Below are 288,358 nucleotides of genomic sequence, written 5' to 3'. Positions count from 1 at the left end.
TGATTGGGACTAGGGGTTGGTCTTTTTCCATACCAATCCGATTTCGATACTTGAATTCTGAGTATCGGCCGATATCGATCCGATCCTAGTTTTTCTGTGTTTAATTCACCGCTACTCCAGTGCATTAACCACACCATTCAGTTTTTGTGACCCTAAATATCTTCATATTTGTTTTTATATTTATATATTTTATAATCCTAATATATTCCGAAAGACTTTGAATAAAGTGTATACATTAAAATGTTTATGGCGTTTATAATAGTCTGACTTTTCTATAGCATGACAGGGTTAGGCTTTTATCGGATTTGAGGGCTCTGATCCAGCAAAAAAATTTATGGATCAGTCCAAAACCCGATCCCAAGTATTGGATCGGCCCACCACTATGAGTGTGCACCCTGCCACCCGAACTCTAGAGGCAGCAAGTTCGACTTCATATGGCACTGCACAGATCGGTCAGCGTATGGCATAAAGCAAGTCACGAACAATAGGACGTAAGGCACCAATTTTGCAAACAAGTCAACTGTTCACAACAAACACAAAAAATCTGCATGGAATAACACTAAATATTTGAGGTTACTCAGAATTTTGCTGTCAGAGCTACAATATTTTATTTATTAGACTCAGGATTTTCCTTGAATCCACTTTGTCTAAAACCCAACATTTTATGCATGCAGTTTCCACTCTGTCATTCAACTCTGACAAATGGCGTGTGCATGTATAACTCAGGCGAGGGGACACATGTGTGCCGAAGACCCAACAGGGCCTCATGCTACCCTTTATTGACTCCTAAAACATTCCTATCAACATTTTGTGGGACATCCAGGGAAAAATAACACTTTCAAGTGGCGATGAGAAACAAAACAAAAAAATGTAGTAAATTGCTCTCAGACCATACATCAAACAAGACCATCTATTGTTTGAAGCGTTAAAGTTGGTCTTTTCATTATATGTCTGAATTTCGTTTGACCTCCTTCATTTCTTCATTTTACGGCAGACTTACAAAGGGTGACTTCAGTGGCCAATATTTTGGCAGGCAGGACAGATTTAAGCGTGATTATTTGGTATGCAAGCAGCATTTATGGCGTGTAAGTAATGTAAACATGTTTGTTGTTTTTGCATTTCACAAGCGTTTACTCATTTGCAAGCTGCATTAAGCTCTAATCTTGCTGCACGGTACAACGCGTGGCGTATTAGCCGTGTGCTTTTCAATGGTAAAGTGTTTTCTTTGTAACATGTATAAACTGGAACCATGCTAAGGTTGTCATCGCACCGAGTCATCTGCAGAAAATTCATTTTGGGTTTTTCCGTCAACTCCTCTAAAGACATTAAAAAGCCTTTCTTTCGTCAAAAACGTAACTTGGACGCATACGATTTCATTGCCTTGAGAGTTAAGCGATTGATTCCATATACACCCCACTAATGAATCCAAGACTTTTAAGAACATGATCGCATTTTCCCCAGCAGCTGCAAACGCAAAGCATGCCCAACTGGAGAAAATCAGGAATCATTCATTTCAGGGGGAAAAACGCAGGTGCGCATTTTGGCCTCTGATGTTGCAATGCCTTTTGAGACTTACCTTCAGACTTTCACATTTTTAATAAGAGTAAATCATCCTGTATGTGATTTGTTTTCTGTTCTGGTGAGTTATTAAAACTATAATGAACCACAATGACCCAGATAGCACATTGAAGTTTTCCCTCAGCGTAATGAGGAGAAATGTCACATTACTCTCGCGGGTCTTTCAGTCTCTGCACTTTTGTTCTGGAAGTTGTGAAATGGCTTTGATGCTAATAATACAAACTAGCCACCCCGGGAGCAAGCATTTGTGTGTGAAAGGCTTTTGGCAAATACCTCGATATTTGAGTTATGAATTCTATACACATTTGCTTTTCTTTCTGTAAACCAAGCTCCTGAGACTTGAGCCGTTGAAATGTTACCTTCTCATCCCCCCCTCCCCGGTGTAGCATATTGACATACTGCTCATCATATTCACCGATGAAATCTAATGAAGTAGAAATAAAGAGCGAGTATGACACCACCAAGACAGTGCCAGAAAGAGAGATGAGAAGTCGTTTTACTCATTCTACTTACTGGTTTTCGCTAGGTTCATTACCATACGAGCAAACTGGCCTCTCTGTGGACTTTTCTTAACAATTGATATTATTGCTCTCTCCACATAACATCACAATGTTTAATGAAGGATCTATACAGTGCAGTTTGTTTTTAAATGTCCTTGCCCAAACTCAAGCCTGAGTCTTTTGACTTTCATTTGCTCGGAATACATTCATTTGTATAATAGCAAGCTTTACTATTACTATTAAAGGATTATTCCACTTTCATAAAAAATCCAGATAGTTTACTCACCCCCATGTCATCCAAGATGTTGAAGAGAAATCAAGTTTTGTGAGAAAAAACTTCAACCACCAACGATTTGCCGTTTCAATGCAGTTTAAAATTGCAGTTTCAGTGCAGCTTCAAAGGGCTCTAAACCATCCCAAACAAGGCATAAGGGTCTTATTCAGAGAAACGATCGTCATTTTCACCCCAAAAAAAAGGTATGTATAAACCACAACATCTCAACTTGCACTAGCTGTGTGACCTAATTTATTTATTAAGACCAGTGGTCATCAAACCTGGTCCTGGAGGGCCAGTAGCCGTTTCTCAATGTCAAGGAAGGATCCTCGGAAGCTAGAATTTCGAGGATGCTACGTCATCGACGTCCGTCGAAGGACTGTTCCAATGTCGAGGATCCTCGAAATTTCAGCCAAGGACTGAGTCCTTCGTTTGAGAAATATCCCATATACAGGAAAGGATGCATATTTGTATCCTTCGCGCTCTTCACGCGCTGAAATCACCCACAATCCCATGCGCGCAGCACCGAAAGCATACCTTTCAATCACGCAATGACGTAATGACGTGCATTTTTAATTTAGACTAATATCTTAATGTAAAATTAATGTGAAACAACCATGCAATACAATTTGCATTAATTTGTTTTACCAAATGGATGACGAAAGACAGATGCATAATTATGAAATGATTGTGATGTTCTAAGCTAATAATATTTATTAGCGTAGGTGCTAATAAAGGTGAGCTAATAAAGATAGGTGCATTCAAGCCAAGTTGGAATTACTGCAATTAAGAGATTTCGACTTGTATAAAGTGAAAACATAACTTTTAAATATTCTGAGCACTGTTACGTGTACCATCTGATTAACACAACATCACATGGAAACAGTCGGTGGTGGCAACCGCAGGAGTGAAATGTAAATAAGTCATCATTCTGTTATATTTCAGTTTAATAATTCCTGTAATTGGCTATTGTCAATTCAGACTGTCAATTTAGATTGATGCAATATGAATGTGAACATAAACAATAAAAATACAATAAAGGTGGTTGCCATAGAAACAGATAATTCCATATCTGAAGACGTAAATAGCACAGGTTATCATCTTGTAATTATTCATCTGTCATCCATCATCCATTTGGTAAAACAAATTAATGCAAATTGTATTGCATAGTTGTTTACATTAATTTTGCATTAATATATTAGTCTAAATTAAAAATAGTGAATTCAAATTCAAATAGTTTTGAAACTAATCCTGAAAATTTTGGACATGTGAATTAATTTACGTTCCTGTTCATACTTATTTTTTACATGTTTTTTTGTGCTCATGTTGTCAGTCTAACAGACGTTATTTTATAATGGATACATATCCATATGATTGTGTAATTATACTAATGAACGAAAATAAAACAAATTAATTAGCTTGACAATCTACATAATCCTCAGTTCTGGTTGGGTTAATATCTGTCGTCAGGTCTGTACCACTGCTGGCTCGAAAAATGGCTCATTGAGGGTGTGTGACTGTAAAGAGCACGCTCATAAACACCCTTCGGTAATACAAAATGACAAATGAGAGCCACTTTTGGCCTGCAAGCTAAAACCATACAAGAACAATTTTGGGAGAGGAGCATTTACTTTCATCTCACCATTTACTAATTACAGTTTACATGGCAAGCAAACCATAAAATGTCATTTAAAAATGTTGATTATAGTCGTATATAATACAAAGCACTAAAACTTGAACTGAGTCTGTTTTGAAATGTTTACATTATGTACAGCCAACATTCTCTAGTGTTATAATTTGAATCAATTGATGTCAATTTGATACGCATGTAGTGATGTTTGATGCTTTTTAGTGTGCCTGTCAAATTCATTTATTTTTATATAATGATCATATGATGTCATATGCCAGCATGTCAAAATAAAATGAATTGATTGCATTTTACAGTAAATGCATTTCAGTCCAGCAATGACTTTTTTATACACATGCAGCTGCTGACATATCCCATGACTGCATTTTTACCCGATAAAAAACAGTTTTTTTAAAAGGAATTCGTAGAGATATATTTTCACAATATACATAGGTACACACATTATTGGAGACACTTTCACATGGGCCTTAGCGCTCATTCAAAATGCTCTTGCTGAAAATTACATCCGCAGAAACACGGTGTCTTAATGGAGGTAGTTTATGAAAGTCAACCTGCAATGGCTCCCTTCTGGCAAAGAAGGTGAATAATTTGTAGAGCCTCCTTTTGATGTTCAATCTGCAGTCAGGTCAGTTTTCAAACATAATGGGATGATTGGAGCGCTGGGAAAGAAGAGGCAGGATGAAACGGAGAGAATAAAGGTGCTTTCATACTCATGTACAGCGCTAGCTGTTAGTTCTCCCACACTATTTACTCATGATATATCTGGAGGCTTTTAGATCATCCGGCAAAGCTCCTCGTGAGTACACGTCTCTTCACACTACATGCGCTGACCCCGGTTCTCCTCTCCGAGGTCTGACGTAGCCCAAGTGAGCCCCTCTTATGCCTCTCGTGTCCACAAAGACCCTGCAGGAATGCTAACCCTCCCTGAGCACAGATGTTTATTAGCTCGAGTTCTCGCGTGTCAAAGGGAGGACAACTATATTACACACATTGGTCCCATGGACATTTCGGATCTAAATCCTGTTGGATCTGGCTGGGATCATAGGAAAATCACTTAAAGGTTTATAGGCCCAAACCATGTGGGAAGAGAGTAGGAAGTCATTTTCACAAGCAGCTGTATTGATGATATACACAGTATAAAGTAGCAGCAAGCCAGTTGCATTGTTTTACTGCAACTTGTTCATGAAACATTAAAGAGATCCTTTGCTTTAATTACATGGCGTTGCTGAATAAAAAATAAATCATGTTGAAGACTATTTATTATAAATCTTAATGGGGTCACTCCAGGGTCTGGTTTTCATCAATCAGTTTTTGGAACGTAGACTACCAAAATCACCTGCATGTAACCTTTTTATGTGGCAGTTAAATGAATAGAGTCATTGCATGAAAGTGAAACTTGAGAGAAAGTGTGTAGACGATGCACCGGTGGATTGTGGGAAATTAACTCTGCAACACTGTTCTAAGGTTAGATTTAGGACAAATCATAAAACTAAGTAAAAACCTGTTTCTGAAGTTCTGTAATTCCATTTTAAAACTGGAACATCCATTTAGTTTTTGGCAGATTTTAAATGAAACTACCCATCCATTGCATTGGAAAATTGATAGTAACACTGAAGCATCTTCATAAATCCTTCATTTTTGAGGGAGAAAAAAGATTTTATTAGAAATGCTGAATTCTGAGTCACAGTTATTGTTTTTGATATGTCAAGACAGGATGTTTTTAAATTAAGGCAGATCAAACATGCATTTTAGTCTGGGACTAGGATATGCCCTGTATGGGATACTGCCTGGAAATGTATGAAAGAGGATACGTTAACCAAGGAGAATATTTTTGCATTTGGTGGACAGTTTTATTTCAAAGTACTTAAAATGCATTTGTGGTGTTAGAGATTTTAATCAGTAAATATGTTTTTTGAGAATTGAATCTATAAATATGGGATTGTTGGTTGTTACAGAGCAGAGGTCTTTAAGTGGTCTCCAAAGATGACCCCTTAATGTTACAGAGGAGAAGCAAGGACCCCCAGTGCATGTACCCATTTAAGACTGGATTTACGTTCTTTGTTATGATGGGATATGATTAAAGATATTTAAAAAAAAATGTCACACACACACAGTCATATACTGGGAACATAGCCTACTGTTCTACATAACATTTTAGATTTACTGAAAATATCTTACCATCATTTTAATAAAGTTTATAAAAATGTATATGCCTATTAATGCATTTTTGTTTAATGTCTAATTTCATTTTCCCAAAAAATACTTTGAATTCAAAGGACCCCCAGTAATACCACCATGGATCCCCTGTTGAAGACCCATGCTATAGAGCAATAGCTGGTTCATTCTGATTTTACCACTTAAAATGAAAACCCCATCAAATACAGTACTACACTAAAAGTGCAGCATGAAGCTAAAACAACTTGGCTTTGCAAGTCAATTCACCATACTTTTGTGACCTGTAAATATTTTAACTTATAAAAACAAGTTCAAAAAAATTATTGGATTTTTATGCTATTTTAACTTAATAAATTATGTTAATTTGACAAAAATTATGCATTTTTACAGTGTTCATTATTTTTAGCATAAAAACAAAAGGAGTTGTTTTGCAGCAAAAAAAAAAAAACTTTGCTGCCTCAAATTTTTTGTTAAATCAACTCAGATTTACAAGTCATGTCAACGGAGATGAGTTGTCACAACTTATAAAATACACTGTAAAAAATTTCCTGTAGAATTTACAGTAACTTACTGGCAGCTGGTTGCCAGCAACTTACTGTAAATTAACATACAGTAAAAATACTGTATACAATTTTACAGTACTATTTAAAGTACTGTATGCATTTTTTACAGTACTATTTAAAATACCGTATACCGTTTTACAGTACTATTTAAAATACTGTATACCGTTTTACAGTACTATTTAAAATACTGTATACAAATTTACAGTACTATTTAAAATACTGTATACATTTTACAGTATTGTTTAACATGCTGTAACTGTATTTACAGTATTGTATATTTTCTACTGTAAAATATACAATAATTTATACTACAATGTATATATTACAATGTGTATTTTACCGTAAAATTTCCTGTGATTCATTTTCCCATTTCTATTTACTACAAAACTGCACAAAATTTAAATGGAGGTGTTAAAACAGCTCTAAGTAAATAACAAAAATAAGCAATGACAACATGTTTTTAAAATTTCTTTTAGTTTTTCAAATACATGAAATCAGATTTTCATATTTTTTGCACACTGAACTTTCAGCTTGCATCACAAACTGTTTTTCTTAAACCTGCAATAACATTTACTCATAGATATCATATTACAGAATTTTAAATCAAGTCATGAACTAACTCAGTCATAATAACAATGTTCAAATACAAAATACTTTCCTGAGTAAAATACAAAACATTTACACACACATATCACAGCATCAATTCATGAACAATACATTCAAATGCAGTCATAAGCAATGTCAAAAACTTATACATTCAAAATATTATTCTGAGTAAATTGTAATTTCTTGCAGCAACAGCTTTTTCAAAGCCAATGTAACATTTACTCACTGTTTCATTTCACAGTATTATCAAATAATACTAGTACAAATTCAGTTAGCAACTATAGACGGTTTCAGCAGTAACATCATAAACATGCGGCTGTCGCGGTCCGCATGAACTTCCGATAAACTCCGCTAAGAATAAAAAACAACAAAGTTCTTTAAACGCATTTTAATTATATAACAAGCAAAAAAACAACACATAGATTAGCTCGGAAACCAAAACATTTGTTATTTTCAACGAGGCTTTTGTTCAAGAGATCAGTTTAGCAACTAGTCAGACCATTAAAAAAGCGAAACCGGAAGTAAGGATCGGATCCAGACGTGTGTCATGTGCGTCCGATGAAACCGTCTATAAGAATAATTAAAAAAAAAAACGTAACAAAACCTCTCCTGCATAGACTTATTTTGCTTTTAGAAGCAACAGTAGTAACATGTATACACTGGAGTTTCATATTACAATATTATAAATCAGTGCATGGACAAATTAACTAAAAGAAACCTTTAAGAAAAAAAATAACTTCACAAACCTCTGGTGAGTTGAGTAGAATGTATTTGCTTTAGTTGCTTAATAGTTTTGCTTAATTCATAAAGTCCTTAATAAAGGTGGATATATACATGATGGTTCAGGCCAGAGTTCCTCCTTTGCACCATCTTCCCACTTCTTTTGCTCACCTGGAAGTTAGAGGAGCACTTGCTGTTGTCGGGGCTGATCCTCACAATAAATCTTTACATAAAAAAAGAATTAATTAGATAATTTGATGTGTAAGAGAGGGACACTCCACTTTTTTTTTTAAATAGTGCCATTCCTAAACGTTGCTATACGATTATATCCTCATATTGCTCAGGCCCACTGTAATTACCACAAAGGACCAGCAGTTGCTAATAGATGACAAGACTTTGCCACTTCCTGAAATCTAAAATCATATATAAAAGCCCTTATGTCCTTCCTAACCTGTATGCACTTTCTTTAGTGGAAACAAAAGAAGATATTTTGAAGAATGATTGTTACCAAACAGCTTTGTTGATGGGAGTCAACAAACCAATGAAAGTCAAGGAACTAAACATGTTTGGTAAACAACATTTTTCAAAATATCTTCTTTTGTGTTCCTCTGAAGAAAGAGCATAAAGGTTAGGAGGAAGGACATAAAAGTAAGTAAATGATGAGTCTTTCTTCAATATTTACCAAATGTTATAGCATACCGAAAGATGTACTTACCTCTGAATAAACTCCAAAGTAGTGGCTGCTTGCACATGGTACTCGATGTTGAGCACGTAGTAGCAACCAAAGTGAACAGCAAATGCTGAAGAAATGGTAGGTCAATCGCAGGAAATCGGACTTAGCCTTCAATCGGCAGCATCCATTTTTTGTTTTGTAGATCTGGATCCTCTGAAAATAATTAATTAATAATAGCGTTTGTTATTTGATTTTGGTGTAAGTAACAACATTTAGATGTTAGAGCTTTTCTCAATAATTTGAAATCTATCATTTTAAAGTGATAGTTCATATGTCCCCAAAATTCTGTCATCATTTACTTACCCTTGTATTGTTCTAAGCCTGTATGAGTTGATTCTGTTGTATTTATTAGTACACAAAAGAAGACATGTTAATAATTGATGGTAAGCACAGTTGATGGTACACTCTAAAAAAACAAACGGTGCTATATAGAACCAAAACTGTTGATTTGAATCGTAACCATAGAAGAACTGTTTTTAGTGCCATATAGCACCGGTGAAGCACCTGTGAAGCACCTGTGTACAACCATATAGGGGCCATATAGAACCACTATAGCACCACATTTGGTTCTACATAGCACTATATGGTTCTACACAGGTGCTTCACCGGTGCTATATGGCACTAAAAACGGTTCTTCTATGATTACGAGCAAAGAACCACTTTTGGTGCTATATAGCAACGTTTGATTTTTGAGTGTACCCACTGACTTCCATAGTAAGAAAAACAAATACTGTGGAGGTCAAGGGGTATTGTCAACTATTAGATTACCATCATTTAGGGGTGGGCGATATGACCAAAATCTTCTATCACGATAGGATTAATTTTATATCATGATAACGATATGTATCACGGTAGAGTTTTTTGTGTTTTAATAAGGTTTAAATCTTTAATACCATAGAGATTTTCATAATTCTCACAGAAAACATATACAAGCATAGAAAGAAGATAAAAACAAACAAAACCTAAGCTCTCTGAAGATAAACAATCAATGATATAAGAATGATAATAAATAATTATTCATGTATGTATAAGCCTACATATATTTTTATTTAAGGTAGAAAAGTGATTTAATCAGGAGCAGTGAGAGATTTTCTCTCAATGCTGTTTGATTAACACGAGTTACAGACAGGAGCAAAATTAGGTAACTTCCCCTTTAAGAGCAAAGTCCGGATCCAATACACTGTTACACATGCGCTTTCTCTTTTAGCTGTTTACTTTCCCTTCAGACCTAACTGGTCGTGTTTATGAGGATGCATGCAAAGACGGGAATTTTGACGCATATGTCTTTTTAAGGCCAATAAAGCGGAAAAATGCTCACGAGCTTAATGAGCATCGATCGCGCGACTTCCGCGCTCCTCACAGACAAAAAGAGCAGCGGTTGCGCGACTTGTCCGCTCCTGACACACAGAAAGAACGCACGCATACAGATTTGTTGTCTGTTTTTCAATGGCTTAAAATAACTTGTTTTAAAACTGCAGTGCTTAATTACGTGTACAAACGTTATGTTTTCGCGACCACGTGCACAGGAGCGTGACGTGGGCGCGTAAGCTCGATAAAAACGATAGTCCAAAATCTCTACCGGTTGACAAATTTCTACCGGTTAATTATGTCTACCGGTTTATCGCCCACCCCTACCATCATTTATCAAAATATTATCTTCGCTCAAGAAATTTAACTCATGCAGGTTAAGAACAACACAAGAATAAGGAAATGAGTACAGAACACAATTTTGGGGTGGGGGCCTACCTAAAAAGGCCAATCATCATTTCATTACTCTTGATATTCAAAACTCAAGAAGAATGCCAAAATTTAAGCATAATGCTTAACATTAACAAATCATTAAAGGGATAGTTCGGCCAAAAAATTATATTAATCCCATGATTTACTTACCCCCAAGCTGTCCGAGATGCATATGTTCATCGTTTTTCAGACAAACACATTTTCAGATATTTTAGAATATGTTTTAGAACTTTCAGTTAATTAAATGTGAAGTTACGGGGTCCACGTCCTTCAAGTCCAAAAAATGTGCGTCCATCCTTCACAAAATATATCCAAGTGGCTCCAGGATGATAAACAAAGGTCTTCTGAGGGTACTTTGTGTGGTGCTGTTGTAGAAATATCCATATTTAAAACTTTATTAACAAAAATAACTACCTTCCGGTAGCGCCGCCATCTTAGACTCCTCTGTATTCAGGAGAGAGTATTAGTGTAGTGCAGCGGTTCCCAAACTTTTTTTCCTGCGCACCACCTTCTATGTCCCGACCGGGTTGGCGCACCCCCAAACCCCACTTCAAAAAAAAAATAAAGATTCGCCATAAAGACTCATGTTTAATCATGTGCAAATAACCAGGGGCCGGTTGCACCAGCCGGACGTAAAGAAGTTGGGTGTAAGTCCTCCGTCGGGCTTAGCTACGTCTGACATTGTGAAAAATATTTACGCCTGTTGCACCATCTGAAACTACGACTAGACGCAGCTACGCTCAGCGTAGATGATGCGCGCCCCCGTGTATGCGTTTAATATTTAGACGCCATTCGAGTTTACTATGGTAAGAAACTTGCTGCCGCCAGCTAATAGATGACATATGAGAGCTTTCCTCATGTTCACCAGTGCGCTCTCCCTAAAGATGCGTGCGTCACGTGCAGACCCATCAAACGCATTCACAAAAGCCTTTACATTTCGCACAAAAGGTGTATAATAGTTTGCAGATTCATTATAACAGCTCAAGTTTCAAACAAAATTAAATGAAAGCTTTTAATAAGTTATCTACAGTGTCTTTGTAAGTATTTATGTATTTTATTATAAAAATTAATTGCCGGTCTCTCTACCATGCATGAAAGCACATTGCTCGCGTGTGCCTGTGCATTAGACGCACCCATGTCTCGTCCCATTTGATTATTTCTATTTTTGCCATAGAAAAAAGTCTCTCTCTCTTGGTCCCTCTCCTCCTTCGTGACTAACAACTTTATCATAAGACGTCCCACTTGACAGTTTCCCTGATTTCAGCCAGTTAAGCATATTTATAATATGGAATGAATGAAACGAGTTGACGCGCATATAGCGGCTGCAGTGCATAACAGAAGAGCAGCGCGTAGAAAAAGACAGCAGCTGTCTTCTACGTTTCTATCAAAAACTAAAAGTATAGTTTTTTTATTTAAAATAAAAGCGATTACAAAGGAAATGTTTACTGTTCATGTTTTTTATTCATTTATTGTATGGAAAAATCCCACTTAAAGAACCAGACCGCCATTAGATTTTTCCACTCGCGCACCCCCCGGTGGCAGCTCGCGTACCCCTGGGGGTGCGCGTACCACACTTTGGGAATCCCTGGTGTAGTGTACGCACTTTTCTTAGTGACGTATGACAAATTCGGAGGGCGGGGGCACAGAGCAGCAGCAGAGTAACCTCCGTAAGTTGCGTAAAGCTCTGATCTTGAATGCTGACCCGACAAAGATGGCGGCGCTACCGGAAGGTAGTTATTTTTGTTAATAAAATGGATACTTCTGCAACGGCACCGCGCAGATTGCCCTCGGGGGACCTTTGTTTGTCATCCTTGGGCCGTTTGGATTGTTTTGTGGGGGATGGGCGCACTTTTTTTGGACTTGAAGGACGTGGACCCTGTATCTTCACATTTAATTAACTGAAAGATCTAAAACATTTTCTTAAATATCTGAAAATGTGTTTGTCTGAAAAACGATGGACATATGCATCTCGGACAGCTTGGGGGTAAGTAAATCATGGGATTAATATCATTTTTTGGCCCAACTATCCCTTTAATCTTTTTAATGTTCCCAAAGTATGTGTTAAAGAATCTTACCAAGCATGATCAGCCGTGGAGTGGAAGCAAGGGAAAGCGTGGTCTCTACATCTGCCGTCGTTGTTGTGACCTGCACACGCACGCGCACGCACACACACACACTTTTTGTTACTGGCAGTTATATCAATTTAATTCAACGACCCATCGTCAATTATTCCTTGTTAGATGTGCATGTTAGAGAGAAACTGAGAGACTGACTTCAAAATAGCGTTAAACACAAAAGCTCAGTTTGTCGCCTAGCATTTCAGATGAACACTCACCTCACCTGTACCAAACGCAGTCAAACAAGAAAAAGAGAACCGTTCATGTTAATATGTTGATGGTGAAATGTTCTAAAAAGGGGAAGAAAATAATTAAATATGATTATATGCACAGAAAGTTGCGTTTTCTTCAGTCTTAAACGAGTTTCTACCTCAAAGCTCTCTAACTATCTTGTTCACAACAGTGAGGTAAATTACCGTCAACTGCGTGTTGTTAAGTGTTTAAAAAAAATGTTTCAAATTAATGAACTAAACCAAAAGTATTAAATATGGTAAGAAATCACAAGAAGATTACTTACCTTTGCAGATGGTGAAATGTTCTAAAAAGGAAAATAAATAAATATGATAACTTCCACCGAAAGTTTTGTTGAGTCTTAAAAAGAGTTTTCACCACAAAGCTCTCTCCCTATCTGTTTAGTCACAACAGTCCTAACGTGTGAGGTAAATTACCGTTAACTGCGTGTTGTTAAGTGTTTCAAATTAATTAACCAAATAAAAAATTAAATATGTTAAGAAATCACAGGGTTACTCATTTTACTTACCAGCTGTTTAACTTGCAACCATTGTCCTGTGTTCTTTTTTTCTTCGGGCGGGGATATCCGTGCCTTTCTGTAAAGTGTCAGGGTTTCGCGCTCATTTTTTTACTGTATTTCGATTTACTGATGGCTGGTCATAGTGCAAAAGAGCGCACTGTACCTTGGCCATACGCACACAAAAAAAATAACAGCGTGTAAGGTCCGCGTTCAGTCATGACTCTTCTCAAAAAATAATGTGACATACAAAACTATAACATTGATTCATGATAACATTAAAAACGTTTACTTTACGTGTAATAAATAACCGGATAATCTTTTGCAAGTGAGCTGCGGGTTTGTGTACAGGCACGTGATCAGCACAGACGTGATTACATCCAGGGCTGTGTCTCAATTCGTTCCCTATAGCTCCCGAGGTGGGGAATCATTATATCGTGTAGTATGCGGGTTCGGCCACTGTCAAGGACCCTCACTTTATATTGGAACACTGTTTCGGTTTCCTGTGTCGTGGCTGCTTACACGCGTTGAGAAAATTCACAGCTGGTATTCATCACTCATCAACAACCGGCAAAACCTATCTCTAATTTTTAAACACTTACATTTGTAAATTAATTGGAATATACAAAGCTTTCATGAAGATGATTATATTGTGTTTTGGTAAATAAATCAGCTCTACTTGCACTAATTTAGTTGTTTGATTGTTTTTAGGACTTTGTTTAAGTCTTCTGAATTTTACTTTACATTTTAAATCAATATTTAAATACAATAATATTACATTATTTGTATAAGATAGCTTTCTATATTGGATTGTAAGGCTTGACACTCAACATTAACTCAAAGTCCCCTTTAGGCTTAACTATGCAACGACACCAAACCTTAATCAGAGAGTTAATCCCCCAAAAAACAAATTAGCACCACCTGCCATTAAAATACAGTATTTTTTAATTAACTGTAAATTTTACAGTAAACAGAAAATACAGTATTTTACTGGCACAAAGATTACATTTCCCACAATGCAACATCAAAATACAGCAACATACTGTATAACATGCCCTACGGTAAAATACAGTTCATATTACAGTAAAATACAGTGTAATTTACAGAAATCGTTAACAGTGTATAGTTGAGAAAAGGCAACTTAATTTAACAATTAAGTTATAACAATTCACCTGTAGCTATAACAACTCATCTCTAGTCAAGATAAATAGTAAGTTGAAATTACTTGTAAATCCCAGTTGATTTAACAAAAAATTTTAAGGCACCAAAGTATTTTTTACAGTGTGTCTGTTAGGGTACATTCAGTTTTTGAATTTCCATGTTTTGTAAGCTTTCTTGTAAATGAAAAACATCAGGTCAACCCATAACCGAAACTGTTTTCTATCTATTTGAGATTCAACATTAGATCCTTATAAACGGAGGCATGGGATGATTGGGATGGCACATCTTATCACTAACTTAGGCTAGTGCAAGCTTATTTATGCATAATCTAACATCACCTATCTGGTAAAGCACCACATTATTTCCCAATCACCCATAATTTCCCCCACCATAAAGGCATTGCAGAAGAAAGATTTGTTGTCTGGTGTTGTCTATCACTTAATCCTTATCACGTTCACTTCACATTCAGACTACAAACTTTTTTTCTTTCAGATTCACTAGTGTCATAAAACACATTTTTGCAATACATATAGTTTGAAAGCAGTAGTAGAGTTGAGTTAGCAGCGCAAAATCATTGGTTTGAACCACAGAAAATTCACATACAGTAGCTACTGATATGTATAGCTTGAATACACTGTAAGCTGCTTTAAAAAAAGCATCTAGTTTAATGTAATATAAAGGTAAAATATTTTAATAATGTGCATTGGTGGAAAAATGCAGTCATTAATAAACTGTTGACAGGACTAAGCATCTTGAAAACCATTCATTTCACATGCAAAAAATAAAACAGGTTTTGAATAAAATGGTTCTCAATTCCCAACCCCATTTTAGATTCGCTTGACTTTGAACTGAGTCTCCCTGCTATAAAGAAAACCAGGAATGACCTTCTAAATGGCCTCTTCACCACTGAAACCACTTAAGTTTCCATTACTTTGTTTTTGTGTTCAATAACCCTCCCTATCAGAGCATTTTCCTCCCTCAACATCTCCTTTAGCATTTATCACAGATGTCAAAGAGTTTAACTTGGTATCTAGGCCCAGATCCAGCCCGTGCAGTCTTAAATGGTCTAGCTAATAGTTTCCCACAGTTGAGTGATTATATGAACCCATGGCTCCTTCCTTGGCCATTAATCTAGAGAATGACACTGTAAAGTGGGGATGAGCTCTGATCCTCAGCCCACCTGCTTTCAGAGTTGTGGCCAGTGTGTTTACAAGCAGCAGTGGACATTGCAAAGGAGTCATTTGAACCGTCATTCTCAATCCAAACCAGTGGTGAGATCTTGTGACCTGTTTTTGGGTTGTGGCTTAGGTCTTTTTGGAGCAGTTTGTACTGATTTGTACAGTAAACCAGCACAGCAGGATATTAATTCTTGTCATTTTCAAAATGAACAACTGAAGACTGGGGTATAAAGTTCTGCTTCAGAGCTTATCATACAATTAATAGTTTTAATCACCTAACTACAGTGAGATAGCATTAGTAGAAAACAAAATTTTACATTAATAAAGGAAACTGTCAGACAAGTGATAAAAAATATGGTCCCAAACTATATTTGGGGTAGTACCCTTTGGAAACGTCCCAATATGTACCATTTAGGTAGAGCTATGCATACATTTAGTACCAATATGTAGCTTTGGCATACTAATATGCACTCATTGATACCAGTATGTTCCTCTGGGGTACTAATAGGAACTCCTTAGTACTTTTGTACCACCCCAGTGACAGCTAGGGACCACTTTTTGGCCATTTTGTTTTTTAAAGTGCATGCACTTTGGTTGGTAAATTTATTTCAAATTATTTACAAAGTGTGCATTCATAGTATAGATTTTCTCAGTCTGTGTGTTTTCTGGATTAGTACCCACACTGTGAAACCTAAAGTTAATTCAACTTAAACCATTTGAGGAAACCAACTGCCTAAAACCATTTAAGTTTTAAAACACATACATGAGTACTGTGAACTTAAATATATTGAGTCATATGCACTTATTTAAGTTCACAGTGCTCAGTGTATGTGTTTTAAAACTTAAATGGTCTAAGGCAATAGTTTCCTCAAATGGTCTAAGTAGAACTAACTTTCAGGTTACAGTGCATGACCTTGGCATTGCTAGTTGAGCAATAACTGGTTAATTCTGATATTACCCATACAACCAATAAACATTATAAGCCATCACAGCACATGACTAAAGTTTTAAGTCACAGGACTTTTTCATTAAGGTTAAGTTTATCTATATTGCATGCCTTTATTATATACTTTGTTTTATATTATCATATACTATTAAGTTTGTGGATACTGTTGGATTTTATAAATTTCCCACTGGGATGAATAAAGTGTCTGTCTGTCTGTCTCTGCACATCTATCCCTACACATCTCTAATTGGTTATGTGGGTTCAACACAGTCTCACGGGAAGTCGTGTTATAGTAACGAAAATTTTTGATTAATTTATTCGTGTTTGATGACACGAATTTCCGCTGTTTTTCGTGTCTCTGGAGACGAATGTCTTTTTCGTCCTTCCCAGCACGAATTTCTATCAATGGCTGTTCGTGTCTGTGGCACGACTTTCTTTATCGTGTCACTTTATATTTTGTTTCTCATCGTTGTTTCCATCATCAAACACGAATAAATGAATCAAAATTTTCGTTACTATAACACGACTTGCCGTGAGACTGGGTTGGTGGGTTTTAGGACCAACAAGAAAGTTGATCCAGGAATCTGTCCTATAGTAACAGGTCTTACAATATACTTTTAGGACACCATGACATGGTTAGACTATATTGTTGAAGCCTAAACCTTATTGGTTTTTGGGATGATGATTTAGCACATCATACTTAAAACATAGGGCTCTTGCACATCACATTACACATCAATAATATTTCAGATTTAGTCAGATTTATGCCTCTACGGTCGGTATTCATTTTGAGAAAAGTGATACAGCAAGGCACAATTCAACAGCAAAAGAGATCAGTCTGAAAAAGTACTGACAGAACAACATTATGACTATGCCAAAAATGATAAGACCGATTCAGGGTTTGGATGCAGTTCTGTAGTTCTTATACTATAGAGTAGCTCTCACTAGATCTCTCTTCATCAAGAAAATGACTTTGTCCATAACTTAAAAATAGTCAATGCTATTGTGAGTTCACACTTCTACTCAAGCACAAATTCTTTTGAGATCTGTCCCTCTGCTGACCGTATTCACAGCTGCCCTAAATACTATATGTGACCAGTGAACTACCTTCCAGCATCACATATGGAAGATTGAATACATCCGATTCCATTAGTTTTTGTTGTTGTTGTTGTTTACACTGTTATAATGAAAAACAGGCAAATAAAAATACTTTTGCCTGCAGTGTGTAGCCGATGTAACACCATTTAGAAATCTGAAAATAAATGGATCAGTTCAAGTAGAGTTTGCTATGAATGCGTGTTTAAACATGTTTCGACATCACGAATCCGACCTTGTAATATTTCTCAACTCATTTACTCTGCTAATGTGTCATATTGACTATGAATCATTTAATGTCTCCACTCTCAGCCGAGTGAATCTAACGGTTTTAACCTTGAAAGTGACCCTATCAGGAAATCAGTTAATCTAGTGCTATATTTCCTTCTAATAACACTCTTTTCTTTCTAGTGCAGTTCCCTAAATCACCAAAAGCTGCGGTGACATTGATGCTGGATATATATTGGACTGATCCATTTAAGAGCTATAAAAGAGAATTTTTGGCAACGGCCAGTGGAAGAGGATTTTGCGAAGTCAATTGCAAAGGCCGCGACTTCCCCACTTGGCGGACCAGAGCAGCAGTGACATCATAAGTGAGGATTTAACAGCGCTTGTGAACATTGAGGCATAGGGTGATGACAGATGAGCGGTTTTAGATATCAAGTGAATTCCGGAAACTTGACTTTGAGGCTTTCACAACACTTATAACTGTTACCACAGTGCATTCACGGCAACTGTGTATAATAATCTTATGGCGTATAGGTTCGCTCATAACTATTCAGTTCAATACTACTTTTGATGGTCAGTCGTTATCCATCACTACTATCGCTATAGTTTTTAGTGTTAAGCCCAGAATACACTGCAGGATTTTTGCACTCCTAAAAGATCATTACCTTATCACACTGTGCGATCATTTAAACTTAGGCACGACAAGCGTGTAGACTGTACGATGATGACACCTATTCAATTGGAGGCTTTGACGGCTGCGTCACACATTAGCACAACGTCACCAGCATGCGCTAGTGGTAAACAAATACCAGTACGCATGTTGTAGCAGCAAACACACTGGACGTTGATCATGCTGAATTTCTGACACTGTCAGAAAACTGTCGTAGACGCATCTTTGGATGCAAGACAGGGAAAATGTCCGTCTTTGAACCTCTCTAGCAGTACAAAATAGGACCACCGATGAAGAGCCATGATCACAGAAATCGCGACGATTGGCAATCTTTTGTCTGGGACAGCCAAAAATTGTGCAGTGTATCCCGGGCTTAAAAAACTTAATATACATCTACATTTAAGCAATAAGCAGACACATTTATTCAAAGCAACTAACAAAAGCAAGAAAAAACAGCAAAACGATTTGTCATAGGAAAGCAATAACATGAGAAGTGCCATACAAAGTCCCTTTTCAGTTTTCACCGATCATTGGAGACGTTTTTCCACATTGTTTCTGAAGACATGAATGATACCTCAGGTTATGAATAAATACAGTATATCAATGGTAACTCAGGCTAATTGAGGGGAATGTCACGAGTGACTATCGGGGCGGAACCAAAAGTTGGGAGAATGGTTCCGCCCGGACCGATTTATTCAAACACCGACACTTCCGGGTTGCCCCGGGCGACGAAATTAGCGGAAACCAGCGACAGGTGAGAGCGTCGGCATGGCGAACGCTGATTGGAGGATTTGGAGGAAGAGGAAGTATATAAGGAGCATGTGAAACACAAGTTGGTGTGCATTGTTTTGTCCCATTGTTGGCGGTGGTTGCAGCGGGCGTTGTGGCAAGTGGCATTGAAGTGGACGAAGAGGAGTTAGAGAGAGAGCGGACCTGTTGGAGAAAACAAAGACGGAGGAATTGGTTATGGAAACAGGTTTGAAATACCATACATCTGATTAAAGGATATGTGTTCACGCGAATGTGCTTATCTGCATTGAAGGCCGATACACAGGACGATCTTTGAAGGAGAGTGCGCACAGTTTTGCGACTTCTTGGGAGATCGCTGGAGCAGAGAGGACAACCCTAAAGGGGAGAGATCACCATAACAGAATTGTGAGTACAGATGCCTCATGTATTACGTTGAAAACTTGAAGCTACGGACAGTCATTGCCATGTGAAGAGTGTGTTGTTGCGTAGTGGCCCTACCGTGGACACCGAAGCCGGTGAAAAGTAGGAAGTAGAAGCATTGTGGAGATACCTACTGTCTGTGGTGTGCAACCTTGTGCGGAGAGAGGAAGTCCAGCCGCCTGGACCAAAGAGCCGCTATAGAGCCGAGCTAAGAGCTACCTAAATCCGACCTGTCGTGTACTCACCGAAGTGTATGTCATTGACTTGAAGAGCCACGCCAGAGTCGAGCTGTGAGTTACCAGCACTGAAATCGGTCATTCATCCGCCGAGTCATCCCATGGTGAGTAGGAGTAAAGCTTACCTGAGAAATTGTATCCATCCCGTCGACTGCCAGGCCCTCCCAAAGTGAACTAAAATTTACCTCACCTGAGTATCCCGTAGGTCCCGTCTTGCACACCGAGCAAAGTCTCCATCCATCTGGCACATCCTCTGGCTCAGGCGAGTGACGCCCTTGAGGTAACCTACAGGGTAAAGTAGAGTGGTGGTCACTACAACAGCCTGCTCTCCAAACCCTTCAGGCCAACGAGAGGCCTTGTCACACAGTGAGTCTCCCTCTAACCTCTTTCTTGTGACCATAGTTGATTCCTGGTTCAGGAGGGGACTTCAGCCGGCTGCGGACGGAGAGGAGTGGCCTCGGTGCCCTGCGGAAAAGGAGCCGAGGAAGAGGAGAGTTAGTTCACGAACACGGAGAAAGTCCTTATACTTACCTGATTCCCTGATGGGAAGTCACTGGAGCGAGTCGTGAGACGACCGACGGAAGACCGAGCAGGTAGTTGTCACAAAGCCCCGTCACATTCTCTAAACCACTGTTTGATCTGCCTCCAGGAGCAAAGGAGCGCGCCACAGGTAGAAGGACCAAGGAGAGGAACTCCGCCCCCTCGGCCCCTCCCCTTCCCTTGCTGAGTAGTGTCTGGCCCGGCACTTGGCCCCTATCCCCGAAGGATCTGTGGAGGACAGAAGGAGAGACCTTTTTAAAATATTCCCCTTGCCCTTTTCCCCCTGCTCATAAGCATTTTAAATAATTTAAATAAAATTTGTTTAAACTTTGCTTACCTGTGTTCGTCTTATTGGTCATTGGGGTGCTTTTGGGGACCTCCTCGAGGTGGAACGCGTCGGAGGGGCATTTAGTAGCCCGCTCCAGCTGGTAACAGGAAGCTGAGCGTTTAGCCAGAAAAAAAAGGGGGAAACTAATGTTTAGGACTTACATTAAATGCAATCCAGGGATTACAGGTGAAATTAAGCAATGTAGCTATTTCTGGGGCAATCCTTGATTGTCCATTGTCCCTGTCAAATAAAAAGCTAAATAAAAATGGGGGACTAAGATGTATTTATGGATCAGAACATCACAACGTGCTTTTCCATTCTCGGGCCAAACCGTTTTCGGTCCAGCCGGTATGGAAATGGTTTCATTTTGGGTCATTTTACAGAAATGTTTACTCTTGGTATGGCAAGATAAAAACTTAAACTTAGACCACATTATTAGATTACTCCTTGACTTTATGAGTACACATAAATGACAGCTTAATGATTTTTTTTTCGTGTGCATGTCCTTAAAGACTGCATAAACCATATTTTTGTCACTGGTGTTACCCATAAGGAAGTTAACACCAGTGACAGTAACACCAGTGACAATTTTCATGAAAACTGCATTTTATAAAATTATTTAATTGACATTTTCCGTACAATGACCCTTTTCCCTTTGGGATTAATAAAAGCGTTCTTTGGAATGTAATAAATGTGTCAGTCATTTTTGAGGACTCCTTTTTCATCTGTGTTTACTTTACTCAGATACAGAGAGAAACTTGTATCCAGGCAACAGAATGGTGCCCAATCTTGACCTACACGCATTCTATCAGACAATGCAAGAATTTCAGTCTGAAAATGGTCTGTAATCGTACCAGAGTATACCAGACTCAAGTGGAAACATAACTGTAACCCGTTCATTACCGTTTTTCGAATCGTTAAACCGGACCGTGTAAAGGCAGCTTTGTTCACATAGAATATGTGCAGTAGTAATACCCTGGCAACCACCCACAACAGCACTGTGGCAGTGAGTTTAGCATGAGCAAACGCAAAAAAAAATTCTTCAGAAAGTGTAAAAGTCCTGTACAGCCTCCTAACTTGGCAGTGAAGCCTCAAACTATTTCACCTTAAACTGGCTCTCATTCGATTTGATTTGCATCACACCAATTTGCTTAAAAGTTGAATTCACTTCAAAGCCAGTATTTTTAGCCGGCAACTTTTTTTGGCACATCTGTCTGCCATATACTGTACAAAAAACACAAATTTTTTTAACTTTGTTTTTACCTGTATTGCGTATCCATTGAGTTGAGACTCAATAGCATTTGTAATAGACAGGGCATGTTTAATCTGTATTAAAGGGGACATTTTACAAGACTTTGTATATGTGAGCAAAAATTTGCTGTTTTTGAGTGTGTCCTTTAAAATGCAAATGAGCTGATCTCTGCACTAAATGGCAGTGCCATGGTTGGATAGTGCAGATTAATGGGTGGTATTATCCCCTTCTGACATCACAAGGGGAGCCAAATTTCAATTAGATTTTTTTTACATGCTTGCAGAGAATGATTTACCTAAAGTTACTGGGTTGTTCTTTTGCACATTTTCTTTTTCCCATTTATCACATGGAAAAAGTCAGATTTTCATGATATCTCCCCTTGTATCCACTGAGACAGACTAAACAGCATACAGTATGTAATGGACTAGGCTAATGCTTAGAGAGTCGGGCTTGTAAGCAGAATTGCCGGCAGGCAGGTTGCAACTTTGGTGCCCTTGAGCAAAGCACCTTAACCCCCGGGTTAAAAATTAAAGGGATAGCTGCCCATGGGGGTGTGTGTGTGTTCATGGTAAAAAAATGGTAAATAGACTGCATTTATATAGCGCTTTCATAGACCAATGGCCATCCAAAGCGCTTTACAATTTCCTCAATTTGCTTTCATCCAGCTCAGGAGCAGCTCGGGTTAGATGTCTTGCTCATGGATACCTCGACACTTGGTCAGATGGAGCCGGGATTGAACCGCCAACCTTCCGGTTTTTAGACAACCTACATGAACCACTGAACCACTGCCGCCCCTTCATGACTTGCAGTACGTGTGCTCACTGCTCACTGAGATAAGTTAAATGCAGAGGTCACATTTTGAGTACTTGACAAGCATCTCACACTTCTTTTTACTTTCATGTTAAGCAGTGCCTGATATCTAGTGTTTTGTGGTATGCTCCAATAAGCCTGTGCAGAAGGCTCATTAAGCTTTTGTTCTCTTCTATAATCAAAGCCACAAACTGTACTGTTTGGCTCTATCTTTATTGTTTATTTTTATCGTATGAATATGTCTTGTAGTTTTTGTCTTGCACTGTCTCTTGTTTGGCACTGTTTGTCGAAGCTTTTATACAAAGCACCTCACAGTGCATTTATGCTATATCGGTACATGGGAACTGAACCTACAACCTTTGCACAGCTGACACACTGCTCTACCATTTGAGCTGCTGTATAAGAACATTTTAGTGTGACTGCTCACTAATTGTTATTGGTCTTCAGACAGATATGATGTAACTTTAATTGATTTGTACTTCAAATCTTTTTTAAGGATATAGAGTAGTTTAAACCTATTCGGATTAGTATCTGTCCTCCTTTAAAACTGTAAATGTAAACCGGAAAATAAGAAAGCTTGCATGCGTGTTTGACATGTCACATCAGGAAGAAACATAAAGATAGTGTAACATATGCTCAACGTATGTTTATTCGTGTACCTATAGCCTATAGTCTCTTCCCTAAGAATGCCTTTGAGGATTTTGTTTTTGATATACAAACACTTCAGGCTCTTGGCAAAGGCAAATAAAGGATAAATTTGCTTTTAAATTGTTGCATTATTCCATCAGGACAACCAAGTTTACAGTGATAAATATGATGAAATACTGGTCACTTTTATAGTAAAAGTTCAAAATAAATGTACAGTCATCGACCAATCCAGTAATGTATAAACATGCCTGAAGCTGCCATTTAAGAAAGGAAAATGTTAAAATGTTTATATATAAAATAGCACAGCTTGTTTTACCGCCTGATGGCTGCCATTGATCAAATAAATACCCATACCCGTTGAAGAGTAGCACAGCCCTCAAGGAATTTCCACCAGAAATGGTGTGTTCGGATCAATCTCCAGCAGTCCATTATAATATTTCACTTTCACTGCCTGTGTCATCACAACACTGAAAAACTAAACTCGCCATAAAAATAAAGAAAACTGACACATAAAAAAAGTATTTTAGAATTCGCACCATTTAATATACTGTAGATATGTTTCATAATAATTTAATGTAAAATAGAACAGCATAATAAGATATGTCTAAGAAAAAAGTCTGGCGCAGCATTGTATGCCTTTAAAACAAAATGTATCTACATCCTCAGAAAGAAAAGCTCCAATGTAAAAAAAATCCTTGTTACACTTACATTTTTAAGTTTAATAAACTTGAAATTACAATTAATTTCAATGTTTTTCACTAAGTGAGGAGTTGCTATAAATTATAAAACAAAGTTGAATTAGCTTAAGTAATTTTACTTTATTGTTATAATTTATAGCAACTCCTTATAAATTTGATTAATTGTAATTTAAAGTAAATTAAACTTAAAAATTCAAAATGCAACAAGGAATTTTTACAGTGTCTCACTGGGGTGGTACCCTTTCAAAAACGACACATTTGTACCTAAAGTGTCCATGTTAGTACATTTAGGGGTGGTTCCCGGACAGGGATTAGACTAATCCTAAACTAAAATAAATGTAATGGGGCTTTCACATAGGATGTGTTGTGCGCTGCGAAACCCATTCATTCTCGCTGCGCAAGAGCGGTTTGTTGTAACGCGCTCACGCCGCGGTTAAAGTTCAAAATAATTTAACTTTTGCACTGCGCTCTGTGAAGATTACTCGCGCGGCCAATAGAAATGGGGCATCCAAACAAAATATATGAAAAGCTTAGACTCGGAATTCCCCGAGCTCCTATAGAGACATCGGAAGGAAAGCCGTGTCATGGAAACACGTAGCAATTCAAGTTGGCATGTCAGGTGTGTTTTAAGTCAAGAAGCTCTTTGTAGGTAGGCAGCTTAAAGTTACGTGAAATGGAGACGGGCAACTCAGTCTCTATATTCCTCATCCACTATTTTACCCAAATATAAACACTGTAGTAATTTATTGAAAACCCCGCCTACTTTGGTCTGGCCAGCAGAGCACAAGTCGCTTGGCTGCGCTGAAAGCCGCATAAGAGCTGTCCAAACTGAAAACAACGTGCACATATCTTAAAATACATCAGGGCCCTTTGTTTTGCCTTAAAATGCAAACAAGTAAACAATCACACTATCCAAACCAAAAAGGCGCCCCAAAGCCTGGTTTGTTTGACTAATGTGAGTGCGCCGTTAATGTGGGTGTGACATAAGTGTTTTATTTTAACACTTGACCACAAGTATGAAAGAGAGGTTGCCAGATTGTTGCTAGGAAGTGCAGGTGAAAAGACCTCCTTGTCTTTAGATATATCTTAAAGCCTTCAATATGGTATTTAATCAAACATCTAACTGGCCACAAAGTTCTCATCACTTAGTAAAAATTGATGGCCTATGTTTGCATGAATTAGAGACATCATAGATAGTCACTTTGTTCTGGTCAGTCAATTTTGCTACATCTACCTGTTTTATATAATCATGCCTTGTTACCAATATCACATTTTTTTCTCAAGAGGGATACATTGGATGGTGAAAAATTTTGAAAAGTATACCTACCATAAGTAGCTACTTCCATAGTATGGTACCATAGTCTACCATACTTTAGATTTAGTTTTAGCAATGTGTGTACTCAACAAGCACCACTAATGAAGATTTGATAGATTTGTTGTATGCAATTTTCATTTTCATCATTGAATTATCATCTCTTATGAAGGAGAAGGTGGAAACAGGCAGAGCGGAGAAATAGAATGTGTAGGCAACGAAAATAACAGTAACAGTATGTTATCGCAGATGTCCCTGATGATTTCATCAATGTCTTTCAGTTTTAAGTTATGACACATTCTTGGACATTTTCAGCCCACACTCTTTTTATTCATCATTTCTCTCTCCTTTCGGCATTGATGGCGCTTCCTGGTTTGTCCCTTTCTGTGCTATCTGTGGTCCTGGATTGCTTTTTGATCTCTCTGCTGCCTGTCTGACTCCTAACCTGCTCTTATCTTTGGATTGTTTCCTGTTCTCACTTTACTCCCCAAATAGTGAACCAAAGTGACTCAATTGTCTCTCTGTTCTGGAGTTATTAACCCGTTGCTCAGATTTATTAATAATGTCTAATTTACGCAGTTCGCTTTGAGGATGATTGTGACAGTGATATTACTAGCTTGTGTGAGTTGCATTTAAGAAACAGATGTTTAAAACCTTGCAGGCTGAAACATCAAGGAAACGCCACCTAGGTTGTTGAGTTGCACTGTGCCTTCATGTAGGCTAGCTCGTTTTATATTTGCGTGCCAAAGCCATTTGCCTTAGATCAAGTATAGTTGCAGTCATTGGATGAGTTCAGTTATACGAATTATTAACAAAATCAATATATGAAAGTGTATGACTGAATTTAGCTCTCCAATTTAATGTATGGCCCAATCACAGCACCTCCCCCCCAACCCCCCTGGGTGCAACCTGTATGTGATCAGTCTGTTATCAATGTGAGAAAAACAGAGAAGCAACAAAGAGATTCCAGCAATCCGAGTTCAGTGGCCAGGAGGGGTGTAATGTTGCTTTAGTCACTATATCAAAAGCACTGCATAATACTCGCTTGTGCCACGAAATAAATTTTACTCAAAAAGTAACTTCTTAAACAAATACGAAAGTGATTCAGCTTAGATGTTGGAAAATGTTTTATGGTCAGATGAGTTCAAGAAAGAGGTTTCTGACCAAATGTTTTATGTATGACACAAGCCACACAAACCTGAAACTTCCCATGCGTCAAAACACACCATCTCTATATTATTGAAGTATGGTGGTGACAGCATCATGATGTGGGAATGCTTCTAATCTGCGTGGTCTGGACCCAGTTTAGCTTGAACTGAAGGATGAATGAATGGCACAAAATGTAGAAAAAATGCAAGAGAACTTGTTTTAGACTGCTAACACATACACACCTCATCTAGAAACCTGCAGTTAGAGGTCTGCATTCCCGCGACACTTGATAAGGATTCTTGTGGCTTGGGATTACATTTCAGAGTAAAAGACGGTAGTGGTCGGAACTCTGGTGTACTTTGGGCGGGAGCCCACTCCCGACTATCGTTTGACAGAACAGCATATCCGCACCTAATTCAGGCAGCTCGGAGGAGCTGTTCGGTACTGAAACCAGTGTCAGTCAACAACATTCTTTTTTGCGAATGTTTGAAATAGTCCGGCAAAAATACTTCATTAGTCAGTAGGGCAAGTATATGGTTTTCGTTTATGTTGCTTATGTCCTTAATTTATGTTTCTCTGTTCTTTCTACTTTTTGCATAGACAGTACAATGTGTTTCGAAAAAAAATCTGCCCTGTTAACCTGGTCACGAGTGCACCTTAAAAGAAAGCGCATTCAATCATCATGGTCGGTTTTTGGAGGAGAGACGCTAAGGGGGCGTGCACACCAAAGCTTTTTTCAAATAAACCAGCAGCTAGCAGTTTTCTTCCCACTAAAAATATTCAACTTTGGGTGAAAAGCTCCGCTCGTCAATGTCAGTTCTCACACGGCTGTCCAATCACAGTGGAGGAGGGGCGGGACATTACCACAGCAACCAACCGGTTCACAGCTGAAGTATCACAGCTACCAAAGCGCTCACCTGAAGAAAGCTGGCACTCAACTAATAAAACAGCTGGCATTCGGCGTCCTCCAGGCATTTTTGTTAATGTAGTTAATTCTTTTGTTAAACAGATTTTGGAAAAATAGCTAGTAAAATTGCACTTTGCACTATAGTTCCAAGCCTACGTTTTTTCTTCATTCATATTTTGCTAATAATGAGTAACAGACGTAGTATTTAATTTATTTTTTCTGTGACATTTTTTCTATTCTGCTGACAGTACATTGTGATATATTGGCACAATGAATAAAGATATTGGACGCAATGTTTGTACTGCATACAATTTTGTTGTAGGCTTACCCATTCTCTCTCTCTTTCGGTTAGAGACATTTAAATGTGAGATTCTGGGAATTAGATCTAAATTTTGCGGGACCCGTCAGGGCAGGAAGGAAGGCATTACAAGCAGATAGCAGATGAACACAGATGGAATTTTAAGCGGGTGCAGAATAAAACCTTGCGGGACAAGTGTGGACCACTACCTGCAGTAGATGCGTGCTACCCTCACAAAAGCCCCAAAAATTACTCATCTGCTCAATTATCGCATCTCTCAGTATACATTTAAAAAATACAACTATTAAGCTATGTTTTCATTTCGCTCCCTTCTCTCTCCTTGTCTTTCAACAGGCATGGCTCTATAATTTATTGAAATTGTGTAACTTTTTTGTGCATTTCTCATATTATTGCCTCCCTAAGTCAAACCAACTTTTGTTTTGCTCACTATTTTAAAGGTTCAGTGTGCAAGTTTTAGCGGCATCTAGTGGTGAAGTTGCAAATTGCAGCCAACAGCTCAGTTCACAGCTCACCCCTTGCCTTTGAAACGCATAGAGAAGCTACAGTAGCCGATACAGGACAAACATGTCATTGTTGGAGACAACTTAATAAAAAAGTTTGCCTTTTAAGAGCTTCTGTAGAAACATGGCGGGACAAAATGGCGTCTTCCATGTAGGGGGACCCTCGGTGTAGATAAAAACGTCTCATTCTAAGGCAATAAACACATGGTTCATTATGAAAGGTGTTTATACACCACTGATAATATAGTTTTGTATATTATTTTGCATTTCTGTAAAGAGATCATTCTAAAAATTACACACTGCACCTTTAAGTTGCTTTGGAAAAGCGTAAATGTTAAAAAAAAACTCAAGCAAGTCATTCAAGCAAAGTCATAAAGGCCTTCAAAAATAGCAAAACTTTATTAGTGAATTAACAAAAATAGACCACATTGGCCATTTAACCAGAAACAATTATACAAATTTTCGCATTTATATTACGACAGGAAGTTCCTTATTCTGAAACGGATGGTGCCTTGAAAGGGTCTGGTGTTTACCGTCTTACCGCAACACATTTCCTTTTTATACCTTCTGCTCCGCTTTTAATTATCAGCATGGCACCCTCCGCGAGCTCTGGCCCAGACGTCCTACCATCTGCGATGCCAACCAGGGGACTTCAGCAATGAGCCTCATTTAACACTTTCTACAGCTTTCACACCCTGTGTGTATTTCATGGTAATGGACTGCTGACAGTTTATATAATCGCATATGAAATTCAAAGTAGTAGATTAATCCGATTATTCAGATTTGATGTTCCTTATTCCTCTGTTGGGAATAAAGGCAGTGAACGTGTTAAATGTGGCTGCCAAATTTGACAAATAACTTCATTAATTTATGCTTAACTCGGTTTTGTTCTGTTCAGTGTGATTTCTAAATTAAATGCCCACTTGAACACAAATTTATTCTGACTGGACTGGATCTACAACCCCAAAACAGAAAAAGTTGGGACACTGTAGAAATTGTGAGTATAAAAGGAATGGAATAATTTACAAATCTCATAAACTTAGATTTTATTCACAATAGAATATAGATAACATATCAAATGTTGAAAGTGATACATTTTGAAATGTCATGCCAAATATTGGCTCATTTTGGATTTCATGAGAGCTACACATTCCAAAAAAAGTTGGGACAGGTAGCAATAAGAGCCCAGAAAAGTTAAATGTACATATAAGGAACAGCTGGAAGAGGACCAATGTTTAGAAATAGGAATGTTTGTCCCATTCTTGTCTAATACAGACTTCTAGTTGCTCAACTGTCTAAGGTCTTCTTTGTCGCATCTTCCTCTTTATGATGCACCAAATGTTTTCTATGGGTGAAAGATCTGGACTGCAGGTTGGCCATTTCAGTACTCAGATTCTTCTTCTACGCAGTCTTGATGTTGTAATTGATGCAGTATGTGGTCTGGCATTGTCATGTTGGAAAATGCAAGGTCTTCCCTGAAAGAGACGACGTCTGAATGGAATCAAATGTGTCTAGAACTTGGATAAACCTTTCGGCATTGATGGTGCCTTTCCAGATGTGTAAGCTGCCCATGCCACACGCGCTCATGCAACCCCATACCATCAGAGATGCAGGTTTCTGAACTGAGCGCTAATAACAACTTGGGATGTCCTTGTCCTCTTTAGTCCGGATGAAATGGCGTCCCAGTTTTCCAAAAAGAACTTCAAATTTTGATTCTTTGGACCACAGAACAGTTTTTCACTTTGTCACAGTCCATTTTAAATGATCCTTGCCCAGGGAAAACACCTTTGCTTCTGGATCATGTTTAGATATGGCTTATTTTTTGACCTATAGAGTTTTAGTTGGCAACAGCGAATGATACGGTGGATTGTGTTCACTGACAATGTTTTCTGGAAGTATTCCTGAGCTATGTTGTGATTTCCATTACAGTAGCATTCCTGTATGTGATGCAGTGCCGTCTAAGAGCCCAAAGATCACGGGCATCCGGTATGGTTTTCTGGTCTTGACCTTTACGCACAGAGATTGTTCCAGATTCTCTGAATCTTTGAATGATATTATGCACCGTAGATGATGATAACTTCAATCTCTTTGCAATTTTTCTCTGAGAAACTCAGAAAACTATTTTTCACTGCAGTATTGGGGGAATTGGTGATTCTCTGCCCATCTTGACTTCTGAGAAACACTGCCACTCTGAGAGGCTCTTTTTATACCCAATCATGTTGCCAATTGACCTAATAAGTTGCAAATTAGTCCTTAAGCTTTTCCTTGTGTGTACATGAAGGTTTTCTGGCCTCTTGTTGCTGCCTGTCCCGGCTTTTTTTGGAATGTGTAGCTCTCGTGAAATGCAAAATGAGCCAATATTTGGCATGACAAAATATCTTACTTTCAGCATTTGATATGTTGTCTGTATTGTACTGTGAATGAAGTGTAGGTTTGTTAGATTTGTGGATTGTTCCATTACTTTTTTGCTCACAGTTGTTGCAGTGTCCCGGCTTTTTCTGTTTTGGGGTTGTAGTTTTCAAGTTGTCATAAGGTCTATTTTTAGTAACTATACTTATAACTTCAATTGCAAAATATGTTTTCTCTAGCAATAATTTGGTAGTAAGTTTCAATCTGTTCTCCAATTAAAATACATTATTGTGTTTTTATAGCTGTTTGGGTGAGGACAATAATACTGTACTGTACAATGAAGATACATTTTAACTGAAACCTTTTTTTAATATTTCTGTTCAGCATCAACCTTTGTTAAAAAATAAACAGCTGATAAACTCTGCAGGACGGTGATCTCCATGGAGCAGTATTGGACACAATTTAGGCCATATGGACCTGGCAAAAATGTAGCAAATGCTTTGGGAATTCCTTGGAAGTTCAAAAAGTACAGGATGCATACCTGAAGCAATGAACACAGAGATGTGTGATTTGAAACACCCATTTTTAATGTTTTGAACAGTGCATGGGGCCCAGCCGAAATTTCGATCCCACATTAAACCTCAACATTTCAAAGACGTAACACTCAAACCCATAGGAGCTTAAAACTGCACCATCCATCTCTTTAAAATGGGCCACACACACACCCCAGGCTGTTGTGAAAGGAGTTTCACTGGGCTGAATTTGATCCAAAAACGTCCTGACACTCAATTAATTTCATGTGGTCTTACTTCACAGACAGGCCCTCTAATTATACGTCAGCTCCACAATTACATCCTTTGCGATGCCGAGTGGGTGATGGACAGAACTGGTAATTGTTGCACATGTGTCAGTAGGGCTGAAGCGAAACCCTTTTCCCCTGGGAAAACATTTGCTCGTGGTAGCGCGTGTTTTGGAGGGATGCAATGAGTTTTCTTCAATCACGCAGACAGATGTGAACAAACAAGAAACGCCCAATGCCAAACCAGCCCTCTCACTGTGGGCTGAAGCATGTGTACTGCGCTGGACTTCATCAGCACACATAAGAATAACATACTTAAGCAAAATGTATCCTTAAAATGTCTTAACAAAACAATAAATATGCAGATTTAGACTAAATTACAGTATTTCATGCTTCATCAACAATTAATGGGAAGTTAATGTTAGGAAAGTGGATGCTTTGAAATCTCATCATACTGTATGTGTTTGGGCAAGCAAGAGATTTAGGCATTTACTATGATATATAGTGAACATACAGTACATTTATATACTTAATATAAATTGCTTAATGTATGGAACCACATTAAATTAGTTGAATTAGTTGCTTGTTTATTCTTGCACTGTTACGCTCTCAATCATAAACAGACATCCAAAGTACCAATAATTATTGTTATTAAGTCTAACGCTACATAGCCACATTATTTCAGCTCTGTTTGCACCAATACATGTATAATTTCAGTAGATAATTTCACCACCATTAAATTCTTCCAGTTCTGTTTTCAAAACACGTTTTATGCCAGCATTACATTCAGAAAGTTTTGGATGTAAGAGTTGGAGGTCAGACAAGAAGTTACCACAAAAGACACTGTAAAACCTGATCACTCATTAAAAGAAGCCAAATCAAGTGTGAATATAATAAAAAACCAAATACAGACAATACAGACTATAAGACAAACTCATCTGTTTAAAACATAACCGTGACCAAAGAAAAATCCTGCATTTTCCCTGTTTCTGTTTATAAACTACAGTACTTTTTTAAAGTTTATTCTACATTCAACGATGTTGAATTGGGATGTAAATTAGCTGCCATTTTGATGATAAACAAACATTTAAAAATAAAGCATAATTTTAATGTTTTCTTTCATCACACACCCAACATAAATGTTATATAATGTAATAATACAACTTGTTATATCAGCTCTATATAGAAGGGGCTCTATATGTATAATCTTGTGAGGCCCTTGTCAACCTTAGCCCTTTCGTAGTAGCTGAAACAACATGGAAAAGATGTTTTGCTAGCAAAATTTTAGCTTATTTTAGTAAATGTCCTTGCTCTTCCAAGTTTTATAACGGTAGAAAACAGGGATCAGGAAACAACTTCTGAATTTAAATCCCCAAAAAAGTGCATTCATAATTGTGCAGCCTTTTCAATATCTACACTTTTTTTTAGTTATGCTTTTAACACATTGGGCCCTATCTTGCACCCAGCGCAAGTGACTTTGTCAGTGACGCATGTATCATTTCGTATTTTGCACTGGCGCACAGCGGTTTTTTCTAGGGAATGAACTTGCGCTCCCTGGGCGGTTCAGCGCAAAAAAGGAGGCGTGCTCCGGCGCAAACCATCTCTTATGCTATTTTGCCGTTTCAAAAAACAATTGCGCTACTAACCAAAAAAAACTTGTCTAAAGTCAGTGGCGCGTTGCGCGTGGTTCATTATGCTATTTTAAGGGCGCATGCTTGACCATAATGTATAGCGTGCACAATGCGCATTGCTTATCTAATCTACACAGATGCAACAGTTATTTTTGCAAATCATAAATTGTTACAATAAAAAATATAAGATAAGGGAAATCATTAAATCATAAATTGTTACAATAAAAAATATTAATACATGAGATAAGGGAAATCATTGTGGTGAGCATTGTGGTGATAGTTTTTATTTATTATTTTGTGTGGCAGCGTTAAACAATTATCATGCAAATAACGATTAAAATATTTTCATAAGTTTGTTGTGTGGCTGCATTACGTTTATTTTATCTAAATAATAATTAAAATGTTTTCATAAGAAACCTTCATGTATGTGAACTTGATTTGTAAGTGTACTTTGGGGTTGAACCTTGCTTGCGTTTCTTGTGTCCGATTTCAAAGCCCCCAAACCCTTTCAGCGGTGAGGGTGGACGCAGCGATGTCCTCCTGTGTGCCCGGCGTGCCCGATTTATGCTGGCAAGCTTGGGATCCCCCCGTCTCCTGACATCATTGTAGTGCTTGGCGCAGCTGACAATTGCGGCTATTTCCTCTCACGCCTGTTTAACCGACGCTGATTTGGGCGGGTTTCTCCCACCCCCATACAAAACATTTTCTCTGTCTTTGACTGCTCTTACAAGAACGTGGGTCTCCTCGGCTGTGAACCGCTCCTAGCGTGCGCCTGTCAAATCCGTCATAATAATAGCAACCCGCCATGAAACTTGCGCCCTTGCGTTTAAAGGGAATGTTAGATAGCGTTCTGATTGGTTTATTTGACGTTATGCCCAAACCACACCTATGAATAATGAACCTACTTCAGACCAACCCCTTATTGATTTGCGCCCGGCGCAAGACTTATTTCTCCCGCCGGGAAAATAGCAACAGCGCCCAAGATCCGCCCACAAAGTCACTTGCGCTTTGCGCTTCGGACTTGCGTTTCACATCGTTAAAATAGGGCCCCTAGTGTGTCATTTTGTGTTGGTTTTGTGTGAAAATAAAACACAGTTGTGTTCAAAGTAACACAAAATTGTTGTTTCATTAATAACACAGAGACGTGTGGATGTAGTGTGTTAATGTGTTGTTTTTAACACATTCGTTCTAAGAGTGTATCCATGCATAATGCAAGGATGGTTAGATGATGGATCATGGATGGATGGATTGATGTGTAGATAGCAACTATTATAGACAGATGTTCAAAAAATGTCCACCTCTAGAATATAGAAATAATAATATTGAATTATTTGTGTTTAAATACAATTTTCTAGCTTTACAACAATCCCTCTGTTTGTTACAATAAACCATTAGTGGGGTAAGTTGTAACATTTGCACTCCTGTCACTTTCGGTGTAATTGTATGAAAACGGTAGGTCCCACAAACAAACTAAGTGTTCATTTAGCAGAGATGTGTTTGTTGCTTGTGTAAAAAAATTATTTATCCAACTTAAATATTTTTGAATGATAGAGCCAAAGCCAAAAAGTGTTACTTTGTGCCCCGCTCTCCCCTAATCCACACGGCTCCAAGGGATTAATACAGTTCTTCTGTGGGTAATTGATGCGATTTTGTAAGAAAAATATCTATATTTCAAACTTTATAAACTATAATAACTAGCTTACGGTACCAACGCCATCTTGTACTCACGCAATTCAAAAATAAATTTTAGTGTAGTGAGCGTTGGTTGCCATAGGTACGTTGCGCAGTCCAAGAGTCCAAGATGGCATTGTTACAAGAAGCTAGTTATTATAGTTTATAAAGTTTGAAATATGGATACTTTTCTTACAAAATCGCACTGATTACCTGCAAAAGACCTTTATTAACCCATTGGAGCCATGTGTAAATATTTTGTTTTACAGGTGCAGGGTTTTGCCGAAGGAGACATGGGTTTCACTTTTTTATTAAAAGTTCCCATCTTCCCTGTGATCTACTGAAGTCAAATTCCCAGCTGCCCTAAAAGCCCCATTGCCACTGAAACAAACTTGCCTTTGTCTTGCCACATCATTCCTAACTTTTTTTACAGTCCCTGGCATTTCTTTGTTCTTAAACTTCTTGTTGATGTCACTGTAATCTGAGACCACCACATCTCTCACCAACACACTATTGTACTGTTGTTTATGTTCGGTAGAATGGACACTACTTATTCATCTGTCTGGATGTAGTCCCTCAGGATCTCAGCAGTGCAACCACTTTCTGTGGTTTCTATCATTTCTGAGCTCAAACCCAACACAGATCTGTACAACCCCAGTGGCCCGGCTGTGCAGATCAGCGCCCTTTATTTTTTGTTACCTTGTTGTGTCATATTGCTGTACATACAATGTTGTATATTTCTTTAAGGGTTGTAATTTTCGCATCTTGACATCCTCATGTATATCACATTTCCACAGTATGTTACCTTTACAAAAGCAAAATATTTTGATATAGTCATCAAACCAAATAAATTCAACTTTTCACAATTGTACATTATTTCGGAGCATATTTTCATGGAAAATGAAAAACTTTCTGTTTGTAATTGTACAATTTTAAAAACAGTAGTAACAATTAACTAAACTAAGATAATCTCAGCAGTCTCCCAGTATGCAAGACAACAGAATACCAATAGAGATTTACAAATAACCAACAAATATTCATTAAAGTTAGATTTACAATACAGTGTGTTTAGAATTCTTAACTTATGCTTTGTAAACTGTAGCAGTATCAGTTTATAAACAAAATAAATGTAAACCAATATACACTCACCTAAAGTATTATTAGGAACATCTGTTCAATTTTTCATTAATGTAATTATCTAATCCAGTGGTTCTGAAACTTTTTCAGCGTGCGGTCCCCTTTGTGTACAGTGCATTTCTTATGACAAATTTGTTCTAAAATGTAACATTTTAATTAAACAAAACATATAAAATTATTCAAAGTAGTGCTGTTGGTTAGTAGCCTTATATTTTTTTGGTTTAATTTCACAGAATTCATAATAAATTCATTTTATAAAATGTCATAAAACTGGGGCCCCCCTGGCACCATCTCGCGGCCCCCAGTTTGAGAACCACTGATCTAATCAACCAATCACATGGCAGGTGTGGTCCTGGTCAAGACAATCTCCTGAACTCCAAACTGAATGTCAGAATGGGAAAGAAAGGTGATTTAAGCCATTTTGAGCGTGGCATGGTTGTAGGTGCCAGACGGGCCGGTCTGAGTATTTTACAATCTGTTCAGTTACTGGGATTTTCATGCACAACCATTTCTAGGGTTTACAAAGAATGGTGTGAAAAGGGAAAAAACATCCAGTATGCGGCAGTCCTGTGGGTGAAAATGCCTTGTTGATGCTAGAGGTCAGAGAAGAATGGGCCGACTGATTCAAGCTGATAGAAGAGCAACTTTGACTGAAATAACCACTCATTACAACCGAGGTATGCAGCAAAGCATTTGTAAAGCCACAACACGCACAACCTTGAGGCGGATGGGCTACAACAGCAGAAGACCCCAACAGGTACCACTCATCTCCACTACAAATAGGAAAAAGAGGCTACAAATGGCACAAGCTCACCAAAAATAGACAGTGGAAGACTGGAAAAATGTTGCCTGGTCTGATGAGTCTCGATTTCTGTTGAGACATTCAGATGGTAGAGCCAGAATTTGGCGTAAACAGAATGAGAACATGGATCCATCATGCCTTGTTACCACTGTGCAGGCTGCTGGTGTTGGTGTAATGATGTGGGGGATGTTTTCTCGGCACACTTTAGGCCCCTTAGTGCAAATTGGGCATCGTTAAAATGCCACGGCCTACCTGAGCATTGTTTCTGACCATGTCCATCTCTTTATGACCACCATGTACTCATCCTCTGATGGCTACTTCCAGCAGGATAATGCACCATGTCACAAAGCTCGAGTTCACTGTACTAAAATGGCCCCCACAGTCACCAGATCTCAATCCAATAGAGCATCTTTGGGATGTGGTGAAACGGGAGCTTTGTGCACTGGATGTGCATCCCACAAATCTCCATCAACTGCAAGATGCTATCCTATCAATATGGGCCAACATTTCTAAAGAATGCTTTCAGCACCTTGTTGAATCAATACCAGGCGAAAGGGGGTCAAACACAGTATTAGTATGGTGTTCCTAATAATCCTTTAGGTGAGTGTATCACATATCAGGAAAAAAATGGTACTGACCCATCAGATCTACTTTGTAAGTGATGAAATGTAATCATTTTCTTTTGACAGTGTGGCCAATACATCATTTGCTACACTGTATAGATCATCACAATGGCAAGAGACTTTCTCATACAATGTGACAATGCTGTGGGGAGTTTAACGTATAAGTCGAATAATAGGCTATACAGTAACACATTACTGTATATGATGTGTCTGAAAACGCTCAGTCATTCATGCACCTTTAATCAAGTATTGAATGTCACAGTTCATTAAATAAACGTGTTGCATTCAGAATCATCAAAACTGCTCAAAATCTGATTTAATTGCCCAGACTATTTCCAAAAAGCAGATTTATATAGAATTTCAGATTATAAGAGATTTGTAGTATCGCCTGAACAAAGCCAAAACAACTCTTATGATGTCACTACATGAAATATGAAGTCAGAAGGATGAAAGCATTGCTGTAAAAGAGAGAAATCATCAGAGAATGATTCACCAATCAATCCCATGTGTTAATACAAGCATAATGAATAACGCAGAGCTTTTGTTGCAGTCAGGTCAACACACGAAATGCTTTGTTTAATTAATAGGGGCAAATAGGGGTTCGATCATAACAAGCTAACAAGGAGAAAAGCGCAATACTCTGTGATAATCCATAGTTCTGTTACGAATTCACCACGTGAAGGACGCTAAACCTATAATGCCGTTTCAGCGTTTTTGCAAAAAGACAGTTCATCCATATAAAATCCATGTTTGTGTTGTTGATGAATAGAGCTATTTTCATTAGCTGCTTAACTGTACTGACCGCACCGAAAAACGAAACGATTAGCTTTCATGTGCACCTCGGCGTACAGTAATCTAATTCATACCTTCATTGAACACATATTAATGCTGTAAACAAGCACTGTAAAAAATAAATTGTTGGCTCAATGAATAATTTTTTAGTAACTAGTTCCACAGAAATTTTACGTTCACTCAATTTCTGTCTCCAAAGTGTTACCTGGATTGATGTTTTTTAGTTGGCCCAAACTTGACTCAAATATAAAAAAGTATGTTGGCTCAATTAGCTTTATAGTTCATTCAACTAAAATGTTTTAATCAGTTGAATCTTTAAAAACTTACAGCAAAGACTCTGTCAATTAAAATTTAAGTATTCACTCAATGTTTTATGTGTTACTTCAATTAATATTTATTATTTGGGATTTTTTAAATAACATTTTTAAATGATTTACCAAATAATTTATGCTGGTGTTGTAAACAAAATAATTAACTTTAGTCACATAAAAGCAAAAGCTTTTTATTCACTTATTATACAGAACATACAGAATTAAGTCTTCTTTAAATAGAGGGCATAAAACAATCCAAAAAGCCTCCAAAGTCAGTCAGAACATCCCCAGGGCCATTTAGGAGACTTTCCTCAGCCAGTCCAAGCGGAGACTGTCTCGCTATGTTTCCTTCTGGTCAGCCTCTCACACCATCTCCGCTCTGGTTTGATAAACAGAGGAATATAAACACACACACATACATAAATAACATGTTTAATATAATAAAGTTTGACGGTGAAAGACTTTATTCCCTTAATAACGTTAATGTTAGGCCAAATTTCCCTCAGCCATCACACATAATTAAACACTAGTGGGCGGTTTTCTCGGACAGGGCTTTTCACTGACTAAAATAACTTACTGACATCTCTTAACATATGAGTGCTATTGTTTTGTCTCAAAATGCACGCCAGTATTGTATTATATAAGGTTTGTTTGTAAAAATGTCCCAATTATAATAAAGACCGAGTTCTAAACTCTGTCCGGTAAACCAACCCTATATCCAGGCTTTTTATCTTAATTAAAATAGCTCCACTTTACTTCGGACACAACATAACACACTTCTAATATATCTTTACAAAAATATCATTACAAAAACGTCGAGTATTTGCGTCTTTGCCAATTAATATATTCTAAAATTAACATTTAATTACAAACACTTACCTGACGTGAACTTGAGGAAACGGCTGACTTGTGTGAAACAGTAAGTGATTCCAGCTGTTGCGTGCGGATTGATCTCAGATGAAATGACCTGTGATCCAGATCCTTCCGAGTTATAACATTTTAAATTCAAAATACACAGACGCACGCGCATACATACATACATACGCGCGAGTACGCGCGCGCGCGCGCGCACACGCACGCACACGGGTACACACACGGGTATATTTAGAAGTTTTAAGATTGTTATGATATTGGGACTATTTCTCCACTCGCACCTTCAGCTCTGAAGTTCAAATTCGTAGGCAGTACGCAGCCCAGTTATAACAAATGTGAAAGATATGAAATATCATTCAACAGCGATATCATTTAAGTGCAATCCTAAAATATGATTTAAAACATACCTGTAAACCTTTTATTATTAAGTATAAGAAATTAAAATTAATTAAATTGCATGTTTAAACGCCACAGAGATATCAGAGCCAGCAGTCGATTTCTGATGGGCTTGCCGAGGCGAGGCTGCGCTGGGCGGGGTGTGAGCGCTTAAGTGTCTGTGATTTTCTGGAGCTCTTCTCCGTCCGAAAGTGTCCGAGCACATTTTTAAATAGACGCTATCTATATTAACCGACCGCATATTTAAACTTAAAGCACATACATTCACGCCTGAACAACTCCTAAAATTACATTTTGTTACCAAATAACAGTAATATTATGAGCATTTTGTTGTCAGGAAACATAGCTTTCATAAGTCCACATATTGACCAGATTTGTCTTAATTAGTTCAGTCAACATAGCCATTCTGAATGTTGACTGAATTTGAAAATAACAATTCACTTAATGTTTTAAACACAGATTTATGTAAACTTAAAATAATTTGTCTACTCAACTAAGCCCAAACAAGAAAATTGGTTTAACTTATATATTTTTGCCCTTCCAACATTTCATTAACCCTTTAGGCGCCAGAGGTTTTTTCCTAAAACATTTAATTTTGACATGTTACTTTCAAAAGGCTATATCTTAAACGTGATAAGAGATAGAGACTTTCTGTAAATTAGAGAAATATTAAGGATGAAACACTTTATGGAGGGAAATAAAAATTAATTAAATTTAATCATTAAATTTGCATATTATTACGTCATATGTGGCAGCCATCTTGAATTTTCATGAAAAGTCACATGTTTGAATGATAAAATGCAGCACTTCTTTCCCCCCAAAATGTCCCTCACCTTCTGTATGCTATATTGCACAATACTGAATGCTCAGGTAAATAGTAGGTAGTAAACAAACTGATCTGCGGGCCGATAGACTAACGTTATGCATAATGGCTCCTCTGCCCCGTGTAATGTAACTCCGCCTCTGCTCCTGCTACGGCTCTTTGATTCGGCTCTTTCGGCTCAAGCACTGGCTCTACATTTTAGTGATGGCAGTCCGGCTCTTTTCATAGATTCGGCTCTTCTGGCTCGGCTCCCTTAGAAGAGCCGGCTCCCCTGCATGCGTCTGAAGATTCGGCTCTGCTCGTTCGCTACAAAGAATCAGCTCTTGGAGCCGCTCGTTCGCGAACGACCCATCACTAACCAGATCTTTCTCGCATGCGCCCCGAGTGGAGAGAATTTGCACAGCTTGGACTATTGCCTTTACTGTCGCCGTGATTGTGTGCACGGGACGGAGCACTGGAAGTCGTCCGCTCGCCCGACAGACTCCCAGGGCCCGTCGGGAAGACGCAGCTCGCTCTACATTGCTTGCACGGTAAAAAGACTGGACGCGCATATTACCTCCAGCCTCATTCCCCACACCTGTAACACGCCCGCTAACCCGATGAATTCTCCGACCCCGTGTAACATTCCCACCACTGACATTGGGCAAAGGATTCATCATGTGCTTGGTGTATAACTTAGCTACACTTTCACTTTGTCCAGCCGCACGATTGCAAAGCAGGGGCGCGTCTGAATCGTGGTCACTAAATGAATCACCAGCATCTTCTGAAGGCAGATATTCCCCTTCATAATCATTTTCAGCGAATATAAGACCCAATACTTCATTGCAGGTAAGCTTTTTTTGATGCCATTATATGATCATGTATTGAAAAAACTCGCTGAGGTTATCGCTCTGATAAAATGACTCACTTGCACACTAGCTTTGCTGTTGCGCACTTCAATGCGCTCTTGCTCTAATAGTTTGTATAGAAGCATGATGTTTTTCTGAGTCGGGTATAAAGTATGACATGTCTGCCATCTAGTGGAGGGGGGGGATGAACGAAATTTGACACCCTATGTGACAAAATCGGCAGTTACATTCAGTGACGCATCTTGTCGACAAAAGTCGACCGTGGCGCCTAGAGGGTTAATTGGATTTTTTACAGTGAGGGCAAAAGGATGTTTGGTGAGGCGTTACATAAAAGGCCAGTAGTGAGGCTAATAAAAATGAGGAAAAACCTTTGGCTCTGTTTGTCTAAAGGAAGACGTAATTTATTTGCTATATGTAGTCTAAGCTTGTAAAGCATAGAGTCAATAAACCAGTACACAACATTTATGACAAGTGAATTTTATGGTAAAAGCTTTTGTACGTCCCCATTCTGCTTAAGCGGGTGATATCACCTTACATTAGATAAACAGGATCAAGCGGAGGAACAAGACAAAGAACAGGCAACAGATGGACAGAACAGCATAGTGTGATGCGAAGAAAACAGCTCTGTCGTTAAAATCGCTGAAGTGTGGCGCTGAGCCAATGCAGTTTATCATTGGCCCTCAGTAAGTGTGTCTAAGTCCACATCGAACAGTGTGTCCTCTTGGTTGTTGAACTGAGACAATGGTAATTTGACATGGACAGACTTTTGACAGTCAGCAAAATGTTTGCCAAACTTCTCCTCAAACCTTTACAGTTTAGATAAAAATACAGATGCAGCAGCATCCGCTTGGCTTTCATGAGCTTTGTGATTAATATGAGTAACATTTACAGTTTGGAAAATACAGTCTGGAGCACTGAAGTGAAGACATGGAGGAGGTTTGCTGGATGAAGGGGGGGGGGGGGTAAAAGCACTGTTCCAAGGGAAGCGTTCAATTTCCTGCCTCATTTACAGCAGGTGTGTTCAGGTAGAGGATACTCTCTCTCTCTCACACACACACACACACACACACACACACACACACACACACACACACACACACACACACACACACAAAGGAGTGTAGGTAAGTACTTGAGCATCTGTTCACTGAACTGCAGTCACCGTATGTGTTTCAAGGACAACCGGATGTGGGCAAACAAGCACTTTAAGATTCCTAACCTTGAAAAATTCCACAGGAATAAAAAATTATGCCAACGAATACATGTTAACCATTCAACTCGAGCATACATTTTTACCATAATCATCTGTGTTGTTTTATCCTCATCTTCTCGATGTGCCACTTATTGACCATCCAGCCATATAGGAGACCGTGAATACTGCACAGATTTGACGCACTGCTCATTTCACTGAGAAGTGATTGTCTTCCAGGGAATGTTGTTGAAATGAGTGATCTCCCCATTCTGGAATCCCGAAATGCCATTTGAAATTGCTTGCCAAGATTCCATCAGCTTTAGACAGATGTTCCTGGAATAGCTGATCGTTGTCGAGCAGACGTGCTACGAGACAACGTTCAACTGGTATGAGATGTTCACGTAACACATAGCCAAGGCAATAAACGCTGTAACTTTATACTTGAAACCGAGCATCCAGTCTTTCATGGAAAGGAAATTGTTGAGATGTTGAGTCCAAGCGCTATGAACCAAAAATCATAATGGTGTATGGGAATAGCAGATTATATCTGGTTGATACGCGTGAACGTACAGTTGGCATTGTGTGTGTTTACATGTACTGTGATTTTCCAGTAGAAGGTCAGAATAATTGCTCAAATGGAATGGATTTAAAATGGGCAAAACAGTTCTTTAAAACCATATGTATTGTTAAGAGGCTTATTTAGGTATTTGGGAAACAACCGCAAAGTATTTCTTTTAAAACTAAAAACTGAGAATGTCATTTTCAAGTCAATATAAAAGTTCTTTGCAACCCATTATACTAGAGTAATGTGAGATATTTCAGAATAAAAAGGACATGCAACAAAATTGCTTTTATTCATTGAGATTCGACAGGAAAGTGGTTTTTCATTCAAAAACCAAAAATAAATAAACGAAAACTGGTTTGGATGAGTTTGTGGTAGAAGACTTCTTCCCTCCCGCAGCATCACTTTCTGACCAAAACGTGGAGACTGAAGGTCAGGTGGTTCACCCATAAAAGCATCTCAATATATCCTAATATATTAACAGTTAACAGTTTAAAATCTATACTAGCAATTATTGGCATAAAATTTATTACCTTAAATTACAGTGTTAACTATTGGCAAGACATTAAAAGAACTACTTGTAAAAAGCCTCCTTTAATTAATCTAGGCAAAAGATTATAATTCACCAAAGCTCTCACACCGCACACAAACGCTCTGGAATTAAAGCATGTCTGGGCAGATATCTCCCATTTTTCTTGGGACAATGCCAAGCATCGAGTAATCTCCCATGAGGCTTTGACAAAGCCATTTTTCAACACGTTATTTCAAACCCCACAGCAAGAGTAACTCGCTCGATGTCAAATGCGTGCAGCTCGACCGTGATGCATTAGCCCTCCTGCAATTTTATAGATTGTTTAAATAGTCTCTTAAAAGTAAAATTGATCCACTATTATCAATGTCACTCACTGCTGAGATAACGTACAGCTCTCTATCGAAGGTAAAATTCTGGATCGATTGCACAACATCTTTTTAATAAACACATATCTCCTTAAAGATTTTAGACAGGCCTGGTTAGTATCAGAATTGACAACCTACATACAAATAGAAACTGTTTCAAAGAATAATGAACACCTATGAGCGGTTCATAAAATGGTTGTGGACTTTACAACACGCTTCAAGGGAATAGATGATACCTCAGGGAATAGATAATACCTATGAAGATCCATTCTTATCAATGGAGTTATCATGTAGACCCAGGTGAAAAAGTAGTACACTTCCATAGTGTACTTAAAGTCCTTTATTTTCGCACACTATTTTTGTACTGAATATACTAAAAATTAATCTTTAGTACACTGTAAAAAATACTTTAACATTTTTTGTTGAATCAACTCGGATTTACAAGTCATTTCAACTTACTATTTTTTATCTTGACTAGAGATGAGTTGTTATAACTAAAGGTAAGTTGTTATAACTTATAAAATTAAGTTGACTTTCTCAACTATATTTTCAAAGTTGAGACAACTCATCTCTGTTGACATGACTTGTAAATTTGAGTTGATTTAACAAAAAAAATTAAGGCAGCAAAGTATTTTTTACAGTGTACTTCTTAAGATGTTCTTAAGATCATCTAAGTGTACTTCACTGTGCTTTTTTGAGACACCATAAATATGAACTAAAATGTATTTAAAAAATTTATTTAGGTACCACTTGTAGTAAACTTGAACCCATCTTTGTATGAAAGTTGAGTTCAAGTTTAATACAAGTGTTAACTAAATACACTTTTAATACAGATATAGTATGTTAAAAGTGCATTTTAGTTCATATTCATGGTGTCTCAAAATTCAGCAGAGAAGTGTCAGGAGTTATGAAACAACAAAAATAAAAGAATAACTTAAGAAAAAGGAACAATAGTTGCTTCTGCTTCTTGTTTTTTTCCTCTAAATGCCATCTTTGAAAACATTTGAACACATAAAAATCTGACAAAAAAGTTGGATACCACTGCAGTGTCATTGAAAATAATAAAATCAAGGACAGGTGCCTACGTGTCCTAAAAGTTCCGATGATGCAAGAAGTTTCTGGAGAAGTATTTTTCTTTAAAAATAAATAAATGAATAAATAAATAATAAAAACGCATCTGTGTGTTCAAACCGAACACGTAAATGCTTCCTTTCATGATTTATGATTTCAAAGCAGCATCCCTAAGAGCTCAAGCGTCTCCGCGTCTGCTGTGAACAATTCTAACCCCTTGTTTTCAGTGACAACACGCACCTGAACAGATGGATGCCGCCACAGAAAGACTGGGCCTGCACACGTTCTTAAGTACACTGAAAAACGACAGAGAGAGAGAGAGAGATGGAGCACCTGGCAGAGAAGAGAAACCTTCTGTTATGCCACTGTAAACTGGCTTCACACAAAGAAACATTTCACCTCTCAATGTCAGCTGTTTGGGCATTGCAGTAAATCGAACTCCTGTCTGGCAGGTGCGGTACTGAAAAATGAAACGGTTCTGCTGCACACATTTTCCTCATTAAGGAATCTGCCCTGGGACCATGATAGTCAAATGCACCTTTAAGTATTTTTTCCTGATACAGACATCTAAGCTTTGAGACTTTGACTGCATCTGAAATCTTGGGCAGCTGTCTTGTACCCTCGGTGCCATATTATTAGGCAATGACATCAAGGGCATTTTTTGCACGTTTTGGAAGGGCTTTATAGATGGCTTAACATAAATTATATTAGAATTATAAATAGACAATAAACATATAAGGGCCAGATTTACTGTTAACTTGCATCAGCACAAACATCTCTTTTGCCATTAAAAAAAAACTACTTTCAGGATTTACTAAAGACTTGCAGTAAAATGTTAGCGTTGTAAAGGCGAGGAGACAGTTGTTTTGCGACTGACACAAGTTCTGTTATTAGTCTGATAAAACCTCTCCCCGTCAAGTCAAAAAATCTGCGTCACATTTCTTCATAGGCCTTTCCGCTTGTGACAGTAAGAACAAAGAGGCCAAGTTGAGGTGTGATTTAAACTGCAACAAAAGCTTCTTCTTCTTTTGTGGGTTTACTGGCCAAGCTGATTTTTTCTTTGGCTGATGGACTGCTCCTGTGGGTACATGTGTGGATACTGCCTACCAGCGGCCTGCATGTGTGTTTGCACATCGATGAGGATGGCGACGCAGAAGTATATATGAAAACCGACATGTACCCTATGCCGTCGAGGCTATGTCATGGGACCTACGTAGAATTATAATGGGCACCTAACCGTGGGTTCAAACCATCCGCGTTTGAGGCGTCAAATTCGCGTCTACCGCGTCTAGTTTGCCGCTTTTAACATTTTGAGTTTACTCGCTTCATTCGCGCGTAAAAGCCACACGTGAAATTCTAGTCATCGAGACATTCACGCGGAAATTTGCGTCATTGGAGGGGCTTCTGCGACTCCACTCGCTTCCTATAATCACGTCACTACTAGAGCAAGCTTCTGATTGGTTAACACGGCACGTTTTTCCACCAAAGTTCACATTTTTCAACTCACGCGTTTCCCGCGGCAACGCTCAATTTGCGCCATTCACGCAAACTAGACGTGCGAATGAGGCGGAATTGTGTCTACCGCGCCACGCTAAATGCCTCATTTGCACCGCAAGACCTCCAGACGCACATCAATGCATCTTCACATTGACTTAACATTGAAATCACTCGCGCTTGATGCCTCTACCACGGCTGGTGTGAACGCAGCATAAGATTTGCACTCGTCAATTGTTTTTGCGCCATTATACCATAGGGCTGTTGAATGCTTTGTTCTAATTGGTTGAGAAATGTTTCAAAGGTGTCGATTATTTTTCTCTAAAACACATACAGTATGTGACCTGTCAAATGTCTTAAAATAACCACCAAAGCAATGTCTTCTCCACTTGTTGGCCTGTTGTTAATTATTCCTTACCTATTTAATGCCTAAAAACATGTCTGAAATTCTACGCAGATTTGCACTGCTCCTGTAGATTGCGTTGGTCATTGAAATTTTTGCGTTTTTGTTCCTTAACCTGCGGCTGTCAGTAAGTCACCCGCAAAATTTCCACTCCCATCTGTGCTGTATTATGTGCTGTTCAGTAAATCTGGTCCTTTCTTGGGATAACTGTAACCAAAGGTTATACAAAGTTAAAATAAAACTCATTTATACAGAAACTGTCTTGCGACTGCTTTCTTGGACGCCATTTTAATCTTTCAAGGTCGACCTTGCTCCACCAATTCCCTTCCCCTAAGGACGCACATTCAATTGAATTGTGCAATATCAAAGGCAGTGAAGGATACATATATGCTGCCTTCAAAAATTCAATCAGATCAAGATATCTCAGGAGACGAGAAGTAAAGCAAACTTTGGATTTGGATGTTTCTTGATGCATCCTCCGAAGCATTTTCAGTGTTCAGATACTGTGGAAGACAGATCAATACCAGCTATTGCTACTAGTTATAAACAAAATGATTAGTAATTACTGATTAGTGCATTTGTACAATGAACATATGTCTATTCAGAGGTTTTGTGTGGTTGCTAGTGTTGTTAAATATACCTGGGGTATTCTGTGTGGTTGTTGTGAATGGAAATTTTCCTCACAGTTTCTGACATTTCAGGGTATTTGACGTTGTTGCACAGTTGCTAGTTTTTTTTTAAAGCAGTTGTACACTAGTTTTTGTGTAATTGCTAGGGTGTGGTTGCTAGGATATTTTGACTATATACACTCACTGACAAAAGTCTTGTCGCTTATCTATTTTGTAGAAACACCTGCTATTAACCTGACTTTTAATTAATCAATTGGTGTTAGAAATAGCTGATATGAAAAGCTAAAACCCTCCCAAATGATGTTTAATGCACTGAAATGAATTAATTTCACTAAATGTATTTATCATTAAATCAAGACAGAGAGGTCAAATTTTGGCAAGACAAAAAGTTTTGACAAAAATATTTCAGCAAATTAAGTAGTGTTGCTGTGAGATCCAAATTTAATATCTTGTATGACTTCCATGAGCTTGAAGGACTGCATCCATGCGGTTTGGCAAGGATTCATACAATGTATTGATGAAGCCATCAGGAATAGAAAATGAAAGCAGTCTTGCATGCCTCCTAGAGTTCATCAATATTCTTTGGTTTCATCTTCCATGCTTCCTCTTTCATCCTACCCCACATATGCTCAATGATGTTCATGTCTGGTGACTGGGCTGGCCAATCCTGGAACATCTTGATCTTCTTCGCCTTGAGGAACCTTGATGTGGAGATGGAAGAATGCGATGGAGCACCATCCTGCTGCAGAATTTGGCCTCTTTTATGGTTGGGAATATAAGAGGTAGCTAAGATTTCTTAATTTTAGACTATTGATGTTGCCTTCCACCCTGCAGATCTCTTGCACACCCCCATACTGGATGTAACCAGACCATGATTTTTCCGCCACCAAACTTCACTGTTTTCTGGGTGAATCTCGGATCCATGCGGGCTCCAGTAGGTCTCCTGCAATATTTGAGGCGACTGTGATGTAATTCAAAAGAAGATTCATCTGAAAAATCAACCTTCTGCTTTTCCAACATCCATCCTTTTAGCAGGCTGTGGGCGTTGGCAAATGCCACATGGTTTTTCAATTGTCTTTGGTTTAGTGCTGGCTTCTGGGCACTGATTCAACCGTGGAGGCCATTTCGAGACAAAATCCGACAAACTGTTCTGGTTGACACAGGGACTTCAGGTGACCAGGTCTCGTGGAGCTCTGCTGCATTGGAAAAGGAGCTGACCTTGGATTTTCATGCCAACAAACGGTCCCCTCGAGCAGTTGTCTTGCAGGGTCTGCCTGACCTGGGCTTGTCAAAAACGTCTCTTCAAATCTTTATTTATCCTCTGTACTTGATGCTGAGACACATTAAAGGTGTCTGCCACATCAGCATTGGATCTGGTCTTCAGCCTCTTGATAATCAAAACTTTAGTCTCAGGGTGAATCTTAGGCATGTTTGCAGAGGTCTAGTTGCAGTTGATGTGCAGGTCTAGTGCACTGGGGTTCTTTTTATACACACCTGAGACCTAATTGATCCATTATTAGTCACAGATGAAACTCATATGACACGGCGACAACACTTGCAGTTGAAAGAAGAAGTATGTGAACCCTTTGGGCTTACTTGGATTTCTTCATAAATTGGTCATAAAATGTGTTCTGATCTTTATCTAAGTCACAACAATAGAGAAACACAGTCTGCTTAAACTAATACTGCACAAGCATTATACGTTTTCATGTTTTTATTGAACACAACATGTAAACATTCATAGTGCAGGGGGGGAAGTATGTGAACCTTTGGGTTTAATAACTGGTTGAGCCTCCTTTGGCAGCAATAACCTAACCAAACGTTTCCTATAGTTGCAGATCAGACCTGCACAACGGTTTCAGGAGAAATTTTGGACCATTCCTCTTTACAAAAGTGTTTCAGTTCAGCAATATTCTTGGGATGTCTGGTGTGAATCGCTGTCTTGAGGTCATGCCACAGCATCTCAATCGGGTTGAGGTCAGAACTCTGACTGGGCCACTCCAGAAGGCGTATTTTCTTCTGTTGAAGCCTGTTGCATCGCCCATCCTCTGTTAAGCTTCAGTTGGCAGACAGATGGTCTTAAGTTTTCCTGCAAAATGTCTTGATAAACTTTGGAATTCATTTTTCCATCGATGACAGTAATCCGTCCAGGGCCTGAGGCAGCAAAGCAGCCCCAAACCATGATGCCCCCTCCACCATATTTCAAAGTTGGGATGAGGTTTTGATGTTGGTTTGCTGTGCCTTTTGTTCTCCACACAAAGCGTTGTGTGTTCTTTCCAAACAACTCAATTTTGGTTTCATCTGTCCACAGAATGTTTTGCCAGTAGTGCTGTGGGACATCCAGGTGCTATTTTGCAAACTTTAAACATGCTGCAATGTTTTTTTTGGACAGCAGTGGCTTCCTCCGTGGTGTCCTTTCTATGAAGTCCATTCTTGTTTAGTGTTTTCCTTATTGTAGATTTGTCAACAAAAATGTTAGCATGTGCCAGAGATGTCTGTAAGTCTTTAGCTGACACTCTAGGATTCTTCTTCACCTCATTGAGCATTCTGCGCTGTGCTCTTGCAGTCATCTTTACAGGACGACCACGCCTAGGGAGTGTAGCAACAGTGCTGAACTTTCTCCATTTGTAGACAATCTGTCTTACTGTGGACACATGAACATCAAGGCTTTTAGATATACTTTTGTAGCCCTTTCCAGCTTTATGTAAGTCAACAATTCTTGATCGTAGGTCTTCTGAGAGCTCTTTTGTGGTTCACATCAGACAATGCTTTTTCAGAACAGCAAACTCAAAACTGGTGTGTGTTTTTTATTGGACAGGGCAGCTTTAATCAACACATCCAATCTCATCACATTGATTGGACCCCAGGTTGGCTGACTCCTGGCTCCAATTAGCTCTTGGAGAAGTCATTGGCCTAGGGTTTCGCGTGCTTTTCCACCCTGCACTGTGGATGTTTGCATGTTGTGTTCAATGGGAACATGAAAACGTGTAATGTTTGTGCGGTATTAGTTTAAGCAGACTGTGTTTCTCTATTGTTGTGACTTGGATGAAGATCAGAACACATTTTGTGTCCAATTTGTGAAGAAATCCAAGCAAGCCCAAAGGGTTCACACACTTTTTCTTTCAACTGTATGTCTTTGCAAAAAATTGACTCAATGGGCTTTAACAAGCTGTGAACATTAAAATACTTTTTGACAGTTTTGTTTTGCACTGAAACATTACTACAAAAGCAAACAGCTTTAGGATTACGAGCCATTTCTTGAAAACAAATCTTGATTAGAAATGTATTTAGCGGCACTTAAGGTCAATTTGTACACAAGACTTTTGTCGGGGAGTGTATGTAATTTATGGAGTTTCTGTGTGGCTGTTTCTGTGTTACAGTACATGGTTGCTAGGGTGTTCTGTGTTGTTGATAGGGCATTTGTAAAAGTTGTAAAGTTTGTCTCAATTCGAAGGCTCCGGCCATTTGCACCACAGCACCACGACTGAAGGCTAGCAAGGCCTTCCCAATTTGAAGAATGCTTAAAATGCAGCCTCAAAATGCGTCCTTGAAAAATTAAAAAAAACAAAAAAACAATTTAAACTTGTCAAATAAAAGTGTGTGTTTGGCAGAAAAAGGTCCTTAACTCTCTGGGGTCTACCAGGGTGCAAACTCTTTATTTTTCAATCACTCCACAAAGAGACTTAGGTTACTGATTTTGGAAATACAAATATGATTTATACATCATTTAAAACGTTATAGTGTCTAGTTTTCTTGTGTCCAATTCCAATAAAAACAGAATGTTGTGCTTTTCACAAAATAAAAAAAATAAACATGATGCACGATCTGTTCTCTTTCCCTCAGTCCTTTCAGAAATGCGTCAGAAAAATTAACTGTAACTTAACGAATACTTGTCTATAAATGTCAACATAATGCTTGGAATGTCTACTTTTAAATGTAAGTAATGTAATATAAGTGAAATCGAAAAAAATATTCTCATTCTGTGTTAACTGTATAAGAAAAAGGTAGAGGTACTGTCTTTCTCCTGTAACTTCATTATTTAAAATGAGCTGAGATCGCTATACCCCTGCGTCATTGATAAGTACAGTAAAAGAGATGATCCATATGCACAGCTCACACCCCACAGTCAATGGACACTCAATCCCTGATCCAGTCTCTGTATTCAGTGCTGTGCTGAGTTATTTTATCCAAGTGTAGCAAACATGACATCTAAATCCTTATTTACTTGCATATGTGTGTCACTGAAAGTTCTCTCCAGATGCGAATGATTTCTTTGTGCTTCTGTCAAACTGTAGCCTACGTGCGTACGTTATATTTTATGTGCTTTGTGTTATTTTAAATGATGTGATTGCAAACAGGACATCTAAAAACTTGTTTATTTGCATCTATCTCTGCACAGCACTGCTCACTGTTCATTACATGCACAATCACACGCCTGGCCAGGCATTACTTTGTGCTTCTTTCAAACATCACGTGAAGTTGTAATAGCGTCTGTGAACAAACAATTATTAGAAGTATTGATAAGTTAACCACGCTCATCCCTTGTTGTGTTTGTGCTTTTACTGTGCATAAGTAAAACTATGGTTTCGGGCAGACGACTGTAGCTCTGCATGCACCAAGGACATCCGTCTCTCGCTCTTCAAGAAGGGTGCTCAGACTCATGCACCTTGCGGCTGTGGTCCAGTTTTCCAGCGGCGGCTGCACTCGTGGGAGGTGGCTGTATCTTCGCCTGCACTCATGACATCCGGCTCTCTCTCTGACCTGTATCGGAAGGCGCCCAGCACGAGAGACAGATATTTCAACTGTCTATCTGCGGAGAGATGCATCATCCTCATATCTGCCTATAATAGTGTTTAAGGCTAAACGTGTAGCCTCCCCTTCTTTACAGAATAAATATATTGTCGCTGTCCGATGAAAACCATGTATGTCCATTTTGCAGATTTTGAGATTTTTCAACGGATTGAATGTCCAGGTTCGTTTCCGTATACAGTATGCCTCACATATCTAAATGGCCAATGAGAAGTTGTGAAATCATGTCATCTGATTTTCTCGTATATCCATTTGGTGTCAAAGCTGTCAATCAGGCCGCGTATCTCCCGCCCTGTGGAAGCATCTCCCTGGTCTCGTGAAGTTTCATCAAAGCTCAGCACTGGATAGCCGAATAAACATACCCTGGTGAGACAATGACTTTCCTTCATCGAGGTAAACGTTTCCCCTCGATGCCAGACGTACGTCTAGGAGTGACAAAATTATGGTAGGACTGTGCAAACAAAGTATATGTCTAGCATTACCATCTGAGTGTATTGATTCACTGACCCTTCATAGTTTGCAAGAGACATTTAATACATTTATAATTAATATGAAATAAGTGTATTTAATAAACTAAGACGTAGGCCAGTGGTTCTCAACTCCAGTCCTCGGGACCCACTGCTCTGCACATTTTGGATGTCTCTCATATCTGACACACTCAGTTCCGTTCATGGAATCTATCCTAACGAGCTGATGATCTGAATCAGGTGTGTTAAATAAGGGAGACATGCACAATATGCAGTGGGTCCCGAGGACTGGAGTTGAGAACCACTGACGTAGGCTATTTAATAAACTGAGCGTATTCATCTGTCAATATGAAACCCGACCACCGTTACTGTAAAATATGCATGTATGTCCATTTAAACTCAATTTTGGTCAAATGTGGATTATATCATTACACTGGCAAGAATATGGTTACATTTAAAGATGCCGTACCAAGTATGACAACGCTACATTCTACTGCTTTTAAAATACAGTGTTTTTTTCACTTCCTGAAAAGTAACCATTTGGACATACGTGAGTTTCATTGGGCAGCGACGATATATATATATATATATATATATATATATATATATATATATATATATACCTGTATATTTATGTATGTGTAAATATGCCTGTCGTCGTCAGACCTGCATGAGCTGTGTGTCATTGTTTAACTTGGCAGTTAGAACGACCAAGGGTAGGCCCTGCTGAAGCTATAAAAGCATAGGATTTGAAGCATCCAATTAGTCAGTCAATCAGGTTTCATATAGTGTATTTATTTTTTATTTATTACATTTTTACAAATAGAACATAATCAGCGTTGTCCAGTTACAGTTTTCCAATTCATCCAATTACAGCTCACATCATGTGGCCTTAAGAGACCTTCGACAGAAACTTTGTTGCCAATTTTAACTTGTTACTTTTTAAGAGTTTAAACTAGTTCAAAAAGTAGTTCACAGTTCAAATTCCAACAATGCACTGAAACAATCTTACAGCTCCATCTGTTTCTCACAGATTTATGTTCTCATTATTTGGTCGTTTGACAGATGAAGGCCGACAGGTCACACTCTTCTTAGTTCTCCTTTTCTTTTGTCTTTTTCATTTTATAATGTTCCTCTCCGAGTTTTCTTAATTGTTCGGCAGCCTGTGGATATGAGAAAATATGAGAGAGATAAAGATAATACAGTATATAAGTAACACATACCCTGCTACACACTAGTTTACAATTACATTTTACATGTATGCATTTGGCAGACACTTTTATCCAAAGCGACTTACAGTGCACCTTTGCACCTTTAGTGCAAATACCAATTGAGCGACATAATTCAATTCAATTACTTTATTTATCTAGCGCTTTTCACAATTGTTTAATTCTCGATTTTCGTTGGCTTCGCGTTAAATAATGGAACGTTTTTCAAAAGATCCCCTGGGGTCAATGTGAGAAGCTTGATGCTGGCAGGAGGACAAGCAACCGGCATTTTCCGTCTCCCCGAGTGCCACTCGCATAAATTATTAGATTTTGATGGCTTACATTTCTTTCCCGTCACAGAAAACCACCCCAAGTTTATCAATGCCATCAAAGTATTATTTTGTTTTTGTTTGTTTGTTTGTTGATCACAAAGTACAAGATGAGAAAAACTAGGAATCTGTGTATTCAACGTGCCACCATTGTTTGTTTACAATGCGTGGAATGGTGAGCTGTGATTTGTTGAGCGGATTTATTGCATTCTGCAGAAAAAGAGGAGTGGCATTTATTGCGTTTTGGGAAAAAAGGGAGAAAAGATGACAGAATAACACAACGGATATTGCATTTTGTGTAAAATTAAGAATTTAGCTTTAAATACTGACCTGATTTAATACTGATTTTGGCAGTAACTCTTTTTTTTTTTCAAAAAATGGCGCTTATGGCATTTTGGAACCAAACTCTTCATATCATCACTTATAAAAATCCACTTACATAAAAAACTTCAAAGAAGTATCTCATAAAGGAATATGGACCTCATATTTATTTTAAAATGGCTTAACACAGCTCTGGATTTATGCTTGATGGGTGCATAAAAATCAAAAATAAAACTGCTGTAAAGACAAAATGCTGTAAAAACTGATTTTGAAAATTGCACATAATGCTTAGGGGACAAATATTTTGCGTAATGAAACCCCAGACCCCCAATAACAGGGCATTGCAGAGTATTCGCATCTACCCAGCAAAAGAACCACAACCCAGTTGCCCTCTGATGACATAAGTCCCCGCAGGGAGTGTGATTAAGCGTCCTTGCTGCATGTCACCTCATGATCCAATCTTTCAGCCACAACACTTTTTAATTCCTAAGCGATTGTCGACGCAGCACAGTTTGACGGGGACTGGTTGCCGCCGTTGAGTGAGAGGTCAGTCTCATAAACACTGGCAGCTGGGCCCGCTACGGGAGAGTCGCATTCATAAAGCCTTAATAAATGTTACAGCACATTAAATCACCCAAGAGGTGGTTGCTGCTGGATATATCAAACAAAAGCAGCTCAGAGAGTCAGAGAGACCACAGCATTATCTTTGTGTTCCTGCAAAAAAGCACATAATGCTTGGCAGTAAACACATTATGTATAGGGCTTACCTGCAAGTTTGGAAATTAGGTCTTGAAAGTGACCATGTGATCAGGATATTTCTGCTAATCTGCTTGTTAAGTCATGACGTAAGGAATACTGTTTCCGGTTCCAACCCTCCACTCATTTTAATAAAGGATATATGAGCAGTACTTATCATTACACATTTAAGTGACATAAACTTACAATGGACACAGCAGGCTCACAGAATCACAGACAGTATTATATTAATAATTTGAAAACAATCCATGTCCATAAGTCCATGTCATCTCAGATTTTGTTATGGAGATACAAATTAAGACAGTGTTTATTTGGTAGTTTGCATTATGATACGAGTGTATATTATCGTGATTTTCTATTATTTCCCTATGGCATTTAAGATCGGTTGGACCCCAAAGAGCTGCATGACATCAGACTTCATAGTTAAGTAAATTATTAATACTTCTCTCAAAGATTACAGTTCTGTAATCTGTATCATATTCTTATTATCAGATAGTTAATTGGAACACAAACAAAGACACTACGAGCTGTTTTTCCTACGTACCTCCTGCCTACATGTCTGCACAACCTGAAACACATTGGTACAGTACACATCACTAAATCTTTCGGTTTGAGTATCCAATAGAGTCATTAGAAGTGCTTGTTTTTTCTCTACTTTGATACAGATTCAATTCAAAATTACAAAGCAGACAATACTGAACATTAATGGCATATATTCCTCAGTTCATGCTTGTGTGGCTGTGGCAGATAAACGTCTGGTGTTGTTACTGTTAGGATAGATTGTGTTCGGCCGAAGAATGTCAGGAACTTGTTATTTAAAAGAAGCATAGTGGCGACTTACAAAAGGGACAGTAATGAGTGATCAAGTTACATCTGTATGTTTTAGTTGGCTGTGTTTTATTAAAATTTATCTGCAAGGACAGTGTAAGTCACTAGGTATGCAGCACGTTGCCGCGCATATGACCATAAATAAGTACTGGCACAAATCTACGTAAAGTCTCCCTGTAGTCCAGAATTTTATCATTTAAAATGCATCTTTGAGCATCATCAATTACATCAATTGCACAGCTCGGACAATAGATATGAATATGTAAATTAGACCCCAGCTCCACTCTTTCGCACCACCTCAGACCATAGATATATATGTAAATAGATGCTACATTCGGCAGTTTCAATTGTACAGCTCATAAATATGTAATGACCACCTCAAAACAGCACAATCTGAAAGGCACTGAAACAGATGCTACTAGAGATGAGTAAGAATCTTTTCCTACAAGCTATTTTAAGCAAACAACTTTTGAAACATGTTTTATGGAACTCATACACCTATTTAACTTGTGGAAAAGCAGTCATAAGATGGGCACTTTAAAGCGCTGATTTTAACAAGTTACAGCATTCACCCTGCATGTGTTACCAGCACAGAAGCATAGCTGCTACAGCAGTACTGTGATCATTTCAGTGCTAGGTGTATGAGGCATCCAAACATAGTATCTATGACTTAAACTACTGTTCCACGCGTTCAACTGTGTTGATATGATTGGTTACATGTTTGTGACGATAGAAACCAAGGCGATTTCATGGAGAAAATACTCAGCAATGGTGTTAAGTGATGAATTTGCCCATGGCTTGTCTCAAAAACATTAAAAATGCCACATGGACATAAACAAAAAATAAAAACAGATTTTTCCCACAGTCAGACTTTAACAAAAACAAGCAGGTTTTTAAATTCTGTATCCTGCTTTATAACATTTAATAAACGCTCGTCAAAAAAGAGAAAAACCAAATGCATCTACTGTAGTGGACATTCCATCGAAAGATGTGGCGATATGCACTGGGAGCAACGTATCTCAGGTTATGCAGAATGTAGGCAGAGGTAAGTATGGTGAGTGAGCCTGGTTGTAGTTGTTTGGAAAAATAGCTCTGCAATGTTTTTTATGGAAAGGTTGGTAAAGAACAGGAAGAAGATTAAAGAAACACTGTTTATTGAAAATGGCTTGGACACATCTGATCTTTGGATACACTTCAATGAGTCAAACATAAACTATAATGTTGATACTGAAATCCAAAACATCCAAAGCAAATGTTTTGCTGACATGAAGATGACTGGCAATGGAAAACGTTTAACAGATTCTACAGATATTAATTAGACTTGCTTTTTAGTTGTTTATTTGATGTTTAAATTACATTATTAGATGGCAGCCAAATAAATGTTTTCTGTGCATTTATACAGTACGGACACTGAATGTTTTCAGATTTTCTCTAAATATTGTGAGGAGGAAGCCCCAGATGTACAGTATGTATCTGTTATGTTCTATTATTGGGTCAAAAACTATTTCTATACTTGCATTCTAAAAAGTGCCGAGTTGTTTTTACACAGGGCTGGGTCAATACTGGACATAACACACCGCTGGGTTAAAAAATGACCCAATGCCCAATAATATCCACAAATGCAATGGTTAAGGAACAACAACCCAGTGTGTGTGTGTGTGTGCAGTGTTCTGTCCAATATTGACCCAGCCCTGGGTAAAAACAACCCAGCTCTTTTTAGAGTGTAGAGTAAACCAAACGAAAACTTAATAATGGGTACAAATTAAATACTGACTGTAACTCAAGTGACACAAGAAAGTGTGTGACTGTCACATTTATACTGGAACATATGGACACCCAAGTGTGCACACATATGCTAACTCACCTTTCAACTGCGCATCACTGACAGCCTGGCTCAGTAGGCAGAGGTAACTAAAAGAACCAGAGCCTAATTTATGGTAGCCAAACCATTCTAGCCATTCATTTCACCTATTTAGCTTGGAGAAAAACAGATGTCCTGGTTTAGGACTGATAAAGCTCACTGGCGGCTGATAAATTTCACATTCAGGTGGACGGGCTGGGGGAATTGGGTTAGCGAAGAGTGTGAAACCGGTTCGGATTGCTGTCAGGAGGAGGGCTGTTGATTGGACCTCGGTTGGCGCGACGAACAGAGTCACACCGTGACAGATCAGCCTTGACGGCCAGTGTCCTGACAGCCTCCGGATAGAGGGACCGTAATTTGATCAAGCTATCAATCAATAGTCCAGATGGCCATCAATCAAGAACGTGTTGTGCCGACCTTTATCCTTTTCCTTTCGAGAAACAAGAAATGGGAGACAAGGAAATAGGGGACTCAATTTCTGTTGGGTTCCCCTCTGTTGACAGGAGTGGCTCGAGCAAGGTCACCCTGCGGTGGGTGTGCCTGACAGAAACACTTAGAGGGTTCAACCACATAACTGGATGGCTTAACAGAGCAGCTAAAGTGGGTGCTGGAGAAATAAATGGATTGGACTAACCGTTCATGCTTTCAACGGATGGTACTAGAGTTCTCAACGGGCCTGAAAATTACAACCCGGCCCGTGGCTTTTAAAGTCCGGACCCGATGTAACCCAACACTTCAACGTGAATTATCTGTCCGACCCCAACCCGCGGGCCGATGCTGCCAACCCCTTTTTTTTCTTCTCATACACGTATTATCATGACCAGCAGATGGTAATTCAAATCAACCTTTTTCCAACTCCATCTTCTTCTCCAGGCAACAGGCGTGCACACAGCAGTGTCAGGTCTGCACCCACCCCTCTCCGTGATGCACATTGCACGCAGCAGCCAGACCCAACTCATTTGCTTATATTTTTGACCCAAACCCATTGAGAACTCTAGATGGTACCACTGGAAAAGTCACAAACTGTTATAAGTGTGACATTATGAAGGGCCTCTGAGTTTTAAGACCCCATTGTTGAAACCTTGCGGAAAATGACAAAAGCTGCCATGCCAGCCAATTATTAAAAAATTTGACGGCAGTGGCTGTCAGGAAAGCTGTTTTCAAAGCCATTCAAATTGGTGGCTTTGGAAAAAGGAGATTGAGTAATGTTAGGCCATGAAAACTTGGCAGAAAGAGGTTATCTACAACTTGGGTGTTGAACTATGAATAATTGGGGAGATAAGACTTAGTGGAAACTTTGTAGGAACTCTGATTGCAGTGGAAAGATAGATAAAATACGTCTGAGTCAGGGGAAAAATACAGACTTGAGGTCTGCACAGAGATCGAACCGAAGCTAGAACCAGAACGATCCGTAAATGAGACTCTGTGACATGACATGACCCAACTGATACTGTTAAATTTTAAGACTGAACCTGACCTGAACCAAAAAACTCATTCTTTTTATATTCTCTGTCCAAGCGTGTAGATTCTTAGATTCAGTATGCCATACACAGTCAGACAATATATATATGTGAGCCAATGTATATGTTCAAATGTATGTTTTGTGTACACACTGTCATTAAGGGTGTGCAACAGTGTACTGTACTTAACCAACAATATACTGTTACCACAGTACATGTACTTAAAATGGGTTTGTACCTTATAATTAGCGATCAGTACATTGTATGTACCAAAGAACAGATCAAATAAAGTGCTACATATATTTTTTCCTTAGGTAGTCTAAACAGGGCACGAGGCAGAAACCCTGATACAATTATGGAAAAATGCAACATGTTAATTACAACAACCTGTAATTAAATATAATATTACATACAACATCAGCCAATGTCTGAGATGGGGCAAAAGGGAATAGTTCACATACCTGCTCAGGTGTTAGGTCCCTCTGTTCATTAGCTAGCATCTCATAACCAACCATAAACTTGCGGATGGTGGCGGATCGCAGTAGAGGAGGGTAATAGTGAGCATGTAGCTGCCAGTGGCTCATGTTTTCTTTTAGATAACTTCCCGTCGGGGCTCCTACATTACAGACAAAAAGCATTACTGCAGGCAATGCACATCAACAGCATCATCATTTGATTAAATTATTTATATAAAAGCTCAAAATAGAACATCCTATTTTAAAGTAAAAAAATATATATCAAGGGCCAGATTTACTAACAGCTTGCGCCAGTGCAAACCATAATTTTGTCATTAAATAACGATTGTCTGGATTTACTAAAGACGCGCAGTGGATAATTAGCGCTGAGAAAAGGTGTGGTCTAGCTATTTTTTGACAGACTTTTATATCCCTTTCAGACGCAAAATTTTGGGGAGATTATTTAAATGATTCACACAACTATTTGTGCCATTATTTAACTTTGCGCTTGAAATGGCTGCAATTATTGCTAAAAAAGAGGCATCACAGAGCGCAGAGAACGCGTGATACAATTCAGTTTGTTTTGAATGCCAGAGGAACATATTATTAAAAAAAATTGTTTGCCAAGCCATGTTATTTTTTATTTGCTGAAGAGTCAGTAGGAGAAGTCACACAATACCAGACGTTTCAAAAATTCTTGTAAACTTTCATTTTTTGTCCTCCAGTTCTTTTCAGTGTACCATAGCTTTGTTAGCTGGGATTAGACACCCCGAATTTTCCACTGCAATGTCCTTGGTGCTGAGCTCAAATTTGCAACCGTGAACTAATGCTGCGTTCCAGGCAGGTTTTTGAGCCCGTAAATTACGACTTCAAACCACGACTCACGACTTTGCAGTGTTCCAGGCAAGTCACGCCAAACTACCTGAGCGCAAGGAATTTACGTCACCTTAACATGTCCATGCGGCGCTATACTTTCACGACATATTGTTTTAGACACATAACATTGTAATACATAATCGTGTGTATTATTTACTATTATTATTAATTTGACTGCAACACTATATTGTCCTAAAGTGTTTTCACACCATGTACCACTTGAGAAACACTGCATCCGTGGGGGCCGCCATTGTTGTTTTGTATGGTTTCGCGGGCTATGTGACGTCAGAGATTACATTGATCTAGTACGAGTTCACGGGTGGGAAGTCACGGGTTTAACTGCCGTTCCAGTACACTTTCACGGGTAGAAGGTTGGAAAAACAAGGTTTACAGGTTGCCTGAAACGTGCCATAATTTGCGCAGCTCTAAGTAGATTGTGTTGGTCATTATGGAAATCGGCTGTTGCGCCTGTGTTACTTAATTTGCACCATTTTAGTAAATAACACGCAGATATTATCACTCCTATAGGCACTTTTTTGGAATTGCGCTCTTACGCTAATTTGCCCACTTTAGTTAAACTGGCCCTAAGAGTGAGGGTATCAGAATATTATGCCCTAAATAGCTATTTGGATGATGGTTAACATACTTTCCCGTGCACATACACATATAGACCCATGTGGCCAAGTTTAAAAGGCAGAGCAAAATTATATTCTGATGAAAAATTGGGCTTTTAGTCTTATACATGCACTTATAAACTCCACAATAAGGCCATGAAATAGGAAATGTTGATTTTGAGTCCATGTTGATTTTAGCATGTCATGTATTGACATGCATTAGTATTAGGCCAACCATGATAAATTATATTATGACCTCTATCGACTAAACAGATGTAATCTGTGCAAAGAAATGAAATTCAATCATTGCCTATAAGATGCTAAGATGTAGCATGTGACGGCTCATTAAGTTTATAATGTGTTTCATTTTAAGCAAAAGATCAAATAGATAACAAAACGATATCCTAATGGGTCCCATTTATACACCCACCCAAAAAAAAAACAGCTGGGTACATGTTTCCATTTGATCAAATGAACTTGGCATCCATCATTTCGACCTTAATAAAACAGTCTGTCGCTAAATGAAAGCCGCATTTGCTATATAGTACAAACCACATGCTCATGGTAAATCCTTAATTAACAAATCCAGGCAGCGTAGCAAGGCCTGCAAAAGTCTGGATGCCAGTGGCATGCAAGACATCTCTTGTAAGGTTTCACGGTACATATTAAGTTATAAAATGGCTGTGAGAACCAGTGGTTTGGCTGTCGCCCCAATCCCAGTGCCCCTTTTTTATATCCATGTAATGAATGAAAAGCGTATCATGCAAGTTAAATCAGATTCATCCTGTCTGCTCCAATGAAACGGCTGTTAATTTCCCCTGCAGACGTTTTCTCGGCTGCTAATGCTAGCTGGGTTCCCTGGATGTTATTGGGTTTGGACCAGGATCTCACCTCCCAGCACATATCTGTTTCAGTCTTGGGTTACTTCTCGTTTTTATTGGCTTTCCTGGTTTAAATTTGTTCCAGTACTTCAATGCTGTGTAGATTAGAGTGAGGTCATGACATGACAATGCATATTTTATTTACTTTAACAACTACTTGATACATTTATGAAAGGTGTCAACTTTTCACTTTAATCAATTTTTCACTATTTTTTAATCACTGAAGTTATGTTTTTGAGCTGAAAATACAAAAATAAATGCCTGAAAAAATCAAAAATCGCACATAAATTATCTATAAATTAAAGTATATTCAACCTAAATATTCCACTTAAGTTGATACATTGTACATGTACATGTTTTTTCTGGTAGGGTTTAGGGCTAAGGGTGGATTCAGGGTTAACTATAGGGTCGAGAGTGTAACAACTGTACATGCAGAAACTTTAAATGCAAGTACAATTTAACAGTATGTACTGTATACAATAGTTACACTATATACATTTTTGTAATGCAAGTACCTAATAGTTAAAGGAGGTGACACCAAAAGGGCAGTTGTGGCCTATTGGTTAGCAATCTGGGATTGTAACCTGAAGGTCTTACAGTATATTTTCTTTATTAAAAATGCCTTTTTATATTTAATGTGAATTGTAAATGTATTTTTATAAACCCGTTAGCACTGATGAATGTAACTAAGGGCGCACTCACATTATCCAAACCAAACCAAACCATGCCCCAGCGTGATTGTCACCCCTACCTACTCCCCCAGGTGCACGCACTCACACTGTACTTTTTATTGATCCGAGTCCGGGCGCGCTTTCGTCATTAAGATGCGATTGTTTTGAAAAAAGCAGGAAGTAAAGCTCTCTCTTAACACTGGAACCCACCGTAATGATAAGTCTGTGTTTTTTATTCGGAGTCGTTTGGTGCGCGATTACAGACAGCCCTCTCACATGTCATCATATTGCTTAGTTGATCTGTCACGTGCGCAGCTCGGACATTCACGTAACCCCGCTGCTCGCATCAAAAGGTTTTTACAGAGGCAGATGAACGTGAGTGGTCGCGCAACTGACGTCGTCACCGTTTGAATCGCGCTCAGGCGCGATTGGGCTCACACCACAGCCTTCCGCGCCTGAGCCCAGTGAACCGCACTCCGGCCCACCTCTGCAACCCGGCCGCGGCGCGATTAACCAATCCGTGCCCGGGTGCGGAACGGAACGATCACACTAGTCAAACAAACCAGGCTTTGGGGGTCAAACGCGCCCGAGCGCGATTTGGTTTGGATAGTGTGAGTGCGCCCTAAATATTCCTAACCACCATACTGAAGATCATGCAGTCCAGACCACCATGTCCAATGAAATGTGTCAAAGTTTAATAACTGTAACAAAATCAAAACTTCTTACTTTTCCTAACCATTAATTAAAACACTGAAGCCTTACAGGTTGTTGAAGAGTGTTAGATTACTCATTGTAGCAGGCACGCACGAAATCTGCACCCGCAGATTTCTGCGGAAAACTCAGCGGAATTCCGCAGATTTTATTGCCCATAATTAGCTGCTTTTTAGTTCGGGCATCACTGCACAGACAATAGTCGTATGACATTAAAGTACTGTGGAAGTGATGTAGAAACGCACAGCATAGTACTGCGCAGCTTTCTAATTACCTTCACGATATCTTAATGTCATACACGGATCGCAACCCTGTTTGACATATTCCGCCCATGGCGTTTGTGATCAGTAGGCTGTTTTAATTGCTTTTACTATTAGGTAATCTTAAATAGGGGGAAATAACATTTACACTTTGAGTACCTTCCACAATTATTTTCTCAGTATTTGGAAGACATCAAGCAAACAGTAGTACAAGTGCAGATGAAACCACAGATGCTTGTGGTCATTGTGTCCTCACTATTCTCCCTTAGCCAATTGGCAAACCACCTTTTGCAGCAGGTATAATAATTTTAGATAAGGTTAATTTCAGCACCGCATCACAGGCTGTCATCTTCTGTCTTGACTCTAATAACATCAATTTCATTGATGTATGGGCTTTTGTAACAAATTCTGCTAGTTATATGAGAAAAGCCTATTACACAATTTTCTGTGGCCTCTTTCCAAATGCCAAACATGTCACTTGTCTTGCACACCTGCTGCAGCTTCCAGACACCTTTGAAGATCTGAACTGGATGTGTGGTTTGATAAAGTGTGTTTTCTGCCAGACACCGCAACGTCATTTGGAATTGGGGGATTTCATGATGAAGCAGGGCCTGTCTGCTCTCATGCCAGTGTTTCTTCCAGACAAGATGGTGATCCTGGATAAAAGCAGTGCAGTATTTGGCTGAAAACATTGATAACTTGCATGGCTTCATTCAAACACTGCCACTGTCCTCCAAAGCTGTGCAGGATCTTAGAGTTCTGTTAGAGGAGAACAGAAATCTTTTGAAAGTCCAGGCCACCTTCATTGTTGAGCATAGCTCTGATTTACTTGCCACCCTCACCAGATTGGAGGAAACCCCCAGACCCGTAGCTGCCACCATCTTCAGTCAGCTGGAGGACCTCAGAATGCTATTTCAGTATGGGTGCACTGCAGATGCTGAGGACTGGCGCCCCTGCACTAGAGAGCAACTGAAGGAGTTAAATGACAATGAATGGTACACTTGTTCAGAGCTTTTTAAGAAAGCAATGGTAGAATGTTCCAGGAAGTTGGATGATGTGATGGAGAAGCATCCTTATACTAAACTATTCAAAGCCTTCTTAATCTTTGATCCAGACAAGGTCGCCAGTGTAAAACCTGATATTAAAAATTATGTCCAGTAGGATCTCTCTAGAGAAGTGGCATCGCTAGATCTGTATAGATAAAGGGATTCAGGAGATGTTAGTGCAGTAGCGTGGTTGGCAGCTAGGGAAGATATAATGCCAACACTTGCCCTTCTGGCTGCACTGTACCTACTTCAGTGGATGTGGAGAGACTTTTTTCTCTTTATTCATCACTTCTAACACAGCACAGACACAGCCTGAGGACAATATTCAAATTATGCTGATTCCCAAATTCAATAGCAGAGATTCAAAATAAACTCCAAACTCCACAATTTGTTCTGATGTTAAATTACTTCTCTTATGTATTTATTGAACTGTTTGATAATTGATTGATTGTCACACCAGTCAATGTTTATGTATTTTCATATGACATTTATAACTGTACAATACAGTTCATATAGATACTGAATATTTTATGTAATAATGTAATTACAGAAGGCATAACCCTCCTAGGTATAGCCTTGTTCCCTCTTGGGACCTTTCTGTTGTCCTTCTAGACTTCAGAAGTCTCCTTTTAAGCCATTGGTATCAGTCAAGCTCAGTGCCCGCTCTCAGAAGATGGCCCTTTTGATTGCGCTCACTTCTATTAAGGGGATTCGAGACCTGCAAACTGTCTCTGTCACCAGCGGGTTTGGGCCGGCCTTCTCTCACGTTGTCTTGAGACCACAGCTCGGTTATGTTCCCAAGGTTCCTACCACTTCCTTTCGAGACCAGGTAGTGAACCTGCTGTGTCCAGTACGCACTATGTGTGTTTACTTGGACTGCACGCAGAGCTTCAGAACTTCCAATTAGTTCTTCATTTGCTCTGGAGGTCAGCAGAAAGGGAAGGCTGTCTCCAAACAAGGCTTCCACATTAGATCAGTGATGCAATTCTTTGGCATACTGGTCTCAGAATTTGCCCAGTCCTCTGGGGGGCATATTCATTCTTTTGGGGGCATTGCCTCATCGTGAATGCTGGATAACAGTGCCTCTCTGGCAGATATCTGCCGAGCTGTGGGCTGGGTCACTCCTAATACCTTTGCAAGGTTATATAACCTTAGGATTCATGCAGTCTCATCCTGGGGGGTGTCAGCTCCAGACACCAACCTGGTTGACGACTGTGGGCCTGGGTTGTGCCGTTCCTTTTTTCAGGGCACATTTTTCCAATTGGGTTCCCCCTTTTCTGGGTGAACTTTTCTCTTTATTATTTTTGAGTTTGGCTTGTGCAGAAGCCAATCTCAAGGTATTATTGACTGCTTACCTTTGGAAGCCGGCTTTGAATCTTTTTTCTTTGCTTACCACCGCTTGGGTTGCTTGCTTTTTGATTCCCCTACAGTTTCTCTTAGGTAAACCCTTGGTCTTCCCCCGGAATTGCTTTTTTGCCCTTTCCCTTGAGTCCAGTTGTGTCCCTCCTGCCACGTCACTGACTGACCACTGATCGGCCGATCCTAATTCGGCTCCTCAGCACAAAATCTGAATGAATGCCCCCCGTTATACCCGGATCCACTGGTGGAGTCACTGTATGCAAATTTTATTTGCCAATGTTCATTGATCATTCATTTGCCATTTTCAGAAAGTATCAGAGTGATTGGTCTCCCAAGGTCGAACCCCTAGTGTCACATCATCAACACAATTTAAATGCATTGCAGTAATATGGACGAGTCTCTAATTTACATGAGAACAGCAAGTTTGCATATGTGCAATACAGAGTGTGTAATGAAGTGCGTGTAAGTGCAACAGAGACAAAGTGTGTAATTTCAATGCCACTGGCTTTACCAAATGGCACTGCAAAAAGAAGGATGTTCAAAAAGGTTTCCTGAAAAGCCATGGAACAGTCCTATTGGTGGCTGGGTACAGTTTTTCTGACAGTGTGGGTATTTTTTGCAGTAATATGTGTTCTGAATTTTTTCTGTGTTCTGAATAATATGTCATGGATGTTCATCCAGTTAATCTAATGAAATATGTATCCAAGAAGTCTCCACATGGCAACCTGATCAAATTATTCAGTGGGAGATGCATTTCATTTCTACAAGATAAAGAGGACATTAGGTTTATTATATAATGTTGGAGATAATGTATTACCTGATCCTCTACTGTACATAAGCTTAAAAAGTCTAGGATCACGTTTAAGGGCTTGGAGATGTCACCTTGATAACAAACCAATGTGCAAGATCCATCATCACTAAGTCTCTAAAGTTTATAACAACAGTAGCAAACATATTAAGGTACCTTGCATACTTTTAAACATGCTGTGTTTATTCGCTCTTGATGAAGCATATTGTCACCGATGTTAACATGACAGTTTTTTCTTCAATCAGACGTCTTTGTGTTGTTTCCATATGGACCATTAAATATCGCAACACACAAATCTCCCAGATTACAATTAAACCATTCAAAGAACGACTTCAACATCCAATAAAGTGTTTCCAGAGAAATGTTCCATATGCATCAAACGTTCAGCCAACATAAGCTTGAAGTCTTACCCTACAGTCACATTAGCTACAAAAGTGAGCGACACCGAGCGACCCGCACTCGCTTGATGGGCGTACCTTGGCTAGTTTCTAAAAGTGGTATCAAAAGTCATTGTAGAGGTATTGTTAAGTTACAAGAACAGTGTTTTTGGATTTAAAAGTATTTATTTCTCGATAAAAGTAACAAAATATATGAGATAAAATGCCAAACTTATCATATATATACATAAATACACATTTTCCGCCATCTTGAATTATTTTCTCAGACTCGACCACAGACCTACGTCACGCTGCTTCTTCACTCCGATTGGCAGTCGCTTTGTCGCATCACTCAGCATTTGCATAAAATAGCCTGCTTGTCTATTTTGGCCCCGCCTTGCTCGCTCAGTGGCGAGCTCGTCGCTTGTCGCTGGCAAACGGCCACTCCCATTGAAAATGAATGGTAGCCTGTCGCTCTGTCTCTGTCTCTTGTAGCTAATGTGACTTGGGGGGTTAGGCTGAGAGTAGTGAATAGCTGAAGTACTGTACACAGTGTTCTGATGCAACAGGTCAGAGTGTGTCTAAAGATGGTAACAAGCAGGTCACACAGCATAGGTTAGCATCCGTTTCATCTATGAAAACCTTTTTCCATTGTAGACCATCATGTTTGCTCAGACAGCATGACTTTTTAGTAAGGCTGGCTTTTTTCGAAAAAGGTATATAGAGACCATTTTTTAAAGAGTTGATAGAGACCATTTTTCATGATCCAATTAATTCCCAGTGAAATCAAATACTGTCCTAAATTGTTCTTGTTGAATATACTATTTCACTTGAAAATAAATTGGATTGCAAAAGTAAAATGGGTTGTAAATATTGACTTTTACTTTCAATATAAAAGTTTGTTGGCGATTTTTAAATCACTTAAAATGACTTGCTTTTCTACTAAAAAAGCTACCTAAATCAACCTAAGGTGCTGTTTTTTAGCCTGGCTAAGCTGGTCTCGTCTGTCTTGATGGTTATACAGTAGACCACTCTAAAAATGATGTGTTAAATATTAACATATTCTTTATGTTATGCTATTTAACACATCAGGGGCAGAGCCAGACTTTATAAAAATTGGAGCTTAACTCAAATTTAGGGGGCCTAGGTGCATGGTCCCCAAAAATAGATTTTTCTTCTGTTCACGGCAGTTATATGACATATTTTTTGTTCATCTAACTGCTTTTTGTATTTATCACTCTTAAACCATAACAAAAAAATGGTTGCAACAATTGACATGATATTGTAACACCTGCCACCTAAAAATAGACAAAATATGTCTGCATTTTTCCCCCTTTCTTTCTCTCTATCTATCTCTCTCGCTCATTTCAATGCTTCTCCTTCAGTTTTACTGGCGAAGTACCAGCTTTAAGGATGCATGCCGTGTTGTAACTCCAGTCGCCAAAATGTTTAAGATGTCTCATTATAAAACACCTGATTCAACTCATCAGCTTCTTCCATGATGTTTGCAATGGGTGTGTTTGACTTAATGCGGCGTAAGAACCGACAGGTGGATTACATTAAAGTACAGCAAGAGCGATTACAGCAATCAAAAACGTACTCCCTGTACTTTGAATGCATCTGCCTGTCGGTCTGCGCGGCATTGCATGAAGTTGAACAATTGTATCAGGTGTTTTAAGCTCCAAAGGCCACCTCCTCGCTTCCCTCTATAACACATTATGACTGCATTTACACTGTCACAAAAAATCGGATTTAGTGCTCTCATCTGACACAGATCGGATATCGATGCACGTGTGTAAACACAAAAAACTTACAGAGATCCGATTTTTTCGTATGCGATCTGAGCCACTTCCAAATGTGGAGTTTAATCGGATACATATCCGATATCCAGACATCCGAACTGCGTCTAAACACACATATCCGATTCAGCTTGATTTTAACGTCAGTGTTACACGACAGATTGGGCTGATCGTCATCATTTCGCAAGGAGGAGTTAAGTGCGGCTGCACCTGGTTCCAATGCCAGCGCAAAATAAAGAGCATTAAAGCCAAGTATTAGGAAGTTAAGGATCACAACAACCGGAGTATTCAGGACAGAACGACTTGCACATTGTATAAGCAACTGAAGCGAATTTTGGGAGATTAACCTAGCTGCCGACCCCCTCGACAGTTTTTCAGAGGAAGACGTGATGACAGAGAGACAGTGTGGATGATAATGATGCCGAAGGTAATCATTAACAATGGCCTTTACTTTAAATAAGTGATGATATTAACGTTAGATAGCTAACACTATACCCATTTAAGCTAACAATCTGTCTGGGCAGGGGTTTAATGTAAACACAGACATCGAATATGAAGCGTAACTAAAGTATGTGTAGACAGGCAGAACAAAAAATCAGATCTGTGCATTAAGATTTGAAGTGTAAATGCAGCCTATATGTCATTTTACAAGAATATGTGTCATTTTGTATAAAAAAAATAATTCAAATACCTTTAAATTGTATATTCAACTTTTTTGGGTAGTTTAAAAAGAGATCTTTAATATTTGAATAAAAATAAAGTTTATGATGATTTCAGAATCCAAAAACTGAGAATCAGAAGGTGACATCAGCACGAGCTCCTCATTAGTGGTGAAAAGCCGCCATGGTGCAAACACACAACAGAGATTCGCACTAATTATCCTGGTAAAGCTACTTCCCTGGCTCACAGGGACGCCTTTGTGCCTCTAGCGACTAAAAATGACAAAAAAATCCAAATATTTTATTTCCTAATGAGCTCCACTTTAAAAGAAATAACAGGTTTTATTTCTTTTACACAATGTTGTATTTTATCAAAACTGACTTTCTCTTCTTCCAAATGCCAAATAAAAGTAGTGCTTTCTAACACACTTAGAAATGAAGCTTGCCCATTGTGGCTGGCAACAGAACAAAGATATAGTCTAACAAAGGACATTTGGACTAACAAATGGATTACTGAGACACTTCAAATCGCTTCGAAATTACACTTAAAAACAAAATTTGTATCCTTGTAAAGTAGGTTAAACTTTAATGTACTTGCAATGAATTTAATGTTGTATTGTCCTGTTTTTGGACACTTGTTTATATTGTAATTTACACTACAGTGGTGTAGTGAACTGAAAAAAAAGAAAGAGGTCGATTGTAAGCTCACCCAAACAAAAACTGATTGGTCTAGTTATCAAAATAAAGAGAAACCAATCAAGATACACTCTCTGTCACTTTCTTGATTCGTCTTGTCACTTGTCAGTCTCTTCAGACTGCACAAGTATAGTTTGTTTTAACACGTATGTGCACAACCGAACTCAGATGTGCACGTACAGTGCATGCATACGTGCAAATTTCCATCATTTCCTGACCCTTGCGTAAAAATGTAAGTATACACAGGCCTTGCAAAATATTGATTGAACTTGATTTCTCTTACAAGTTATCAAATAATTGATTTCCGGGATATTTCACGTAATTTGCAGGCATCAGGAAGACGCTATTAATATGTGGGAGACTGGCGCACAACATTTCTAGTTTGTTCCATTATAACTTCATCTGATGCTTCCTACCTATGATGCAGATCTTGAGAGGAATACTAGCCCTCATCCACTTATTTATTTTTTATTATGCATGGCATGGGCTTATCAAAACAGTGAATTTGAAATGCAATCAAACCAATATGGGGTGTTCTTAAATGAAAATAAAGTTGGAAACAGACATTTGAAGGGTTTTGGTCTTGGCAAGATTGCCTAGAACGGTTTGAGTTTAATAAAATAAAATTGTGCGATGGCAAAAAAGTGCTTAGTGCAATTTATTACAAGTAACATTTGAAAATTGCTTTCCTTAAACAAAACAACAAATAAAGTAACACGTCACTTTTTGAGTTTACTTCATGCTGAGTTACCTTGAATCTTTTTCGAATAAGTAACTCAACTCCCTCTCCCATAGTTTTGCACAATGACATTGTGAATTACTGCAAAAAAAAAAAAATGCATTCCTATTATAAAAAATGATTTGTTTCATCTTACAACTAGCGAAACACCTACACAGTATTAATCATTATTTGCAAACTATCTTGGGGTACAAAACTCCAAAACATCTCTTTGACTCAACAAAAACAGAATTAAGCATGGAGAATAATACAAAACACGAATGCATGTACTTAAAAGTTCATGTAAATGGTTAATGATTCAAGTTAATAACAGTGCTCACGACAAGTAAGCCAAAGTGCCCTCAAATACCTGTACACGTTTTAGCGCTTTAGCAAACCCCCTCATCAGACTCTTAAAGCATGTTTTAATGAGATCTTCAATGTCAAGCACAATTTCTTCACCTTTTTATTGACTACATTGTATCTGTTCCTCCTCAGCATCTGTGTGGAGATGTGCTCTGAGCCAAACTCCTGTTCAGTCACACCGAATCCCTTAATCTGCTCTCAGAGCCAACATCCTTTTCCTGAAAGGCACCTTGAATCCACTGAGTAGATACAATCATCACAGACTATTACATATACGCCTTCAATGAGTGATTCTGCAATTAGAACTTTTCTGATTCATACAATGCTTTACAAAAACAATCATTCAATCACACATAACCATGTTTTGTAGAATAAATTGTAATATTTTGCCATTTTAATTATGATTTTGTTAACTGCATATATTTTGAGATTTTGCCCTACCTGTAACTTCAATGAATTTTTTAGTAAATGGTAAAAACTGAGTTTCTCTTTAAAAAAAGCTAAATTTTCTCCATATCATTTATTGATGGTTGCCTTGAGCACAACAAATATCAGATAAAAGGAGTCGTGCCGTTTTTATCCACTTTTAGTTGTAATATTTAGTATGCCCACCTTTTGAAGCAATAACAGCAGCACATCTCTCTGGAATAGTGTCAATATATTTCATCAGAACTTCACCAGTAATGCTATCCAATGCCTTCTTCAACTCAAGCCAAAGGCTTTTTTATCCACAGTACAAGTGATGTTTATTTTCCCACTCACCCCAAATTTGCTTCATGGGGTCGAGGTCCAGACTTTGAAGTGTCCAGTAGGGAAAATGACCAAAATCTCCTTATAATGACTCTATGGCTTATAGAACATAACGATGACTTTGTAGATATAGTGGAGAATTAGATTATGCTTGTTGTTATGGCATGGTTGTTGGTGCCAGATGGGCCGGTCTGAGTATTTCACAATCTGCTCAGTTACTGGAATTTTCACGCACAACCATTTCTAGGGTTTACAAAGAATGGTGTGAAAAATCATCCAGTATGCGGCAGTGCTGTGGGCGAAAATGCCTTGTTGATGCTAGAGGTCAGAGGAGAATGGGCCGACTGATGCATCCAATAAATCTCCATTTTCTGCAAGATGCTATCCTATCAATATGGGCCAACATTTCTAAAGAATGCTTTCAGCACCTTGTTGAATCAATGCCACGTAGAATTAAGGCAGTTCTGAAGGTGAAAGGGGGTCAAACACAGTATTAGTATGGTGTTCCTAATAATCCTTTAGGTGAGTGTATATAATGCATCTATTTTTAAAAATAAAATGTAATTAAGGATCAAATATTAGTTTCTTAAAAAACGTGCGTGTTCATAGGCATCAATTTCTTTTTCCGCTGGCGGGTGCTCGTAACAACAGCAAGCAATGCTTGGGTTACTTAGCAATGGCAGATGCTCTGGAGCGCCCAAGCGCTTGGAAAAGAAGGAGGAAATCAGACAGGTTGTTTTTAGATGCAAAATGTGGGGCGGCCCTCATTCATTAAAGCATTGTAGATAATGCAGAGTCTCCCAAATTTCAAAAGCATTTTTGATTAAAACCCATTAATCATATGTGCTTGGCTATTTTTCGGTGGGTGCTCGAGCCCCAGAGCACCCATGGGAGCTGCACCTATGCACGTGTTTATTGTAGCTCTTTCATTTATGAAACAACCCACGGTTCAAATGAGTGATCTGGGGTTATAATGTCTTCAGCCGTGTGTTCTGATGGTATACTGGTAGTGCAGATAGATTTTTCTTCAAAACCTTGAAAGAGAGAATATCTTGCCTCATTGTTTCACCCCCAAGCCAGTACGTCATTTCTGATATCAGTTGGTTCCCTTTGCAAATAGTGTCTGCAGGGCGAGATTTTGAAGTGGTGGGGTGGTTATGACAACCATCATGTCTCTAGGCGATATTGTAAATATCAAACATGTAAGGCTCAGACGCGATCGGAAGCAGAAAATAATTAAGGATTTTTCAAACAAAAAGTTGGTTTCTGTGTAAAACCGCTTTGTTCGCTGTTGTGCCATGTGTTCTCCTGTCTCGTGTCTTGACCCTGTTTTCTTGTCAATTATCCTGTTGTTGTTTCATGTCCCAAACCTGTTTCTTGTAATGATTGCTTGTTGTCTCCCTTATTTCACTCACTTGTGTTTGCTGTCCTGTGCTGGATTGTTGTCGTTTCTAGAGTAAGTAAAGTCAAGTCAATTCTCAGTGTTTTTGTCTCTGTTGAACTGTTTTATTTCCCCAATGGGGTTTTGTTTTTTGTTCTTGTTTGTTTGCTGTGGTCTGAGCTTTTCTGATTTAGCTCTATTTTGAATTGGACTTTTTATTAATAAAGATCTTTTTGCTTTTTTGTTGTCTGCGCCTGTCAAACCTCACAAATACAAAACAATTTGATACAGATTTACATGCATTTGGCAGACACTTTTATGATTTTCAGTGCTCCCTTTCTAAGTGTGTTCCTGGAACCTCAGATCGAACCTATGACTGTTTGCATAACACAATGCTCCACTCTCAACCTAAACCCCCAACCCTAACCATAACTGAATCCTTAAATCAGTGGGAATAACTGTGATTTATTATCAACTGTGTGTTGATAACTGAAAAACAATGGTCTAGAAGCAGCTAATCCTGGTTGTAAACTTAAACAAATCAAACAGTGAACTGTCTGAAATATGATTGGTTGATTAAAATGTTGTCCCAGGGTGAACATAATGTTGCCCTGAGGACATCAACCACTTGGCAAAATCTGGAGAGCCATGCTTCAATTTTTTATGTGATTTTCATTTTAGATTTTAAGTAGCCATACAGTAAGTGCCCTAACTGAAGCATCACTCGTTTGATGATTAATCACCCAGTTGTGTTCGCTGAAACATTATAATGTTAAACAATTCATGGTGACAAACATGATACAAAATGCAGTGAAGTGTAGTGGGAATTAATATTCCCAAACTCAAAACAACAGGGTCTCAAATGAAACATAAATGCTTCAATGCGCTGTTTCAAACCTCAGCATGGGTGACATCAAAATGAACCAACAAAAGTATTGAAAAACCTGCAGTAGGTCCTGTTGGTTTAAATATCCCTCTGATAGAATATGCTTAACCTCTTAAACCCTGAGGACCCAGTCCCGGGTACAAAATTTCGTATTTTGACTCAAATAAAATATTCTTTTAATCTTTAATGGTCCATCATGGACCCCAGTAACACATATGAGATACTGTTTGAAAGCTTAGACTCTCTACTTTCTCCAGATATGCATCACTTTGAGAAATCTTTTACTGTAAGAAAGTTATTTACACGTAATTTACACTATCACCCCCCCATAATTTTTTATATGATTTAATATTCACATATTTCATATTTTTCAAGTATGACAAACATGGGCAAGTCTTATATCAAATGAAAGCTCTCATTCTCAGGAATAAGGCTACAGCGTTATTTTTGTTCTATTATCAACACATATCCAACAATAGTTGAATGAACTAGAAAATGCATTTCGGGACGAACTGCAAAAGTGTGCTTGCTCTGGTGCCGCCGATTTAGTTTGTGCATCCTCACATTGGAGTCCCAAGTTCATGTACAAAGTTTGGTTTCAATACGTAAAAGCGTTCCTGAGATATAAACTACTTCCTGTTTGGCAGCGTAAAAATTTTAGGAAAAAAATTGTTCTTTTGATGTTGTGCATCCTCACATTGGAGACCGAAATTCATGTACAAAGTTTGGTTTCAATACGTGAAATCATTCCTGAGATATAAACTACTTCCTGTTTTGGCGGCGTCCACGCACATTTAGTTTGGCCTGTGACGGGCAAACGCTTCCGAAAATCAAAAATCCTTCTAGTAACTTTTGTGAGGCTTGGTCCAAGGATCGTGTACGTGGAATTTCGTGAAGTTTGGACAAAATTTGTGACCTGTGAAACTTTAAGGTTTCCAATATGGCGGACGAACGACATGGATCTGTGACTTCATCTTCTCAAGCAACTTACACCGGAACTGCCCGAACATTTTAAAAACACACACACACACACACACACACACACACACACACACACACACACACACACACACACACACACACACACACACACACACACACACACACACAGAAATGTATACAGACTTGTAACAACTGTTTCTCTAAAATTTACCATAAAAAAAAATATTTCACTCAGTGATTGACAGCATAATGCAATCAATCGTGTTCCCGTTCAACAGTAACTAAGCATCAGGGACGTGCACAGGAATTTTAAGGGGCAGTTGCTCTAACCTAAAAAAAGGGCACCTCCCTCCACAAAAAAATGCTACATCCAGACATGTTCATATTTTGAATTTTAAAACTGCATAACAACATAAGTTATGCGTTACTGGAGAGCAGGGAGACAGTTCTGTCTTTAAACTGTCTCCCTGCTTTTATTACTCAAAACAAAACTGACTCGATGGCGAAAGGTCGGAAGACCAAATCATATCCACCGAGGAAATGTTTTTCGTGTTGTTACAGTAACACTTTGTTCCCTTTCAGTCGGTCACTACGACGTCACGTCGTGACCGACGAATTGGGAACCGCTTCGCGGGTGACCTATCTGCTTCGAGAAACCTTTAAAACGCCAATGAACTTGGCATGCAGATAATTGCATCTGCCGGCGCCGCCCCGCCGCACAGCTATTTAATGAGCGGCAGGTGCAGTTATCAAATCAGCTTTTTAGCTTCGAAAGCTGGCAGACAAACACTGCTCACGAGAAGCTGCTCTGATCCTGTGAAATAGATCTCTGCGTGTCAGTTGGTTGGGCGAAGGCACCACAGCGAGGCTCGCGAGTGTTTTCCACCTCTTTCTTTTCACTCTCTTTTTGAGTGTGTGCGTTCTCCTCCCTGTGTGCTTCATCAACTACACAGCTAAAAGAGTGATTTCCCCTAAAAGAGCTGCAGCTGAACTTGCGTCTTTTTAAAGACAGCCGTTCACTGCTCACGGGCGTTAAAGCGTCTTTTTAAAGATGTCTTTTCGTCCGTGTTCGACTTCTGGATGCGGCAAATACATGGGTCCTCGCGATGGACATGATCGCTGTCTCTCATGTCTGGGTCTCCAGCATGCTGAAGCAGCTTTCATGGGAGGGACATGCTCCGCTTGCGAGAGCCTGACTCTTGCGGATCTGCGGGGTCGTGTGGCGTTTCTCCGGGAACGCCGCCCTCCGTTGCTGATCACCGCCAAGAAGGCGGCTGTGAAGCTACGGAGAGACGACCTCCGCCTCACGGTAATGAACCGGCAAGCTGGTTCGTCCAGCGGCCCTCAGCCACCGGATCCGCAACCATCTGAGGTTCCGATGGAGACGGAGAGCGCGCGTTCTGCGTCGCTTTCTACCTCTGTCGGACCTCCCGAGGATTCGGTGTCTGTCGTAACATCGGAGGGGGGGCCGTCACTTTCGGACGTGGATCCCGAGCCTCTCCCTCCTTCGGGAAGGGTTGCGGTTCCCGATCTCGACCCGGAGATGACGGCCATGCTCGCTCGGGCTGCGGAGACGGTCGGGTTGGAGTGGAGAGCTCCTCCCCCTCCCGTACCGTCCCGCCTAGACGATTGGTACTTTGGGGCTGCACGGGCTTCACAGTCTTCCCCGCCGGTACCTTTCTTTCCCGAGGTGCATGATGAGCTGACTCGGACGTGGAAAACCCCGTTTTCCTCCCGGAACCGTCCGCATCAGCCATCACCCCTCACCTCCCTCGATGGGGGGGCCGCTAAAGGGTATGCCGGTATCCCGACAGTGGAGCGCTCGGTAGCGATGCAGTTGTGTCCTGCCGGCGTCTCCTACTGGAAGGACCGTCCTACCCTTCCCTCACAGGCCTGCAGGCATTCGTCAGCTTTGACGGAGTCTGCATATCAGGCTTGTGGGGAGGCGGCCTCTGCCATACATGCCATGGCTTTGTTGCAGGTTCATCAGGCTAAGGCTCTGAAGGACCTGCACGAGGGAGGTCACGATTCGGCGGTCTTTAAAGACCTGCGTGCGGCTACGGATCTGGCGCTACGTGCGACCAAGACCACCGCACAGGCCGTCGGTCGTGCTATGTCCACCTTGGTGGTCCAGGAGCGCCACCTCTGGCTGTGCCTTGCGGACATGCGGGATGCCGATAAAACCCGGCTTCTAAACGCCCCGGTGTCCCAGGCCGGCCTGTTCGGCGAGGCGGTGGAAGACTTCGCACAACAGGTCTCCGCCACCCAGAAGCAGACTGAGGCTCTGGCTAACATCATGCCGCGTCGGAAGAGACCAGCACCTGCCCCGTCGACGTCGGCACCTCAGTCTGCCCCTCGCCGAGGGCGTCCTGCAGCGGCGGCCGCCTCCGTTCCTCATCGGGGCCGTCCAAGAAAGCGAGGAACCGGCCGTCAGCAGCCCGCCCCGCCCGCTCAGCCCGCTAAGCCTGGTGGAAAGCGAAAATCTAAGCGGCCCTGAGATGGGCGACCTGGAGGTGGAGGGGATCGCTCTTCGGGAGATGGTGAACGCACCACTCCTCCCCTGGGAGGAGGACCGGTAAGAAATCTTTGGTTTTCTTTAATTTCTGTTCCGCCGGCTTTTCAGCCGGCACCCACAAACCCACAAAAAGAGCAAATTCCTCTTCCTCCTCCAGGTCTTCAGAGGCAGTTGGGTGTGACGGATGGGCTCATAACCCTACGTTCTCCCCCTCCTCTCTCGCCAAAGGATGTGTTAAGCGCACCGAGATATCTTCATCAGAGTCTTCCCCGCGCAGCCATCCATCAGCGGAGTCAGGTGAGTGCTCATTCTCACAATACACATGTCAACGCAGCCCAAGAGAGCGCGTCATCGAGCACCGCCGTTCCGCTCGCCGCGGGTACTACGATTGTGCCGTTAATTCCCCTCGCCCGGTATCTGGAAGCTTGGCAACAACTTCCCAGTCCGTCGCGCTGGCTTTTACGCACGATCCGTCTTGGTTATGCGATACAATTCGCCCGGCGACCTCCCAAATTTACGGGCATCCGTTTCACTATAGTGAAACCCGCCGATGCGCACGTACTACGTGCAGAAATTGCTGTCTTATTGGCGAAAGACGCGAGTCAGCCGGTTCCTCCAGCCGAGATGAGGTCAGGGTTTTACAGCCCTTACTTTATTGTACCCAAGAAAAGCGGCGGGTTGCGACCGATCCTGGATCTGCGCGTTCTGAATCGAGCACTTCACAAGATGCCGTTCAAAATGCTTACGCAGAAAACCATATTTCAATGCATTCGCCCACAGGATTGGTTTGCAGCCATCGACCTGAAGGACGCGTACTTTCATGTCTCAATCCTTCCCCGGCACAGGCCGTTTCTCCGCTTTGCGTTCGAGGGAAAAGCATATCAGTACAAAGTCTTACCGTTCGGGCTCTCTCTCTCTCCCCGCGTCTTCACAAAAGTGGCAGAGGGTGCTTTAAAACCTCTCAGAGAGAGCGGTGTTCGCATCTTGGCATATCTCGACGATTGGCTCATTATAGCACAGTCGCGTCAAATGCTTTGCACTCATCTAGATCGGGTGCTCAAACACCTCGCCCGTCTCGGTCTTCAGGTCAACCGAGAGAAGAGCAAACTGTGCCCGACACAGAAGATCTCTTTTCTCGGCATGGAATTGGATTCGGTCAATCTTATAGCACGCCTCACGGAGGCGCGCGTTCAGTCGATTCTGGCTTGCTTGAATACGTTTTCGGGCAAGACTGCGGTCCCTCTGAAACAATTTCAGAAATTACTGGGGCATATGGCTGCAGCCGCGGCTGTAACGCCACTCGGTTTGCTGCATATGAGACCGCTTCAGCATTGGCTTCACGACCGAGTCCCGAGGAGAGCGTGGCTAACCGGCTTTCACCGTGTCACGATCACACCGAAATGCCGTCTCACTTTCACCCCGTGGTCAGACCCAGCGTTTCTCAGGGCGGGGGTGCCGCTGAGACAGGTCTCCAGACATGCAATAGTATGCACAGATGCCTCCAACACGGGGTGGGGAGCCACGTATGGCGAGCTTGCAGCTTCAGGAGTATGGACATCACCCCAGCTGCATTGGCACATAAATTGCCGAGAACTGTGGGCTGTATATCTTGCGCTCGTCCGCTTCAGCAGCGAGTTGAGAGGCAAAGATGTATTAGTTCGCACAGACAACATTGCGACTGTTGCGTATATCAATCGCCAAGGCGGAGTGCGCTCTCGTCACATGTCGCATCTCGCCCGCCATCTCCTCTTTTGGAGTCAGAAGAATCTGAGGTCTCTTCGTGCCATTCACATCCCGGGGTCGCTCAACGTAGCGGCAGACGCGCTTTCCCGAGCAGCGCGCCCCGGCGAATGGCGACTCCACCCTCAATCGGTCCAGCTGATTTGGAGACGTTTCGGCAGAGCGCAGATAGATCTGTTTGCATCTCCAGAAACAACCCACTGTCACCTATTTTATTCACTGAACGAGGGATCACTCGGCGTGGATGCATTGGCGCACAGCTGGCCGAGAGGTCTTCGCAAATACGCATTTCCCCCAGTGCGCCTCATTGCACAGACATTGTGCAAAGTCAGGGAGGACGAGGAGAAAATTCTTTTAGTTGCTCCATATTGGGCCACCAGGAGTTGGTTTCCAGAGCTCACTCTCCTCGCGACAGCCCCTCCCTGGAGGATTCCCCTGAGGAGGGACCTTCTGTCTCAAGAAGGGGGCACATTATGGCACCCCCGTCCCGATCTGTGGAACCTCCATGTGTGGTCTCTGGACGGGGCGCGGAGGTTGTAGGTGATTTACCCCCGGAGGTATCTAACACCATCGCTGCAGCGCGAGCGCCGTCTACGAGACAGGCGTATACGCTGAAATGGAACCTGTTTGTTGTTTGGTGTACTTCTCAACGAGAGGACCCCCGAGAATGCCCGATCAATATTGTGCTTTCATATCTCCAGCACCGCTTGGAGAAGAGGCTGTCACCGTCTACTATTAAAGTAGATATCGCGGCAATATCCGCGCATCACGTACCCATAGACGGTAGATCTGTGGGTCAGCACGATCTGGTCATTAGGTTTTTAAGAGGTGCACGGAGGCTCAATCCTTCGCGTCCTCCCTCTATTCCTCCTTGGGACCTGTCCATGGTGCTGAACGCTCTCAGGGACTGCCCGTTCGAGCCTCTGCAGACGGTGAGTGTCAAGTTTCTCACTATGAAAACTTTGATGCTCCTCGCACTGGCTTCTATTAAGAGGATAGGGGATCTTCATGCTTTCTCGGTCAACGACTCGTGCCTTCAGTTCGGGCCGGCTGAATCCAGCGTTACACTGAGACCCCGGCCGGGCTACGTGCCTAAAGTTCCCACCACTCCCTTTAGGGATCAAGTGGTGAACTTACAAGCTCTGCCTTTGGAAGAGGCAGACCCAGCTATGGCTTTGTTATGTCCTGTACGTGCACTACGTGTGTATGTGAATCGCACTCAAAGCTTTCGGACCTCAGAGCAGCTCTTTGTCTGTTACGGTGGTCAGCAGAAAGGGAGAGCTGTCACTAAACAGAGGATGTCTCACTGGATTGTAGACACAATCGCCCTGGCTTATGAGAAACAGGGCATTCCCTGCCCTTTTGGTTTGAGAGCCCATTCAACCAGAAGCGTGGCTTCATCTTGGGCTTTGGCTCGTGGTTCCTCGCTTTCAGATATTTGTAGAGCTGCTGGCTGGGCGACACCTAATACGTTCACTAGATTCTACAGTGTTCGTGTTGAGCCGGTATCCTCTCGAGTTCTCTCATCAGATCAGTGAGAACATCGAGGAACGGCTCCTGTGTCGGCTTGGAGCCTTTCTTTTTGGCTGCGCAGAAACCGCACCAGTATGGAAGGCCATTATGGCAAAAACTTTACAAAAAATGTTTTTTGTCTGTTTCCACCGCTTGGCGGCCGATGTTGCGGAGCATCGGCTGCCAGCCTCTCACTGGATGTATTCTTGACTATCTGGGTGAGGCTAGCGCCCACATTGCGCCCCCTAGTGGTTTCTTTGTGAGTATTTCCGTGGAAAGTTTGTGATTTACCACGTTTCCCTTAGCGGAGTTCGTTCCGCGCCTCTCTAGTGTTGCTAAGAGAGTGTATTTTTTATAGACCTCGTGTCTTTTTATCCATCACCTTAGTGGTAGACCCCTAGAGGGTTTTTCTTCCGCAGCGATCTTAGTCCCGCCTGACGAGTTCGCTTCCCAGTTCGCCTAGTCACTATCGTGGGTTAAGGAACAAGTAGTGACCGGCCTCTGCTTCAACCCCATTTCCGTTCCCTTAAAGAGGAGAGTCGGAGGGTTTACGCAGGCACTGGAAGGGTCAGCTTCAGTGGCGCTTTGGTAGGGATTCCCAATTCGTCGGTCACGACGTGACGTCGTAGTGACCGACTGAAAGGGAACGTCTCGGTTACATATGTAACCCTCGTTCCCTGAAGGAAGGGAACGGAGACGTCACGTCCCGTCGCCACAGTTTGCTGTTCCACTGCTGATATCGGCCGGACAATTTTTTCTTTCTGGCCAGCTTTCTCAGCAAAAAATAGCTGATTTGATAACTGCACCTGCCGCTCATTAAATAGCTGTGCGGCGGGGCGGCGCCGGCAGATGCAATTATCTGCATGCCAAGTTCATTGGCGTTTTAAAGGTTTCTCGAAGCAGATAGGTCACCCGCGAAGCGGTTCCCAATTCGTCGGTCACGACGTGACGTCTCCGTTCCCTTCCTTCAGGGAACGAGGGTTACATATGTAACCGAGACGTTTACAGTTTTGCGCTGCTCAGCCTGGATTACAACACAATGCGTCCGATTCGCGAACTGACTCCTTTGAACGGATTCGTTTGAATGAACGGTTGAAACAACAGATCTGTCCCAACACTAAACTCACAAGACGTCACTGTCAGCACAATCAGTCACTTATAGCGCCTCAGAAAGGAGAATGTAAATCTGTTTAGAAAGATTTGCCCTAAATAACAGTCTCAACTAAAAAACATAGACATTTATTACTATGTTAACTTTATGATGAATAAATATTTTATCAGGTCTACCAAATAAGGATTTTATCCTACAAAGCAATAAAAGCCATGGTAAAAAACTGATCAAAGATGATGACAGAAGAGTGTCAGGTAATATCTGTGTCTGATAAATGCATGGTGCAGAGGAGGTTGTAAAACTCTTCAGAAAGACCAGTCATAATTTTTTTAAAAGACTTTGACTTAAATAGTGACATTTTTACATTTAAAATATCTGCTAATGATGAGAACATTTTGATAATTATGTACATATAGAAAATCGGCCTAACATATCGGCCATCAGCTGCCCTGATTTCTAAATATCGGCATTGGCCAGAGAAAAAGCCATATCGGTCGACCTCTACGTGAAAGCATTCCTGACACACACACACACGCACGCACGCACGCACGCACACACGCACACAGAAATGTATACAGGCTTGTAACCAGGGGTGTTTCCAGCATTGAAGAACATCCGGGGTTTAGCACAGACCATTTTATGTAAATACAGGGATCACAAGCCTAGATAACCCGCTCTAGCTAGCCTAGAACCAACTATAACAGCTATGCTGCACATGTTCAGTGTTTTCTTATTAAATTTTTTTAGAATTGTAATTTAAATAATTTTAATTTTTGGGTGAACAATCCCTTTAAAGTGTCCTATTTTCACACACAAGTTTTGTACATAATATACCAAAAATTCTTCTTTAGTACTTAAGATAATCTTAAAAACATGAGACTTAATGTAGGCCAGAGTTCACGTCACCAAAAGCAGCAGATGTAAGCTGCATTTTATTGATCATAAGCTCATTTTTAAAATAAGCGATAGGAAAGAGCGACAGCAGCACTGATAGCCTAATATCATTTCATTTCTTTACTATTTATGAATATGATTGTGTGTTGAGCGTCTACGACAGGGCTATTCAATTAGTTTGTCATGAGGGCCAGAGATACATCAGTGATGATGACTACATATACATTTAAACATACTCATGTTGTATTTTGAAACTGCATAACAACAAAATCAGTGCATTGTACAATATACTTTTTCTACAAACATGTATTTTCAAACTGCATACAACAAAACTTGTGCATTGTAATATGACCAAGTAGGCTTTATCTACATCCAGACGTTCGTATTTTGTATTTTAAAACTGCATAACAACATAAGTGCATTGTAAGATACCCGAGTAAGCTTTATTCTTCATTTAAAGGGGTAAATAAGAGCCATATCACACTCATTGAGAATTTAACTTATTTACTCACTTAAGTACACATAACCAAAAGTTTATAATATGGAACATAACATTGTTTTATGCACTTTTTGGCAATGCTAATTATTTCACGACCTCTATTTAAACTACAACCGCCATCTTAATAACTGGCAAACATTAAGCTAGCTTCTAATAAGAGAAATTATACTTTTAGATTTCATCAGGGCAGTAAAATCACGTGTATGTTTGTCAGCGCGATACGCATGCAGTGGTGCAGGTGCTGGGCTGTGAGCGATGGGCGATTAACTTACACGTTTAAATTGCATTCTTGTGTGAGAACGATGACTCGCATAATATTTGAGCCTTTGTCTGCTTTGAACTTCGGAGAAACGCCAGGATCTTTTATCTAGTTCACAAAAATCGTTTCCTTTATTAAGACATCTAATGTCATTGTGATCGTTGAGCCGACATATCAGACAACAACTGTCGGAAGAGGAGTTGTTGTAAGCTGGAAATACAATAAATAAAGTTAAAACAGCCATAGAGTCCGTGGTCTCTGCATCTTGACGCGGGCAGACCAAAGCGCGAATACACGTGAAGGGGTGACTCGCGCTCTGCATCTCATGCAACAACATATGCACGCGCATCAAGATTGCGACCCTGTCCTCTTGCTTTCCATGTGAAATCAATGCTTCGCTGAGTGATTGACAGCATAATGATTGACAGCATAATGCAATCGATCGTGTTCCCGTTAGTTAAGCATACGATGATATATAACTTTCTTATCTGAAGATTATGTAAATATACGCAGTCTTCTAGCTGTGGCAAGCTGTGTTTTAATGTCTCATACATTTCTCAAAGTCATGACTGTTTACGTTAAATACACTTGGCATAACATGCATGATTTAAGGTAAAGTGACACTTTTTCGCGTCAATTCACAATCATTTAAACCATGCAGCTGTTATAGAGCCGATGCCAAACGATCACTGCTACGCGAGGACGCGAAATTGACGTCTTTACAAACTAATACGTTTACAATGTATTACATTGATGAAAAACGGAATTAAACTTGTCATGTTATATATTACTGAAATAAAAGAAAGGGTTTTACGTCTGAATCCCCGAAACATTCCTACCTGTACTGCACGTTCTCCAGAGAGCTCGCGTTGATTCACGCCTTCAGAATATAACATCCATTTGCAGTTTTGTACACAAATGTATATGAGAAATATTAATATTCCATTGGATTAAGTATCAAATAATCCTCAGTATATATAGTTTTCAATAGGCACAGAATAAGTTTCGGTCTAGTCACGTGTGAAGGCAAGGCAATTAAACACGCTTGGGCTGCCCTCTAGTGGTAAAAGCTATATGACATTTTTATTTTTACATAGGATTTTATTGGACATTTTAAAGTGAAAATAACATAATATAGACATGTTACTGCAATGTTTTTTTATCTTGGCCATGTTCACATTGGAGTTCCGAGTTCATATTAAAAAAATTATAAAGATATGTTACAGACAATCTGAGATATGAACTACTTCCTGTTTGGGGACTACGCCATAGGTATATTTTGACCTGTTTTGGGCAAATGCTTCCGAAAATAAAAAATCCTTCTAGTAACTTTTGTGAGGCTTGGTCCAAGGATCGTGTACGTGGAATTTCTTGAAGTTTGGACAAAATTTGTGACCTGTGAAACTTTTTAAAGGTTTTGTGTTCTATCCAATATGGTGGCCGAACGACATGGATCTGTGACTTCATCTTCTCAAGCAACTTACACCGGTACTGCCCGAACATTTTAAAGTTTGAACGGTGTCTCTGCGTCAAACGGTCTAGTCGCTAGAGCTGGCCAAAAAAATCTACCCGGGAAAAATAATAAAAATAATAATAATAACTAGAAAATGCACTTCCAGAGGAACCGCAAAAGTGTGCTTGCTCTGGTGCGGTCACTAACGTGATTTGTGAAATGTAAAATTTTAGAATGTTTTTTATCTTGTGCATCCTCGCATTGGAGTCCCAAGTTCATGTACAAAGTTTGGTTTCAATACGTGAAAGCATTCCTGACACACACACACACACACACACACACACACACACACACACACACACACACACACACACACACACACACACACACAGAAATGTATACAGGCTTGTAACCAGGGGTGTTTCCAGCATTTAAGGACATCCGGGGCTTAGCACAGACCATTTTATGTAAATACAGGGATCACAAGCCTAGAGAACCCGCTCTAGCTAGCCTAGAACCAACTATAACGGCTGTGCTGCACATGTTCAGGGTTCGACATTAAGGCTTGTCCGCTTGTCCGGGACAAGTGGATTTTTTGTAGGACAAGTGTAAGAAAAAATTAGTTGTCCGACTCCTCTATGAAAAATCCCTTGCTCTGCCACTGATTAGCAAAACACAAAAAATACATTATATTATAAAACTTTACCCGGACAAGTGACTTTTGTGCATGGACAAGTGAAACACAAATTTACTTGTCCGAAGGACAAGTTCCTCAAAAAGTTAATGTCAAGCCCTCAGTGTTTTCTTATTAATTTTTTTTTAGAATTGTAATTTTAATAATTTTAATTTTTGAGTGAACAATCCCTTTAAAGTGCCCTATTTTCACACACTAGTTTTGTACATAATATACCAAAAATCCTTTAGTACTTAAGATAATCTTAAAAACATGAGACTTAAAGGTGCAGTGTGTATATTTTAGCGGCATCTAGTGGTGAGGTTCCAAATTGCAACCAACAGCTCAGTTCACAGCTCACCCCTCGCTTTTGAAATGCATAGAGAAGCTACGGTAGCCACCACAGGACAAACATGTCATGATTGGAGACAACTTAATAAAAAAGTTTGTCCATTAAGAGCTTCTGTAGAAACATGGGAGCACAAAATGGCGACTTCCATGTAAGGGGACCCTCGGTGTATGTAGATAAAAACGTCTCATTCTAAAGTAATAAAAACATAACGGTTAATTATGAAAGGTGTTTATACACCACTGATAATATAGTTTTGTATATTATTTTGCATTTCTGTCAAGAGATCCTTCCAAAAATTACACACTGCACCTTTAATGTAGGCCAGAGTTCACGTCACCAAAAGCAGCAGATATAAGCTGCATTTTATTGATCATAAGCTCATTTTTAAAATAAGCGATAGGAAAGAGCGACAGCAGCACTGATAGCCTAATATCATTGCATTTCTTTACTATTTATGAATATGATTGTGTGTTGAGCATCTACGACAGGGCTATTCAATTAGTTTGTCATGAGGGCCAGAGATATATCAGTGATGATGACTACATATACATTTAAACATACTCATGTTGTATTTTGAAACTGCATAACAACAAAATCAGTGCATTGTACAATATACTTTTTCTACAAACATGTATTTTCAAACTGCATACAACAAAACTTGTGCATTGTAATATGACCAAGTAGGCTTTATCTACATCCAGACATGTTCGTATTTTGTATTTTAAAACTGCATAACAACATAAGTGCATTGTAAGATACCCGAGTAAGCTTTATTCTACATTTAAAGGGGTAAATAAGAGCCATATCACACTTATTGAGAATTTAACTTATTTACTCACTTAAGTACACATAACCAAAAGTTTATAATATGGAATATAACATTGTTTTATGCAGTTTTTTGTCAATGCTAATTATTTCACGACCTCTATTTAAACTACAACCGCCATTTTAATAACTGGCAAACATTAGGCTAGCTTCTAATAAGAGAAATTATACTTTTAGATTTCGTCAGGGCAGTAAAATCAGGTGTATGTTTGTCAGCGCGATACGCATGCAGTGGTGCAGGTGCTGGGCTGTGAGCGATGGGCGATTAACTTACTATCTGTCTGATTATATAGGCTTCAACGTGGCAAACTCAGCCTAGATTCATGAAGATTTTAACAGAGGTGGAAAGAGTAGCCAAAAACTTTACTTAAGTTAAAGTAAAAGTAACTAAATAAATAATTACTCAAGTAGAAGTAAAAAGTATGCAATGAAAATAATACTCAAGTAGCGAGTTACTAGTTACTCATGAAAAAATAAATCTAGATATATGCACACACACGCACACACACACACGCACACACACACACACACACACACACACACACGCACACACACACACACACACACACACGCACACACACACACACGCACACACACACACAGTGCCCTCCATAAGTATCAGAACAATAAAGTCAAGATTTTTCTGTTTGATGTGGAGACCAGAAATTGGTAAGATAAATATCAGTATACCAGAAGTTTAGAATGTCACATTTTATTAACCTTTGTTTATGTTTCAACACATACATGCTTTAACAACAAAGAACAACAGCATTAAATGCTGACTTATGTGTATTGTACACAAATGCACATAAGTGAATCAAACTGATCCTACATATTTTATGCTTTTCATGTGTAAACAATCAGGACACAGCTCAGTGCCCATTAAAAAAAATAATGCGACAGATTCTGTACTTTTGTCTCATGTTCATCTTTTAATGTTTAGACATTTCTTGACTCCACAGCAAACAGAAGAATACTTATGAAGGGGATTTCTACAGTATGTGTAAAACTGCAACATACACCAACAGTATACAGAAAAATGTAGCTTGTAGCTGAAATATCAGACAAGTAAACTGACAACAGTTTTGTATATGTATAAAGTTGGAATCTCCTAAGATGGTCTGAGGACATTGACAGTTTACACTTAGACAAAACTCATGTTTTCTTACGTTGTCATGTCACGTGTGTTTTGTGAGAATCACTTACATCATACAGTACATTAAACAGCGAATCAGACGTCAATCATCGATGGATTTTCTTCAATCTGTGCTACAGTGTTTCTGAAGGTTGCACGCGTTTAACTGTGTCTGACGACGAACAGGTCGGCGGTCGCGCGTATGTAATGGCGGGTACATGTGTGAAGTTTTGCTTTTAGTTAAAAGATTGGTAAATACATTTCCACGTCACCCAACACTGGTTATATTCTGCGTGTTTCTACATAGGTTACGAGTAAAACAGCTTCGGACGATTCCGTGTTTGAAGCGATCTGAACAATTCATTCAAACTGATTCGCGAACCACTTTAAAACATTTGGCCCATTCGCTTTGTAAAGAGTCGACTCAAAAGACTCATTTATTTGCAACACTTTGTAATGAAAACGACTCAAATGAGTCATTAATCCGCGAATGCGCAAGAAACACAAGATAGCAATTTAAAAATAAAATACAAATTTCGTAATTAATTAAAATACCGATGCCAAACGATCACTGCTACCCGAGGACGCGAAACTGACGTCTTTACAAACTAATACGTTTACAATGTATTACATTGATGAAAAAGGGAATTAAACTTGTCGTGCCATATATCACTGAAATAAAAGAAAGGGATTAAAATATGTCTGAATCATATAATTCCTACCTGTATGTGAAAATGCACGTTCTCCAGAGAGCTCGCGTTGATTCAAGCATTCAGAATATAAAATCCATTTGCAGTTTTGCGTCCGAAACCGCATACTGTATAGTGAATAAGATGAAGTTTACGATTCTAAAAATGTGTATCCAGGAATCTGTCCATATACGATACGAAGCTTGAGTGGCAGCCGAGGTTACTGAGTCCTACACGGGCTCGCAGCAGAGTCTGAGGCTGTCGCCTCTTCTCCGGGCTTCTCTGCTTTCTCTTCCTCAGCTCTTCGCTGTATTGTGGCTCTTAAAGGACCACCAGATTCTCTCAACAGCTCTTCTATATTCCATTTTGCCATTTAAACATTAAAACTACATCCCGCCATTGTTATTCAAACTTTTCCACGGAGCAATAGCCTGTTAGCTTAGCTTCTAAAGATGGCTGCCGCTATCTTTACATTCTGTCTAAAAAACACGTTTGAACGTAAAGGCTGCCCTCTACTGGTAAAGGCTAATGACATTTTTTAATTTTACACAGGTTTTAATTGGACATTTTAAAGTGAAAATAACATAATATAGACATGTTTCTGCAATGTTTTTTTTATCTTGGGCATCTTCACATTGGAGTAAAGAGTTCATATAAACATTTTGGTTAATAAATGTTACAGACATATTGAGATTTGAACTACTTCCTGTTTTGGCGGCGTTGACGCACATTTAGTTTGGGCTGTGGCGCGCAAACGCTTCCGAAAATCAAAAATCCTTCTGGTAACTTTTGTGAGGCTCGGTCCAAGGATCGCGTACGTGGACTTGCATGAGGTTTGGACAAAATTTATGACCTGTGAAACTTTTTTAAGGTTTTGTGTTCTCTCCAATATGGCGGCCGAACGACATGGATCTGTGACTTCATCCTCTCAAGCAACTTGCACCGGTACTGCCCGAACATTTTAAAGTTTGAACGGTGTCTCTGCGTCAAACGGTCTGGTCGCTAGAGCTGGCCAAAAAAATCTCCCCGGGAAAAATAATAATAACTAGAAAATGCATTTCGGGACGAACTGCAAAAGTGTGCTTGCTCTGGTGCCGCCGATTTAGTTTGTGCATCCTCACATTGGAGTCCCAAGTTCATGTACAAAGTTTGGTTTCAATACGTAAAAGCGTTCCTGAGATATAAACTACTTCCTGTTTGGCAGCGTAAAATTTTAGGAAAAAAAATTTTCTTTTGATGTTGTGCATCCTCACATTGGAGACCGAAATTCATGTACAAAGTTTGGTTTCAATACGTGAAATCATTCCTGAGATATAAACTACTTCCTGTTTTGGCGGCGTCCACGCACATTTAGTTTGGCCTGTGACGGGCAAACGCTTCCGAAAATCAAAAATCCTTCTAGTAACTTTTGTGAGGCTTGGTCCAAGGATCGTGTACGTGGAATTTCGTGAAGTTTGGACAAAATTTGTGACCTGTGAAACTTTAAGGTTTCCAATATGGCGGACGAACGACATGGATCTGTGACTTCATCTTCTCAAGCAACTTACACCGGAACTGCCCGAACATTTTAAACACACACACACACACACACACACACACACACACACACACACACACACACACACACACACACACACACACACACACACACACACACACACACACACACACACACACACAGAAATGTATACAGACTTGTAACAACTGTTTCTCTAAAATTTACCATAAAAAAAAAATATTTCACTCAGTGATTGACAGCATAATGCAATCAATCGTGTTCCCGTTCAACAGTAACTAAGCATCAGGGACGTGCACAGGAATTTTAAGGGGCAGTTGCTCTAACCTAAAAAAAAGGGCACCTCCCTCCACAAAAAAATGCTACATCCAGACATGTTCGTATTTTGAATTTTAAAACTGCATAACAACATAAGTTATGCGTTACTGGAGAGCAGGGAGACAGTTCTGTCTTTAAACTGTCTCCCTGCTTTTATTACTCAAAACAAAACTGACTCGATGGCGAAAGGTCGGAAGACCAAATCATATCCACCGAGGAAATGTTTTTCGTGTTGTTACAGTAACACTTTGTTTACAGTTTTGCGCTGCTCAGCCTGGATTACAACACAATGCGTCCGATTCGCGAACTGACTCCTTTGAACAGATTCGTTTGAATGAACGGTTGAAACAACAGATCTGTCCCAACACTAAACTCACAAGACGTCACTGTCAGCACAATCAGTCACTTATAGCGCCTCAGAAAGGAGAATGTAAATCTGTTTAGAAAGATTTGCCCTAAATAACAGTCTCAACTAAAAAACATAGACATTTATTACTATGTTAACTTTATGATGAATAAATATTTTATCAGGTCTACCAAATAAGGATTTTATCCTACAAAGCAATAAAAGCCATGGTAAAAAGCTGATCAAAGATGATGACAGAAGAGTGTCAGGTAATATCTGTGTCTGATAAATGCATGGTGCAGAGGAGGTTGTAAAACTCTTCAGAAAGACCAGTCATAATTTTTTTAAAAGACTTTGACTTAAATAGTGACATTTTTACATTTAAAATATCTGCTAATGATGAGAACATTTTGATAATTATGTATAGAAAATCGGCCTAACATATCGGCCATCAGCTGCCCTGATTTCTAAATATCGGCATTGGCCAGAGAAAAAGCCATATCGGTCGACCTCTACGTGAAAGCATTCCTGACACACACACACACACACACGCACGCACGCACACACACACACACACACACACAGAAATGTATACAGGCTTGTAACCAGGGGTGTTTCCAGCATTGAAGGACATCCGGGGTTTAGCACAGACCATTTTATGTAAATACAGGGATCACAAGCCTAGATAACCCGCTCTAGCTAGCCTAGAACCAACTATAACAGCTATGCTGCACATGTTCAGTGTTTTCTTATTAAATTTTTTTAGAATTGTAATTTAAATAATTTTAATTTTTGGGTGAACAATCCCTTTAAAGTGTCCTATTTTCACACACTAGTTTTGTACATAATATACCAAAAATTCTTCTTTAGTACTTAAGATAATCTTAAAAACATGAGACTTAATGTAGGCCAGAGTTCACGTCACCAAAAGCAGCAGATGTAAGCTGCATTTTATTGATCATAAGCTCATTTTTAAAATAAGCGATAGGAAAGAGCGACAGCAGCACTGATAGCCTAATATCATTTCATTTCTTTACTATTTATGAATATGATTGTGTGTTGAGCGTCTACGACAGGGCTATTCAATTAGTTTGTCATGGGGGCCAGAGATACATCAGTGATGATGACTACATATACATTTAAACATTCTCATGTTGTATTTTGAAACTGCATAACAACAAAATCAGTGCATTGTACAATATACTTTTTCTACAAACATGTATTTTCAAACTGCATACAACAAAACTTGTGCATTGTAATATGACCAAGTAGGCTTTATCTACATCCAGACGTTCGTATTTTGTATTTTAAAACTGCATAACAACATAAGTGCATTGTAAGATACCCGAGTAAGCTTTATTCTTCATTTAAAGGGGTAAATAAGAGCCATATCACACTCATTGAGAATTTAACTTATTTACTCACTTAAGTACACATAACCAAAAGTTTATAATATGGAACATAACATTGTTTTATGCACTTTTTGGCAATGCTAATTATTTCAAGACCTCTATTTAAACTACAACCGCCATCTTAATAACTGGCAAACATTAAGCTAGCTTCTAATAAGAGAAATTATACTTTTAGAGGGCAGTAAAATCACGTGTATGTTTGTCAGCGCGATACGCATGCAGTGGTGCAGGTGCTGGGCTGTGAGCGATGGGCGATTAACTTACACGTTTAAATTGCATTCTTGTGTGAGAACGATGACTCGCATAATATTTGAGCCTTTGTCTGCTTTGAACTTCGGAGAAACGCCAGGATCTTTTATCTAGTTCACAAAAATCGTTTCCTTTATTAAGACATCTAATGTCATTGTGATCGTTGAGCCGACATATCAGACAACAACTGTCTGAAGAGGAGTTGTTGTAAGCTGGAAATACAATAAATAAAGTTAAAACAGCCATAGAGTCCGTGGTCTCTGCATCTTGACGCGGGCAGACCAAAGCGCGAATACACGTGAAGGGGTGACTCGCGCTCTGCATCTCATGCAACAACATATGCACGCGCATCAAGATTGCGACCCTGTCCTCTTGCTTTCCATGTGAAATCAATGCTTCGCTGAGTGATTGACAGCATAATGATTGACAGCATAATGCAATCGATCGTGTTCCCGTTAGTTAAGCATACGATGATATATAACTTTCTTATCTGAAGATTATGTAAATATACGCAGTCTTCTAGCTGTGGCAAGCTGTGTTTTAATGTCTCATACATTTCTCAAAGTCATGACTGTTTACGTTAAATACACTTGGCATAACATGCATGATTTAAGGTAAAGTGACACTTTTTCGCGTCAATTCACAATCATTTAAACCATGCAGCTGTTATAGAGCCGATGCCAAACGATCACTGCTACGCGAGGACGCGAAATTGACGTCTTTACAAACTAATACGTTTACAATGTATTACATTGATGAAAAACGGAGTTAAACTTGTCATGTTATATATTACTGAAATAAAAGAAAGGGTTTTACGTCTGAATCCCCGAAACATTCCTACCTGTACTGCACGTTCTCCAGAGAGCTCGCGTTGATTCACGCCTTCAGAATATAACATCCATTTGCAGTTTTGTACACAAATGTATATGAGAAATATTAATATTCCATTGGATTTAGTATCAAATAATCCTCAGTATATATAGTTTTCAATAGGCACGGACTAAGTTTCGGTCTAGTCACGTGTGAAGGCAAGGCAATTAAACACGCTTGGGCTGCCCTCTAGTGGTAAAAGCTATATGACATTTTTATTTTTACATAGGATTTTATTGGACATTTTAAAGTGAAAATAACATAATATAGACATGTTACTGCAATGTTTTTTTATATTGGCCATGTTCACATTGGAGTTCCGAGTTCATATTAAAAAAATTATAAAGATATGTTACAGACAATCTGAGATATGAACTACTTCCTGTTTGGGGACTACGCCATAGGTATATTTTGACCTGTTTTGGGCAAATGCTTCCGAAAATCAAAAATCCTTCTAGTAACTTTTGTGAGGCTTGGTCCAAGGATCGTGTACATGAAATTTCTTGAAGTTTGGACAAAATTTGTGACCTGTGAAACTTTTTAAAGGTTTTGTGTTCTATCCAATATGGTGGCCGAACGACATGGATCTGTGACTTCATCTTCTCAAGCAACTTACACCGGTACTGCCCGAACATTTTAAAGTTTGAACGGTGTCTCTGCGTCAAACGGTCTGGTCGCTAGAGCTGGCCAAAAAAATCTACCCGGGAAAAATAATAAAAATAATAATAATAAAACTTAAGAAGAACAATAAGTGTGCTTTTGCAAGCACACTTAATAATAAAACTTAAGAAGAACAATAAGTGTGCTTTTGCAAGCACACTTAATAATAAGGTAAAAAATCGTCTTTTGTAAACATATGGGAAAATTGAGTGTGGACTGCCTCAGATAGCACATATAGCCACAAATGATACACCATCTTTTCTCTTAGGTCCTACTCCAAAAAATGAGTCCATTCACAGCATTTTCTTAGGTTGTGTGCATGAATAATCCCTTGTTATTTATTATATGTCCAAAACAAAAAATTAATATTTATATGAAAAATGTATTTTCGGACACTTCAGTAAAATTAAAATAACTTTTGAATGCAACATGCTAAAGAGATCATTCTTTTTTTGGGTGTTTACTGTCTGCTGCTGGTAACAACCAGAACTGTCTGCAGTCTGCTAGAGCACTCAGAACCAGAGTTATACACTATCAGAGGCAGTATTTACAACATATAAAAAGAAAATTTGGTGTTTCATCATATGAAAAACAACATAAATAACACTATTTGTCACAAACAGCAGCTTTTTATGTAACTTCAAAGTGTTTTCTTTAAAATGATATAAAGCAATTGCATTTATTCCACTGTATGTGGTTATGGGAGCACTTCAAATATTTTTAGGCAGAAATTGTATACAAAAAGGGTATTATTCCTCCCATCAGTTGGAGTAAAATAACTTTTGCATAGATTATGATAGAGAAAAAAATCTTTTTTCCTCTGTAAGCTGGCAATTGCTGGAATCAAACAAAACTGTCTGCAGGGAGCTGAGGCACTCAGGGCCAGAGTTATACACTTTTAAATAAAAACTTTAGAAAAAAAAACATCAAAAAGCGCCTATTTATTTTTGTGTTTATTTGAGGACTGACATCACATACAACCATGTTTAGCACTTTCAACAGTGTTTTATGTAATTTCAAAGGGTTTCCTGTAAAATGATACCAAACATTTGTATGTAAACCTCTGCATGTGGGTATGGGAAGCTTTTGAAATTGGGTAGGCCAAATCCAGGCGAAAATCCCCAAAATAGCTTCAGGGTGGAAGAAGTTAATATCTGTGTGGGAACGATTTAATATGGCCTAACCACAGCATATTAAGTATGATGGCATAATTTTTATGAGGATAATTCATTTGTCAGGTATGAAATGGCCTGCGGAATCAGACGCTGGAGGATAAAAGTCTGAAGGTTACGGAGGGAACTAAAGTGACTGTCCTAAGAAAATGAAAATTTACTTCAAAAAAGAAAATTGGTCCATGCAAGTGATAAGGGGCTGGGATAAAATGCAGTATGGTGGAATTGAACGCAGTGGTTTCCAGACACATTTCAATAGTTGGACTTTTAATTTTAGCTTGCAAGTTGTGATGCAAAACAAAAAAGATGTATATGTGTACGTGTATATGTCTATGTGTACAGTAATTGTGTATACAGTAAGAACAGCTATAACACCCCAGCACACTGAACAATGCTGAAAGCATGATAATAAATTAACATTAGCATTGTAACCCAAAATGTCACATATTAGTAAATATAAGTAAATATTACTTGTTAAATAAAAATTTAAATGCTCGTAACTATTTACTTGAACAAGAATGATCTGACGACTTAGGCCAGAGGTAGTCAACTGTGATCCTTTAGGACCATTGTCTGGTCCATGCAGCTTGACTTGTCTTGCCTTACTTGGGCTCGGTTTGCTTTTCCATTGAGTTGAGTACCGCTTCGAAGTGGGTGGGATTATAGGTGTTGTTATATTTGCACTGCCTACTGCTGTGACATCATACAAAACAACAGGGAGCATTGATGGAATGCAGTGTCTCCCATACATTCATTTATTTGGGTCAGTCCGGCACAAAATCAAAATTGACCACCACAAATAGATTTTTGCACATTGCATTTATCACTACCTGTGTCTAACCCAGTCTCATGTTCACTTTGGCGTGCATATTTTTGTCATTTTATTTATTGGTTTCTCAATTTTTTTGCTATTTTTTACCATTTTCGCTTGGGCGATTTTTACACTTCGTGCAATTTATACGCATCTACATGAGACTGGGTAGATCAGCCACTGTGCCACTTTCAATGACCTGTATCTATGTATGTATATTTTCAAAAACTTCCTAGGGCCTTGGATTTTTTCCCCCAGATTCACAAACTTTCAAGGATTCCAAGGACCCGTGGGAACCCTGTGTGTTCGATTAGGGTTGGAACTTAACTCTGTAGGACACTGGGCGTTTGGGATTTGTCAAATCAAAGCTTATTTAGTAGCTTAGCAAAATATTACTCAAATGCTGACCAGGAGAACATAAAATGTGAGAAATTCTACAATGTCACTGACAGGCAGTAAATGCAGCAATTTTTCAACCTCCCAGTATGCTACATTCTTAAAAGTGACTAGTGACACATCAAGTTACTTTTTTAAAATTGAAGGAGAGAGTTTTTGATATAGCAGAGCTAAGCCCATCTACAGAAGTTGTCAGAGCAACCATTAGAGAGGCCTGAGGAATATGTATTTATAAATGTCTATAGACAGCAAGTGCAGTGTATTACACTACACCTCTACACTTCTTCCTCTCTCAGTTGTGTCCTGAGTCAGATGTTTTCTTCCTGAGAATGATGCATTGTTCCCTCGAGTCATGTCAGATTGACTATTCAGGGGCGTCATGCATCAATTCACAGAAGTTGAATATGACAAAAGACACAAACAAATGGAAAATAAGCACGGATGTGACAACTGAACATGTCAGCCTGTGATCAGCAGGTATTCTTGTTGTACAGTATGAACAATGTATTCTGTATGTAAAAGATACATAAATGCCAGCACATTTTCATTATTACTGTTATTAAAGGATTGGATTTTCTTTTTCAATTTCTATCAAATTCTAGTGAATATGGCAAACTAAACTCAAAAAGGCAATGTAGAAGACTTATAACAATGTTTGTGGACAATGCAAAACTATAGGAAAAGATCGATTACAGCTATACTAGGCTATTGAGATTATGGCTTTCAGCATATTTGTATTGTTACCGAACTTGCGGCCAAAATCGACAGATTGCATAATTGCACTGTCATTCACATTAACTTAGGCATCATGCTAAAGGCGTGTTTATGGAGCAGACATTATTCAATGAAGGATGCAACCACATCCTAGCAGAGCCAATCCATCTGGTTAGCAGAGACAGTGACGAAAGATCTCATGGGGTAAATTTGATGAAATCATGTCTATGGCATTCTAGCGCTGTGGTTATGACTAAACACCCTTAGCTCCCAAACTTGATTACTATTATCCTAATGTGGTTGGGCATTTAAAATGTTATGAAATTTAAACTACTATCCCATAAATTATGATAACTTTAATTAGATTGTCACTTGTGATAATGTGAGTAAACCAAAATTGGTTATTTCAAATTAAAATGATAAAATAATTGTGATAAAATACATAAATGACAATATGTTAACTAAATGTGAAAGTGAAAATATATTTAAAGTATAGTTAAAGTTGCCTTTCTATTCAAAATCAAAGGAATAGTTTCCCCCAAAATGAAAATTCTGTCATCATTTACTCACACTCATGTTGTTCCAAACCTGTAAAAATTTCGTTGTTTTTATGAACACAAAGGAAGACATTTTAAGAAATGTTTGTAACCAAACCGTTCGTGGACCCCATTTACTTTCACAGTATTCTATTTTCCCACTTATAGAAGTGAATGGGGTCCACAAATGGTTTGGGCTGAGCTAAGGAAACCTTCTAAGCTCTACGTCGTTCTTAGGTTGTACCTTAAGTTGTCCTAAGCTGTACCTTATCGTTAATACGTGTTTCCCGAAACATTCTACATACCTTCTGTTAGTCATACTTTCAGACGGTTGGTCTGGAGTAGAGGTCTTCTCGGGTCCAAAGAAATGTACTCGAAATGACCCGAATCACTTAATATCCGAACCTGACGTGCATAAATATTTTTTTTAAAGAAAGACCCGACCCGAGACAAACCCGAGAAAATTAGACCCGAGTCCGACCCGAACAAGTAAAAAATTTTTTTAACCCGACTGGAACCGAATGTAAACGGCACTGACGTGTGTGCATTCTGCAGACCCACGCGCAGCAGTCAGACAGAAAGAAACTCCGGTGGCCTTGCAACCAATTTGGCGAGCTGCTTCATTCGTTTTACTTTGTTATCTGACGACGACACCAACGTAACCGCTAAAATGTACATTTATAATTGACTGACATGTTTGTCTCAACGAAAATGAACCTTCCGACAACCACACAATGTCGCAAGCGCTCTTGGCAAACAGATGAAAGGTTTGAAAAGGACATTGACGCACACAGGCGAGAGACTTCAGATCCGTCCCGTGTCCCGACCCGTGTCCGAGGCACATGTGAAACTTTTAGACCCGAACCCGATCGGGTCTCGGGTCGGACCTCGGGTTTTCGGATATATGTGGACCCGTGAAGACCTCTAGTCTGGAGCACTTTAGCTATACCTTATCCCACTTGACTCTGCTAGGGGCCATTACTGTGATAAAAGCTTACATTGCAGTCTATATAACTAAATATTTGCAAAAAGAAATAAAGTTGCAATACGCTCCATGTTCAATTAGGCAAATAGTTTTATATTTAAAGAAAAAAACATTCACACAATTAGACATCATTACATTGATGGTTGTTAGATCTTTTATTATGTTTTCCAAAGGAACATCAGCTGCGAACTATTATTACAGGCTTAAGAAACCATTTAAAAAATATATTTTGGGTGGAGGAGTTGGTGAAACTATGGCAGCTATACAGCAAATCTCACTTTTTCATTTGTGCATTTCATATCCGTTAAATCTTTAGTCTACCGGCTATTTTAGCTGCAAATAAATAAATCAGGTAAAAATCGCATGCATATTCATCACAAAATCATAATTGTTGATTTTCCTAATTATGATTATTAATGTTAATTTGACTTTGCATTAAAGTTTTTTTAATGTTTTATAACTTTGAGGCAACTGCATGCCATATTCTTACCGATCCACTTGATTACTGCTTGTATAGTCTCCTAAGGTCAACAAATTTTCAACATTATAACTAATCAAAGCTAAAATCTAAAGTAATCATAATATATATTATATATTATATAATATATATTTTTATGTTATATTTAAGGTAAACAGAAATGAGTCCATTAAGCTATATCCGCATTGTAACTGCGCGGTATGCGCATCGTGTCCAAGCACAATAAACGTGTGAACTAATGAACAACAACAGTTTGTTTTTATATATTTTAAGTGTAATGCACAGATAAGCCAGGTGACTTGCACGACCCACCTTATTCCCCTGTGCAACGCACTTATTGAACCCCTAATATAAATGATCCTTTCAAGTAAAGGGATAGCGGATGCATTGGAGCAGTTTATGAATGAAACGTTTGGAAATGAAGTGGCGGTTTTGCACGGGTTTGATATAAAATAAAATATACAAGGTTGGATTTAGTTGTTTGCAATTTAAAATATTTTTACAAGATATTTCTATTAAATTTAACTTAAACTATTTCTGAAATGTTTCTTTAATAAAGAACCGGCTATCTCATAACGCAGCGAAACCTATTACACAGAGTGAACAATTGATTGTCGAGTGATCGATATCAACCTATTCAGCACCATCGCCATGGACAGCACCTGGTAACATTGTACATAAGAAAGTATACCTTAAGAAACCCGCTAAGGTACAGTTCGGGAAACACGCCTAGAAAAGGTATACCTGTAGTTAAGGTTTAACTTAAGAGTCTTCGTAGAGTGCTAAGAGACAACATTATCGGGAAACCCAGCCTTGGTTACAAACATTTCTCAAAATATCTTCCTTTGTGCTCATCAAAACAAATTTAAACAGGTTTGTAACAACATAAGGCTGAGTAAATGATGACAGAATTTTTTTATTTTGGGGTGAACTATTAGCCTGGTCCAACCAGACTCTCATACATTCATTTCATTTGTACAGAGAGTCTGGCCACGCTCCATTGCAAAGCGTTACTTCCGTTAAGGAGGGTCCTCTGTTGAAGTTTAAAACTATTGGATCTGCCCAGAGTCCCTCAGGATCTGCCATACACAATAGCTAACGTGTGGTTGTGACGAAACCGGCCGGAAACAACATGTCCGAATGATCAGACCAACATAACTTAGCAAACATTGTTCTTGCTCCGGCTTTAACTTCTGTATATTCTGCAGTTTTGCAACAACGGACCGAATAGCTTATCCCACGTCTTTCTCCGCTGCCAGTCCTGAACTACAACTCAAACTGACGCACGACCTCAACGTCATTGTTCTTAGCTACCCCCCTCTGTTCGCTGACTGGACCTGCAGATTTTTGCAAGAGAAAACGAAACTCTACACAGCTGTTCCAGACATAGTACTGAAGCGAAATGAAAATGAAGCGGAAGCACGTAGGAGGGCGGAGCCAGGCTAGTGAACTATCCCTTTAACAATTTACCCGTGCATATGTTATGCAGATTATTTTACAGCTTCTTCATGTACTGCACTTTCATATTGTATGGAAAATACAGCATCATATTTTTCCATTCTGTAAAATCTTGGGTTCTACAGAAGAAAAAAACATATATACATTAAATTACTTGGAAACTGTGAGGTAAAAAAGTAAAGAAAGTAAAAGATATCAGAGATTTCACTTTTAGGTGAACTCTCTCTAACTAACTTGTCCAGTCAATAATTCTCATATCTAAGTGCTTACAGCATTCAAAGTCAAACGTCTCAGTCAGGTTGTAACAAAAATATGTTTTTCTTAAACCTCACATATTGCTTTGGAATCAATTTTAAAAGCAAATCTAAACACTGAATGTCTGTCTCTTAACATCACAACAGATAAGATACAGAAAAATCAATTCACCCTTTGCTAGCAAAGATCACACCATGATGTCCATCCGCCGGCCACAGTCATTAAATCAACTCACACATTCTCAAATCTCTTGGTTCTTTCCACTGTAAAGACAGTAAAAGTCCATCTTTCAAAACTTCTATCGCTTTGCTCTGCAATTGTTAAATGGACTGGCTCTGCTGATTTTATGGGCTCCATTACGGCCATTAAAATAATTGAAAGCTCAACTAGACTCGGTTCTTTTGTCAAAGAGCGTGAAAGGGATTTGACAGATGACTGCTCCTCATAATTATCGGTCTGATATTCAAGCGCAGGAGATGATATCAATAGAAGATGTTCACTAAAATGAGTACCTGATGTTCCTTTGTTTTTTTATATACTTTTATTTTGTAATTTTTCTGGCTGTGAGAATGAAAAGGAGGCTGAGGGAGGTGTGAGAAATCACTGAGCTGGAGAATAAAACCAGAGAGCATGACCATTTCATTAAACGAGGTTCTTAAATATGAAGGAATGGGAGGAGAGATGATGTACCGTCTCACTGTTAGCTGGTCTCATGTGGCTCCCATCATTGTTATCTCACATTACATCTGACTTTAATTAAGGCCAGAACTAGCAGACCTCAAAATCTAATTTAGCCTCATATCTTGCAGCTTGTTAAGGAAATAAGTGTACCATCATTTCTGTTATTTATTTAGGCAGTGTGGGAAGAGGCTGAGCTACTGTATACTTTGAATACAGTCACGTCAGAAAGGCTTTGTTTGGTGTTGCAAAGCGAATGGCTTGTGTGTTTTATTATTTATAAACCACACACCTAACTTGTCAAATGTCTTAAAATGTTTGTGCTAACCGTGGTGGAATAATTGACTCCGGTCCTTTAAATTATTTGAAAATAATGCACACCCGCAGTATGCAGGTGCTCCACTTCGCGTCGTGCTGCATTACCACCTTGGATTTGCAATATTTTATTATAATTCAATGGCCCGTCATCAATTATTCCTTATTTAATGTCAGTTAAGTCAATACAGTTATTCGTGTTAGTTTATGGTGCATTTACTAATGTTAACAGTTTAAATGTTTGATTTTAATAATATATTAGTAAATGCTAAAATTAACATGAACTAAGATTAAAGGAACAGTGTGTAGGATTGTGGCCAAAACTGGTATTGCAATCCCAAAACTTGTGGCTAAAACTGGTACTGCAATCACACAACTGGTGGCCAATACGCAACATGACAACATAAACATCAGTTGAGGGCTGCAACTCCACTTTTTAAATGACAATATCCTGGCCAGACCACTGTTGTCAGTGATATAAGTATTTAAAATGAAAATGATGTCTTAATACCTAGTGACATATCAGGGCCATTTTATGATTAATTGATATACATTTCTTACATACTGTTCCTTTAATAAATGCTGTAGAAGTATTGTTCATTGATAGTTATGCAAAGTGCCTGTCAATCAGCTTGCATCTCTACACAGTGAAAACTGATTGGCTGGTTTTGTTTTTACCGGGTTGGTGTTTTTTTAACATTTAAAAAGTCTTGTCTTGTCTGTCCCATAAACAGCAATAGCAGCGTAAGCAAATCTAGTTCGCCAAGACAACATACATTTACTTTGTCATAGACGTTAACAAGTTAAAATCGATTCAGAAAGTTGTCATGACTTAAATTTATTCAGCATTGTTCTTCTGCTGGAAGACATTGTTCCTGACTTGTAATTTTTATTGACCAATCAGCATTCAGGACCAATACTATCCATTTTATAATATATGATACGTGCTTGGATTTAAGACAGCCCGGTTTATGGGTCTGATGTGCAAAGCAAGCAAGAATGCACAAGCAAAGCATTTTCACTAAAAGTGACTCAAATCTTATAAGCGCATTAAAGTGCATCTTATCAAAATATATTTTAATGTAACTTTAGTTTAACAAATTAAGTTGAACAATTTCAACTTGTTTTTTAAGTAATATAAATTTATCACAAGTCAAAAAGTAGGTTGAATGAATGAATGAATGAATGAATGAATGAATGAATGAATGAATGAATGAATGAATGAATGAATGGCATAATTAAAGGGATCGTTCACCCCAAAATAAAAATTCTGTCATTATTTTCTCACAAACCTGTATACATTTCTTTGTTCTGATAAACATGAAGGAAGATATTTTGAGGAATGTTAGTAACCAATCCGATCATGAGCCCCATTAACTTCCATAGTATGAAAAAAAATACTATGGAAATAAAGGGGGCTCATAAACTCATTGAGGAATGTTTGTTTACAAACATTCCTCAAAATATCTTCCTTCAATTCATGAAAAAAGTAAGTTTGTAACAACATGAGAGTGAGTAAATGATGACAAGTTCGGTATTTTACTCTTAAAGCCCTGTTTTCAGATGATTTATGATGACATATGATGCTGGCCCGAGAATTGTCGGGTGTTTATTGTATCACCTCCCACCTCTACAATGCATAGGTGCACTAAAAACAATCCTTCCTAAAATGCATTAAACTTTTGATTTCAAAGACGTGAAACTAAAATAAACTGCAAAAGATGCTTTCCAACAGGTATTTTACCATTCGATGTAAACTTGTGGACCTATTTTTCCAAAAGCCTCACACCCGTACATTCTTCAATTGAGAGCTTGAATAATAGACACTCCAGCCCAGGTGATGGTGATAATCCACCTTTGCCAATTGCAAGAATAGAAACAAAGTTCCCGGCGGCGGAGTAATACCGTACCTCACAGCACATCTAATACAAGTCAATGGAGTTGGACAAAAACTACGATAAAACCTGTTGGAGGGCATCTTTTGCAGCGATTTTTGTGTGGGCGTGTCGGTGAGCGCCCCTGACCACTCGGTGGGTTTCACGTCTTTGTGGGCGAGGGTTTGGTGCATTTTGGGAGGGATTGTTCCAGTGCACCTATGCAGCCATTGTGGAGGTGGGAGGTGATACAACAAACACCCCAAAATTCTCAGGCCAGCACCACATGTCCAAATCTCAAGCAAAACCGTTCTATTTCATAACAAACAATCCGAAAACAGGGCCCCAAGTGTCAAATACCGAACTTGTCCTTTAAGCTATTTTTACAGGGGGGAAATATAATGACAAAAAAATGGTTTCTGTAATAAATATGCAAAGTTATTAGTTAACAGTCAAAAAAATTAAACAAAAATATGACTGCAAACTTAAAGATCAGTTATACAATGCAATTCGACTCATTATATAAGACCCCATTTAAAAAAAAAAAAACTCAAAAAAGTCAAAGGTTTTAAAAGTAATAGGTACAAATTTAAATTTGGATAGAGTAAATTAATCCACTGTGAAATTACTGCCTGAAGCACAAGTATAGAGTACACGATACTTAAGTATGAATTCTGAAGAACATTTAGAAATCATTTGCAAAACATTAAAGCTCTATTTGTCACGTTTATTCACATGATAGAAACTACAAAATATGCATTAATGTTCATAAATACTTGAACAAACAATATTCATTTATAGTCATGCCTAATTGGGCTTTGTAAATCTCCCTTTAAGTTTCTCAAATGATTATTCCATTTGATAAGCGCTGCACAAAGTGCTGTTCTGAGACATTTAAAATATGGAAAATAACACAAACGTGCAACGTAAAAGATTAAAATACGCTGGGGCATTGTAAACAAAAACAACAAAGTATGGCACAAACGATCCAATTTGCTAAGGAATTAATAATCTTCTCTGTGCACTCGTAATTCAGAGCACATATATAATAAGCCAATGCGACTACTGTATGATACATGACTGAATAATTTAAAACCGGCCGGGTTTATACGTTCAGTTATAAATCTGATTTTATAATGCTCTCTGGGCCACAGTGCTGACTAAGGTTTCTGCAGAGAGACTTATTGGCTGTGAGAGAGGGCAGTTTTTACGTGTTGATATTGGATGTGACAGCCATACGGAGATTTGCCCCAACTGCTGCATAATTCTGGCCAACAGAAAGTTGGGCCAAGAGCTCCAGTCTAGCGTCGCAGTGATCGTTAGCACCATTTTTTCCGTTCATACATCCCTGACAACCCTTTCATACAGTCTCAAAGATCCCTTACTGTGCCTTATAAGAAAATCATGAAGATCAGAGAGTAAAATCTAATGTTTTCAATAAATCTAGACACTGATGTTTTTTGAAGAAAATATGAGAGTTGGCCTGTGATGAATGCACTGCTATGGTGCTGCAAGGTTTTGGGTGGTTGCCAGGGAATTGCCATGTGGTTGCTAAGATTTTTGAGCTGGTTGTTGTTGCTATGCAAGTTCTACAGTAGGGTATAGTGGGGTATGGCTAAGTATATGTTAGCCAAGATGTTCTGAGAGGTTGATATCCCCCATAATGTCTTATGGCGCTTTTCCATTGCATAGTACCCCACGGTTTAGTTTTTTTATGGGTCGGGTCAGCTCACCTCAGTTTGGCTTGGTTAGCTTTTCCATAGAGTTTAGTAACACTTTAGAGTGGGAGGGATTATAGGCATGTCGTTATATTTAAACTGCCTGCTGCTGTATCATACAAGACAAGTGAGAGCGTTGTTGGAATGCTAAACATCCCCATACATTCATTTATTTCTCAGTCCCCAACAAAATCAAAACTGACCACCACAAAGATGTTTGCACATCGTGTTTATTACATGACAATTTCTGTAGAAACACCGGTGGCATCGTCAGTCGACGCGCTCCGCTGAGCCTCATTTAAGTTGAATATACACATGGTTCTCAACCTGTGGATGTTTTTCATCGCTAAAAGGGAGTTTTGGGAACTTATAGCAGAGCACAGATGACAACATGTTTGCTTGAGACAGCCCAAGCTAGCACTAAAGGTAAAGCTAATCTTTTACATTATATACCGATGACGCTGGTAGTGACGATTCTCTCAGACCAATCAGTGATCTACGGTGTTTTCGCGTCACGTTTGGTATCAGCTCGGATCGCTTGGAACCCCAACCGAGGTAGTACTAAAAAAAGTATCGGGTACTACGTACTGCACCCAATGGAAAAGCTCCCAAAAGTTAGCTGACTCGACCCAAACTAAACAACACCGCGGGGTACTATGCATTGGAAAAGTGCCATTAGTGTGACTTATTTAAAAATAATGAGTTGCCAAGGTGTTGCTAAGTAGTTACTAGGGTGGTTGCCAGGTCATTGCAACATATATGGTAGCTAAAGTGCTATGTGATTTGTCTTATGTTTCAATATCCAACAAGAAAAAATCCTAAAGCAGATCACTAATAAAAGCTTAAACAAGCTACACATTTTAAGGGATCATTCCTACGTTTAATAATTAGGGTTTGTTTAATTTCTTAAACCTAACAATGATTATACTAATAGTGACACTTTGCCTTTCCAAACACTAGTAATATAGGCCAGAAAGGGGCTTTTGGATGTGCCATTTACAGACACATTTATCTGTTAAAGGTGAGACACAAGTCAGACAGGACAAATTTTATATGGATCCCTTTGTTTTAACTGAAAAGGTTAATATTTATTTTTCATAAATATGATATGGATCATAGAAACACAAATAAGGATGGCATGACAAGAAGAATATTTTTTTGATCTAACACCTACATTAGGGAACGTCTGGATGAATTTAGTCTAAACCATCTGGACTTAGTTTATCCATTCAGACAAACGATATCCAGATGCTTTTCAATAAATTCACAAAGACGCTTTACAATGGCCTGAATGAATGAAAACCCGCACAGACATATATTAAAGAAAAAAGTGCTGCTTTCTTTCTATTCGCTAGATAAAGGCAATGGTCTCACCCAGTCAACTCAAAATAAATTGTCTCAATATTGAAACCGCTCACAATATATGAATCTCTATTCATCATTCACCACCTTCGGCTTCTTCTATGAAGTTTTGAGAAAAATGTGTATGTGCAGCATTAAACTGCTGGAATGCATTATAGACATAAGTATCTCTGAATGAATTTCCTTTTGAATTATGCACCTCTTACAAAAAGGAAAATCCCTTTTGGAGTTTAAGCTGAGTTTAGTCATTAATTATATGTTTTTTATTTCTATTTAATTTTTAAATTTGAGAATACTTGGAAAATAATGTAAAGAACAATAGATACTGCTAATTAATAATAATATCTTTGTCAGTATCAATAGCCAAGTGGTCTGCACATCGATGTTTCGTCTAGTGTCTCTGTCCTAACTCCGGTTTCTGTTTGTTTTCTGTATTCTCCTTCCTACCCTACAAAATAACTTAATTTTATGTAAAAAAAAAATAGCATATTTTAATGTTAACCAAAACACAAATTATGAAAACCTCTCTATTATAGCTTTGATAGTGTGAATAATTAATAATAAATTATTGAGCTTTCAATTTAAATACTAGACTTTTTTCAAGATTATTTTATTATAGAAGTTAAAACAGGACTTATGTTAAAAAAACACACACAACTGGTTATCCACGTGTACTTAAGAACTGGGCTAGAATAAGCTGTAAAGTTAACCAAACCTTATTCCAGTGGTCAAAACTCTGGCTACGGTAACTGAACTGCTAAAATCAGTGGGCAGTTGTTGGTTTAAAGGAGACATTTCACAAGACTTTTTAAATATGTCAAATAAATATTTGGTGTCCCCAGAGTACATATGTGAAGTTTTAGCTCAAAATACCATAATTTATTGTGGCATGTTAAAATAGGCACTTTGTGGGTCTGAGCAAAAATGCACCGTTTTCTCAAGTATCAAGCGCTCACGCTGTAGACCAGAAAGAGCATCAAGAGGGAGATTCTCTCACGAAAGAAGTTAGTAAGCGATGTTCAGCATTATATATTCGAACAAGTTTTAAGAGTCAAACATCTGTTTTATGCATACTAAATACATGTTTATCAGCAGATGGGGAACATTGTGGAATAAAAATAAAGACTTTTAGGTCTTATGCTGCCAGTGTTTTAAACAGGCACAATGATTTTCAGCATGTTACAATAAAATACACTTCCACAAACACTCAGAAGTTTACTTTTTGACCAAACCACACGAGCACATTTAAATGATCTGTAATAAAACAACATGTTTAATGCTTAAACTTTAGAGAAACAGATCAAATGACATGTTTATGCTTATTGTGTATGATAGTGAATACGCGTTCTTCTTTCACTCTGTCTCGTGCAGTGCATTAATCCTCGTGTTCATTCATATAAACTTCAGAGAAACATATTAAACAACATACTTGTATTGATGAAAGTGAACCGTTGCGTTGCTCTCTCTCTCTCTCTCTCTCTCTCTCTCTCTCTCACTCACTCTCGTTCGTTCACTCACTCTCGTTCGTTCACTCACTCGCTCTCTCTCTCTCTCTCTCTCTCTCTCTCTCACTCACTCACTCTCTCTCTCTTGCACTAAGGTAATGTTAATCCTCATCTTCAACCTTTAGAAAGACCATTAAAACTACAATTTATAAGATCGTAGGCTACTGTTTGTGTTTGAGGGAATACAAACGCGTCGTGCTGTCAGTCATTCTTTCTCTCTGTCTCTCGCACTCGTGAGGCCCCTTCATGGTTGGATAGCGCAGATGAAGGGGTGGTATCATTATAATAAGATCCCCTTACTATGTCATGGGGGGAGCAAAATCTAAATGACCTATATATTCACATGCTTGCAGAGAGAGCCTTACCAAAACAAAGTTACAGGGTTGCTATTTTTCATGTTTTCTGGGTTGGTAGAAGCACTGGGGACCCGATTATAGCACTTAAACATGGAAAAAGTCTGATTTTCATGGAATGTCCCCTTTACTGTAAGTTGGTTTCAGGACCACCGAAACATGATGATCTAGTACAAATGTAACCCTGGACCACAAAACCAGTCTTAGGATGGGTGTATAGCAATAGTAGCTACAATGTAAACATTTTTAAGTTTAATCAACTTGAAATTACAATTAATTTAAACTTTCTTGATTAATGAGGACTGGCTATAAATTACAAATAAAGTTGAAATAACTTTTCATTTAACGTAATGAAATAAATGAATTGTACACTTAAGTTGACTAACTTAAAAATGTAAGTGAAACAAGGATTTTTTTTATAGTGTAGTACTAAAATTACATTGTAATTCAAAATGAAATGATAAATTTTTCTTTTGTTCCAAAAATCACTAGGATATTAAGTAAAAATCATGTTCCATGATCTTCCCTTACGTAAATATTTTAAAACTGTTATTTTTGTGAGTGGATGCAGGGCTAAGGGTGTTTTTTTGTACCCTCAGATTGCAGGTTTTCAAATAGCTGTATCTCAAAAACTTTGTCCTATCCTAACCAACCATACATCAATGGAACGCTTTTTTATTCAGCTTTCAGATGATGTATAAATCTCAAAAATCGAACTATTTACCCTTATGACTAGTTTTGTGGTCCAGGGTCACAAATAACATCACATTTAGTTATTTCTGTTAAATTGTTAATCGGAACCAACTCAAATAATGTTACTTTTTCATGCTACTTAAAGATCTCATTTAATTTAATCTAAAAAGCATTCTAAACTAACCAAAACTACAACAGTTCATATTTCCTGACCAGGCAAACATTATCAATTAGCACCGTAATAAGACAGTTTCTAACACACTCCTTTGCCTCAGCTCTAGAGACTGTAAACAGACACTGATGGCGGTAGCATCTCATTATCTCTCTCTCTTCCCTTTTAAATTCACACATTGCTAATTGCAACAGCGAGATGTTGTGCGCGTCCAGGCGCTCGACTGGCTGGAAAATGCGAGCCGAATGGAGCGAATGAATCATTTACATGATGGATGGTTCGCTGCTGATGCACGCTGGGTAAAACAACAGAAGGGCACATCAGTGATGTAATCAATTCAGCAGGGGTGCGAGTGATTATATCATCAGCAAATAATGAACATTGTGGGCATTAAGTGTGTTTAAAAAAAATACGCAGAGCAAAAAGGAAAAATACACTCTATTAAGCCTCCCTGTTGGTGTATGACAGAGACAGGTGCTGACTGAGGTTGCATCCAAATATCCGCACATCCATGCATCCATACAGAGTATGCAGTGTGCAATTTAATAAACTTCTCAAGAGTTGATAAAAGATCTGTATTGTGAATTTCTACAAACATGAATTTCTATACATGGCATTTGTACACAAGCGCTGTAAGAAAAAATGGTTAAAAATAACCCCTTAGCTGTCGCTGGGCCAAAAAGCACACACATGCACATAGTTAGTACCTCAGAAGTACATACTGGTACCAAAGAGTGCATATTAACTATAAGTCGCACCGGAGTATAAGTTGCACCGATCAAAATGCGTCAGTCAGAAGAAATAACATATATAAGCTGCAACGGACTATACGTGGCATTTATTTATAAAATTATTTCACAAAATCGGCGCCGAAGAACACACATTTCATCTGGAGAGGCAAGTTATTCAACTAAATAGCACGCAGAACAGCAGGCTCAATAGATGTTCGTACGTAATCGTAACAATTTTTTAAGGTAAGTGGTCACAATCAATTTATTTAAACTTTTTTACAAAAAACTTTGGCAAAAAAATGTGGCTTAAATAAATTGGTTGCAACCACTTACCTTAAAAAAATTGCAAATTGAATGAATCATTTTTTCAGTGTAAATGCATACATATCTGTATCAAAATTGTACATATTAGTACCTTTATTAAAGAGTACTGCCCCAGTGACAGCTTGAGACCATTCTGGCCATTCTTTTTCTGACAGTGAATATAATTTAACAATTTAATGACTTGCATGTATAAAGAGTTGCCCAGTGAATGGTTCTCCATCCTTTATTTCTTATCAACTTTCTTATTCTTTCTTACCTTTTGTCATACTATCGTATAGCATAATGTGGTTGCATGCTTTAGAATTTCAGATTATCTGTAAATTGCCTATTGTTTCCTAAATACTAATTACTCGATCTTCCTGGTTGTTTCACATACGTTTTTTCACACTTTGTAGCAGTCCGGTATGAGCATTTGGAGGCAAATCCAAATCAAGGAAACGCATGCTGTTAAGTGTTAAGCTCTGTACCATAGATTCCAAAAGATGAGAAATTGGAGGTTTATGGGTGACAGGCATCAGATTTGTGGTCTGACCCCTTAGCTGCTTTTGGTGGACTATGAGACTCATCTGGATGTGCAGCGGCTGGTCGGCTAAAGCCTTAACAAGATTTGAGATTAAATCAGTCTCTGTGTGGTGTCCTCTCGGCCACAGCATTCAAAAGGGCAACCAGGGGCTTCAGCATAGTATAAGGTGTCAATCATTCTCTGCTATACATTCTTTATTGGATAGTGATCATGTGGGGACTGCATTATATTCAAGCATGTATGATGTCATTATTTATATAACACCATGTATTCAATATTTAAATTGATATATTTAGATTGACATAATCACAGCCTTGCAATTCAGATTCGGTTTCAGACAGGCAATTTTAATGGGACACACGATTTATCGCTACATTCCTATCATACACCCGGCGCAATGCGCAATGCAAGTGTCTTTTGCTAGTTTCAACCCGGCGCTATTATCATTTTCACGTTTAGCACCACGTTGTTTAAATAGCAAATGCATTTGCGCCCTATTTTGCGACCATGGGCGTTCTGGTCTGAAAACGAGTTGTGTTCAGGCCCATTGTTGGCGCTAAAATAGATTACGCCATTGACCAACAAAAACCTGGTCTAAAGTCTAAAGTCAATAGCGCAATAATGTTTTTTATTATTTAATGAGTGCGTTAGTAATATGCGCCTATAAACGGGACGACAATGCGGGTTTGCTTATCACATACATGAAATGCGCTTTTAAATATAAAAAATTAAAGGATTGAAATGTAAAAGATCGGCTCTTCACACGTTTGTAAATTCTTTATCTCTTGTTTGTATTTTTAGAGTACAAACCTTTGCTTGCAGATTTGCTAATTATTTTATGAGATTCCAATAATTATGTAGGATATCAATACAATTGCAGCAATTCAAAGCCTGCTATTTGTACTTCTATGACTGAAAGTAAAAGGCTTTTTGAATGGTTTTAAATTCTAAGCGCACGGTCTAATTGGGCGTGTCCGATGGCACTTTTGCTAAAATAATGACAGGAAAAATGGTTTGTGCGCCAAGCGCACGGTCGAAAAGGGTTGTTCCTATTTTTCCTAATGAGTAATGGGTGTGTTTTGGACGTAACGTGCAATAAACCAATGAGAGTCTCAGCTCTCATCCCCTTTAAAGCCTGTGGCATTGGCGCTATGACTAATCCCTATTTAGATGATAGACTTTGTAAAATTAAAAATTAGATGACGGATGTGCTGCTGTGAATTAATGTGTGTGATAAGCAAACCCGCGTTGTCGTCCCGTTTATAGCCGCATATTACTAACGCGCTCTTTAAATAACAAAAAACATATTGCGCCATTGATTTTAGACTTTAGACCAGGTTTTAGTTGGTCAATGGCTTTTTTAGACCAGAACGCCCATGGGTGCAACATTAGGCACAAATACATTTGTTATTTAAACAACGTGGCACTAAACATGAAATTGATAATTGCGCCGGGTTGAAATTAGCAAAAGACACTTGCGTCGCACATTGCGCTGGGTGTATGATAGAGGCCTTAATGTGTTAAATAGGATATCACAAAAACAATGTGTTAAAATTAACACATCCTTTCTTAGAATGTTGGATTTAATAAATCACTTATATGCATATATGTTGTATGCATGTATGATATATAAGGAATAATTGATGAGGGGCCATTAAATTATTTGAAAATAATAGACACCGGAGGTGGTAATGCAGCACAATGCGAAGCTAAGATATATAAATAATAATTCAAAGGATCAGAGTCAATTATTACGCTTATACAACGATTACCACAGATATTTCTCTGGTGGTTAAGAAATTTGACAAGTCAAGTGTGCATTTATCCAAACATATTGGCACCCTTGGCATAAGTATATGTATGTACGTGTGTATTAACTTTCAAAACCTTGATGTTTTGACTTTTCCAGACCGAAAATAATTCTAATTCTCTGTCCAGTTTAAAAAAGGCCCTGAATAAGAATGACTTGTTTACAAGATATATATACACAGCCACACCCTAGTATATACATTTAAATTCACAGCACCTCTTTCAGAAAAGCACACACGAATAATCGACAGTGAGAAATGTAACTTATGAATAATTCACAAGCCCCTGATGATCCATGTCTGCATCCTCCATTATCAAGGCAAATATATTTAAAGTGTTTTTAGTATTGAGTAAAGAGCCTTCAGAGAGCCTAATGTACAGGCAGTTTACCTAAAATACCATCATCTTCTCACGTCTGTGCCATCTTTTCTCAAACCATATGGCACAGATGACATATGGAAAGTTGAACCGGAGGCAATGCCATGACTAACTGAGCAGAATGGATTTTTTATTGTTCTCCATGGAAACAAAACAAATGGCAATACCCCGAGTTTGGGGAAAAACACCCCCCGTCCATGATTGTAATATTATTAGATGCATTCTCTTACCATGCCATCCCATTGAATAGGGGAAGGAGACCTCGAACAGGTTGTCATATTTCGTCAGGAGCCTTTTCATTATCAGCGCCAGACCTGTGGGCAGAGAAAGAACGTAAAAAAACAGGGAACTTGGCAGAATCGACTTCAATTTTCCTCCAATATTGCCTGGGTTTTAGCCAGCTTGGTTTCATTACAGGCGCCACACACTTCACCCACAGAGCTTTCATGGCCAGAAGGTGCATTAATTTTGTTTTGCAGCCAAACAAAACTAGAATCACACACAGACTGACCGAAACTAAGATAAATGGTTTGCGTCCCCCTTGCTAAATAAAACGACAAAATGTATCGCTTTAAAGAAAAGCGAACGTTTGACCCCACCAGTCAGTAAATCACATTTGTCCTTCAGGAGTGATTCATGACTTCGAGACGTGCTGGTGAATACAAGCTTGTTTTTCCCGGCAAAACAACAGCTGCCTTGGTAATTTTAAAGCAATGACAGTAAAAATAAGAACTTGGATTTAATAAAGCTTGATAGGGGAACACCTGAGCCAAAAGTCAGACACGGTACTTGTTTGGCAAAAAAATAAAACAAATTAAAATCCCATTTACTTCCATAGTATTCTTTTTCCCTACTATGGAAGTAAATGACCCACGAACAGTTTGGTTACAAACATTTCTGAAAATACCTTCCTTTGTGTTCATCAGAACAAAGAAATTTATACGGGTTTGAAAACAACATGAGAGTAAATGATGACAGAGGGCTCTATCATACACCTGGGGCAATGCACGACGCAAGTATCTTTTGCTAGTTTCAACCCAGCGCAATGATAATTTTCACGTTTAGCGCCACGTTGTTTAAATAGCAAATGCATTTGCGCTCAATTTTGCACCCATGGGGCGTTTTGGTCTATAAACGAGGTGTGTTCAGGTGCATTGTTGGCACGTTGCTATTTTGAGGCAACTAAAATAGACTACACCATTGATCAACAAAAACCTGCTCTAACATCTAAAGTCAATGGCGCAATATGTTTTTTGTTATTTAAAGAGCGCATTAGTAATATGCGCCTATAAACGGGAAGACAACGTGGGTTGCTTATCACATACATGAATGCGCAGCAGCACAAAAACGCTTTTAAATATGAAAGATTAAAGGATTGAAATGTAAAAGATTAATATTGAGTTTCTTGGACTAAAATGAGGACCGATTATGAGACGTTAGAAGGCGTAAATAGCTGCTTCACCTGTAGCCTGGTAGGTAAATAAATGGTTTGCTTTAAACAAATCCATCTATTTTTAAATGTTTTTTAAATGCTACCCTACGGATTTATTGTATATGATGACTCTGTACCTGTGCATATGGTGAGATGAGAAACATTGTAATAATGCTTTGTAAAAATCCCATGGCGCTGTCCGAGTGCTGAAACGCTTCGGCTCTCCGTACGTTTGTAAATTCTTTATCTCTTGTTTGTATTTTTAGAGTACAAACCTTGTCTTGCATATTTGCTAATTATTTTATGAGATTACAATGATTATGTAGGATATCAATACATTTGCAGCAATTAAAAGCCTGCTATTTTTACTTCTATGACTGAAAGAAAAAGGCTTTTTTAAGGTTTTAATCCAAAAAATTTAAATTTCAATAAAAATGGAAACAACACATTTTTAAAACATTTTTCTTAAACTCGGGGTCTTCTTCCTCCGCTTAGTTTTTCAGTTTACTCAGTTTTACTTAGTTTAGTCAGTCATCTAAATAGGGATTAGACATAGCGTCAATGCAACTGGCTTTTAAAGGGGATGAGAGATAAGACTCTTATTGGTTTATTGCACTTTACGCCCAAAACACACCCATTACTCATTAGAATTAGGCTCGGCGCACAAACCATTTTTCCTGTCGTTAAATTAGCAAAAGTGGCATTGGACACGCCCATTTAGACTGTGTGCTGTGCGCTTTAGACAGTACGCCTATATCGTTAAAATAAGGCCCAGAATGTTCATTTTTGGGTGAACTCTCCCTTTAAAATCACTGGTAAAACTAATAGATTTGGCACACACACAGTCAAAAACAATATCAATATATATTAAACTTTTTTCTTTCTTTTATTGTTTGATTGACATTGAGACACAGACAGTTTTAAGATCTACTGTAATGCAAGGATCTAATGTCACACATCAGATATTTTCCCCAACAGGTAATCAAACATTTACTTAAAATGTAACATTATATCTCTGTAAATTCTTGTCAAAAACAGATATTTTTAAAATGGTAATTCTGTCTAAATATGCATATATCAGGGTCACATGCCTGTGCGCATGCTTCAGTCAGCACAAGGAAGATCGTTTTTGTCGCCCTTAATAACTCTTTAAACATCAATTAGGTCCCGAATATCTCTTTTATGACTATATTTTAACATCAAGTAAGTCCTGCACTTTATTTTCTAATTCCTGCATGTTTTAAAACAGAAACCAAAATCTGTTTTAATTTCATCATTTGTATTAGTTAAGCATTTGGGATGGTACACCTTACAGAAAACGTACAAATAAAGATTATTTTAGACGTTTGATGACTATTTACTGTCTAAGGCTGCGTCTCAATTTATCCAATAGCGTGCTTGGTCTAGGGTCAGACATTGCACGTAATAAAAGTAGCATCTTTAAAATGAATTTACACTAATGCGTTATTAACGCATTAATTTTAACAGCCCTAATAATAACACATGTTATTATTATATATTACATACATGTATTAAATTATTCAATGTGCATTTAAAATTATCATGACATCAGTATTATAAAAACAATAAGCTACTTGTATGTATAGTACAAGAGCTTTATACCATGCCAACAAACATCTCATAAAGTCAACATGCAATCCCTAACTCCCTTAATAAATGTTTCTGGTCTTATTGTGCATGATCATTACTTGAATTAAAGAGAAAAAGTAATTATCTTTCATAAAACAATTAAGCATGACATTCAAGAAAAATGTGATATGTGATAATGTGCTAAATAATGCAATGTGCAATATGATAACGCTGTAAGTTGGTGAAATCTATTTAAATTATAATCAAATATAATTACAAAACTGAATTTTTTATACGTGAGAAGTGTTACAGTCTTTCTAGCAAAAGAAAGCATCACTATCTACAGTATGTCTTGCCCAGTAACTCTGCTGTTGCACTGCATCGACCTAAAACCGACTATACATAAATTTTCAAAGTGTTCAAATCATTGCTATTGCAAGCCATTGCGATATGCACATTTGCAATACTGTATATTGTGCAGCTCTAATCGTGTCTTACATGACAAAGCCCTTATTTATCTCCCTGTTTGACTCAGAAATGGTGAGATGAAAAAGTAAATGATTTTCCTGCTGGCTTCGGGCATAGTAAAATAACAGCAATATACAGCTTCCTGCGACATGCTGCTTTAATTGACTACTCTGGATATTATAACAACAATTTTTGTGCATGCAAAGGAAGTCGCTCGTCAGAAAATCTGAAGTTCGTCGGTTAAAACCTGAAAGAGATGGCTCCAACACTTACTGAAAGAAAAGTTTGGTTTGTCAGCCGATAAAATAGATTACATGCTAGGCTGAAAATATCTGATCCTTGGGCAATATTGCTGACAGGAACAATGAGAAAGTGTCACAGCTTAGACGAAACTCAAATGAATTTCGAGAAAGATCTGATGGGACTTACTTTCTTCACATTATACATATTAATTATACATTATACATAATCTTCATCTGCATGATTTGTGCATTATCATGTGCATACGTTTTATTGAGCATGGAAATGTTCTTGGTGCAAATTATTAAAATTGTAATTAACAGTGATTGATTTAACATGTGAGCCTACTAAGTTTGACCAGTAGTTGTGGTTTAGTGGTTCAAGGGGGAACCAGAAAGGTATAGTTAAAGAGGCCATGGCACAATACTTTTTTAAGATGTCAAATAAATCTTTGGTGTTTCCAAAGCACATATGTGAATTTTTAGCTCAAAATATCATATAAATTTATTATAGCATGTTAAAATTGCCACTTTGTAGGTGTGAGCAAAAATGTGCTGTTTTGGGTGTGTCCTTTAAAATGCAAATGAGTTGATGAAATTCAAACACTGATCACAATGATGGTGGTTTGTTTCAATTAAAACTCAATTGTGCTTTTCTCTGCACTAAATGGCAGTGCTGTGGTTGGATAGTGCAGATTAAGGGGTGGTATTATTATAATAAGAGCTCCTTATGACATCACAAGGAGAGCCACATTTCAACGACCTATTTTTTGTGCTTGTAGAGAATGGTTTACCAAAACTAAGTTACTGGATTGATCTTTTCACATTTTCTAGGTTGATAGAAGCACTGGGGACCCAATCATAACACTCAAACATGGAAAAAGTCAGATTTTATACCATGGCCCCTTTAAACCTTAAAATAATACCATTGTGACACATGAGTGTCTTGGTATTTATTAATCTTGAGCAAAAGCTATTTACTCCAACTTATATGTTTATCAAATGCCTTTGCATCTACTTAATCCCAGCATCAGGCCATACAGAAATACCACTAAACGCCACAATTTTTCTACAACGTGCAAAGAAGACAAATTGGATGAACAACAGTGCACAAAACAACCATGGATCACGTCCAAACTTGTGCCCCCTTGTGAGTACTTGGACCTGAATACAACCTGAATGTGGCAGTATTGCGAGTCAGGTAACAAATACGTGACAGTGACACGTTCACAGAAATACGTGACATGTTCACGCAAAAAGGCGGAAAAACGTGTCAGTGTCACCGAAAACACTCACAAAATTACCTGACTATAGGTACGTAATTTCGTGATAATGGGTTGAACATACACACTAATCCTAATCCTGCAATCTGATTGGTTAATGAAAATGTTGATCCAGGACCAACAACGGTGTTGATCCGGGATCACATCCTACTTGGTGAAATCATATTCACTGGTTAGGTCTACAGGGCCTCTAATATTCTGTCTTTAATAATTTGCAGTGTTTCTTATTGAATCTGATTTAGTGACAACTGTTAATTTGCACTGTAACAGTCATGCTTGAAGATTTTAAGCTAAATATGTAATAAATGTGAATTACAACAAATGTGATCAGCACAACTTTAAGTCCTCCAAATTCTTCAAAGTGAATGGGGCATGAGGCCATAACTCAGAACAGAACACACCCATCTGCGGTTGAATCAATGATATCGACAAGCGCAAACTAACAAGTACTATGCATTTAACCACAGGTACAGAGTTGTAATTCCAACCACACAGTTTGCGATGCTGTTTGCAAATGTCAATTTTGTCAATAGTTGCTGAAAACACTGATTCGTTGAACTATAACAACAGAACACATGACCATAGTCATGAGCTAACAATGCTTTTGGGACATGCACCCCTTCTACACCATATCTGTCTGCTTTAAAATTGCTGGTGTTGTGTTTACAAGAAGCCAGACTGAAATTATGATAAGCAAGTTAGCGGCATCAAATTTGGCTTGGGATGCTTAATGGCACAGAAGCTTGAAATTATTTGAACAAGCTTTAATTAAGCCAGGACAATAAAAACAAAATCAGCAAAATTACCAATTAGTAATTTGCTGCAATTTCTACACATTGCAGAATGATAAGAATCACAGAAAGATGCCAAAAAAATCAACATGTGTCGTCAAACAACAGTATTTTCCACAATTCTCAATAACACTACATAATAGAAAAAACAAGATCGAACAAGTATCAACACTGTCTGCGTGTCGAATGGGTAAGATCCTATATAATTGGTGGGCTGAAAGCAAAGGTTGTGATCGAGCATGATTCTCTGCTGCTCTGTCAGATGATGACTGACCTGCGCTGTAAATTCACTGACGTTTATTTACATAGTGGATTAAGACTGTCAGAACCTAAGCCTGTGAGAGCCAGAGTCACATATCCAGCTGAATATTCATCTGTTGTCACAGCGTCTCTTTGCGAATGCCTCTCCCTTTACATGGCACTGACAGGGCAACTTTAATAACAAGTGAGAAATATTTCCAGTGCAGGAAAAGCATGATGTGATGAGAAGATTCGGGCTTTGATAAGATAGTCTGTCAGCGCAGACTTGAGGAATAGATAGGCGCAGTGCTTTTGATGATTTAGACAAAAATGTTAAGCACAGGCAGAAAACCAAAGACTTTAAATGTGAGCTCTCCCTTGTGGCTGTTTTCTCTTGACTAACAATGGTTATAGCGTGAAAATACATTTCACTGTGAGGAAAAAAAAACATCCTCAAGTTCATAATTCAGTCCAAATGAAATGAGTCATGGGCTAAAGTTTGTGAACACTGTAAATTTTGTCAAAACTGTATCTAACTATGTGTTTTTTTTTTTTGTGAATTAAAGAATAGTAACTCTTAAAGGTGCATTGTGTAACTTTTAGAAGGATCTCTTGACAGAAATGCAGTATAATATACATAACTATATTATCAATAGTGTATATAGGCCTTACATACAGTACGGTGTAATTAACTGTACTGTTCTACCAAATGCGTTTCGTCCTTACGTTGTCTCAGACGACAACATGTTTCTCATGGGGCAGCTACCATGGCGTTTCATTGCGTCTCATTGCGAAGTTGGTTGCAATTTGCAATCTCACCGGTAGATGCAGCCAAAAAACATACTGAACCTTTAACCTCCTAAGACCTACATTTTGTGGCCATCACAACTTTTTGTTGTTTGCACCATAATACTTAATTCTGTGTGACTGGAACCTGTTGTACACAAACATGGACAATTACACTGTTTCATGTTCAAAAAATATTTGGTTATTATATTTATTGGTTCTTCCAAACCCCAAATAGACAAACCAAAGTTCGGGTCTTAGGAGGTTAAGAAAAGTTTTATGAAATGATAATCCTGGCATTATGGGCATCATGGCCTTATGGCTAGATAGTCGGGCTTGTAATCCGAGAGTTGCCGGTTTAAATCTCATGGCTGGCAGGTTGCGACTGCTGTGCCCTTGAGTAAGGCACCTGTTCCCTATTGCTCCCCATAGCTGGCCACTGCTCCGGTTGTGTGTGTGTGTTCACGACTTGCAGTGTGTGTGTTCACTACTCACTAGATGGGTTAAATGTAGAGGTCACATTCCAAATATGGGTTACCATACATTGTTCATTACCAGGGGTGCACATAACTGGTACGCAAATGTGCACCAGTCACTGCTCTAAAAGGTGTTTTTGCATACAGTGTTGCTGGAATTTTGTTGCACAGTTACCTAATTCACTGCAACATAAGGGATTTCTTTGTGGATCTTTGTGTAAGATAATTATTACAAACGTGTTAAAATGAATGTTTTGTTAGCACCGATGCAACAGTCACTGGGCTGATTGGCCAATTTAAATATTTAAGCACAAAAAGACAGGAAACAGATCTCAATACTTTACTCATGCGTTGTTTGCTACAGTAAGTTTTGTTTGGGCGCACCTCTCAAGCGCGAGCCTTAACCACATTTCAAAGCTTCAGACAGCACGCCAGTACAAGCAAATAGTAAAAACAGCACGCAAATGCCAACTGAGTTTATGTTTTGTTGACTTGAGCTGACATTTTAGCACAAAATTATTTAAAATGCTGTGATTTTACTAGTACACACTAGTCTTTTAAACATAAAGGGGTTGTTTCCCGGACAGGGATTAGACTAGTCCTAGACTAAAATAAATGTAAGAGCTGTCCAAACTGAAAACAACTTGCACTGACATATCTTAAAATACATCAGTACCCTTTTTTGCCTCAAAATACACACAAGTAAAGTTTTTAGAAATGCATGTTTGATAAAACTAGTTATATTTCCTAATTAAACTAAGGTCTAGTCCGGGCTTTAGCTAATCCCTGTCCAGGAAACCGCCCCTAAATGTACAAGAAGATATAAGAAATATATAAAGTTGAGAAATAAAATGTGTGTGTAGCAATATATTGGATTCGTGCATTTAAAGTGACAGTAGACTTTAAAGAACCCGTATGTAGGATGGTGGGCAAAAAATGGTACTGCAATCACTTTCAAATTAGTGTAGAGCGGTGTATCCCATTCCCGTCCCCCCTGACTCAAGTATTGGCTGGTTGCTACAAGAAGCTTCCAATGGCAAGTGACGAGCCCTACACATTAAGTTTATTTTCTTATAAACCTTTTAAGTTTACCGGGCCACGTTGGTGGGCCCGACGAGTCTTTGTTTACAAACTATTAAGTTTAGAGTGAATCATATTGATGAAGAAGGGTATTAAACTTCCAATATATCATTACAAAGGGTTTAGATGTCATTAAGCGCAACACAAAGGTCAAGGGTTTCGGTCCCAGGATCACACTGATAAAATGTGTCTTGAATGCACTCACTTTTGCTTGGGATAAAATGCATAAATGTTTGACAAATGCATTTATGTCATCATTCTGACATCCCCTTTATCTGTATTCAAATCACTTTCTTTTTTGGTATTCACATACACTAAAATGTGCCGATCCAAGAAGAACCAAGTTTTTGTTACTGATGTATCACTGATGTAAACATATCCTGATGTGCCATATATGAACGGGCACAACTAAGATTTGAAAGTTACCTAAAGCAAATACCAATCTAAATTCTAGCCTTATTCTTATACATTGCTTAACACGTCAAAAGATTTAAAATATAGTGCACCCAACTGCTCTGCTAAAATAATCTTCTTGCGTTTACAGAAAATTAAAGAACATAAAAAGGTTTTGGAATGACATAAGGGTGAATAAGAATCATTGAAACTTCAATTTTTAAATACAAGATAATTTGCTGCACCACTAAGTCAGGTGTTGAATATTACATTATTTATTCATGAATTACCATTAAAATCAATCAATCGGATGCTTAAATTAATGATCAAATATGTGATTATGTATTTATTATGTATTTTGCATGTTTTATTCATTGCACAATAACAGAGCGTCCCACAACTAAATTTGCTGGATAATTTAAAAAACACCCATAAATCTTCATAAATTACAAACTAAGAAACCTCACATTACATTTAGCTGTTTTTAAAGACATACAAATAAATGTTAGCAACCAGAAAGAGTCTTACTTTCTCTCTCTTGAGTGGTAAGGTCCGGAAGACGCAGAACATGTCGTCGTGGCAACAGCAGCGTCTGGAAGGGCCAAGTCGCCCAATAAGGCACCACCACCAACCAATGCTCATTTTCCACTACAACACGCTCCTGTGAAAGGCAGACCAGAAAATTCATTATGCACAAAACATGCATCATGCTATTAAATGTTAACAGACAAAGATGCTTAACCTTAGCTATTTTAAATACTATTAACACTCTTGCACTTTCTATGGCTGTGTTTGAAAGGAAAACCTTTAGGTCAGAAAATTACTATGCACAACTTCACACATGCACACATTGCAAGCGTGTGGAGTTATAATCATAACGACAGTTTAATTAACTTTAACTCATCTGTGCTGCAAGATTTACATCAAACTGTTGATTTGCGCTGACAGTAGTCGACCTGAAAGAGGAAGCCTACACTAGTTTACAGTAATGCATGCTTTAGCGCAATCTAGAGCCTAAGAAAGCAATGCATATTGGTGTTCAGTTTTGACACATTTCAAAACACAATAAAATCAAACATGCAAAAGACACACACATTTACATTTTAGCAATTCTTCTATGCAAATGTTCCAAACGTTTTCCATTTTTTGGTGATTATTTGGACAGTGTTGGTGTTAGACTCCAGAGTCATTCCAGAAAAGGAACTTTGGTTTAAATCCCTTTTGACCTGATTTAAGTTTTGACGTGCTTTGAATCATTACCTTCATTTCCATTACCCTTTAAATTGCGCAAATTGACATTGTGAATTGAAAATACAGTCAATGAAAACACGTCAATTTCGCAAAAGCTCCCATAAATCACAAAATGGTTTTTCTGACAAATTCTGTGTATTTCACAAAACGGATCAGTGTATTCCCATTTTAAGGTCACCTGATGCAATTAAGTCACACAATCATTGAAGATGATGCAGTATGTACTTAGCCTTAATACGTGTCTGCTCCCAAGTATAAGAGGCTTTCCTTGCCAATAATGTTTGGATAACACTTCTATATCTCTTTAGGTTTAAAATAATGTACTATTACCCCCACTAAACACCTATACATTGCCGCCCCTAAGTATAATGGGCTTTCCTTGGCATTGATGTTTGGATATTACGCTTACGTCTCCTTCGGTTAAGAATAATGCCTTGTGGGGTGGATGTGATATTAGTAAACCAACATCAGTCGACATGTTTGGAATGACTTATCGCTAGAGGAAAAACTAGAGTCACCTTTTATTTTGGCCAGCCTAAGGCACACCTGTGCAATAATCATGCCATAGGCCACAATCAACAACCTGATCAACTCCGTGAGGCAAATGGTGGTCACACTAGATACGGACTCCCCCAAAGCAAGATTTCAAGGCCTGTGCATGATGGCAGGGAATTAATTACCTGATCAAAAACCTTAGTAGTGTCTTATCAGAAAACAAAATGCCCTTTCAAAACTTTACCAACCAACTTTAGATGCAACCTTATGTAGGGCTCATTCAATAAGCTGTTTTTTCTATTATGAAAATAAGATTTTTAAAAACTTTACCAACCTTTTAAAATAATTCTAGCTTCTTTCTTAACACTCTTTTAACTCCATTGTCTGTTTTTATAACAATATATAAATAGGCTTTTTTGTATAGAGCTTCTGAGAAATGTTTCTTTAGCATCGTCCAAAGCTTAGTCAAAAGCAAGGCTTCAGAGCTTTTTGTATGTTCTGACTTACAGTTAGTGTTGTTAACCCAATATGTGAACGAGCCAAAAGAAAATACTGGTGTGAAAAAGTACAAAGATTAACTTGAATTTACAAGTCAATTTAACTTACTATTATTTATCTTGACTAGAGATGAGTTATTATAACATATATAAAATAGTTTAAATAAGTCAACTTCATTTAATAAGTGGTAGATACTCGTGTCTAGTCAAGATAATAATAGTGAGTTGAAATGACTTGTAAATCTGAATTATTAAACTAAAAAATGTAAGGCAGCAATTATTTTTTTTATAGTGCAGATAAGCTTTTTTTGTCCCATAAATGAGATCATTTTAGTACAGTCTGCTTTCGCCCTGGTTATGCTGGGATATGGGGTTTCATTCATGCTTTATTCTGATAATACTTTTTTGGACATTTCATATCGTACAAGTTCATACAAATTCGCCAGCACATAAAATACTTTGTTCATTTCTATTTAGGGCCTCCCTAAAGTGATTCGGTGCTCTATGTGGGAGCCACCCTGTTCATAAGAACCTAGACATATTTCCTAAGGCACTGGCCCCTAAACAGAGCTTTTTAAAACTCAAGTCACAAAGGAAGAAAATTGACTTTCTTGAGCCAGAAAGCCACGTAAAGAATCTAATCCTCATAAAATGTCACCGATGTATGATTAAAATGACCCGGGTAAATCCTAACTCGATGGCGAGGAACCTGTAGGATCCCAAGGACAGGATCGGGGAGACGATTTGAAACATGACACATACCGTGATGGATTACAAAACGGCTGAAGCTGACGTGTGGCAGCTACAGTGCGGCGAGCCCTGATGAGGAGGTGCGTTTGACAAAGCACAGCTCTGTTTGGCAGTGAGTGATGGAGGCTGATTAGAGTCTTCGTCTCACAATGATCTTCACACACACTGAGAGGCGAAGAACGCATACCACGAGTGTCGACATGAGATAGTGAAAAAGAGAGAGAGAGAGAGAGAGAGAGAGAGAGAGAGAAAGAGAAAGAAAGAGAGAGAGTCTGGGCAGGTTGTCAGGATGAGTGACAGAGACAGATAGACTTGGAATGTGATCTTCCAAGTGTTTTTTATTTCTCTCTCTTTTTTTAAATGTAAATGTGTATTCTGTCATATGTGGTCCATATGACTTGTGAAATATATGAGAAACAGATAAAAGGCATTTAATTAGACAATAAGCTCATTAACCTTCCAGTCCATTTGTGCATATGTTAGATGCTTTATTATTAAAAGCGACTAACAGTGCATTCAAAATATAAATTTTTCATACACTCTGCGTTCCTATGATCTTCTTTCTGCTAACATCATGCTCTCCTAATTGAGCTATTGAACTACATTCATTAAATCAATAAAAATGCTCATTTGCAGTATCAATACCCTCGTCGGCGAAAGGGACTGCGGTTATGCAAATGACAGAGCAGCAGCATTTGAGTACAGCGTGACACCAGCGAAAACTCGTCAAAATGGGAAAAAGCAGTTGTGTGATAGACTGTACTAACAGATTAACAAGAATTCGGAGCTATCGTTTTACAGACTGCCAAAAAACACCAATAGGAGAAGTAAATTGATCATTCATTCCAACGTCCACAGACCACAGGTGGGTTGACAAGTTGCTAGGGTCACTATCAAGCAGAGGTTTTACTTTCTACTTAAAAGTATTTTTCAAGTATGTATTTTATCCATGTTTTTCTTTGGAAAACATACATTCCAAAGCATATTATCATCATTTTTACTCTATTACATTGCATAAATAATACGTTTTTGTTGTACATTTAGTATTTAAGTACATTAACGTACTTTTACTCAAGTAAAAGTACACAATTTAAATGTAATTAGGTATTAAATAAATTTGAATATGCAATATTAAAGAATACTGTTTATTTTGTACCTCAATATGTTATCTCAGTCTATAAAAACCATATATGTTCTATATAAAATCATCCTACATAATTTATAAAACATTCTGTGAAAATATACCTTAATATCTTTAATACTGACTAAGTAATGTGTCATGTCAACGATTGAAATTAAAGTGAAACCAAAGATTAAAATCTAATTTAGACTCTTCATTACATACAGTAACTACAAGACTGTAGACTTGATTTCACAGCATGGTGGTTACATATTAAAATTCCAAATGCTAAAAGCTATTATTTGTCTGTGGTTTGTGTTCTCAAGCTGATATATACTTCAAATACTTCATAAAAATTGTATACTGATATGTTTTCCCTCAACTAAACAAACTAATCTAACAGCATTTGGCAAACCAATGCCTGCAGACTGCATTTCAGTTCAAGGTGTTCCAGACGCTCCATGGCAACAATCTGGGAGCTATCACTTCACACCGGCTCCATGTTTACAGTAATGCTGACAATAACATCACGTAAGCATTTGGCACATGCTTAGTTGCTTATGCCATGTTCAAATCCAGATGCGATTACATGTCCATGTTTCTCCAAAAATTGAAATGTCAACTTTGAATGAGAACATCATGTTTTTTCAATAACCAACGCAAAAATAAAAGAAGAAAAATGAGCTTATGAAAACTACCTGCCTGACATCTATTATATAACTCTCAGTTCTGATCGTGGAATGTGACTGGATGAAAGGCCTTACACGAGTGATACAGTATAGCACCGGAATAGCACTGTCTCTCTCTCTTTCTTTCCTTCTCTTTGTCTGCCAACTCTCTATAACACACACCCAAAAGCCATCATTTCTAGGGGGATGTACTTTAATTAAAAAGACTTTGGAACTTCTTGGAAACAACTGCAGAATTTGAAAGTGGCGTAAGAAAGTAGTTTCAAAGTAGATCTTGAGACGTTCATTGGGTTGTATTTTTTTTTTAAATATACACTTTTATTCATTCATTAAACTGTTTTAAGCAATATGCCAAACCAGGAGTGTGTTACGGCCATATACAAGCACCCTGAGAGTATTAACAGCCAAATTCCAGCTGTGCTGATGTAAGGCCAAAATGTCCTGATCATGACATATTGCTCTATTATTTCAGGTGTAGGGTCTGCAGATGAAGACGTGTTCACACTGAGCCTGTAAGTGCATGCAGATCGTTGTGGTCGCATGAGAGAAATGCCGCTCAAGTGATTAAACATTTAAAAGGAGCGGCTCCATTGCATGAAGCAAATACACAACCGCGGGTTATTAAACCGGCAATTAGGTCCCATTTACAAGTACATTATTTAACAGTTTCCAGAACTGGAACACGAGCGGTTTCCACGGAGACGACCCCTTCGAGGCGGTTTGCGGCAACGATTGAGAGCCACAGGAAACTCCGTTCCTCTCGCTTAATGTTTTGAATGACCTTCCGAGGCATTTTTATGAGCCGTTAGGAGGGTCATTATCCTTTCTACAAACACATTTCCATCATCTTCAGTTTCTATTTCATTTCGTGTTCTCCTTGCAGCTACAACACGTGCTCAGAGAGGTCTTAACATAAATCGACACAAAACATAGGCACTGTTACGTAATTACAATGGTGTGCAAAAGTGTAGAAATTATTCAAAGTTTAGTATGGGACTATAAGATTTATTTTAAAATGTGGGAAGATATATAAATAAAAATACACTCAGGTGAGGATTATTAGGAACACCTGTTCAATTTCTCATTAATGCAATGTTGTAATGGTGTGGGGGATGTTTTCTTGGCACACTTTAGGCCTCTTATTGCCAATTGGGCATCATTTAGATGCCACGGCCTACCTGAGCATTGTTTCTGACCATGTGTATCCCTTTATGACCACCATGTACCCATCCTTTGAAGGCTACTTCCAGCAGGATAATGCACCATGTCACAAAGCTCGAATAATTTCAAATTGGTTCCTTGAACATGACAATGAGTTCACTGTACTAAAATGGGCCCCACAGTCACCAGATCTCAACCCAATAGAGCATTTTTGGGATGTGGTGGAACGGGAGCTTCATGCCCTGGATGTGCATCCCCTCAAATCTCCATCAACTGTCCATTTAGGCTATTGTAAAAACATGGCAGCGTGAAATGGCAACTTCCATGTAAGGGGACCCACGGTGTATGTAGATAAAAACGGCTCATTCTAAAGTAATAAAAACAACACAGTTTGTTATGTTAGGTTTTTATACACCACTAATAATATAGTTATGTATATTATATTGCATTTTCGTCAGGATTTCCTATAAAAGTTACACAATACACCTTTAAATAATCCTTGCATCTTAACATATCCAACCCTTACAGAAAAATTGGAATTTCACATGTGAAACATATTTCAAAACACTTTAGTGTGAATCCCATGTAGATTTCCATGTAAAAACCTATGGGATCACATGTACAACATGATGACATGCAGCATGGGATCACATTCAAATCAAATATCACCACTTGTGCTTATTTGATCCTATAGGATTCACACAAAAGTGCTCCAAAACCATGTGAGCAAGTATTTGCACATTTAAAATTTCTTGTGGCTTTTTTGCCAAACCCTTATGATATAATCTCATCTCCAACCATGGAATACGTTCATGAAAGAGACCTGTGAATAAAGAAACCAGCTTTATGTAAAGGCTAAATGGCACTTGTTTTTGTGAGTTGGCCTGGAAAACAGAGGCACCTTTCTTTGAGACAGGGTGCGAAGTATGAAGGTGTTTACTGTACAGGACAGATGCCAATGAGGGCTCAGATAAGGAGAATTCCATTGCATATGAGGCATGACTGTATAAACATATACAATCCTTAATTAACCCTTGACGTCTGGGTTCCTCTTGTGTGTTTGTGCATTTGCTTGTGCTACGAACGTGAATAACTAATGTTCTGTTGTAAACCTGGAAGAAGGACGTAAGCCAAAGATGCCAATTTGATAAAGATGACAATATCGTAGAGATTTAGGGGTTGTGTATTTTGGCTTAGGCCACTACGCAACCAACCAGAACATCTTAGCATCCATAAAGCAACATTATGGAAACTACCCAAAACACCCTATAGTAGCATCCTGACGGTGAATTTTCTGAGGTACATGACTCATATTTTCTAAGGCTGTACATGTTATACAAATAACTACTCCACTACAATTTACTGTACTTGTAAAAGAAAATTAGATTATAATTCATCCTAAAACAAAAGGTACATAACCGAGGCATCTAATTGTTGTGATGTAAGGAATAGCATTTCCGGGTCCAAGGCTCCACTAATTTCAAGTGAGAATACAATCTCAGCAGTCTTTTAAGGGGAGGTTTACATTTTGCATGGAAAACGCGACCGTGCTGCTTTCCTTGTTCTTTCCAACGCGGCATTCTGAAAAGTTGAAATATTGTTAACTTGCTGCGACGTCTACACGCCTGAAAAAAGAGCATGTGCACCGTGTGCACGTCAATCTCTATATTTGAGTGCGTCTACATTCAAAATAACGTATTTGCATGTGCAAAAACGAGAAATTTGAACCGCACCTTAGAGTGCTATTTATTCACATCACGTGTTTAAATATAAACACACAATGTACACTACATTCTTTAGATTTACAGCATCCCAAATACTAAAAAATATTACTGTCTGGTCATCTGGGATTTCAGTGTGGAGATACAGGATTGTGATTTTTTCATAGTGTTAAACCATACTGTGAGTGTATAATAGTATTGTTTGTTATTCGCTTTAAGCATCTGATAGGACGCTTGGACCTGGAAGTGGTGGCGTGTGACTTAACAAGCAGATTGGTGTAATGACAAGTAATGCATTACCCCAGGTTACAATGTAGAGGAGAAACTAAATTTGACTGAAATCGTATCACACTGTGTGAGAATTTCTCTCCATCCCTCAAAGGAGTCAGTGTACCTGCTGAAAAGATTATAAGATATATCAGGGATTCTTCCGGTTTCCTGCTCTCATCTTTTAATCTCTTTCATAAGGTGCCAAAGCTCCGGAGGATCCTCGTGAGGAACTGTACGCGAAGCCTACTTTCGAAGTCACAAAGCTTCTTCGCACCTTCATATGAAGAAGGCCACTGAAAGTGAATGTCTGGTGATATACAATGAAACTTTTATTTTAACGTGCCCTTTGTCAAAATCGGGGTTTGAAATTAACACCTGCCAAATGTGGATTCCCAATAACTAAGGCAGAAAAAGCCCATTATGATCTATATTCGTTTTTCTTTGAATCCCATTGCTATCAGAGCCCAACCCCAAAATTAGAAAATTAAAAGTAGAAGCACTTTGTTAGTCTGTTTTGACTTTGATAATTAATTTTTTGGGACAATAAAAGTGCTAAATGGCATTAACTTGAAAATTTAGTAGGCAAACTCTACATTCTAAAAATATCATCAAACTAATAAAACTAGACATTTTTTGTTACTTTATTTTTTTCAAATCAACACAAAATGACAAAAATGTGTAAATTAACACATCCTTTTTATATTGTAGTTATAATGTGAATGGTATACCATTTACTTTCAAATGCTGTATTTGTATTATTCTAGGTTAACCCTAACCCAAACTTTACAGCATGTTTTGGTAAAATGTTTGCAGTTTGACATTAAAAGAAACAGTACTTATTATTTTCAAACATCTTTATAGTTCTGTTAGTAAATATCTAATTTATTGCTAATAAATTCCTTAAACAAAGGTATGAATTATAACTATAGATTTGATGCCACTAACGTAACAAACCAGTGATAAGTTCTTCCTTGACAGCATTTATTTTGCATGGCTTTTCCTTTCTAACCAAGCAGAAATTGCAAGGTGGACTAGACTTACAGACCATTCAACATTCAAAACTCTAGATGAGAATGCGGTAAGTGGGGCTACGGGTAAAAGAAAACAGAATCCAATCAGAAACCAATCAGGTGTAATCAAAGAACAGTAAGATAAGTATATTAGTAAAACGGGCTCAGCATACAGCAGAAGCCCTGCTGATCTCTCTGTCACAGGTTGATTATGACCTAACTACACCAGAGGCAAATGCTGATGCACAGTTCTCAGCGAACACAACTGATTCATTGCTGTGTGCCAAGCTACAGATATAATCCCACAATCTGTCAGCCATTTGACTTTAATTTATTTGCCCTCAGCTCTTTTAGGAAAGATCATCTAGATTTTCTGGTATTTACATGTTCAGAAGACATTAGCGTCCTCCTCTGTGATAGTTAGGCAATCTTCATGACACAACGGTTGGTTCGGATCTCTGCTATTCAGCTGCTATGGACTCTGCTGCTAATGAGTCCTGACTCAGACTCAACAATCGATCTCGGGTCTTGGTCTTGACTCGGACTCGACACTTGATCTCTGGTCTTGCCTCGGACTCGACACTTGATCTCTGGTCTTGATTCAGTCTCGACAATTGATCTCTGGTGTTGGTCTTGACACGGACTTGACAGTCAATCTCTGGTCTTGATGTTGACACGGATCCGACCCTCGATCTCTGGTCTTGTTTTTGACTCGAGTTGGACTGGACTACAACACGGTTTCCTAGGGCTTTGGTATCTCACTTCCTTATTGGTGAATCTGAGCTCAGGATGATAGCAAGAGGTTGTTTGTCCAACATTTTCCTGAGAACAGCTTTACAATGACCATGTTTACATGTACCCTCATAATGTGATTGTAATGGGATTTTGGCAATATTGTAATTATACTTTACCTCATGTAAACACAATACTTCAATAAAAATAATGTGATTAAAGGCAGGGTATCTGATTTGATCCAGAAACATTTTTAGTTATACTGGTTAAAAGTCTCCTCACATCCTGAGCAATCACTATGTTAAGTTGTCTAAATGTATTTTATAAATATAAACATTTGTGAAAGGCGTAGGACCAAAATATGTTCAACAAATCACTGAATTTGGACCGAATGCAATAATTGGTCAAATGCAATTTTCTGCTCCTCTTTTGTGAACGTGTTTTGCATGCTCTATTCACGTAGAAATCATACGCCATCAGCGTGTTCATGTGCGCTCGTATGTAAACAGAGCAAATAAACTTTCCTGCTGAATTGACAACCTGCACAGGACAACCTGCACATTGACAACCTGTTGTTGCAGTGTTTCTTTGGAAACACAGGACGATTTTATTTAGATGGATTCAGATTTATTTTGATGAAACATTGTGTTGCTTATGTAGGTTTTGTTACGTTACAAATTAGCATAACGATATTTATGTTTTTAAAATTGCAAGCAAACTACTACGCCTAGCGTTACACAACCGAAAACGTACTGTATCTTATTCTGATTTAAAACGTGTTTATGTTCGTTATTTTGGTAATGTTATTCACTTTGTACTGCAAAGTTTTCTCACGGTTGAATGAGACATAAAAGGGGTTCTGGTCTGTGCGTGTTCATGTATTTTGGAGAAGGCGTGGCTTTGGATGGCGATTTGAACAGAGGGTGGGATTGTGATTTCAGTGCTAGTAGGTTAAAGTTAGCATTTTTTTAAATCAGATCCCCTGCCTTTAAGCTCATAATTGCAATAAGTATAATCGTATTAAAAGAGGTGGCATACGCCATTTTTAAAAGCAGTTTGTTTTTGTCAACCTGATCTCATGAATTTAATTTTCCGTGGCATTCTCACGGATTGGTTACTCAACTGTTTTGTCCTATTTTCTTACCATTGTCGCTTCGGTTTAGGGTTAGATTTACATAAAATGACATCCTTACGCAAACCCAACTCTAACCCCAACGCCAGGCAACAATTGTTTAAAGTTTAGAAAATATAAAAGAATAAATCAGAAAAAAATAGTATAAACCAATACTTAAAGTGACATACTAATGCAAACACCAAATCTAACCCTAAACCAAAGTAACCAATCCTAAGAATGCCACGGAAAAATTAGCAAATAATTTTGTGACTATTCCACGGAAATTCGTAAGATCAGGTTGGTTTTTGTCATGCACCTTAAGCACAAATTCATTTTAAACTTGACATTAGGATGTTTTCCCTGAACTCTGTCACTCTGATCACTCTGTCTTCATCCAGAAACAGCTCAAATAACACGACAGCAGGTTATAAAACCGTTACAGGTACTGTCATAATATTTCTGTTTTCATTACGTGATGGAATGATGAAATACGTCCATAAGAACGTGTTTGTCATTTAACGTAAGTAAATTAAAACAGTGGACAGCATATGTGAGTTTATCATTTGTGCTCTGCATTGGTCTTTTTTCTGATTAATTTGAAAATTAAAACTGCAAGTAAACAGGAGTGAAGAGGTTATAGATCCATTCATGTAAACATCTTACTGTGATTAAGTCCTTACTATGATTATTGGAAATAATGGCATTATTGGTGTACATGTAAATGTACTCAATGTTCCAGCCGCTCGGTGAGGGATGTGTACAATGTGGCACTGGAAGTATCTTAATGGATATTTCAGTCCGTTGGGAAAATTAAGTGTTGGATGCAATAAATAATCTGTATAAAACAACAAATTCCATGCAGACAATGCTAATTATTATTGATTTGATATTATGACAATCAGCATTTCCTGTCATATCCAGCGTCTGGTAAATTTGATGTCCTTTGAACACAGACATTAATATTGGAACTAATAGCAAACAACACCAAAAATGGGAAGGCCGGGGCATTCCGCCAAGAACTCACCAGAGAGACGACCTAAAGAACAAATCAGCTGAAACATGATTAGCATAAAGAACAAAGTGTAAATGAACACATCTCCAGCGGTTGCTACATCAAAACAAAACTGCTGGCCAATGAAATTTCTCAACCTGTTTTTTTAGCCTTTTCAAAGTGATCTGCATTTTTGTTTACGCTTTTTAAAAATGGCATAAAAGCATAAATATTAGGGAATAATAATTCTCTGAGCATATGGCAGTTACCGTTTGGCTTACAGTATGTTTTTATTAAGAGCACTTACAGTGCATTCAATTCATGTATTTGTTTTATCAGTATGTGTGCTCCCTGAACAGAGAAACCATGACACTATGTACTGTATATATTACATGGTTAGGCAAACCCCTAACCCTCAGTATTACACTTTCTCAGATAAACACATCTTGTGCCATTTGTGCATAAATATAGACATACATATAGAAGTGAATCTCAAATCGTGACTTTTCTAAGTTATAAGAATTTCTCTTACCAGACATTAAATAATTTAATTTATCTCCCAGACATTAAATGAGAGGACTGATGCATATCTAGGGACCAGAAAATCACAACATTTTAGGGTAGGGCACTACTCTTCATAAAATTATGTGCTTGTTTATCCGAAGGTTTTCACTGAATACCATATACCATAAAATGATCTGCTATTACTTTTCTCTTACAGAACAGACATGATGTAATTGTCATATTTTCTGAGGCATGATAGCAAGATTCAGAGGTAATCTAAAATTATTTTGCATAACTAGAATTACACATTTGCATATAGAAGAAGCAAACATCTTGTAACATTAATGGGATCGCTGGGAAATGCTCTTACTAATATGCAAGTTTTTGAGACACTAAATGTCTCTATTCTTAGTGTCAAAGTTTGGATTATACCAACACACATCCTACAAATGAACACATGTGATTTAATGGGATAGAAACGGGACAAAATTTGCTCTCCCGAGAACTCCCGGTGGGCCGGTCTGTTTTTTTGGACACGAGGGCCGGTGTTATCATGCCACCAGGTTGAAGGTTGCTGTTCCTATGCTGACAGCACTCACAGCAGCCCCATTCGCGTAATTTGCGGGTGGTATGTCCCCACCGCATTATGGCCAAGTTGATTGTGCCCCGACCACGGAGTAATTCTTGCATTAGGGTCCATAAACACTCTAAAATGCATGGACAACGTAGGACGCGCCACTTTCTTCTGCTTTTCAAAGCGTTCGCCTCTGAACACGAGTTTTGTTTTAGGGGCTTTTTACATCTGGTCACTTAATGCGTTTTCTTCGATCGGATAGCTATCCGATCGTAAAAAGACCATGTGTAAATGCCCTCCGAAACGTTTTTGAGACGGATTTAAATACGATCGCTCAAACCACTTGAGGTGGTGGTCTGGGACACTTTTAAGACAAAAATAGACAAGTTTAAATACATCTGGTTGATGAAATCAGATATGTCAGTGCATAACTCCTCCCAAACGCAAACACGTCACCCGGAAGTTAGCCAGCAAAAAGGGCAAACAAACAAAGACGACAAACTTATTGCTTTATGGAGCGACGGCAGCGAGTAAAAAAGCTTTCAAGAACCAATAAAAGAGTCCAATGACAAACTCGAATGATACTAAACTTTGAAATAAAACCTTGAGAGAGAGTTTGGAAATGCTTTTCCCCGTCATGGACCTGTATGTTAAATAACTGTGCCGTCACTCTCGTGCAGCTCTGTACTGTGCTCTCCAGGTCATAAAGAGCAAGGAGACGTGCAGTAAGTGCTGCCTTTTGTTGCATAAATGTTGTCTTAAGTTTTTTATGCAGAGAAATTAATAGTGTATTTGCATTTTGCGCGGGAGTAGAAGATCGGATTCATATCCGTTTTGCCAAGACGCATTTATTTGGCCAAATGTAAATGCAACAGTTATAACATATCAGATAGCTATCTGATCAGAGAAAACACATGAAGTGAACAGGTGTAAAAATGCCCTAAGACGCGTCTACAGTATATTTGATATACTTGCCACATGTTTAGATTTAAAATAAACTTGAGCGCGACTTGATATGAACGGCCTCTTAAAGGAAAAGGATCTACAAATCGTATTTTTTTTTAATCTAAGTCATAGATGTAACAATGAATCGTCTATGAATAGTTATTCATCATCTATTTCAAGAGGAACAAATCTATTTGATGCAAAACTCAGTTTATTGGGGGGAAAACTATGTTTCATTTCAATATGAAATGTGAACCGGTAAGACCCTTTTTGCTACACAACATTGAACAAACATTTCTAAACAAATTACCTGCCGGATAGGCACACTATTATTATTGCACAGATGATTACCATCTTGTCTGATACATATATTACATAATTCTACATAAAATAAATATAAACTACTAATGCAGTGGTTCTCAAACTCAAAATTGTAGGGGTTCAAAGGGATGCACCCTACACAAGGGGGGGTGAGAGTTGGAAAAGTTGCTGAAAAGTTGGAGAACCACTGAACTAATGTACAAAAATGAACAAGGAACCACTCAAGATATGTTTTAGATTATTACCACACTGTCTTAGACACTACTGTAACATTAAACCAAAAAATGACACTGAAATTAATATCTCAGTCCCAGAACATAAGCTACTATTTTATTTACCCACCCTTTACAATGTAACATACTGGACACATACTGTAGGAACAGGGTGCCATCATCAGCTGAATTTGCGCCATACTTGACATTTGCACCATAGGTTGCCACCTTGACATTTACAGTGTTTTGGGGACAATAATGGGAGCAATATTCTAGCTTCTAGTTAGTGGTTTCAGGTTCAAAACCATCAAGTCTCGGGTACTACTGCAAAACTACAGAACAATGTAGTGGAAATCTGCAGAAAAGCCCTCAGATTGGGCACTAGCTCCAGCACCACTGCTGGTAACCTGGGGGTAGAAAGGGCTAGGAGAGATTGCAGATCATAAAGCTAAGCACCATCTTCTCCTTTTTAGTAAAAAGTATTTTCTGCCAACTCCCCTTACCCTTGGCACATTAATCTATGTCAGTCTGATTATGGACACTAGCCGAAAGACACAGTTACTATTAACACCTCCCCTCCTTCTTAGCACAACGTGTCCAAACTGTTGCCTGGACAACATCAGTTTTGAAAGTCACATCTAACTCTCAAGCATCCAGCAGGCAATCAGGCTATTTTCATTCGCCAATCAAAGTGAAAAGAAAGTCAACCTAAAACTGTAACCCCAAGCAGGATCCAAATTATCTATTTATTTTTTTGGATCTTGATAAACTGGCATGAGCCAAAACAAAAAAGATATAAAGGGCGCATTGCTGTCATTATCATCAAAAGAAGGCTCCAGGTGCCCTTTTCATGCAGAGGGCCCGTCTATTCAATTTGAGAGACGGAGTCATGAGGACAGAATGAGTGGACCGGCGAGAGAGTATGATTAACTTATCACACAGAGCTATAAAAAGAGCCTCTTTATTTCTGCGTCAGGCGCCCCTGTTAACTGTTTCTGTACTCCGGTTCTTCTCGCAACCATTAGAAGGTTGATTTACAACAACAGGGGGAGATAGTTGCGACAGTTCTGAAAAGCTGCTTTACAGCTGCTTTCTCCTGGTTGAGCACAGATAAGCCTTTAAAATAGCGCTCAAGCGTTTGGCAGTGTTTATGAGAGTTTACCATTGTCAGGCTCACAACCGTGATGCAACTGAAATGACAAATATATCTGCATTGTTGTGCTTCTACGGTTTCTAAAGTCATTGTAACACAATGTTTTTTACTGATACAAGTCACTGATGTTTGAATATTTTTATGCGGCAAATGAAAAAATAAAATAGCTTTTGCTTCAAAACTGCATATATGAAGCAATGCTCAGTTACTGGGATTTTCACGCACAACCATTTCTAGGGTTTACAAAGAATGGTGTGAAAAGGGAAAAACATCCAGTGTGCGGCAGTCCTGTGAGCGAAAATGCCTTGTTGATGCTAGAGGTCAGAGGAGAATGGGCCGACTGATTCAAGCTGATAGAAGAGCAACTTTGACTGAAATAACCACTCGTTACAACCGAGGTATGCAGCAAAGCATTTGTGAAGCCACAACATGCACAATCTTGAGGCAGATGGGCTACAACAGCAGAAGACCCCACCGGGTACAACTCATCTTCACAACAAATAGGAAAAATAGGCTACAATTTGCACAAGCTTACCAAAATTGGACAGTTGAAGACTGGTCTGATGAGGCTCGATTTCTGTTGAGACATTCAGATGGTAGAGTCAGAATTTGGCGTAAACAGAATAGGAAAATGTATCCATCATGCCTTGGTGATGTAATGGTGTGGGGGATGTTCTCTTGGCACACTTTAGGCCCCTTAGTTCCAATTTCGCATCATTTAAATGTCATGGCCTACCTGAGCATTGTTTCTGACCATGTCCATCCATTTATGACCGGTATGTACCCATCCTCTGATGGGTACTTCCAGCAGGATAAAGCACCATGTCACAAAGCTCAAATCATTTCAAATTGGTTTCTTGAACATGACAATGAGTTCACTGTACTAAAATGGCCCCCACAGTCACCAGATCTCAACCCAATAGAGCATCTTTGGGATGTGGTGGAATGTGCGCTTTGTGCCCTGGATGTGCATCCCACAAATCTGCAAGATGCTATCCTATCAATATAGGCCAACATTTCTAAAGAATGGTTTCAACACCTTGTTGAATCAATGCCATGTAGAATTAAGGCAGTTCTGAAGGCAAAAGGGGGTCAAACACAGTATTAGTATGGTGTTCCTAATAATCCATTAGGTGAGTGTATTAGCAGTGCAACATCAGTAACCTGATAATACGAATCCACTTATTCGTAGTTGTAATATTTTTGCATTGGAAATTATTTACTTACAGATGTAGCAGTGTAATAGAAAACCAATAGGGCCATTGGTAATGATCTACACACTACTTATTCGGAGTTATTGACTCATTTATTGCAAGCAGCGTGATCAAAATAATAGCAGCGTGAAGTTTAATTAAAAAATGTGTTAATTCTATAAAAAAACAGGTCCTATTAGTAATTTATTAAGTAAGAGTTGAAGCAAATGTTTCACCCATTGTTATAAAATATATCTGCTGCTGAATTTCTAAGTAAGATGGACCGTTCCATCATTGCTCAGAGAAACAACGTAACTTGATTATAAAGTTGATTTAAGAAGGGCAAACGTATAAAGAAATGCAGCAAAGTTTATTATGCTCAGCTAAAATGATCTCAAATGCTCAAATGAGTGTTTCAACAAGACAACAAGCCCAAACACACAAGCAAGAGGGCAAAGTCTGGGTTCCAGACAAAAAGTATTGAGGTTATGTAGTTGCCAGCTCAATCCAGCTCTCTTCCCCATTGAAAACTTTCTGAAGCAAAACCTTGAAATTGATAGGAACTTTGGATCCTGGGCTGAAATATTCAAGGTGCCAGAAGTTGGTTGACTCGATTTGACACAGATGTGCAGCAGTTATCACCAACAAGGATTATATTATCTAAATAAAGAGTTTGGTTCCAAAACGCAATAAATCCATAGAAATTCTATAGGCCTAAATCTATTAAATCAATGTATAAATGTGCATTCATCTTTGACATTTTATATTCATTTAGTTGACTAGTGGTATCCACTGATTTAAAAAAAGAAACATTAATGGCATTAATCAAAACACTTTGTCATATTAACACTGACATTGCTGCGATTATACTTGACGTCATCGCTTAACATTTTTCACAGCGATCAACTGTAAAATGTTTTGGTCCTGCTCGATATTTGTTGACTTTGAGTAAAATATTGAAAGTTTTTCATAAGATCCCCTGGGGTCAATGTGTTAGCATGATAGCAACTTGATGCTGTCGGGAGATCAAGCAACCGTCTCCCAAGTGCCTCTGGCATAAATTAGATGTTGATTGCTTACGTTTCTTTCCTGTCACAGAAAACCACCACAGGTTTATTAATGCCATTAAAGTGTTACCTTAAAGTTTTGTTTTTGTTTGTTTGTTGATCACGAAGTACAAAGTAGATGAGGAAAACTACGATTCCGTGTACTCAACACGCCACCATTGTTTGTTTACAATGCGTGGAATGGTGCGCTGTTATTTGTGGAGCAGATTTATTGCATTCTGTAGAAAAGGAGGAGTGGCGTTTATCGCGTTTTGGGAAAAAAGGGAGAAAAGATGACAGAATAACAAAGTGGATATTGTATTTTGCGTAAAATTAAGAATTTACTTTTAAATACTGACCTGATATAATACTGAGTAATATTTTTTTACTCATTTAAAAAAAATGGCGTTTATCGCGTTTTGGAACCAAACTCTTCAAATATTAGTAATTCAATAGCTTAAAGTGAAGTGAAATCTTAAGAAATTTCTTCAGTTTATAAGTATCTAAAAAAAAGTTTACACTGCTATTTTTTACAGCTTAATATTAATTGTCTTTGCTTCCCTTTAAAAGAACAAGCAGACTTGTAAATTGTGTTACTATTTTGATTGAATGTGTAATGTTACTTTTAACATAACAGAACAAGATAGATAGTTTTTAGTAAATATACATGACTATGCCCTTGTTAATATGTAGTTGCAAACATATCTTGTCCTTTATCTTTTCAAACATAATGAAATTACATTTTCATTTTAAATTTCAGTTTCATAAATGTTTCAAAAGCAACCCAACAATACAAACTTGAATTGTTGAGAATAAACCAATTTTAACAGTTTGAACAACATAAAATTAAATTAAATCATATCTCCTGACATTTAAACCTGATTTACTTTTATTTTGAAAAACTGAGAAGTCAAATTACAGGATGTGTTAGAGCACCAAATAACCTGTAGTCAGTAACGTGACACATGAAACGGGAAAAAAATGGCCGCTTTAGGAATTTAGGAATACTTATCATGGTTAAAAACATCTTTCTGGACCTAGACAATGGTGACAAAATAATGCAATATTTGTCAGCACTGGCAAGGGTTGCATGCTAAAGATGCTGTCATAGTTTGGAATGAAAATGTAATAAGGGCTCGGAGAAAATATCTTTTGTTACATTCTACCCGCATTACTTTCGCCCAGTTCTCCCTTATATATTGTTTCTGCTTTTGCATCAGGAGTGTGGCTATGATGCTTTAAAATGCAGTCTAGGTAGGCAGCTCAATGCACTTTAAAACCAGTACCGAAGTATTCAATGACCTGGTCATGTCCTCCAGAAACTAGATTTTAGGGTTGTCCATATAATCACTGTCAAGAAATGTAGTAATATTTATGAGGAATGCGAAAACAATATAGAGCTGTTGTGGGATCAGAAAGCCTTTTATAAGGTCACATCTAGACGGTGACCTTCATTTTGCAAAACCTGTGCAAGATTAGCATTTTTTGCGACCAGGATAAGGGTCAGTAGTAGGATCACATATGCTGAATGCTGCATATGAATTCTGCAGGGCTTTTGCAGAATATATAGCATGCTTATAACGCCTTTTTATAATGCAGAAACAGAAAGTCTTATCCCAGATCAGAATTCTAACTCTGAGATGTCACGTCTGGAATCTCAAATGTCATTTTAACCACAACGTTCCAGATAGCTATGTCTAAGACTTTGTTTGTGTAAGTTTTCTTTAATTCCACACACCTGTTATTTTTCTCTTAACTCTCATAAAACACCATGTTACAATTATAAGACCGTATTTAATTGTGTTTTACAAAGGCGTCAAAGTAACGAATAACAAAATGACTCATCTTAACAAGCTCATAATGCTAAACTCCTGCTGGGGTTGTTACCTCAGTGCATTGCTGATTGCTGAGATATTATTCAACAGACATCTTTAACACTTGTTTAACAAATAGCCATATTAAGAAGCATTGCTATCAGGTAGAATCACTAAATGTTTTTAGTCAAATGTGGGATAGTCACGAAAATTTGTGCTCATTTTTCCGTGGCATTCTCACGGATTGTTTACTCAACTGTTTTGTCCTATTTTCTTACCATTGTTGCTTCGGTTATAGGTTAGATTTACATAAAATGACATCCTTACCCAAACCCAACTCTAACCCAAAAGCAGAAAAAATTGTATAAACCAATAGTTAAAGTGGCATACTAACGCAAACACCAAATCTAACCCTAAACCAAAGCGACAATGGTTTGAAAATAGGAAAAAGCAGTTGAGTAACCAATCCGTGAGAATGCCACGGAAAAGACAGTTCGAAGCAGGGCCACGGAAAAATGCTGAGATCCGTGAGAATGCCACGGAAATATTTGCCAAAAATTCAGTGACTATCCCACGAAACTTTGTGAGATCACGTAGTATTTTTTCCACATTTCCACGATTTACACCAACGTATAGTGTTATACTTTTATGAGACAAATTTAACTAAAATGATGACTGAAATCATATCAGTGGCCTAAAGTGGTGTGTTTTTTTTTTCAAGACAATCTAAATCAATAAAATATAACAAAACACATATTTTTAATTTAAAAGATGCACTGTAAAACTTGGGTTTGCAAGTCAATTCAACCTACTATTTTAAGTTTTGACTTGTGATAAGTTGACATAACTTATAAAAACAACTTAAATTTTGTTAAGTTAAAGTAACATAAAAATGTATGTTGATTTGATATAATTTTTACTGTGTGGCAGAGAATAATAATGATTATTCATGTTTTAATAGTGAACTGATAGACATGTAGAAAATATTACACATTTGCTCTGATGGGGCCGTGAGAGGCTAGCCTGGCTAACACCAGACCAATCTCATAGAGAATGAGACGTGGGCTGGGAACCACATGCTCATTTTCTCGTATTTGAGGTGTGGTTTACGAAGGCCCACAGACATTTATTGGGAGCTACGAATGTCTATCAAATGCATCTGTACGTAGCTCATAGGCATTCTTTCAATTATACCAGATGACGTATGCAGAACGACATAAATTCAAGCATCAACAACTTTTATTGGTACGTGTGCACACAGCTGAAAGCTACGTAACTAATCAGGTAGCTGTATATTGATATTGAAAAGCAACACAATTTAGTGGCACTGTGACAACCACAGTACAGGCATAATGACAATATGACATTAATAAATACCATTTACCATTTATAAGTTAAATGGACTTTGTCGACGACGATCCCTAGCAGGTTGGTCCTATAAAACTCTGTGGCTATCATGTCTTGCCATATCCAAACATCCTTCTTGGATATGAAATTGTTTAAAGTCAAAAGTTGCTCTTTTTTTAAATAAACTTGAGTTCAAAACTACTTATAACACTTTCTAAGGCTGCATTTAAAAGTAACTTTGCATCTGCTGCCGTGTTGGATAAACAAAACTGCTTCGGTGTGTTGCATAGAAGTCGTCATCATCTTGCTGCCCCTCCCAGTTCTGTGAGTATTCCCTATTTTAGGGAAAAAAACTCTGTTCACGTGCACTGATGACAGGCTGCTGTGTGTGGGCGGCGGCTGAACGCAGACAAGCAGCTGGGAGGAAAATAAAAGTTTAAACACTCAAAACTTTAAAGCGCATGCGAATAAGAAACTTTTGGCATGATGATGCAATTGTCCGTGATAGATATGTGTTGTATACGCTGTTTGATGGGGATGTGAAGATGCCTCGCGCTGTTGACCGGAGCGCGTTCTTATAGAAAATACGCATATCTCTGTAAAGGCAAAGAGAGACATACAAATCTGCACGCCGCACATGAGCAACGTGTTGTAAAAATGCTCGCGCTAGGTAAAAAATGTCTTTAATTGCAGCCGCATTCAGGATCCTTTTGATGACTAAAGTAAACCGAAAGATCGGTGTATGAGATCGGCAGATTTAGCGAGCACCGATCGAGTCATTTAATGCCATTATCGGCCAATACCGATCGGCGGCCGATCGATCGGAGCATCCCTACAAAACATACACAGAGTTTGAAATTAATAAAAAATATTTTTTCATTTTTTATGAATGGCCATCTAGTGTATAATACTGAAATTACTGATTAACGTAAAAACTTGTCAGGTTTCTTGACGGGGAAATGTTTGCTCTTAATTGACGAGATAACTCCTCAATGGTGGGGAAAGAGTTAAAGAGAATAGCGGAGTTCATACCACAACTATAACAACAAACATACAATGAACAATATCGCTGGGATCACTTTCTGGGCAATTTTTGTTACCTGATGAAGGATAAACCATTGACAGCCAATCAAATCTATTTGAACTTCAAGTGCACCTGCATTTAAAAGACAGATGACACTGTGTAGAAGCTCATTGCTGAGGTCTATAATATAAAATTACCTCAAGTATCTAGCGTTGATGCAGTTGCTGTGAAATTGACTACATAATCCTTTTTTCCTAACACATTGACTATGCCAAAAGGTAAGATATTAGATTATACAAACTACTAGATTCACTGTTTAAAGTGACACAAAACGCCCTTTAGGGGTGGTTCACATTTCGGAATAGGAAAGCGTCAAAATGGACAGAGCAGTTTGCATTACTTTTGTTCTCTATTTTAATCTTTGGTTTTGTTATCAAAGAATAAACGTAGAGGCGATACGCGCGAATGGTGCATTTTGCGTTTGACGCGAATTTGCAGCTGACACCCGAGTTAAATCATTTGAACTTTGCTGGATTTTCGCGCCCCGTTAACCAATCAGGAGCCTGTTTGCTGCTGTGGCAGCAGCCCGCCTGGAGTCACTCATTCAACATGGAGGAACGCTTGATATAGTCCGTGAGCAGTCACCCGGATCTATACGACACAAGTTCTTATTTCTATAGAGACAGGAATAAAAATTGCCTCGCTTGAAAAGTGTCAGTGAGGACACTGGGCAACCTGGTAAGTTGTAAATACACATTTCACTTTTGAGATTACATCACTCATTTTCCCCCTATAGTAAGGTGACCAAATACAAACCGGTAACTCTCTCAATAAATGCATAATCAACATCAGCCATCTTGCAAACAGACAACCGCATAGCACTTGCCCCTCCGACAAGAAGTGGATTTCGCCTCTGACGCACGTCAAATGCTTGCTTTTTCTGCGCGTCTACTTTGTTCTAGACGTGCGAATGCATTCAAACTGTTCAAGCGGCAAACGCGGCTGGTGTAAACGCAGCATAAGAAAGCAGGATGTTAGCAGAGGTTTGCAGAGGCAAGCAGAAATAATCAGAAATTATGCTTACAAAGTGTCACTTTCACTTTGTCACCAGTGTAACTTAGCACACTCGCACACATGCATCAGTAATAGCTGTTATCTTCCTAGATTTAGTACAATAGCGTTCACAGCAGTGGTGAAACTTACTTGTGATGGACTTAGGTTCGGAAAGAGTTAGAGTTCGTAAAACAGTGTTCACATTCTCCAAACAAACCAAACAATCGAAACCCAGTGCGCACCAAATATGCTACTGTGAAAACCCCTTAGATAAAAAGAAAAGCAAACCTATTTTTTGGTATTACGCAATAATTTAATTTTGAAAGGTCAACCTTCTGATGGTCAAGGTCTTGTAAAGTGGCACAATGTTTTTTTCTGTAGCAGAGACGAGAAGTTTTTTTCTATTTCACATTTAATTGCCCTTCAGCATTGAGCTCCAAACACAATAAAGACAAGAACGTGACAAAGTCCCACAATAAGGAGCAAACAAAGATATTGCCCTCGCAAATGAAATTGTTTCCATTACTCAGTGGGACAATAAAAAGCCATTTTACTTCTCAGGTCCTGAGCCTGCTGCAAATTACAGCAGTACACATCGCAAACAAGTCGTGTTGATATTATTTATGTCTTTCAGAATCCCCAGAAGACAGCAGAGGTGAAACCCTCAACAACTTTCTCCAGTACGAGCAAAGAAATTAAGTGAAGGAAATGGTTCATCATTCTCAACTCATTGTAGGGGCATCCGAGGCTGCTTCAGTCTGTGCTATTAAAATGTTCATTAACCTAATGAGCCACTGCTGAAACAACAGGTCCATCATGTTCCCGTCCCTATTATGAAGCTCAAAGTCAATCAGGCGTGACTTTAAAGAGCCATATCACATAAAAACAAAATTATTATTTTTCATGCTCAGCATAAAGTCTGGTCCATTTCACGGCTTCCTTTGATAAGGAACTGTCCGCTTAGATTAAGGTTGTGTTTACACTTGCATTTTGCTTCTCTTGGTTGTTTAGGTCTGGTCCAAAAAAGAAAAACACTGTTCCCAGTTGGGTTAGCATCATACTTGTATTTTTAACAGGGAACCAAACCTAAATAATATGTGATAACATCATAATCTGATAGGTCAGTTTTATGATGTGTTTTTTTTTTGTGACAGATTTTGCACACTATAAAATGCAATGGTGTGAGCTAAACTAAATGTACAAATGCACAATCATTTTATGCATGTACATTTGAGGCATACCCACAGAAAGAGTCAAAGATACCCAGAAAACAGCACCGGGAATTCCTCCGTTATATGCGCAAACAATAATAATAATAAACGCTAATTTGGGGGGTTTGCATCTTGTTATCAGTTCCTGTTTTTGGTTCGTTTTGATGTCTTTGGTCCATGCTGCCTTCACATTTCAGTCAAAGTGTATCAAAGTGCATTTGGACATGAACAGAGACACACCTTTTCAGCAGTCTCAGCCCACTTGTTTGGTGCATACCAAGGAATGGGTGGCAACATTTACGTAGCGAGGCCGTAGGATCTACTGTGCGCAGAACATGATGAGTACGATGAGCACTTCAAATGAACAGCATCAACTGTGCAATCACTAAAGTTTGTTTAAATCTAACCAAATCTGCCAAGTATGAACAAACTTTAAAAGAGAAAGTCTGACTGACATATAAAGTGTTCAAGTTTTGTTTTGAAATGGTGTGGAAAAACTGGCTGTTAAAATTACAGACTTTGCCACTTGAATTTTAGACAAACAGTAAATACAGACTATTTCACAGATATAACTTCAGTACATCTGCGACAACAAAGTGGAAAATACAACTTTGCATCACATTATTCAAACATTTTATACTGACCTCACAAATCTATAATGTCAATATATCAACTATATCTTGTAATAATTAATAACAATTCCTTACATTTATATAGCGCTTTTCTAAGTACTCAAAGCGCTTTACATATGAATGGAGAATCTCCTCAACCACCACCAATGTGCAGCATCCACCTGGATGACGCAACGGCAGCCATATTGCGCCAGAACACTCAACACACACCAGCTTATTAATGGAGAGGAGACAGAGTGATATAGCCAATTAGTATGAGGGATGATTAGTAGGCCAACGGGCAAGTTTGGCCTGGATGCCGGGGCACACCCCTACTCTTTTTAGAGGGATATCCTGGGATTTTTAATGACCACAGAGAGTCAGGACCTCGGTTTAACGTCTCATCCGAAGAACGGTGCTTTTTTGACAGTATAGTGTCCCCATCACTATACTGGGGTGTTAGGACCCACACAGACCACAGGGTGAGCACAAAAAGTCTTAAAATTACAGTGAATTTAATACGTCGTCTGTTTTATGTCTAAGCGTTTGAGATACAGTATGACCTTACATAAAATAGGTGGGTATAAAAGTATAAAAACATTTTTGTCAAAGCAAAGTCACAAGGTTACTGTAAAATTAACTTTCTTCTTTCCTACTTTTATGAAAGACAGAATGAACACTATACTGATAGGTCAAATCATTATTAGTAAGGAAAGCACACCAGAATCTGAATCTTGTCGCATGTCATTACTGAAACTAATATTTGAAATACCAGTTGACTGTCCTTTTTGGGGGAATCTGTGCCTATTGTAGCTTTATTTTCTGTTTAATTGGATTGAATTGATAGGAGTGGACCTGCTGTGGTATTTTACTGCTGTGGCCCAACCATTTCAAATGTTGACATGTTGTGCATTCAGAGATTTTCTTTTCGATTGCACTTTAACATGTTATTTTTTCAGTTATTGCTGACATTCTGTCAGCTTGAACTGGTTTGGCCATTACCCTTTGACCTTTCTCAGAGACGTTCCTGCCCACAGAACTGGCACTGTTTTCTGTAAACCCTAGAGATTGTGAATGAATATCCCGGGAGACAGGCAGTCAAAGTCACTTAGACAGCGAAAGTCAGTTTTTTGAAGAATCCCACAACAACTTTTTAGTTGTTATAGTTTAGCTGTCTGAAGAGCAAAAAACATTTACGCAAGCCCTGTCTAAACATACACATACGTGGTTAGAAATGGGATTATATTCATATATATATATATTTAGGCATTTGGGAGACGCTTTTATCCAGCGCATTACAAGCTAAACATATTTATCAGTACTTGATTTCACTGGGTTCGAACCCATGACCTTTTGCGCTTCAAATGCATTACTCTACCACTGAGATACACAGGAACACATAAAATCGGATTGTTTTTAGGCTAGATTGATTTAATCATTGGTAGTCATTTGGATTTCTATTTCTATTTAGGCTAAGAATCACAAACTCTTAATGTCATTTGTAAATATAAGGCCCAAGTATGTATTCCCCTCCAAACATATACTGATACTGTAGCCTATTCACACAACTTATAGCCATTTCCATCATGCCCTTTTTTAATGGCTTGTGACAGACTATTGCAGTTCCCACGCTGATAGAGATACAATAGATGGCAAAAGGTCCCAGCATGACCCTGTCTTTCAGTCCTACCCACTCCCCATGCCCTGTCAAAAAGGGTTTGACACTCAGTGTCCGTTAGAAACAGAAACACTACAAACTAAATGGAAACTGGCTTTGCCTAGTGGGGTTCCACTTCTCCTCACAGGCTTGTAGGCTTGCCAAAAGCTGAATCATAATATGTTTCCAAATATCAGCCTTTCAATATGAGCTGTCTGTTCAGCATCTTCATCATCTTCATCCTGTGCAGCCAAAATTCACTGAGCCACAGTGATGATTTGAGGTAAGATCAAATGAAACGGCTGGAATTCAATGCCACTGGGAAGTCAGTGAGGATACAATGTGTGAAAAGTCAACATCAAGAGTCTGCACTTACTACTTGCAAATAAATTATTCAAATCATGAGGGAACTTAAAACTAGTGAAGAGTAGAAGATCCTTCCAAAGTCATTTACAATAAAAAAAATGATTAGATTAAAAAAAAGCTTGTTATTGCCCAAAGACGCTGTATTAAATTAGTGTGGATGTTAAAATATGTTTTTAAAACATAAAACTCATAGACCTGGAGCATATTTCTTTATGCATTATCTCGATGAACAAATCTGCTGCAACTATAAAACTGACCGACTTTTATGAAAAGGGAGTGACAGCATTTATTTCAAAATAAGTCTTAAAGGCAGGGTATCTCATTTGATCCAGAAACATTTTTTGTTATTCTGGTTAAAAGTCTCCTCACATCCTGATAGCAATCACTATGTTAAGTTGTTTAAATGTATTTGTAGAAATTTATGTCATCTGTGAAAGGCACAGTTGCCTTTTTTGTCCCTCATCCGTAAGCGTAATTTGATTGCCACTGTGCAGCCTGTTCACGCAGACACCATACATCAGGGATGTCCAATCCTGCTCCTGGAGGGCCGGTGTCTCTGCAGAGTTTTATTTCAACCCTAATCAAACACACCTGATCCAGCTAATCAAGGTCTTACTAGGCAGATTAGATACTTTGAGGCAGGTGTGGTGAGGGAAGTTTTAGCTAAACTAAGTTTTTAGGCAAACTTTTCTGCTAAATTGACAACCTGCCACAAAACGAAAGACATCTTTTATAACAACAACAGCAAAAAACTGCCTGGATCAGCAAAGAGCAAAAACCCAAATTAACATCGGTAACTTTACTGCTTTACCACGAGATGCAAACAGCTGCAGAAGGCAAAGGGTCTGAAAGGGTCTTTGCACTGTTTAATTTGGTTAGTTAGGTATGTGATATGTTTGTATTGAGATGGATTCAGATATTCTACTTTGATGAAACATTGTGTTGCTTATGAAATTTGTGTTTGTTTACGGATTAGCGTAACAATATAGTTACTACGTCTACACAACCGAAAGTGTGCTTTAACTAATTCTGATGTAAACCAGTTGTTTATGTTGGTTCATTTGTACTGCAAAGTTTTCTCACTTGTGAATAAGACATGAGAAGTGACCATCTGATTTGTGCGTGTTCATGTGTTTTGAAAGAGGCGTGACTTTTGATGGCTTTTTGAATGGAGGGAGGGATCGTGACTTCTTTGCTTGTCGGCTACCGTTAGCATTTTTCAAAATGTGATACCCTACCTTTAACCTTACGTCTGCATTACATTACAGTATCAATTACACTACCCAGTTAATTACCACGCAGCTACAATAAGGGGTTTTCGAGGAAGAATTGATTGCTGAATTCGACAGAATTCGTGAAACTCATGGCACTGCATCTTTAAAATATTTACATAGGTTTTGCTTGAGGTGTTGTGTAGCCAGTGCATGAGATATCTTTGAACACAACAGTACATTTTGTTTGGTTTTCTGTGTTACATTTCATTTCAAATGATTATGTGGTTATGAACCAGTTTAGTCAAAAACATAACTCAAACTCGTGTGGTTTGATAAAAGTGGAGAAATAATGTGGAAACAATGCATTTGCTCTCATTTTGAATATATACAACATCACAGTCATATCATAACAGATTGTTGTTAGTCATCTAATATCCAGCTTATTAAATGCCCAAGGGGATAAATTATCTAGTCAGACACAATTCTGTTTACTGTAAATAAAACCCTGAATAATATTTATATAGCTGGCAAAAGTTTCAATTGTATAAAGACACATGAGCCTTCAAAAGAGCAGCAGAGCGTTAGTGATTCAGACTAGAGCACAGGAACAGTAGGGTGAATTTTGCCCCCAGCTGGTCAGCACATTTTGACTGAACCCCCGCTGCCCAGACATGAGCGACTAAATGGAGGCCCTGTCAGCCAGAGTCGTTCTGTGATAATAGGAAATCCCAGGTCGGGGAGGGAAGCCCTGTGGTGCAAACGAGATGAGTCATCGCCATTTCCTCTGATTTGCTCGTGACAACACCCGGCAAAGGAAACTAAAGTGGAATGTGGCCGTCTGGCATGCTATAACACAATAACATTTATTAGCATAGATCAGCGTTTATTACAATTGAACAAACAGCTTGAAGGGAAACTTCTGAATCCGGCTGTGACGGACATTGATTTGAGATGGTTTTGTATGTAATGAATTTATCAGTTTATGGATTCCATGATTTTTGGACCATGTGCCATAGTAATAATAATATTGAAATACATCTGAAATAATGTGGTTTATAATGTTGCATTGTTTAAAGCAGATTTTTTAACCACTTTAACATTTGAATTGGACTAAAAAAGTTGTCCTAAGACAAGAACGGGTATTGGTTTAAGAACACATTTATATGCTATTATTGCTAATTTTATTGTCCTTATAAATAGATTAGAATCCAATAAAATGGTATACTTGGTCTACAACTATCAGACATATAAGGCCTTGTCCTTCACCCCACGCAATGCAAGTGTTTATTGCTAGTTTCCGCACAGTGCAGTTGTCATTTTCACGTCCGCGTCCTGTGTTTAACCCTTGTATTGTGTTTGATTTTTGTGACGATTTTGATGGAGCGGGTCAAATTGACCCGCATTGGATTCAATGCAATTCCTTAAATATCACATTATGAAAAACAAGAAGGAATTAGGTATGAGCAAAACCATTTTAGTATCAGTCTTTGTCACACATTACAAACACTTAAAATTAAAAAGTATGATTTAAAAAAAAAATGCATTTAACCACAATTTTTAACATGTTTGTTTTAACAAATGTTGCACAAAAACGGTTAACATTTAAGATTTAAAATTTTAATTCAACATGTTTTTTTTTACATACCTATGTTTAAGACATCCTAAATGAACAATTTAAAATTGCTGTGAAATGAAATGAAGCTTTTCTTTTTCTAAATAGGCTCATCTTTTGTTCTTGCGGATCATTGTACGAATTCAAAAAATCACTATTTGCATGATGTGCACACATCAAGCATGTGCTTTCTGACTTCTTGCATTTTACACAAATGGTGCTTATTTTGGTGTCATGTTTTATGGGGCACAGCTGGCATCACCTGTATTCACCTCTGGATTTTCTGTGGGTCTGAATTCATCAGCTTTACATAGTATTTCATATACATTGAAAATAGAAATGATAGTTCACATTTACTTTTCTGTGTCTGAGGAAGTCTTTATCAGTACTAAAAAAAAAGTGAGGAAAAGCTCACTTTTCCCTTTCCAGGGTAGTAAAACAGCAAAATATACGCAATAAATGTATTTAATTTGTGTCTATACAGTTACCTTGGAACAAAGAAATATGGGTCAAATTGACCCGCGAACATCAAAATCGTACCAAAAACCATTATTTGTGCTAAAAAAAAAACACTTCAAAACACATCAGTGTATCCTAACTTTGCATGCAGGTTCATGGCCCTAAATGAGAAAAAGTGACAAAATTTCTGGAAGAAAACTGTAACTTAAGTAGTATTTCATATAAATTGTAAATAGAAATCATAGCTCACTTTTACCATCTGTGTCTGTAAAAGTCTTTTTTAGTACTCAAAATAGTGAGGAGAAGCATTTTTACCCCCATTTCAGGATAGTAAAACACCAACATAACAACAAACACTAAAAATATATATTTAATTTAGGTCTATACAATTGCTTTGGAGTAAAACAAAATGCGGGTCAAATTGACCCGCAAACTTCAAAATTGTACAAAATTATTTTGGTACACTTCAAAACATATCAGGATGTCTAAACTTTGCATGCATGTTCATGGCCATAAATGAGAAAAAGTCACAAAATTTCAAGAATAAAATCACAGGTTAACTGGTTTATCCGACAGCTTAAATATCAAAATGGGTCAAATTGACCCGGAACATAATATGAGGGTTAAATAGAAAATGCATCTGTGCCCATTTGTACATCCATGGGCATTCTGGTCTGAAAACGAGGTGTATTCAGGCACACTGTTGGCGTGTTGCTATTTTGAGGCAAGTAAAATAGACTACGCCATTGACCAACTAAAACCTGGTCTTAGGTCAATGCGGCAAGACTGTTTTGCTATTTAAAGAGTGTGTTAGTAATATGCGCCTAAAACGAGACGAAAACGCACGTTTGATTATAACACACATGGATGTGCAGCAGCATACAAACGTTTCAAAATATAAAAATGAAAGGTTTAAAATGTAAAAGATTATTATTGAGTTTCTTGGACATAAATGAGGTCCGATTACAAAACGTTAGAAGGCGTATAGAGCTGCTTCAACTGTAGTCTGTAAGTAATTAAATGTTGCAAATATTGCAATTATTTTGAAATGTTTTTTTTTATGCTACCCCATGATGTATTGTATATGATGACTTTGTACCTGTGGATATGGTGAGATGAGAAACTTTTTTAAGTAATGCTTTTCAAAACATTCACGGCACTGTCCCAGTGTTAAAACCTTTTCTTGCATATTTGTAATTATTTTTTGAGATTACACTGATCATGTAGGCTATCTATACATTTACAGTAGTGATGCACCGATGTATCGGCCACCGATATTTATCTGCCGATTTTTGATGAAGTTGAAACCATCGGCATATCGGCAATAGCACGAGAAAGGCCGATACCGATTGTTTATTAATTAACCGCATAAAGGCAATGAATTGCCTTACAGCAATTAAAAGCCTGCTATTTTTACTTCCATTACTGAAAGAAAACTACTTTTAAAAAGAAACCAAAGGTTTTAATACAAAACAATTTCAATACAAATAAAAACACAATTTTTTAAAATCAATCTTAAAGTGGTGGTCTTCTTTCTCCACTTAGTTTTTCAGATTACAAAGTCCGCCATCTAAATAGGGAATCGGAAAGGAGCGATCACAACTTGCTTTTTAAAGGTGATTGAGACTATTATTGGTTTATTGCACATTACGCCCAAAACATACCCATTACAAGAATAGGAACAACCCTTTTAGACTATGCGCTAAGCGCACAAACCAAGCGGCTTTACTAACAGCCTATCAAAATGGATTTCAACCTGCGTTGCGGTTGCGTCTCACCCCCTATGAAAAATTAATTCAACTGCCCATTCATATTGATCATCGCCAAAAAGGACGTCTCACCATGGAAAATCCACATTCATTCGTTCTCTGCCAACCAAAATCTGCTCCTCCAAAACCAGAGCCCATGCAGTTAGACTCCACTCTTCTCTCACTGTCAGAGCGTCACACAAGGACTGTGTTTATATTGTGGAAATGAAGGACATACCTAGCCTGATGTTATCATACTCAAAATTAGCCAGAATTTGAGTCTGATACCGCTCCATTGGGCTGTGATTATGGGGCTTGTTTCAACTGAACCAGGACAAAAAATGCCTCTGCACTCAATTGGATAGACCTACAACCAATCAGAGCAACTGAGTGTATGACGTATGTTGAAATGGCGTCTGTCCTTTTGCAGCCTGACCTGAACTGCTAGTTATTTCACTACAATGAGACTAATATTATGATTATACTAAGTTTGAGCTAGCAAACATACAACGACACCTACTATGTTTATAACATTTCATTCATATCACCACAGAGTATGCACAGAACTCCTTGAGACAGCAAACCACCGGCTTAACACCATTTCAGTCGTACTCGGCTATCAGCCACCTTTCTTTCCCTGTTTTACATCTGCTTTAATAAATATACATTCTGTTTTACTCACATCTCTGTTTTGTGTGTATCATTACAACCAGGGGCGGAGTGAGGGGGTGGCTTCTGGGACTTTATTTTGAAACTAATTATTTTATGTTATTTTTTGGTGAAATATACATGGAATGTTTCTGCAGCCAGTAAAATAAATGTAATAAAATTTCCACGACACAATTGCCCTTAAATTTCCAATACAATATTCATAACCCACACTGGTGTTTTGCAACCACAGCCATGGGACTTTAGGACCAGCGGGAGCCCATAAAGTAGTGTGTGCAGCGTTTACCAATATAAAAGTAAAGAGAATGTATTAAGGAATAAGGAAAATGTGTAATGCTTGACTGCCAGACTGTGCGTTGGGAAATATCTGATGGAATAAAGAAGTAGTGAAAATGTGCACTTTATGACAGAACAGTGTTTGAAACACAGAGCTGCATGGCAGTTTTGAAATCAAGCGTATATCTGAACGAATAGGAGAACTAAACTTTGTGAAATTCTACAATTATGGTGGCTTACAAGTAAATCCTTCGGGTTCCATGATACGTTTTGGTACAAATCGCTACATTGTACTGCTTTGGACAAATGTGTATGCAGTAAAAGAACCTGAACTTTGAAATAAGGCCAGGATTAACATTTTTGGGACCCTAAGGTATGATACAAGGTATAAAGTATGAATTATTAACCACTGAAGGGTTTAAAAAAGAAAAGTGTAGCTTTGAAAAGTTCGAAAGACACTTCAGAGAAAACAAGAGATGTATTTTATATGATTTATATTGTAAATACTGTCTGGGTGTACTACCAGTCTGGGTATCTGTCATGTAAACAAAAGAGCATTGATGCAGTTCATTACTTATGGTCGCCAATGGGTCCCTCCATACGCCTGGGGTCTCAAACTATGGCACTGCTTTTGATTGCATTAAAGTGCCAGCAAGCTTTTACCTCCGAAAGAACCTTGAGCATATTCTGATTCATATGTCATGTTGTAGCATGAACGTGCAGTAAAATGCAACTGTATTACAATGAGTTTAAACTCTTCTGATTGACTAACGCATAGTTAATTTAGTTATTTCAACACTTTTAGTGACAAACAAGCCAATTTTAGAATGTGTTCAATAAAATAACATTTGCAATTAATTATATGTCCAAAACCGCCTTCTGGTCTAATAGCGAATTAATTTATTTTTTCCTGCTCCTTTACTTGATTACCCATGATTTAGCCAAGTCGAAAGCAACATTTCTCATTATGCTAATGACATTTTTTTTTTCTCCACGTGTTCCATGCTTGGCTAGCGAAATGTAAAACTGCGAGAGCAGCTGAATCAGTCGTGTGCATTCAGCTCTTCCCTGCTGATTCAACATGCCATCAGCATACTTGGCCGGCCTGCTGTAATGATCAGAGCCCAGGTGACTACAGAAACACAACCAGAGATTCAGGCGTTTATGCTAATGCACCCTCGCAAAACGTGATAAAGAGGGCAAGGCAGCATCATAGTTTACAAGAAGACGTTGCAAACAAGAGAATGGTGCATTATGCCTGCGATCGGCAGGCCTGGACCAAATCTGCTGATGTTTTGCAAACTCTGCAATTTTTGGGGAAAAGATCGTCATGTAATTGATTTAAATATGGTTAAACGTATTACGACATTCCTGTTAGGTGCAGAAAACACTTTTAATACAAGGCAAAATATTTAATGAACAATTATTCAAAGGAAATGGGGGTGTATTGTCGATATGAATGACAGGCATATCTGAAATACTTCTTGTCCGTTCTTATATAATTAAAAGGCGTATAAGGAAGTGTAAAGAAATGACTGTTATCTACAATTAAACGTATTCGGATCCTTCAAAATCAAAATGGTAATTTTTTTTTTTATATTGCCTACAAATAATGGTTTCCTCTGTCCCCTGTGCATAGTTAGCACCATATTAAACTAGACTGTGATTTTGATAAAGTTACCGAAACTGGTGCTTGTCAGGGGAATACTGCAAGTAGGCGACTCACTAAAAAATAAATGATGCCCACTGGCAGGGCTGTTTATTTGCACCAAATTCGTGAAAATGCATTATGTACACAAACATCTCTTTTCTCAATGAAATTTTATTTTCTTTATTATCTTTGAAAGGCAAAAGCAGTTCAAATCCCAAATCCCAGCTGAAATTATAAATCCACACCAGCCAAACCAGCTAGGGAGCCAGCAAACGGCTTGTTTAGGCAACGCTTTCAGCAGCCTGTCAAATCCATTCACACAGTGTGGTCAGAATAGCCTTTACAAGCTATCTATAGGCAGTCATGTTATTTATGTGGAGTAACTATGCTGACAGATGCTATGAATTGTGTCTCATGTCAGTGCATTACCTGTGCTTCCGCTTCCATCCGAGCGTACTGCACTAACATCGGCTCCCCGTGCTTCCGCAGGAAGTCTTTTTGACAGTTCTCAGCCAGCGCCGGTTCATTGGGAAGAAAATTGCTCGCCCAAACCTGGAGAGATAGCACAGGACAAAGTAAAAGATGTGAGCATGTGGGAAGTCTCTAGATTCAGCCTCCGTTACCACAGATAAAATCTCGAGGACAGCTTTCAGGGACACAAATATATTTCTGGCCCACCATAATCACAAATAATGACAAACTGCCTTCCGCCCAGACCATAAAATTAACTTTACCCACAAAACCAGGCCTGTATTTAACATATTCAAATAGATATGAAGTATGTGGCTAGTGAAGCATACTGTACTTAAGTGTATGGAGAGCGATCCAATTATGTTCCACAACTATTGGCCTTGGAAGTTTCTTTCACCTTGTACAGATGATTTAGGTAACGCAATCAGAAAAGATACATAAAGACATTTATCTTTTCACACACCATACTGTATATGTGGCACATCCAACCGCTGTCAACAAAGGGTATCGACACCATATCCAATACACAGCTTTAAAGAAAAAGGGTGGCAACAAAGATTCTGTCTTCCCAAGGTCTGCAAGAGCTTTCCACCCAACCTTATCTTCCTGAAAGGAGATTTGCTCAAAGTGAGGATCCCTGATCATTATTCACTGCTGAGACAAATAAGCTTTTCTGGACAGAATTCAGAAATGGATGTTTTGGGCACTAATTTAAACAATTTTAACCAGTATTACAAACTCAAAAGGTTAGCTACAAAAGGTTAGCTACAGTTAAAGTTTCTTATTCTTGAATGATGCAGTGAAATGAAGGCGTATCCTATAATGAACCAGGCGTTAATGTGGGTTTATTCTGGATTTTGAAGGGCTACTCTTATGTTGAAACAACAACACCAGAATCTACTTTCAAGGCCATGCCTAGAAGTCCAGGCTAAAGGTCAGATTTACCTTCAACTCTTTCGCCGCCATTGACAAATATATCTCATCAATTAAGAGAAAACGCTTCCTCGCCAATGACGAGATTTTCCGCAATACCGCTATTATCCACCAGGTGGCAACTTATACAACCCGGAAGCAGCGCCTCACGTGAAAAAAGAAAGAACTCTGTATGTTTTAAAGATCGCTCTGCATCTGATCTCTATGAAAAGTCCTTCGCAAAAATTGAATTATCTCAGCTTTTTGCTCAAAATTGGGTATTTTTGAAGAAACCTACCCATGTTTGAGAGGTGATTACAAGAGAACTAATGAAGGTAGGATGAAACGGGTTTTTTTTTGTTTGAAAGCGGAGGGTCTGTTCTTTCATCTGATATATAGCTTGTTTATATATTTAAAGAAGAACATTTTCTGGAAGGCATTAAACTTTTGTGAAAATCATGAAAAATGCTTGCGCTGGCTGGCAACTTTTTTTAAAAACGCTGGTGGGGAAAAGTAAGTTAAAAGTACCCCAATGCTAACTTTATCAAATATATAATTATTTACTATTATTGCTATAAGTATTATCACTCAATAAATTACAAAGACTACATTTGTAGTGGCAGAATGATTATTTGGCTATTGAACAACAGCTTATGTGGCCTAGGGCAGTGTTTCCCAATCCTGGTCCTCGAGGACCCCCTCCCAGAAAGTTTTTGATGTCTCCTTATTCAACACACCTGATTTAACTCCTCAGCTTGTTAGGGAGACATGTTTACCATTTCGGAAGGCGGATTAGTTGAATCAGGTGTTTTAAATAAGTAAACATCTAAAACTTTCTGGGAGGGGGTCCTCAAGGACCATGATTGGGAAACAGTGGCCTAGGAGTTGTCCTCTATAAAGTTTTTTTTAAGTGATAAAACAGGTTATTACATAGAACTGTGTATATTTGTAAATATGGTCAATTTACACTTTATTTGTATGAAACGAAACATTAATTTCTTAAAAAATAAAGTTTTAATGTAATGATTTTAGCTAGATGCTCAGGCTGGTTGAACTGGATGCTCAGTATGTGACCAATAGGTCTGTGGCGTAAAAATGCAATATTATGTTGTGGTAGTTTATCTCAAATCTGGGGTACTACCATGAATGTTCTTGGGTGATTCTTGCTAAATTAGACTGATGAGGTGTCATAAAACATTTTGATTAAAAAGCAAATGCAAAGTAAGAGTATCAAAATAAGAAACATACAAACATCTCTTCATGTACTATTTTGCACATGATTTCAAATGACATCATACACCCTTTTCCACATTGAAGGGGGAAATTTTCATTACCGCAACGTGTCCATGACTGGGGATTTGGGTTCTTTGACATGGAAATATTTATAATTAAAAAATCTAAAAAAAAATAAAAAGCTTCAGTGCATGTTATACTATAAACATTTACAGTAAAGAAACATGTGGTATTTGGTGATCATTGGTAAATGTAGAGACAATAATAAGGAATATAAATTTTCTCATCCTCCGCAACAAATTTTCAATCATTGTTTAAGCCTTCAAGGAACTAACATTTTCAAAAAAAAATAAAAAGTTGGAAGGGACATAATTGACTGTGATACTCAAGATGGCTACCAGGTAAGGAGTTCTTAATTTTTCTCTCCTGATAAAAATTGAAATTTTGTTGTCATAGTATCTAGACAACTTTTTAGTTCTCATTACCAAAACATGAGTTTGTAAATGCATATGTAATATCATGTTGGGGTAATGATAATTTTTTTTTTATATAAATAATTTTATATGTTTTAAATCCTCTAAAAATAATGGTTATAGTAAGTTCAGACCTTAACCCTGGAGAATCCAAGAACCATTCTTTTAGCATCAATTAACATTGGCCAAATTTGACCCGTTCTCCAGGGTTAATCTTACAATGTGCAAAAAAAATTGGCTTCAAGTTTTTTTTTATTCTGACGCTGGACACAGATTTCGTGAGAAAGGACACTAGATTTCGTGAGAATCATCCTCTTAAATAAACTAAAAGTACATATTCTAATTTAATACAAGTATATGTGATCATCAAAACAGGCATCCAAACGGAAGCTACATTATATTAATGCATTTTCAAAAGACTGATTTTGTTCAGATAGTGGCCCAGCTACCATGAAACATGTGGATGCGATTGAAAAACACTGAGCTCTAGGTCATATCTTAAATATGGTTACACTGCAGAGTCAGAAAACTAACAACATTCCGATTTCCTGAGGTTTGTTTCAGTTGTTTTGGAGAAACCGTTCCAAATTTAATTTGTGGTGACGAATTGGCTGCTGCCATATGGCAATTATCTTGTAAATGTGACTGAAAATGAAAAGACACTTTAGCTCGTGAAATGTCAAGGTCACGGTTTTGCAACGTCTTTGCATGTTAAGAGCAAACAAACACCACCTAACGAAACAGTCAGAGACCAGCAACATCAGCTCCTTTAACTGCCAATACACCTGCCAACCCCAGCGTTCTGTATTCTCTCATCTGAAACCAAGTTTAGAAGCCTATAAAAAGTATATTACATTTGATTGTACTGGTCATAGTTAACAAACTTTTGGAAACATGTCCAACTGCATTCGCTTCACATTTAGAGTCCTAATAAAACGTTTTAAGTATTTTTAAACAGCAAAAGTGGAACCTTTTTTCCAACAGAGCTGTAATAACATTCAAAGGAAAGTTAAATGCTATGAGTGTTGCATTTGTGAACTCACAATCCATTGTCGACGAAAACAGATGACTGCATTGTAAACAAAATAGAGCAAAACATTCGGAAGAATGCATTTTTTCAAGTTGCATGAATAACATTTGAAGATTTGTTATGATTTGTGACCTAAAAACGCCTGGACAAATTCGAACATTTAGAAATATTGCATGTGCTGCTTATCACTGACTAATGTGGCATTTGTGAAAAAGTTTAAAAGCCCACAGTCAATCAATGACAAGCTATAATTGTAATTCTTGTGTACGTTTTGATAATCCATCATAATACTCACGGGAGCAGTTGTTATAATCAAGAGACAAATTTCTGTTGCCTGCCGTCAAAAATAATAAGTAAAAGTGGAAAGAGCTCTCTGGCTAAATGATGCATTTGCCTCTCGTGAGAACTGGAAAGCTTTTCTGAGGTTACTGATTGTTAGTGTAAGTATTTATGTTTTGTAGCACATACACAATATCTTTTTTTTTTTACCTCGGACAGAGTCTTTGACTTCGGTTATTGCACATATTTGTGATTTTAGTGACCAGTTTTTAGTGACCAGGCATTAAAGTCACCATGAAATCGAAACTGACATTTTTATGTATTTTAGTTTTTCTTATAAATGATTTATCATAATTTTTTATTCATGTGCATAAACTTTAATAAAAAATGTTAACCTCCAAACCCCTTAAAACACATTTTCTTCCTGTCACAAGCTATGGTGCGAGGGCGAGGCTATTGGTGACTCACTGAAGTTGATCATCCCACTCCCAACTTTTAACGGTCCAATCAGTTCAGTGGATGAAATCATGCCCTTCCTTAATTTTTTTTCTTCATTTTAGAAGCCGTTTCATTATACATCATAATAGGAAACGTGAAGACAATCATAACTTCTGCTTCATGCCGACATTAATGACTAAATACTTATTTCCTTTATAAAATTATTAACACTGATACAGATACAACTTTAACACAATTGTGTAGGAGTTAACTATGCTTGATGGCATTTTTTAGAATAAGACAAATACATGAAATGTACACAATAACGCCTTTAAGGCACTACACTCCAAAAAAAAATTGGGTTATTTTTAACCCAACATTGGGTCAGAAGGGCTGAGCCGTTATATTTGGCCCATTAATGAGTTAAAATAACCCAGCATTTTGGGTTGAAACAACCCAGCATAGGTCAAATTACAACCTAAGGGTCTGGGCTCGTCCCTTTTTGACCCAACGCTGAGTTGAAAATAACCCAGCATTTTTTTGAAGTGTATGTTTAAGTTTTGCCACTAGAAATGACATAGATACTTCAAATTATAAAGGGTGTAGTCTTTACCTCCACCGTTGGAAATCAGTGCAACTAATAAATCATGTAATGGATGAAGTCATGAAATTAAGTTTTATAACTGTTATGTTATAATGTAACCCAACAGAATGGCTGATATAAACAGCAATAAAGTGGCGTGCTAGACCCTACAATACTTCTTCCGCATGCAGCGCTGCATAGGTCGATCAGTGTATGGCATTTCGTGAGAGTACTGCTTTTGTATCGCTCTTGCGATACTATGATGTCATCTACCGACCGGCCTGCGCAGCGCTGCATGTTAAAGTAGTATTTTAGCCTCTAGCATGCCACTTTATTGCTGTTTATATAAAGCCACTTGATGTTGTAATGTCAAATTTACATTTAAGTCACCATGAAAATAAAATGAAAAACTGTAATTTGTTTTGGAATATTATGGTATTTTTTACAAATGACTTGTCTATGTTTTATTATTAAAAAAAAAAATTTATGTGCCCTCATTATCTTTAATCAAAAATGCAAATCTCCTCCCCTCCTCAAAACGATCTGTCTTTACTTCCAGTCAAATGGTATAGCAGGTGGGCGGGGTCTGGGAGAAGATCGCTGCGATTAGTGTTGTGCCTGAACGAGTTCATTGAACGAAAGTTGAATGTGAACTGAACGTACTGCCTGATGAACGTTACTGTAAACTCGTTCCGTTACTGGAAACACCAGCCACCAGTGTTTCAAGGCTGCATGCGTCATCAAAACAAAAAGTAGCATGGAGGTTACACACAGACTCTGGACGCTGCTGAAATCCCTGCCGCGCCACTCACATAGTTTAACATTAAATAACATCATATTTGTCCCAAATCGTTATTGATTAACATAGGCTGCTAAGGTTCTTGAAATAGACTCTGACTAAGCTCACGCTATTTAACGTGCATCATGTGCGGTGTGCGATACCTGCGAGTTGTCCTACACGGGATGCCGTGCATCGCTTTTCACCTGGTGTGCGATCCCCTTGAAGCACCCGGCTAGCCTTTCAAGTTATGTGCAAGCAAATACAAAAATTAAAAGACAGTCAATGTTAATGAAAACCCTGGTTGGATAAGGATTAAGGGCCCTATCTTAACGTTCTGAAACGCAAGTGCGAAGCGCAAACCGCAAATGACTTTGTGGGCGGATCTTGGGCGCTGCTGCTATTTTCCCGGCGGGAGAAATAACTCTTGCGCAGGCGCAAATCAATAAGGGGTTGGTCTGAAGTAGGTTCATTATTCATAGGTGTGGTTTGGGCGTAACGTCAAATAAACCAATCAGAACATCATCCAACAATCCCCTTAAACGCAAGTGCGCAAGTTCCATGGCGGGTTGCTATTATTATGACGGAGTTACCAGGCGCACGCCAGGAGCGGTTCACAGCCGAGGAGACCGACGTTCTTGTGAGAGCAGTCAAAGACAGAGAAGTTGTTTGGTATGGGGATAGGAGAAACCCACCCAAATCAGCGTCGTTTAAACAGGCGTGGGAGGAAATAGCCACAATTGTCTCATCAACTGGCATCCCCAGGACGTTGCACCCCAAGCGCTACAATGATGTCAGGAGACGGGGGCACGCCGTGTAACGGGAGGTGGATCTGCCTCTACACAGGACCTAACGCCAGCAGAGGACATCGCTGTGTCCACCCTCATCGCTGAAAGCCAAGAAACGCAAGCAGTCCAACCCCAAAGTACACTTACAAATCAAGTTCACATACATTAAGGTTTCTTATGAAAACATTTTAATTATTATTTACATAAAATAAACGTAATACAGCCACACAACAAACTTATGAAAATATTTTAATCGTTATTTGCATGATAATTTTTTAACGCAGCCACACACTAAATAAAAACTATCACCACAATGCTCACCATGATTTCCCTTATCTCATGTGTTAATATTTTTTATTGTAACAATTTAAGATTTGCAAAAATAACTGTTGCATCTGTGTAGATTAGATAGGCAAAGTGTGTGCGCGTTGTGCATGCTATACATTATGGTCAAGCATGCGCCCTCAAAATAGCATAATGAACAACACGCCACTGACTTTAGACTAGTTTATTCTACTCAGTGGCGCAATTGTTTTTTGAAACTGCAAAATAGCATCAGGGATGGTATGCGCCGGAACACGCTTCCTTTTTTGCGCTGAACCGCCCAGGGAGCGCAAGTTCATTCCCTAGTTTGCCGACGTGCGTCTGTGGAGGGAAAACCCCGCTGTGCGCCAGTGCAAAATACAAATGATACATGCGTCACTGAAAAAGTCAATTGTGCTGGGTGCAAGATAGGGCCCTTAAAGTTGGATATGAAGATGAAATCTGACGCATTTAGCTACAGTGTTAAAACTGATAAAATAATTGCTGTCTGTGGTTCTACATGGGCTATATTAGCAATAATTTAAAAAAAAATAATATGAAAAAAAGAACAATAAATTAATTTATTTTTGGAACTGTAAACTATCCACTGAACTAGTTCATTTAAAAAAAAATCCAAATCAAATCCTGCCCTGCCTTATTTAATTTCAGAAGCCGGTTTCACTCGTATATACATCACCACGTGGAAAATAATGCAATCGCTACTTCCGTTTCATGGCGACTTTAAATATTAGCAGGTTCATCCACAGAGTGAAACCAAATGGTGGCCAGACAACACTCTACTGTCATGTTATTTATAATTTCAAACTTTTTAAAATTATCAGAAGATAAAATTTACAGAAGAAATAAAATGCCTTGTTAGATAACTAAAGACTAACAAACTAACATTCATGCTTAATTAAGAAACTAAGACAATCTGCTGTTCCCTGCAGTTCACTTTTATAATGCAGTAAAAATTAAATAGCACTAGAGGAAAATCAGTGCTGTCCTTTATAAAGGCCTTGGGAATCCGTCCCATTCCAACAAACATCTGGAACAGAGCAGCAGTCTGTTTGTCCGTGTTTGTTCTGCATTTTGAGGCGATGCGCCAAAATGTCTGAGCCTGCTTAGTTTTCTGAAAATGAAGAATGTTAAAAAGAAGAACAAAATCAACGCTTGTGGGTCACCTCATCATTTCTAAGGGTGATTTTTGTATTGGAGTGGTGGCTTACATCTGCATTAAAAGCAGATAAACAGAGAAAGGTTAACAGTCAGTGTTTACAGAACATGAATCACCATTGGACAGTTTTCAAAGATGGTTTTCAAGCTGTTTTTTGTGATTCTGTGGGAAGCATTGGGGGACCACACCTGCTGTTCACCGATATTTTGGCAATTAGGATGTGTCTAGTACATAACATTGGCTCTTATTTATGAAACACAAGCAAAACAAATTTGGAAAACCACTCTTACGTAAATTGTCACATTCGATTCAATAAGACAACAGGAAAAGATTCATGAACTAGTTACAGAGAAATTTGTTTTGCTTGTGTTTCATAAATAAGGCCAATGGTGTTTATAGCTCCAGCCGAGTAGTAAAATGCAACAAAATAAAAAAAATTATAAGATATAATCAAGTCTACATTGCAAGCGCTCACTTTACAATAACATTCATTAAAGGCTCTCTAGCGAATTCACACGTTTTAGACCATAAAACATTTTTTGTTACATACAGCAAACATCTCCTCACTATCTGCTTGGTGCCTGTCCTCTGATCAAACTGTAAAAAAATGCGATCTCTGTAGACAGCCCAGGCTCTACAAACTTCAATATAAACACAGTGGCCAAACCTGCAACACGAAACATAACAATGTGTTCCAGCCAATAAACGCCAAGAAGGATTTTGGGGTTGGGTTTGGGCGCGTTCATGAAAGCACGGAGGGGAGGGGGAGGAGTCAACTACGCTCAGTTTGTTTGAAAACACATTTCAAAAATCAACACACAGATTCGCTTAGAACGCCTTTAACATATTTATTTAAATTGTATATTTCTTATTATATTAAACATTTTTATATATTTAAATGTTAACATATTTTCATTAACATATTTATTCACATAAACTAATAATAAACCATACGTTGAGACTATTTATATGAATTGCTCACATTGAATGAATTTCAACATTAGACATTTTTTCATCACTAGAATCAGGTTTCATGATCAACGCCCTTTGTGTTTACACTGTGAACAGACAATGTGACACACTAGAACTACAATACAAAACTATCTACACTATGTACTATAGAATAGATCAGGGATGTGCATCTCCATAACTGAGTCCGATGCGATATGATAGCCTATGATATGATACATTAAAGATACATATGTGCAGGTATTGATGTGATACGATTCACCCCTTTACGATGCTGTGCGGTCCGATGCAATGAAAAAATATGATGCTATGAAACTTAATATGGTACACTCTTGAAACGGTTGTGTTAAAACAACACGTTTTGTGTCTAAAAAAAATAAAACGGTATGAGTACAAAAAAGACGAGGACCTGGTAACACTGCAAGACTGAGCACTGTGGAGCAGACTCACAAATGTGTACAATACACAATGCCAAGACAGAGGTTTCTTGCAAAACATAACGCTGTTAAATTATTTTGGTCAAAAATGAGTGATAAGCATGCGAGATGGCAGAACGTTGCTATGGTTATCTCTGTGTCAATCATCACCTTTTCAGGAGTGAGTCTTGTTCCATACAGACATGAAACTAACATTTAGGGGATTTATTCCCGCATTTAAATGTGGTTGTCACTCCCAAAAGTTTGCAGTGTGTACGAGGCCTAAGAGTCCATATAATTTAAACTCTATTTCGCGTTTTTATGCTTTATCTAACTTTCATGACATGCAGCAGTTTCGAGAGGAGACATGCTCATTACCGCTAAAAGTAGTTGAATTACAGTAATTGAATTACTTTGTAACGCGTTACTCCCATCACTGTTTTTAACACAACTTGCGTTGTCCCTTGTGTTCATTTATTTTAACACGCACTATAAAAAAATTCCATAGAAATTACAATGTTATTGCAGCTGGGTTGCCGGTAACTTACCATAGATTTAAATTTATGTTATTCACTCTAAAAACAAACGGTGCTATATAGCACCAAAAGTGGTTCTTTGCTCGTAACCATAGAAGAACCGTTTTTAGTGCCATATAGCACCGGTGAAGCACCAGTGAAGCACCTGTGTAGAACCAAAAAGGGGCCATATAGCACCACATATGGTTCTACATAGCACTATATGGTTCTACACAGGTGCTTCACTGGTGCTTCACCGGTGCTATATGGCACCAAAAACGGTTCTTCTATGATTACGAGCAAAGAACCACTTTTGGTGCTATATAGCACCGTTTGTTTTTAGAGTGTTTACTGGCAAGAGTTTGTTCAAGGTTAGGTCAATTTTGAATATTGACAGGTCTTTGTCTTTACAGAGTAGAACTATACAATGGCAGCCTCATGCAAAGCATTCTGGGAACCAGAAATCATCATCAACTTTTTCTTTAGTTTTACTCTGTAAAGACAAAGACTTGTAAATGTTTAATGTTCATTTAACTTTGAACAAAATGTTGCCAGTAAATGACATAAATTTAAATCTACGGTAAGTTACCGGCAACCCAGCTGCAATAACACTGTAATTTCTACAGATTTTTTTTAACAGTGTGAAATAACGCGTTAAATGGCATGACACACACAATGTGTAAAAAATTAACACATCATTTTTTACAGTGTACAACAACTCCAAAGCACGTTCCCCCTGACTGAATGTGTCTGATCCTGTACTGGAGGTGACACACCGGGGAAAACTCTCGGTGATTCCGATTGCCAGTCCACTACAGCGATTGCGAACAAACTGCGGGAAACCGGAACATGAATAGACATAGCGAGAAAGCATCTAAGTCGCTAACAGAGGGGTGTGTGATGTGCTGCTTTTGGGCTTCTAGGGACTTATTTTTGTTTGTAACTTGACTACAGATGGAGGCGGCATCTTTTACGTTTGTAATAAACATTGCATCTATTTTGACGTGGGACGTATGATGTCATATGACGGTGTAGTAGTGATGTCCCATATCTTAGGAGAATATTTTTAACCCTTCCCTTTTTCACTCTGTTTCAAGGGACAAGTGGTGAGGGTTAGGTGTAGTGGTATAAAATAGAATTGGAATTGGGCCTTAATAAGTCATGAATGCATGAAATAGCTTTACCCCCCTCTTTATTAATATAAGTGTTGTCAATTTGAATCTGAACTTGATTGCTAATGTCATTAAAACTCTGTCATGCGAAGTGGTTAGTATAGTGTAAAGATTCAAACCGTTCTTTCGGACCTACACTACCACCCTAGTGACAAGGGACCATTTCTTGACTATTTTCTCTGACAGTGTAAGAATGGTTTTGCACAGAAGTTCCATCTGCTTATATTTCAAAAACGGGGCTCTTTGAAAATTAGGGATTTTTAGTTGCTTTGTCATTCTGAGTGGCTGTCAGTGTAAAACCCCTAGGGTGTTTAGCTTCAGTGATTCAACAGGTTCTCTCCGCGATGAAGCGATGGCTACTTAAAAAAAGCCCTCTCAGTATCATCATTTTCATAATTGCTTTCAAATCATTCACATTCATCATTCACACAGGCCTTTAGTTATACGTATTTAATGATAAAGCTTTTCCCTCTGAGCTTGACGCAACCTTTGAGGCTAGATAAGTTCACAGAGGTAAGCACTTCGCACGGAAAGCTATTGAAAATGAGGCGGGTGTGCTTATGCATTAAACATTAAGGTCCCTGTAGACGGCAAAAAAGAAAAACACTCTATTAATCGAATCCATTTTTCCAAAAATTCCAATTAAATAACTAAACTGAAATAAGAATCCTTTGCGACAGCAAAATCATAAACCCCATCTTGTTCCCTCCCTCTCTCCATATGTGTTTTTAAAGATAATTCCGGCCTGGTTCAGGGAATTTGTCGGGGCATAAAAAGCAAGCTGAGTGCAATTGGTTGGGGGGGTCTCACATCGTCAGTATTCCAGCCACTGATTTGAATGTCAGCAGTGATAACGGAGGCATCCATTGAGTTAGGGACGGCCAAATCCCTATAGAAGGGGAAGCTAATCACACAGACTTCACACAGCTGTCTTCCGGCCCTCGAGGACGCACCTACGTGAAATAAAACACCACGCATTGGCCCCTCAGTTTCTAGAATGATGTACGTAACAAAACAAAACGAAAAACAACCAAAAAGGTACAATATGTATCAAATTTACAACCCAAGTTCTGGAAAAGTTGGGACGTATTTTAAATTTGAATAAAATGAAAACTAAAGGAATTTCAAATCACATGAGCCAATATTTTATTCACAATAGAACATATCTATAAAATAGCAAATGTTTAAACTGAGAAACTTTACACTTTTATCCACTTAATTAGCTCATTTAAAATTGAATGCTTGCTACAGGTCTCAAAAAAGTTGGCACGGGGGCAACAAATGGCAAAAAAAGCAAGCAGTTTTGAAAAGATTCAGCTGGGAGAACATCAAGTTAATTGATATTAAGATATGTAACATGATTAGCTATAAAAGGTATGTCTTAGAGAAGCAGAGTCTCTCAGATGGGCAGAGGCTCTCCAATCTGTGAAAGACTGTGTAAAAAGATTGTGGAATACTTTAAAAACAATGTTCCTCAATGTCAAATTGCAAAGGCTTTGCAAATCTCATCATCTACAGTGCATAACAACATCAAAAGATTCAGAGAAACTGGAGAAATCTCTGTGGGTAAGGGACAAGGCCGGAGACCTTTAATGGATGCCTGTGGTCTTCGGGCCCTCAGACGACACTGCATCACTTATCGGCATGATTGTATCAATGACATTACTAAATGGGCCCAGGAATACTTCCAGAAACCACTGTCGATAAACACAATCCGCCGTGCCATCAGCAGATGCCAACTAAAGCTCTATCATGCAAAAGGAAGCCATATGTGAACATGGTCCAGAAGCGCCATCGTGTCCTGTGGGCCAAGGCTCATTTAAAATTGACTATTTCAAAGTGGAATAGTGTTCTATGGTCAGACGAGTCCAAATTTGACATTCTTGTTGGAAATCACGGACGCCGTGTCCTCCGGGCTAAAGAGGAGGGAGACCTTCCAGCATGTTATCAGCGTTCAGTTCAAAAGCCAGCATCTCTGATGGTATGGGGGTGCATAAGTGCATGTTTTGGAAGGCTGTGTGAATGCTGAAAGGTATATAAAGGTTTTAGAGCAACATATGCTGCCCTCCAAACGATGTCTATTTCAAGGAAGGCCTTGTATATTTCAGCAGGACAATGCAAAACCACATACTGCAGCTATTACAACAGCATGGCTTCATCGTAGAAGAGTCCGGGTGCTGAACTGGCCTGCCAGCTTTCACCTATAAAGAACATTTGGCGCATCATTAAACGAAAAATGTCAAAGATGACCACAAACTCTTTAGCAGCTGGAAATCTATATAAGGCAAGAATGGGACCACATTCCAACATCAAAACTCCAGCAACTCAATAGCCTCAATGCCCAGACGTCTTCAAACTGTTTTGAAAGAAAAGGAGATGCTACACCATGGTAAACATGCCCTGTCCCAACTATTTTGAGACCTGTAGCAGAAATCAAATTTGAAATTAGCTAATTTTGTGCATACAATTGTAAAATTTCTCAGTTTAAACATTTGCTATGTTTTCTATGTTCTATTGTGAATAAAATATTGACTCATGTGATTTGAAAGTCTTTTAGTTATCATTTTATTAAAGTTTAAAAAACGTCCCAACTTTTCTGGAATTCGGGTTGTATGTAAATTGCAGTATGTTTTATACTTCTTAACAACTATAAATGTTGTTTTTCCTTTTGGGTATACACTGTTAGACTTTTTATTGTATGCGGTAACTCACTGGCAACGTGTTGCCATTGAGTTACTGTTACTGCCCCATTACAGTACCATAATTGCACATGTTTTTTACAGTATGATGCCTTTACCGCAGTTCCATTTTACAGTATAATACCTTTACTGTAACTTAGTTTAAAAAAATATACTGCCTTGAAGGGGAATCAAACCCGGGTCGCCCGTGTCGTAGGTCTGAAACACTACCACAGTGCCACAGAGTCACTTGATAAAAGTTACTCGGTACACTGGGAGTAACAGTGTACATTTGATTATTGTTATATTATCTTAACAGCATATTTTCCACATTCTTGTTTCATTAAACCAGAATCTTTTTTCAGCCAACCAGAGACAGATGCCTTCAAGAAATAAGTCACCCTATAGGGGTATGGTGACTTGTCTTCACAGTTGATTTGTTTCAGGGTCAAAAAAATCTGCCTAAAATGTAAACACTTCAAACAAACTCAAACTCTTTTAACTTCCTAAGTCCGAAGCTATGGTTTGGCTTGCATTTTACATTTCTTCAAGCTATTTGGTGTTAGGAAAAACCAATAAATATAATAACCAAATATTTTTCTTTAACACGAAGTAGTGTAATTGTCCACGTCTGTATACAACAGTTTCCAGTTACACAGAATTAAGTATTATGGTGCAAACAACAAAAAAAATTATGTCCACGTATGTGGACACACCAGGTCTTGGAAGGTTAAAGTGAACTGAAACAAATGCAGGCAATATTAAATCCGAGTCCAGTTTTAAGTCCAGAAAATGCGTAAACGCAATGAAATGGGTTATTTTAATATTTCACTTTCCCCTTAAATGGGCCTTAGTTCTCTACTTAAGGAGAACCCCGGTGTAAAAGACCCAAAATGCTCTCAACACAAAAATACTCACACCACAAAAAGCGTTTCAACAGATAGTGTCTCTGTTTTCTGAGCTGATGTGTTCTGTTTGTTCAGGGGTGGGTGGTTATGGATGATATGAGAAAGCGTGGGACAGACACAGATACGAAGACACAGATTGACACAGACAGCCTCTCTCCGCAAACACTCTCATCCAGTGCCCCTCCTGGTGAAGGTGGGCTGACGGATACACAAGGCTTATCCATCTCTTTCAGGGCATGCTGGGTAAAACTTGTCTCCTGCCAGTTGACAGAGACCTAAGTCACATAAAGCTCCAGTCTCTCCGTGGGCCACACACGTACTGAGGCAGATTTATTTAAGTCATATTTTGCTCTGCCTATTGACAAAATCATATGAGAAACTTAAGAGTAGCTTACGGTAGATTCCATCTGAGCTGGGAAGCTGCGATTTATCTTTGGGGTTCGTGATTGATATTATGTCCAGCCCATACTGGGATGCAGGGCGAATATGTTGTCATGATATGATGCATGGATGAGCTGTTGCTAGGGAAACAGTATAATGGGAGTTGCTAAGGGGTCTATTAGCATTTAGAAAAATTTCCACCTGGGTATACGGTATCTTGAAGGTGCTAATTTCTTTCTGTGTTAAAACACTTGCTTCTATCCCAGTTTAATATGCAGAGACAATTATAAGTAAGCCATTTGAAAGTTGACAGGATGGTATTAATAATGTGGCTTTGTTGCACTTTCAAAATATTGCTCTGTGACATGTTAGTTTCTGGCTCAAGCAATTGCACAATTTGGCACCTGTTTCTTTTTTTTTGGACAAAGGAAGATGGGAAGATTTCAAAACAGTATCCAGTAGTGTTTGCCAAGGCAAAGTACATCTGGGATGTCATTAAAGTAAGAAAATTATAAATTTTCATTTTAGAAAGTCCAGTAAGCAACAATCTACATTGTCAGGAAAAGGTCCCAATATGTACCACTAAAGGGATAGTTCACCCAAAAAATTAAAATTCTGTAATCATTCACTCACTCTCATGTTGTTACAAACCTGTATACATTACTTTGTTCTGATAAACATGAAGGAAGATATTTTTAAGAAATGTTTGTAACCAACCCGTCCATTAACTTCCATAGTATTATTTTCCCTTGTAAAAAATAAGTGTGTTTAAGTGTATTGAAAGCATACTTTTTGTGTGCTTAAAATAATAAGAGTATACTTTTTGAGAAGTGCACTTGCTGATAATATAATATAATTAAAATTAAAGACCACTTAAGTGTACTTACATGTAATACACTTTAATGACACTATTTATTAACAGCACTTTTTACTAATGCACTTTTTAATAATGTCAAATTAAATGTTATTTAAAGAAAGTAAACTTTCATTACAATATACCTATACACACTTAAATGCACTTTTTAAAAATGCACTTTGTTATAATGTCTTATTAAGTTTAACTTAAAGTATACTTTCATGACTATTTCTAAACACATTTAAATGCACTTTTAAAAATGTTTACTTAAGTTTTACTTAAACATACATTTTAAATAATTATGATTTTATAGTGTTTTAAATATGTACAGTTATGTTTATCTATTGACAAATATACTAAATAAAATATTAATTTTGATGGAAAACATGGAAAATAATTGATTTTTATTTCAACTCAAGTGTGTTTTTCAAAATTATTTTGTTATTGTAAGTCTATAATATACTGTGTGCATTAATGCATATGAAATGTATTTCCCTCTAAGCTGCAATACATTTGTTTATACAGTATACTCCAATATACTTATTGTTGACATTTACAAACTGACAATATACATTAACTAATTTTTTATTTCACATTAATTGCTTGTCAGTAGATTGAACAGTGTACTTTAAGTATATTTTTTAAACACTAGAAGCAATTATGAAAGTAGATATAAAGTTATATTAAAGACCCACATAAGATGTTGCAAAAAAGCACTCTTAATGGCAACTTATTGGTTTTAATTTCAACTTAATATGTGATACTGCTTCTATTAATGTAAAGCTGCTTTGAAACAATTGAGTATTGTGAAAAGCGCTATATAAATAAAATTGAATTGAATATACATTTGAAATTAATTACACTTCATGTTTATTCAGTTCGCTGAAAACATTGAATTTAATCCACACTTAAGTTTATTGTTAATTGACATTAAAGTGTATTTTAAGTCACATTAATTGCATGCCATTATATTGTGTAGTGCACTTTTAATATATTTTAAAAACACTAGAAGCAATTATGAAAGTAGATATAAAGTTGTAATAAAGTAACAATTAAGTTGTTCCAAAAAATCACTCTTAATGGCAACTTATTACATTTTATTTCAACTTAATATATGATATATATGAAATTAATTACACTTAATGTGCATTTAGTGCGCTGAAAAGATTGCATTTAATTCACACTTAAGTGTATATACTTAAAAAATATTATTTATGTAATAAGTACACTTTATAAAAGTACACTTATTTTTCACAAGGGTTTCCTATAGAAGTGAATAGGGTCCACAAACGGTTTGGTTACAAACATTTCTCAAAATATCTTTCTTCTTGTTAAACAGAACAAAGGAATTTATGCAGGTTTGTAACAACATGAGAGTAAGTAAATGATTTCCAATATGTACTTCTGAGGTACTAATGACCTCTTTAAGTAAAAATGTGCACTTTTTGAAAGGGTACCTTCTCAGTGACAGCTAGGAAATATTTATTCTGACAGTGTAGAAACCACCCAGAACATCCCAGCTACTCCAGTAACACTGCCATAGCAACAAGACACAGCACCTTAGTATTTCTTGCATTTAGTTTTTGCAAGAAAGAGCACTGAATACTCTTTCGTTTTATAAACATAACTTTGTCAGTTATAAGCTAAAAAGCTAGTTATTTACTAGGCAGTTCATCAGCAGAAAACAAGTTTGTTAAAGAAATGAAAGACGGTAAACAGTAAATCTATGGCATGGCTATTAAACTCAATGTTCTTCAGGTGTGGTTTATTAAAGAGAGATGTTTAACGGGGAAATATGAGTAGTTTAGTGACAGCCCCCTTCGAAAGAGCTTAATATTATTTCTACTCAAGGTCCTCTACTGCCCCCTAGTGAAACACACAATTGCAACAACGAATGAATTCAGCGAGAGGGTGCTCAGTGTGCGGCCGGCTCAGTGAGATTGGCACTTCATGACAGTGACAGCTTTCCTGCACTCAGAGGAACCGAGGGTGAGAAAGACAGACAGAATTAAAGTAACACATGGAAAAAAGCAGCTTGCTGCTCTGAATCAGAACAGAAACACGAAAACGTTGTTAAAACACATAATTTACACGCTAAGCCATCAAACCGAACAAAAGTGGCCTCTTTCACCCCACTGCCAAACCAGCAATTTCCTTCATAAAAACATACCTAAAGACGAGCCCTCCCGACTCCAAAACCCAGAGGTGAGAGTGATTTACTAGGAAGATTGTTACGGGGGCGTCTTTCTTCAAGAACATCTCTGTAGTTCTCTAATTGGAGTCTACAGGGTTGTTAAACTCCTGCTTGCATTAGCACTATCCTGTCAGGCGTCTCTGCTGTGGTGACAGTAAAAGACCTATTCCTGCTTCAAAAGGTGCATTCCACATACTTGAAGACTGGGACAGAAACATCTTAATCTGGATAAAAGCATTGCGGGTCTTTTTCACTGAGCCAACCGCAGCAAACGCTAATTGATAGGAGAAGGAGGAGAAAAGAGACGAAAATGTGACATCAATGAGAAACAAAGCGACAGGGTACCTGACAGTGAGGATGAGGGTTCGAACAGCCCATTGTGGCTCCTTTATTCTCAAAGATCTGTAACACAAGAGAGAGAAACGTTATGTCCTGTCAAAAATGCCTGACATAACAATCCTCGTCATATCGTACACATGGATACAAAAACAGCCTCAAACGTGCTACGAGCAGTCAGGTGCAGACACATGAGTAGACCAGAGCACACGACTCAGAAAGGGTAACATCCTGAGTTTTAAGACATCCTGGAATCTCCCTCAAGGGCGACATAAAAGGATTCAAGCAGGATCTGCCCCCGACAACTTCACTTGATAAATATTGACTTGGGTAAAGTCACCGCTGTTCAGGGCCTGTAAATTGCAAGTAGGAGGAACACATGCTCTGATGTGTTCAACAGAGAGGAATCATACACCTCTCTTATGCAGGGTTTACACCAGACGCGGCAAGCGGGGGTGATTTACATGTTAAGTCAATGCAAAGACGCGATTAGGCATCCTGCGGTGCGGAAATTCGCAGAAGTTCCGATTTTTAAACTTGTACGTTTCCCGCGGCAACGCTCCATTCACGCAGAACGCGCCGCGCCCTCAGCACGTTCCGCATAAATTGAGCATTGCAGCGGGAAATGCGCAAGTTTAAAAATCTGAACTTCTGCGAATTTCCGTGCCGCGTTAACCAATCAGGACCTTGCTGTAATAGTGACGTGATTACAGGAGATTACAGCAAAGTCGCAGAAGCCCCTCCCATGACGCGAGTTTCCGCATGCATGACTAGAATTTCATGCACGGCTTTCATGCGCGAATGAAGCGAATAACTTAATGTTCAAGCGTCCAACTACGTGCGAATAGCGCGTTTTTGCCGTCTCTACCGCGGCTGGTGTAAACGCAGCATTAGAAATGCAGCAGCATCTTAGACTGAACCTATGCATTAGGATATGTGTACATGCGATTTTCTGTATTTGTAAACTTCAACTGGTGGACAGGAAAGTACAGGGAGGAGAGAGGGGTATGGGATCGGCAAATGACCACCAGCCGGGAATCAAACTCGGATCGCCGAAAGTGCGAAAGCACCACATGTCGGAGTGCTACCCAATACACCATCGACTCCGACAAGGAACAATACATACTTTTAACACAACTTGTGTTTTAATTTAACACAAAAGGACACATTGTGTGATAAAAAATTACACATCCTTTCTTAGAGTGCAGGTGAACATTTTTGTCATTCACAGTATTGTGTGGGATTTTGCAAGTTTTTACTCTCAATTATTTATTGGTCCACAGAAAAACCGATAAAAAAAACAAACAAACAAAACAGCTTTTTTGTGAATGGAATTTTTTTCTTTATAACCATCTACAGCCACCTCAACAGATGTGGTATTTATATTTATTGATTTGTGCAAAGCCAAAAGGAAATAAGTTATACAGTACGTTCAGGGGTATGACAATGACAAAGTGGGTCTAATTGAGCCTAAACAAAACCTGAAACTACAGTACTTTAACGATTTTTTATTTCTTTTCAAGTACTGGTGTGTTCTTTTAAGGAAAGGATTTAGTAGAAAATAAGGCTATACATATATCTGCCAACAATGTAGTAAAAATGGAAAAGTTTTCCTTAGAAATGTTAGAAAAATTTCACATACACACAAACAAATCACTGTGTTTACACAGATCCATAGAAACTCAATAGCATTACACGTGCCAGGCCAGTAGATGATGATGTTACTTGAAACACTACAAAACTGCACACTTACGCATTCTTTTACAAACGAAAAACAATCAAGACGACATAGCATCAAGCGGTTTTGATTAGACTATAAAGCGGTAAAATATTGTCAACTTTGTTGGAAAAGCATTAATAAGCTCAGTATTTTGAGCCGCACAAACACAGTCCTGTGGGCCGCCATTGTAGTATTACTTATACTCATGGCTATAGGCAGATTTATATGACGACAATTTAATGGCAATAAAATTAAGCAAGCTCGTTTTAAACCGCTGGTGCATGCCATCTCATATGCGCGCAATACAAGCTCTCGTGCACGGGGGGTGTCTCACAGCATGTGCAAAATCAGCCCCATCAGCCTGCATCCTCTCTAACCTGCTACTTTTGCTTGCGCGAACACGTTTCTTTTTGGCAGTAGTGGGGCAGGACTGATCATTTTACATGTAATCTCAAATGTCATTGGTTACTACACCCATTTCGAAGCCATTTGTGATTGGACAGTCGTGGTTTTCAGATCAGAATAGGCGAAACTCTAATCCTTTTCTGGTAACAGTGCCTAGTGGTGCTTCGTTAGCGTAGGCACCATTTTCGAGTGAAAATGTCAACTTGACAACAGAAATGACAATTAAAAAAAATTAAAGTTAACTAAAAGAACCCAGTGTTCGGCAATCCATTGCAAAAACTATCAGTGTGACAGTACAAATCTCGCTTTTCGTCATTTTCTGCTATTTTTAACTGTTTAAGTTAAATAGTAACTTAATTCCTTTTAGGAATTTTAAGTCCTAGCCATAGAAACCATAATAATGATTTATATGAATATGACAGTTGAAGTTACAATGAGCTTATTAAACTTATTTGTTGAATTCATATATTTCATTAATAACTTATTTTTGTATGTAACATTATGTGTACCTCCTGGAAAACAGAGAAACATTATCAATCATAAAAGAGATAATTTACATTATTCTTAAAGTAGCATAAGTGTTGTTTCATACTCAGAGGGGAAGAAAACTTAATTACTACAATTTCTGAAACAAAACACAGGGTCAGATATGCCCCCCATAGAAAATATGTTAAAAAGCCAAAGGGTCTCAGAAACTCACCACACTGATAAGCTGACTATTTTTCAGCACAAACATTTTAATTATCTGCATTCGTATCCCAGAAAACCTTTGAAGTGCTTCATTACTGCCTTGCAGGGGCATTAATGTTTCCAGAGAGGCCGCAGGAAGACTCAGCATTGCCTGGCATTGATCAGCGCTGAAACGGCCAGACTGAAGAGCATCTCCCAATTGATCCAATTAGTGCTGATGAGGAAGACTGAGACAGAACCGAATCGAGTGGCGTCCCTCCCTCAGACATCCTTAAACGCTTTTACGCAACCATGTCTCTATGACTCAGTCAGCTCTGGAGGGATTCTTAACTTTCTTTTAGCCACAACTGTTGTAAATGTTTCTGCACATCCCAGTGCTTTATTTTCAAAGACAAGCTGTATCTTAAAGGAATATTCCATTTTCTTAATAGAAAAATCCAGATAATTTACTCACCACCATGTCATCCAAAATGTTGATGTCTTTCTATGTTCAGTCGAGAAGAAACTATGTTTCGCTAGATAAGACCCTTATGCCTCGTTTGGGATCGTTTATAGTCATTTGAAACTCCGTTGAAAAAAACTGTTAAGTGTTGAGTTAAGTATTAAATGTTGGGCTCTATTAAAGTCCATTAAAATTAGAAAAATCCTGGAATGTTTTCCTAAAAAAACATAATTTCTTCTCAACTGAACAAAGAAAGACATCAACATTTTGGATGACATGGTGGTGAGTAAATTATCTGGATTTTTCTATTAAGAAAATGGAATATTTCTTTAACATAATTTTTGCGTAATATAACTCAAGATATTTGCAGAGTAAATGGAAAGTATCAGGTGCATCAAAGGAAAGTTGAGTGTATTAAGACTGGATGTACATGCCTGCACCCATGTGTACGTGGCTCCTAGCTCTTCAATTAGCTCTGCCCACTTGTCAATCACTTTCCGGATCTCTGCAGGCTGCATGAGGGGAAGAGTGATGTCAGACCAGGGGTGAAAGCACATGACCTTGCTGGAACAAACAAGAAACAGCAAGCGTTACTAGTTTTACAGAATAAATATGTTCAACTAAAAACATAATTCAACTAAAACTGTCAAAAATATATATTTTCGTGTTTGTATCATTTACCCATCCTTCACTAAAAAAATGAAGTGTTGGGTTTAATTAAAAATATTATGTCAACAGGTTCCACGCAATTTGTTTAAGTAATCTCAACAAACAATAATTTAGTTCATTTTACAAAAGAGGTTTAAGTAAACTAATTGTACATAAAAAATGTCATTAATGATAATAAACATTTTGAATAATGCCATTTTATAAACTCCACCCCCTTTAATTAGGATTTAATAAGTCCATAACATAGAATCAATCAATCAATCAAGTGCTGCTGCTCAGTACAACTTATCAAATAAACCTGTTTTTAATAGAGTTTATAAAAAAACATAACACAAACATATTTCAAAATGCAATGTTGCATTCTAAACCGTTAAATTTGTTCTAAAATATATCAGAACAAGTTAATTAACTCATACTTGGACACGTATTACTCAGGTGTCCATCTAATGGTGCTACACTTCTGCAAGACGGTACAACAATTCTGCCAGAACAACAATTACCCTTAATACACTGCAAAATACTCAGCCAATGAGATGCAACTCTGTATTGGTTTTATTAATCTGTTAAATTTATGCAACAATGTTATGTTGGCTGAACAAATATGTTTTAAGTAAAGCTGACAAGACTAACCTTTTTGTTGAATGAACTAGATTAAATTAAGTTCAAATTGTTAAATAGATTTTTTTTAAGTTATCACAACATAAAAGAATTAAGTAAAATTGGCAAAAGTGATAGTTATTTTTTTTTTTTTTTTGTAGGGTTGGGTATCGATTCAGACGTGTCAGATCGATTCGGTTTCGATTCACAAAACGATTCGATTTCGATTCTCGTGCCGATTTTCGGTTACGGTTCTCATGATGGCTTTTTTATACTCGATTCTCAATTCAACTCAATAAATATATATTGAATACAAATACTATATTTATTAAAAAGAACAGTGAAAAGAAGTTTACAAGTGGGTTATAGATTAAAAGAAATTAAAAGCCACAACACTATGGTCGTCGTCTTGCTTGTGAAATCTAAAATACTTCCATACCGCCATTTTAAACACTGAATTAATGGTTTTGTTTTGTTTTTTAAAACAAAACACAAAAACCGATTTATCGGAAAATATATATTTTTGCCCAGTCCTAATCCTTTGTTTAGTTCATAAACGAGCATGGTGGTTCAATCCATAAATGACCTACAGTGTGGGTTTGATGCATTTTGATGCACTTTCCAAGTGTCCTCTTTCAGGCTTTATTTAGGGCAGACAGCTCTCTCTATTAACTGCCCTTGTTTGTGCCTCAAGTTGCTATTTTTATTACTTTAAATGTCTTTCTACAATGTTTACATGCATAAAATTTTGTCAATCCGACTGAATTTAATCCTATTGAAAGTAACAACAATACAGTTTACATGCACCCCAAACATTGCAATCTGATTTAAAATGTTTGTTTACATGTACGTCTAACAAAGCACACAGCCAGGGTTGCTAGCTTCGCGTATCAAAACCATCCCATGGCCATAGTCTAAATCTGAACTCAAAAAAGCAGAGTGTGTGTGTACTGTGTATAATAATTATGTATAAACACACATACACACATGCATGTATATAATTAAGAAACATTTGCATTGAGTATATAGATGTTTATATTTATATATAATATATATTATATATAAATATTTATAATATAAATATATTTTTTTCTTAAAATTATACATTTATGTGTGTGTATTTATATAAACAGAATAATTATACACAGTACACCCTAATATATTATATAAACAAAAACTTTTATTCTGCAATCGCGACTAATCGTTCATCCTTTTTCTCTAGATAAATGTACAAAGCTGAGTTGGAGAAGAACTTTTTAGATATAGGTATTGAAAACACATTTTTTTAAATGCACAAAGCTATTTTATTGCTTTATGTAGCCTAATATTAAAGTACACATGAACGCCATAGAATGTACAGCACGTGACCCCATTACCTTAATAATGCGTTGCCATTGCCTTGCTATTGCATGTTTCTGTGATGAGAATTATGTGAGAAGTAAATAAGAGGTAAATATAAGACGTGAACTTGAGCACAAATGTTCTGCGCATGTGCACAATGTATTTTTGCATACGATTGAGAAAATACTACAATTCACGCGTTTACATGCATACTTTTCTCCTGCTGATCGGATCACAAATTGGACTACACCACCCCTTTCAATACAATCGAAATTTGCATCTGATCGACCTTTATCGTATTGATTAAGGTGTTTACATAACAGCTTTTCGATATGATTGAGCCATCAATATGACTACAAATGGATTATTTGGTTGCATAACGTACCTGATCTGACATTTCCATGAGATATGTTAGAGAGATAGTTGCCAGGGTTTGTGTGAATGTGCTCTCCGTTGCTTTCTTCCAATAATTGTGTGGTGCTGTTTCAAAGCATAATTTTTAAAGTACTGTTTCTACCTGAAAAACACTGCTGTAGTGTAAATGGTGGAGATGGATATCACTAGGTATTGTGAATTCAGGTTACTACTTCGCTCACTTTCTTGATGACAGCACCACCTAGTGTTGACAATATTTAATTGTCACAAATACAAAACTAAATCTGTTTCAACAAAGTATGATTTGTCTGATTTAATGCTGTTTATTTCGGCCATTGTTGAAAAAATCTGCTCTTGTGCTTTTTAGCAGCCAAGCAGTCAAATGCTAAAGGTAAACTGAAATTCACTGGTATTATGTCAATTATGTTAAATCTTCTTCCATTACATGTTCCATTATGTATGTTGTAGGGCAGGGATTTGTGAAACATAAATGTATATCATTTTTATGGAAAAAATTTATGATAAACATATATCCAACAAATCACTTTTCGTTTTCGTTTTCGTCTCCTTTGGAGGCAGCATTCCAAGGCATGAAGGAATCAAGTCACATTGAATCTAATGTTAGGTTTACTTCCTGTCTTCTGAGTTACCTTCATTGTCCTGTCCCACATTCTATGTGTGGGCGTGCGCGGGGAATGTAGACTCTGGAAGAGTTTGAAAAAATAAAATGGCGGCCAAGAAGAACCCCGGAAGCTAGGGTTAGCCCATTTATTATTTCCATTAGACTTTTGGATTATCGCAAAAATAAGCTTTTTGTTTAACGGAAGTGATACTTACTAAAAAATAAAAATAAACTAATTTAGATTTCAAAATTCATTAAAGTTCTGTTCCATATAACATATACAAGTCACAGTAGACTATACGTCGTGTTTGTTTAGAAAATTATTTCACAAAATCCAAGCCGAAGAAGAACAGACATTTAATCTGGAAAGGCAAGTTATTCAACTAAACAAGCAGACAGAACAGCAGGCTGAATAGATGTCTGTACGTTAAAGTAATATTATCCGTTATTTTAACGATAAACCATAGCATACAGTACCTGGAAGGTTGAATAGGCTAAATTAGCCGAACAACCCAACCAGCCTGAAGTTCGCATACTCGTCATTCCACATTACTGAATCCACTGAATTACAAAAATACAGAAGCAGCATATAGCGGACTCTCGCAGCTATAGACGGTAATGATGTCTCTTGCCTCATAAATGTCTAAATTAATTCATACTGACTTACAAGGCGCACCTGATTATAAGACGCAGCACCAGCCAAGTTATGAAAAAAAAACGCGGCTTATAGACCGAAAAACACGGTACTGAACGTTACCCATTTAATTTGTTGTGTTGTCTACACAAAATATAAAGTGCCTCCCTTTTATGTTGGCCATGATGACAAGCCTGCACTGTACTGTACCGCGTTTGAATCCTGTACTCATTTTGTCTTTGAACAGAGGAATTGAAAGTAGCTTGTGTGACCCTTAAACCTTAAATACTTTCCTAATCCACATACAGTAATACACTAACAAGCTTCGCTTCATCGGGGAATGTTTAATGCAGGCAAAGGCCTTGAACAGAATCAACCTCTAATGGTTTTCACCCATCGCCACAACTCAGAACATAAAATCATTTAATTCTTTCCTCTCTGTGAACGCTCTCCTGAGGTGTCCCCGTTCCAGCAGCACAATCAATTTCCACACCCAGCACGATTAAACACAGGGAAATAGTTTATTAGCCCTGCTTCAGAGGGGCTATGAGCCAGAATAACGAAGCTTAAATGCTGAGCTAACACAGTGTCCTTCGATGTCTCTCCTATCTATCGCAATCTGTGCAAATGTGCTTTAACACAAAACTTTTCTGAGCAACAGCCACACAACATTACCATGGTTTGTTTACCATGCTCCATAGAGGTCTTCTTGTGGTCCTCATTTTCGGTGTGGCTGTCAGAACACTGATATGAGTTTGCTAAGGAGTGGCTTTAATTGAGTTGCCATGCGTTTGCTGTGGTGGTGTAGGGAAAAATAGCATGTCCAAAATACGGTAAATAATAACATAGCTCCTTTAGAAGCAACTCATTCTAAAGTTTTGTTTACAGTATGTCCATAACACAAACACAAAGTTCCAGTGCCTCCTGGTTGTAATTTCAATGATCCAAGATTAAAGTTTTATCTATTTGAATGGGGGAAAACGAATCAAATATCTCTAAAATCAAGTGCTAGTATCCAACTAACACAACATGTATCTAAACAAAAATTAAACCTTACATCAACTTACATATTTTTTGTTTATTAAAGGACACATAACACACACAGTTACGGCTAATCTCATGTTAATCTTGAGAACCTATAGAGTAGTATTGCATTATTCATTTAAGTCCAAAGTGTCTTTTGTTTTAGCAGATTTATCAGCTGTAGTGCTATTTTCCAGAAAAACCCGAGCTCACGCAACACCCACAAAACATTATCTCACTATCTCTATGTTCAGGTTGTTTTACTTACCGCCGGCGACTTATGACCCAGTTGTATAGACAGTTTCAGCAGTAACAACATAAACAAATGGCTTTGCGGAACAAACGTAACTTCTGGTAAAGAATCAATAACAACAGAGTCCTTCTAGAGAAAAAACAAGCAACATGAATAACAAGTAGATTACCTTAGTTCAAATCATAGCTAAAGTGTATCAAAAACTATACTGAGCTAACGTTACTGTGTAAAATGTGTACTAAAAAGGGCTCTATCATACACCCGGCGAAATGCAGCGCAATAGTGTCTTTTGCTAGTTTCAACCTTGCGCAATTATAATTTTCACGTTTAGCGCCACATTGTTTAAATAGCAAATGCATTTGTGCCCACTTTTGCACCCATGGGTGTTCTGATCTAAAAACGAGGTGTGTTCAGGCGCATTGTTGGCATGTTGCTATTTTAAGGCAACTAAAATAGACTACACCATTTACCAAAAATAACCTGGTTTAAAGTTATATCAATGGCGCAATATGTTTTTTGTTATTTAAAGAGTGCAGTAGTAATATGCGCCTATAAACGGGACGACAACGCTGGTTTGCTTATCACATACATGAATGCGCAGCAGCACAAAAACGCTTTTAAATATAAAAGATTAAAGGATTGAATGTAAAAGATTATTATTGAGTCGCTCGGCGCACAAACCATTTTTCCGTCCTTAAATTAGCAAAAGTGGCATCAGACACGCCCATTTAGACTGTGCGCTTTAGACAATGTGTGTAGATGGTTAAAATAGGGCCCATGATGTATAAAATGTTAACTACAGATCAGCAGGCCAAAACTTCCCTTTCCTTGTCTTTAGAAAACCAAACATTTTTTCATGAGGTATTTGTTTCAGAGTTCAACTTAGCCAAACAAAGACTGCAAGTTAAGTTTCATCCAGACGTGTAACCGCGACAAAGCGTGTGCGACTGATGAAACTATAATCACTGGAACCTCCCTATTTCAACAAATTCTTGCGTTAAACAAACACACTTGCACAACTCCACTACATCCACTGTTCACATAATGCTAGGTTCTTTGGGAAGCTGATCAAGCTTAAATTTCTCTCACAAATAACAACATACTTCTTTGGTGATGTTGATTTTGATTTTGAGTCAGCTCTTGGTTGGTGTGTGTGTGTGCGCTATTCCGGGAAAAATGCCCATAAAAGGACTTCCACTGTAATTCCAGCGATTCTGTTACATAACAAAATCAGTAGTTGAAAAAACTTTCTGATCTTCATTTGGCACAGAAATACTCTGCCACACGTCCAAATGCTTCTGTGAACTTTGTCCATGTTTAGCATGTAAAATTCAACTTTTAATAAGTCAGAATGCATGAAATAGCAATAGACCAGCCCTGCAATTTTTAGCTCCAACCCTGATTAAACCTCACCTGTTTGAAGGTTTCAAGTAACTCTTTAGACCTTGATTACCTGTTCAGGTGTGTTTGATTAGAGCTGGAACTAAACTCTGCAGGACTGCGGCTCTCCAGGACCGACGTTCGCCACCCCTGCAATAGACCATTTTGCAAGATCTAAACATCACTGGTACAGAAGCACTTCCTGTTTTAGTTTTTTAACACTGACCAAAATATTAATATTAATTAATATTAGAACAAAATACAACCAACAAAAATTTTAAAATGAATTCAAATGTAAAATAAATGTGAACTAAAAACTTAAAAACAACAGGAAGTGCTTCTGGACCAGTGTTGTTTACATCTTGCGAAATGGTCTATTTAAGCTTAAATTGCACAAAAAACGTCTTTATTCAAGGTAATTTCAGCTACTTAGAGGGACACAGGTTGTCAAGCATCTCATGCGACTCTGTATAGAGAAAATCGTCAGTCTTTTTCGTTTAAATAGTAACTAAACTCTAAACCAACTTTTTTTAGTTAATGATCTGTAAAAATTATGCGTTTTTAGTGCTGTTTATTGATTTTAGTAAGTTTTTTGACATTTGGATATAAAGAGTTTCAATGCTACAATATATGGTGTAAAAACGTCTGGGTGCTGCCCTCTTCAGGTTGAACGGTGGCTACTGCAGTTGAATTTTCCTATTGGATGTTGGGTCCAGAAAATACCTCATGACGTAAGCAGGTTCAAGCTCACCACGCCCTTGTTACGATCTCGCCACACACTTGGTACGAGCTTAGTTCGTCCCCTCTATCTCCGTTGGGATCTGCCCACTTTTCTTGCATTTTTCAAATATAGCCAGTGGGTGGAGTCAGGCTCTGACCAGGGGTTTAGTTACGCTTTAATGATTGGTTATTTTAAATGGAAGGCTTACGTTGCCTAAGCGGCCATATTGAGCTCATATTTCATAGTAATAGGAGTGCTTGATCTTGTTACATCCAATATCTTTTGTCAAATATAGCTGAACAAGCTAATCAAGTTGTTTCGGGCTACCTGAAAATTTCAGGCAGGTGTGGAGCAGGGTTGGATAAAGTATGCAGAAAGATAGCTCTCCAGGAGCAGGGTCAAAGATCTCTGCTATAAGTATTTGAGCAATAAAAATAGTAATGCTTGCTTTAGCACAAATAATAGGTATTCTTAAGGGGAAGAATGAAAGTGTTCTCACCAGACGCCTCTGGCTGCTTTGCTGCGGAAAAGTGGGTGATGATCTGAACCTAGAACAACACAAATTATCAGCAGAACTAATACATGTACTGTAAAGGTTCATATTTAAAATGTATTTGTTTGGTACACATGCAGATCATTGCTGAACAAAAAGTTAATTAAGGGAACATTTACCCTCTACCTCTATTATCACTTATAAAAAAACACAAAAAATAGTGTAGTGCTTTGACACATCGACGTTAATAGGCAATAAAAGGGTTTATGAACATTCCAGTTGTTTTAATTTACTGAATAAGAACTTACTAAAAGGCTTACTCAAATTCAGACCACTATATAATTCAGTTTGATCATTTCATTTTAAAGAACTGATAAAAAACACAAGACAAGACAACACAAGTACATTTTTAAAGTAGAAGGTTTACTCACTCTTAAAAATAAAGGTAAAGTACAAAAAAAGGATGGTACAATCATCACAATGACATCTTTTGTACCTTTTTCTCAATCAAGCCAATAAAAAATGTTGACAGGGTTCCCACACCTTAGTTAACTTCAAATTCAAGGACCTTTCAAGGACTTTCCAGATGGAATACCCTCGTATTCAAGGACTAAATGTGGGGACACATTTCAAGTGAGATCAAGGTTACATTGTGTTACCTTTAAAGATACATTGTTACAGGTCCCTTTCAAGGAAACTCGCGCTGCATCACTGCGGTGACACTTTGGGGACGCCTCCAGGGGTAAGTGCATCTGAATGTGTATATCAAATTCAACCAATGGTGAGGCTTAACGACAAAGACAGGGTGACGCCGGAGCTAGGAAGTATATCGCTATCTAAATATTGCACAAGACGGTGTTACAGGGACGCAGGAAGTATGGCAAGAGAGACGCAGCGTCTCATTCCCTTCTCAGGGAACAACAGTTACATATGTAACCTGAGACGTTTTAATGTGTCAAACACAATTATGCAAAAAACCATTTTGATATAAATCAACATTCGCATACAGAAGATATAGACCATTTCATCGGACGCACGTGCGGTTACCCGATAAGCGTCTGGTCCGAACTTTACTTCCAGTTTCTGTTTGTTTAATGGTCTGACTAGTTGCTGAAATGGAACTCTTAAACAAATACCTCGTCGAAAATAACAAATGTTTTGGGTTCCTATGTAATCTACATGTTGTTTATTTTGCTTGTTATATAAATAAACTACTTTAAAGGGGCAATAAATAGGATTTACCCCATCTAGTGGTGGAATTGTATTTTGCATTCAAACGAACAGTGCTCTCTAGCGCCTCCCCTTTCCAAATGCGTGTTGCAAGTACAGTAGCCGTTATGTAATCGCTGATCTTGTCCGTTGCAGCTGGTTCACGTGTTCTGAATGAAAACGTGTTGTGGTAACGCGTTGGTAGGCAAGTGCTTTTTGGCCCTCTCTGCTATTATAGTTTATCAATACAGCGGATACGGATGCCTCCTTGGACTTACCCGTTCAATGTAAGTAAAGAGGAGAAATTCTAAGCTTACAAAGAAAAGTCAGATCACTGGCAGAGTTCATTTGACACCAACAAGGACATATTTATGAATAAAGACATTGATTTTGATTAATAAAACAGGTAAAATCCTACTTATAGTCCCTTTAAAAAGACTTTGTTGTTACTTATTCTTCGCAGAGTTTACCAAAAATTACGTGATGACCACGAAAGCTGCATGTTTATGTTGTTACTGCTGAAACCGTCTATAAGCATTTAAAGCGAACAGTTAGCACGTGTGCTTCAAAAGTCTAGAATTTTTATGATATTATCCTACACTACACAGGGAATAATATGGATTATTTTCCAGAAAACTCCTTGCATAAAACAGATTCAAGCACTTTCAATGACCTGTATCTATGTATGTATATTTTCAAAAACGTTCCAGGTCCTTGATCCCCCCCCCCCAGATTCACAAACTTTCAAGGATTTCAAGGACCTGTGGGAACCCTGTTTGGAGCATAACTACAAAAATTTCAGGGGCATGACTAAAATGCTTTTCATGATCATTAAAAATTTTTGTGTATTGGAGTGGTGACTTTACTGTATAATAGGAAGTTGACAGTTAATCGTACCAGGATCTGGAGCATCTGGTTGAAGAGCAGGAAAATCGTTTTCAAACATAAATGTGCCCTCATACTGTGGATTCACCTAGAAAACATGGTGGAAAATATACATTGATGAATGTAATCTGTATCCGTTTAACTCCAGAGGGCCTGTCTTGCAGTTCCTCTGAGTGGTCTTTCTTTTTTGTTTGATCTTCCTAAGTTTAGAAAAGCTGTTTCAAGCCAATGTCATTAAACAGTGTAAACACTTTAAAAGTATGATAATCAATATCTTGTCAAAATATACAGTACCCTAACAACTATCTTGATATATTGATTCATACCAATATATCTCAAAATGATGGAGTCAGCCAAAAACATTTGTAGGCATGTGTGAGCATTAAAAAAGCAGTGCCCCTAAAATATTATGTGGCATATAAATCACAGATAAATAGACTGCAGAAACGCACATAGAAATACAAGATCTCAACAATCATTTTGCTGAGGTCAGAGAACGTTGTATAATGACTGCAGACACATTAAATTGCACAGAAGCGAGCTTTAAAAAAGCTTAAATGTGATGATCCAGGCTGAGCCAGAAAGCTTACAACCACCACCAGTCGTTTTAATCCAAAATACAGCCTACACCAGATGTTTATTCCTTTTTGTACATTCAATATTTTTTTCAAGTCATGACAATGGAACCATAAATAAAGCTATGGACCGGTTCATCGGGCGCACGTGTGGTGACGCGATAAGCATCTGGTCCGAAGAACTTTACTTCCAGTTTCTGTTTGTTTAATGGTCTGACTAGTTGCTGAAACTGAACTCTTAAACAAATACCTCGTCGAAAATAACAACTGTTTTGGGTTCCTATGTAATCTACGTGTTGTTTATTTTGCTTGTTATATAAATAAACTACTTTAAAAGGACTACTTTATTCTTCGCAGAGTTTACCGGAAGTTACGTGATGACCACGAAAGCTGCTTGTTTTTGTTGTTACTGCTAAAACCATCTATAGGCACGTCTTTTTTAAACTGACACAGGAACATATTAACAATCTGAGATCCATGGAGTGAGATTCATTATGAAGAAACAGAGTGAAGCTAAACTATAAAAGATGTCCGACTGCTCACCTCTCCATTGGCTCTTACACTACCAGGACAGAGAGGGTTGTTCGGGTCATGTTGTGGGACATTGTCCTCTGGAGGTTTCTCCATCTGTCCTTTCCATGGACGCTTCATCCGATGGGCCGAGACCAGAACCCAGGAATCACGCAAGGGATTGTACCTTAAATGTTGGTGTTCTTAAAGATTGCAAAAACAGTTCATCAGTAAAGTATGAGGGCCAGTTTTTTTTTTCACTATATGTTCTTTGGGATCTTATAGAAAGTCTTAAAAACAACTATTTACTATATTTATATAACTATTTCTCCATTAATGGAGAAACTAAAATGGGTAACATGAATCATAAACAAGTTTTGAAGATTCTAGCCTATAACATATGCACAAACGTGATAATAAATATTAGTATTCAACTAAGTAAACTAAATGTGTATTTAAAATATGTCGGAGATGGAGAACTTTGTGGAAATGCATGACTCCATATTGCTGAATTGTTATTTGAACCAGTTCATTGAAGTGAGCCACCAAATGAACGAATCGGTTCTTTAAAGCGAATCTTCGCGCAGTTAAAATCACGTGACGGTAGCGGGCGTTTTCAGAGATGTCAAATAAAAATACAATTGCAGTTGCTGTACTACTTGACGCAGATCATTTTGGTTAAAAAAAATAAATCAACTGAATTTGATGTGAGGATTTATTGCCTGTCAGTAATTAACAGTTCAAAGGTTATATATTTAGTATGCACTGCAGAAAACAATCCTCCATTACCTTTAGGGTCAAACATGGGTTTCCTGTCACTGTCCATCTTACTACACACAGATACAGTAAAGTCCTGTGAATACGTAATTTAGTTTAACCGTTATGAGTGTAAATATAAACTGCCTGGTTGTTTAGAGTTTCAAGTTCTCATGCGCTCTTCCCCATCATGAAGTGGAGGAGATTGCGCGTATAAAACGCAGTAAGTCCCAAATAAACATAAGCGAACCTACGATTTAGAAAAGCAGTAGGGTGGATGTTTAAAACTGTACAAGAAATATACATTCTACATGTAAAAAACGTGTATTTGCAGATGTATTTATCTTATGTTATCAAAAACATTATAATATTTATGCGTTTTCTTGGTGCGTTATTGATGATAACGATGCTTATTGATGCCGACTTCCTTGTTGCGCTGCGGCGCGATTGGATGATAGTTAGCCGTCGGTGTCAGTCGATTGGTCCAAAAGTGTCACAGATAAACGTCACATGGCGTCAGCGACCTTTCATTTTTGCCATGCTGTGTGTCTGATAAGCTTTGTTTAATGGCTTTTTGTCATTTTTGACATATTTGTACGTGTACTCAGTCATCTGTGGTCCGATTACGATGTCTTTATTAAGAAATGTTCTCAAACTGGTGGTTGTTCTTGGTACTTTAATGGTGACCGTTCAGTTTCTGAGATACTGGATGGCAAATAAACAGTATATCTTTACTAAAGAAGATGTTGCCAAGTTAGCCAAACAGTATGCGGGTGAGTAAACGGATGAAACTGCATTTTATTAACACTGAGTAGCTGTCTTTAATATAATTTGGTTAACCTCCGTTTAAACAGATAAGTTCTGTTTGAGTTCTACAGTATCTGTTGTAAAGATTAACCAGTGAAACAGTGGTATTGCAAATGGTGTAATGCATTATACTGACTTGATAATAAGTGACATGAAGTTTTAGGTTACATTCAGGTCTGACAAATGAATAGCGTTCATTGTGCAGAAGTAATTGAATCATAAAATATTGCAAGCAATAATTCAGGTTTTATTATGATTTCAAAGACATTACAGATTGACCTCTGATATTAATTGAGTTGAGTCATAAAATAATAATTGAATAGTAAAGTAGTTTATAACATGATGCAAAGTTATTGCTTGCTTACTCTCATATCTTTACATTTTTGTATGCTGTTCTAATATGTCCAAAAAGACACACACACACAAAAAACATTTTAGTTCATGCAAATTTAGTTCATATGGCTCATGTGCTACATGTATGGCTCATGTGCTACATTATTACATTCCACCTAAACCATTTTTCTTTGTGTGCTCAAGGCCAGGATCACGAACAGGCTTTCTCCAAAGTAGTCGTGGAGCTGCGTAAAAAGTATCCAGGTCACATTCTTCCTGATGAGGATCTACAGTGGGTGTTTGTGAATGCTGGCGGATGGATGGGGTCAATGTGTCTGCTGCATGCATCTCTTACAGAGTATGTCCTGTTGTTTGGAACTGCTGTGGACACAGGTGGACATTCTGGTAAGACATGGAGAATGCAGTCATGTGCTGGTTATATTACATAAAGTTAAAGGGACACTTGACCCATTTGCATTAAGCTTTGTATAGTTAGAACCCCAGTCATGTTTTTGAATGGCCGTGCATCATTTCCTCAGTTGCCGCTGAGACAGGAGAAATACAGATTTCAGTGTTGCACTTCTTTCTTTCAATGATGTAAAAATCATCATTTTGCATCATTGAAAGTAGGGATGGGCATTTTCCAGTAATTTACTATTCGAATATTTAAGCTCATAAAGAACGAATATTCGAATATTCGTTTATTTAAATTATGTTAATTAAGACTTGCGTGTTTTGTATTTTTCATTTTGTCATAATTTCACAGAAGGCTCATAATTAGGAAATATCCACAACAAGCTAAACTTATATTCTGTATGTATATATATGTATGTATTTTTAAGTTGAAAACATTGTAAAAAATATATATATATTTAAAATTCTTTTAAAAAAATATCCTACAGAAAAAAGGCGTTAAAACCCCATGCGGAGCGAAGTCTGACTCAAATCCTTAGTTTCAAGTCGGTCGTTATGAATTCTTTACTGTTTGATCTTGCATACATTATATTATACCAAATATTATACACTAACCCCAAATCTAAGCAAAGTTTGAGGACTTGACAAAGTAGACTATCATCATTTAAACAGACGCAAAACACCAAATAAGAGCCCGGAGCAAACTAAAAAACACATCTACATAACAGACTGCTCAGTCGCCATATAAATATCTTCTCAGTTTAGTTTGACATGTATTTTAAGAAAACCATATTTATCCTATCTGCTTCGGTGAAAGCCCGTTTTTCTGACTAGATACAATAATGCCGGTGTTGCGGAGAAACCTCTTCCTCGTGATGATGGTTATCCGATAAAAACAACAGACGGATTGAACAAGATTGAATATCTGTATTAACATTATTTTACAAATAACGTAAGCTGGCTCGATACCTTATTGTTGACTGTGCAAAGTTACTAACGTTAGCTTAATTTAACAACATTTCACAAAGACTGAGCTTTGCTTTTAAACTGCCATGTGCAGTTATCCGGTTCATTTTCGAAAGAGCACCGCATAATAAATGTTCTCCGTTTAATTTCGTTCTCCGTGTCTGTCTCGTGATTAACAAAATAAAGCAGACTTTATAAAAGCTTACAAATCTCTCATGATGTGTTGATGCGGGCGGCGGAGAAGCACGTTTAATAACACGTGAGCCCTCGCTGCGGACAAACCCGGAGATAAAAGGAAAAACTTAAATTGGTCTGCAATCTGCATTGCCAAACAATCAGAAATACATATAAATTAATGTTCATGTATATTTTACATTTAAGTTTGTAAAAGACAGTAAAGATGAAGTGAAAAAGCATTAAATAAGTCGTAACCCTTTGGTGGCACATTAAAAACAAACAAACATTCGAATAGCATTTCTTAAATTTGAATTATTATTGCCGATCGAATATTCGAATATCCGAATATTCCTGAAAGCAGGAAGTCCAATATCTTTGTTGAAGGAGTGAGACTACAAACACCCCTTTCTCGGTCAAAGAGGCACCAAATTCGAAATGTATGTTACATTTCGACTACAAATATGACGCACTTTCAATAAAGATTAATGTTTCCACGGGTGAAATGCTCCTTTAAGGCAGTCACAGGTAACACTTTACCCCTAGTTGCTCCAGAGGCGTGCGACCTCTGACATATATAGCAATTGTAAGTCGCTTTGGATAAAAGCGTCAGCTAAATGAATAATTAAGCAATGTCGCTCGAGTAGGAGTGATGATATAGCTCTATATCATCACGGCTGTGATTAGGCCAGAGGCACGAGGCCGTAGGCCGAGTGCCAGAGGCAATCACAGCCGTGATGATATAGAGCTATATCACACGACTCCGAGAGCGATATTGCTTTTATACAACAGTTCGACGGCACACGTTTGAAAAGCGAAAACTAGAAAACAACAACAGAGTTATTTTAAAAGCCTCTTTATTTGAGAACTACTTCTTCCGCCACGGATTTGAGGGCGGCCAGAATGACAAGTAATACTTTTGGCTGCTTTGAATCTCATAACAACTCAATGGACGGAAAAGCCGTTTCTTTATATTACCGTTTCTTGGTCACAAAGTGTAGTTTTAAGATTAGTTCAGCCGAGAATGTATATGTATTATATTTAAATCTGCAGTCGATTAGTAAAGATAGCGCCTGTTTGAATGTTTGCTTAATGAGATTCGGTACGAATGAGAACCAAAGCATGAGCGGACGTCAGTGTTCACTCGCCCCGCTGACCACCGCCCTCTCTGGGCTACATCTCTGACAGGGATTCCCTGGCTCTCATGTTGGCCTTGTTTGTTTATGATCGTCAAAATGAGATCAAATCAGCAGTATTTGGTGTCATAATCAAACTATTACTTGTTTTTTTATTTATATTTAGTGTCTTTTGTGTTGTTATTGTTTTGGCGTGAGGTAAAAGTTAATAAACCTATACTTGTATAACGTTACTATTGCTTTCTCATTTATTCTTAACGCGATACGAGCACTCGATTATTATTATTAAACTTTGTTCTTTAATCTCGGTTTTTTTATAAGTGTCAGAGATGTTTTTGCATGCTGCTTATAAATATATCAGTGGCGATATTTCATAACATGTTTTAATAGTCACGTCACGATAAAGTAAATGATCAATGTCCACATTTAAAAGCTGCGGTGCTTACCTGCAGTTCCACGGTGTTTTCGCGTTCTGATAAGAGATATAGCTCCAGAAAAAAACGAGTGTTTATATTCCTCTTTCCAAGTGTTAATCGTCCACACAATGTGACAAGACATTTCTCCCATTAACTTTAACGTAACATCCAAGAGCGCTGATCTTTGACGGAATAATAACTTCCGATTGGGGATTCACAGACTGATTTATGAGCTAGTAAAATAATGAGACACACGGAGAGTGATTCAAAACAGGGCGTCTGTGTTTTTCCATTCAGAGATGAGCCTGTTTAGGACCTCCATTCACTAGGTGGCGGAATGATACGAAAGGTAAAGCGGTTACTGTGCCGTTATCAGTACAATATTGTATGGCTCTTAGCCAATCAGATTCGAGAACCTGAAAGAACTGTTGTATAAATGTAAATGTAACACACACACTGATAAAAGGTATATCTTTAATGCACTCTTAAGTTTGCTTGAATTCATAAGTGAGATATGTAAATGTTAGCTAAAAATAAACATACTAAAATGCAAAAGCATCACTTACGCATTTAAAATGTTTTGGTAAAATAGACCCCTTCAAGGTTTGTAAACATTGAATGACTATCGGGTGCATACGCAATGGGGTCAAACTGTTCATACCATCCAGGCTTTATAATATAATCTAACAGGGCTGAAAAATGATGACTTACCTCAAATGAAGTGAGCACTACAAACACAAGCCTCTTTGATATTTGCATTGTCCCAGTCTGCACGTTAATTGCTTGCAGATGTTGTATTTTTTTGTTTTTGAGATTCTGCATGAATCGTGAAAACTTAACGGAAGACCTGGTGCGATTTTCACAGCCACTGAAACCAGACATATCTGTAGTGGCCCTTTTATGATTTCTTGTACTGTATGTCTACTAATTTTTAAGTTCTCTTCCAGGCCGCTACTGGGCAGAAATATCAGACACTATAATTTCTGGAACATTCAGGCAATGGAAAGAAGGAACAACTAAAAGTGAGGCTTACTATCCAGGTGACACTATATCTCTATGCACCTTTAAGAATGTTTGCCGTTCTGACCCATACATTTCAGTAATGACTTCAACGTAAGGGGTTTTCCATTCCAATGGCAGGTGACACTATAGTGCATGCAGTGGGAGAGGCTACCTCAGTGCAATGGACCGCAGGAACGTGGATGGTGGAGTACGGCAGAGGATTTATTCCCTCTACGTTGGGCTTCGCTTTGGCCGACACCATCTTCAGTACACAGGACTTTGTAACGCTCTTTTATACTGTGCGGGTTTACTTGAAGGGTATGCTACTGGAGGCTAGTGCTTTGCTAACTGAATCCGGTGTCCTCTAAAAACCAGACTACATGAGTTATTTGGGTAATCTGTCACTAGGGTACAACTGATAACGAGTTAAATTGGACATATGGAAAGTAAGAATTTTATTTTACCTACTGTACAAAAAAACTGATCTCTTTTCTAAAAGTGGAAACATCATACTATGGCTTATTCATGGTAAAAAAAAAATTGCTCTGTGTGCTCTATTGTTGTTTTAACAGCTCAATACTGTTTAGAAACTGTTTAAATAAATAGAAAAAATGAAAGACTTTTCTGTATTTTGAGACTTCACCTTGGCACCTGTAATATTCTGTGAATATTCTTGCATTATTTTTCATAACAGATGCATTTGTTACAGTCCAAAGTTGTCTCTGTTCAGCCTAAAATTCCCTCCAGAATAAAGGATCAGTTTATATTGTTACGTTGTCTGCATAAATTATTATTTTTTGTCAAATTGTCAAATGGGGATTTTTATTGCAGAATAATGTGTAATAGTGACTGATATTTTAGCAGTAACTTTTTGTTGATAATTTTAAACGATTTTATTTAAAACAAGTAACATATCATTATATAAATTTTTAATTATGTTCGTTTAAGGGGTGGTTTAGTTTAGGGGTTTTTTTGTCTTTAGTTGCTTTGATAGTGAACATTTGAAGAGTTTCGTTGCAAAACGAGATAACTCCGTTTTTAACAATTTTGTCAAAACATGTTTATTATTTTGTTTTATGGTACTACTTAGCTGTATTTTTTAAGTTATGAAGTTTTAAATCAAAACGAACCATCTTCAGTTCACTTGATATTAATTGGAATGCACAACCAAAAAACGAGATTTCAAAACGGTTTTGCAACGAAACTCTTAATTTGTATTTATTGTTTTGTACATGAATGCACGTGTATCCCCCATACATTAGTTTATGAATACGGAGATCAACAATAAACATAAACAGGCAAAACTGTATTTATTTTGTTCTGTTTGGTGGTCAGTGTGAGTATCAGGACACGCGCGCGCGCGCACACAAACGCACACACAGACCATCTGATCGCATCATCATCAAAAGCACACACGCTGTTAATCTCGGATCGTGTCCGTCTTTTGTCAGGTGTGTGTGTGTGTTCATCTCACAATGGAGCTTTCTTATCAAGCCATAAAGACTGCTAACCAGGCCAGAGAGGCGGTGAGTGCTGAAATGTCTAAATTTTACTATCTAAAGATTCTTATAGATTACAGTGTATAACATACTGCACACGCTAAAATGTAAGAGTATAACGTATGTAAGTTCATAATCACACAGTATGGCCAGCAAACATATATACAACAAACACTAGGTAAGGAAACACTGTTGTATTATTTATCGTCAAAACGCTAATAAACTAAACACGCGAGTCATGTTTACATGGCAACCAGGCACGTTGTGCTTTGCTATTTTCTAAACGTGAATGTGGCGTCATCTTTCGGATTAAAGATCTCAATGCACACAAGAGTTTATTCATCTAGTAAGAAAATCAATAAATTGTCAATTAAAACATTAATTTAAATGATAGAGGTATTGGGTATTAATCCGCGTTTTAAATTGCTAAATGTGTACAGTTTAGGACCACACATTTTACAGTTTATAATTTTAAAAAATCTGTATTTCATAAAACTCTGGTTTTAGAAAAGACGCCTGATAAATTTAGAAAGTTCTATTCTATGACTATCATAGTCATTATAAACAATGCAAAATATATTAGCACAAAGTATTTAATAAAAAAACTGTTAGCATGTAGTTTGTGTAGCATTGTATAGTTTGTTTAACTAATTTTATGTAAATGTATTATTTTTTGTCTCAGGATGAATTAAGAACAGAAACAAGGAGGAGAAATTTGCTGGTTTTGATTTATCATCATTTACTGGAAGAGGGGTTCGATTTATTTTAATTTATTTTTAATTTATGATATGTTCTCAGAGGTTAATAAATTCTATTAAATATCTGCTTTCGATTGCACAGGTATATGGATGCAGCCAAAGCCTTAGAAAAAGAAAGCAGTGTTGGTTTATGTCGTTTTGAGGTGTGCGATAATGTAGACCTGGACACAGTTCTCATGGAATATGAGAGTTATTATTTTATTAAGTTTCAGAAATATCCAAAACTGACAAAAAAGCTCCCAGATCAAGGTATTGACATTTTTATTATAGTTTTAAGTGTGCATTGTTATTTTATTAACCTTTAATTTATCTGTAACTGGGTTTAATAGTTAATATACATGTTATTTTGTTTTTAATTAAAATCTTTTCTTTAAAATAGGAGCAAGTCGACCTATAAAAAGCAGCAAAAAAATGTATGTATGATTCCTACAAGGCCATTCAAAGACTTCATATCATTTTCATTTCTGTATCTATGCCATTTTAATGTCCATCTGAAAGAACATCATTATTTACCAGTCAGACACTTCCAAGAATCAACTCCACCCGTCAACCTTCATCCAAAAACATAGGGAAAACTTCTGAATCTAAACTATCAGGGAAAGACTTCAATAAGCACAGCAGTGTAAGTCTCCAAAACATCCATCACAAACATACACAAGGTGAAGAGCTTAAAATCAAACAATTAAACAATTCCATCCTGGACTCATTGTTTATTTTTTAGGAAAGTGAGTATGTGTCCCCAGCAGAGACATCAGAGTTCGGTCTGAATGTGTCTTCTATCAACAGAAATGGAACGGGCGAGGGGACACACATGAGAAGGGTTATTCTTGCTTTGATAAAAGTGTAAAAGCTTCAAAAATGTTGAAGAATGTTCATATAAATGTTTGTTTTTGCATTTTTTAATTTTGTTATTGGTCTTTCAGGGTCAAGTAGTTGATTACAGAAACTTAATTCAAGATGCTGTTAAAGGGGCTGCTAATGACAACATCTTGCCTTGTGTCTCTGATTTCTCGGTAGGTCGGCTAGCAATTCTATCATCAACCTAAAAAGTTTCAACTATAATGCCACTAACAAGTGCTTTCTACACCTTGTGTTTATGTGATGCCTACAGGAGCGTTTGCTGAAACCAGTCAGTGCCTTTTTAGGCATGAATAATGAAATGAGAGATCTTGCAGCTGTTATTAGTAAAGTAAGTCTGTCCTTTTGTTTTTTAAATTGAAAGGGGAAATTTTACAAAGACCATGTTTAGTTTATATTTCACCAAAAATGTTCACATATTTTTTAAAAAAAATAATAAAAATAAGCTGTTTTATTGTGACATTCAAGCACATTTTGGTATTACATAATATTGCAAATCTCATTTTCATTACTGTAATACAGCAAGAAAAATCATTACTTGGATACAAACTTTGTTCAACAAATAATGCAACAATACTATCATGATATGCAAATACATTACAATTAAAATGATCATCAAAGGTGGTTCATTGTCATAAAAATAATATCCCAATCCATGCATGAAAAAGGACAAACCTTCTTTTTCCTTTACCAAATTAGAATTTCTTATTTTTTAGCTTATTATAATCAACCACCTGTTTATATTTTCCTAAACCCCAGAAGATAAAGACCAGACATCAGATAAATATCAGTCTTTTCTTACGGTTTCTATTTTAGATAAGGGAAATATACATGTGTTATGGATGTAACATGTTTTTGTAAGAAAACACTGACATTTCTCTATTAAGGATGTGACAATTCTGAAAGCTGCACTTACCTAACTATAGAAAATTGTGTGTGTGTGCGTGCTTGCGTGTGGGAAAAAATGCACACGAGGTGGAACATGTATTATTAAAGCACTCCATTTCATCTTTCTCTCTTGTCTCTCCATAAAGGATATCTATTTACACAACCCCAACGTGCGCTGGGACGACATTATAGGCCTGGAGGCTGCCAAGCGATTAGTCAAAGAAGCTGTCGTCTATCCCATTAAGGTGTTTGGCTGCTAAACACTTTGGTATTTCTCAAGCTGCGCCTTCCTTCGATTCTGAATACATCTCCACTAAAGGCTAGGGGAGAGCAAAGCGTGGGGTTATTTCTTAAGATGACATGAAATCTATACCTGAATACCATCCAATCCAAGCACTTTTGTATCCGGCTCATCTCTGGCTTCTGTGGCTATGACTACAAATCCATAACACGCTTCTGACAAACAGGAAATATAAACATTATTTGTCTTTCCTGACTCCAACGTGTGCGTCAGGAAGGTCATCAAACAAAATAATCTTACATTTCTGCTAGCGTTTTTATTTTATTTTTTAGACTGATGCTTGTTGTACATAGATTGTGTTGTGCCTATGAATAGATTACATTATGTAAAAGCGGTTTTGTGATTTAGTTGTATCCATTAGTTAAAACGCAGGTTATTAAGGTGGTATTTGACAGTAAGTTAAAATACTCCGTTCTGATATTCACCCCAGCTTTAGATAAATAAAGTCCATTTTTGATCAGTTATTAGAGGTGTTTGCTAAGGCAGGTTTGTTATTATGACAGGAATTTGAATAAATCTTTATTTTAAACTTCACTTAACGCCTACAGACTGTAAATATACCATATACCAGTTCTCTAGCAGTTATCAAACAACCCCAAGGAACCTCCCTACATTGTCTGAAAAAAAGTTCAAAAAAGGTCCCTAGCTGTCACTGGTGCGACACTCTTTCAAAAAGTTCATATTAGTAAAGGTATATTGGTAATTATACCAAATTATATGCATCAAATTAAAAAGTGCATATAAGTACATCAGAGGTACATATTAATACCAAATGTATACATATATGTACCTAAATGTTAAATAATAGGACCTTTTAGGTACTGCCCCAGTGACAGCTTGAGATCAATTTTTCTGACAGTGTAGCAATCATTCAGATCATCACAGAACTGCCTGGCAATCACTCACTCACTCACACACTTACTTTCTTATAAAATAAAATGACATGTTGAATTGGACAATTCCTTGTATATCACAACAATATATGTATTATTATTTTTCAGTACCCTCAACTTTTCACTGGAATTCTGTCACCATGGAAGGGTTTGCTTCTATACGGACCACCAGGTGGGACCTTTCTGTTTCCTTTTTTATTATATAAATGCATTGGCCCCCATGTTTAACACTTAAGAGATCCTTTAAAGGGGACATATCATGAAAATCAGGCTTCTTCCATGTTTAAGTGCTATAATTAGGTCCCCAGTGCTTCTATCAACCTAGAAAATGTGAAAAAGATCAACCCAGTAACTTAGTTTTGGTAAATCATTCTCTGCCAGCATCTGAAAAAATAGGTCACTGAGATGTGGCTCCCCCTGTGATGTCAGAAGGGGAATATACCGCCCCTTAATCTGCACTATCCAACCACAGCACTGCTATTAAGTGCAGAGATCAACTCATTTGCATTTAACAGGACACACCCAAAATGCCACATTTTTGCTCACACCTACAAAGTGGCAATTTGAACATGCTATAATAAATTATCTATATTGTATTTTGAGCTAGAACTTCACATATGTACTCTGGGGACACCAAAGATTTATTTCACATTTTTAAAAAGCCTTGTGAAATGTCCCCTTTAAAAAACTCACGTATTTGTCCCCAAGGTCAAACAGATGACACAGAAAGGATTAACCCCTGGCAAATTTAGGCTATATTCATTCAACACAGTCAAAATGGTTTGAAAATAAAAAACAGAATGGCACAAAATTCCCCTAGGATCACTTAAGGGTTAAAACACAACCAGTTTAATCCTAATATAAGGCCTGTTCCCCAAAAACAGGCACAGGAAAGACCATGCTGGCCAAAGCTGTAGCCACAGAGTGTAAAACAACATTCTTTAACATCTCAGCATCCAGCATCGTAAGCAAGTGGAGAGGAGATTCTGAGAAGCTGGTTCGGGTCAGTGAGAAGAAATGCGCCAATTATCAGCGGAAAAACATTGCAATCGGAGGATTTTATTGTTTTCTGAAATGTGCCACCGAGTTTCACAGTGTTTTTGATCCTCGGCAGGTTTTGTTTGAGCTGGCAAGATTTCATGCACCGTCCACCATCTTCCTGGATGAGCTGGAGTCAGTGATGAGCCAGCGAGGGGTTGGCCAAGGGTGAGTATGAGACTCTTACTGGAAAAGTACATGGTATAATCAGAAAAGAAATGTTTTGTAAAACAATATATAAAGCAATACCAATCCAGGCTGTGTTTAACATTTTACTCTGTTAAAAGGTACTAATGATTGCCTTAATAAACAACACTATAATAATGAGCTTTAATCCTTGATACGATCAACTGAATCAGGCTTATAATTTTTACATTTAATTTTACATTTATGCACCGTACAGTTATTGTCTTGTTTATCTGCTTCTGGTATTCAAGGGGCGAGCATGAGGGTAGCAGGAGAATGAAGACGGAGTTACTGGTTCAGATGGATGGATTAGCACGGTCAAATGATCTTGTGTTTGTGCTAGCTGCCTCAAATTTACCCTGGTGAGGCATGACTATGAGTAAACCATGTCATTAGCTTCTCCAATCATAATGTTTTTTTTCTGGTTATGGCTCTGACCATCATATTTCTGTCCTTAGGGAGTTGGACCACGCCATGCTGAGGAGACTGGAAAAACGAATCCTGGTGGGCCTCCCATCTGCACCTGCCAGACAAGCCATGATAAGTCACTGGCTTCCTCCGGTTAGCAACACATGTGCTGTGGAACTACGGACAGAACTGGACTACAACATGCTGGCACAGGTAAGCGAAATGGAAGGATGGGTGGAAGGAATGGCAGATGGATGGATGATTGGAAGGAAGGAAGGAAGGGCAAGTGAATGAATGAAAAGAGTGGTAGAATGAAGGATGGATGGAAGGAATGAATGAACAGATGGTTGAAAGAAAATTTTTTGGAAGTAAATGAATGAATTAATTAATGAAAGGAAGGGTAGAAGGATGGATGAAGAAATGATTATTGGAAAGAAGGGGTGAATGAATGAACAGATGGATGAAAGGAAGGATGATTGAAAAGAAGGGTGGAATGATGGATGAAAGAAAGGAATAATGGAGAGAAAAAAGGAGTGAATGGATAAAAATGAAGAATGAAAGAATGAATGAACAGATGGGTGAAAGGAAAGATTTTGGAAGTAAATAAATAAATGAATTAATGAAAGGAAGGGTAGAAGGATGGATGAAGAAATTATTATTGGAAAGAAGGGGGTGAATGAATGAACAGATGAATGAAAGGAAGGATGATTGAAAAGAAGGGTGGAATGATGGATGGAAGAAAGGAATAATGGAAGGAAAAAAGGAGGAGTGAATGGATAAAAGGAAGAATGAATGAACAGATGGTTGAAATAAAAGATTTTCGAAATAAATGAATTAATTAATGAAAGGAAGGGTAGAAGGATGGATGAAGAAATGGTTATTGGAAAGAAGGGGGTGAATGAATGAACAGATGGATGAAAGGAAGGATGATTGAAAAGAAGGGTGGAATGATGGATGGAAGAAAGGAATAATTGAAGGAAAAAATAAGTAGGGGTGAATGGATGAAAGGAAGTATGATTAAAAAGAAGGGTTGAATGATGGATGAAAGGAAGAATTAATGAAAGGTATGAAAGAAGAAGGATAAATGAACAGATGGATGAAAGAAAGGATTTTTGGAAGAAAGGAAAGAAGGTAGGGTGAATGGGAAACATGGATAAAAGGAAGGATGAATGAAAAGAAGGGTAGAATTGTGAATTGATGAAAATGGATTATTAAATGAAAAGAATTACGGAAAATGAATGGACAAATGGATGAAAGAAATGGCAAAAGGATGGAGTGACATCCTGGCAGAAGTGAAAAAAGCTATGACATTGAGCAAATCACTATTTATAGGCCTACAGTTTTAATGAATGGACAGATCATCCATCTGAAATATTTCACCTTTACCTGTTAAACTGTAACAGATGCAGCATGGGACTGCTACAGGATCCACCTATTGGCTGTACTTCTTTCAAATCTAATTTAGCTGCTGTAATGATCAGCTGCTATAAATGATTTACCTGATTTTAATTCCCCAATATTTCAGGAGACTGAAGGTTACTCGGGGTCAGATATCAGGTTAGTTTGTAAGGAGGCCGCTATGAGACCTGTGCGAAAAATCTTTGACGCCCTTGAAAATCACATCGAAGGTAAGATTTGTGCCACGTCCCGCTATGAACAACATAAAAATGCTGTTTCATCACGAAATTCAGTTTTTGGCCATAATTCTCAGTCTCTGTTACGCAATGTATCTTCACAGGTCAGTCCAGCATGCCGGTTATTGAACTAGAAACTGTGACCACAGCAGATTTCCTGGACGTAATTTCCCATACAAAACCCTCGGCCAGGTGCCTGACGGATAGATACTCAGCCTGGGAGAGAGAGTATGAGTCTGTTTGAAACTCATTCATCCCAGTAACACATGGACTATTATAGCAACCACACAAATGCACACACGCCAAGTTTTGTCTTTTTTTTAACTTGTACTTTGTTACATTTGTTCATACTGTAAATATAAAATTTTAGATGTGTTTTGTTGCAGGTAATAAACTGTCCCAATGAAATCAAAACTGACTAATGTAATATTGCAGTGTTTATTATAAATAATTTATCAGTGCAAGTTATTATTTTAAAAAGTCAAAAATGAAATCTGAAAATGTACTTCCACCCTTTTGTGGCAATCATTCTCGAATGATCTCAGCTCCATGGCTTGGATGGGAGCTTCTGTTAACTCCGCCCCCTCCAACTGTCTGCTACCAATTTTTGAACGAAAAGCTTTTCTATATCCAATCAAAGCACAGTGCAGGGCCGTTACCAGAACAGAACTGGGGGGAACACTTCATTAAGTGAGAAACAGACTGAACAACTACTCATTTGAAATAGACCAATACAAGGCCATCCAGTCTACAAAGACAACAAAACACCAAAGTTACCTCACGTTTCATCGGACGCACGTGCGCGGACGCGATACACGTCTGGATCCGAACTTTACTTCCGGTTTCGTTTTTTTAATGGTCTGACTAGTTGCTAAACTGATCTATCGAACAAATGTCTCGTCGAAAATAACAAATATTTTGGTTTTCTAGGTAATCTATGTGTTGTTTTTTGCTTGTTATATAAATAAACTGTTTAAAGAACTTTGTAGTTATTTATTCTTAGCGGAGTTTACCGGAAGTTACGTGCAGACCACGACAGCCGCTTGTTTATGTTGTTACTCCTGAAACCGTCTATATATGATGTAACAAGAGTCTTCATTTCCACCAACATCACAACGATATTAAGACTACATACCAGGTAGCACTTAATCAACGATTTGTAGCATATAAAAGGCGGGGTACACGATTTTTGAAAAGTACTTTGGAAAACGGAGTTGGGCCGATTACCAAAACACACTTTTAGCCAATTAGCAGTAAGGGGCATGTCACTTACCGACATCGTTGCCTGGGTTGCATGTGTGTGGGGTGGGTCTATCAAAAGAAGGTCAAAAGAGATCATGCACCCCACCTTTAAATTGTACTTACTTAAGCTAATTGCGGCAGGTCGCAGGAGTATAATCTCATAAGAACTTAATCTTTCCTCTCATATAGATTTTTGAGTGTGAGTTTTTCTCAGAAATCAGCTGATGATGGCACAGAACCAACAAAATTTGATTTTAAGACTGCTTACCAATGCCCAGCTGCGCCAAAGAAGTAAATTGTGATATATAAACCTACTGTATGCTTGCTGTATAACCATCTTATATCATTTATATCTACTATGTACCATACTACAACCCAATTCGTTTCGCTTTAATAAACAGAACTTCTAAAACAAAATATAAACAAATTGAAAGGTAAGGTATGCTACTGGACACTTGGCTATTTTATTTGAATAAATAATGAGGTGAGTCTAAGAAAGGTTTACAGAGACTATTTTATGGATGTTTTACTACTGTGCTGCTGTTTACCCATAAGTGTAAATGAAATACCAATTAAAACAATGAATAAAGAAAAACATATAAAAAGAAATAACAAAAAGAATAGATAATACTTTAATATTTAGACAAACTTTAAAGTTAATAAATACACCTAGACACGTCATGCCCAAAATGGAAACAGGAATACATTGAAATGAATATTATTTTCTAATTATCACAATATTGTAATATCCAATACATTTGATTCATTTGTAAAATTGTGCTACATTGTAAAAATGTTAAAATTAAGACACTTTAGAGATTGAAATGTAGTAGAAATGATTAAAAAAAAATATAATTCACTATATATCTGTAAAGATGAATAGGCCAGAATAAAAACATAATGGAGTGTAACAACTTTATTATGTATTTACATATTTTCAGATGACCATGACAGATGCTAACATTGCCAACAGACAGTCCAACACTTATCAAACTATACTACCTTATTATTTTTTATAGCATTTTTAGATCATTTAGTTTCTAACAGGTGCTCAAGTATATGATTGACAGCATCTGGAAAGCTGTCACAGGTCAGGTGAGGTGGAGGGTTGATTTTACTCTCATCGCCAAGTCTATATTTACCTGCAAAATTCAAAGATTATTATTATTCAGCAAAAATAACTATAGTCAATAAAATTTAAATAAAAATGTACCAGTTTTCACTAAAATTCCAAGCATTCCTGTGTTCTGTGCTCCACCAACATCATCTCTGGCATCCTGTATAAAAACACTTTGTTTAGTGTTTAAAACTTTTGAAGTAAACTAACCCAGCCATGCATTCAATTTTTAACGTGTAAATGAGTACATTTCACGAAGAGCATGCCCAGTCAGTCACAATTCACTTCAAAATGAAAAAAAAAATACATGAGAAATGTGAGAGTGTTTCATACTCACGTCTCCTATCATTACAGCCTCATCAGGTGAGCAGTTAAGATCTCGTAAAGCTTCCAGGAAGAAAGCTTTCTCTGGTTTACCCACAACTGTGGCTTGGGTGTCAGTCGCATACTCGAGACCTGTCACAAAAGGGCCCGGTCCTAAAGCCAACCCGTCCTTTCTTTTGTAGTACCGTGCCTTATGGATCGCAATGAGAGGAGCACCATCTAAAATTAACCTGATAAAAACAATCAACAAATAGCAGGAATATTTAGATCAGCTTACTAGAGAACATGTAATTTGAGTTAGATTTTGATAAGTCTTAAAATCTATATGGTATATTAATCTGATGTTTACTTGAAAGCTTTGTTGAGAGTCTGGTAGTTGAAGTGGTCAGGTGCTAAACCTATCACGACTGCATTAGGATCCGAAGTTTCCAAACCTGCAGCATTAGAATCACATAAGAGATATAGTGATTCTATATGAACATATGATTCTGATATATGATAACAGTCATGTATTCAAGCTTACCTGTGAAATCCTCTAAAGCACTATCTTCCACCAGCAGTAGGGGGCGCACTGCTCTCTGCTCCAGAAGATTACGAGCTGCAGTGAGAGATGTGAAAATTTCCTGCTCTTGGAGGTCAAAGTTCAGCCGGCGCAGCCGCTCAAAAAGGGTCCTCTTACATTCCTTTGTGGTGTTGGTCACAAATTTCACAGCGACTGGAGCCTGTCTTAATCTGAACATATGAAACTGTACATTTAAAACAGGTGCTGTAAACATTTTTTGAAAAGATCGCCCAAATCATAATGTCTCTCTGACAGCCTTTGGGTAAATTTGCCTCTTTTTGGCAGTCTGCACATTTTGGTATAGTATGCTGACATCAGGCTTGTTGACATGGCTTTTAGGGGCAGGCTTTCAGAAAGAGTGAAAGTGGTAAAGCAGTGGGGGCAGTCTAATTCCATGGCTATTGCTCCATATGGCACATTAATTGATGTAAACATGTGGTATTGTGGCCTTCGCTTGCAAATAAGTTAACAAAACTAGTATCCTGTGAGTGCTCACAAGAACGAACTCTATGTAGCAACTGTGTACTCTCAATGCTTTCTTTTGCCAAGTACACAATGAAGTCTTCACAGCACACTATTACCAACAAGAAGTCATACAATTAAGAAGTTTGATAATAGTGGAGCTAGTAAGGAAACCTGGTAACATTCGTGTTTCCCATAGAAACCTGGGAAAACCTTCAAATAAAAAGAATATTTCAGGCCAAGAAGACTCAAGAATAATTAAAATCTTAAATATTAACAAAATGTTACAGAAATAGTGAACAGATATTTTCTTTTTATGCTATTTCCGATTTGTACTACTATCATATTGGAGAATAGACTTCTGTAAGTCACCTTTATGTAGGCTTTATGTTCTGTTATCACAAGGCCTGCAAGAGTCATGTAAATGCCTTTACATAGATATATGTATATACTACACAGTATATACTACATGCTCTTTTTGAATAGAACAATTTAGTACATTTTTAACTTTAATTATATTACTCTCACAATTCTAAATGTCATTATTTTCTCTTTTGTAATATAATGTATAAATAATATATAGTTTACTTAACTGTTCTTCTGAACACAGCCTAATTAGATCAATATTTTAACAGATGGTTTAAACATTAATTTGAAAAACTAAATAAAACAGACCGGGCCAAAGCCTCCTGTGCTCCAGGAACTGCAGCATCCTCAATATGCAAAGTACCGCTCAAGTCAATGAGAACTGCTTTTAGTGTGCGGCGACTCCCCATCAGCATCACAATATAAACTCTGTGAAAAATAAGATGATTTCAGAAGGGTCACTTTAGAAATTTCTGTGTCATAATTTGAAAGAAAATTCTATAAAAGGCATATTACCCTCACCTAAAGGATTATTAGGAACACATGTTCAATTTCTCATTAGTGCAGTTATCTTATAAACCAATCAACATGGCAGTTGATCTTCTGAACTCCAAACTGAATGTCAGAATGGGAAAGAAAGGTGATTTAAGCAATTTTGAGCGTGGCATGGTTGATACCAGACGGGCCAATCTGAGTATTTTACAATCTGCTCACTCAGTTACTGGGATTTTCACGCACACCCATTTCTAGGGTTTACAAAGAATGGTGTAAAAAGGGAAAACAACCAGTATGCGGCAGTCCTGTGGGCGAAAATGCCTTGTTGATCCTAGGTATGCAGCAAAGCATTTGTGAAGCCACAACACGTACAACCTTGAGGCGGATGGGCTACAACAGCAGAAAACCCCACCGGGTACCACTCATCTCTCAGGCTATAATTTGCACAAGCTCACCAAAATTGGACAGTTGAAGACTGGACAAATGTTGCCTGGTCTAATGAGTCTCGATTTCTGTTGAGACATTCAGATGGTAGAGTCAGATTTTGGCATTTAACAGAATGAGAACATGGATCCATCATGCCTTGATACCACTGTGCAGGCTGGTGGTGTAATGGTGTGGGGGATGTTTTCTTGGCACACTTTAGGCCCCTTAGTGCCAATTGAGCATTGTTTAAATGCCATGGCCTACCTGAGCATTGTTTCTGACCATGTCCATCCCTCTATGACCACCATGTTCCCATCCTCTGATGGCTACTTCCAGCAGGATAATGCACCATGTCACAAAGCTCAAATCATTTCAAATTGGTTTCTTGAACATGGCAATGAGTTCACTGTACTAAAATGGCCCCCACAGTCATCATATCTCAACCCAATAGAGCATCTCTGGGATGTGGTGGAACAGGAGCTTCGTGCCCTGGATGTGCATCCCACAAATCTCAATCAACTGCAAGATGCTATCCTATCAATATGGGCCAAAATTTCTAAAGAATGCTTTCAGTACCTTGTTGAATCAATGCCATTTAGAATTAAAGCTATGTTTATGGTCGCCGCGTCCGAACAGGCGCGTTGGTGCGCGCGGACAAAAATGACGTCAACGCGGAGTTGTAGGTCGTGCGCGTTGGGTGCGCAAGACCCCATTTCGCGTGGAGGTGTGCACTGCATTTTTGTGACTGTGTGCGCGCCACCGCATCCGAAAATGACCGAACTCAAGCCGATTCTTTCCGAGCAGGCAAGCCTGTGACGTATCGCTTTGATCAATCCATGCAAAACAATTTATATTTATCTGACACTCTGGAAGTAAAGTATGGAAACTTTGCAGTTTAAAACACAAATTCTTTTACATGATTCAGAATGTTTGGTTTATATCTGTATTGAATGAACCACTGGACGAGGAATAAAATACAAACCTTAAGATGTCTGTACTGTTTGTTTAGTAAAAACGTTAATAAATTAATAATGTTTAATAAAGACATATTTAAGACATTGTTGTTTTATTTATGTTCTTATATTTATATATCAAGTTCTGATGTTAGAAGCAGCAGGGTTGTTCCAGGGGACGACAACTTATATCCTCTTCTTTGTGTTTGTTTTTGACTTTATTGCTCGCGTCGCCCCCTGGTGGTTCAAAAATAGTGCAACAGCGAGTGCGTCAACTATAAACCTCTCGTCCGTTTGGTGAGACGCGTGCGCGATCCGCGGAGGCTTGAGTTGCGGACCAAAGCGCGAGTCTAAACAAAGCTTGAGGCAGTTCTGAAGGCGAAAGGGGGTCAAACACAGTATTAGTATGGTGTTCCTAATAATCCTTTAGGTGAGTGTATAGACCAGGGGTAGGCAACGTCGTTTCCGGAGTGCCGATCCGATGTCCCGCAAATCCTAGCTCCAACTTTGATAAAACCTTGCCTACATGTAGTTTCCAGGTGACTCTTTAGACCTTGGTAAGTTTGTTCTGGTGTGCTTAATTAGAGCTGGAGCTAAACTCTGCAGGACATTGGCTCTCCAGGACCAGGACAGACATTGCCTACCCCATAATAGACTGTAAATTACTTCTTTATTTCTAGGAAAATGTTTACTGTGTATAACGTTTGTAAAACAAAATGCAACACTTTATCTACAGATCTGCAGCCGAAAATCAAGGCTTAAATGGTTAAGATAAACGCTTGAGTACAGTGCATTTTATTCACCAAGTCTGGATTAAACACAATGACTGGCTTCTAAAACAACACTTTATCTCATCATCTGTATTTGACATCATTTTATTTAAAATAAGCTGCCAAAAAACAAAGGCTTTGGATAACATAGAGCAATTTAGATCCAATCACTCCATAATACGATGATCAGCTATTGAAAACATACAAATAAATGGAAGGGAATTTTGCGGACTTTCATGGATCACATCACACGTGATCAGTATTTGGGTTTTAAATGCAATGGTGTCAACCTAACCTGCCATCAAACCAACAAGGGCATTACGGGTGGCGTTATTTCTGGTTTTCAAACGATTAACATGCTTTCGTATTAAAATGCATTCTTAACGATAAAACGACAAATGATAAGGCATTAAACCACCATTAAACAGCTAAAAGAAACTATAAACTACACTTACTTACAAATAGGGTCATTCAAAGGCTCGCTCTTAAATTTTGCTGTCCGAATTAATGCCTGTCAAACACCCGTCTTGTTTTTTGTTTGGACATTAAACTATACAGATTTGAGAACATTATTCCCTTTAATATTAGCATTTCATATCCTATTTAATACATTTTTATATTCCTAAGAGGATACATGCTTTTTGCCCACACTAAAAGTTTGTAATCATTTAAGAGGGTGACACAGATTATTCACTCATGCTGGCCGTTTTAATAGCAGATTAAATGGCATTTGTAGCACTTTCATTTTACAGTAAAAAATCTCACAGTAAAAAACGACCTTACTAATACTATCTGTTCAATAACTTCAGTTAGTACAAGCACTAGATATGGTAGAAGTCTTTGTTTTGAGTGATTGGGGAATATTTAACTGCTAATAAAAATCAAATGTCAGGATTCTTCATTGGATAAATCATAGGATTATAGTCTTTATACAAGTATAAAGACACAACGTAAACTGTAATAACTATTAAGCATAGATTATAAAAGGGTTAGGTTGTAATCGCTTGTATGAACATATGGTTGTAATTCAACATGTATTATCTGTGGTCTAGGCTACTGTTAATAAAAAGGTACTCTAAACCTAATGCATTAATCCACTGTTGTTAATGGAGTCCATATGGTTCTTATCACTAAACCAAATATATCATGTCAAATATCAAACTGATGTCTGCAAATTAACCATTTAACTACTGGGTAAAATAATTATGGGTATAGTGTACAACCACAAAAAGAGTTTTAAACATGACAGAATAGATGGAAAGACACATAGACTTTATTAAAATAGGAAACAATTGCCAAATGTGCTGACTGGCTCACAAAAGTTTGGCCTACTTCAAAAGCCTTTCAGATGTGTATAAACTTGTTATCTACCAGCACTGCAATCTCAGCATAGCCAACAAAGATCTTTAAAACATTTAGGGACCTTCTCCTGGAACCTCTTTTGAAATTATCTCAACTTTAATTTAGAAAATCTCATTATTTAAGGGGAAAAGATTCAGGTGCAAAAAACAAACTATGATTGACTATGATAGCTGTCAGCCAGTTACTCAGAAATACACAAAACTCCAGATTAACTGACAGAAATACCAAATAATGAAAAAGGCAGGTGCTTTTATAACATCAGCAATTAATGCAACAAGTCATGAAAAAATGCTCTGACAATTTTAATTTAAAACAACTCCCAGAGAACTTAAAGAAATTGTTTTAAGAATAATTTTGAGACATTTGAGAGCAACATAAATAATCAGTTACAAAAAACAGTCCACTTTTTCTTGTTCCACTTTAGAGCTTGTTCCATAGCAGTCCATTTCCTCTTCATCCAAACAGCAACAGTAAGACGATGCACACTGAATTTACCGCTATCAAAGGCACTGTGGAGGGAAAACAAAAATGTGTTACTGTTGAAAATATTTGTGACCACAAGTAAAATAAAATACAGAGACAAAAGCAGCACAAAAACAGCAATGCAATGCAAAAAAAAAGAGAGCATAATTTCTAAAAATGACAGGGCTCGAAATTGCGACCATTTTGGTCGCATATGCGACCGAAATTTAATCTGTGCGACCTTAAAATATATTTGGGAGCATTTGTGCGACTGCCCATTTTGTTGTGACGCGAGTTGAAGACCGCAGATTGGCTAATATGAGCGTCAGTCATTCCTTGTTGCCGTGAAGCGCGGAAATATGAAAAGACGAACGCGTCGCGAGTATGACAAGAGCGAGCCGATTACAGCCAGGTTACTGTATTTTTTGATGACGATCCGGATTCAAATGTAACTCCACCACCGGAAAATACGTGTTGACGTTAAACCTTTCAGAGAGAGTGGCTTAAAGATTTCGAGTGTCTCCGCTATGAAAATGTAACTTACAGTGTTTACTGTAAATCCTGTAAAACGGCGTTAATGGCGGAATCAAAACATTTTAAGCGCCAGACGTACCTTGCTTAAACATGGCGAAAGTGCCAAAAACACAAGACGTGTCATGACAAATGTGTTTATTATTGATGGAGAGACACCGACCTGTCTGTCAAAGTGTGTTTGATGGTGTATGTGCGCATGCGCTGGTGAATGGACATTCGACAAACATCCTTGTGGTCCATGTTGCTGTGGAATACGACAATGCTGATGGTATGTTTATTTTGTATTTTTTAAAACATTGCCTATTTAGTAGTAAAAGCATCCTGGTAATGCAGTTATCAATACCAATATATATTAGCCTTCTATATTAGCGTCACTTTTGTAATGTCACAATTAATCAGTGTTTTACGTGTTTGCTAGATTTTCTATGCAATCTTAATCATGCTACCTGTAATTGTTAAATTATTATTGCTGCTATACTATTTCAACAGCATTTGGGTATTCATTTAGGAATTTATGCAGCAAAAAATAAAATAAAATAGAAGACCAACTTTTAAATGCTTGCCATAGGATGTGTAAAGCCCGGTGGTGGTGTTTTATTTTTAATAAAATAAATCTATTAACATTTACATTGTAGTTGTGGTGCTTTTAAATTTTTGGATGGATGCGCCTAAATTTTTGCTGGTGCTCCTAACTCTTTAAAGTTGGGAGCACCAGTGCTACCAAATAAAAAGTTAATTTTGAGCCCTGAATGATGTATTCTGGCAATAAATGTACCATGATATGGATATTTAAAATTAGTTATACAACCTTGGTGACAAGATCAGTATGAAATAAAAATGAGCATACCTCTCATGACTGTCCTAACAGATCGAATAAGGTTAAGAAGTTGTGCTTTAATGCCAGGTTCATCTCCAAAGCCTCCAATACCTTGCTCAGCCCCCCAGCCAACTGAAAATGAAAGATCTGTTAGACAGCCATCTATGATAATGCAACCATTTCTATATAGACCATTTCAAAAGATGCAAACAACACTGGTCCAGAAGCACTTCCCGTTTCAGTTTTTTAACACTAGATAAACGTTCTGATAAAATACAACCAACATAGAGATCTGAATCAAAAAGTTAAACAAACATCTTAAAGATAATGATATATGTGAAATAAAAAAACAGTCACAAACTAAAACAGAAAGTATTTCTGGACCAGTAGTGTTTACATCTTTTTAAATGGTCTATAGGCATTTTCCACTGCATATTTGTGACCCTGTCTGTCTGTCCCACACTTTTTCTTAATTCCTTACAGTCAACTTCATGACTTGCATCTTTGAGTGCTTTACTGTATAATCATAGACAAATCTGTCAAGTGTGTATGCATTTGAGTAAAAAAAACTTTAAACCAAACAACTGCGTGTTATTTTTGTACCGATTATATAAAGGTGATAACACAAAAGCTACCAATTAACTACAGGGAACGAAACAACAAAACAAGGCATGTTATGATCATGTGTTTAAAAGCATTTCACATTTATTTCCAGAATGTCTCCTACATTTTTAAGTAACGTTAACGTAAACACTAGACTAGACAACTGGCACTGCACATTCATACTAGATCAAAGCTGTCGTCTTATACTTCGAAGTAAAATACATTGATAAGAACTTACTTTTACTGAGAAACCTCTCTTCGTGGAGAACAGCGATGGCATTAGTGAATAAAATCGCTGTTTGAATCAGCGCGTATAGTGTGAACGCCATGTTGGCACTACCACTTATGGTGACGTCATCGAACTCGGGTCGCTCGGTAGCAACGTCACAAGCGCGCGCCTATAGTTTTGATTGACGTATCGTTCATGGAACTTCGATCATTCATTTTTATTGTATGTTCTTTTTTATTTGTTTGTTATTAACGTACATTTTTAGCTAACAACTATTTATTTGCCCATTGGTTAATATTTTTAAAGTTATTATATGCATATGTGATATATACAAATAACAATGGGTCATTCTTCAATTAGGGTGGCAAATGAGAAGAAATTGTAAAATTGCTTATTTTGTTTTCATTTGATAAAATGTATTGTTATGCATATAAAATTAGTTAAATATGCTATATCCATTAAAATTGAGTCTTAATAAAATGTTTAATTTTAAATCATTTAATAAAAAACTGGTAAAACATCCACTTATGTCTGTGGTGTTACCAATATTTGAAGTAAAAAGACAAGAACACCACAGACAGTAACACCACAGACAAATTATCCTAAATCCAGTCTTTTCTAAAATAGAGCTGTCATGATGATTTCAAGATCAGGGGACATTTAGGAAAAATTTAGTTTAAAATATTTAAAATCTGCACGTAATAAACATAACACCATAGACACTAATAAAGTGTGACACATGAAATTGTCAGAAATGTAGCTAACCTTAAGAAAATTCATAAGAAAGAATGCACCATGCAACATTTGAGAGGGGGGTCCTGCTAATCCCTACGGTGTGCATGGGGACAAACACACTCCAAAAAGAATGTTGTTTTACAATTTTTGTGTTATGCTATTTAACATTATGGGGCAGTTTCCTGGACAGGGTTTAGATTAATCCAGGACTATAGGCCTTAGTTATATGGACATTTTTACAAATATACCTTACAAAAAACAATACTGGTGGTGTGCATCTTGAGACAAAACAATGGCACAGATGTATGTTAAGATATGTCAGTGCAAGGTGTTTTTAAATGTAGGCAGCTCAAATATGCATTTTAGTCTGGGACTAGTCTGGAAAAAACACTCTTATGTGTCAATTGATGTGTTGATTTTGTCTTAAAAAATTAAAGTTTTGTTAAAGGTAAGAGAAAATGTGTCTTTATCTAGTTTCATGACACTTTTTAAAATACATTAATTCATCATAATTTCTATGCAATTAACCTCCGAATAATAAGTCTACAAACCAACAGCACTGCATTGTGTAATTTGATATGTTTTGTTTTTATTCAAATTCTAGATTTAAGATTGTTTTATGTCATGAATTTTTTGGGAGGGAGGAGTGTGAAGACATCTAAGTTCCCATAAAACATGGAAACAATGTGTGTGTATGTGATACATAATATAACAATTGTACCTTTTTAAATAATCGTTTTTTAATACATTATTACACCATTATTAAATTATTTTATTGTTATTTACAAAATACCAGTAGGAATTTTCTCTAAAGGATAAGCAGTCAACAATTGTGTTTTCATATTATAGACTTTAATTATCCACATAAATAGTAGAGAAACTACAAGAACATTTTTAAATACATTTGCATGAACAGTCAATAACTTTTTTTTAAATCTTGTGTTTATGTCAATGTTTTATTTAAACAGGCAAAACAAGAAAGATTTACACTTTCAAATTGCTCTTAGACCACAGTACAGTACAGAGCAACCTGTTTCCCCCACAACCTCCTTTTTGTGCCTCTATTTACAACCTTTAGCTAATATAATTGTACAGTTTGCAGATATTAATAAATAAGTGAATGTAAATAAATAAATAAACTTAAATGAGTTCATAAATAACCCAAATGGGGTTACTGTACAGGAAATAGGACATATAAATTATAAATCACTGTAGATGCATATTGTCCTGTATCTCAGTAGATTGATGTCATTTGGCTTCACTGATGAAATTGACATTATTTGATGGGGCCGTATCAATGACAGCATTTGACATTTTGATTCAGTGAAAGCAGCTCGTGGTGCAAAGGAACAGGTTTCTTCCATTGTGCGTGATGAATCCTTATGATGATCTGAATGGTTTAACTTCTGTGTATCGAAAAATGTTGAGAGCAGCTTTATTTATGTTTTTACACGATGTTACCTGCAGTAAAACATATAACAGTTACTATAATACAGATTTCCAGAAGAATCAGAAAAATATTGTAAAAAATAATACATTGAGATTTTTTTGTAACTTTAAAAATATATTTTGTTTTCATGTAACAATGATTATTTAATTTTAATTAATTTAACAAAAACTATGTAGAAATACAACTTGCTACTTACCATTTAGCTTTTGTTTTGATGTGTCCCAACCTTTTCTTTTCTAATAATGTTTGCATAGGGAATCTACAAATGAAGATTATATGATTCATTATTATTTAACATTTCCATCAGCAATGCAACATTTTGCTTACAGCTAATATGGATGTAAAAGACCATTAAGCGCATTTATAAAACTGAATATTCCAATCCTGGATGCTGATTCATCAATGGAGTGTTACAGCTGTTCTAAAATACAATTAACTATTTATAGTGTAAAACAAACAATACTTTAAGGTAAAATAGCTGTTTGTTTAACTATTGTGTATATAGCATCAATAGAGGTCAACCATTAACTTTGATTTACATATATTACTGCACAGCCTCTTCCACCTTATTGCTTAAATATGTGGTGACAAACAAGAAAGCCTTTGTTTCAAGAAGTAGAAATCTTCACTATATATATTTCTCTTGGTTTCATGCATTACTCAGGTTCAGCTTTAATCTTTCATGTTATATTCGTTCATATATGATATATGCCTGGATTGACTGATGATATTGAACTGAAAGAACACACAACGGCAGTCTGCCAACATTATCCATGTGTTAAAACACAGATGCACAAGTGATTGATGTCACACTGCTATGCAATGTTGAACCAGTTGTAGAAAACAAAATACTCTAAGTATTTAGATCCTGCTGGTTGTCTGTTTATATCTGGCTTTTATTTTATTATTTTCTTGTAATATAAATTTGATCTGCTTTAAAATACTAATTGATGTTTCAAATCTGATTCATGTGTTGGATTTTTTTATCCACTGATTGAAATAGATGAGAAATTATATATTTGCACACTCTTACCATCTGTAACTGTTGTACCATCTCTTCCCTGTAAGCCAGTTCTCTCTTCATTTGGTCCTGAAAGTTATCTGTAAGACAGCAAGTTTCATTAACCCCCATTCTTTCATTTAAGAATACTGTTTTAAATGTTATGTCCAACAATTATGGAAATAATGGAAATTTATTAAGACAGAAAATAAAGGGGTCAAATTTTTAAAAAAGGTTTATGATTTCCTAATTTATTGTTTTTTATTTAAAAGATTTCAATAAAGAAACCAAATTATACAATCAAAAGAAATGCAAACATAAAATGGAGAAGAAATATTCTTCATTAAATTAGATCACTAATAAAATGTAAGCAAATTTGTAACATTGATTTCCTGACCAACTCCTTAAAAATACTTTTTTTGTTTATTTTTATTAAGGCACAAAGTACATGCTTTGGAATTTTAAACTGAGCTGAAGTAGCAAGAATCCTTAGGTTTCTTTGAATTTAAATGAATGCTGATATTGAAACAAAAAGGCCTCATGCCAAACACTTTTACAATAAATTTAAAATTCCCTCAACCATTTATTAAACTTATTGTGCTGATAATATAACTGTAGTGATTGTTTTACCTTTTTGGATTGCATATTAACTATACATCTAGATTACTGTAGTATAGATTTCAATGTTTGAAATTTAGTTCATTGTTATAGGCTTTAGGTTAAACTCGCTCTAATCATTATAGAGTTATATTAATTTATTGGTCATCATGTCAAGAGAAAGAAGATTATTTGATTTCATTTAGCTGTGATAACATAGTGTGTAAGATGATGAGGGGAAACTTATGGAAAACTGGGAATGGAGCGCTGCCTTTAAGAGCGTGAAACTCTTGCTCGAGTCTCCTCCTTAAATCTATCTGCTCGAGGAGAACCTTCTGCAGTTCCTCTAAAGGACAGATTATACAAAAAATGAATAATAATATTTAATCTCGGTTATATTAGAGATTGGAGAATTATATTTAATTCAAGCAGTGCAATTCTGAATCAAGGCATTTTACTGTAAAATATATGATGCAATATCGTTTTGTAATTCAGTTGCCATCTCACCTTTTTCCATGTTCTCAACATCCTTCTTAAGAGACACGGGAGAGTTTGGGTCCTTACTTGGATCTGCTGAGCAAAATGTACAATTTTAAAATATACTTTTCATAATGTAATTTTCTGCATTCAGTAAGGGTATTGTATACAGTAATTATGGATGGGCCCCTCTTCCTAGGCCCAATGAGTAAATACTCTCAGTGCCCCCCAATACAAAAGATCTGCATCTGAGTTTCTAGGTTTATGTATTCCGTATGTCAACTGACAGAATACCGTAGTACCATTAGCAGTCAGTAGATGTCAGTATGAGTATTAGAAACAGTCTATCAGAATCAAACTGCATTACAAAGTATTTTATTATTATCCATTCCTATTTGGAAATAGAAATATAATTTTGTTAGGATAGTGGTGGGGCGATGGTATTCTTGTGATATAAATATGATTATGTAAAAAATCTGTGCCTTCTGTATATATTCAACGTCATATACCTGAACATTACTCTGTATCTGATAAGGGCATTAATTGTCATTAAATTAATTCATTACAATATCCATTACCATATACATGTATAATAAAATAGGTGAGATTGTTCTGAAAATTGTTATTCTGCTGATTTCTTCAATGTTATGGCAGTATTGAATCATAAAATGATCATGAACAGTTTTGATTGGAATCCTAAGGAGCTGCGACGTCCATTGCACAGCTGTGTTTTTGTGTCTAAATTGCAAATAGCTCAAATGAAGTGATCCAATGCGTTCATATAATCTTCCCCTCATTCGCTGTCTCTCTCTCTTCTCATTTCCCATCTTGCCTCCTTAAGCCGAACAAGGCGTTCCTCATTTGGAAAGCGGTCTTGTTCTCGCTCTCCTTCTCTCTGTCTCATTTGACAAGCAAATTTGCAGACAGTGCCTGAGGATAACAACCTCGTTTGACAGTCAATTAACCGTGAATAGTCAAAGCCAAGGCAGTTTGCATTATATAAATGGAAAATTAGATTATTTTTTTCGTTTCTCCCAAGAAACAGAACTATCTTTAAGACACTGCCTTTAGACTCTTTGGAAAATCAGAAGTTCTAATCACGTTTCTCTGTAGCCCCTTGGAGACATTTAGCAATCAGGCGAAGGTGGTTTCATTTAATTTGTTTCATGTAATTTTTTTCAAATATATTATACGTTATACGGGGAGATCATTATCGGCTGGATAATACAAATGTTGGTATAGATGTCGTAAAACACTTTTAATGTCTTTCTGACAGATAAAAGGCAATAAGCTATGATCTTTCTAATGGAAGTTTATGCCGAGCAAAAGGCAATTATTTCCATTTGATATTGTTCAAATGGTGATTGTCACCTTCCCAGCGATGAGCTGATTGTCTTCCTGAACTGTTATGGCTCCCTACTGAACACATTTTCCCAATGTCATTGTGGCGAGAGCTGGTCCATTTTAAGATTGCTGCAATAGTATATTCCATCCTGCATCTTTTATATTTAGATTAATCCTAATATCCTTGCAGGGATGGGCTACTGTGTCGCGAAAATTATTTTGTAGCCCTCTTGCTGTAAGTGTTAGATGTAAAATGGTGATAAAGTGATGTGCGTTCTTACTTGGATTCTCTCGCCAGTATTCAGGAGCAGACGTTTCTGTATCAGGGATGAAAAAACTGCTTTGTTCTTTGTTGTCATCTAAAAGACAAATGAAATTAAGACATCAAATGAATAGGTGGATCAGTATATGCATTTAATTATTTGTATCATTAGTAGGTGTGTGTGTGTGTGTGTGTGTGTGTTTAAGGTAGAGAAAGACATTCAAATAAAACTGGCATATAAACAGCAGATGGTCCATTTCTCACCTGACATGGTTGTCTTGTTTTTGGTTGCATAGGCCGGCAGCCCATCGTCTCTGCTCTTGTGAGCCTGCAACCATAAAACATCCGACAATGTCTGATTAGAACTGATTCATAACATCAGGCCAAAGGTTGAACATAGAGCAACAAAATATATCAGTCAGCCAAAAGCACAGAATTGATTATCCTTGAGAATGACAAAGCTGTTATGTTTTATATATGATCCTGATGCTTGTTTGGCTGTGGCATGCTATCGAGATACTTTAGATAAATCAACACACCACTTATGTGTTGGCTGGATCTTGTGTGTCTGCCTGTCTTTGTGCGCTAAGGCTAATTGCTAAAGAATTCCCACTTCCCTTTGCATTGCTAGTAGTGACTGTCTGTTTCCTCTGTTAACGTAGCGTCAGAAGGTTAAAGATTAAAAAGGCTAATAGGCAGAAGTGACAAAGGGGAGCAAACATAATGTCGCCATTAAACAAAACACGACTGGGCTTATTAGGAGGGATCAAAGAGCTCTGAATATTTCATTTCTGCAGGGAACGTCGACTATCAATCTTGTTATGCATACGGACCCTGCCAGCCTATGGCCTGCATTTAAATAATTAGTTAAAGTGCCTGGAGGGAATATTTACATTTTTGCATGCAGGGCTTTCCTCCAGCGAGCCATGAACAGGGCTGGGGACTTTGAGAATGGCAGGCGGACTGACAGCGTGGGTGGGTTTGTCCTCTGCTAAGGTCTCGCTGGGAATGGATGGAAAGGAAGCTTGATCTTTGGCCTGTTCAACTGCGCTATCAGAGGGTCTGCGTATGTGGAGTCCGCATGGCTGCTGCAGTGTCTGTGGTGGAGTCTGTGCTGTATGGCTGCTGAAGTCCTCCTGTTCCTCATCCTGTTTCGTCTCCACATCCACCTCCTGCTCCTCATCGCTCTCCCCGCTATCGCTCTGATAACTGCAGCTGGTGCCAGGGGAAAGGTGTCTTTCTGGGCCGAAGTCCTCGAGGCTGCCATGGAGCTTGGCAATACTTTCCGTGTCTTTAACTACTGGACGGAAGGCTGAATGGTAACTGGCCTTGCGGGTTTGAAGCGAGGGTGCATCTAGCAGCTTTAGCCAGCCCTCTGAGGCAGGTCGCAGGTCAGAGGTCACGGGAGGGCAGTCACTCTCGAACAGACCAGATCTGGGGTTAGTGTCTAAGCCAGAACTAGCATCGCCCTGTTCAGACAGGTCCAAAAAGGCTTGCCTGAGAGAAGGGCTTTCTGTGAGCGATGTAAGAGCATTAGGTTGAGGTTGGAGATAAGTGGGTACTGGAATGCCCCCTGTTGCCCTTGGGGGCCAGAACATGCAAAAGGGTGGGTAAAAAGTGTCCTTGCGTCCGGGCCATAGAAGTCCTGAAAGGCCACTGTTTTTCTGTCCATTGGTTGCCTCAGTGTCGTCCTTCTTTTGGGGACACAGGCCAAATGCAGGGAAAGTGTAGGGACTGGGGAATAGTGATGTTGGTGGGAACTTCTGCAACATGCTGAAACCTTTGCTAGGGACCGGAATAACCGGGTAACTGCGAGGGGCTTTACGGGGTGAAAGGCTACTGGTGTCCAAATCGTCATCGTCCTCATACCTGCCTCTCTTCTGGGCCAGTTCTGGAGAGATCATGTGGGGCAGAACTGAGTTGACGGCCTTTATGGGGCCCATGGGCGAGCAGTTAGAGGAAGGGAGTGCCCTCTTGCGGCTTCCACCGTTGAACATGGCTTTTACATCCTCCCAGGCAAACATCAGATCCTCTTGTGGGATTTTCTCCGTCAATTTAAGGTGCCGACGCCAGGAGTTGAAGTTGGCGGCGTCTGGCTGCGTGTACTTGGCCTCAGGTGTGCGGTGTGAGTGGAAGATAAATTTGTTAGGGGAGAAGTACATATTACAGTAGGAGCACTTGATGCATTTAGCCCTTGAGCTGTTGTAGCGTGCTGGGATGAAACTTCCTCGACAGCCCCAGGCGCATTCATGCATCACGTCAAAGGCAAAGTTGTCTGGCAGCTTGGGTGGCGAATTCTCACCCAGGAAAGACTTGCAGAGTCGCTCAGCTTCCCGTTTGGTGATCATGCCACAGCGGCGTGACGAGATGGGCATGGCGCCCGCCCGCCGAAGGATCTCTAGCTGTACTGGGGTGCACTGGACGCAGGTTATGCCCAAAGCCACGCGACGATTATGAATCTCGTTGTAGCTGTAGTTCTTCAAGAGCGTATTAGATATCTGTGCCAGGCATAACCGCTCCTGGTGGTCAATGACCAGTGAGACGATAGGCACCCCATAAAGGATGACTTGCCCAACTTGATTGGGCTTGAGGGAGGAAGAGTGGTTGGATCTTGGGGGTGTCAAGGGTTCCTGCTGAAATGAACTCGGTGGAGTGGCCATCACAATGTTGCTTGGTTCAGGCAGAAGACTCTTTTCCATTCTTTGGAGACCACTGACTGGAGATGTTAGTCTGTGAAAAGATTTAATAAAAACGTTAATTTATCATATTAAAATAACAAAAAAAAACTAAACAAAGAAAAATTATGCATGACTATAATTACATTACTAGAATTAAACCAAAACATGCTTATAAAACATGATGAAGAGATTGCACAAATTTGATTAAGTAGCATAGTTATTAAATTTGAACTAGAATTATTGCGCTGTAAAAAGCAATTATAATGAGAATTGAAAAATGTATCACTTTTATTACTGACATTTAGACCAAGATAAATTTCAAGACAGATAAAAAATAAAGGAAAATGACAAATTAATGCGATATACTTTTAAAAAGAAACTGTAACCAACGGTATACTTACATAAAAGCCCCAATTAAATAACTAAATCAGAAAGCCAACCAATTTAAAAATAATAATTGTTATTCACTGAGCACACTCTGCGGAATGATTTGTCGTTTTGTCTAGAAACGCATAAAGAAGAAACGCGCAGAAAAATACGTTTTTCAAATGTTTAACGAATTTAACAATGTTTGGAAAAAAAAACATTAAAACTAAATTTAACAAAAAGTATAGGCAGATTAATATATGCAGTCCATACAGTTAAATTCCATTTTGACATAAAGAATCACTAAATGCGGAGTTTAGGTTCTTAAATGTTTTAGCTACTAGGTAATTTAGGTAATGGTCTAATAATAATAATAATACTATACTACTAATACTAAAATAATAATAATCATAAACACAAACTGTCCCGTCACATTTAGCTGTTAATCATCGAGAAAAAAATCGTACTAAAATTAATAAAACTAAACGAAAATCTGTCATTTTCAGACGGAACCAAAAAGTTTTTATTTCTTACCCCCGCTCGCTGTCGGAGATGTCCAAACGCTACAGAATATAATTGATGTCCGTAATCCGTATGAGAATTTAAACATTCGCATTTCACAATGCAAACGGTCAATAAGACAGCGACTGTAGCAATTTTACAGAAGCATGATGTGGCCTCCTTTATCGCGTCCGGTTAACAGTGCAAGACAAACACCAGTGAAAGAGCGAACAGCCGCCCGTCTCTCACACACCGTCTCTTATTCCCGGTGCGGGATGCGAGTGATTGACGTGACTCTGCCCCTCTGAAGAGCCAATGACTTTTCACCAACTGCCACTCAAACACACTAAAGAGAATCTCAAACACGAGCTGCAGGGCAGGGAAAACCACCCATAAAGCACCCATGTGTAATTGCTTTAAAAGCATGGACAGCGCTGATTGCGTTTCATTTGATAATACACATTACATTACATTGATTTAAACATGTTATCTCATAACTCGCAAGAAATGTAACCAAATGACAAAACGTGGCTCAAATAGACATCATTAATTGCATGTCTCATGTATGGTTTAACATTTAAACTACGGAAACTAACGAATAATAAATAGCCTTTCAATACACAAAACAAAACAGAAAATAAAGTTGTTTTTGTCATTGGTTTTTAAACATTCGTAGTCTATAACAATTAAAGTTGCAATGTAGTTTTAGTTTATTCTTATCCGTTTATTTAATAGGCTATAAAGTTGTAGGCTACCCTTTACACTGTAAAATAAAGTAGCCACACTATACCGATAAGTCAAGTCGATCTGTTAATAGTCTATCATTATGTTATCTGCATTGCCACACACCAAAACTGTCCAAAATTTTCGCACATTCATAAATCAAAAGAAAGGCGACAAAATGTCGGCACGTCATTTGTTATCATTATGAGGATAATACATGGGCTGTACATACTGAATCGACCACAACTCAAAGAAAAACTAATCGTTTGATAGCGATGTCATGTTTTCCGACAAATCAGTCATGTGCACTATTGATCTGAATATCAAAAAATCTCATTATGTTGAAACGGCATCATTTTCTTCATAGTATATAAAATTGCCGTGTTACAAAACATTATTTGCTAAAAAAGAGGTGCTAGTTTTGTTAATTGTCAACATTGTAAGTGACAATTTAGCAATGCAGGTAGGTTTGCATGTAAGTATACAATTAATAATATGACTGTGCTTAATTGTGACGGCGTGTTGTAGTAATGGAATTAAGATTAAAGGTCAAGTGTTTTGTAAAGCGATGTCATATTGACAGGAAAGAAAGGGTCCCATCTGCAGCCCCCCAAATCTCATTTAGATCCCATCCTGCTGGCTTTTGTCTCCCAATAGCCAAAAGACTCTGTCATCCTATTATATGTATACTTGTATTTTTTGTATCACACACACAGACACATTATATATATATATATATATATATATATATATATATATATATATATATATATATATATATATATATATATATATATTCCTTTAAATTAACATCATATTTTATAATGTTCTATCTTAAATTTTTTAGCATTCTACTGATGTTTTAAATAACCTTTATAATAATAAAATCTGCGAAATAAGGTATAAAAGAGTGTGCGTTGTGAACTGATAATTGCACAGTTTATGTTTCACCACAGCTGATCACCAGTACAACTGCTTAGCTATTCGTGCAGAACAGTTAACTGCCTAAATATGTAGGCCTTGAAAAATCATAGTCCATGACTGCCTGATGCATTAAACATCATCTATATGTATGTTAACCCTACTGTGAAATTAATCATGCGTTTAAAAAATTACTTATGTGACCTGTCAGGGTCAATACATAAGAAAAAAGGAGTAGACCCAATAGCTAAAAAAAAAATACAACATTACACACCAAATTCATCATCAAACAAAATACCTCAGGCAAACTTTGGTATTTTTAAACACTTAAAATATCTTTTTCTAAAGCACGCATTTACTACCCTACAATAAAACAAATGATCTTACCCTCAACTGTAATGCCAGTGAAGACTATGACTATCATGAACAAAAAGTCCCACAGTACTCTGCGGTCTAAATAGGCTTGAGTACACTGTCCCACATTATAATCCTTATTTAATGCTGGAGCTCTATCAGAAAATTGCAAGACTAAATGGCACTTCATCTGTAAAGACTTAAAAGCAATATAATTTAAACACAACCCATTTCATCAGGCTTGTAACAATACAAGTATTCATGGCCCATAGATGTTTCCTACTGTACAAGCATCACCCCTATTTATTTGGTCTTAAGTACAGACAATAAGATAAATTTATAAAATTACTCTGGTGGTATGACATCACTTCTCAAAGTATCTGACTTCCAGTAGTCTAAAATATGCACATTATATTTATTACTATACAAGATAATTAGATACATCTCTTGATTGAACAGTGATATGACAGTATATCAACCAGGTAAATAGGGTTATGAATCGATACAGTGTGGTGCCATCCATAGCTTTACAGCAGTCCGAAGTCTTTATGCATAACAATAAGCTATCAGTTGTAACATATGCATAATTAATTGCTTTTAAATATTTCCATCTACAATGTCCAAAACTAATAATCAGAAACAATGAAGGAACCAAATAATCTTTCTATGTCATTAATGTAGGAGAAAATGTGAGATGCCATAACGTGAAATGATTTAATTAGACATATTTCTGGTTGCACTAAAAACACGAAAGGCGATACTTACGAGAAAAATATTAATTTTATTAAAATTGTAATGAGTAGCCCTATTTGATTGTATAATAGTACAATGGTGCACATACCTTATCCAGTGCTCAGGAGAATCGTCTTTTTTTCTTGTGCAGTTCAGCTCACCCTCTCCAACATCAGTCAAACTCTGAAATGGTCACCAATGTATTTAAGCGTTTAACGGTAATACATTATAGAATCAACATTTTTGTGTTCTTGTGGGGTGATTTATAGTTTTGTTCGTCTATATTATTATGCTATTTATAACACTTTTTAAAAATGAAAAATATTTACGGCAATTTCTGGTCAATAATGTTTTAACACATTGGTAGCATATCATAAAAGTTTTGACACTGTACGTTTCTCTCTATACATTGAGTCCGAGATAATGTAAGTCAAAAGCGTACTTAATTTAAAATGAAAAATCGCTCAAACTAAACCGTTTTTTTTAAAAATAAGGTTTTGGTTTTAATTAACAGCTTTTATATTCGATATAAAAACTGGTTGCATGTGAGATGTGAATAGGCTACTACAAAAATAAAAAAGCAGCTGGTGCTGCCTTTAAACATATGTTGATAATATTGTTTAAGTAGGCCTAACAGAAATAATTGATTTAATAGTAAATTAAAAGTTACATAGTTTGTTTTTCGTTTCAAAAATGATGCACATCCTAAACTTCAAGCTAAAGTCGAAGCCGAAAAAGTTCTACAAACATGTTTATTTAATTCGAAAATTACCATAACTGAAACAAATAATATTTACAAATACATTAAAACATGATGAATATGTCGAGAAGTTCGAAAATTACATTCACATTAGATTTCATAATTTTTAATCATAACCAAACAACGTGATTTTCATTTAAATCACGCATGGAGTTTAAAAGCGCAATAACCGAGTAATAAGAAATTATATATTTAAGTGAAGTCATTAACAAAATATCATTATTTTGCATTTAACATGGAATAAGCTTATCTGATCCCTGGAAGATCAAAGGTAAACACTCTTACCTTCCACGCACCATGTAATAGCGACGTGTCTCGCGTTCGTTTGATGCTGACAGCTCACGCGCTTGTTCTCAATGAGACGATACACCTCGAGCTTCTTGTCTTCTGTAGGATATTCCGAGTTAAAGCTTTAGAAATGTAGCTCTATGGCTGACAGTGAACTGATGCTGTTGTGCTCATGTGCTTGTCTGAATCACTCTGAATCAACTACACGAGGATAGAAAACAAACATAAGGAAACTGCTGCGCATTGCTCTCGTGCGTCGGAGACAAGCTCGAGAAATGCGCTCATTGCAGCTAATGGTATAACAGAACTTCACATCCCAAAGAATCCCGGAGAGGTGGGGCTCTTTACAGAATGATCAAATGGATAATGGCAAATCATATTTGATCTTTCCGAATCCTGTCTAAAGGGTTGTGCAAGGAAAAGGTTTTACCGACTTTACTGATTACGGAATCTTTATGAGGTATATAATATGAAAATATATTACCTATGTGTAATGTAAAGTTTTTTTTAAACTTCAGACATTCTTTTCATAATAAAGAATATTTTGCAAGCAGAAAAAACATTAATTGTTGTGCACACTTTCACACATCTAGAAATATAACATATAGCGTATCCACAGCACAATTTTTTTCTGTTTAAGTCACACGCATTAAACAGATACAAGTAAGCACATAGAGAGATTGTTTCTGATTTAAAACAATGTACATTCCTTCAAATTCCACTTATTTTGTATAAATAAAATTAAATGCTGTTTTAACACATTAAAGTGTGAACATTTGCTTACATTTAGCAAAAGATTTCATATAACTTTTACAGAGAAGTCATAGACTTATAACAGATCTTGATGATAATAAATACTATATATATAATTGTCTGTAATTCTCTATTAGTGTCTATAATTTACACTTGTGAGTCTGATCTCATGTATCCCACAATTAAAAGAAAAAATCAGGTATTTTAATAGGGTAAATCATTATATGGGACTGGGTAGCACAACACACACTGTAGTAAGAATGTTCTCTGACCCTTTTTGTTAAGTTGATTTTCCTAAAATAAATGAAACGTTTACCAAAAAGTAATATAATAGTTTATTAAAAACAAAAGTAGATGTTTAGTAAAAAGTAAAAGCTGCCCTTTTCCATGTCCTTTCAAGAAATATTTTCTGTTTGTAATAAATAACATCCTTTTTCTTTCATAGCAAGGTACAAAGTCAGGTTTGAGAGTTTCCTTTTTGGATAAACAATCACTTTTCCAGTTTTTCTCATTCATTTTGGTGCATTTCTTAGATCGCAAATGAAAACCTCCATCTAGTTACTTATCTAATCTCACTCATTCTTTTGAACAAATTGCTTGGTACATACATGCAATTGATTATGTTTTATTGTATAGTTGCTGCTTTTCAATCATCAATTGCTTTTGTCATGCTGATTATGCTGGTTCTCTGTTTAATAGTCTTACCCCCCCCCCAAAAAACATCTCCATACATTTCTATTTGACCTTTATATGCCCATTGTTAGATCCAACTTGGGTTGCTTTGCACACAGGTTGCTAATACTACTGAAACTCAAATCTCAAGATCCTTCAGCCATAGACATTGAGGATGTTGTGGATCTCATCCCTGATGAAGAGAAAGAACCGTTTCATGATGATTTACTTATGCAGTATGTGACTTTGGAATGTTGTGAGTTTCTACTGTTGCATTGCAAGATATCCTGACAGCCCGGGATGTCAGGAGATGTATAAAGACTGCACTGTGATTCTTTATACAGCACTGTTTAAGGTGTGTTTACCTGTCTAATTTTAAATTATTGTTCTGTTCTGGTGTACAAATTGTATCTTTTTATTTCTGTATCACAATGCACAATTACAGGTAGGCTATAGTGTACTCACTGTAATGTGTAAGTTAATCGTAAATGTGAGTCATCTACAGTCTTATACACATACACTTTCAGAAATAAAGGTACAAAAGTTGTCACTGGGACAGTACCCTCTCAAAAAGGTACACCTTTGTACCCAAAGAGTGCATATTAGTACTTTGAACTGCCAAAATGTACCTTTAAAGGAACATATTTGTACCTAAATGGTACATTTTAGGACCTTTTTTAAAGGGTACTGCCCCAGTGAAAGCTTTGTACCTTTATTTTTGACAGTGTATACAGTAATGTGTTATTTTGTACTGTTGGAAATACTGACACCTGTTCATTGACATAAATAATTACTTTTTAAACATGAAGGATTTAAATGAAGGCACAGACTTTTGTAGGCAATGGTGAATACACTTACGAATGTTATGCATAATTTGAGAAATGTACCAATGCTAAAATATTTTTTGTCTAAAAAACAGGTATTGAAAGTTATTTAAAATTGAATACCAGACGTCAAAATTCAACATGTGATTAAAGCACTACTTTGGACATTCTTACCCTCTTACCATTTGTCTGGCTTGATATCATAGAGTTCAGTTCTTGAAATAATGTTCCCAAAATGTCCCAAAAGAGGAGGCTTAATTTGGTAACGTGTATTGATAAAACACAAACTATTACTGTATTTATAATGTAATTCCAAAGACAGTCGGATGTCTGTGATAAATGAGCAACTATCACTTAGACAGTGCACAACCAAACAAAATTCAACATTGTCAGATTATGAAGGATGCAAAGGCCATGAAGACAACACAGGGTGAATAAGCAAACCATTCTAACCTTCACATCCTTAATTACTATGCAGGTTGAAAGCCATGCCTTTTAATGTCTTCGTCATTAGCTCCTTTCAGCAGCCTATAGGACAGGATTACTTTGGACCTCATTGATCAGCTGGCATCAGTCTCAACCGGCCGGCAGCATATGAATGGGCCCGAGTTTGTTTCTCTCTGGTTCGTTAAGTGCTCTTCTTTTTCTCTTCCTCTCGCCACTGACTTGTAAAGAGCTTTTAATGCAGCTATTAGAGGAAGAGAACAGGAAGCGTGTTGAAAACAGAGCCTTTCATTATTTATGAGGAGGTTTAATCTGTCTCTTAATCACCATTGTTTGCGCAAAGTAGATTTGGCGTTAGTTTAGCAAATTGAGCAAAGACAAGACTTAGGCGACAGGAGGTCTGTGAATCGATTGGTGCTTTCAAGAATTTGCATAAGGACGCAGTAAACCCTTGTGCTTGATGTCATCAGTGTTTTTGTTTTTTCATCATGTCACACCCCCAAAAAATGTATAAATGTATAAACCAAATCTGCACATTTGCTTCAAACTATCCAAAAGGTACAAAGATAAATAAAGATCAAATGTGGCAACTGCTCACTTTTCTGTGAGATACACATCTCAATGTAAGAACCCCAATGCTGTCTATCAGGGCTGTATTAATTGTGTAATCCCCTAATCCATCTTAATTCCACAGTAGTGGCAAGATCAGAATTGTTTACAGCTCACTGTTAACTGAGAATAACAAATCAGGAATATGTTGAAACCACTCATATTACAGACAGACAGGCAAGACAAACAGTTAAATATTAGACAGACAGACAGAAAGACAAACAAACAAACAGACAAATAGATAGACAAATGATAGGTAGACAAGTGATAGACAGACAGACAGACAGACAGACAGACAGACAGACAGACATACAGACAGGCAGGCAGGCAGGGATGGCTGGATTAATGCACTGTTAGACTTAATTGTAATTTCTACAGTTACTTACCACAAAATGCCCAGTAAAATACCATTATTTTCTTTTCCAGTTCATTATTGTAATATGCATTGCATTATGGGTACTAACATTTAATTTACAGTGATTTACTGTATCACAGCAAAATCACCAGTGTTAAATCTACACTGCTGGTGTTTATACGGGTACCACCAGACCTGAAAATAAATTATGGATAAATGCTTGACCGTCAGATTTGAATTTGACCTCAAGACTTCAAAACACTAGTGACACCAAGATTTCCCTGCTCGGAGTGTCGGGAGAGTGACAGAACAGGCTACTTGGGGAGTGTAGTGAGTAATTTTTATTAAGTGACTCTGTGGCATTGTGGTAATGTTAAGGACCTATGACATGGGTGACCCGGGTTTGATTCCCCTTCAAGGCAATATATTTTTAAAACTATGTTACAGTAAGGGTATTATACTGTAAAATGGAAATGCGGTAAAGGCATCACACTGTAAAAAAACATGTACAGTTATAGTACTGTAATGGGGCAGTTACCGCATTACCAACACGTTGCCAGTGAGTTACCGCATATATACAATATAAAAATTCTAACAGTGTGAACAGAAGAACTGAAAAGACATAAGGACATCTATATGTTTTAAGTTAAATACTATAGGTTTATAATAAAAATTTAAGCAACACTTTACAATCAGACACAATCAACCATATAAGCAAACCTTATAATTTCAACAAAACAACATTCAGACCTCTTTCTGTTTCGAAAAACGTTGCCATTAAATGTCCACTGTAAATGCAATAACAATAACAAACACGTGAAAGTAATCTGCTTTAATCTGCATTAATGCGATTTGAAATCCTGAACTATTGCTCACTACAACAACATTCTATCACTAGAAGAAGCATATGCCCCTCTGTTAGGATAAACATCACTTTACATATCAAGTTAAAACCATGATGACTGTATCAAATGATGACATCCGGAAGTATCATAGCACAACAGCACGGATTACAGCTCTATAAAAACAGTAGCTGCTGTTTGTTCACACAAACAAGTTGTTGTCATGTGATCAGATAATCAGCAGTAAATTGTTTTTCATATTTTTCTATCAATGTTTCTCGAGTCTAAATACATACCTTAATTGAATTCTGACATGTATAAGCATCATGTAAAAATTATTTGCAGGTACATTTTTTACCCCTACCTAAATCTGACTCTATGAAGGGAACTGTGTTGTAGAGGTAAATTGTGTTATGGAATAATCTTCCAGTTGAGGTTCGTGAAATCAAGGGAAAAACTGGTTTTAAAAAATGACTAAGATTGTATTTGTTTTCAACATTATAATATTGTTTGGATTGGTTGAGTAGGTTTGGATTGTGTGTTATGTTTTTTTATATATTTTATTATTATTATATATTTGATAGTAATTGTGATTGTAATTATTGGATGTTGTATGTATTGTTTGGACCCCAGGAAGACTAGCTGTCATTTCGGCGTCAGCTAATGGGGATCCTTTTCAAATAAACAAATAAACATCAGTACAACACTGCACTAAAATGCATAATAAAACAATTAAGCTTGCAAAATGAACTTTGAAGTAAATAAACCTCTTTTGTATTGTAAATGCAACCTGTAAATGAGTAGCATTCAGTTTTGGACAGATTAGGAAACAACCACACTTGCAGAAAAAAATTATAAAGCTGACACCAGGACTGTAATTTTTTGAAAGTGTACTGCCCCAGTGGCAACTTTTGTAATTTTTTCTGAGAGTTAATGGTTAACAGTTGAAAAGGAAAGAGCTTTATAAACTTTAGAAAGCTTTTTAATTCCCTCATTTTTAATATAAACTTTATGGTTAGCATAAGTTGTATGTGAACACACCCATACTATTAGCATTTAGTTTCCCTAAAAAGTGAAACCGTTTATTAGATACACTATACTGAAATGAATGAAATGTTTTTTTAAGACAATTAAGTTATCTTTAAAAACCTTTTGATTTAAAAACATATCCATAAATGCCTGCCTGTTGGGTTTATGTTGGCATATATGAATCAAATTCTTTATAAAACCAAAATAGATAGCCTAGATTTTTGCATTTTAGATGAGTTTAAGCTTATAGCCAAATAAAGGAAAAGCACCCCACAAATGTCCAAAACTCTTGAAAAGTATATTGTACAAATTGTAAACATGTACGTATTAATGTAAATAGTACAGAATGTACTTACAGACATATGTAGGCAGGATAATAATGAAAACATGCCTGCAATTGTGTGAATGATATCAAGCATGTTAACATGAAATATAATGTGGTTTATTACAGTCCTAAAAATGTTTATGTAAATCCGTTTTTATATTACAAAAAAAGTACTGTTGCTATGTGCAAATACAAGAGAAAATGCTAAACAGACAGATGCTTTTTAAGTGCTTCTGGGTATTTTAATGTTATTACTAGTACTTTGGTTAGCGGTTGACCTCTGTGATTTATCTTTACAGATTACTGAACTCTTGCTTAGAGTAAAAGCTCAGTCTATCACTCTTAAGTGAAAGTGTAGTGGAGAATGAGAGAAAAAAACATGTTTACATATTAACAGTAAAAGAAAAATAAATGTGGCACATTTGTGGTCATCCAGATGTTGCCACGGTAATCTGATGCCTTGCGCTCTGATTGATCAGAAAATTGTGGTCAAGAAAATGTTTGTTAAACTGTTTTTAACAACAGTTTTCACTCTGACGGAAATAAAAAAATCCTGCTTTTAAAATAGTTTACATCACTGTGTATTTGGCCATGCTGTAAATATCCTCTTTACTTCCTCTAGAATTACCGTGTTTTGTTTCTGAAAGCTTGGTTCAGCACCAAGGACAGCGGTAGTTTATTAAAACCAAAACCACACAGTGAAGATCATATTTACATTTTTATTTGAAGATTGCAGAACAGCTCTCAAAAGCTACTTAGTCAGGGTCTGTTTGAGTCATCTATGACATAAGAGCAGCCAAATGGATCCCCAAGGAGAATTAAACACATTAGACACAAGTTACAATAAGTCCTTGATCAATAAAGCCACCAAGGTAATTCCTAGACTGACATGTTCAAAAGATCACCCCTTTTAGGGTCACTATCAGATGACCAGACATGCTGCAGTGTATATACACTAGCCTTAATGGTCACAACATTGATATTTAGTTGTGATACAATTATTTATAAATGTCAATCTAATTATTTATAATGTATGTCTCATGCAAAGTTGTGTATTCATCATCTGAATTATACAAAATTACCAAGCAAGTTGTCACGTAAAATTTGTCACAGTTTAACATCCAATTTCTGTTTTTGTAAAAGGGATAGTTTCGCTAAAAATGAAAACTACACCACGATTTACTCACATCAAAGCCATGTGAGATACACAGTTATTTTAGAAAATGTAGATCTTGCAAGCGTTATAACAGTTAGAATAGGGTCCACTTCCTTCAAATGAATGTGCATCCATCCTTCACAAAAGTTATCCAAACAGCTTTAGGGGGAAAATGCAGGCTTTGTACGGGTTATCAATGCTATTTTGTGAGAGAAATATCATTTTTTTTTTATTATTCTAAAATAACTGTAATAAATGTGTTTGTCTGACAAATGATGGACATATGTATCTGGCATGGCTACAGGGTAAGTAAATCATGCAGTTTGACCGAACTATCGCTTTAAGATTATGAAAAGGCATGAAAGAACCTAGCACCTTAGCACCTTTAATTTTAAGAATCAATATGGCATTTTATTCATTTTTTCGTGTTGTGTATTTCGTTACTGTTTTATTGTTGTTTTATTGTTTTCATTGCTGTTTTTAAAACACATACATGTGCCTATGATACAGATGTTACTAAAGCATACAGTGCTGATGATATGTGAGGTAAAGGTAACTGGCTGCCAGATTTGCATTACGATGAAGCCATAAAGAGATGAGTTGAGAGAAGAGATTCTTTCTATCTCACCCGTCTTTCCTTTTAATTCTCTATTTCGCTCTTGTTATTGGGTGTGATTTGTCAGAGCCCCTGGTGAGAAAGCTCACTATCACCGTACGCTTTTCTTTTGGCATTGTTAAAACTAAATGAAACAAGGTAATTAGCTTGTTACAATTAAAGTGACTCGACTGGATAAATTGTAATCACCCGAAATGAAGTTAGGCTTCCCTGCAGGATCGGCCAGCCAGCTGAGCAGCCTCATTTGCATAATTAAAATATACAAATGATAATGGATTTTGTACTCAATATCCAGCGGCTGTAAATCCAAAGAAATATGAATATTACAATAACAACACAGCTGCCTCAAGGTAAACGTTGGATGATTTTCCTATAGCGCTCAGTTTCTTCTCACTTGCCCTCATGCGCTCGCCCGTGATATGGCGAGACGAGTCTGGCTATGTGAACAGAGGTACCGAGTGAAATCCGGACTGATAAAATAGATGAAAAACATTCAAAAGTGATATCAGTTAATAATGCCTGTGGTGGAACCACAGGGTGGAGAAAAAGAGAGATATGTGGACCAATTACATTTGCAAATTGCCAGTGCCGGGTCCTCGTAGCTTTGCTCTACCTCAGGGGAAGCCTTTCGCCTGATTACACGAAATTGGGATTGAATTAAACATCTAAAAGGGTTGTCCTAAGACAAACCGGAATGAAATTAGGCCCGCTTCGCTGCGAGCATAGGAAAGCTGGCACGTGCAGAAAGAGAGAGTGGGAAACATTTTCTCAATTAGATGAGGGACAATGTCATGAAATTAGGCCTTAGAGGTTTTCCCTCCACTTTGCATTTGTCATTAAACTGTGTGGTGTTGGCCTCTAAACAGCTGGGTTCCTGTCAACTACTGGCTCGATCTCGTGCTTTCTCGCTCTACGTCTTTTTCTGAGTATTGGGCTGTGTCCTGATGTAATGCGTGAAAACGGCACGTGGAATTAATCAATCTGCAAGGCACATGATCATGAAAAAAACTTTACAAATATCATGTCCTTCTCAGAACTTAGGTAACATTTTCTTTTTCAAACATTTTCTTTTGCTAGATACACCTGGCACACTGTTATTGTGTTTTTGACCCTTGAAAGCTAAGATGTTTGTTAAATTTAATTCACAAGACTTTTTGTTTCTGCCAATTCTTTGTAAATTCTACTGATGGTTGTGCATGAAAATCTTAGTAGATCAGCAGTTTTACTATTGCTAATATCAAACACTTATCCTAACAAACATCCTAAATTTAGATAAAAACTGTCAAGGAACTGTCAAGAGCAGCCCATATGTGAATTATATCCAAGCTCTTTGAAGTCATAGCTTGTTGTGTGAAGCCATTACATTATTCCAGTGGTTCTCAAACTTTTTCAACGTGCGTCCCCCCTTGTGTACGGTACATTCCTTCGCGGCCACCCTAAAGAAAATTTATGACAAATGTGTTCTAAAACGTAACATTTTATTTAAACCAAGCATATTACATTATACGAAGTAGTGCTGTTGGTTAGTAGCTTTATTTTTTAGGTATAATTACACAGAATTCATGATAAATGAATGTATTTTATAAAATGCCATAAAATGCCCCGGCCCCCAGTTTGAGAACCACTGCATTATTCAATAAAAATCTTCCCCTTTGTGGTAGAGCCGAGGCAAAAATAGTTTGGGACTAAAGCAGGCTAACAAAGTGATTTTCTCAGAGCCCTGACTACATTTGCATTCCAAGCTATGACAGCATGTTCAACCCTTGACTGAGCTGCCAAATATTACATGATTTCATCATAATTTAACAGGGTTAGATCCAGAAAGCAGTTTTTGAGTAGAAAAGTAAATGTACTTTTTTCCTTGTTTCAATCTACAGGTTTCAATCTACTCTGAAGTTTGCCTTCTCAGAGTTGTTCAGTATAAAAGTATATCAAGTGTAAATGTCAAGAGTTCCTGTTGGAACGAAAGTAATACTTCTGCTGCTAATGTGGCGACTTCCTCTGTGTTGCAGCATCTTAAAGCCATATATTTTTCACCTATGAATTTGTAGTGTTTCCATCTTGATGTTTTTATGCATATTTTAAATCTACACATAAAACAGGTGGATGGGAACATGACTACTGATTATGTTGAAAATGTAGATTATGCTAATTTAATGTAATTTTCATATTTATACTGTTGAAAAAATATTTAAATAATTCATTGCCTTTAAAAAAACAAAAGGGAACCGGTTTCATGCCCTTCGTTCTGACATGAACTGTATCCTTCGTGCCCTTAAAATCACTCACCTAAAATATAAGCCAAACATTGGTAGGAAACAAGTGGGCACAGAGCTCACACAATTTCAGTATGAAATTTAAGACAAGAACATGTTTTACGCACATACGTACAAGACATTTATGTTTTCATGTTAAACTGCAAATTCTGTATAGAACTACGAGACCACAAATGGTTGAAATATGAGTCTGTTCATTCATTCAAATTAATGGAAGTTGTAATAACTTTACAACTTTAACTCACTTTAAAGTTTTATGACAAGACCAAGCTGCAGGAACCATTATGACGTTGCCATGGACATTTATTAGACCGTCTCCTTCTAACATTTAAAGTTGTGGAGAAATCTAACCTTGAACTGTCAGAAGGACTGTACTAGGAAGGAGGGCCACCCATAGTCAGGTATATTTAATAAAAACAAGAGTAACACAAATACATTTAGCTTGCTTTGTTACTTGTGTGTTACTTTTGTCCCAACTGACGGGGCAGAAAGTAACAATGTGCAATTTATGTTCAAACTGCACTCTTAAAAATGAAGGTGCTTGAAAGGTTCTTCACAGCAATGCCATAAAAGCACCATTATTGGTTCCTGGACAAACAACTCAGTCAAAGGTTCTTATAAGAACAATTTCTTTCAAACTTTGAATGCAATTTTTTTTGGATGTTAAAGGTTCTTTATAGAAACATTTAGACAAAAAATAGTTTATTTTTGCATTTTTGCCCCCACTCTCCCATACAGTAGCTCTGTTTTCTGTTTTACATATTCCAACTGTGGCTTATGTTCAGTATATGGAAGATAATTAATTGCATTTTGGAGTGTTTGAATCGTCAAAGATAAAAGTGAAAATGATTTACTGGAATCATATGCAAACAAAAAATCTCGACAGGCAGAATAAAATTAAATGCATTAATTTCTTATACATCATCTAAAATGAGTAATTGCAATGTTGTCTTTATTGTCCTTGTGTGCATGTTAGTAAACTGTATGATTATTCCTTTCCCACCATAATGCTCTTTTTGTTAACACTAAAGGGTTAACTGTGTCATTGAACATGTAGCGTAAGTTACCATGGCAAAAAACAACACTTTAAACAAGTTCACCTTTGTGAGCTCGAAAAACCATTGCTCCAAACTAAACCCAAACTTACTAGGGTAACCACTTAAACTAGCTTCATACAACAGGCCACAGAAATAAAGATTATCTACAAATAATATTTTCGTCTGTCAACTGTACAACAAAGATTCTTCATAAATGTTCCATTTGTGTTTTAAAGGGGACATTTCACAAGACATTTTTAAGATGTCAAATAAATCGTTGGTGTTCCCAGAGTATGTGAAGTTCTAGCTCAAAATACCATACAGATAATTTATTATAGCATGTTAAAATTGCCACTTTGCAGGTGTTAGCAAAAATGTGCTGCTTCTGGGTGTGTCCTTTAAAATGCAAATGAGCTGATCTCTGCACTTAAAGGCAGTGTCGTGGTTGGATAGTGCAGATTAACCCCCTGGGGTCCAAAAATGTGGCGCCGCGTTTTGACGTGTTTTTTCCCTATCGTGGCAGAATCAACTTAAAATACTCCATCATTAATAATCATACACTTACGTGTTTGACGTCATTTGAAACGGTAAAGGGTCTTCTTTAATATGTGTTCATTCATAATAACAACAGATCTTTGTGTTTTTGTCAAATAAAGAAAATAAACAGGGTTTGCATCCAGACATTTCTGTCTCCGCCAGCTGTCTCTCAAAACACGTTACAAAAATCAATTGAAACTCCGCGAATACTCGTCACACAAACATGATACACATATCCAAAGAAAGCCTGAAATGTCTCCTTTTAAACAAGCCAAATATAATCGAAAACAAATAATACCTGTTTATATAATCTGCATTGAAGTAAAGAGAGTACAGTTTTCCTGGCTGACTTCATTATCTTTAATTCGGTCACACCCACAGGCGGTACCCACTGTTGACATGGAAATCAACAGACGAGCGGTTCACACCATAATAAACAAAGATAAAGTTTATCAGATTTAAAGACTTTACCGCATGTTTGGATTATAAACTTTATACACAAACGTGAGGAATATCTTAATTTATGTCTGGACATTGAGGAAGAGAAGCATTTATCTTTAACGTTACCTTAGAAGAACAATGAAGGACGCACTGGAGCTGGAGGAGGATATTAGAAGTAAGTAACAGTTAATTTATACCATTTATATTTGCTATCATGTAATATGCTCATGGCTTGTGCAGTTCAGCCTACATACAGTAAGCAACCTCAGCAGACTGCACACTTCGGATTGAAAAACCTTTGCATTGTTTACAAACGAGGACGCGATCTCACGTAATGGGGGATTTCACTGTTGCATGCTGTAACAGTGTTAAACACAGTTATTCACTTATATCCTTCATGGTAACTTTCACTAAGGCTGCACTGCTGTATCTTTTAAGTGTGTGCTGTAATATGATTCCATGTTTACATGCTTATTTACAAACAAATCCGCGTGACCTCCCGTAATGGCGGATATCTTTAACATGTTTTACAGTGTTAGACACAGTTATTCACTTTTGTATCCTTCATGGCAACTTTGAGTAATGCTGCACTGCGGGATTTGCTGTAAAATGATTCCATACCATTTTTATGAGCACCGCGATACACGGAGGCGCGAGCTCGCGCACATGGACGCCATATGCGATGTGTTTTTAAAGTTCATACACGCTTACAGAAACGCAATTAAAACAGAAGCTAGACTATAAGGGGATGGGCATCTGAAAACAGTCATCTGAAAACAGCTTTTTATATAACTAATCACTGCAGATGTTTATTTGAGATGTTCTGAATTTAGTTTATGTACATGATAGTTTATATGAATGTACTATCAGCGATATTTACCTATCAGTTATATATGTAAGGGTATTTCTGTGGACAATTTATGCTAACAGCTGTTTATAACTCTGCATCCCTCTTATCAGTACAAAACTATGAAGTGGAAAACACTTTTTGGACATAAAGTTATATGGTAACATGAGCCACATGAAGTTTACAGCTCTGTTGTTTATCAGTTTCTTATACAAGTTAAGTTTTTTTAATAGAGTTTGTTTCCAAATAAACTGAAAATGTCCTACTGACATTCATTTCTATTTTGATTATATTGTTAACTTCTTAATAAACCTCAAACAAACCTGAATACATTTGTCCTCACATTCTTTACTGTAGTTCCCAACATTCCTGCCTCATTATGCAGCTCATTATGCGAGTCTTTGTTTGCTAGCTGTCAATCAATCCTTTCGTATACGGCCCCTCTAAACAAAAAGTGTCTTACAATTTCAAAATCAATATATTGTCTTATATGAATAAGTAGGCAGGATGATTTTCACATAATTTTAAAGAAAAAACTCTAGACTACTAGATTCTGTTTAGAAATGTCTTGTTAACTCTTTCACCGCCAGCGTTTTTTTAAAAAGTTGCCAGCCAGCGCCAGCGTTTTTCATGATTTTCACAAAAGTTTAATGCCTTCCAGAAAATGTTCTTCTTCAAATATATAAACATACAATATACCAAATAAAAGAACAGACCCTCTGCTTTCAAACAAAAAAAAAACGTTTCATCCTACCTTGAGCAGTTCTTTTGTAATCAGCTTTTATATGGGTAGGTTTCTGCAAAAACACCACATTTTGAGCAAAAAGCTGAGATAATTCCATTTTTGTGACGGACTTTTCATAGAGATCCCATTCAGAGCGATCTTTAAAACACGGACATGCAGCAGCTTGTGATAGGGCAATACTTCCGGGTTTAAAAAGTTGCAGAAGGGCGCTACCTGGTGGATAATAGTGGTATTGCGGAAAGACGGAAATACTCGTCATTGGCGGGGAAGCGTTTTCTCTTGATTGACGAGATATCTTGTCAATGGCGGCGAAAGAGTTAAAGCAACACTATGTAGTTTTTTACCTTTAAAGGCAGGATAGGCAGGAATTATCTAAAAAACTTTTTTACAAATTTGTTTAAACTGTCTTTATATATCAATACATAAGTAAGATGTAAGTACTCTGAAAAATCGAGTGTCTGTAGACCTTTCACCACTGTTATAAACACAGCTCATTTTTTCCATTTACTCCACCCCCTCCCTTCTGGGTTTCTTCAAAAGCCACGCCCCCAAAACACATGAATGCACGACACTGACAGCTTTGCTGGGAGAAGGATTTACCTCAGACAAGCGGAGAGGAAGGAGCGCGGTGCATGTAATAACATCATGTCACAATCACATGTAATAATACACCTAACTTTATCAGTAGGAATATAAACAGATAGGATGCCTTCTAGTACTCACTATTAAGCCAGTGTTTTGCATGGAAGAGTTTCCGTGATGAAAGCATTGTTGACTCTGATGAGGACTACACTCCGCAGACAATACCACTACGTCGCATCGTCGACTCGAGGAAAAGCCACGTGATATTTACTCTCGTTTGATTGCTTCGTTTATTCCCTTTTTGCCTTGTTTGCCTTCGCTGACTGGATATGCAGGTACTGTAAGTTCTGAATTCACTTTCTGGGAGTTCTGAATGCACTTTCTCTGCCATGCTTGTGCTCTTTCTAGAGTGCCTCGTGCACGTTCAAATCAATCGGGTGTGCGCATGTCTGGGCAGATCCCATAGCAACGGGTGGTGCCATGGTAGTGAGAGAGAGTGATATTCGCGCAAGCTAATCATTTGTTTCGTCCCGAATGGAAATAATTAGCTGTGTTTAAAACAGTCGTGAGAGGTCTACAGACACTTGAGTTTTATACTCTCTTTTTCAGAGTACTTACATTTTAATTATGTATTTGTATATAAAGACAGTTTAAACAAATTTGTAAAAAAGTTTTTTAGATAATTCCTGCCTACCCTGCCTTTAAATAATGTCTCTAAAATTATTTCAGTGATAGAACAACTTTTAACTGGACAAATTGTACTGTTGCTGCAACCTGAGCAGCCTCCTAGCTGCTACAAGCACACTCTGAAAGTGGCGGTGGAGGGTAGGAAACACAGCCCCGCCCCTCCCCCTGCCTGCAGAAGAGTGTCTGATACCAGGCACGGTTGCACTTTTCAACCACATGGGGGAGCTGTAAGTCATTTTTACATGGAAACTACATAGTGTTGCTTTAAAACATGTTTAGTATGGGTATTGTGGACTTATATCAGTGACTTAAAAATTTAGCTTTTTTATAAACCACGCATAAACATTTTTCTCTCAAAAATACAAACATGTACATACATGTAGCTCATATAATCTTTTAGCCCAGTTTGTGCTGAACGCAGTGGTATGAGACACTTGCCATTATTATGTTTTAAAGCAACTGAAAAAAGACCAAATGTAAGAGCATGTCTGACAGTGTCCCAAAATGGTCGGACCCCAGAGGGTTAAGGGGCAGTATTATCCTCTTCTGAAATCACAAGGGGAGACAAATTTTAATGACCTATTTTTTGACCTACCACATGTTTGCAGAGAATGGTTTACCAAAACTAAGTTACTGGGTTGCTCTTTTTCCTAGTTTGATAGAAGCACCCAATTTGAGCACTTAAACATGGAAAAAGTCAGATTTTTATGATATGTCCCCTTAAAGGAAAAAAAATATTTAATTTGAGATCTATCCAGGGCGTACCCTGCATGTAGACCAAAGATGCTGGTATAGGCTTTAGCCCCCCATGACCCTAAAGAGGACAAGCAGGTTTGGAGAATCCATGGATGAATGGTTATTTAATGGACCAGCACATAGATATTTTTTTAAACCACAGATTTTAAAATGGTCCTTTTCTGGTAGCAGCATTTAATTGGATGTAATAGAAAGCTACTGTACATTTTAAGACTGATGTTTTTGATTATTTTAAGAATATATACTGTAATTTACAGCCTTAAACATACTATTCTGTATACAGAATTACATAAAGCTTGTTGTAATTCATTTCATTAATTCCATTGTCAAACAAGGTTCTACCAGATGTTGATTCTTGTCCCATCTGATGTCTACAGCCGTAGCTTGGGTCAACCAGAAGCAAAGAAAATATAACAAGATGAACTTTGTCTGCCGGGTTGGCTGTCTTCTGTATAGTCTCACAGCTTATTTAACTTCTGAGAAAAGTATTTGTCCTCTGTTTAGTTGTAGCAGTGTAAGGTTAATGTGTCAGAGCAGATCTTATCCTCATGGTTAAGTCTGATTTATCCCAAGGTTTTATTTCTACACCTATTCAACCAAGCAAATCCTCAGTTCTCATTTTACTGCACCTATCGGCAGTCTTTCGAATCCCTTAGGGATCAGTGCTTGGTCCACTCCTTTTCTCTATCTACACAACATTCTTAGGACCCATTATATCCTCCTACCACTTCTTTGCTGAAGACACCCAGATTTTATTCTCATTTCACCCACAATATCCCACAATAGCAGCATGTATTACAGCCTGCTTAGAAGACATCTCGACTTAGATGAAGAAATACCACCTCCAGTTGAACCTAGCTAAGAAGGAGCTGCTTGTATTTCTGGCACAACCCATTCTACAGCAAATCTGCCACAGGCTGGAGCGGACCACAGACTATGTGAGTCACGCCCCTCTCTAGGTTCCACCTTGAGGAGGTCCCAAAAGCAACCCAATGACCAAACACACGAGAAGATGAGTAAAATATAAAACAATCTTTATTAATTTAATTAAAATAAGTGGGGAATGGGGAAAGGGAATCTAAAATAACTCTCTCTCTCTCCTCCAGGAGAAGGCAGGGGTTCAGAGAGTGGGGGATGTAACTTGATCCCGTGGCGCCCTTCTCTTCTCCTGAAGTTAGAAATAGAAACACACGTTGAATAATAACAAGGGGGGGGCAGCAAGCAGCTACCTGAGCCTCACAGAGGCACGTTCCCTCAGGTCCAATCCAAGGAGGCCTTCCCGGGCTCTTGGCTCCTACAGAGGTAAGCAGCAACAGGGGGTTAGCTTAAGTCCGCTCTTCCAGGCGGGTCATATGGGAACCCTTCCAACTGTCTGCTCGGCCTCCCAGGGCCCGAGGTAAGTATGGCTAATATACAAAGTGTAGGTAAATACGACCTAAATGCGGACCGCAGGTAGGTGGCTCTGTCTATCACACTCTTCTTCGCTTACAGGTTTCTCAAGGTAAGTATAGCTGTAGCTAGGGGTACAGATAAGTATCTCTGGGAATCACGGACCCTTAGTTCAACTTACAAGTTCTTCACGGTGAGTATAGCTTTAGCTAGGGGTGCAGCTAAGCATCTCTAGGAATTACAGGCTCTTAGTTCGGCTTACGAGTTCTTCAAGGTGAGTATAGCTTTAGCTAGGGGTGCAGGTAATTACCTCTGGGAATCATAGGCTCTTGGTTCGACTTACGAGTTCTTCAAAGTGAGTATAGCTTTAGCTAAAGGTGCAGGTAAGTATCTCTGGAAATTACAGGCTCTTACTTCGGCCTACGAGTTCTTCAAGGTGAGTATAGCTTTAGCTAGGGGTGCAGGTAATTATCTCTGGAAATTACAGGCTCTTGGTTCGACTTACGAGTTCTTCAAAGTGAGTATAGCTTTAGCTGGGGGTGCAGGTAAATATCACTCGCAAAATAGAGGTGGGGTCCACCGCTACGGTAACTCACGTTGGTCTCACAGGGCCTTCTGTACCTGGGGCAAGTGCAGACAACAAGAGACACGGCACAACACTGCAAAACTTCAGGTGCACACACGTCACAGACAGACTCACCCCACTGCACAGCACACACTTTGGTGAGTTGAATAAGGTCCACACTTTCCACCTGGGTAAGACGTACCCCAAAGGGAGAATCAGATGCGTTGCCTCAACGATGGTCTTCCCAGATCGTAGCAGACCCAAAAACAACGCCAGCTAGTTAGACTTCGGCTCACCCGCCCACTTTGGCATGAACTTCGGGGCCGTTTAAACACCAGATGATTATTCCACAATTGTATTTGTATCCAAAATCAATGATGCAACATTTCGGTACTCACTGTGCTCGTATTAATACTCTTTCCTTTTCTCCTTCCCTTCCTTCGCAGGTCCTTGCCACAACAGAGATACAGCAGGAGCTTCAACCAAGCGCGTACTTCAGCCCGGTCTTCAATGCAACACACACACAGACAGTAAGTATATTTTCCTTCACATACGGTTTTTCTCACCCCAGTGACATTCGTCGTTGTCGTTTTTCCTTGTGCATTACACGTAGCCACAAAGCTTCAGCCTGTTTTCACTTGACTTCCGTGTTCCGACTCACCACTCACTCGTACCTGTTTCTTCCCCAAATCGCGTGGCAAGCACTCATAATGATTTCCACACTTCCCGAGCAACAACTACTCCTTCCTTTCATCATTGACGGCCCCGTACTCTTTCCGCTCGCTCCAAGCGTTTGCCGGATCAACGGGGCTTTGGATTCTTCAGAAGGACCATGTTGTTGCTGTGCCCATGGCGGAATTGAGTTCGCCCGGAAATCGACTGCCTTTCCTGCATCCTCAATCCTCTTTTATGCTCCTTCCAATCATACAAACCACCCAGTCAGCAATCGCTACATCATTTTGCACACCTGTGGTGGATTTCGCCCGATTTGGGTTGCCATGGGGAACCAGGAAGTGACGGGTGTTTGCCCAATTCGGTCCGGGTGGAACTTTTCCTCTTACTTTTAGTTCCGCCCTACAAGTCACTCCGTGACATATCCATTCAGCTTGACAACACAACCATTTCTCCTTTTAAAACTGCCTGAAACCTCAGTGTAGTCTTTGATGACGAACTGTCCTTCTCTGATAACATTGCAAAGATCATGCCGTTTTGCGTTATACGATATCAGAAAGATACCCCTGCTGAAAAAAAACAGCATACCAGCAAGACCAGCATATGTTGTGTTTTGGTGCTGGTTTGCTACTGAACACCAGCTAAACCAGCACCAAACCAGCATCCGCGCGAGCATTAGCACCAGCTAAACCAGCACCAAATCAGCATTAGCACCAGCATCACATGCTGGTCATACCAGCAAGACCTGCATATGTTGTGTTTTGTTGCTGGTATGCTAAACCAGCATAGACCAGCATAATTCCCATGCTGGTTTGATGCTGGTTTATTCAGCAGGGACGACCATACCTTATGGAGCATGCAGCACAACTTCTGATCCAGGCCCTTGTAATCTCTAGGTTGGACTACTGCAATGTTTGTTTCCTGTACGGTCTTTTAAACCACCTCCAATTGGTTCAGAACGTAGCAGCTTGGCCCATCTTCCAGAAGCCCAAAAGGACTCCACTCTCATCTCTCTCCACTGGCTACCGTTGAAGCGCATGTCAGGTATAAGGCACCACTACTCACTTAAGACCTTTTCACACAGACATTACAGAAAATACACGGAAAATACATCCGGGATTTGTCCGGGATTGTTAGATTTTTTGTTCATTCACACTGCCAATGATTTTCCGACTCTGTGCGAGCGTTCACACAAATGGTTAAAGATCCCATGAAGACATGTGCCGTGTTTAAAGTCCTTTAAACTTTTTCTCTGCAGCGTCTGAAGTTGACTTATTATCCGTTATTTATCTCTCCAGAAACAATTTGCATGCATTTTTGTTTATGATAAGATTATAAAGGAGTGTGTGACGCGTTGTTCTAGTATGCTGGTTAATCTCAGCTTCAGAGTGGATTTGACGAGCATCTTGACCACTGCTTCATTCTAGTTTGCAGACATTTCTCCATACGGCACGCCCCTTATGGTATTGTTTTTGTGTCTTGTTCAAACATCCAGGTGGTGGTTGAGAAGAATCCCCCCTTTTGTTTGTAAAGCGCGTTGAGTGCTATAGAAAAGCGCTATGTGAATGTAACAAATTATTATTACTATTAGAGGGCTTTCTGAGAATGTTATGGGAATGTTACTAGGTCCTTTTTATGGGAGTGATCCCAGAACATTTACAGGACATGTTTGTGTTCACACAGAAGCTTGTCTGCCAGTTGTATGGATATTTTCTGGGACCAAAGTGCTGTGTGAATGAGTTTTTACAGAACTTTCACTGGGACTGCACCGGCATATATTTTTACACCTTCATAAATTTCTACACCCCATCCAGAACCTTACGTTCAGCAAATGAGTGGATCCTTGTGCTATCTTCACAAAGGGGGACTAAATCACGTTCCCGCTCATTTTCCTTCACTTCTCCCAGCTGGTGGAATGATCTTCCTATTACAATTTAGTCAGCCACATCTCTTGCAACATTCAAAAAACAATTAAAAACTCATCTTTCCCAAAAAATACTTGACAACATAGATATTGACCACATTTCTAGTTCTCTATTCTAAAAAAAACTCTCTCTTTGTCTCTCAACAGGTATTGTTTCAGAAGAGTACAAATTTAGTATTTTGATACAGTATAGTCCCCTTATTTACTAATGCCTCACTATGACAAATCGCTTTATTGTTTCCTAATATTTGTAAGTCGCTGTAAATGTATCGGTACACCACTGGGCTTCTGGTTTCTTGCCACTATCACATTTGGCTTGCTGGAAGATTGCTGATAAAGGTTTGGGGTTAAGATGTAATATTTTGATAGTACTTTTAAGAGGCGTGGTGGACTAAATGTGTGGAGGCAGTAAGGCATGGTCGATATATGCACTGAACTTGTACATGTTGAATTAATTGTTGTACATGTTGGATTCTCAGAATGATCACAATACTATGCAGTTACAGTAGGATAAACTGACTTCTATGGCAACCTTGTTGGAGCAACATAACAGGTGGAGCAACAGTTTAAAGATAATCCAAGTTAGTTAAAGTTTAGCTGACTGAAAAATAACACTTACTGTTTAATGGATATACTATTTTAGTAGATGAACAGGTATAAACACACATTGTTTCCTTTATGTCAGTTACAGAACCCAGATGTAACCAGATTAGGCGAACGGTGAGTGACACCTGAAGCCACCTATCAGAATGTAACCGGATTAGGCGAACGGTGAGTGACACCTGAAGCCACCTATCTGGGAGGTGCTGCCCCTTCTTAAGCATCGATTGGCTGCGGTATGTTATGTGTCATGTCCGATGTTCTGCTGGTGCGTGTTGATAATAGCAACGGGTAAGTGTTTGTTATGTGTTTACGCTAGCAGCTCGTACTTTCTGTGCTTGGATTTAAAACACCTCGGTTGTTGCTTTTAGCGTGTCTCTTGCCCTGTGTGTGTGGTGCCCTGGTTGCGCTGTTTAAGTGGATATTACGACTGCTCACCCTCAGGTACGTTTGTTAAACATGCTGTGGTATAGACTGGGTGGGGTAGCATTTTGTGCTAATATGAAATGCGTATGTGTGGTCTCTTGTACCCTAGTCGCCGGCGGCTGATAAGGCTGTGCTGAACCCATGCCTGTAGCAGGTTATGTTTATCATACCATTGGTGGGTAAGTGTTTGTTATTAAAACATTTAAACATTATTGTATGTCGTCCATCGCGGTTTGATAACATTATGCTCGTTTTTAGGATTCTCCCTTTTTGTTCTCTCTGTCACTTTGTTGTGATTCCGAGTTTGTGATCTGGCGTTCGTATTGCCGTAAAAGCATCACGGCCTTCTCCACGCAACACAACGAGTACCGTAAACTGTCTGGTTCAGCTGTGTCTTGCCCCCTTACTTACTAAATTAGAGCTATGGCTTCTTGACGCGTAGGGGGACGACTAGTAGCCTTTCTATTGGGTTTTTGTTTTGTTTTGCTGTAACGCATTGCTTTCCTTGTTGTTTACCCTTTCTAGTTTTGTTTATTTTGATTTTGTTATATTGTTTTTGATAGGATTTAATGGACTAGTTACTTTTTTTTATTCTTTAAAGTGTTTTGGTATTATACCGTTGTGGTTTACTCTCTGCTCCAGTGAACTGGGTCATACGTGACCGGTTAATGGTTTACTTATTGTACCACTATTGCAATTCTGTTATGACTTGTGTTTGGTCTTGTGAATTTGTTTTGATTACGTAAGATGTCGTTAGTTTAATTTCATTTCATTTGATATTTCCTTTTTCTTTCAGCTAAGACTGACTGGCAATATTTTGTAGTATTATTTAATCCAGTATTAATCCAGTTTTCCATCTGTTTCAGGAGCTGGGGTCCCAACGGGTGGATGGAACTTTCCGGTGGTGGTTTTCCTTTTTCATTGTGTGCTGTTTAACACGAAGTGTGTGATTTATTTCATTTGAGTGCACAGTGGTGTGTGTGTGTGTGCGTGTGTGTCTATGTGGACCCAAGTCGAGATTAAGAGCCCCTCTCTCCTGTTGGGAACCTCTGCCCTGCTTAATTTATTTTCACTTTAACTTTCAGTTTTGTGTGTTTGCAGTGTGGCTGCCGTGAATTGAAGTAGAGTGATAACTTATATGATTAATTGCTTATTTTAATGAGATTAAGTAATAAAACTATTTTTGTATTGTACTCACGTCTCTTTACTCTTTCTTTATTTAAACGAGGAGTGAACCTGTGTGCTTTCCCACCCTTCTGGGTGTTATTAGCATTTCCCCTGGTGCAAGTCCTGGGGTGGCGTAGTTGGAGTTCAAATATTAAATCTGTCTTTTTGTTGTAAAGTTATACCCTCACGTCACATTTTGGCGTAGTCGGCAGGGTACTCTGAGTTTGAGTACAGAGACGTAAGTATTGTGGTGTATGTAGGTTTTTTGTTTTGTTTGTTTTGATTCTGTAGGAACCAGACAGTGACAGTCTCGTATTGGAATCCCAGCACACATTGTTTGCTGAATTTGCGTGCTCTATCGGTGGTAAGTTTGTTTTTGCTTATAACAATGGAGGACGAATTACGTGAGTTGCGTGATTTAGTAGCCCAATTGAAAGCAGATAACGAAAAGCTGCGGCAGGAGCATGTGCCGGAACCACAGCCAGGTCCATCTAACCCTCCAGTTTCCGCAGTCACAAAGCCTCCACTTGTGGGTGCCAGTGCTTCGGCAGCGGAGCGTCTTGTTTTTATTCCTCGAGATCGGAGGTGTCCAAAATTCAGTGGTAGATCTGGTATTGGGATTGATGAGTGGGTGGAGGAGGCTCAGGCGTGTATGCGCCTCCGCCACCTTTCTATTGCTGATCAAGCATTCTTTTTGTTTGATCATTTGGAGGGAGAGGCTAGGGAAGAAATTCGATATCGATCAGAGAACGAAAGGGAGGATCCAAAGCGAATTATTCAGATTTTACATGAATTATATGGATGTACTAAGTCGTATGTAGCCCTTCAGGAGTCTTTCTTTTCCAGAAGACAGCAGGATGGGGAGACCTTAGTGGAATTCTCCTTGGCTCTTATGAATCTTCTGGAGAGGATAAGAAGTCAGTCACCTCATGGTATGCCTAATTCGGAAGTTCTGTTGCGCGATCAGTTTGTTGAATATGTTAGTGATGGTGCTCTCCGACGTGAGCTTAAACAGTTAGTCCGTCGTCAACCTACCGCTACTCTGTTTGATGTTCGCAGCGAAGCACTTCGTTGGGAAAGGGAAGGCATGCCAGGGGGGGTGCGGGGTAGAAGCCAGTCTGTCCCATCCGCTTATGGCATACAATATGGGGTACAGGGAGACCAGCACATTGGAAGTAGTAGCACTCCCACAGTTTCTGAATTAAGTGAGTTACGAGACATGTTGAAACGGCAACAACAGCAATTAAATCAGTTGACACAAAGTATGGCTCAATTACAAAATCCTGCGTTGCGTATAGCTCCATTCCAGGCTTCAGAAGCATGTACTGCCAAACCTCAAAATTCTGAGCCTTGTACGGCTCCATTTCAGAATCCAGAGTCCCGAATGGCTCAATTTCGAAATACTGATTTTCGTATGCGGCCGTCACGCAACCAAGTTATCGGCAGACGATGTCAGCAACCTGGACATTTTGCCAGAGATTGTGATGGGGAACGCAGATCCTCTCGTTTTCCATCCGTGCATACTGAGGTTGTAAGAGGGGGTGAGCAGTCATCATCTGTGCAGCCTTCGGAAAACTAGTTCCCACCAGGCTGCAGGGCCACAGCTTGGTTGGGGAAGGGACAGGCTCAAATCTTTTAACCGGTTCTGACTTTATGTCTCGCTTTATGTCTACTTGTCCACAGCTCGTCGTTTCTATGGGTGGGATCCAGGTTCCCTGTTTGGTGGACACCGGTTCGATGGTGTCCACCATAACAGAGATTTGTTTCCTGGCCAATTTTGGTTCATGGGGTCAGGAACATCTTAAATCGTGTCATTGGTTACAACTTCAGGCAGCGAATGGCCTTTCCATTCCCTACATTGGTTACTTGGAACTCGATGTAGAACTGTGTGGGCGAATAGTTCCAGGCTGTGGTGTGCTGGTGGTCAGAGATCCTCCTGGTGGCATGTGTGCTCAGGTACCCGGGGTTTTGGGTATGAATATCTTGAGCCGCTGCTATCAGGAGCTCTTTGGTCAGCATGGCACTGGTCTTTTTGAGCTACCAGCAGTGTCGCAGGCCCCTAGTTCAGTCTTTCAGGCTTTACAACATTGCCATCAAATTGAAGCTCAGCAAGGGATAGATTCTGTAGGGCATGTTAAAGTACGCGGACGTCGGGCGTGTCACATAATAGGAGGCACAATGAAATTTGTTGCTGCCACATGTTCTACGAAATACTCAAAGGGTACCGTTCTGTTTGAACCATCAGATTCCGGTCTACCAGCAGGGTTGATGGCCTCCCCTGCTTTGTTAAGGGTGGATCGTGGTACTGTTTATGTGCCTGTTATCAATGTGGGGACTACAGACGTAGTGCTTTATTCTAGCACTGACATTGGCACTGTGAAGAACGTTTATGTGGTTAGTTTACCCCCAGAGGTGGCGGAAGTTCAGATGGTAAAGGCTAAGGTAAGCTCACAGGCTGTGCAGGTCTCTTCTACTGTCCAGGAGCAAATTGGGGCACTTGATCTGTCTGTGCTGTCACTGGAAGAGCAGGTTAAAGTAAGGACATTGTTAGAGAAGTAATCATCAGTGTTCTCTGCGAATGACGGGGATTTGGGTTGCACTAACCTTATTTCCCATGAGATTCCCCTGGTAGATGAAGTTATGGTGAGGCAGCGGTTCAGGCGTATTCCTCCCTCTGAGTATGAGGTAGTAAAAGCACATATCAACCAGTTGTTGGAAGCTCGGGTGATTAGGGAGAGCTGTAGCCCCTACGCTTCGCCCATTGTCCTGGTCAAGAAGAAAGACGGTAGCCTGCGCTTGTGCGTCGACTACCGTCGACAAAATTCTAAGACTAGGAAGGATGCTTTTCCTCTGCCCCGGATTGAGGAGACCTTGGACTCGTTGGCGGGGGCATGTTGATTTTCCACTATGGACCTCGCCAGCGGGTACAATCAGGTACCGGTGGTAGAGGGTGACAAGTCCAAGACTGCTTTTTGTACTCCTTTCGGCCTCTTCGAGTGGAATCGAATGCCGTTCGGGCTGTGCAATGCCCCAAGCACCTTCCAGCGACTGATGGAACGGTTGTTTGGGGATCAACAGTGCCAGTCCCTCCTATTGTATCTCGATGACATTGTGGTATTTTCAAAATCTGTTGATCAACATCTTGCTCGAATGGAGGTTGTTTTGAGTCGTTTGCAAAATGAGGGCCTAAAAGCTAAATTATCCAAGTGTGCGTTCTTTAAGAAGAAGGTACAGTATTTAAGCCATGTTATATCATCAGAGGGAGTCTCTACAGATCCAGGAAAGGTAGATGCAGTTGCACACTGGCCTCGTCCGACTAGTGTTACAGAGCTGCGGTCATTTTTGGGGTTTGCCAGCTACTACCGGCGTTTTGTTGAGGGGTTTGCTAGGTTAGCAGCCCCGCTCCATGGGCTGGTGGCTCAGTTGGCAACCCCAAACCGCTCTAAGGTGAGGCCTCAGGAATTTTCTGAGTCCTGGTCTACTGAATGCCAGCAGAGTTTTGAGCGGTTAAAAGGTAAATTAACCACAGCTCCAGTGCTTGCCTATGCAGATTTTTCATTGCCGTTCATCCTGGAGGTGGATGCAAGTCATGGGGGCTTAGGAGCAGTCCTCTCGCAGGAGCAGCAAGGCAAGGTGCGCCCTATAGCGTATGGCAGTCGCAGTCTTCGGCCCACTGAGCGTAATCCAGCTAATTACAGCTCTATGAAACTGGAGTTTTTGGCGCTCAAGTGGGCCATGACTGAGAAGTTTAGGGAGTACTTATTGGGGCATAGGTGTGTGGTTTTTACTGATAACAACCCTCTTAGCTACCTGTCTTCAGCAAAGTTAGGTGCCATGGAGCAGCAGTGGGCTGCCCAGGTAGCAGCGTTTGACTTTGAGATCAAGTATAGATCAGGTAGAAGTAATCGTAATGCCGACGCCTTGTCGAGACAGAACTTTCTGGGTGTAGTAGAGGCCCAAGATTTGCGCCCAGGTGTGGCTGTCCCACTTGTGTTGCAGCAAGCGGTGCAAGGTAGACTTGTGACCCAGGTTAATCAAGTGCTCTCACTTACTTGTCGTTCTGCGGATGATATAAGCGTTCAGCAGGAGGCAGACCCGGTCATTGGGGAGTTGTTGGTGTTCTGGAGGCGGAGTTCATTTCCGAGCCGTGAAGAACGCAAGAAACTCTCAAGGTTAGCTGCTGTTTTGCTTCGGCAGTGGGACCGTTTGGTGGAAACTGACGGTGTCCTTTACCGTCGGGTGTTTCGCCCAGATGGAGGGGAGGAGGTTTTACAAGTATTACTACCAGCGGTCCTGAAGCAGGAGGTTTTGACCCAGCTTCACCAACAACATGGGCACCAGGGAGTAGAACGGACATCTCAGCTGGTACGCCAGAGATGTTACTGGCCTGGAATGTCAACTGATATTCTCCGATGGTGCCAGGAATGTGAGAGATGTCAGAGTGCGAAGGGTTTTCACTCTGCTCCCAGCAGTTTCATGGGGGATTTGCTGGCCGCCAAGCCTAATGAAATCTTGGCTCTGGATTTTACAGTGTTGGAGCCCTCTGGGTCAAGCCTTGAGAATGTCCTAGTGATGACCGATATTTTTACAAAGTATACCCTGGCAGTACCCACGAGAGACCAACGGGCTGAAACTGTGGCCCAGGTATTGGTCAATGAATGGTTTTGTAAATTTGGTGTGCCGGGCCGCATCCATTCGGACCAAGGCCGTAGTTTTGAGTCTGCCCTTATACAGCAGCTTTGTGGGTTATATGAAGTTGAGAAGTCTCGAACTACTCCATATCATCCGGCTGGGAATGGACAGTGCGAGCGATTCAACCGGACATTGCATGACCTGTTACGCACTTTGCCGGTATCAAAAAAAGAGACTGGCCACTTTGTCTGCCCCATGTGCTCTTTGCTTATAATACTACTCCTCATCAATCTACGGGGGTCTCTCCATATTATTTGATGTTTGGGCAGGAGCCTAGGCTTCCTGTTGACTTCCTGCTTGGGAGAGTTCAAGAGCCAGCAACAGGTAGTGTTAATAGGTGGATTTTAGAACAGCAGGATCGGTTACAAGTGGCGTTTGAGGGTGCTCGTGAGCGTTTGGGGGTCATGGCGAGCCGTCGAAAGGCTCGCCATGACCTACAAGTGCGGGAAATACCACTGAGGCAGGGTGAACTTGTATATCTCCGTGATTATAATTTGAGAGGAAGACACAAAATCCAGGACCTGTGGAGCTCAGTGGTATATCAGGTTATCAAGGCCCCAAAGGAAGGTGGGGCAGTGTATACAATTGCTCCCCCCCACGGAGTTAAGTAAAGTAAGGCATGTGCACCGATCTTTGCTGAAAGCTCAGGTCCAGACCAGCCCAAACTTGTCTTTAGGGTCGACAGAAACCCCAGTTGTTGCATCTGTTTGTCCCCAGGAAGAGGAGTATGAGGAGGATTTGTTTGTTGTGAGGCCGACAACTCCTGTTGTTCAGGTAGTGAGAGAGGTATCATCGGCTGTGGCCAATAGGGCAGTGGGAGCCCCAGAGGTTGAAGTAAACCCACAACCTATGATAACTCTACCTGCAGATCCTTTGGTAGAAGGGACTGAGGTAGTAAGGAGGACTGGGAGGGTGACTGCGGGTCAACACTCCAATGTCCACCATCTTCCTCGACCAGTGGGTATGGGTACAGTGTCTAGTATACTGGGGGGTGCAAGTGTTGCCTTATTCCGACCTTGGGACTGAGGGTCCTGGGGTGAGTTTTGGTTGGTTCACCGTCGGGGCGACGTTGCAGAAGCTGGGGGTGGAATGTAACCGGATTAGGCGAACGTTGAGTGACACCTGAAGCCACCTATCAGAATGTAACCGGATTAGGCGAACGGTGAGTGACACCTGAAGCCACCTATCTGGGAGGTGCTGCCCCTTCTTAAGCATCGATTGGCTGCGGTATGTTATGTGTCATGTCCGATGTTCTGCTGGTGCGTGTTGATAATAGCAACGGGTAAGTGTTTGTTGTGTGTTTACGCTAGCAGCTCGTACTTTCTGTGCTTGGATTTAAAACACCTCGGTTGTTGCTTTTAGCGTGTCTCTTGCCCTGTGTGTGTGGTGCCCTGGTTGCGCTGTTTAAGTGGATATTACGACTGCTCACCCTCAGGTACGTTTGTTAAACACGCTGTGGTATAGACTGGGTGGGGTAGCATTTTGTGCTAATATGAAATGCGTATGTGTGGTCTCTTGTACCCTAGTCGCCGGCGGCTGATAAGGCTGTGCTGAACCCATGCCTGTAGCAGGTTATGTTTATCATACCATTGGTTGGTAAGTGTTTGTTATTAAAACATTTAAACATTATTGTATGTCGTCCATCGCGGTTTGATAACATTATGCTCGTTTTTAGGATTCTCCCTTTTTGTTCTCTCTGTCACTTTGTTGTGATTCCGAGTTTGTGATCTGGCGTTCGTATAGACCCCTTCAAAGTTTGTAAACATTGAATGACTATCGGGTGCGCGCGCAGCATGGGGTCAAACTGTTCATACCATCCAGGCTTTATAATGTACTCTAACAGGGCTGAAAAATTATGACTTACCTCAAATGAAGTGAATACAACAAACACAAGCCTCTTTGATATTTGCATTGTTCCAGTCTGCACGTTAATTGCTTGCAGCTGCAGATGTTGTATTTTTTTGTTTTTGAGATTCTGCATGAATCGCGAAAACTTAACGAAAGACCTGGTGCGATTTTCACAACCCACGACGTAAGTAGGCATTTTTGACGATACCGATTAATACGCAACTCTACCTGCTGTAATGGCTTTTCTGACCCTGACATGCGCAGTGGAAACTGCCTGTGACGTGAACCGTGAAGGGGTCTATTGCCGTAAAAGCATCACGGCCTTCTCCACGCAACACAACGAGTACCGTAAACTGTCTGGTTCAGCTGTGTCTTGCCCCCTTACTTACTAAATTAGAGCTATGGCTTCTTGACGCGTAGGGGGACGACTAGTAGCCTTTCTATTGGGTTTTTGTTTTGTTTTGCTGTAACGCATTGCTTTCCTTGTTGTTTACCCTTTCTAGTTTTGTTTATTTTGATTTTGTTATATTGTTTTTGATAGGATTTAATGGACTAGTTACTTTTTTTTATTCTTTAAAGTGTTTTGGTATTATACCGTTGTGGTTTACTCTCTGCTCCAGTGAACTGGGTCATACGCAGTGTTGGGGTTAGTTACTCAAAAAAGTAATATATTACTTATTACATATTACTCTCAAAAATAGTAATGCCTTACTTTACTTTATTACTCCCTGGAGCAAGTAACTAGTTATATTACTAGTTATATTACTAGTTACATTTTTTTTTCTGGGCAAGAATGTTTATTTGGGCAAGCCACGGCCAAGAAAACATCCAAACACAAAACTCCCAAATCAATAAAAAGTTACAATTTTATTAGATTAAATTTGATAACAATCTACTCATTCAAAATACAGGGATGACAACAGGTTGCAATTATTTTTAGATGGACACCTTTAAATGGACAGCTGATAAAATAATGACGGTTCACAATAAATTATTTCCTGATTAAGACTTCTAAGAGTTCTGTATTCTTAGCAGGGGGATACCATGATGTTAGTGCACATTATTTACCCACCCACTATACACAGCAATGCACAGCAAATTCATCCAACACCCAAACATATAAATATATCAATTTAACACCGCAAAGTAATAAATACACAATCAATTCAATAAATATCATTAAAATCACTCAAGCTAAAGACACAGCCTTCGTCAATTACGGTAAAATTGATATACAAAATTGATGGGATAAACAACCTGCACGCAACCCCTGTTTACATACAAACAAACAATGAAATGAGCGCCGGGAGACCGTGGCATAACCTCACATTCATCAAGGTCTCCACGGCGAGAAAACCCACCGTAAATACACCACATTTTAATACAACATAAAAATTACTGCTGGCTTCCTTACCCGCTACCGGACGTGGGGCACAGCGTTCGGAGAAACATTAAAGAGTGTGCACTTCACCGTCAAGTTATTTTCCTTCCGTTGAACATAATAAAATAATGACTGAATCTCCTCCCGTCGAAACTAGCGAACCTTCCTCTGAAAAAAAGCTTGCCGTTGTTGACGCTTCCATTTTCCCGATCTGTCTTTGAGTGTGCCGCTCTGCTGCCGGCTGCCGGGTGTCGACCAATCGGTGATGGTAAATGATACCTCATGCCAAACTTAGACCAATCACTGTTCCATTCACGCCCTCCTCCACTTCCCTTTTGTTCTCTGTGTTGTGTGCCTTTGTGTGATGAAGGTGCTACTGGCGAATGTAACGCAAGTAACTAGCTCGGGAAAACTGTAATAATATTACCATTTTCAGACGGGTAATGCGTTACACTACTAGTTACTGAAAGAAGTAATATTATTACAGTAACGCGTTACTTTGTAACGCGTTACACCCAACACTGGTCATACGTGACCGGTTAATGGTTTACTTATTGTACCACTATTGCAATTCTGTTATGACTTGTGTTTGGTCTTGTGAATTTGTTTTGATTACGTAAGATGTCGTTAGTTTAATTTCATTTCATTTGATATTTCCTTTTTCTTTCAGCTAAGACTGACTGGCAATATTTTGTAGTATTATTTAATCCAGTATTAATCCAGTTTTCCATCTGTTTCAGGAGCTGGGGTCCCAACGGGTGGATGGAACTTTCCGGTGGTGGTTTTCCTTTTTCATTGTGTGCTGTTTAACACGAAGTGTGTGATTTATTTCATTTGAGTGCACAGTGGTGTGTGTGTGTGTGTGTGCGTGCGTGTGTGTCTATGTGGACCCAAGTCGAGATTAAGAACCCCTCTATCCTGTTGGGAACCTCAGCCCTGCTTAATTTATTTTTCTTTAACTTTCAGTTTTGTGTGTTTGCAGTGTGGCTGCCGTGAATTGAAGTAGAGTGATAACTTATATGATTAATTGCTTATTTTAATGAGATTAAGTAATAAAACTATTTTTGTATTGTACTCACGTCTCTTTACTCTTTCTTTATTTAAATGAGGAGTGAACCTGTGTGCTTTCCCACCCTTCTGGGTGTTATTAGCATTTCCCCTGGTGCAAGTCCTGGGGTGGCGTAGTTGGAGTTCAAATATTAAATCTGTCTTTTTGTTGTAAAGTTATACCCTCACGTCACACAGATTTCACATGGGTAGGAAGTGGTGACCCAACATAGTACCTCAATACCATTTTTTCAAAATCAAATTTTAAAGCTATAACTTATTTTTTACCACAGAACTGCACAGGTTCCACAATGTGCAAAAGTATTGCTAGACCCTTTTATCAGTTTACCCCCAAATGCATAGCTTTTGATGTCAACAACAAAATATTCAAATAGCATTACTACTGCCTTTAAAGTCACATTTACACTAACCTAAATATGATCATTACATTTTTATTATTCACATTTAACAGATGTGTAAATCTTCTGGTCGTAAACCACCTGCTGAGAGCCACCACTTTAAAAGTCAAGTTCAATAGCAGACAAATTTATCTCTACTCTAAGTAATGTCCTGCCCGTAAGGTATGTGTATAAACAGCAATTTTTCAGAATTCTTAACACACAGTACCACCCTATAGACAAGCCACTCCTGTTTTAAACATCTTCTGTATACAGTATGTGTGTTCACTGCCATGCTATATTGTGTAACAGCATCTAATTATTGTGTGCAGTTGTGCGTATGTGTGGATCTAAAACACTAAATGACTTTTCTATGGCACATCAGTGTAATATGGACCAGAGCTGTAAGTAAATAATTTGCAGTAATCAAAGTTAATGGAACCCAATGGGAGAGACTTATGCTATTGCAATAATCTCATTTAGCAGACAGCAGATTCAGTGGATAATTGGGCATAAGTAAAATTGAATTCCCCTGCTCAATTACAGCACTATTTACTCTACACATCAGCAAACACCGGTCAGTTGTATCTCTCACAACCTAGAAACAAGTGTGAAGTAAACAATATTTGGTTGCTCAAGTTTACCCAGGTGGTTTGCCAAAAAAAATTGAGAAAACAAAGCTAGAATCACAGTTTTATTGTGTTGCACTGTGAAAACAATATTGCAGTAAATTAGTGTAAACCTAACAGATCATAGCAATTTTGCAACAAAGCTTATTTTATAAAAGACTTGACATATACCGTCATATTCAAAATGTAAAAGTCCCTCCTCAGTTTACCAAGAATATTTAATGAAATTAAATTTCAAATATGATTTATTTAGAAATCTTTACGCTCATTTCTTTTACTAAGAGGTTACTGGCTATTTGGCCCACCCTGTTTACTAGAACGCAAATGATAGCCAGTCATAACAGAGTAATTTATATAAACATTTTAAAGTCACAGTCAGCTTAAAGCGGAACTCCACCCTAAAACAACATTGTGCTTCAACACTATATTTCATCACATATATGCAGTTGATTGTGCTGCCATCAAATGTACTAACTCCATATAAAAATTAAAGCTTTTAACTGGTACAGTAATTGTGATTCACGTCATCAAATCACCGGAAGAAAAATGCACGAATGCACGAAAGTTTACGCACTTCCGCATTTTCCGACTGGAATACGTCAACAAAGTGTATTACAACTTCCTGTTATCGTAGCGGCAGATACGAAAAATAGCAGAGTCAAAGTGTCGCATTTCTGTGGTGTTCAAGGCTGTTCGTCTTCCAACCAGAAACAGCCCTACCTTTATAATAGTTTATAAAAGTATATAATAGTAATAGTAAGTGAAGAAAGTGCCGCTGCAAGAAGAGTGAACATGCAAGAACGGGAAACTTTTGCCAACCGGCATTCTGTCTGTATTAAAACCTCCAGTCTGTGAGGCTCCTCGCTCTCTCTCATTGATCTGAAGCATCTACCTCTCACTACTACCTGTCCCTGTAGTATATTTGATACTTTAACCGCATGTAACAAGAAAACATTGCGTGTTATCTCTCATATAGAAATACTCAACTTTGCAGCAGACTGCCAGTAACATTTACCTTGTACAACAGCTACACCAAATTACTGGTTATGTTAATCTCATGCCATCTCGTTAAACATAACTTACACACGACATATTCACTGCGATGTGTTAAATCTTATATTACAAATTCACAACCCCTAGATTTACAATTAACGTAAATGGAGTTATAGCCGGTTTTGTAGCTAAAGCTTACCTTGATAAATGTGGATAAACTCTGAGTGGAAGAATTTATATCCCTTATCCAGTTTGTTCCCTTTAGTGGACGAATGTATACTCACATTCTTCACCACATTGGTGCTGGTGAACTTCGGTAGACAAGTTAGGAAAGTTGGAAACACTCTAGCTGCCATTTCCCCACCAACAACAAAGTATATACCGGAATTGCGTTTACGCTTTGTTGACGTATTTCCGTTTTTTTCCGTAAATGGTCTATTCTGAACGTTCTGAATAGGGGCGGGTCTTGAGGCGAGATGATTGACAGTAGATGATATCGTTCGTTGATTGACAGCTGCACTGCACAGGATGAGCTAACGTTAGCTTGCTTTGCTCGTGTTCATAATAATAACATGATAATAACTTTCTACGTAGTATGTTTACGGTAGTTACACAAAACAAGCAACAAGCCAAATGATGTTTTAGATATTTTGAGCATTTTACATTACCTGAGTCCGCGGGAAAACTGGGCTGAAAACAGTACTCGAATCCTCCTGACGAAAGTGCTGGCTGCATATTCTAATTTTTGAGTAATCTGTCAACTGAGGGTCACGTTGAGGTAAACAATAAAAAATCCCGGTGGCCTGAATTTGTTGTCCTTACATCCACATACTGCACAGGTTCTAGTCATCTTTTATCGAGGGTTTTGGTGATTTTCCCTTCAGAGATGGTAAAAGCTACTGGTAAGAGTTACTCTTTGGTTGGGTTCGTCTGCTGGCTAACTTCAAGTTAACTTGAATTGATTTGAGAGCAGGTTGAGTGGTAAAAGAAGCTTTTAGGCTTGTTCGACTTCATGCGGCGCCGCAAGAATCGACAGCCGGATGACGTAAAAGTACCGCGAGAGCAATTCACGAAATCATACGGAGGATAGGGTGGTCCTTATAATGGGTATTTTTTTCTTTTTTTAAATGTTCAACTCTCACCCCCTCAGTGCTTTAAGTGGGCCGGAACGCCCCGGTACTCCATACCGCCACTTCCAAAAATAGCTCTTGAGGTACCAACACCTCTCCGTGCGTCCAGAACGTGCTTTTAGCGTACCGGAACGCTCATTTGCACATCTGTTTAAAAATCAGAGGTTTAATTTAATCCTTTGGCTGGGCTGCGGCTTTTCAGAGCGCCCTTAGTGTACGCTACCTAATTCGTCCCACCGAGAGCAGAGACTACATTACCCATACATCCTTGCATTTACAAGTTAAAAGTGCATTCGTCGGTCAGTCAGTGTCAACGTGCTCTGGAGAGGTGTGTGTTTGTGCGTGAAACGCGCAACCATAGCTGCTCGATTAAAATCAGAATCAGAGGACTCGCTGGCTGACATCCCACCAAGCCAGAATGATAGCTGCAGGTCAGACGCAAGCCTTGTACGTGATAATCTCCGCTGTTGCGGCTGTCAGTTTGGTTCCCCTCGACGCAACTTCGGATTTCCTCAGGCGATGTGCAGAAAACATTCTTGAAATTGTAATATACATTTAGTTTAATTGCTAAACTACAAGTGAATGAAATTCAATGAATGTGAACGACGTGCACGGTAGTTTTACCACCCGCAAAATGGAAAACAATGGGACAAAATAAATGACTTTCGAGTTTCAAATGGCCAGTATTTTGTTATTCTTGAACCCATAGACATGGTCTTGGTATCATTTTAAAGTTTTTTTCAAGCTCTTTCTATCTGAACAACTAGTTTTAGCATTTAACCATGCTGAAAATTTTACTCACACATACCTTTTGCACATTTTATTTATGTTTAAAAGCTCTTTTTACAGTAGCTCTTTCTAATGGTATTTTTTCAAAATCCTTTTGCACATTTTATTTATGTTCAGTAGCTATTTCTAGCTCAAGCAAATGCACAAACTTATAAAAGGATTTTATTATTTTTTACAAGGTTGTCTGTTGCTGAATATAAAACCCCTTCAAAATAGGAGTCGAGTCAGCAAAAAAAAAAAAAAAAAAAAAAAATTGGAGTACCGGCACCTCTTTTGGGCCACTTAAAACACTGCACCCCCTGAATGTGTTGTTGTAGAAATATCCATATTTAAAATGTTATTAACGTTATAAACTACCTTCCGGTAGCGCCGCCATCTTAGACTCAGGAGAGAGTATTAGCGTAGTGTACGCACTTTTCTTAGTGACGTATGACAAATTCGGAGGGCGGGGGCACAGAGCAGCAGCAGAGAAACTCTGTACGCTGCGTAAGCTCTCATCCTGAATGCGCATCACTCCAAAATGGCGGCGCTACCGGAAGGTAGTTTATAACGTTAATAACATTTTAAATATGGATATTTCTACAACAACACCGCACGGATTACCCACAGAAGACATTTGTTTATCATCCTGGAGCCGTTTGGATTTAATTTGTGAAGGATGGACGCACTTTTTGGACTTGAAGGTCGTGGACTATTGCTGGACCCCGTAACATTACATTTAATGAACAGAAAGATCTAAAATATTTTCTAAAATATCCGAAAATGTGTTTGTCTGAAAAACGATGGACATATGCAACTCGGACAGCTTGGGGGTGAGTAAATCATGGGTTTAATATCGTTTTTGGCCGAACTATCCCTTTAAGTTAAACCTTAACTACAGGTATACCTTTTCTAGTGTTTCCCAAACTGTACCTTAGCGGGTTTATTAATGTATTCCTTCTTACGTACGACGTTACAGGTGCTGTCCATGGCGATGGTGCTGAATAGGTTGAATCGATTGCTCAACAATCAATTGTTCACTTTATGTAGTAGGTTTCGCTGCGTTTTGAGATAGCGGTGTTCTCTATTAAAGAAACATTTCAGAAATAGTTCAAGTTAAATTTATTAGGAATATCTTGTAAAAATATTTCAAATTGCAAACAACTAAATTCAACCTTTTATTTTATATCAAACCCATGCAAAACCCGCAATTCATTTCCAAACGTATCATGCATAAACTGCTCCAATGCATCCGCTATGCCTTCACTTAAAAGGATACTTTATATTAGGGGTTCCAATAAGTGCGTTGCACAGGGGAATACGGTGGGTTGTGAAAGTCACCTGCTTGGATGTGCATTAAAATTAAAATATATATAAAAACAAACTGTCGTTCATTAGTTCACACGTTTATTGCGCTTGGACACTGAATGCGCAAGCAGCGTGGTTACAATGCGAATAAGACGCATTTCTGGAGCCGCGCCTGTTAAATATAACATAAAAATATATATTTTTATAATATATTAATATAATTATATATTATGATTGCATTAGATTTTAGCTTTGATTAGTTTTAATGTGGAAATTTTGTTGACCTTAAGATACTATACAAGCAGTGATCAAGTGGAGCAGTTTCTTTTGAATGTTTATAAAGAATATGGCATGCAGTTGCCTCAAAGTTATAAAACATTAAAAAAAACTTCGATGCAAAGTCGAATTAACATCAATAATAATATTTAGGAAAATCAACAATTATGATTTCTTGATGAATGTGCACCTGTGGCATGCTATTTTTTACTTGATTTGTTTTATTTGCAGCTTAAATAGCCGGTAAACTAAAGATTTAACTTAAATAGCCAGTAAACTAAAGATTTAACGGATATGAAATGCACAAATGAAACAGTAAGATTCGCTGTATAGCTGCCTGCCATAGTTTCACCAACTCCTCCACCCAAACTCTTTTTTTTAATAGTTTCTTTAGCCTGTAATAATAGTTCACAGCTGATGTTTCTTTGGAAAAAAATAATAAAAAATCAACCATCAGTGTAATGATGTCTAATTATGTGAATGTTTTATTCTTTAAATAAAAAAAATAAATTGCCTAATTTAACACGGAGTGTACCTCAACTTTTTTGGGGATATTTAGTTATATAGACTGCAATCTACACAAGCTTTTATCACAGTCATGGCCCCTAGCGGAGTCAAGTGGGATAAGGTAAAGCTAAGAGTGCTCCAGACCAACCTTCCGAATGAATGACTTATAGAAGTGATACGTAACTAAGAACGTTTCGGGAAACACGTATTAACGATAAGGTACCGCTTAAGGTACAACTTAAGAACGACGTAGAGCTAAGAAGGTTTCGGGGAATGCAGCCCTGGTTGTTAGCAGCAGCAGACATTAAACACCCAAAAAAAGAATGATCTCTTTAGCATGTTGAATTCAAAAGTTCTTATTTTACTGAAGGGAGTGAAAATATATTTTTCATATAAAAGTACTTTGTTTTGTTTTGCACATACAATAAATGGCAAGGGATTATTCATGCACACAACCAAAGAAAATGCTGTGAGTGGACTCATTTTGTAGAGTAGGATGCTCAAGTTTCACGTAAATTTACAAAAAAACATTTTTACCTCATTATTCATTTGACGATTGTTGGATATGTGTTGATAATAGGGCTTATTCGATCTACGTCATCAATGTTCGCGGCGGCCATATTGTTGACATAAAACTGTCAGTCTGTCAATTGACAAGCGAGGCAGCGTGGGTATTATGCATGGTATTATCGGTGTAATTTTGTTTTAAACCGCGCGATGGTGTGTGGTGTAATACACGGATGTTGTAACAACAGCAAAAAGAACCCGCAATTAGTTTTTATGCGATACCGACTGTCAGAAAACATGAAAGGAAGGAGACAGAGGAGTTGAACCAGCGAAGGAGAGACTCCCAACAGCAAAGTCTGTCCCCATCATTTTACCCCAGGTAACGTTAGGGATATATGCTCACAGCAAAGTCTGTCCCCATAATTTGATCACATATGGTTAGCTGTAAGCAGTGGCTGAAGCTGCTCTTTCAAATAAGCTGCCATAAATTGAGACAGTTGTTCAATTAGTATAAATAACTATATGAACAGAATAATAGGTCTGGCATTGATACTAGGTAGGGAATTAAGGGCTGTTCACATAGTTTTGAAAATCGTTTTATATTAAACAGAATAGCGGAGCTCACACCAAAACTATAACGATACAGATACAGTGAACGATCATAGGGATCATTTTCTGAGCGATTTTTCCCACCTGATGAAGGATAAACCATTGATAGCATTAAAATCTATTTGAACTTCAAGTGCACGGCCACTTAAAATGACAGTGAAGCTCGTTGCTGAGCTCTATAACATTAGATTACCTCCAGTTGCTGTGAAAATTGACTACGTAATGCTTTTTAATCTATTACATTAACTAACTGTTATGCCAAAAGGTAGGCTAAGAGATTACACAGACTATTAGATTCACTGTTTAGAGTTACGCGAAACGCAGCGTGTTGAGGACATCTGCAAAAGTTTTTATTACAAGCAATATTGAAGGCAAGTGATTTGTGCGAGTGCCGTGAGCGAATTAGCATAAACATATTGTTTGGTGATGTGGACGATGATATAGTAATCGTTATAGTTATAATGTGAATGGCCCTTCAGTGCTTGTATGATGTATGCGGATACTGTATGAACGATATAGTTATAAATATCTGGATAAGTTACGGCTGGGAATAAGGACGGATCTTTACTTAAGGCTATTGGGTCTATTTGATATTGTTCCACAATAATCAAGCTCGTCTTCTCTTAATACAGACGAGATTAAGCCATTAGGCTACTGCTCACCTCGACTCAAATCTACGTGCGGCTAGGGGCAGGACAGATGTCATGTCAACAAGATGGCCGCGGCTAGCGACTTCCGGTGTTTGCGAATAAGCCCTATAGAACACAAAATTTCACTTAATTGATATAAGACTTGCCCATGTTTGTCATACTTGAAAAATACGAAATATTTGAATATTAAATCATATAAAAAAATGTGGGGGGTGATAGTGTAAATTAAGTGTAAATAACTTTCTTACAGTAAAACATATCTCAAAGTGATGCATTTTGCAAAAAGTGGAGATTCTAAGCTTTCAAACAGTATCTCATATGTGGTACTGTGTCCATGACAGACCATTAAAAATTAAAGAAATATTTTATATTAAGTCATAATAAGTAATTTTGGACCCGGGACAGGGTCCCAGGGTTGCCAAAGTATATATTATTAAAGAATTATACATGCTAGCACAAAGTATCACATAATACGCGGATGTGTTAAACTTCAAAGCTCTTGAGCAACCTCTAAATATTAATTAATATTGAAAAAATGTTGGCCTTTTTTAATTCAAATATATCAGTGGGGTGAAAGCATAAACTTTTAAAAGTTGAAAAATGTTTTTTTAAAATTGCTTTTAAATCGCTCTCGTGGAACTTTGACATCATCTGGCTGTCGGTTCTTGTGGAGCCGCATGAAGTCGAACAAGCCTGAAGGCTGCATCGATCAGTGGTTAGTGGGTGGAGCTAATGTTTTGCACAGTGCATTCTGGTTAAATGAGTCCATCAAAGACAAAGAAAATTCTGCTTCAACACACTATCAATCTAATTTATCGAAATCTTGCAAATTTCTTTATTCTCTCATGTAAAATGGAAATAAATTACAGGCTAGAATGTCTAGGGTTCAATTCCGCTTTAAATCTCACAGCCCAGTAAAAAATATAAGTGTACCTCCGATCTCTTTCATCATAAATATTGACCATATTTCAAAATAAAAGAATATCAAATCCTTTGGCAAACCCTGCACTTTAAATAACATTTAAAAACACAGCTGTCATAAAAGGCTTTATTCCCCTGTATGCCCCATGTATAGTGTTTCTTTTCAATTGCTGTCAATTTCATGATTACATTTTCCATAAACCCCAAAACTGTAAGTGTGTTCAGTTCGATGAATCCATGCCATCCAATAACCAAATGTATTTATATCATCATTTAAATTAATTCCCCTCTGCTCTATATAACCAGGACAAAATCCCACATTCAGACACACAAGGACATGGACTTAAATCAGCTTAGATCTCTAAAAAGATGTATTCAATCTTTAGATATTATGCAGGGTTATTTTTACTTACCATCACCATGTATTAAAACAGACGGCAAAATGATTGCTGGGTGCAAATCAAATAAAAGTTAGTGGGTCATTTTAATCACAGAGAGCACAACTGAGTCAAACTCCAGAGGTTTAGCACATGTCATACAAGTGTCACAGAGTACCATTAGTAATATGAAGGGTGAAGGAGATGATTAAATGTTATTCAAAGAAGGGACAAGAGAAGATGAAATCATTTTGGTAAGACCCCCCACCTTCCTATCTTTTCACTTGCATTTAAACAGGAAAGATGTTTGTTTAACACCGTCTCATTGCTTTGACCTCTTTCATTAAAATCTGAGAGAACACTAAGCTGTTAATGTTCCCTCCCTCTTTTCACACACCAAGAGCTTCATTTAAATAACGTACAGGTCCAATTAGATGGGAAATTAAATTGTCATTATTTAAAGTGGGTGATAGGAAAGCGATGTGACAGGAGGAAGGAGTGTTTTGTGTCCCTTGAGACCTGCAGTAGTTACACTTATGAATTTGAAGGGAAGCTTGTATGACAAAGATGATGCATGTTTGAAATACATTTACTCACAAAGAGTACATTAATGCAATTAATCCACTAAATCATGTTCATTATTTGTATTTTGAGGTTCCTGAGAACCCAGATGATGAAAAATATGATTTTAAAATTAACCAGTCAGTTAAATGCATTTAATATTTCATGCATTGTGTAAGCTTTATTGTGATGACCATGCATTTTTGTGACTGTTTCTGTTTGGGGTCTTTTTAATTGCAACAAATTACATAAAAAATATAATCAAATAAATAAAAATGACTGTCAAAAGAGTGTACCTTCACATTCTGTAAACCACTCAGTGTGTCTTACCATGTAACATGTTCCTATCTGGGCTCATTCATGTCATGATGTTCATAATGTTTCTTTATAGTGTAGAGAATTCAATGTTATTAACTTTAAGTATGTTTAAAAGTCAGTTAAATGATAAAATATTGTTTTTATGATTGTCTATTAAAGCATAAAATTGAACATGAGATTGAATCATCTATTCAGTTGTTAAGTGTGTGTATTATTATTTCATTCTGCTAAAAGAATCTTAAAATATGTCAAACTTAAATCTATACCCTGAGGAAAATTCACTGAAAGAAAAAATAAATTAGTCCCAGTCTTCCCACTGACTGGATGTATACTGTAAGACCTGTATTTACTGATTCGTTCTCTGACCAACAGTAGAGGATTAGTAAGGTTAGTCAGACGGGACCTGTGACCCCTCTGGTCCCTGTCCTGTCTGCGTACACTGACACAAGTCTGCCATAAAGCTGATGGATGGAGAGAAATCAAAAATTCACAGGTGATCTCTGACCCCTACCAACAGCAAATGGATCGTAGCATCTGTGCTCGTGCAGTAAACGCACTGCCCTCTGTGGTCACTTGTCACTTTTGAGTGCTGGGCTTATGGGGACTCAAAACACTTACCGGGCCCTGACGAAACTCGGCACACTTTTATGACCTCACCCTTCGACTTAGTGCACAGTCTCTGGAGGGGTAAATTCTACTTTTTTAGGGGCCACATAATTGAAGCATCACAGAACAGAATATTACCACATAGTTATTTTTTTCTCGAAATCAACGGATGTTGTTTTATTTCAATTAAACAGCTCTGACATAAACAAGTGCACATAATGTAATACTTAAGGAATAGTTCACCCAAGTATAAAAATTTTCAATCTCATGCCATCCCAAATGTAAAACAAGCTGACACATTTCGATCTAAAATGTCATCATGTTATCCTATTCAATGAGGCTCAACATGGCAAAGGGTGTCTCGTGACAACAAACGCACACTGTATAGTCACAAGAGCAAATGAGATTTGGCCTTATCAATGTGCCACAATATTTAAATTAACCGTGACGATCACATTTTCATGGATACGAGATGTATCAATTACAAAATAAGCTTGATATTATTAATAGTTTTCTCTCTCTCAAACATATTGTTTTAAAAGGAAGTCATACCCAAGTCATACACCGTTTACAGTGTTATTGTATTGTTTTAAAATCTTTTTTTACAATCTTGCTTAAAATGTCCACTCTTTCCAATATAAAGTGTTTAAAAATTCTGATTCATTTTGGTCCCTTGCTTTTGCAGACCCCTTAATCATTTAATTTGACCCAATAATCCCATAATGATATATATTTAATAAATATAGACTGTCCTTGACATGATGAGAGAGTTTATTTATGAAAATTTTTTTTTCCTTTTTAAAACTTTTTTTAAAAATGTCTGGTCTTGAAAATTACCCTGTCCCTTTGATCATACATGGAAGTTGAACTGTGTACTTATTATTTAAAACCATGTTTTTATAAAACAAGCACCTTTATTTTGAAACAATGCATCAGCTCTTTGAAGTTTTTCTTGGGGCAAGAGGTCAGTGGAAGAAGTGCAGTAGAGGAAGGCAAAAGGTTTGTGAGATGTCTTACCTTATTTGTCTAAAATATCATGATATATCTAAGCATTTTGATATAAGATTTTTTGGATGTCATTAGTGTTACTCTTTTTTATAGCTGGGAGAGTTAAGATCTTTACATACCAACATAAAAGCATACAAACAAAACAAGATGGAACATTTTTTAAGTTTATAAGTTTTATCATATTCATTATCTATTATTATATTCTCATTTTGTCAGGTATTGAAGATACAACGTCATGGATTCTTTATTAAAATGTATTAAAAATTAAACATAGATTAAGCTCCCCGTTTTGCGGATTCATAGATTTGACAAGTTAATTAATGCTATTATAGAAGTTTTGGGTGTTTTGAAAGAAGTTCATTTAAGCAGATTTCCATAACCTTTTCTGTAGAATGACCCAGGTAATACATAATATATATATATGAAGAGTTTCGTTCCAAAACGAGATAACCACCGTTTTTTTAATTGTTCAGAAATCTTGTTTTTTGGTTGTGCATTCCAATTAATTTCAATTAAACTGCAGTTGGTTTGTTTTGATTTAAACCTTCATAACTTTAAAAATTCAGCTAAGTAGCACCATAAAACAAAAGAATAACATAATAACACAATAAACATGTTTTGACAAAAATGTTAAAAAATGGATTTATCTCTTTTTGCAACGAAACTCTTCATATATATATAAATAACAATTTTGCAAAGATTATTGTTTAGGTAAATGTTGTTGTGCATCACTATCGGTGTCTTGTATAATATGATCTTAAAAATGTTAGTCTTTTCTATTTAAGTATATATATATATATATATATATATATATATATATATATATATATATATATATATATATATATATATATATATATATATATATATATATATATATATATATATATATATATATATATATATCTTTTCTATTCTATTTTAAAATTGCTAAATATATTTTTCAGATAAAAAACTTTCTTAAGTTTCCCACTTCAGTCAGCAACGTAAACCTTGATTGTTCAGGGACCAAAGAAGTTGACATGACGAGAACTTTCCACTCCTTCATGGCATCTGCTATCTCTCGCAGCATGTTTTTCACATCGACCCTAGTAAAAAAATGTCCACAACCGGCAAATTGAAAATCCATTTGTTGAACAAGTACATCTCACTTACAAAAAAGAGCAGGGGATCTGTTTGGACGAATAATATGACATGTGTGCTAATAGCACAGTTTGTACAACTGCCATCTGTCTAAGAGAAAGGTCAGAGAGAGATGGCAGGCGCGTGGCAGGTGATGGAGAGCGAGAGGGGAAGTGAAAATGGGGAGGAGGGAAGAAAAAAAAAACAAGTCAAATGTACAGCGACGGACTGGGGGGGGGGGGGGGTGTGACATCATATGAATGTCATAATTGAGCAGCACTAAATCGTGAGGCCCACTTTCGATGTGTCAATAAACAAGTTCAAGGTGACACGGTGGATCAATACAGCGCGACAAGAGCCATCCGACAAATTTACTGCGGTGTAATTGGGTGCAAAATGACTCAACTCAACCTTCACGCCGCAGAAAAAGAAAAAAACTGAGCACCCGACGTCGCCCTCCCAGCAACAGTTTGTACATGTCACATATGCCTTCAGGTGCCATTGGAAGACAGTAATGGATTTTGTTTTGCTGTTCTGTGTGTGTGTGTGTGTGTGTGTGTGTGTGTGTGTGTGTGTGTGTGTGTGTGTGTGTGTGTATAAAAGACAATAGAAAAGGAGGTGGTGGAGGTATATTTTGTGGTAATGTGTGTGAAAAGCAGGCATTAAAGGAATAGTTTACCCAAAATTTTTTATTATATTAATTACTCCTCCTCATATCGTTTCAATGTTATTTTTCGTCAAACACCAACACAACAGTTCATACATCTCTTTAACTCCTCTTTAGCTCTTTAAAACTGTTCCTAAAAGCTGTACTGTATACTAGATGTTTATTGTTAATTTTGTTTTGTTTTTGTGCTTTTCAGTAGGGATGCATTTGCGATATATTGGCCTATAATCAGTATCGGCGGATAAAGGCTAACGGACATCTGGTGATTATTTACAAACAGCCAATGATGTATTACTGTATATAGTATAATATTTTGAATTGGGTCACGATGACAACATAATTGCAGTTTGTGTACTTCTAAAAATGCATGAAGTTTTATTTGGGACAAGGAGTAAAAAGCAAAACTTTTGGTATCTAACGGTATTGGTAGATATCCTTCTAAGTAATTGAATATTGTATAGGCACAGAAATTTTTGTATCGGTCCATCCCTACTTTTTGGAGCTTTGCAGATATGGCCCCTACCTGACTAGTTGTTTGTAAAAAAAAAGATAAAAAAAAATATTTTTTTTACTAGTAATGGTTTTCTCAATAGAGCACAACGGAAGCATTCTATTAACCAAAAATGAAGATATAGAATCCTGACACACAAAGAATAATTGCTAAATGAAAACTGTATCAAAACAAATCCATATCGGTATTGACAAAAACTGTCATCTTGTATGAGGTAATCATAAATTTCATTCACTGCGCTGCTATCATCTGGTGCAGGTATATAGTCAGGACGCTAACGAGATGGCTGTAATTGATTTTTGGGGAATAGAGTCATTAACCTCAAATGTCAGCACCTCCTCTTCAAGTTGCTGAGATATTGATCTGCTAATGTGGGTTCAATAGAGGCTGATGTTTAAACAGAGATATAAACACGACCTCGACTCATGCAATGAATTGATCGCCTGCGTAGATCGTCTTCAACTACTTAGGAGAAGAAATTTACATTTAAATCACTGATGAAGAAGTTCACATGGTCCAAAAGTTAACTCTTAAAAAAGCTATTACTTTCAAATGAATATACAGAGCATCAAGAGATGTGCAAGAGCCAATAATGTACTGTACGTTGTCAATAAACTGAACATGAGTATAAAAAGATTTGAGAACTGTAGCATAGAAAAATATTTTCGGCTGAAATTTCATTGTCAGGTCGTCAACTTTGAGCTTTTGTGAGCAACCAGGACATTCAGCACAATATTTGACATATACAGTAGGGTTTGGAACGACGTGAGGGTTTGTATACGATGACAGAATTTTCATTTCTGGGTGAACTATTTCTGAGTTATTATGGGTTTCCTTGTTTGGCTCTAGAACATACTGGCTAATCTGTCACATTTGCAATTTTCGGAGTCAAACGATGAAAACAAACTCGATGGAAGTATACTTTGTCAGGAGTTGGACTGAAGTCGTAGAATTCATCAAATTACAGGGACAAGCTGAAGTTTCCAGCTCCACCAGATCTCATCACCAGCTAAGCTAATATTCACTACATGTAAACATCCTCTGTTAATGTGGGGCGAGGATATGAACTCTCAGCATTTGATGGATTAGTGACATTTCCAAAGTAAAGCACATCTGAGGCTGCCCTCACCATGTGGTCTATGTGGGTTTAAACCCAAGCTGGGAGAAACGTGTAAGTGATATCTTTGTGACACGGAGCATATCCGGCATGCGGCGTGTTGACAGCTAGCGAGTGATGGCTGATGCTTGGAAGTCTGCGTGACTACGTGTGTGTGTGTTTCTTGTGTCTGTTTCATTGTCTCGGTGGCATTTGCTCCTGATGATGGCTGGAAAAAGCCAGAGGCAACCCGGAGGTGCAGACTACAATCAAAGGTCCTTTGACACCACTGAGAATCATCACAGCTTGGTGATAACCTGACTACCTTCAGGTAATTCTATGAAAGTGATAGCAGATATGTTAGTGCAAAACTTTTTTCAGCATAGAGACTAACTCAAAGCTGTCCAGGTGAGTTACAGGTAAATGCAATAACCTATGGGTGCATTTAAACATTATAGTGGGTCTATGTGAACTTGGTGGTATCATTTGTGGGTGTTTAGAAGGAGAAAGTGTGGAGTGAATTAGCATTTGTGTGTTTCCTGTTTGCAAGAGTCTCTTGTACTAGAAAAATGCCATGAAAAACAACATTAACCCCTGTGTAAATTAAATAGATCCTGTTGGTGCCGCTAATCCAAGAAGATGATGCAAAAAGTAGTAATAACCAACCACAACTCTCTACAGAATGGAATGGCAATCATTCACAGGTTTTATTCATTCCTCTTGCATTTGTGTTTATTTAGTTATTTGGCTAATTTCGTTAGGTCTGCTTTTCTTTAACCATTCATACACTCATTCGGCCCAATCCTGCAAATGTCCCCCAAGATTTTTTATTTATAACTATCAACTTGGAGCTGAGTATTTCTTCATTTTTTTACCCTAATGTTTTCTATTGATGTTTTCATATAGCCATGGTCAACAGTATACAATATTTTGAAGGTTTGTTTTGGGACATCAGTGGCTTTGGTTAATATTGCAGGTATTGTTTGGGGGTTGAATGGACTCTGCTGAGGGCAAACATTGTAAATGTATAACATCTTGGAATGCACCGACCATATCTCCCCCCCTTGAGCAACGTCCCTTTACATCCTCTCTTCTGCCCCCACCCCTCCAAAACTGCTGGTGTGTGAAATATGAAAGAGACATGTTGTCGTTCAATTTGTCCAATATACCTCACAGGTGGGCTCCAGGTACGCGGCCCCTCAGTGGCTGAAAAATGACTGGTGAAGAGGGAGGTGACTTTGATGAACCTCGCCACTCCCGGCCCTATCATTCTTTTCCGTCTGGCTTCCCCAGCTGCCACATGGACAATGCGCTGGAAATTTGTCTTATTGAAGTGAAGCCGCGCTCCGATTCCTGCCGACTTCAAACCAGCTAATGAAGAGAAGCTTAGAGTTCACTCACCCACCCCTCATGATACCTAAGCTGGGCATGACAGCTCGCCGTTCGTCCTCTGGGTTGCTGGTGCGTGGTATGTTAAAACAGAGCTGCGTTATTTTGCCTTTTTGTTTATCAAGTTTGGGGACTTTAAAGTGTCTCTGTTAAAGTGGTCTCAGACAGGCTCTGTTAAAGTGGAAAACATCATAATAGATAATAATGGAATATCTAAAACTGTGTCATTAGGTGTCCAACTACAAAGTGGTTTAGTTTTCAAAATTTATATTTCAGATTTACCAATTAAATTTTCTGTAAAAACCCTCCTACACCGTTTTTTTGTGCTTTACCTCAAATTTTGGTATTTGGAAAAGCGGGGCACAAAGTAACGCTTTCTCTGCTACAAATGAAAACTTCAAGTTTGTTGATGGGACCTACCATTATTGTACAATTACACCGAAAGTGACATGAGTGCAAGTGTTATAACTTACCCACACCTGTCAAGTATCCCGTTTTGGCCGGGAAAGTCCCGTATTTTACCCTCCTTTCCCGCCGTCCTCCCGTATTAGTATTTTCCCGTAAATCTCCCGTATTTTAACCTCCGTTATTACAAAAATAATAATGCCCGGGCGGAGTAATAAAAACATTCTTAATCTGAGCTCTGTCACTAGCCTCAGGCAAAAAATCCACAGATTCCGCTTCGTGTTTTCCCGCCCGCTCCGCAGCATCCCATGTCAAAGATTGAAAACATTGTCCACTCTCTGCCTGGAGAGCGAAGACGACAGTTTCTGAAGTTCGTTGCATTAACAGGTAGATTTATTACTTTATATCAGTTGTTAAACCGCAGAATTACAATTTTGGAAGTATTTCTTCCTGTAATAAACTACAACAAAATAACCACATTCTAAGTATTATCGCTTGTCTAATGGATTTAATGTTCCCGATCAGATCTAAGTTAATACTAAATATGCTGTTGTTGGCACACTTTGTAGACAAAAAAAATCAAAAAAACACCAACGCCTTCACAAAATAAAGACAGAGAACGGAAAGGGAGGCTGCTATAGGCAGTTCAACATTGCAAACATGGATTCAAAGCTTTATCAAGCCAGTATAAATCATAAATATTTATTGTCACACTTTAATTCTTGTTATTTATTATATATCCCATTATAATCACTTGTAACCACTTGTCTAAGTTAATGTTAGTAATATAGTAACACATATCATACTTTATTAAAACCATACTAATAGTACCATCCCCCTTAGTGCCCTTTTTGGTTTGGGCCACGGCTCCATCTAGCATTTTAATTTTCTAAATGACTGTTCTCATTACAAAGAAAAGTGAATGGTTTATAAATAATTTTGCCATTAAGGTATAATGCAAAATAAGTTAAATTAAGGCTTTTCAACCTAATGCCAGTGAATTTTGTACAGATGCAAATTTGTGTGTATAGTATATACAGTATGAGTGTGACTTATGAAATGTAGTTTTCATAGAGCTGTGTGTTTCACTGGTTTTCTTGCTAATAAATTAGTTTGTTTAGTTAATTTTAACACAAATATCAGCACACTATGGTTTAAAAAAAGTATCCGGCCCTCACACACCGTGCCGTTATTTACCATCCGGCCCTTAGCGTAAAATGAGTTTGACACCCCTTATATATACCATTTTGTGTTGTCATTTAGGCTATAGCACCAGTCTTAAAATGTAAGGGATACTGTGGCTTGTTTGGGTTGGTAGGACTGCTCGCGGTGGGCACCGGGAAAATTTCTCTTATTTTCAAATCCAAAACTTGACAGGTATGAACTTACCCCATAGGTGGGGTTATTGTAACAAACAGAGGGTTTGTTGTAACCAGGCTTGTGCACAATTCAGAATTGAATTGAGAATGACTCCTAAATTCCAATTCAATTCTTGAATTTAGCACCTAGGGACATTCCCAACAAAAGTTATCAAAAGCACTAAACCTATCTTACAAAAATTTACTTTTGGTACAATAACATTAAAATAACCCAACTAATAACCTGAAGATATATTAGTATAGGACCATCCAACTGTGGTTTATTTTATTCCAGTTAACTGGATAACTTTCTGTAGTCAGCCAGGTGGGTTAAAAGTTACCCACAGGTGAGTTTAACATTGTTTATTTTAATAAAAAATACTTTGTTTTCAAATACAGATTGTTTATTTGAGTATAAGTACAATTAATTTTAACATATATATTTTAAAATATATAAATATTTAATATTGTACATACAAATATCGACTATATGCAGTATATTTTCAATGATCGTAAGTAGTGTATACTGTAAATCAGTTGAATTAACAAAATTTCTGTTCATAGATCCTTTAAAAAATACATTAATAGATTTGTCTCAACATTACACAAAAAGATTAACATAATATAGCACAAGAACAATAACAAAAACAAAGTCTGATGGCACTAATAGGGAAAAGTCCAGAAGTCAACCATGTCTGCCCAAACCTCTTTTTAAAAGTTCAATTATCATAGTAAAGTTATACTGTTGCATTCTTTGTATACAACAATGTATTATATATAACACTGATACAAACCAATTACAAATCTCTGCATTGGGGCTGTGCAAAAAAATCGCCTGCGATTCTCGTGCGTGTTTCATCAGTAAAGCCGGTTCCTTGATTAGTACCCTGCTGAAAAAACCAGCATACCAGCATATGTTGTGTTTTGGTGCTGGTTTGCTAGTGAACACCAGCTAAACCAGCATGAAACCAGCATCAGGACCAGCATTAGCACCAGCTAAACCAGCAACAAACCAGCATTAGCACCAGCTAAACCAGCATTAGCACCAGCATCCCATGCTGGTCATACCAGCATATGTTGTGTTTTGATGCTGGTATGCTGTGACCACCAGCTAAATCAGCACAGACCAGCATAATTCCCATGCTGGTCCATGTTGGTTTGATGCTGTTTTTTTCAGCAGGGTAGTAAAACACCACCACCTGCATCAGGTAAAACAATGTTGGGCGTACAATATGTTCCTTTTCAATTGGTCACTACAACGTCACATTGTGACCAACGTATTGGGAACTCACTAGAGAGATCTATTTGCTTTGAGAAACTTACAAAGAGCCAGTGAATGTTGGCATGCAATATTTGCATCTGCCGGCGCTCCCCTGCCACCGAGTATAAACAAGAGGCAGATGCAATGTATGAACAACTATTTTCGCTTCGAAAACCTAGCATCAAGCTGCTTTTTGAGAAGCTCCTAGGACTGTGTCTGCCGATCGTTGCCGTTATGACACTTCAGCAGAGGTTCTGCAGCTTTTTCCTTTTAAGCTGAGTGCAGTGCATTCTTCCCTGTGTGCTTTATCTATTTTAGCACTAAACAGTGTTTCCCTAAAGGAGCTACACAAGTTGATTTGTGTCTTTTTAAAGACGCTTTACTCTTGTGAACACGGTTTTGTGCGTCTTTTTCAAGACGTCATTTCACCCGTGCGTTCTGGATGTGATCTATATTTGGTGCCTGGGGATGGTCACGATCATTGTCTCATGTGTTTGATGGCTTTTGTGGATGGGAGCTAACTATCTCGGAGCGCGAGGATTACAGTGAGGGCTTTTCACACAGGGAACCAACCCTCAGGGCCCCCTCACTTCTCCCCTTTCGCAGCCAGTTGACACATCGCCGGAAAGGGCTGGGCCATCAAATGCGATACCACTCTTATGACCAGATGTCGGCTGCTACATCGGAGGGTAAGCCTCTCCTCTCTGCGGACTTGGATGTACTGTCATATGCACAGATGCCTCCACCAGGAGGTGGGGAACCACGTACAATGTGCATGCAGTCTCAGGGGTTTGATAGACACCCCAACTGCACTGGCACATCAACTGCCTCAAGTTGTGGACAGTATATCTTGCATTCGACTGCCTCAAAAGCAAGATTCGAGGTAAAAATGTCCTAGTCTGCACAGACAAGCTTGCGACAATGCATATACATTTAATGCATATTAAATGTACCTTTCCCGCAGTAGTTATTTTGTCTAGAACAAAGCACTCACATACCTCATATGGGTAATATACTATTGCCGCAATAGTTAGCCTGTCTGGAACCGAGCTGACTTAAACCACTATAATGTATGACACTTGCATTACATGCGAACAGCCCCTACGCTAATAGAACTCTGTTTTTGTCTCCCTGTCTCGTCCTCGACCCCGAGGACAATGAGACAAACAGACCTATTTCCTGTTGCTGTGAAGGTCATCGCACCACTGATCTACTGGCTGTCCTTCAACGTGCTGCCTAGCTGATGCGCGACCAACGACCACCGGCTGAACCAGTTTAATCCGCTTACCCGCTTCCTATACCTACCGTATCTATATATATAAATATATTAATTTCTCCCAAGGGATTTTGTCCTTCTAGGAGTTTTTCCCACCGGGTTTTCTCCTAGGGGTTTTTTTCGTCCCAGGGAGAGTCAGTATTCTACAGCTTATATTATCTATTGATTTTCTGTGTTCTCCTCTACATCTACTCATGTAAAGCTGCTTTGCAACAATTAACAATTGTGAAAAGTGCTATATAAATAAATACATTGAATTGAATTGAAAATATCAACCACCAAGGTGGTGTGCACTCTTGTAACATGTCACAACTTGCCTGCCACTTTCCTTGTGGAGTTAGAAGCATCTGAGGTTCCTTCAAGCTGTCCACATTCTGTGTTCGCTCAATGTAAAGGCTGACAGGCTCTCACAAGCAGCACGCCCTGGTCAGTGGCGACTCCACCCCCAGCCAGTCCAGCTTATCTGGAGATGTTTCGGCGAAGCACAGGTAGACCTGCTTCCCTGCCCAGAGATGACCCACTGCCACTCTCTGACCGAGGGAACACTTGGTTCAGATACACTGGCACACAGCTGGCTGCAGGGCCTTCACAAATATGCATTTCCCCAAGTGAGCCTGCTTGCACAAAGTCAGGGAGGACGAGGAGCATGTCCTACTACTGGCTCTGTACTAGCCCACCAGGACGTGGTTCCCCAAACTCATGCTTCTCGCTACAGCCCCCCTGGCAGATTCCCCTGAGGAAGGACCTTCTTTCGCAGGGAGAGGGCACAATATGGCAGGTTCTAAGTAGTTAACCCCATCGCTTCATCCTGAGCACCGTCCACAAGACAGGCTAATGCGCTGAAATGGAACCTGTTCATCGAGTGGTGTTCCTCTCTTTGAAAGGACCCTCAGAGATGCCAGATTAGCATCAAGCTTTTTTACATTGCTGCTATGTCCGCTTACCATGACCCAATAGATGGCAAGTCAGTCGGCCAGCACAGGTTCCTTAGGGGAGCGATGAGATTAAATCCATCTCGTCCTTCCTCACTACCTGCATGGGACCTGTCCATGGTGCTGAAATCTCTCCAGGATGCTCCCTTTGAGCCTTTGCTGTCTGGGATTATCAAGTTTCTCTCAATGAAAACGTTGATGCTGATTGCACTAGCCTCAGTAAAGAGGGTAGGGGACCTACACGCATTTTCGGTTGAAAATTTGTTTCTACAGTTTGGGCCCACTGACTCCAGAGTAACAATGTGATACTGGCCTGGCTACGTGCCCACGGTTCCCACCACTGCTTTCAGATATTTATTTATTTATACATTTGGCAGATGATTTTAAAGGGACTTACAGTGCTTGTAATTGTGTTCCCTGGGTTCGAACCCATGACCTTTTGCATTGCAAACGGAATGCTCTACCACTGAGCTAAACAGAGATCAGGTAGTGAGCCTGCAAGCGTTGCCCCTGAACCAGGCAGACCCAAGCTTAGCTTTGTTGTGTCCCATCCGCACATTGCGTTTGTTTGTGGACCGCATGCAAAGCTTTAGGACCCCAGACCAGCTCTTCGTCTGTTACGGAGGACAGCAGATTAGAAAAACTGTCTCCAAAAAGAGGATGTCACACTGGATAGTGGACACTATTGCCCTTGCCTACCAGATGCAAGGCACACCATGCCCGTTTAACCTAAGGGTGCATTCCACGAGAAGCAAAGCATCCTCTTAGGCATTGGCTCGCTGGCAGACATTTGTAGAGCTGCAGGCTGGGTGACACCTAACACGTTTACTAGATTCTATAGTGTTCATCTTAAACCAGTTTCCTCCCATGTTCTCACCTCAAACCAGTAGAAACACTGACTGCGTTAGTTTGCAGTGCCATTATGGTGCTAATTTAGTACATTCTCAAAGCAGATAGGCCTCTCTAGCAAGTTCCCAATACGTCACTCACAACGTGACGTCTCCATTCCCTTCCTTCAGGGAACAAGGTTTACGTACATACAGTAACCAAGGTGTTTTCTGTCACAAAACATGACCCAACATGTAACCAAGCAAACCGGGTTTCAAAAAAATTACCAGCACTGATAAAATAATCTAACAAAATAATCCAAACATCTTAACCCAGCAACTGTGTAGAAAAATAATCCAACAGTTTTAAGTACCCCCCTACACTTTTCTACAAAAGTTGATAAAAAATTGTCACTGGGACAGTACATTTTATGAAGCTCCTAATACAGTACCATTTTTGCACAGATTTGTATCTTTGATGTACCAATATGTACCCCTAAGGTATCAATGTGTAATGTGTTGATATGCATCTTTTAATTGGACCTTTTTATTGTTGAGAGTACAGATTCACAACTCCCACTATCACAGGGCCCCCTAATGACTACCGCCAGATATGACACTGTGATTAACTTTAAAAGCATTTGAACTGAATTACCAAAACCATTACTGCCCTTGCAAAAGATCATTAACATCTTGTGTAAAATAGACTTGATCGTGCTGGGCTGTTTAATCCTCTCGCGAGAAGACGGAGGGACAAACAGGATATGATTAAACTGGAGTGATTTCCAGCAGGGAATGGATTATACTCAAGAGACTATAATCCAGAAGAGTATCTTAATCCAGCTAAGCAGCTGATGAAATAAGATTGCTGTTTTTTTACCGGCACAAGCAGTGAAAGCCAGCACCTCACTGAATAAGAAATCATGCATTAAAGCATGATAGTAATTATATAATTTAAAAAAGAACAGGTAATGGTGGTAGTGATTAGTGATGCGCGGGTCGGCATTTTTTCCAACCCGCGGGTCCCGCTTTATGAAATATTTGGCCCGCCCCAAACCGCCCCGCAACACTGTATCGATTTTTACAACGTGCCCCGCGCCCGCGACCATTAAAATAGACATACTTGGCATTTGTAATGTAAATGAAAAGAGGCTTTATTTCAGCCTAAAAGTGCTTGGAAACAAACATCCATTAGATTACATCACCCTGTAAACTGGCAACAACATACACGAATGAGCCATAGAAACCAGCATGGTCATATTAATATAGAGATAGGATAATGATAAACCAGGGGTGTCCAATACGTCGATAGCAAAGGCAATCCGGTAGATCGCACATAAGTTAACTGTGTATTCTCATGCTGCTCCATGCCTCCACAAGAAAATTATGAGTAATTGTGAAACACGTAAGTCTTTTTGAGTTGCTGTGCCTTTCTTCTCATATGTGTTTTTATAAATCTTATGCCTGCCCGCTGCAGCTCAGTCGTGTAAAATTTCGAAATTTACAAGGATGCAATCGCATCGCATTCTTGCCTTCATGTACGTGCGAGAGAGAGCGAGCGAACGAGGAGAGAGAGAGGCAGCGTTGTGCTGATATATGCTTCTGATACTATTGTAATTTTCTTTCTAGTTTGTTTCACTAAATCTCCGCTATTTTAAACAGTACTCGACATGTGCTCCAGGATTTTTTTAACTCCTCAAGAAAATAGAGTAATGGTAACAGCCCTAAATCCAATGTAGATATATGCAATGTCCACGCATTTAAAGTGTTTTTAGCATGTAGAACTTGTCGGCTTTGTCATTTTAAAAGTAGATCACCACACAAAAAAAGCAGCATTTGTATTACCTATTCACAAATTCCCTACCTTAATTTCTCCTGCAGATCGTCTTTCATCTTTTAATTCTCCGTTTGTTTTGTTGTTGTGGCTGGCAGCGGGAGCTACTTTGCGCTTCCGTGACGTGACACCAAAGGTTTGGGGATATACGTAATTTAATCTTATCAAAGAACGTAATAAAATGTAAAAATATATATTCCCAAATATTTAATATATATGCTACAGGGAATTAGACGCAACATATCAGTTTTTTAATTTTGTTTTTAATGACCCGCCCCAACCCGCCCCGCATTAAAGTTACAATTTCTTTACCCGCTCACAAACCCAGATAGTATTTATATATATAAATATATATGTATATCTCTCAGGGTTTTTTCTCCTCCTAGGAGTTTTCCCACTGGACTAGCCAGGAGGGTTTTTCTCCTAGACGTTTTTTCATCCCCTGGAGAGTCCGCCACCATTACTTTACTGTATACGTTACATTATTAACTTATAGATCTGGGGTGCCCAAACTCGGTCCTGGAGGGCCGGTGTAGCTACTGCAGAGTTTAGCTTAATCAAACACACCTGAAGCAGCTAATTAAGGTCTTCCAAGCAGGTGTGCTGAGGCAAGTTGGAGCTAAACACTTCAGGACACCGGCCCTCCAGGACAGAGTTTGGGTACCCCAGATCTAACAGTTCTACAAATGACATTGGGAAACTCCACACATGCAAATCTCTTGGCTGAGCTCGGACCCAAATCTTTGCACCTGAGGCAATAGTGCTGCCCACTAAACCACTTTTAATATGCACTCTCATCTTATTATCCTATCAATTACCTGGATGATGACATGTTTGTTAAGTACGGTAGCCCATACTCAAAATGTGACCTCGGCATTTAACCCACCCCAGTAACAAGTGGACACACACACACACACACACACACACACAAAGAGAGTAGTGGGCAGCTATCATTTCAGCATCTGGGGAGCAATTGGGGCAAAGGTGTCTTGCTCAAGGGCACCTCAGTCGGTTCCTGCCAGCCACGAGAACTGAACTGGCGACCTTCGGGTTATGAGCTCAACTCTAACCATCAGGCTTCTATTTTCTGTTAAAGAATGCTTCATGAGGTGGTTTGACTCTCCCTTTGTTAATACAAGGTCCCGACCAATTAGACAGAAAAAAATTGGCATTGAAAATTGGGATTGCACAAAGATGTAGAAATAATACCACCAAGAAAAAGCTAGAATATATATAATGTAATATATGTATGTAAAAGATATAAGATGAAAAACAACATGTTTCCCTCTCAGCCGTTTTGCTTATAGTTAGTCACGTGGGATCAGGCAGAGCTAAGAGCATCCCTTACAATCTTATTGCTCTCTGTACGACTAAACTAAAACTCTCCATTAATACCCAAGACCATCACGAAAACAACCCAGTGCATTACACAAATGAAAAAAGCGTCAGTAACCAAGGGGAGGGGAGTGTACTGGACATTATTTAAGTGTTCTTGTAAGCCATCTAAGATATTAATGTTGCAAAGCTACTTATGAATATTTAAGAACATAAAAGCGAGATAGGCTTGTGCAGCCTAGCTGACCGCAAATCTACCGGGAGAACATCTCTTGAACGTTTGGGATAGGTTTAAAACATGATAAAACAATCAGGGTGTTTATGACATTAAAGAAGAAGCTGAAATAAGGAGGGCCAACTTGATGTTGTCTTAAAGGCTTACAGTTTTAAGTAATGCTGCTCTGTGTAAATAAATCTAAATGTCTACTGACCACAGAGCACTGAGTGAAGACATTTACTTTTGCAGCAATTCAATTGTAAATGACAAAACGAAAGTTATAAAGCTACTCAACTAAATATTACTCTAAAATAAATATTTTATTGAATAGAAATAAAATAATAGCATACAAGCAAGAATGCAGTTATGGAATATCAGCACATATGTGAATCAGCAATGGGCAAATTGTTTTAAAATCAGCCAAACGTTAACCATGTCTTTTATATTAATTTTATCCTGCAATTAAAATTCCAGAAACAAAAATTTAAAAATGGACAATAATATAATGGTTACTATAAGTCACTATAGAGGCTAAATCATATTTTTTTTTTTGTTATATTCTGGCTGTTAATTTACTAGTGCTTGTTTTACCCTTATTATAAAATGCAGAGGAAAAGCCCATCTAAGAAAATGGCAAAAAAGCTCTTATAAAGCCAACCAACATGACTCTATAAGCCAAATGACTTTCTCCTGATAATGCTAGCATTTAATTTACTAGATTACCCTGAAATGTAAAGTATTTTCCCTGCATTATGATGTATTAGCGATAAAGAAATGCACTTTTAATCTTTCCTTGTTTAAGAAGCAATAATACATGTTTTAAGAAGAGGCTACATTAATTATCGTACGTGCATCCAATCTAACATGTACGTATTTTATAAAGTATCAGATCTTGTTTTTTTACTGTAGAAAATTGTTTTCAATGCATTGTTTTTTGAGATGCATTGTTAACAATGCAAATTCAAATTAAGCCAGCATTATTCTCCAAAAAGAGATAGTGGATTACATCTAGTTTACGTTACTCAGAATTCCACTATGTGATCTCTACAATAACATATTTCTTGTTAATTTGAGTACATCAGTCTTAACGACTCCAAATCTGGGAGATTTGGTTTACACTGGATAATTAACCTATTGGACAATTGTTAACAGTACCAAGAGGCCCTGGCTAATGGCATGATAAATTTTTAAGCACAGATGAAGAGGATAATGCAGCTCTAATCCATTAGAGCTGTGTCACTTTCTCATTGTGTGTGTGTGTGTGTGTATGTGTGTGTGTGTGTGTGTGTGTGTGTGTGTGTGTGTGTGTGTGTGTGTGTGTGTGTGTGTGTGTGTGTGTGTGTGTGTGTGTGTGTGTGTGTGTGTTTAGTGGTGGTAATGTAAAGTGCTAAAGAGAGGTGAGTATCTAAATGGATGGTAACTTTATGTGTGTGTTAATTGCTTAAAAAAGCTCTGGACCTACTTTTAATAAACAAACAATAAGGTCAATTCTATTATATATGGGGTGGCTTTATCTACCAAATACTAGAAAAAAATTACTAGCTGGTTATAGCTGTTGGGTGGTTTTAGAGAAGGTTTGGAATCTGTTCAGCCAATTAAAAGAAGGGTAATTACATTCATGCTTTAATTTGAAATTTTGTGTTACTAATTTTTATAATGTAAAGAAACCATGCATGTTTTATTGTTACTCCTACCACAAAACAATTAAGCCCTTTAGTGGGTCTTATCATAGGCAAAGAATTTGCAGGGGATGTAGGGGTCATATCCACTTAAAGTTAAAGGTGATTATGTCTCCTGCAATTTTTAACACACCAGTCTAGTCCCACCCAAGTTGTTTGGCTTGTTATTTAGA

General features: G+C 38.1%; 6 protein-coding genes and 3 long non-coding RNA genes across 15 annotated transcripts; 4 read left to right on the top strand and 5 right to left on the bottom strand.

Moving 5' to 3' along the window:
- Positions 1–7,195: 7,195 nt before the first annotated feature.
- On the bottom strand, positions 7,196–14,514 carry LOC129436688 (uncharacterized). Of its 3 annotated transcripts, XR_012372514.1 has the most exons (7): positions 13,415–14,514; positions 13,172–13,192; positions 12,878–12,944; positions 12,613–12,682; positions 8,780–8,950; positions 8,091–8,287; positions 7,196–7,912 (listed from the first exon to the last, which is right to left on the bottom strand). It is a non-coding gene; the product is annotated as an uncharacterized lncRNA (long non-coding RNA). The 3 variants fall into 3 exon arrangements; XR_012372511.1 differs by having other exon boundaries at positions 7,196–8,287; positions 13,415–14,348; XR_012372512.1 differs by lacking the exon at positions 12,878–12,944 and having other exon boundaries at positions 7,196–8,287; positions 13,415–14,344.
- Positions 14,515–53,902: 39,388 nt separating this feature from the next.
- Positions 53,903–192,222, bottom strand: galt (galactose-1-phosphate uridylyltransferase). Its single transcript, XM_055209101.2, has 11 exons — positions 191,877–192,222; positions 191,121–191,290; positions 190,015–190,090; positions 187,915–187,963; positions 180,235–180,364; positions 176,553–176,609; positions 158,083–158,205; positions 123,721–123,853; positions 114,645–114,728; positions 60,353–60,507; positions 53,903–54,291 (listed from the first exon to the last, which is right to left on the bottom strand). The coding sequence occupies exons 1-11, from the start codon at positions 191,911–191,913 to the stop codon at positions 54,220–54,222; spliced, it is 1,086 nt and encodes a 361-aa protein (XP_055065076.2). The 5' UTR covers positions 191,914–192,222; the 3' UTR covers positions 53,903–54,219.
- A 118-nt stretch (positions 192,223–192,340) lies between these two features.
- sigmar1 (sigma non-opioid intracellular receptor 1) lies at positions 192,341–197,863 on the top strand. Its single transcript, XM_055209102.2, has 4 exons — positions 192,341–192,616; positions 193,188–193,388; positions 197,037–197,129; positions 197,230–197,863. Exons 1-4 carry the CDS (start codon positions 192,472–192,474, stop codon positions 197,457–197,459), a joined length of 669 nt encoding a protein of 222 aa, XP_055065077.1. The 5' UTR covers positions 192,341–192,471; the 3' UTR covers positions 197,460–197,863.
- Positions 197,864–198,432: 569 nt separating this feature from the next.
- katnal2 (katanin p60 subunit A-like 2) lies at positions 198,433–205,972 on the top strand. Of its 2 annotated transcripts, none has more exons than XM_055209100.2 (16): positions 198,433–198,617; positions 199,273–199,343; positions 199,431–199,597; positions 199,728–199,761; positions 199,865–199,970; positions 200,070–200,168; positions 200,272–200,361; positions 200,460–200,537; positions 201,241–201,339; positions 202,397–202,460; positions 203,173–203,291; positions 203,403–203,494; positions 203,764–203,874; positions 203,971–204,133; positions 205,446–205,548; positions 205,659–205,972. In XM_055209100.2, the coding sequence occupies exons 1-16, from the start codon at positions 198,567–198,569 to the stop codon at positions 205,796–205,798; spliced, it is 1,587 nt and encodes a 528-aa protein (XP_055065075.1). In that variant the 5' UTR covers positions 198,433–198,566; the 3' UTR covers positions 205,799–205,972. The 2 variants fall into 2 exon arrangements, with proteins under 2 accessions (XP_055065075.1, XP_073730119.1); XM_073874018.1 differs by lacking the exon at positions 198,433–198,617 and adding an exon at positions 198,866–198,936.
- A 1,725-nt stretch (positions 205,973–207,697) lies between these two features.
- Positions 207,698–210,544, bottom strand: hdhd2 (haloacid dehalogenase-like hydrolase domain containing 2). The gene is made up of 7 exons (XM_055209104.2): positions 210,150–210,544; positions 209,937–210,056; positions 208,761–208,969; positions 208,587–208,671; positions 208,251–208,467; positions 208,010–208,073; positions 207,698–207,938 (listed from the first exon to the last, which is right to left on the bottom strand). The coding sequence occupies exons 2-7, from the start codon at positions 210,041–210,043 to the stop codon at positions 207,826–207,828; spliced, it is 795 nt and encodes a 264-aa protein (XP_055065079.2). The 5' UTR covers positions 210,044–210,056; positions 210,150–210,544; the 3' UTR covers positions 207,698–207,825.
- A 2,978-nt stretch (positions 210,545–213,522) lies between these two features.
- Positions 213,523–216,447, bottom strand: ier3ip1 (immediate early response 3 interacting protein 1). Its single transcript, XM_055209105.2, has 3 exons — positions 216,288–216,447; positions 215,477–215,578; positions 213,523–214,142 (listed from the first exon to the last, which is right to left on the bottom strand). Exons 1-3 carry the CDS (start codon positions 216,376–216,378, stop codon positions 214,087–214,089), a joined length of 249 nt encoding a protein of 82 aa, XP_055065080.1. The 5' UTR covers positions 216,379–216,447; the 3' UTR covers positions 213,523–214,086.
- Positions 216,448–217,649: 1,202 nt separating this feature from the next.
- Positions 217,650–229,791, bottom strand: skor2 (SKI family transcriptional corepressor 2). 4 transcript variants are annotated; one of them, XM_055209106.2, is made up of 10 exons: positions 229,464–229,791; positions 228,528–228,601; positions 223,037–224,873; positions 222,408–222,471; positions 222,163–222,240; positions 220,568–220,633; positions 220,308–220,406; positions 219,497–219,564; positions 218,660–218,722; positions 217,650–218,474 (listed from the first exon to the last, which is right to left on the bottom strand). In XM_055209106.2, exons 3-9 carry the CDS (start codon positions 224,840–224,842, stop codon positions 218,663–218,665), a joined length of 2,241 nt encoding a protein of 746 aa, XP_055065081.2. In that variant the 5' UTR covers positions 224,843–224,873; positions 228,528–228,601; positions 229,464–229,791; the 3' UTR covers positions 217,650–218,474; positions 218,660–218,662. The 4 variants fall into 4 exon arrangements, with proteins under 4 accessions (XP_055065081.2, XP_055065083.2, XP_055065082.2 ...); XM_055209108.2 differs by having other exon boundaries at positions 229,475–229,791; XM_073874017.1 differs by having other exon boundaries at positions 217,651–218,474; positions 220,568–220,630; positions 229,475–229,790.
- Positions 229,792–250,355: 20,564 nt separating this feature from the next.
- Positions 250,356–251,951, top strand: LOC141369182 (uncharacterized). Its single transcript, XR_012372754.1, has 3 exons — positions 250,356–250,593; positions 250,685–250,754; positions 251,442–251,951. It is a non-coding gene; the product is annotated as an uncharacterized lncRNA (long non-coding RNA).
- A 5,772-nt stretch (positions 251,952–257,723) lies between these two features.
- On the top strand, positions 257,724–260,817 carry LOC141369181 (uncharacterized). The gene is made up of 3 exons (XR_012372753.1): positions 257,724–257,869; positions 257,961–258,030; positions 260,404–260,817. It is a non-coding gene; the product is annotated as an uncharacterized lncRNA (long non-coding RNA).
- Positions 260,818–288,358: the final 27,541 nt, after the last annotated feature.

This window comes from Misgurnus anguillicaudatus, chromosome 12 (assembly GCF_027580225.2).
Source record: "Misgurnus anguillicaudatus chromosome 12, ASM2758022v2, whole genome shotgun sequence".
NCBI lineage: Eukaryota > Metazoa > Chordata > Actinopteri > Cypriniformes > Cobitidae > Misgurnus > Misgurnus anguillicaudatus.
The sequence above is the reverse complement of the archived record's forward strand: the minus strand, read 5'-3'. Positions and strand labels throughout refer to the sequence as shown.

Excerpts from the sequence above, each read along its gene's own strand:
- galt (XM_055209101.2), bottom strand. The coding sequence starts at position 191,913 with ATGGACAGTGACAGGAAACCCATGTTTGACCCTAAAG. Across the intron at positions 176,610-180,234 it reads CCACGTACACATGGGTGCAG|ATCTTTGAGAATAAAGGAGC; the intron begins GCATGTACATCC and ends CTTGTGTTACAG. Across the intron at positions 114,729-123,720 it reads TACCACTCAAGAGAGAGAAA|GTCTGGCGCTGATAATGAAA; the intron begins GTAAGACTCTTT and ends CTCTGCCCACAG.
- sigmar1 (XM_055209102.2), top strand. The coding sequence starts at position 192,472 with ATGTCTTTATTAAGAAATGTTCTCAAACTGGTGGTTGTTCTTGGTACT. Across the intron at positions 192,617-193,187 it reads GTTAGCCAAACAGTATGCGG|GCCAGGATCACGAACAGGCT; the intron begins GTGAGTAAACGG and ends TGTGTGCTCAAG. Across the intron at positions 197,130-197,229 it reads AAGTGAGGCTTACTATCCAG|GTGACACTATAGTGCATGCA; the intron begins GTGACACTATAT and ends TTCCAATGGCAG.
- katnal2 (XM_055209100.2), top strand. The coding sequence starts at position 198,567 with ATGGAGCTTTCTTATCAAGCCATAAAGACTGCTAACCAGGCCAGAGAG. Across the intron at positions 203,292-203,402 it reads ATTCTGAGAAGCTGGTTCGG|GTTTTGTTTGAGCTGGCAAG; the intron begins GTCAGTGAGAAG and ends GATCCTCGGCAG. Across the intron at positions 205,549-205,658 it reads CCTTGAAAATCACATCGAAG|GTCAGTCCAGCATGCCGGTT; the intron begins GTAAGATTTGTG and ends GTATCTTCACAG.
- hdhd2 (XM_055209104.2), bottom strand. The coding sequence starts at position 210,043 with ATGCTGATGGGGAGTCGCCGCACACTAAAAGCAGTTCTCATTGACTTG. Across the intron at positions 208,970-209,936 it reads GCACAGGAGGCTTTGGCCCG|ATTAAGACAGGCTCCAGTCG; the intron begins GTCTGTTTTATT and ends TCATATGTTCAG. Across the intron at positions 207,939-208,009 it reads TGGAATTTTAGTGAAAACTG|GTAAATATAGACTTGGCGAT; the intron begins GTACATTTTTAT and ends TGAATTTTGCAG.
- ier3ip1 (XM_055209105.2), bottom strand. The coding sequence starts at position 216,378 with ATGGCGTTCACACTATACGCGCTGATTCAAACAGCGATTTTATTCACT. Across the intron at positions 215,579-216,287 it reads AGAGAGGTTTCTCAGTAAAA|TTGGCTGGGGGGCTGAGCAA; the intron begins GTAAGTTCTTAT and ends TTTCATTTTCAG. Across the intron at positions 214,143-215,476 it reads TGTTAGGACAGTCATGAGAG|TGCCTTTGATAGCGGTAAAT; the intron begins GTATGCTCATTT and ends TTCCCTCCACAG.
- skor2 (XM_055209108.2), bottom strand. Across the intron at positions 219,565-220,307 it reads CGCTCCATTCCCAGTTTTCC|ATAACTTTCAGGACCAAATG; the intron begins ATAAGTTTCCCC and ends GCTGTCTTACAG. Across the intron at positions 218,723-219,496 it reads TGGTACAACAGTTACAGATG|ATTCCCTATGCAAACATTAT; the intron begins GTAAGAGTGTGC and ends CTTCATTTGTAG.